A 288,358-nucleotide genomic window follows, 5' to 3' on the forward strand; every position below is an offset into this window, starting at 1 on the left:
CTGAACTGGGCAGTGCTGCACTGCCAATGGGATACCCTATCACTGCCTCGGTAACTCTGCGTGACCCAGGGGACCATGAGTCAGGAAAACGAACGTGTATCCTACACCTATGTGATGCGATTTAACTCTCTACTCCCACAATGGAACAGATAAACACAAGGGAGAGGACAGGAAAGAAGAGCCTACCTTTAATGGAGGCCTGACGTCTTGCACCTGTGAAGAGACTTCCAAAACACAGCCACACACAATACACAATGCTATTTCACCACACTAGTTCAATAACACGTTACTACTGTCTGGGAGGGTCTGACAATGGCAGGCACTTTCGCCTACTAGCTAATAAGCCTAGTGCACCAAACAAAATCAGGAGCCTTCTGCTCAAACTGATGACCCACGCCTATTGCCTGAAATTAACTCTCTGATCCCACACTGCACATATGGGCCTGGTGCCCTGCCTCTGTCTATAGGGCCTTATGCCCAAATTCTACTGCTTGGCCTGGTGTCCCCCTTACCTAACTATGGGCTTAAAGCCCAGCTATTTATTGGGCCTAGTGCCCAGGTAGTTCCTACCTGTACCTAACAGCGCCAGGGCCTTGTGCCAACTACTGGTGCCACGGGCCTGGTGCCCAAAGTGCCCACTGGCCTTGTGCCTGACCTAACAGTGCAGGATACTCCACTTGCCGCAACATCTATGAGCATTCCAGGTTCTCCAATCAGCGGCACCTCTTCTTTGCGGCCTTCCTGCTGCCTTCTTGGTGGGAAGGCATTACAAGCGCTCCCCGCCGGTGATCTCTTCCTTTGCTTGATCTTGGCGTCTTCTGCCTTCTGCCCGGCGATCGCTGCTTCCGGCGTCTCTCCCAGACTTGACTTGTCATCCTTTTCTCGTGGCAGGGTAGCTCCTACGCTTTACAAGGTCTCCCTGCCACTTCCACCGGAGTCTCATACTTCTTCGTTGCTGGATGTTCTACAAAATCCTCTCCCGTCTGCTCTGCCGGCGAGCTGCACTGAAAATGGCAATGCCCGGCGGCTCAAATGGCTGCTGGCGCCCTGACGTCACTCGGCAGTGCCGCGAGTCCTGATTGGCTCGCTTCGGCGCCAACAATTCAAACGGCTGGAGATGAGCCAGGATTGGCTCACCTATCCGGCTGCCGATTGGCCAGCAGGGGAAAGTGAGCCCTGATTGGCTCACTCGCCCTCCGCTGCCGGGACCTGCGGAAGAAAATGAATACTTACCAGCGCTGGAACGCAGGGATGGTGAGTAGTCTTTTTTCTTTAGTTCCAGCTTCACCCTCTTGATGGGCACCTCAGCGGCTGGGCACACCTCCACATTACACTAAATTTTTTTGGCTGTTTAATTTACCCAGTGGGTTTGCTTCAGTTGGTGGTATGGCAGATGACATATTTTTGGAGCCGCTGCAATGTTCTACATGCGGTCAAGGCTATATTATATATCCATTCTTAGGGTGTGCAACTGCCACTTAATCTCACATGCAAACATCCAGTCTTTTTCAAAATTATAATTTATTTCGGTTGTCACTTCCCCACACAAGATTACTTTTACTAGAACAACTTTTAAATTTAAAAGAAACTAATCTATTTATTTTTTGGATTTCGCTGCTAATAGACAGCAAAAACACTGTTTTTCTCCACGAAATTAAAGATATACTAAGTTCAGAATGATCGATCTCAGTCTGTATATACTGTCTAGTACTATTATATATATGCAATGCATTAACAACAACCAGTTAATAGCAATTGATCAGCAAATCATTGTAGCTGACTATTCTCTACAGAACTGCCTTACAATAATGATAGGATTCTACTGCTTTCCTATGTCCCTGGTTCACCCTGAACGCTATTTTATCAACAGAAATGAAGCCACGTTTTGATTTTCAAATGTGGCGGCAGAAATCGAGCCACGACTCGGTTTCAATGGGTTCCCCAACGTTGGATTTCACATAATCCGAATTTCTCATCTTTACTAAAAATGTTCTTAGACAATAGTCAGTTAACCCTATCATTATCTATTATTATCTCTTATTTTATAATGCTACCCGCATGTATCTGACTTCATCCATGATATAAGTGGTGCAATGGTATCATTGGTACTTTACAGAGTTTGGTCCTTTGTCGTTCTTGTGGGTTTTCTCTGGGACCCCCAGTTTTCCTCCTGTGGGTGAGAATCATACTGGTAAAGTAATTCAGCACTCCTCCCGATATGAAGCAACTGTTCTGCTTCATGTTAAACAGCCTCATTCGTGTAAGTGTGTTGTAGCAATTAGATTGTAAGCTCTTCTGGGGAGGATTGTAGATATAGAATTACAATTATACTTCAATTACAAATACAGGGTTAACCTACAAAATGTTTCCTGTGTTTTTCTGAGGAGTAGGACCTCTGACAGTGAGCTCAGCAAATGCAGAAATGAGTGGATTTTCCTGGAAAGAGAGAAGTATGTCATCTGAACTATTGCATTTAATGCTGTATATAAACAGCTTCACCACAACTTCTGGGACAGGAGGAAGCTGTGGTGGTGACTGCGCGACTGGAAGTCTTTGACGAGTGTCAGCTCTTGTACCTTTTCCTGGAGACTGTGAGTACTGTGGTCTGCAAACGTCTTGTTGATTTATTCTGATAAAGTTGTGTCTTGACTGACGTTCGATATCACCTTCACCAGCCGGTCCCTCTTTTCTCACAGAATGTACTTTTTATAGCCATGTTAGTGTTCTCCAGATCCCAGAGTGCATGTGTACTGTCTCTTTAAATGGGGACAATAGGACATTGTTGCCATCCCTATATAGAAGACTTGTTCACATTGGGGGCGTATTCAATTGACCCCAAGATTTTTTTTAAGACTGCGCTAAGTCATTTTAACACTGTTTTTTATGATTTTCGAGCGGGTTAACTTTACCCGCGATTCAATTCCATTTTTCCCGCTCAGGATTTTTTCATGAAACGGTCCTCTCGCACTCCAGTACAAGGTCTATTGAAAGTATAGTGTGTGCGTGAGGCAGCCGCGTTAAAAGCTGTTCAATTGTTTTTTAACGCGGTGTGTTAAACAGGCAAATATGCTGTTTTATCTCGCACCTCTTTGGGGTGTGATAAAAATAAAAAACCTCTGAAAACTATTTTAAATCATGTAATAATGAGAAAAAAAAAAAAGTTAAACTATGTTTATCACTAATGCCTAACAGGTAAAAGTTGATTTTCTTGTGAAAAAATAATGAAATAAAAAAAAATAATAATTTTTTTAAATCACTAATTAATTATATTTATGGATGTTTTTGGTACAAATATGTATGTACTAATGTGTTTTGACATGTATAGGTGATTCTATGTTAAAAAATAGTTCAATAAAAAAATATGCTAAAGAAAGTACTGTAATATAGATATTATCAATGTGTAATGCAATCTAATGTATTAAAATGTATGCAAATCCTGTTTTTTGTGTTATACATTACGACGTTAAATCTCCCCTTCACTCCCCTAAAAACTCGCAAACACTATGGTTAATGCGCGGGGGCAACGTATCCTCTTTTTCAATTGAATTGCACGAGTTTTCGCACTGCGTTAACTAATACCCCCCCATGTGTTAATCATTGCAAAAATGTATATTGTTGATATTGCAATGATGCTGTTATACATTGTTCTTAAACTGAAGCCAGGTGGGTTATGGGTAAGGATTGGATGGAGTTCCAGGATACAGTTGAGGGGGCTGTAGCTGCATTCATTCCCGTTTCCTTTCTCTATAGGAAGTCCTGATCAGGTGAAAGCTAGTTCTGCCTGGAAAAGATTGTAAGGGGTTAATACTGGAAGTGTCATTTGGGCATCACAGTCTTGCCCCTTAATTAATCTGAGTTTGTTCCCAGTGTCTCAGGATGTTTTCTGTGTATATATATATATATATATATATATATATATATATATATATATATACATATCTATAACTGTTGTTTTATACCTTATGCATTACATACAGTATTATATTCCGTTGGAGCCGGTATTCAAATTAGAAGCACATATTGCAACGTTCTGTCTTTTGTTTAGAGTCGGAGCGGCATGGCTTAATACAAATACACTATATGGTCAAAAGTATTCGGACGCTTGACCATTATACCAATAGGGACTGTTATGACATTGTATTCCAATACATATACTTTAAAATGGAGTTGGTCCATCTTTTGCAGAGATAACAGCTTCCACTCTTCTTGGTTCCGATAAACTACTATATCTGTGATAAAAAAAAACATACTTACCCAGCCTCTTCGGAATGCGCTGACTCCGGATCTCCTCCTTGTCTTCTTCGTTTTTCTTCATACTGCAATTGCACATGTGCAGTTCAAAGAACTGGGCATGCGCACAGACATCTCCGCTCTGTCTATAGTTGCAGTGAGCGAGCGGTGAGTGACAGGGAGGGATCATGTGATCCCTCCACACATGCGCTGCCCAGCTCTGCTCTTTGGAGCAGAGGTGGCAGCACTGAAATTTTTCAATCATGATATTATACGCCAGCCTCAGCTGGCGTACATTAACGTGACAAGTTTACGAAAAATACTATTTTTCGGAACTTGTTAGATTGCGAGAGGGAGCAGTCACCATAGTATTGAATGATGACTGCTCCCAAAAAAACGAAGCAGAATGCAAAGCAGCAGATATCCACGATATCTGCTGCGATGCACCTTTCATAAATATGCGGCACACTCCAACTTGCGTTGGATTTACGGAAAGACAGTGAAATTGTGCTAGCACAACTTCATAAATATGCCCCTAAGCAGTGGCGCACGCAGGGAGGGTTTCTGAGTCTCCAGAAATCCCCCCCAGCGCTAACTCAGTGCCCACCATATCGGCATTGTCCTATACAGCAGCCGCGGTGCTGTGAAAGAAGCGTCCGACCCTTCTTTGGCAGCGCCGCGGCTGCTGTATAGGACAGTGCTGCCGAAACGGAGCTGCTGCGCATGCGCCCGCGCATCACGGAGCAGTACGGAATAACACGGGAGGAAAAAGGAGAGTTCACTTACCCCGCTCCCGGGGAACCCACTGTGTAATGTCCGCTCAGAGGATCTGCTGTAGAAAGATCTGTCTGCGCCGTTCAACATCCAGCTGCCGAGTGAGAGTGAAAAAGTTTAAAGTCCACGCATGCGCATGCGGTGATGTCTTGTCCGATACTCGTTCTCTTAGCGATAAGCAGAGAAAGTATATTGAGTGCTGTTCCACACTAGTGTAGTCAGTTATAGTCCTTACCCTACGCGTTTCACCTAGTAATAGGCTTCATCAGGGATATCTGAAACCTTCAGATAACTCTCCTTTTTCCTCCCGTGTTATTCTGTACTGCTGCCATTCCTGGAGACTACAGTGGACAGTTTTTTCTGGAACCATTAGCTGCTACGGATGTAGCTGTTTGTGCCACATGTGTGGCTCATAGATCCTTCCAATATACATATGCAATACCATTCATCACAATTTAGGGAGTAAGCATTGTTCATCTTTTGTCGCTCTGCAGAACCTTTTAACCTGTTCAATAGCAGGGATCCTGCTGGACATTCTGCTCTGTTTATACAGCCATACACAACACAGTTTTAACCTGACAATTATTTGACATTGGAGATAAAATGATATGTCTTTATCCCTCATCTATGTCCTCATTTGTTTGTTTTATCTGTTTATATTACACTGTTGTCAGACTTGACTCCACTACATTATCTTGTATTCTATCAGGTGCCTGGGGATTACCTCAAATTTACTTGTGGTTTATCCTGGATTAGAGTTGGGTCTAATCTGTAGGTCACATGGATAGAGAAGTTTCCAAGCAGGTCTTTGAAGCAAGTGATATTTATTTGCGCACCCTGGTTGAAGGTACCAGTGAGCAGGTCAGATGGAACATGAAGAACAATTTTCAATACAAAACAGTGCTTTTTTATACTGTGTGGACACAGCCACATAGGGTAAGTCAGGCCCCTAAGGTCTTGCAATATGTTTATCCAAACATGGATTTACATGCAATGCAAAGCTAACAATATTTACACTTATCTGTGATATCCTAAAACTTGCTGTGGTTTCCTGCATCTTGTTTTAGATACAGGAAATTTAACAGCAAGTCTAATTAAACCTTTCTGTGCATTCAGGTGCTAGACCCTCACACATCAAAAGGTCTGATTAACATGAGATTAACATGGGTCCTTTCTTCAGACAGTTGCAGAATACACATTTCCTCCACCTGAGAATTCCCAAAGAAAATTTACAAGGCCCCAAACAAGTCATTTCCCTACCAAAATACACAAAAGACTTCCTCAACAAAGGCTTTTTGCATCCTCTAGCAAAGTTTATAGAAATAAAGATATTTCCTTTACCCAAAATACATACAATATAAAAAAATAAGTACATTTGCAATTATATAAATAAGTGCCCTGCGCTATTTCCTTTAAATAAATTTATACCATAAGTCAGTGGTTCCCAAACTTTTGCAGTTCACGGCACCCTTAGAGGCTCCATAATTTTTTCAAGGCACCCCTCCAAAATAGTTACCGAGCAGTACTGTTTTATAAGTAGTTGGGTCAAAAAAACGTATTAAGTATTTAGGTCAGGACAGAAATACTTATTTAGTTGTATGCAAAAATAATACACATAAATCCAAGGGAAAAATATTTTTATATATCTTTTTCAATTATATTTCTGTCAAAGAATAATTGACAACTAACTCACACTGTGACCTCCTTCATTTCCACACACTCTGCCCCCTCTGCATCCAGTCACGCTGCCCCCTCTCATGCTGCCCCTTTGCCCCCTCTCACTCTGCCCTCTGTCATGCTGCCCTCTGCCCTCTCTCATGCTGCCTCCTCTCACTCTGCCCTCTTTCACGCTGCCTCCTCTCACTCTGCCCCTCTGCCCTCTCTCACGCTGCCTTCTCTCACTCTGCCCCTCTGCCCTCTCTCACGCTGCCCCCTCTCACTCTGCCTTCTCTCACTCTGCCACTCTGCCCTCTCTCACGCTGCCTCCTCACACTCTGCCCCTCTGCCCTCTCTCACGCTGCCCCCTCTCACGCTGCCCCTCTGCCCCCTCTCATGCTGCCCCGTCTGCCCTCTCACTCTGCCCTCTCTCACGCTGCCACTCTGCCCTCTCTCATGCTGCCACTCTGCCCTCTCTCACTCTGCCTCCTGACATTCTGCCCCTCTGCCCTCTCTCACGCTGCCTCCTCTCACTCTGCCCCTCTGCCCTCTCTCACGCTGCCTCCTCTCACTTTGCCCCTCTGCCCTCTCTCACGCTGCCCCCTCTCACGCTGCTCCATCTGCCCTCTCACTCTGCCTTCTCTCACTCTGCCACTCTGCCCTCTCTCACGCTGCCTCCTCACACTCTGCCCCTCTGCCCTCTCTCACGCTGCCCCCTCTCACGCTGCCCCTCTGCCCCCTCTCATGCTGCCCCGTCTGCCCTCTCACTCTGCCCTCTCTCACGCTGCCACTCTGCCCTCTCTCATGCTGCCACTCTGCCCTCTCTCACGCTGCCTCCTGACACTCTGCCCCTCTGCCCTCTCTCACGCTGCCTCCTCTCACTCTGCCCCTCTGCCCTCTCTCATGCTGCCTCCTCTCACTCTGCCCCTCTCACTCTGCCTCTGCCTCTGCCCCACTGCCTCTCTGCCCCTCTCTCTCTGCCACCATCTCTCACTCTGCCCCCCTCTCACTCTGCCACTCTCTCTCTGACAGTATCTGGCCCTTACTCTATGCTCCTCTCTCACGCTGCCTCCTCTCACTCTGCCCTCTCTCACGCTGCCCCTCTGCCCCCTCTCACACTACCGCGTCTGCCCTCTCTCAGCGCTGCCCCTCTGCCCTCTCTCATGCTGCCACTCTGCCCTCTCTCACGCTGCCACTCTGCCCTCTCTCACGCTGCCTCCTCTCACTTTGCCCCTCTGCCTCCTCTCACTCTGCCCCCTCTCACGCTGCTCCGTCTGCCCTCTCACTCTGCCTTCTCTCACTCTGCCACTCTGCCCTCTCTCTTGCTGCCTCCTCACACTCTGCCCCTCTTCCCTCTCTCACGCTGCCCCCTCTCACGCTGCCCCTCTGCCTCCTCTCACACTGCCCCGTCTGCCCTCTCACTCTGCCCTCTCTCACGCTGCCACTCTGCCCTCTCTCATGCTGCCACTCTGCCCTCTCTCACGCTGCCTCCTGACACTCTGCCCCTCTGCCCTCTCTCACGCTGCCTCCTCTCACTCTGCCCCCTCTCACGCTGTGCCCGCTGCCCCCCTTTCACTTTGCCACACTCTCTGCCACTTTTATTCTGCCCCTCTCACTCTGCCCCTCTGCCTCTCTGCCCCTCTCTCTCTGCCACCGTCTCTCACTCTGCTGCCACTCTTCCCCCCTCTCACTCTGCCACTCTCTATCTGACAGTCTCTGGCCCTTTCTCTATGCTCCTCTCTCACTCTGCCGCCACTCTGCCCCCCTCCGCCACACTGCCCCCCCCCCTCCGCCGCAGCCAGCCAGAGGAAAAGGAAAAAAAACCCCAAAACTTACCAATCCGCGCGGCGCCGGGACCCAGCATCCTCCTCTCTCCCGCAGCTTGTCACTGATTGTCGGGCGCGCTGCAGGAGAGAGGAGGATGCTGGGTCCTGGTGCCGCGCGGATTGGTAAGTTTTTTTTTTGCTTTTTTCTCTGGCTGGTCACGGCACCCCAGTGACAGCGCCGTGGCACCCCTGGGAGCCGCAGCACACACTTTGGGAACCGCTGCATAAGTTATTTATAAGTGATCCAGTCACGCAATACAAATACCTCAAAGTCTGGGGTTGAGGGTGAGGGTGAGAGTGACAGTGTGCGTGTGAGATGTGAGACTGAGAGGTTGAGGGTGAGAGTGATAGTGTGAGTGGGAGATGGTGAGACTCAGAGTTATGAATCCAGAGTCTGCAGAGTTATGAATCCAATACAAATAGATTGATAGTGTGCATGTGAGATTGTGAGACTGAGAGGATGAGGAGGGCAGGGTGAGGGCGAGAGTGACAGTGTGGGTGAGAGTGTGAGAGTGATAGTGTGGGTGTGAGAAAAAGCGAGGGACAAAGGGGCACACATAGTATTCAAGAATTTGCCTCCCAAATATAAGACACATGCATGCGCATGTGGCTAAAATTACGCAATTTTCTCAGCCTCACCCCCTACGCTCATACCTCTCCGGAAACTCCCAGTCTGACACTATAAAAAGCTGGCAAGTATGGATGAGGCTTGACAGTATTAGTAAATGATAAATTGGCATTACCCTGTTTGTACACAATATAATAATAATGTAATTAAGTATGATATACATAATAGAGAATAGTGTGTTCAGAGTTATGAATCCAATACAAATACCTCAAGGTCTATTATTATTATTATCTTTAACTTATAAGGCGCCACAAAGGGTCCGCAGCGCCGTACATTACATATACAGAAAACAGAACCAAGACACAACATGTAAAGCAAATCAGATTATATCTGACAGATAGTGAAAGCGATAGTAGAAATCAACAAGAAGAAGGCCGAAGATTATTAAAAAGGTCTATTGTTTTTCTGTGTAAAAATCCAATGGGGATCTTTTTACCTGCCTCAGCCCAAATGGAAATACTAATTAACTAAATAGACAGCTGCAGCTTCATATAATATAGAAGCCACACTAATGAATTACTTATAATAGGAGGGGCCAATCCGCAATCAGCCAATCAGAAGCAGCTGCAGAGTGCTGCTGTTAGTCATTCTTACCATTGCATCTCGTTACACCACCCCCCCAACAACCACAAGAGATATACTCCTTGTGGCTGGATCACTTCTATAATTTATTTGTGGCTGGATGACGTAGAAATAAATTATTGTCGATATTTACTTTAATTAAGGGTGCAGGGCGCCGCTGTATATGATTGCAAATGTACTGATTTGTTTTATAATGTGTTGTACTTCTGTATAGGAAATTTATTTATTTCTTACACAGTGTCAGGGGAGAAAATTGGATTTTTGTAACTTTTCTAAAGGAAGCCTCATACTAATTAATTCTCTTCACATGAAGTGACCAACATGTCTTTTTAGCCTTAAAGCACAGCAGGGAGTCAGTACCTGTTATCCTGCCTTGTTAAAGTGAAAGTAAACCTCTGAACAATGTGATTTAGGATATCACAGATTGCTGTAAATTTTGTTAACTTTGCATTGCATTTAAATCCACGTTTGGAGAACATATTGCCTCCTGATACTAAATATTTGATGTAATATCTCAGTCCTTTAGGAGCCATCTAGGATCAGGGGGCTGTGTTACACCCTGCTAATATATGTGTCAGAATGTGTATAAAAGTTTGACCTTGTAATGTATCATTATTCCATCTGTACCTTTCTGGAGATCACTAGTACCACAAACTAGTGTAACTGTCCTTGTTAGGACACTTGAGCTAATAAACATCACTGCTTCAAGATCCCGCTTTGACGCCTACTTACCTGCTGTAATTCCTGTGACCTGCAGATTAGTACAAATCTAATCCATTAACTGGCTGTTTTGAGGTTGAAACCCAGTGTCTAGTGCCAAAGCACTGCCCGCTACACTGCAGCTCTGGCCAGTCTGATAGTCCAGGAGGAACCCTCCCCAGCAACCCTGATCTGAAGGCAAGAGATTAGGGGTACCAGCCCAGGTGTACCAGCAAGGGGGTACACTAGCAGAGAGAGTTACTTAGAAGGAACCAGTTGTAGGTGCCACTAAGAAGCCTAGTGGTAGCAGCAGCAAAAGCCTCTCCTACTGTGGTTAGAGTGCACATTTGGGATAAAGAAAGGGGATAGTGGCAAGGCAAGCCCAGTCGGGTCCCAGCAACACAACGGACAGGGTGGTATAGAAGTTCCATCCCGTCACACACCTCACAACAGAAGTACATACATCTGAATCCAGGGGGTAAATCTATCAAGCGGGTTTGAAAAAGTGGAGATGTTGCCTATAGCAACCAATCAGATTATAGCTGTCATTTTGTAGAATGTACTAAATAAATGACAGCTAGAATCTGATTGGTTGCTATAGGCAACATCTCTACTTTTTCAAACCCGCTGCTTGATAAATATATCCCCTGATCTATTTCAGCCACACACCCTTGCTGTACTCCTTACCTGTGCTGCTTCTCCTACTGTAAAGAGTTGTAAGTATAAGATGCAGTACAGACGTATGTGTACTAGAGATGTTCACTGACCCCCGTGTTCTGGTTTTGGATCTGGATTAACTTCGTGTTTTGGTTTTGGTTTTGGCAAAGCCGCCTTTGTGTGTTTTGGTTTTGGATCTGTATTTTTTAGAAAAATTGCTAAAATATGCTAAAATTACATAATTTTGCTCTTTTTTTGTTCCTACATTATTATTAACCTCAATAACACTAATTTCAAGTCATTTGTAGTCAATTTTGACCACCTCACAGGTCACAATATTATTTTCATACACTTTCGGACAAATACTGCAGCGACCTGGCTGGATGTTAAGTGACAGAACAATGACCCAAACACACAGCTATTCCTAGCACATCTAGGACACATTGGCACACAGCAGTGTCAGTAAAGAAAAGTGGTGCAATTAGCAATAGAGCAATGGAGCTCTCCTTTTTGTGTGTAACGAATATAATGCCGTACAATTTGACTGCAGATTTACACCAAGCCTGCCAGCCCTAGTATTTGTATTTCAGCAATGACAATTAGCAATGGAGCAATGGAGCTCTCATCTTTGTGTTTAACCTATATAACACGGTACAATTTGACTGCAAATTTACACCAAGCCTGCCAGCCCTAGTATTTGTTTTTCAGCAATGACAATTAGCAATGGAGCAATGGAGCTCTCCTCTTTGTGTGTAACGTATATAACGCCGTACAATTTGACTGCAGATTTACACCAAGCCTGCCAGCCCTAGTATTTGTATTTCAGCAATGACAATTAGCAATGGAACAATGGAGCTCTCCTCTTTGTGTTTAACCTATATAACACCGTACAATTTGAATGCAGATTTACACCAAACCTGCCAGCCCTAGTATTTGTATTTCAGCAATGACAATTGGCAATAGAGCAATGGAGCTCTCCTCTTTGTGTGTTACCTATATAACACAGTACAATGTGACTGCAGATTTACACCAAGCCTGCCAGCCCTAGTATTTGTATTTCAGCAATGACAATTAGCAATGGAGCTCTCCTGAATGTCACTGTAGACTTTGAAGAACACTGTTACCTCCTCCTCTTTCTATTCTATACCTATGACGCTGGCCAACTGCTCTACAGACTGTGCTACCCCTTCTGTGTCCCTCTCTGAAATGGCGCTAGATCGACGTGGAGGGCGGTACTTATAGAATCCAAAACTGATGAGATCCGACGAAGTTACGATGACGTTTTGTCTCGTTTTCAATTCCGAATGCGCACGAAAGTACCGAGCCAGCTCACCTCGGTACTCGGATCTTCTAAGTTCGGGTGTGTTTGGTGCTCGGGGAACCGTGCCTGAGCATCTCTAATGTGTACGCATTTTGGTGCGCATGTGCAGTACAGAAATGTGTCACTCATGAACAGACTATTCTATTTTGGATTAGAGAAGAAATTCAATGGACATGTGTTGGAAGTTGAGAATGTATATCTAACTTCCACAATTCTCCTCTAGTGTGAAAACAGGAAGTGGTGAGAGAGATTAACCCCCGAGGGAACGACGGAGAGACTGTTGTATCCACTATATTACAGTGTGATAATTGCTGCTGTGAGCAGGGATGCTCTCTATGGGCAGACATTAGCCAGCTAAGCCATGAAAATGGGAAGAAAATGGATAAAGAACATTGTTGTTATGAAACAAGGAGGTAAGAGTTCATTTTGAATTCAACTCTCCACCACAGAAAATGTAAATTTTTATGATAAAAGACAGAAAAAAAGTAATCTCCACCTGCGGGAAGGGATCTTTATAGTAAGAGTAGTGAATAATGTGTTATTATAACCAGCACCAGGAGTCAGGGAAGACCTCTATATAATGCTACAAGTACTACATACCACCAATCTGTCGGATTCTGAAAATTGAGTCTGACTAAAGACTTTTGCAGAGTTGAGCCCAGCTCACCATTATTAGCTGGAACACACAGTGCCCCCTACCTGAACTCTATATTTACGGATAAAGCCCAGACCAAATGCTGCTAATTAATCTATGGAAAATGACCCTGGTCTGCACACCTGATCCCTGTGCAGTATAACTGTGTATATAAGGTGACATAGAGAGGTTTACTTCCACGTGATACTTCTATATTACTGCAAACACCACTAACTACAAGTTGAGGACTGTTGCGTCCCTCTGATATCAGGTGGGTGCTTCTGTCCTGGAGAGGAGTAGTTCCTGAATTAGTGAGACAAAGCATTTCATACCTCTCTGTCCACAGCATTCCATCCAGGTGTAATCTCACTCTATTGTCCCATCTATTGGTTTATCTGTCCTGTCTCTTCTCCTGGGTGGGGCGGTGGCTCAGAGGCAAACACAGGATTTCTAGAGGGAAGGTTTCCATAAAAAAACAAGAACAAACTGAAAACAGACACTTTTTTTTGTACTGGAATTGTTTGAGTGTAAATAAGAAGTTTGGTTGAGTCACAGGGATATATTTACTAAACTGCGGGTTTGAAAAAGTGGAGATGTTGCCTATAGCAACCAATCAGATTCTAGCTGTCATTTTGTAGAATGTACTAAAGAAATGACAGCTGGAATTTGATTGGTTGTTATAGGCAACATCTCCACTTTTTCAAACCCGCAGTTCAGTAAATATACCACACAGAGTGTAAGATGTAATTTAATAACAACTGGTGCAGAAGCAGCTACTGAGAGGAGTTTCCTCCACTGTTTCCACTTGTCGGCTTTATTCACAGTTTTCGGGAAATTTGGCCCTGATCAGGAAATGTTTGTGAAACCTTGGTAATTCTATCTTATTTTAATATATATTATTAATATATATGTAGTTTAACTTTAATATTTATTTTTTTATTAAAAACATGGCCACCGCCGGGCTTCCAATACATTTGGCGGTACATGGGCATGGGAGATTTTTCCAAATGTACAGCATGACAATGACCTAAATAGAAGTAGTACTGTGCAGTTTATATACATGTAGCGCATGAAAATGACAAAGATAAGTGATTATACGAGTGTCCAAATGTACAGCATGAACACGACATAAATAGAAGTGGTACTGTGTAGTGTATATATGTATATCATGAACATACCATAAATAGAAGTGGTACTGTGCAGTGTATATATGTATAACATCAACAAAACATAAATGGAAGTGTTACTGTGCAGTGTATATATGTATAACATGAACATAACATAAATGGAAGTGGTACTGTGCAGTGTATATATGTATAACATGAACATGACATAATTGGAAGTGGTACTGTGCAGTGTCCACACATTCAGCATAGCAAAAATTTAGAAATACATGTAAAACAGAAATCAGACAGTAGTGCTGTATTCAGATTTGAAAACTAGAATTAGAACAGTAAAATGTACATAGCTGTAATAAATTGTTCCATAAAAAAGAATGAGGCATAAAGTAAGATGATGAAGTAATGTGAACACTGCTTTCCATAAAACTGACCATCTAACCAAATTAATATTACTCTACAAAACTAATATTATTCTCCTCTCACAAACAATTAAAATTAAACTATTAAACATAGTGCTATAGTTACTCGACAAGTGCTGCACTTAATAACAGGTCATTTACTTTCTGTATTTTCTATGTCAGAGAAAAACACTAGAGCACTAGATACAAAACTGTAAAAATAATACACTAGAGGCAAAGTGATGGCAGCCATTTTGTTGAGGCCAATGTTCATTAAAAAAAATATATATATGCAGATGCTTCTGGAAATGTGTCCTAGGCTGCAGACAATGTGTTATACTCGATTTAATATACACACTAACTGGAAGGTTCCATGATTAGAGAAAGGGGGGGGGGGGTTTCTGGGTGAGCTCCTGTGGCTCTGGGGAGATGATAGCAATATCTGCTCATCCTGTATCTTCTCTTGAGTGTGGAATGAGTGGAGATTGAGTGAGGGACAGCAGAACAGGACACACAAGATGGATTGGAGGAATGAATGGGAATAATTAGAGTGTCATCTTGAGCCATGTCCTGGGGGACAGAAATACTGAGGGAAAACAGAATGTTGTCATGTCCTGAGTGTGTTTATATGGAGGGAATGACAGGTTGAAGCCAAATCTTGAGTGTGTAGTTACTGAAGAAAGAGGATATAGCAGCACCCTTGGTGTGCAGATATGGAGGGAAAATACTATATGGCCGCACCCTTGGGGTGTATATATTAGAGATGGGTGGGCTCGGTTTCCTTGAAATCGATCCCATGCAAACTTTGGGGTTCAGAGTACCGAGCCGAGTCGCCTTGGTACTCTCGCGCCTATTCGGATTCCAAGACGAGGGAAAACATCATCGTGACGTCGTCGGATCTTGGGAGTTTTAGAAGGAATAAATAACTGCCTCCATGGTGATCTAGCACCATTTGAGAGAGGGACAGAGGAGGGTTAGGTAGCAGTAATTGAGCAGAAATTCACCAGTAATTGAGCAGGAAGAGAGCAGGAGGAGAGGAGTATAGAGGAGGCATTTTTCCTAATTTACACTACAAAGTGTTTGGGGTGTCATATTCCCCATTCGGAAAAAAAACTATCTTGACTGCTGAAATTCTAATATGCCAGCACTCTATATTTCTGAATTTACACTACAGAGTGTTTGGGGTGTCATTAAAATGGATTCACAGCAGTACACATATGAGCAGGAGCAGCAAGCAGCTGCTGCCACCAGTACTGATGGTAGTCTTCCCTGTACATCATCTGGTAAAGTCTATGTAAAATTACATAGTCTTTTGAAGTCAGGGAAAAAATCACACCAAAAAACACCTTTTACCGTGTTGAAGAGAAAAAGATCTGTAATAGAGGAAAAGTTAACTGTCGCTAAAAAATTTTTTGCCAACATGCCATTCTACACACGCAGTGGCAAAGAAAGAATGAGGCCTTCGCCTTTCTCTATTAGTGCGAGATCTAAAAATGTTACTTCTTGTAAGGTCAATCGTGACCAAGCAAGACCAAGTAATTCAGAGTCCAAAAGTGGTGAACAACTACTGTTACGTTTGAAAATAGGGAGCTGCAAGAAAACAGTAAGGCATTAGAGGAAAATGTATGCTCAGAATCAGAAATGACACCAATCCCTGAGGAGAGTCCATCCACGGAGTGGTATGTGTAATTCTGAGCATTCTGATAGTGTACCCATAAAGAAGGGCCCTTTCAGCATTTCTGCTGATGTGTGCCTGAGCAGCCCGAGTGTAGCCGGTGATACACCAAGTGAGGATGACACTTTGTCTTTAGAAGAGGATGTGGGGGAGATTTGTGTAACCGACAAGGGCGCTAATGAGGATGTTGATGAGGATGAGGTTGTTTGTGTAAGTCCTGCACCAGTGGAAGCAGTTCTGGCACGTGACAAGAAGAAGGCCATCGTCATGCCTGGACATAAGGCCAAAAATGCCACTTCTTATATGTGGAATTATTTCTACCCAAATCCTGACAACAATTGTATAGCCATTTGTAGTGTATGTAAAGCCACAGTCAGTCGAGGGAGGGACCTTAACCATCTTGGAACTAGGGATGTGCACCGGCGACTTTTGAGGTCTCGTGTTTTGTGTTTTGGATCCGGATTTTCGTTATTTTTGAGGTTCGGATTTGTCTCGCAAAACACTTGACGAAAGGTCTCGGTTCGGATTTAAGGTATTGGATTCGGATTTTTTTTGAAAAAAACATAAAAAGTTTAAAAATCAAGTTTTTGGGCTTATTTTCACTCCTAGGCTATTATTAACCTCAATAACATTCAATAACAAGCATTTCCACTAATTTACAGTGTATTCTGAACACCTCACAATATAGTTATTAGTCCAAAACGTTGCAACAAGGTATCTTTCTGGACTGCGTAGAGGAGTGGGTCACCACAATATATTAAAAACCCTGAACTTTTATGATTCGCACCAATAATTGTACCTGGACTGCGTAGAGGAGTGGGTCACCACAATATCTTAAAAACCCTGAACTTTTATGATTCGCACCAATAATTGTACCTGGACTGCGTAGAGGAGTGGGTCACCACAATATCTTAAAAACCCTGAACTTTTATGATTCGCACCAATAATTGTACCTGGACTGCGTAGAGGAGTGGGTCACCACAATATATTAAAAACCCTGAACTTTTATGATTCGCACCAATAATTGTACCTGGACTGCGTAGAGGAGTGGGTCACCACAATATATATTAAAAACCCTGAACTTTTATGATTCGCACCAATAAATGTACCTGGACTGCGTAGAGGAGTGGGTCACCACAATATATTAAAAACCCTGAACTTTTATGATTCGCACCAATAATTGTACCTGGACTGCGTAGAGGAGTGGGTCACCACAATATATTAAAAACCCTGAACTTTTATGAATCGCACCAATAAATGTACCTGGACTGCGTAGAGGAGTGGGTCACCACAATATATATTAAAAACCCTGAACTTTTATGAATCGCACCAATAAATGTACCTGGACTGCGTAGAGGAGTGGGTCACCACAATATATTAAAAACCCTGAACTTTTATGATTCGCACCAATAATTGTACCTGGACTGCGTAGAGGAGTGGGTCACCACAATATATTAAAAACCCTGAACTTTTATGATTCGCACCAATAATTGTACCTGGACTGCGTAGAGGAGTGGGTCACCACAATATCTTAAAAACCCTGAACTTTTATGATTCGCACCAATAATTGTACCTGGACTGCGTAGAGGAGTGGGCACTGGGCACCACAATAAAATATATAAAAAACCTTCAACAGATCTGCATTACACTACACATACGGCTGCTCCTCCATCCTCTCCATCATATACATGTTGGAGTTTTAGCGTGTGACAACCTCTTGTTTTTGATAATGTCAGTGCATTTTGAATATTTTTCAATTTGCCCCACACCACTGAATGTACTTTATCTATGATACGCAATACGCATCTATCTATCTTGACTGCGTAGTGTGGTGGCCCCGGTACACAATTTGGTACCGAGGCCACAATATAATTAAAAAACCCTCCACGTGTCTGAATTCCACCAAACAAGTATCTGGACTGCATAGTGGGGTGGCCCCGGTACCCAATTTGATACCGGGGCCACAATACCTCCTCCAAACATGGTACAGACAATTCGTCATTGAGATCCCAGACAGACAGGGTCAAAGTGTTATTGTTTGACTTTGTAAACCCAAAAAACTGTCCCTGTTGCACATAGTTGTGCAATGAAGACTGACTTTTTCATTTAAAGGCACGATCTTTCAAGTGTAGTGTTTGTAAGTCTAAGTCATATTATACTTTTGGTAAAATTGGTTTATTTTGTTCCTCTTTATGGTAATTAATTAGTAATAGAATTAAAGTAGGAAATAGAATTAAAGTATGAAATAGAATTAAAGTAGGAAATAGAGTGGTATAGAGTTGTAGTGTGGTATAGATAGAGTGGTCCACACAATATAATAATAAAACCCTCAACTGGTCTGAATTCCACCAAACAAGTATCTGGACTGCGTAGTGGGGTGGCCCCGGTACACAATTTGGTACCGAGGCCACAATATAATTAAAAAATTGGGCATCAACTGTCACCGTTGTTTAATATCTGATACACCTAAATATGGACTGCACAGTGGAGTGGCCCCGGTAGTAAATTTGGTGCCGGGGCCACAATACCTCCTCCAACTTCCAAGTGTAGTGTTTATAAAGACACACAGCGTCGAAGTGTTATTAGTTGACTTTCTTAACCCTAAAATTGTCCCTGTTGCAAATATTCGTGCAATGGACAGTTACTTTTCTATTGAAAGACTCAAGCTTTCAAGTGTAGTGTTTATAAAATATAAACAACAATACAGTAGTTTTAGAGCACGTCAATACCTCTTGTTTTAAATTATGACACGGCATTTTACTTTTGGTTTAATTTCTTGAATTTTTTTACATTTGGTTTTACTTTTTGAACATGGCAAACGACTGTTGCTTGGTCATATAATGCAAAAAAAAAAGTTCCAAGATGGAATTGTCCTTGGGCCCTCACACCCACCCTTATGTTGTTGAAATAGGACATGCACACTTTAACAAACCAATCATTTCAGCGACAGGGCCTACCAAACAACTTTGGCTGAAATGATTGGTTTGTTTGGGCCCCCACACCAAAAAAGCTATTCATCTCTCCCTGTACAGACTAAACAGGCTCTACTGAGGCAAGATGTCGTCCTCATCCTCAACCTCTGATTCCTCTCCCCCTACAGTGTGTACTTCCTCCTCATCACACATTATCAATTCGTCCCCGCTGGACTCCACAACCACAGGTCCCTCTGTAGTATCTGGAGGGCAGTGCTGTACTTCATTGAGGAATTGATTATTCATTTTTATAAACATCATTTTTTCAACGTTGTGAGGAAGCAACCTCCTTCGCCGCTCACTGACCAGGTTCCCCGCTGCACTAAAAACTCTTTCCGAGTACACACTGGAGGGGGGACAACTCAGGTAAAATAGAGCCAGTTTGTACAGGGGCTTCCAAACTGCCTTTTTTTCCTGCCAGTAACAATATGGACTGTCTGACATGTCTACTTGGATGGTGTCAGCAAAGTAATCATCCACAATTTTTTCTATTGTGACAGCATCCAATGCAGCGAGAGTAGACATGTCTGCAATGGTTGGCAGGTCCTTCAGTCCGGACCAGATGTTATCAGCATCCCCGCCAGTGCCTCTTTTGGGGAAACTGAGCTTTTTCCTCGCAGCCATAGATGTGGAAGAAAATGAGGGTGGAGCTGTTGGCATGTCACGGTCCTCTTCAGAGGACAATCTCCTGACCAGCAGGTCTTTGCACCGCTGTAGACTTGTGTCCGCCGGAAACAGAGACACAACATACGCTTTAAACCGAGGATCGAGCACGGTGGCCAGAATGTATTCCTCTGACTTTAAAAGAGTGACCACCCTCGGATCCTGGCAAAGCGTACGAAGGGCTACATCCACAAGAGCTACATGCTTGGTGTAATCGCAATGGCTTACCAGCTCCTCCCTCACTTTCTCCAGCTGCTTCTGCAACAGCCTGATCAGGGGAATGACCTGACTCAAGCTGGCAGTGTCGGAACTGACTTCTCGTGTGGCAAGTTCAAATGGCTGCAGAACCTTGCACAACACGGAAATCAGTCTCCACTGCGCTTGACTGAGGCGCATCCCCACTCCTTTGCCTATGTCGTAGGTGGCTGTGTAGGCCTGAATGGCCTTTTGCTGCTCCTCCATCCTCTGCAGCATATAGAGGGTGGAGTTCCAGTGCGTCACAACCTCTTGTTTGAGGTGATGGCAGGGCAGGTTCAAGCTTTTTTGATGTGCCTCTAGTCTGCGGTAGGCACTGGCTGAATGCCGAAAGTGTCCAGCAATTTTGCGGGCCACCGCAAGCATCTCCTGCACACCCCTGTCACTCTTGAGGTAATGCTGCACCACCAAATTAATGGTGTGGGCAAAACATGGGACGTGCTGGAAATTGCCCATATTTAATGCCCGCACAATGTTACTGGCATTGTCTGACACCACAAATCCCCATGAGAGTCTAAGTGGGGTAAGCCACTGGGAGATAATTTCCCTCATTTTCTCTAATATGTTGTCAGCGTTGTGCCTCTTATTAAAGCCTGTAATGCACAATGTTGCCTGCCTTTGCATGAGCAGCCATTTTGTAGATGCTGCTACTGATGCAGCTGTTGCTGTTGCTGCGGAAGGGGATGCATCTACCCAGTGGGCTGTCACAGTCATATAGTCCTTCGTTTGCCCAGAACCACTTGTCCACATGTCCGTGGTTAAGTGGACAGTGGGTACAACCGCATTTTTAAGAGCACTGAGGACACTTGATCGTACTTCTCTGTACATTTTTGGTATCGCCTGCCTAGTGAAGTGGAATCTCGAGGGGATTTGGTACCGGGGACACAATACCTCCATCAACCCTCTAAATCCCACTCCACTGATGGCGGACACCGGGCGCACGTCTAACACCAACATTGCAGTTACAGCCGCAGTTATACGCTTTGCAATAGGGTGACTACTATCGTATTTGGTGGTCATGGCAAACGACTGTTGGACGGTCAATTGTTTTGTGAAAGACTTAGCGGTCTTACGACTTCCCCTCTGGGAAGATGACCGACTAACAGCAGCAACAGCAGCAGTGGCAGTAGTAGGCGTACCGCTGCAGGATTCCTCGGATGAATCCCGTATTGAGGAGGACTCAGTCTGGCTGCTGACTTGGGCTGCAGGACTGAATCTGATGGAGATTGTGGAGGAAGTTGACGAGGAGGGTGTTGCTGGTGTGTATCCAACTGGACCACGGGATTTAGGTGTCCCTGTACCGATGAGGGTCCTAGCCCCAGTTCCTGAACTAACCACTGAACTATGAAGGTTATTCAGGTGACGTATAAGGGAGGATGTTCCTAGGTGGGCAAGATCCTTACCCCTGCTTATTTGAGCTTTACATAAGCTACATATTGCCATACATTGGTTGTCTGGATTTGGATAAAAATAACTCCAGACCGAAGAGGTGCATTTTTTGGTCTTCTGACCAGGCATGACGATGGGCTTTTTCATCCCATGGACATCAGCTGTTTCCCCCCCTGGTGCCTCATTTACAATAACCACATCACCATCCTCATCATCAAGTTCCTCCACAGCGCCAGCTACATCATCAATAGCCTCCTCCCGTGCCACCTCTTCCCGTACAGTGATGGGAAGGTCAGGCTTGACAACCACCAACACCCTTGGACTCGCCTTGGGGATTTGTGATAATTTCTCTTTAGAAGGCAGAGTTGTTTGCTGTTTTGTTGCTGACAGCATAACTCTCTTCAATTTTTTGTAGGGGGGGGGAGGAGGAGGAGGGCTAAGATCCGTGGGTGAAGCTGAACCACTAGTCATGAACACGGGCCAGGGCCTAAGCCGTTCCTTGCCACTCCGTGTCGTAAATGGCATATTGGCAACTTTACGTTTCTCCTCAGATGATTTAAAGTTTCTCTTTTTGCTACTTTTTCTTAACTTGGGCTTTTTGGATTTTACATGCCCGGTACTACGAGATTGGGCATCGGGCTTGGAAGATGACGTTGATGGCATTTCATCGTCTATGTCATGACTAGTGGCAGCAGCTTCAGCATTAGGAGGAAGTGGGTCTTGATCTTTCCCTACTTTATCCTCCAAATTTTTGGTCTCCATTATATGTAGCACAAGATACTGCAGAATGTGTGAACTTGGTAATATTGCAGTACCAATGGACTTATACTGCTGGATTGGTTTTGCAAATTTGGTTATAATTATTATATATTTTTTTTTTTTTTAATTTTTTATTTTTTTTTACTTTTTTTTTATTTTTAAAAAACTTGGGAATAGTGGGGAAATAACTATGCCCTTAGAAGCACAGAGCACAGGACACAGCACCACTGGACTGAACAGGACACGGCACAGGACCCAGCAGCACTACGGAACTAAGCAGGACAGAGCACAGGACACAGCACCACTGGACTGATACTGCAGAATGTGTGAACTTGGTAATATTGCAGTACCAATGGACTTATACTGCTGGATTGGTTTTGCAAATTTGGTTATAATTATTATATATTTTTTTTTTTTTAAATTTTTTATTTTTTTTTACTTTTTTTTTATTTTTAAAAAACTTGGGAATAGTGGGGAAATAACTATGCCCTTAGAAGCACAGAGCACAGGACACAGCACCACTGGACTGAACAGGACACGGCACAGGACCCAGCAGCACTACGGAACTCAGCAGGACAGAGCACAGGACACAGCACCACTGGACTGATACTGCAGAATGTGTGAACTTGGTAATATTGCAGTACCAATGGACTTATACTGCTGGATTGGTTTTGCAAATTTGGTTATAATTATTATATTTTTTTTTTTTTTTAAATTTTTTTTTTTTTTTTACTTTTTTTTTATTTTTAAAAAACTTGGGAATAGTGGGGAAATAACTATGCCCTTAGAAGCACAGAGCACAGGACACAGCACCACTGGACTGAACAGGACACGGCACAGGACCCAGCAGCACTACGGAACTCAGCAGGACAGAGCACAGGACACAGCACCACTGGACTGATACTGCAGAATGTGTGAACTTGGTAATATTGCAGTACCAATGGACTTATAATGCTGGATTGGTTTTGCAAATTTGGTTATAATTATTATATATTTTTTTTTTTTAAAATTTTTTATTTTTTTTTACTTTTTTTTTATTTTTAAAAAACTTGGGAATAGTGGGGAAATAACTATGCCCTTAGAAGCACAGAGCACAGGACACAGCACCACTGGACTGAACAGGACACGGCACAGGACCCAGCAGCACTACGGAACTCAGCAGGACAGAGCACAGGACACAGCACCACTGGACTGATACTGCAGAATGTGTGAACTTGGTAATATTGCAGTACCAATGGACTTATAATGCTGGATTGGTTTTGCAAATTTGGTTATAATTATTATATATTTTTTTTTTTTTAAATTTTTTATTTTTTTTTACTTTTTTTTTATTTTTTAAAAACTTGGGAATAATGGGGAAATAACTATGCCCTTAGAAGCACAGAGCACAGGACACAGCACCACTGGACTGAACAGGACACGGCACAGGACCCAGCAGCACTACGGAACTCAGCAGGACAGAGCACAGGACACAGCACCACTGGACTGATACTGCAGAATGTGTAAACTTTGTAATATTGCAGTACCACTGGACTTTTACTGCTGAATGTGTGAACTTGGTAATATTGCAGTACCAATGGGCTTATACTGCAGGATTGGTTGTGCAAATTTTGTGGTAATTAAAAAAAATTAAAGTAGTTTTTGGTATTTTTTAAAAAAACTTTTTTTTATTTTTTTAAACACAGGGGAATATTGGGGAAATAACTATGCCCTTAGAAGCACAGAGCACAGGACACAGCACCACTGGACTGAACAGGACACAGCACTGGACCCAGCAGCACCACTGACCTCAGAAGGACAGAGCACAGCACACAGCACCACTGGACTGATACTGCAGAACACAGCACAGCACAGCACAGCACAGCACAGCACTAAACAGCACAGCACAGAACTAAACAGCACAGAACTAAACAGCACAGAACTAAACAGCACAGAGGACCACCTAACACACCCTCCCTCTACCCTGATCAATGCCCGAGTGAAGATGGCGGCGACTAGCGGGGAATTTATAGGATCCGAGTATCGCGAGATCCGACAACGGGATTATGAGTCAGAGCCTCAGTTTCACTTTTGAATTTGGCGCCAATACCCGGATCTGTCTCGGATCCGACTCGGATCCGCAACGTTCGGGTGGGCTCGGATTTCATAAATCCGAGTGCGCTCATCCCTACTTGGAACCTCATCCATGTTACGCCATTTGACGAGAGTTCATGGCAAGGTGTTGGGAAAAGCTGAAAGTTATGGCAAAAAATAACAACAAACACTCCATCATCAGCTAGGACCCTTCTCTCACCTACATCCCGACGCCTGCAATCTACACCCACAACACCGTTCTCATCAATATCCTGAGTAGCGATCGGAGTTAGCCCTGCATCCAACTTGGTAAGGCTCGATGACTCCTGCACTATAATTGATTCCTCTGAAGAATGTTTGAGAGTTAGTCCCACTGCTGCTGCTGCTGCTGCTGCTGCTGGGGGTGAATCTTCCTCCCATAAGAAGGAGCCCAAGAAGAAGAGCACTACTACTTTACAACAATTAACTGTGAAACAATCTTTTGCTAGAGGAAGCAAATATGACAGCAGTCACCCAGTCGCAAAGCGGATCACAGACGCCATGGCGACTATGCTAGTGTTAGATCTGCCTCCAATATCCACTATAAGCGCAGCAGGTTTTTCACATTTAATTGATGTTTTGTGTCCCCGTTACAAAATTCCATTGCGACACCATTTTTCACGAAAAGCTATTCCGCAACTGTAACAAAACGTTCGGAAAAATGTACTAATTGGGCTCAAAAATGCCATTCTAACAACTGTACACTTAACCACAGATATGTGGACAAGTGGAAGTGGCCAAACCAAAGACTATATGACTGTGACAGCCCACTGGGTTGGTCATTCGCCTTCACCAGCAGGAACAGCAGCAGCATTTACACCACTACATAACATTTCTCACAGGCAGGCTACTCTTTCTATCACCGGCTTCACTAACAGGCATACAGCTGATAATTTGTTACAAAAACTAAGGATTGTCATTGATACATGGCTCATACCACTTGGACTCTCCCCAGGATATATTTTTTTTCTGATAACGCCAACAATATTGTGCGAGCATTACAGCTGGGTGAATTCCATCACATTCACTGTTTTACTCACACAATAAACTTGGTGGTGCAGAGCGTCTTGAAAAATAACCGTGAGGTGCAGGAGATGCTTTTCGGTGGCCCGTAAAATTTTGGGGAAATTTCCGGCATTCTGCCACAGCATGTAGGAGATTGCAGCAGCTCCAAGAACAATTTAATTTGCCCTGCCACCAACAAGGTGGAATTCCACCCTGTACATGCTTCAGAGGATGGAGGAACAGCGCAAAGCCAAACAAGCGTATTGCACAAGCCATGACATTGGGAAAGGAGGGGGAATGTATTTCAGTCTTGCATAGTGGAGAATCCGTTCTGTGCTGTGCAAGATGCTGAAACCATTTGAAGTTGTGACATGTGAAGTGAGTTCAGACTCTGCTAGCTTGAGCCAAGTCATTCCCTTAATTCGACTTTTGGAAAAGCAGCTTGACAAACTGAAAGAGGAGATGAAAGAAAGCAATTCAGCAAAGTATGTTGGCCTTGTAGATCAAGTACTTAATTCGCTTCGCAATGATCCAACAGTTATTAAAATCTTGAAGTTGAATTACTATGTTTTGGCAACTGTGCTTGATCCGAGGTTTAAGACCTACATCGATTCTATGCTTCCAAATGACTGAGATTTGAACAGTTGCAAGGAGCTCTTGATCAGCAAGTTGACCGCTGAACTGGGCCTTGGCTTGACGACGTCTCCTCCTTCAGTTTCTCAGGCAGCTGCTGCTCGAAAGAAATTGCCCTTTCCAAAGACAAGCAGGGATGACGCAGGTGGCAGACCACAACAGTTTGACATCTGGGCTGGTTTGAAAGATTTTACCAAAAAAAGTGACCTCGGCCATAACTCCATCCAATCCTACTATTAACATGCAAAGTATGGTGGAGGATTATTTTCAAGAGTTAATTGATATGGAAATGTCAGACAGTCCCTTTCCATACTGGGAGGAAATATAAGCCATTTGGAAACCCATGTACAAACTAGCTTTGCAATACCTAAGCTGCCCACCCTCCAGTGTGTACTCAGAAAGAGTATTCAGCATAGCCGGGAACCTTGTCAGTGATCGACGTAGGAGGTTACTTCCTAAAAATGTGGAAAAGATGATGTTCATCAAAATGAACTACATCTTCCACAAGGAAGGCATTTACCGGCAAAACCATCCAAGTACTGACACTTCTCTAATGGCGGATTCCAGCGGAGATGAATTAATAGTCTGTGATGATGATGTACACACTGATGAGGGTGAAGATGATGACGACATCATCTTGACAGTGTAGAATTCACTTCACAGCACTGTTGGTTTAATATGCCTTTAGGCCATTGATAGCTGATTTAGTGGGGGCCCAAACAAACCAAGCACTTCAGCCACAAAAGTGGCCGCCCTTGTCGCTGAAGTGCTTGGTTTGTTAAAGTGTGCATGTCTTTTGTAAGATCCAACATATGGGTGGGAGATCCCAAGGACAATTCCATATTGCACCAATAATCTTTCCTGGCACTTATATTTGTTTCTGCCATTACTTTAACAAGCCCATTGTTAGCTTGTTTAGGGAGGGCCATGTTGGTCTTGTACTTCAGCCACAAAGTGCCACTCCTTGTGGATGAACTGCTTGGCTTGATGAATTGTACATGCTACCTCTCCTAAAAGTGAACGGAAATCAATGGAAATTAGTGTTAGTGAGGTTAATAATAATGTAGGTACAAAATAATAACAGAATTATATGATTTTACCCCAAAAAATTAAATTTAATAAAAAATAGCTAAACAAAATCAAAACCAAAACACATCAGGGCGGTTTTGGCAAAACCAAAACCAAAACCTGAAGCTAACCCAGATCCAAAACCAAAACCAAAACAGGGGGGTCAGTGAGCATCTCTAGTTTTCACCAATGTTAGGGTATTTTTCACTTCATCCTACCTATAATGGGAGGTTACTGTCAGTGATAACCCAATTACCTAGAACCGCAGTGATACCTGTTTGTTGATGTCTTTTGCCAGTTATGGGTCTGTCAGTCCAAACTGAAAAAAAGCACATTTTAGCAACATTTAAAATTAACAATAGTTTAGGTAGAAACACATTAATAACACATTTAGCAATAAGGTCCTAGATTATTTTACCTCTCAGCATCCATCCCTACCCTCTCTTCACTTACTGCTTCGGTACCTCGATACACTTCGGAGCACAGATATATTTAACACATCCGATACTCACCAGTGCAGAGGAGTGTAGGGCATCAACGTCTCCACCTTGTCGAAGCAGTCATGAAGAGAGTAAGGTGTGGAATGTGAGGCCCGTAGGACGAAAGCCCCCAGCTTGTATAAGAGTTTTCTATTCTTCTCTTTAAATAATAATTGAGATGAGCAGGTTTCCAAAATATAATATTTCTATTCTTTATTAAAAGATATTATGCATAGATACAGCCATACTGGACGAATCAGACATACGCCCAGGGTCTCAAATGCCAATTGACAATCAATATTTGATTAAGTCCTTCTTTTATAGAAAACGTTACCCATCATTACTTATAACACACCTTCCCAGCTTACATCACTGCTGACACTCTAAGGGCTAGATTTACTAAGCTGCGGGTTTGAAAAAGTGGGGATGTTGCCTATAGAAACCAATCAGATTCTATCTGTCATTTTGTAGAAAGTACTAAATAAATGAAAGCTAGAATCTGATTGGTTGCTATAGGCAACATCCCCACTTTTTCAAACCCGCAGTTTAGTAAATATACCCCTAAGTCTCTATCATTAATCTTCATTAACGTGACATGTTCTTGTAGGGTCTCTTGGAAGGGTCTTCTTGACCTTATTTGAGCAACAATGTTCTTGGCCTTGTCCGGCCATTGTGAAATTATGGAATGTTACTAAAAACCTGTTTCTTGTTGTTTTTCTCTATTGTGCAATATGTAGAGTAAAGGTAAGTACTTTTCTTCTTAAAAGTACAGACACATAAAATTCAAGTTCATTAGTTCATTCTATTGAACTAATTGGCGATATAGGGTTATTGGTCATTATTACTTCGACAATATATGTATATATATATATATATATATATATATATATATATATATACAAGTTAACCCGTGCATGATACTCATGCATTCTAGTCAAATCAAGCTACTTAAGGTCTTAAAAAGGTTCTTGTCATGCATTTGGGCCTAGCCCAGGCCTCCTCAGGGGAAGAGCGTTACTTCCCGACGCAAGCGCCCTTTTTAATGTGTGTTCATGAGGTAAAATTACCTTACGAAAATGAGTTTGACCCCTCAACTCGTAAATTTAGCCTTTACTACCCCTCCCACGGGGGGAAGGGGGGATGATGGAAGTTAACTGACTTCACTATTCTAATTTTTTTTGTCAAATAATGTCAGTATACCAAATTTTAGGTCAATTGGATGAGCCCTTTCTGAGAAAATAGTTTTTTCCATACACACACACTAACGCACGTCGCTACACATGTGTGTTCATGAGGTAAAATCACCTCACGAAAATGAGTTTGAGCCCTCAACTCGTAAAATTAGGCTTTTACTTTTATATATTAGATAATATATTAGATAATGCTAAGAATTTAGTAGGTCAGTGTATAACTCTGCCCAGCAGGTGGCGCTGCAGCTTGTTTTTTTTTTTTCACACACAGACTAACACACGCCACTAGGCTTATATATATTAAATATATATATACATACATACATACGCACACACATATATATATGTGTATGTGCGTATGTGTGTGTGCGTATGTATGTATGTATGTATGTGTGTATGTATGTATATATACATATATATATATATATATATATCTATAATATAAATGTCTAGTGGCGTGTGTTAGTCTGTCTGTGTGTGGAAAAAATAAAACCAAGCTGCAGCGCCACCTGCTGGGCGGAGTTATACACTGACCTACTAAATTCTTAGTGTGCGTGGAAAAAAAAATTCAGAAAGGGCTGAAATTTGGTATACTAAGATGTTTTTAATTTGTTAATTTAATTTGTTAATTGTTAAAAGTGTGTCTAAAGATTTAAAAAAAATATATATATATTTCCTGAAGGAGAAGTGACAGTTGGGAGTGGTTGGTGGTTGCCGGGGGTGACAGTGGGGAGTGGTTGGTGCTTGAGGCCTGGGATATGGCCCAAATGCATGACAAGAACCTTTTTAACACCTTAAGTAGCTTGATTTGACTAGAATGCATGAGTATCATGCACGGGTTAACGTGTATATATATATCTACATATATACATATATATATATATATATATACACATATATATATATATATATATATATATATATATATATATATATATATATATATATTAGAGATGTTTACTGACCCCCTTGTTCTGGTATTGGTTTTGGATTCGGATTAACTTCGTGTTTTGGTTTTGGATCCTGATTTTTTTTCAAAAATCCATATTTTTTTAAACTAAAGTCACATATTTTTGCTTACCCCCCCCTACATTATTATTAACCTCAATAACACTAATTTCAAGTCATTTGCAGTCAATTTTGACCACCTCACAGGTCACAATATTATTTTTATACAAACAAATACTGCAGCGACCTGGCTGGATGCTAAGCGACGGAGCAATGGCACAAACACACGGCAGTTCATAGCAGATCTAGGAAACATGGCCACACAGCAGTGGCAGAAAAGAAAAGTGGTGCAAGATGAAATTATCCTTGGATCATGAAATCAGTTATGGGTCATTTGATCGCTCCACCCGTTCCTTGGATAACTGTGGTGATTCTACAGCTAATACATGGTGATGAGCACTGACCCCCCCCCGGGATGTGTGGCTTTTATCAAACCCAGACCAATCTCGGGTGCCAGACAATACACTAAAAAGAACCATTGTAATTCACAGCAAAAAGCAAGTTCATCACTGAGCTTCAAATCAGCCCCAATTCCACAAAATTATAATATAGTCAGGTACCTTTGACATAAAGTGCAGATTACAAACACTTTGTGCAATACTGATGAAAATGCAGAAAAGTGGAAGGTGATACATATACACGTCTATTTATACATCCATGCTTACATTACTGTGCAAACGCTACAAATGGCTAGACAACTGTTGTCAGGATTTGGCTCAAAATAATTCCACTCATAAAAAGGGGATTTTTTAGTCTTATGCCCAGGCATGACAATGGCCTTCTTCTTATCACGTGCAAAAACTGCTTCCACCTGCGCAGGATTTACACAAACAACATCATCCTTATCAACATCCTCATTAGCGTCCTCGTCAGTTACACAAATATCCCCCTCATCCTGTTGCAATTCCAAAGTTGCATCCTCAATTTGTATATCATCGGCTACACTCGCGAGATCCAACGATGTAACAAGTTTTCGTTTTCAATTCCGAGGACGCACAAAAGCACCGAGCCGGCTCATCTCTGTACTTGGATCTGCTGAGTTTGGGAACTGAGCCTGAGCATCTCTAATATATATATATAGTCTTTACATGACGAAATGCGTTGAGGTTGTTTCCTATCATCTATTCCTGGTATATTGAAGGCTCTGCTGCCCACCTGGTCCGTGAGAGTTTTCCCTTTGAGTACTTTTGTATGGAGTCCATCGGTGTTCACTTCATGGAGTGTCCAGATATCCACACTGTGTAGCTGTATTCCTTATACTACAGGATTACAGATAAGCATTTAAAATATATATATATTGTGAGTGTGCATTTTTTATGATATATGTCGATTAAATCGTTTAAAAAGTACTACACTATATGGCTCTTTCCTTTTTAAATATCGGCTGAGTGGAGTTTGCAAGCAGTGAATTTGCTGTGGTTGATGATCCAGATATAATATATCTTCACAAGCAGTTTACACATCGGTTCCTGATTCACTTGGCCGTCTGGAGACTACGTTCAGATTATTCTGACACAGATAAGCTGTTTATTTATATCTATTGGGTACGCGGCCACCTATTATTATTATACTGTACATCACGGGTGCCTGTGACACTATATCTTTTGCTTTTCTCTGTCTGCATTTCGGTATAGAGCTGGAGTATCTGGAAGCTGTTGAATAATGACTGTACCAGCTTGCTAAGATTCATACTCTGCATTTCAATAATCATTGACTGTCTGGGTGATTGTTACCAGCTAACACTACCTATATTGGCCCCACTTTATCCTCCTATCTTTGTATATATTGATTCATTTATTCTCGGAGTACCATCCGTATTTTGGGAGGGAGGCTGGATATTTATTATTAACTTCTACTCACATATTCTGTGTTTGAGCGCCACGTTTTAATCTATCTGCTGCTTTATATATATATATATATATATATATATATATATATATATATACCGTTCGTCGGACACAGCACTGATTGAAAATTCTGACACCAAATCTGCATCACGATTTTACAGTTATTATGTCATGTTATTATATCTTTCCATCAATTGAAGCTGGTGTCTCTACATCCAAAAAAGTTCTTATTCAGCAGATTCGGAACGAACAAATCTTTTGTTCCAATCATAAATTTGCTTTGAAATGCATATATGTATGTTCATATATGTCCATACCTAAAGCAAGTCAGACTGCAGCTGATTGTTCAATTACAGTGTGCTGTAGTAAAATGATTTAAACAAGCAATCCGTCACTAAAAGATAACCACTTTTTAGCAGAAAAAATGCCAATATATATATATATAGGATTCCTTGAACAATCATTTATAACACGCCACAACTCCCAAACTTTTCTTCCGTTCTGAACTGCAGACTTTATAATATAAACTTTGTTTAAACAGTTTAGCTATCTTCACGCAGTAGGCTGGCTTTTGAAAGGCGGATCATGATTTCCACGTTATTTGTAGACATTGAAAAGTGAAATAATTGCTCAATGCTGTGTTTGCTATATGCGTAGATCTAAAACTTGCTACTATTGCGGATGCCGTTCATCGCAAACGTGCGATTTCATCAGAGGGACTGTGACCGGATTGGGCCACACTGCCAGAATAACATCTCCCACCAGCCCGTCAACCAGCAGCAATTAGTATCCAATGTCTTCCACATGACTGGCCCATTTACTGTGGAAGGACAGCTCATCTCCACTCCCTCTCCAAACCCCTTGTCCAGCACCCACCAATGTTGAAGAAGGAGAGACCCAGGGGTTTGCATGGGCAGGGGAGAATACAGTGGGAATTTGACACTGGATATAAGGAGCCACCCCATGGGTGTAGAGGGTATACATGCTGTGGACTGTTGACTGGAAGGTGCAAAGCTGACTGGTGTCGAGTTTCTATTCTCTACCAGCAAACCTGGGGATCTTCTCTGCCCTGTATCCTGGAAAGCAGGCTGCTGCTACACTTAGGGATTTGTCATCACCTCACTCCATCGGGAGATACTCGCCAGGTTCCGGGAAAATTGGTGCGCCCACAGGAGTGGGGAGACTGATACTCAGAGCCCCACAACGCTGGTAGAGAGTTGGCCAGGCGGCCTGGAACAGCAAGATATCAAGTCTCCCTGGATCCTCCCGCTAACAGTCCTTTTTGTCTGTGGAACTTTTGTGTAGCTAAGGTGGGTGGGAATCCTTGCTGGGACTCATATTGACTGTGGTGATCCACTGACCTGTTGTTCAAAGTGTGCAGTTAATTATTCTGTTGTGTTACTGTGTAGATAGTAAAGGATATTTTTGTATCTTTCGTTCTCATCGGTTTGATTCCTGAAACTAAGGGAGCCGGGTAACCTAGTGAATTTCAGTTCTAACAACCGGCTCTCCTCCCAGGAACAATTAATGATGTGAGCATTTACTGACATGAGGCGTCTTTTAAAGATCTCTCACATACATACTCAATTATTTATCAGGTGTGCAAATCAGCAAACAATTCTTTTTACAAGGAATTAATTTGTACTGTAATCTACTAATAAAAAATAATATATAAATGTATTCATTTATATTCCTAAAGTACGAATCTATTTGCATATTGTTAAGAAGGATTGCATACAGAGGGCCTCAGTCGGACACAAAGTCCATTTCAGGCGCATCCTGCACATATCCACTGATGGGGCATGCGCAGTAAGCAACAGTTCCCTGCAGTTCCGTCTGCTTTTCAGACGAAGTCTACACTTGCGACAGTTTGTGCCTCAGTACGAGGGAAAAGGTGGAACACGGAGTTATGTAGGCGTGACCGTGAATAATTCGGATACTATGGGCGTCTGCCCGCAAAAACTACCCTGGTTGGATCAAGACGCAGGCGGAACACACGTCAAAACAAGACTGAAAAAGAGCAGCAGGAATTAGGTGGTGCAAGTAGTTGGCTAGCTGCAGGAACTGGTCGCAGCTTGGTAATACCCTACCAATCTGCGGCACACTCCAACTCCTACTCTTTCATGTAAGTCTTAGACGCACATTGTGTCCCACTCTAAATGAAGCCCAGAGATCGTAACTAATATGATTTGAATGGAAAACTGATCCTGAAAATTATGATCCGAAAAGAAAACAAAATATTATTTTTTTTAGTTATTATAGTTTTAATTTTATCCCCCCCCTTCCTTTTGGGGTGAATTTATGGGTTAGTTGAAACATGTTTTGATATTTAATTGTGTATTTATCTTTTATTTTTTATTAGTAAATTAAAGAAGAAATTAGTTGGTTGTAAAAAGAATTGTTTGCTGATTTGCACACCTGATAAATAATTGAGTATGTATCCGAGAGACCTATAGAAGTCGCTTCCTGTCAGTAAGTGCTCACATCACTAATTGTTCTCCTGATGTAATCACACTTTTTCTATGAAACAAGTCAGGAATAGGAGGAAATTTTCACACACACAGCACTGGGCTAGTATTGCACTTTTTAATACCTACAAATTAATGTGGAAATCAAGATCCAGCACTCAGAAAGCAGCCTACTGCGAGGAGAACACTAAAATATTTAAGCCAAGTTTATTTCTAAAGTCTGCAGTTCGGAACGGAAGAGAAGTTTTGGAGGTAAGGAGTCTTCTGGATGATCATTGAAGGAATCATCATGGTAGCTATATGCATATACTTTGTATCTGCTAATACGTGGTTCACTTTTAATGACGAACTGCTTGTTTAGAATATTCTACTACAACACACTGTAATTGTGGTTATAGTTATGGACATATATATATATATATATATATATATATATATATATATATATATATATATATATATATATATTTATATATACATATATGTATTTGAGAGCAAATTATGATTGGGACAAAAGATTTGTTCCTTCTGAATCTGCTGAATAAGAACATTTTTGGATGTAGAGACACCATTTTCAATCGATGGACAGATTGACATAATAACTGTAAATCGTGATGCAGATTTGGTGTGAGAAATTTTCAATCAGTGCTAGATCTGGAGAACGGCAACATTGTATTACTGTGCGTTAGAATTGCCAATCAGGAACTAAGTTGTCCATTTGAATGTTGTAGGTCATTAAGTGATTGATAGATATATCTATCCTTTTAGTTTAGGTCTCCAATTTAACCCCTAAGGTCAGTGCACTAATTAGGATTTGTCAGATATTTATTAGCTGCCTATATAGATTTTTTAGGAGACCTTGAAAAGTATGTTTGGTATGTTTATATGTTTTAGTTATAATGAAAATAAGTTATATATGTTTTCACATGTCTCCATGAACGCAGTCATTTACGAATAGTAGTATTTCAATCCACAGCGCTGTTTTCGATGTGATTTTTGTAAATTGGTATTGGAGAAAGCACAGGTTCCCTTACAGCTGCCTGGGGTGATGTACTAGCTCTCCAGTGATTTAAAAACTTAATTCAGCACCAGGGTTTGTAGCATTTCCTGTTTAATAATGGTGTTTGCCTAGTGTAATAATACCCACGGACAGTCCAAGCTTAAAGACCTGTCTCTGGATTGTCCCTATTTTTATGTCACACTTGCCTATTTTTTTCATCTGTCCTCTGTGTGGAGAATTGGGCAGGACTTGGTAATGCAATTGGTGTCATTGAGTGGGCGGAGCGATGTGTATGATACCACTTAGAGCATCATCATGCCACTGACCACTCACTGCGCACCTTGCGGGAGAACAGAGGTGGGCATGGCTTAATGATGTGATTTGATACATTGACTAGGCTGGCCTCAGTGTCAGTTTAATGAGCTAAAGAAAATCCTTAAATATATAAAAATTAGACCTAGATTTGCAAGTAACATAAAATTGGCGCTCTGCTTGGAAATAGTGTCTCACTGGGCTTCGGGTATCCTATATGGTTTTAAGTTGACCTCCACCCCTGGTTCTGTAACTATGTCATGTCTTATTATTATGGGGGTTCGGCAGATTAGCTCAGAAAATACATTCCTGTTTTTTACAACAAACTCCTTATCCTCACTCTTTTGGGCCGCAGATAGTGTCTCCGATACTATTACTTCAGGAACTGAAGGACGTTGAGTCGTGGCTCACCCGGTTCAGCGGCCAGGGCTAACCTATTATTCCAGGGTTTTATCAGGTTCACATGATAGATTTGCTCAGGCTTTCTTTTCCCAGGCTGATACACTTTATAGTTACCCTAGTTCACTTTCTCCCCTGATTTCAAATGGGCCCTGCCATTTGGCCAAAAACTTGCTGTCTACTGTGGTCACTAGAATATTCACTCTGTCCCTGTAAATGTATGAACATGGGCGTTCTTAATATACACTCTCTGCTGAGCATTTTGGGCCTGTTCCATGTGCTCCCTGACAATGGGTACTACCGCAGCAATCCGGTCCTGCATTTGAGGCCCGTGTTCAATAACACTTTTATATGGAGTGGGTTGTCCTTTCCAAGTTTCTTTGCCATATCCAGCAATCCTCTAGGATGTATCCCATATAATAGGTCAAATGGGGAGAACACTGTAGAAGACTAAGGGACTTCTCTGATGGCCAGTTACAAATATGGCAACAAGTAGTCCCAGTTTTTCCCATTACTGTCTACAAGTTTTTTAGCATGTTTTTTTAAGGTTTTGTTCCACCAAACCATCAGTCTGGGGATGATAAACTGAGGTGAGTGACTTTAAACAATTTACACATTTCTTTCATTATTCTAGACATGAAGGGGGTGCCCTGGTTAGTAAAAATTTCTTTAGGTATTCCTACACGGCTGAAAGCATGCACCAATTACCTTGCTATGATTGTGGTTGAAATATTGCGCAAGCAGATGGTTACAGGATAGCGGGTAGCATAGACCATTACTACTAGGATGTACTGATGCCCCCGAGCAGACTTTAACAAGGGCCCAACAAGGTCCATGGCTATCCTGTCACTCCTATAATAGGCATGGACACTAGTGGGCTCCTGAAATGAAGTCTGGGAGCATGATACTGGCACTCTGGACAGGAGGAACAATAGTCTGGTACCTCTTAATATACCCCTGGCCAAAAGAACCGCTGTAAGATCCTTTCAGTTGTTTTTTGTGCCCCTAAGTGTCCAGCTGTGATGTGACCATGAGTTAGGTCTAACACGATTCTCTCCTATATGATCGGAGAACTACCAGTTGTTCTATCACATCCTCACTCCTTTATGTCACTTGGTACAGAAGCTCATTTCGACTGGCCATGTGCGGGTATATGAGACTATCATCAGGTTCTACAGGCTTCCCGTCAATGGCTTTCACATTTTCTCTTGCTCTCATTAAAGTGGGATCTCTTAACTGCTCTGTCCTCATTACAAGGTCAGGCATACTTTCAGCTCTGTCTAAAGCTTCATCTGCCCCTCTAAGTGGTGCCTCAGTTTGGTTCTCATTACTCATTATTTTCCTGCCATACTAGCAAATGGAAAAAAGCTCAGTGGGCTCACAGTACACACCGCCTGCTGCCGGACCAGCAGTGCCGTCAAACACTTTACACTTCATATCTGAGAACATACGGGACTCCCATAACTTCCAAAAATGGGTAAAATGGGACTAACCCGACTTTAACAGTAGACAAACCACAAGAAGTATCAATATTCACCTCAGTTGTGACATAATGCCAGGTGTCCCAAGTAACCTCCTGCTTTTACAAGAGTAACTACTCTTCCTGAGTCTAACAATGCCTCTATCTGGTTGCCTTCCTTTTGTACTACACATATTTGTTTTTCTGGCTTGGCCAGAGGTTAAACAGTACAGTCTAACCTGCCAAAGAAAGACATTATGTGACATTCAAAAGTAGCATCACATTGCATGGGTTCTTGCACATCTGGACAAATAGCTACAAAATATCCTGGCATACGACATTTAAAACATTTAAGCACATATTTGTCAAGTCTTTTATGTGTTGTGGACCTTCCTGACCTTACTGGCCAATCTCCAGGCCCAGCGCCAACAGTCTCTTCACTTTAAGACCTCTTAACTGCCCAGCACCACTTTCCCCTGGAACAGTCTTACCAGGTAATGCTGAAATGCGCTGTTGCGGGTCTAGGGGGCACTGCGGTGTAACCAGCAGTTCCTCTGCTGCAAGATACCTCTCCACCATCTCGACGAACTTGTCAGCATTCTGTGGGTCTCCATGGCTCACACATTTGCTCAAAACCACGGGCAGAGATTGTAAATACCGGTCTATGACGACTCTTTCCACCATCTGTGGGTCTCGGGCTATAGCCACTTCTTGGTCAGGTGGATGAGGTCATGCAACTGTGAGCAAGGCAGCTTGTCCAGGGAGTAAACCCAGCGGAGCACACGTTGCGCTTGAACTGACAGGGTGGCTCCCAGGTGAGGTAATATTTCAGATTTAAATTTTTCCTAGTCTTGAGCATCTACATTACTCAGGTCAAAATAGGCTTTTTGAGGCTCTCCGACCAGAAAAGGTGCCAACAAGCCAGCCCTCTGTTTTTTGGGCCACTCCTCACGCTCTGCGGTTCTTTCAAAAGTAGTTAAATATGCTTCCACATCTCCCTCGGTCATCTTTTGGAGAAAATGACTAGCCCGTATAGAGCTGGAGCTAGTTGTGTCCTCTGAGGAAGCCTTGCTAGATAAGGCTGCGAAAGATTGCACCACCTCCTTTGAAGCCTGGCTTGGTGCTGTTGCCTCGAGGACTCCTCAAAGGCTAGCTGCTGTGCGGTAATTGCCTCCTGGTGTTGCCTCAAGGACTCCTCAAAGACTAGCTGCTGCTGCCTGGAAGATTCTAACAGCACTTTAATTGCATCCTCCATGTTGCTTTTTGGTGCAGGGAAAAGGCAGAATTTAGCTATTTTGTCCAGCTGACGATGACCTGTATTAGGGTTCATAAGACTTTCCCATATAACAGGTCAAATGCAAGACCTTTTATTATTTTCCCCCACACACAGACTTGTTTCTCAAAGCTGTTGTTCTTTAATATGTGCAGATCTTTTGCTTGCGTTCTCCACCAAGTTGTGAACGTGTGAGGGGAATATGTACCATCTCTTGGGGTAGACGGTAGTAAACAGCAGCAACAAAGTTACGCAAGTCCTGGATTTTCGGTGCAACTGGCATCAAACAGGTTTTATTAAGGAGCAAAATAAAAGAAAACTTTAAAATAAATACCTTGCTGTCTGGCTCTAACGAACGGGTTGTTAATAATGACTAATAAAGTAAAATAAAACATAAACTGTGTCAGCACAGTTCAATCACATGCATATCAAGGTGAGAGAGAGAGAGAGAGAGAGGGAGAGGGAGAGAGAGAGAGAGGGGGAGAGAGAGGGAGAGGGAGAGGGAGAGAGAGAGAGAGAGAGAGAGAGGGAGAGGAGAGAGAGAGAGAGAGAGAGAGAGAGAGAGAGGGGGAGAGAGAGGGAGAGAGAGAGAGGGAGAGGGAGAGGAAGAGGGAGAGGGAGAGGGAGAGAGAGAGAGAGAGAGACACTGTGCTGAGAAGCAGCCTTTTACCTGCAAAATTCAGGTGCACCTGTTGATTAGCAACAGGTTACCTGAAAGACCCGGCTACAGATCTAATGGTTGGAGCCCACCCTACTCTCTCCATCCATAAACCCCAGGTCCCTTATCCGGCTATTCCACAAGCCTTTAGTATTACAGATAGTACTATATATATATCAGGTTGGCGACATGTGTGATGGGGCACAGGCTGATAATATGTTTGTTTGGGCACAGACTGGTAATATGTGCCATGTGGTACAGATTGTGTTATACCTTCATAATGTTGACAATTGAGTTAAAATTGTTACTTTGTCTTTTACATGCCAACTCAATGATTGCTACATATTTTTTGAGTGGCTGTTTCCGCTTCATCATTCCTCATCGCTAAATCGAACTTCCCATTTTTTCGAAAATAGGTTGCTTATTTTAATGTAAGGTTATGGCACCAGAATCTGCCAACATGTTTCAATGCAACTGACAAATGTTTACCACTCATATTTAATTTATTTTTAAATGTCGATGAAAACTCATTATTACTAGTGTTCTTTGCTTCATTACCACTGGCACTAGCATTGCTTCTTTCCTTGTTCAAAGTATTTTGCAATTTGTCATTGTCTGAGAACATTTGCCCATTTCTGCTGCATATAGTCACTGGCACGTGACTGTAATTTCAGATAAACTATGTTTTTACCTCTTAGGACCTGACATACTGCCCTCAAAGTTAATTTAGCTGTAATTACATAAAGACAGATCTGTCACACTTTGATAAAGAGGATGATAGGGACTCACAACTTTCATTATCATCTGAACCGACAACCAGTTTGTAATTTTATGAGTTTGACTCATAAACGCGGCTTTGGGTTTAGCGAAGTGTTTCACTATTTTTTAAGGTTATTTTCCTGTTATTCTGTAATGAATTTCTGTAAAGTACCTGCATCTTGATATTGAGACTCCCCCAATACATTAAGGGCTTCAAGTCATCTGTGTGCGCCTGTATATGCATTGTAATGATATACACCAGTTGATATGAGAAGATATTGCCTCAATATTTATACCATAATGGCCCACATTTGGGACTCACCCTCCTGTATTGTATAAAGTCAGTTACAACATTGATACATCTTTTCAAACATTTGACATATTTGGGTTTGCATACTAAACCCCCTTTTTATGTTTTTGGGGTGTCTGAGCATCTCTTATTACCCAGTGTGATGTGATGAGTCCCCTCTTATTATACAATGTGGGATGGTAATGTCCTGGGTCCTCTTAAAAGTGTGTGTGTGTTTGTGTTGTGCTCTTGGAACTTTTAATACACAATGGGCCCGAGTCATTAAGGCAAAAAAGGAGTAAATGTTCTCTGGGACAAACCATGTTTCAATGCAAGGGGTGCAAATTAGTTTATTATTTTGCACATAAGTTAAATACTGGCTGTTTTTTCATCTAACACACAAATACTTAATAACTTTATTACACTTAAATTTAATGTTGATCTAGGACATGTCCTACCCCAACTATAAATCTGTCCCCACTTTTTAAATTTACCTCCCCCTCCAATGCAACATGGTTTTGCCCAGGTGCAAATGATACTCCTTTTTTATGCTTTGCTCTCCTTAATGACTCAGGCCTAATGTGTGACAGTGGTGTCCTGTGTGCTCTTATTATTAGTGTGTATTTGTGTTGTACTCTGGGATCTCTTGTTCCTGAGTATGGCGGTAATATGTGAGTGATGTCCTGGGTCCTCTTGTTACACATTGGAAGGTGGGGTTGTGCTCATGTTGTGTCATCAGTCTCCTTATTTCTAGCTCTCCTCTGTTTTCTCTCTCAGGATGAGAAGTCCCCTAGGGCCCGGTCTTTATAGTCACAGATATCATGGGGAATATGAAGAGTAAGACCAGAAATCAAGACCGAGCGGATGGGGTTGAGCTTCACAAGAGGGGCAACTTGCAGTCTCCGTACCGTCCCACCACCGCTGATGCAAAGAAACGGAAGAAAGCGTCACCAAAATTTCTGGATGAATTGAATGTGAGATATTTCACACAACATCTCGCTAAATTATCTATATCATTGTTCAATTTACACATTGCAGAAGGAAATATCGACTTGCATTTTACCACAACGCAAAGTTCAAATTTATAACATTCACCCCTAAGAAACTGAGGGCATGAGACAAATGGAATACACAACTTCCCCCTTCTTATATGTCACACACTTTCGTTCAGAATTACACATCAGCAGAAAGAAACTGAGGTGGTTATTTTGGTAGCTGTCTTTCAGGCCTACATAAGGCCATATTTGGGGCTCACAAGCCAGCCTTTGCTAGACATAATCCCCTGTACCTGGGAGGTGACCGCATCTGACTTTTAACTGCACTTTAATGGTGTTTGAAGCATATAGGTCAGTGTAGGACCTGCATGCAATAAGATTCCTTGATGCTGGGATGCAGGCTTAAATGTTTTGATCAAAATATGAACCAATACCTCGTGTTTTCATTTTGCTACATACACACAGATAAGGACAAGTGCTAGCAACAAATGTCTGTTTCTGTGCAGCTGGCATCATGTATGATATGAGATTAACCGAGCACTGGCTTATTTCTCATCCGAGGTTATTTATTTTAAACTACATTGGAATTACAATGAAACAATTTCAGGAAGGGTCTTCTCCCTGCCCACCTCAATGTGGGTGCTAACAAGATGTAATAATATAAAACTTAGGGGGAAATATGCGAACTAAGAGTTACCAAAGGCAAAACTGCACTGCAAGCCACTTGATTTCTATGCGCCAGTTCTAAAACCACCATCCCGATTTTTACACATGGAAAAAATATAAATCGTATACTGTATTAAGCTTAAATATGGATGTAATAATAATATATTTATCAGCCAGCCAATTTTATTTTATCTTTTTATCACAGGGGTAATATCACTACATGGGAAAAACAGATTATTCCATGAAGGGGGTACCATTTAAAGTGCAGACTTGTGGCACTACAGTAATATTAATGCCCCCTGTGATCAAATAATACTTGTATATTGCCCTCGTTATAAAATAATAACATAATATTGACTGAATAATAAATAAATTATTATTGCCCCATAATTAATATATCAAGGTTGACTCCCTGGTAATAATTTTTTTTTCTGGCTCAAAATGCTATTTTACCTGTCAAAACTATGTCTACAAATCAGCCTTTTTATGGCGGTCTGGAATGTTGTAGACCACCAGACACCGCATGCTGTGTGAGTTTTCATCCTCCATATCGGAGGTTGGTATCTCTGCCGGTTTGCCTCTGAAAACTGCGTGGGAAGTGTAGTGGTTTGCTAACCACAGATATAACCGCTGCTTGGTAATCTCCGCTTTAACCTTTTCAAATCATTGTTATGCTATTTGGGGTATTAAACACACTGGGGCCTAAGGTCACAGGCCTCATTGGTGTCTGTAGAGAATATATAGTTTAATATGAGAGACTATATAGCTTAATATGAGAGAATATATATAGCTTTATATGAGAGAATATATAGCTTAATATGATTAAGGCTTATATTCAATGTGTTCTTCCCATACTTGATGAATAAAGCTGGATACACACTACAGAAATATTTTCCTGATGCAATAATATCATTAATTATTTTACCAACAATTGAAAGTCCTGATCAGCATTCATGTGTACACACTGTACACGTTTTACTGTCAGATCTGTGCTCTTCATCTGTTATAACCATCGGCTGAAAAGATTGGGACTCTCCAATGAAACATTGTTCCATCATTTATAGAGATTTTTAGTCCGGTTATAAATTCAAATGAAACGATACGATGGGCTTTGTTGCCATACATGATCGTGGGAGTGTACACACAAATGTGATATTGGACCTAACAGTCGTCTATTGTGTGATCCGCAGGATAATAGTGTGAAAAACCTGCAGTGTGTACCCAGCTGTAGACTTAGGGACCAAGCAACCCTCAGAGAGACCCTTATTTCTCTATATATCAGACTTTAACTCCAATACAACAATATACTGTCCATAGAGAACAGAATGAACAGCCTTTGACTAGAATATCTGTTACAATTAAGTCCACACATGTTTCATCTGATGCCTATTAACCTATCAGTATGTCTTTGGACTGTGTGGAAGGAAACCAGAGTACCCAGAGGAAGCCCACACAAATAGAGAGGAAATATAAACTATACAAAGGTAGAGCCATGGTAGGAATCGGCCTATGAACCTAGTAATGTGAGACAGCAACCTTGATTTTATGATGTCTTCAAAAAACCCATCCCAGGTTAACTTCCCATGATACCCTCTATAGGGTATAGTATAAAATACTCTGATTTTCTCTGTTATTTCCTTTTTGTCTGTTTACTCCTCACTGACCACTAATGTGCTGTCTCGTCTTCACTGACCAATCTTGTGCTGTCTCCTCTTTACTGACCACTCTTGTGCTATCTTGTCTTCTCTGACAAGACGTGTGCTGTCTTTCTTTCTGACTATTATTTAGCTGTTTCTTCCTCACTGACCACTCTTGTGCTGTCTCCCTCTTCGCTTTCCACTCTTGTGCTGTCTCCCTCTTCGCTGGCCACTCTTGTGCTGTCTCCCTTTTCGCTGGCCACTCTTGTGCTGTCTCCCTCTTCGCTGGCCACTCTTGTGCTGTCTCCCTCTTCGCTTTCCACACTTGTGCTGTCTCCCTCTTCGCTGGCCACTCTTGTGCTGTCTCCCTCTTCGCTGGCCACTCTTGTGCTGTCTCCCTCTTTGCTGGCCACTCTTGTGCTGTCTCCCTCTTCGCTGGCCACTCTTGTGCTGTCTCCCTCTTTGCTTTCCACTCTTGTGCTGTCTCCCTCTTCGCTTTCCACTCTTGTGCTGTCTCCCTCTTCGCTGGCCACTCTTGTGCTGTTTCCCTCTTTGCTTTCCACTCTTGTGCTGTCTCCCTCTTCGCTGGCCACTCTTGTGCTGTCTCCCTCTTCGCTGGCCACTCTTGTGCTGTCTCCCTCTTCGCTGGCCACTCTTGTGCTGTCTCCCTCTTCGCTGGCCACTCTTGTGCTGTCTCCCTCTTCGCTGGCCACTCTTGTGCTGTCTCCCTCTTCGCTGGCCACTCTTGTGCTGTCTCCCTCTTCGCTGGCCACTCTTGTGCTGTCTCCCTCTTCGCTGGCCACTCTTGTGCTGTCTCCCTCTTCGCTGGCCACTCTTGTGCTGTCTCCCTCTTCGCTGGCCACTCTTGTGCTGTCTCCCTCTTTGCTGACCACTCTTGTGCTGTCTCCCTCTTCGCTGGCCACTCTTGTGCTGTCTCCCTCTTCGCTGGCCACTCTTGTGCTGTCTCCCTCTTCGCTGGCCACTCTTGTGCTGTCTCCCTTTTCGCTGGCCACTCTTGTGCTGTCTCCCTCTTCGCTGGCCACTCTTGTGCTGTCTCCCTCTTCGCTTTCCACTCTTGTGCTGTCTCCCTCTTCGCTGGCCACTCTTGTGCTGTCTCCCTCTTCGCTGGCCACTCTTGTGCTGTCTCCCTCTTCGCTGGCCACTCTTGTGCTGTCTCCCTCTTCGCTGGCCACTCTTGTGCTGTCTCCCTCTTCGCTGACCACTCTTGTGCTGTCTCCCTCTTCGCTTTCCACTCTTGTGCTGTCTCCCTGTTCGCTGGCCACTCTTGTGCTGTCTCCCTCTTCTCATTATTTATCTGTAATTCACAGATTCATGTTTTCAACTCATGGGTGTCAAGGAATATTAAGAAAAAAGAATGTGTTGCTTTTATCCCACAAGAATCAGGGTAAATACTTTCTAAATAAATAAGTTTGTTTGTATATTTTCTTACATGAATTAATATCAGAATGGGATAATGAGCAATATCTGTGTGTATCACTGTAACAAATGTTGTATTGACCCCTTCTGTACTAAGAATTTTATATCTAGTCATATGAGAATAAGTAGAGCTCAATGGATGTAGTGGAAATTTTCCTGAATGGCTATACTTTACCGTCTCAATTTAATGTATAAAATGTTCATTGAATACATAACGTCGTCTGGAGAATCATCCCATTCACAGTACATGGAAACATAGGGAAGTCAGTTGCATCAACAATGTTCAGCTGTCCGTAGCCGCTTGTAGCTACTGGATCTGGAAGACCGGGGTACTGCTGGTATAACCGCCGGGGCTGTAGATGGGTGGGTGAGTGGTTGAACATGGCAAATGATAAGATTACATAAGTTAGGTGAATAGAATGGATGGATAAGTGAAGTGAATAACATTGATTATCTCGTTACAAAGGTACGTGTATAGTTATATGGTAAAAGTGGTGAATTTGAAATGGGTTCCTGGGAGGAGGTCTGTGAGCAAGGTGAAGGAGTGATGAGGAAAATGGGGATGGAAAAGGAGAGGATGCAGATTATGATCATGTAAAAGGAGAAAGAATAGGAAAAAGAGTGTATAATAATATAATAGAGCATAATAAGAGTGAATTAGGTCAGAGATGTAAGTAAAAGGCTCTGTGTGGGGCCATAGGGAGGAAAAATACTAATAAATGATAGAGTCGTTTTTGAAGAGATAGTTTGAGTTTGAGAAGGATTTGAAGAAATAGTTTGTACTAAATACATTATATATGTTATAATATAAATAATATATTTCTTACAATGCAGGTAGATACATTGTAGTTATAAGTAAGAGTCTGACGTATCAAATCTAAATGAGCTACGAACTGATCTAATGGTGTAGGATAAAAACAATTAAAACGAACAACTAAATAAATGAATAAACACAAATAAGTAAATAAATGGATAATGTGAGAAAAATAAAATTAGCCCACTGAAGAAGCCACTACCTGTGGCAAAACGCATTTGGTATCATCATCATCACCATTTATTTATATAGAGCCACTAATTCTGCAGCGCTGCACAGAGAAATCATTCACATCAGTCCCTGCCCCATTGGGGCTTACAGTCTAAATTCCCTAACATACACAGAGACAGAGACACAGACAGAGACAGAGAGACACAGACTAGGGTCAATTTGTTAGCAGCCAATTAGCCTACCAGTATGTGTTTGGAGTGTGGGAGGAAACCAGAGCACCCGGAGGAAACCCACACAAACACGGGTAGAACTTACAAACTCCTCACAGATAAGGCCATGGTCGGGAATTGAACTCATGATTCCAGTGCTGTAAGGCAGAAGTGCTAACCCCTGAGCCACCGTGCTGCCCACATTATTCCTACCCAGGCAACCACCTCGTGCACAGTTTGATACTCATCTTTTATCACTTTATTTTTCTTACATTATTTATTTACCCACATTTATATCTCAGCCATATTTTCTTTTTCCTCTTCTATGAATGGCTTGTGTGTTTATTGGCAATGTGGAAGAGCTGAGTCCCTTTCAGATGTCGCACAAAATTTTCCCAGTTTCTGGTTGTTGAGTTTTAACAAGTACTCCAGGTGATATCACAATGAATTAATCAGTTGTGTTTTGCAGTGGTCGGTGTTGTATTGAGGGTATAAAATGTGTAATACATAGAGATAAGATAAATCAGATAATGCTGCCGTACAGGTTACTCAGTTGAGCAGGAAATCCAGTTCAGAGCTGGGTGTACATTACTCTGATACTAATGGTCACAGGGAGCATTCACAGATGTTTACCCCACTACCGTCCTGGAAGAATTAGAGTCCGAGGAGCTGTAGCTCCTATTATAAAATTATGGACCTGTGACATTGTTAATAGCTGCTATTTGACTTCTTTATGTTTCTGTCCACTATGATTGGCCTGATCCTCCAGTGAGTGTAAATTATTTAGCAAATTTTGAGACGAGCCACAATTTAATTCACAGAAAGCAAATCTTTTAAATTTGTTTGAAATTAAAAATCAGTGGAATTAATTCATCTGTAGTGAACACTACAGGAAGAGAGGAAAGGAAGAGATGATATTACTATTTTCTTCTTCCTTGTTCAGAGAAACCTGCGGCTGTGGCCAAACCAGAGAATTACACTTCCAGGGAATAACAGATCCTGGTGTGTTTCCTGAAACCACGTGGGACCCTCAGAAACATGTCAGAGAATTCCCAAGTGATGCCCATGGAGATATGACTTTCACAGGAACCAACAGGTCATGGGCAAAGGTGAGTACACAATTCTACATGTCTTTCTGAAGATTATATATAAGGTGAGCATTTGTATCTAAGCTTATGTCAAATGTGAGCCCATGTATCTAAACTTATGTCTAAGATGAGCACGTGTCTAAATTTATGTCTAAGGTGAGTACTTGCATCTAAGTGTCACGGTTCTGCAGATAGGATTCTTGATCTGCCCAATTTAGCACTACTCCTAGCAAGGCGCGGGGTCTAACGAATGTACGGTGTTCACCAGGAACCATCGCAAGGTGGTTTGGACTTAGCTGCGTCCGCCCGCAGGTTGCGGCCCTAGTGTCAGGCGAGATCTAATGGGAATGAGAAGGAAGGCACTAGCAGATAGCAGGTAATGGCAATTTGAGGAACTAGAACATGTGGAGCGTAATCTCTGTAGACAAGTAGTACAGTGGAGTAGTGGAGCATACGAGATATGAAAGGAATTGGAAATCCGAAGAGAGGCTGGTAAAGACAACTTAACGCACCCGGATTGATGATTCAGGAAATGGTATATGGGTCAATGAACCGAGGAGCCAGTTTCATACAAGGAGTTTTGAGGCAAATGTTTCTTGTGGAGAGCCACACTTTATCACCAATTTTGAAAGCAGGAGTAGCTCAGTGTTTTTTATCAGCCGTGAGTTTATAGCATTTGGAAGACTCCTTAAGGCAATTCCTCACTTGGTTCCAAATGGAAATGAATCTGCGCTGTAAGGCTTTAACAGCAGGCGCCTGGGTGAGAGGGAGGTCAACGAACTCAGGAAAAGATGGATGGATGCCATAGATAATAGAGAAGGGAGATGCAGAAGTAGATTCGTGGAAAGCATTGTTGTGTACAAATTCGGCCCAAGGTAGGAGCTCTGCCCAGTCATCTTGATTTGCGGAAGAGAACATTCTGAGGAAGGTCTCCAAGTCTTGATTGACATGCTCAGTCTGTCCTTTAGGTTGAAGGTGATAGGAAGATGATAGATTTAACTAAATGCCAAGGAGTTTACATAGTGCTTGCCAGAATTTAGACACGAATTGAACTCCTTGATCTGAAACAATTTCAGTAGGACAGCCGTGCAGCCGAAAAATCTCCTTGATGAACTGTTGGGCTAGAACCGGAGAGGAAGGAAGGCCAATGAGTGTGACGAAATGGACCATCTTTGAAAACCGATCTACCACGAACCAGATGGTATTATGTTTCTTACTGGGTGGTAGGTCAGTAATAAAGTCCATGCTGATGTGTGTCCATTGACTATCCGGAATGGATAAGGGAAGTAGCTGACCAGCTGGAGACTGGCGGGGGGACTTGTGTTGGCTACAGGTGCTGCATGAAGTAATGAATTCCTTAACATCAAGGTGGAAATTAGGCCACCGGTAATTTCGAGAGATTAATTCGGTGGTTTTACGAATACCAAAACGAATGGAGTGGAACCACGTCACGAGTTTCTTCCGGAGGCCGGGTGGAACAAAAGTTTTTCCAGGTGAAGGTAAACAGGCATTAGTCAGAGTAGAGGAAAACAGACACTTGGGATCCAAAATAGGGCGAGATGGTGTCTCCACGACATTGGAATCGAGAAGGAAAACTTGAGGTAGGGCATCAGCACGTTTGTTTTTCTCTCCAGGTTTGAATGTGATGCGGATATCAAAGCGAGAACAGAAGAGTGACCAGCTGGCTTCCATGGGGTTTAGACACTGAGCTGTCTGCAGATAAAAGAGATTCTTATGATCTGTAACTGGATACCTAGCGCCTTCCAACAAGTAACGCCACTCTTCTAGTGCAGTTTTAATGGCCAGTAACTCCTTGTCTGCGATTGCATCATTTTTCTCCGCAGGTAAGAACTTTCTGGAGAAGAATGTACAGGTATGAAAAAGGATCAGATTAGATTTCTGTGATAGGACATGCCCCATCTCCCACATTTGAGGCATCAATCTCGAGGAAGAATGGTAGAGAGGTGTTGGGTTGCTGGAGAATAGGTGCAGAAGAAAATGCTTTCTTGAGGAATTCAAAAGCCTCCAGGGCATCCGGAGATCAGGATTTGGGGTTGGAGCCTTTCCGTGTGAGTGACACCATAGGTGCCCCAATTGTAGAGTAACCCATAATAAAGCGTCAATAGTAATTTGAGAATCCCAGGAAATGCTGTGCAGGTTTCAAACCGAGAGGAAGAGGCCACTCAAGAATTGCACGCACCTTCTCCGGATCCATTTGTAAACCGGTGCCTGAGACTATGTAGCCAAGGAATGACATCCAAGTTTGTTCGAAGAAGCATTTTTCAAGCTTACAAAAGAGTTGATTCTTGCGGAGTCGTGAGAGAACTTCTGCCACATGGATGCGGTGGGATTAAATATTTTGGGAAAAGATTACAATATCGTCCAGATAGATTACAACATACTCATAGAGAAGGTCTCTGTAAATCTCATTTACAAAACTCTGAAAGACCGCCAGAGCGTTGCACAGGCTGAAGGGCATCACCAGGTATACATAGTGGCCATCACAGGTGTTAAAGGCCGTCTTCCATTCGTCTACAGATCTGATTCTGATAAGATTGTAGGCTCCCCGGAGATCTAATTTAGAAAATATTTTGGCTCTCTTGATTCGGTCAAAAAGTTCAGTAATGAGTGGAATGGGATATTGGTACTTGATAGTTATTGCATTGAGGCCGCGATAATAAATACATGGTCGAAGAGACCCGTTTTTTTTTAATGAAGAAGAATCCTGCTCCAGCAGGGGAGGAGGAGGGTCTAATGAACCTGCGTTGTAGATTCTCTTGTACATAATCGGACATGGCTAAGGTCTCCGGCAAGAATAAAGGATATACATGTCCTCGGGGAGGAATCTTAGCGGGTTGGAGGTCGATGGGACAGTCCCAAGCTCGATGAGGAAGAAGATGTTCAGATCTCGTCTTGTCAAAGACATCCAGTAAGGAAGAGTATTGTTCAGGCAGGAGTTTGGAATTGTACAGTTATATACTAGGGATAAGCGCTCTAATCCAGTTTTGGACAAACACCCTATTACAAGCAGCACGCAGGTAGACTCTGCTAAAGTCTCAATGTTAGACTTAAACATACAATTCTGCAGCGCTCCGTGTCAGGACATAAACAACAACAAAGTGCAAAAGTGCATTAAACAAATTCTCACATATTTTGCAGGAGATATTATCTCTACACATTTAGATGGAATTTTAAAGTGTGCAGTGTTGCATCTATGCATCTATGCACGCCCACTATTAAGGTTAATGAAACTGATAACTGGGCAAATTATAAATGTTTAAAAGTACCATTTGTGGCAAGAGCCCGCTACTGCTGAAGCACACGCGAACAACTTCTTCTTCCTTTTTATGTAGTTTTATTGTCAGGATGGTAAATGTTTTGACACCGTACAGATTTCACAGCAATACTTGGAGACCCTAAACGCTAGCTAGACATAGCTCAGCTCTCTCAAGACCAGCCAGCTTACCCAGCGTTGATCTCAGTGCACAAATGATATAAACAAGCTTTTATACCTGATACTCCTCCCCAGCCTTAGCTTGATGGACAGGTGACACACCCACCTTCTCTTTAAAAGGAAACACCTATCACTGGCTCTGTAATTCAAATAGACACACCCTGTCTGTTTGCTGAGAGGAAGGATTTCAAGTCATGTAACTTAAACCAAATTTAAACTATTGCTTTTCATACATAGGTCTTTACATTCAATCTAGGTGCATTACTGCACAAATGTTTTACTCTACTTCCCTGCTTTCTCTGCATATTGCCAGCTAAATGCCTCCTTTTGTTACACATTGTAGGCTCAGATCTGAATGTTAGCGTGGTTCGATAGATGAGAATCAATCCTCCGGAATCTGTAGGCGTATATATGATCCGTATTCCATTGGATAATCAGGATCATTCAGGAGTTTGGACTTGGTCTCGGAAGAGATACTAGTAGAGGCTATAGGCCGAACCCGAGAAAGACAATTCAGGAAACAAGTTGGACTCCAGGACATAATTTGGGAAGTGGTCCAATCTATCTGAGGGGAATGCTGTTGGAGCCAGGGCAACCCCAGGATCACAGGGCTGAAAGAAAAAGTAAGACATGGAAGGAAATTCTCTCCCGGTGTAACGCCCCCACTTGAAGGGTAATATGCTTGGTGCTGAGCTTGATAACTCCATTAGAGATGTGAGAACCATCGATAGCAGCGATGGTAACATGAAACTCCAGACGACGCGTGGGCAGAGAACCCTGTGATACGAGGGAGTGCGAGATAAAAATCTCGGCCGCTCCAGAATCCAACAAGGCCTGGGAATGGATAGGGCCTGATGGACCATACAACGTGATAGGGAAGGAACAAATCTTGGGAAGGTTAGATGGAGGAGAGGCTTTAAAGTTGCCCAGTCTGACCTCTCTGGTACAGATTAGGGCTTGTGTTTCCCGACCTCTTGGGGCAATTATTGAGCATATGGCCAGGATCGGCACAGTAGATGCACAGCTTATTTTTAAATCTCCAGTCACGTTCCTCTGAAGTCAGGCGGGACCGACCAAGTTGCATAGGCTCATCCTCAGAAGCAGGGGTAAGGAAATGTGGTACTGGTCTAAGCATAGGATGGCGGGAGTTGTCCCTCTCAGTCGCCCTTTCACGAAAATGTAGGTCCCCACGATTACATAGGGAGATAAGAGCATTCAAAGTAGTTGGTAGTTCCTGGGAGGCCAATGCGTCTTTGATTTTATTAGACAGTCTCTGCCAGAATGTAGCCACTAGGGCATCGTTGTTCCAATGCAACTCGATGATAGAGGGCAGAAGCTGATGACATATTGAGCCACAGATCAAGGACCCTGGCGGAGTCTGAGGATGCGGAATGCCACAGATGTAACTTGGCCGGATTCATGGAAAATTTTTCGGAAGGCCGCAGTAAAAGCAGTGCTGTCAGAAAGGAGTGGATCATCATGCTTCCAGAGGGGAGAAGCCCAGGCAGGGCTTAACCAGAGAGTAGGGAGATTAAGTAGGCCACCTTGGCTCTTTGAGTGAAAAAATGTTGCAGTTGTAAATCGAATTGAATCGAACATTGGTTGAGGAAGCCCCTGCAGGTCTTGGGTTCCCCGTCAAACTTGGAAGGAGAAGGAATCCGGAGAGTGGAAGTGGAGGTAACAGGTAACTCAAGTGCGGGAGGCTCTGGCGCCAGGATGGCAAGAGGAGCAGCAGAGGTGGCAACCTGGATAGAATTCATCCTAGAGGCCAGTGTTTGAAAACATTGTAGGAGCTGCCGCTGAACACCATCCTGTTGTTCCACACTGTTGAGTAGATGCTGAAGCATGTCCTTAGCAGAAGGTTCCCCGGTAGGATCCATCATGGCCTGTTGATACTGTCACGGTTCTGCAGATAGGATTCTTGATCTGCCTAATTTAGCACTACTCCTAGCAAGGCGCGGATTCTAATGAACGGACGGTGTTCACCAGGAACCACCGCAAGGTGGTTTGGACTTAGCTGCATCCGCCCGCAGGTTCCGGACCCTACTAGGAGTATCAGGCAAGATCTATTGGGGGAATGAGAAGGAAGGCACTAGCAGATAGCAGGTAATGGCAGGAAAGATGGAGCGCAAGCTCTGTAGGCAATTTGAGGAACTAGGAATGGTGGAGCGTAAGCTCTGTAGACAAGTAGTACAGCGGAGTAGTGGAGCGTAAGCTCTGTAGACAAGCAGTACAGTGGAGTGGTGGAGCGTAAGTTATGTAGATGAGCAGTACAACTGAGTGGTGGAGCGCAAGCCCTGTAGGCAAGCAGTACAGCTGAGTGGTGGAGCGTAAGCCCTGTAGGCAAGCAGTACAGCGTGATGGTGGAGCGTAAGCTCTATAGGCGAGCAGTACAGCTGAGTGGTGGAGCGTAAGCTCTTGTGAACAAGCAGTACAGCGGTGAGATGGAGCGTGAGCTCTTGTGTACAGTGGTACAGCGGTGAGATGGAGCGTGAGCTCTTGTGTACAGTGGTACAGCGGTGAGATGGAGCGTGAGCTCTTGTGGACAGCGGTATAGTGGGATGAGATGGAGCGTAAGATCTTTTGGACAGCGGTACGGCAGGGTGAGATGGGGTGTAAGCTCTTGAAGCCAGCGGTACAGCGGAGAGAGATGGCGCGTGAGCTCTGAAGTCAGCGGTACAGCGGAGTGAGGTGGAGTGTGAGCTCTGAAGACCAATGGAATGCACAGGAGGCAATTGAGCCACATCTGATACCAGGCAGGTAACACGATCAACAGGCACTGAGCTGCAGGGGGAAGTTCCTTTTAAAGTTTGGAGCCGAGATTGGTTGTCCAATAGAAAGCATGCAGAGGACATAGAGGATCGAGTCTGCGCATGCGCAGTCCCGAAAACAGGAAGTCGACGGCAAGAGCGTGGAGGTCAGCGGGAGGCAGGTAAGTGTGTCGGACCACGGTTGTAGAAACCGAAGATCCATCGTGTGACAATAAGCTTATGTCAAAGGTGAGCAGCACATACGTGTAAGCTTATGTCTAAGGTGAGCAGCATATGCATCTAAGCTTATGGCTAAGGTGAGCACATGTGTCTAAACTTATATCTAAGGTGAGGAGCACATGCGTCTAAGCCTATGTCTAAGGTGAGCAGCACATGCATCTAAGCTTATGTCTAAAGTGAGCAGCAAATGCGTCTAAGCTTATGTCTAAGGTGAGCAGCACATGTGTCTAAGCTTATGTCTAAGGTGAGCACTGGGGTGTTCTGAGACATTTAGAGCAGTCTGTGATTACAGTGTAGGTATTCAGGTTTTATCCCATATAAATGAGTGCTGCTTTTATATAATAATTATTCTACCTGTTTAACAACATTGGATTGTGTTTTTCTACAGTATGTACGGGCGTCATGCAACACTTCTCCCAGCATATTGTATGACCTCATGACTCAACAATGGGGTCTCAGTATACCCAGCCTTCTGATATCAGTGACCGGAGGGGCCAAAAACTTCAGCATCAGCCCAAGACTCAAAAACCAGTTCAGTCGGGGCCTTGTGAAAGCAGCACAGAGCACTGGTAAGGGCTTCAAATATCGGTATGTCCACAATCCTTTCCCCAATGCCATAATGCCTCATACCCTTTTCCCTGCCAGTCTTGTCCTCTTGTTCTGTCCATTTTTCTGCCACTTAATTTCTTTCCTCTGTTAGCCTCTTTCCATAATGCTGGGACAGGGAAATGTCCTATATTTAATTCCTGAGTCCCTAGCCTGGGTTTGCAGATGATCGGCCACCCTTACAAGACAAGAATCACAATATTGAGGCAGATCAGACCTACAGCATAGCAGGAAATAAAGAGTTATGGATTTGCTGGTCAAAATATCAACATACGTTTTTTGTAGGTGACTGATAATGTAGAGAAGAACTTTGGGCTGTAGAAGCTGATTAGGATCTTGTATTTCTCAGTTGATGCTACATTTAAAGTGCAATATACAGTCATGGATCATAATGAGGAAAATTAGGGCTATGTCCCATGGTTCAATGCTGCCAGGGCCCACAGCTATACTCTAAGTATGTACTTAGAGGAAACCTTCTGAGGGACTAGTCAGTGCTGTCTGCAGCAATAAAAATAAGGCAGGTGGGCACCTTGGTTATTATTAGTGTTCTATTCAGTATTTATAAGTCACTAACATCATCTACAGTGCGGTCAGTGAAATGTGACTCACATACAAGTACATATAGAGAGCCAATGCCATGAGAGCTTACAATCTAATGGAAGTTAGCCTTGTGTGTGATTTAGCAGGGCAGAGTTTAAATAAAGCTTGTGGGTCTTTGGCTGCTAAGAAGAGCGTGCAGGTAATTGAAGGATTCCTCTCACTGGAGTACCTCCCACAGTGCCGGGTAACCTTTCATCTGTCTGTCCATTCAGGGGCCTGGATCATTACTGGAGGATCCCACGCTGGGGTAATGAAACACGTGGGGAAAGCGGTACGGGATTTCAGTGGAGCTCAAGATGACATTGTCCTGATCGGCATCGCCACCTGGGGCATCGTCCATAACAGCAAATCCCTCCTCAGCGAGATGGTAAGCTCCCACAATACTTTGCAGCACTGTACAATTTGGAGATCACAGATTACAATAAAAATCGATTCTGTCTTTCTCAGTCCCAAATTTTACTGCCCCGGACGTCACCCACATAGTCAACATTATTAATGCATCAACTCTCAGCTCCTTTGTATTTTTCCTTATAGGCCATCAATGTTTCTTATGTACATTAATTCCTAGTGACCCCCCCCCCCTTACCCAATAAAACAAATACAAAAAGCTCGTTATGCAATAACTTTATGAAGCAAAAACTGAGATTTAAATGGGGTGTTATCACCCAGATAATATATAAGAGAATATTATAGAATAACGCACAGTTTTGAGAATGTAGAATGAACATAATCTGTAAATTAAAGCAAATTAGGATGTACAGAAGTAGGATTCGGTGGTGGATTATTAATCCATACAGTAACCTCTACAAAGAGACAAAATAGAAGCCGTGGACCTATAATAGGGTTACAGATTACAACACTCTCATAGAACATTTTATGGGGCAGCAGCTTCCTTAGCACTTGGAAATGAAGGCAACCATTCTCCCATGTGTAACGAGTAAAGATCATCATCATCATCACCATTTATTTTTATAGCACCACTAATTCCACATCGCTGTACAGAGAACTCACATCAGTCCCTGCTCCATTGGAGCTTATAATCTAAATTCCCTAACATACACACACAGACGGTGAGAGACTAGGGTCAAAAAATCAATTTATCTGACATTCTTCCATCATGTGATTACTTTAGGGTGGAGCTCCAGCCCTGTACCCAATGGATGAAGGATCTCAGGGGTCATTGTGCTGTCTGGATAACAACCACACACACTTTATTCTGGTGGATAATGGGACACATGGACGGTATGGGGTGGAAATTCCACTGCGAACCCAACTTGAGAAATTCATCTCTCAACAAACGATGCATAAAGGAGGTGAGAAGTGAAAGTGGTCAATATAATAATAAAAATAAGTATAATGTTGTCTGGAGAAAGAGAAATAGGCAACTTTTATCGGTGGACTTATAAGGATCAAATCGATTACAATGCAATGATTCCTAAATAATAACTTCATGGAGTCAGAATGTTGTAAAAGCAATTATAGCTTCTTCCCGCCAATTACCCGACAAAGCCCATGTTAGTTCCAGGCCATAAAATTATCTTTTGATGGAGCTACGAAGGAGGCATCCTGCAGAATGTTCTGTCTCCTGATGGTCCCTCTGGAACAAGTGTTGAAATTTCGACGTCAGCTGTGAAAAAACATAGTTGTCATATTTACACTTATGCAAAGAAATGTTGTGGCCTTAAGACAGGGAAACGTCTCTCTTCTCACAAGGTCACCATGGAAGCCCCATGAGTCCATAAATACAGTATTTCATAGATGAGACGGTTTTGTGGTATTTTTGGGCTGCTGCTCCTTATTTAAGACTTCTTTAGACATTTCATGAGTATGAGTCATGATGATGATGAGTCATTTACTGACAAGTTAAATCAACAGTTACACCTAAAGCACTTTTATAAATGTACCCTTTATTAGCAAAATAACACAGAGCATAAAGACTTGTAGGATAAAAAAAATCATGTATTTTCTGTATAATATACAAAGTAACGTTCAATATATAGAATTGGCCAGTCCAATAATATAAATAACATATAATACAACATGCAATATATAGGATAAACCAGTATCAATAAAATTTATATATGTGAGTTTAAAATTATTGTTTTTATTTCCCTTTCATAAAATCATTTTAAGGTCTTTATTTATTTCAGAGACTGCCATAAAAATCCCTATTGTATGTGTGGTGCTGGAAGGAGGCCCTGGAACCCTAGATGTGAGTATAGAACAATGTCTGAGACCTAACATCTTGTATCTTCATCATGTCTCCAAATCATGTCTCCCCATCATGTGTCCCCATCATGCCTCATCATGGGGTCTCCATATCTTGTCTCTTCATCATGTCCCTTTATCGTGTCTCCCCATAGTGTTTCCTCATTGGGTCTTCTCATCATGTCTCCTCATTGTGTCTCTACATCGTGTTTTCTCATCATGTTTCCCCATCATGTCTAATGATTGCGCCTTTCCATTGTGCCTCCTCATTGTGTTTCCTCATTGTGTCTCCACTTCATGTCTACTAATTGTGCCTCCCCCTCACCATCATGTGCCCCCATTGTGTCTCCCCCTCACCATCATGTGCCCCCATTGTGTCTCCCCCTCACCATCATGTGCCCCCATTGTGTCTCCCCCTCACCATCATGTGCCCCCATTGTGTCTCCACGGCGTGTCTCAACGTCATAATGTTACTATTTGTAGACCTCTAAGCCTGACATCAATAGTGGGGAAACTACTGGAAGATATATTAAGGGACAGTATTCAGGATTACTTGGTGCACAATAAGATTATTAGTAGAAATCAACATGGATTTGTGAGGGATAGGTCATGTCAAACTAATCTAATTAGTTTCTACGAGGAAGTCAGTGGGAACTTAGACCAGGGCAGGACAGTAGATGTGGTCTACTTAGATTTTGCAAAGACCTTTGATACAGTGCCACACAAGAGGTTGGTTTACAAAACAAGGGTATAGGAAACAACATTTGTACTTGGATCAAAAACTGGTTAGAGAATAGGGAACAGAGAGTTGTGATAAATGGAACATTTTCTAATTGGTCAAAAGTCTTAAGTGGAGTACCTCAAGGTTCCGTGCTGGGGCCACTCCTTTTCAATATATTTATTAATGACCTTGGTGATGGTTTAGAGAGTAAAGTTTCTATTTTTGCAGATGACACTAAACTCTGTAAGGTAATAAAATCAGAGCAAGATGTAGCTTCTCTACAGAGGGATTTAAATAAACTGGCGGATTGGGCAGCCAAATGGAATATGAGGTTTAATATAGATAAATGTAAGGTTATGTATTTAGGGATCAAAAACAAGAACATAATCTATAAATTAAATGGAATTAATTTAGTAGAATCTATAATGGAAAAGGATTTGGGAGTGCTGGTAGACAGTAGACTTAGCAATAGTGCTCAATGTCAAGCAGCAGCTGCAAGGGCAAATAAAGCATTGGCATGCATAAAAAGGGACATAGATGCAAGGGAAGACAGTGTAATTTTGTCACTGTATAAATCTTTGTTACGACCTCATCTTGAATATGCAGTACAGTTCTGGGCACCACTCTATAAAAAAGATAATTTGGAACTAGAAAGGTTTCAGAGAAGGGCGACAAAATTGATAAAGGGTATGGAGTCATTAAGTTATGAGGAAAGGTTAGCCAGTTTAGGCATGTTTACTTTAGAAAAGAGGCGTCTAAGAGGAGATATGATTACTATGTACAAATACATTAAGGGTCAATACAGAGAATTTTTATAGGAACTTTTAACCCCAAGTACTATACACAGGACACGCGGTCACCTCTTAATGTTAGAGAAGAGAAAATTTCACAACCAGCAAAGGAAGGGGTTCTTTACAGTAAGGGCAGTCAAGATATGGAATTCATTGCCAGTGAAGGCTGTGATAGCAGATTCAACAGATATGTTTAAGGAAGGGTTAGACAAATTTTTAGTGGAAAAGTGTATCCAGGGATATGACTGTTAATTAAAATTAAGGATAGTAGTGGATATAAAATAGGACTGCAATATTGGGTCTGGGGGGATTTTCACAACTGAAACAGATTGGCGGTTGCTTACTCTGGATCAATTTTAAATATAAGTGCAGGATCGCAGGAGATCCAAAATAGGTTGAACTTGATGGACTGGTGTCTTTTTTCAACCTCATCAACTATGTTACTATGTCTCCTCATTGTGACTTCTCATCTTGTCTCCTCATCGTGTCGCCCCATCATATCTCCCCATGGTGTCTCCTCATTGTGTCAAAATTTAGCATAAAATATGTTGTCCTTGGTGTGATCCAGGCCCCCCAAGAGTCAGTAATGGGGTAAACCCACCAACTTCTTTTTAGCCCACAATTAATTTAATGAATGAACTTGGCATGTCCTGCTTGATGTTACTGTTTGTCATTATTAATTATTTTTATCATAGATTTGTAAGGCACCACAGTGCTCCGCAGCGCCGCACAGTAGGGAAAACAGTACATGCATAAAACAGTGACATACAAGTAGAGATGAGCGGGCTCGGATATCTGAAATCCGAGCCCACCCGAACGTTGCCATTCCGAGCCGGATCCGAGACAGATCCGGGTATTCCCGCCAATTGCAAAACTGAAACCGAGGCTCTGAGTCATAATCCCGCTGTCGGATCTCGCTATACTCGGATCCTATAAATTCCCCGCCAGCCGCCGCCATCTTCACTCGGGCATTGATCAGGGTAGAGGGAGGTTGTGTTAGGTGGTCCTCTGTCCTGCTATATCTCGTGCTGTGCTGTGCTGTGCTTTATTTTTCAGAATAAATCCAAAACCTTAAATCCGAACCAAAACCTTTCGTCAGGTGTTTTGCGAAACAAATCCGAACCCAAAACCTCAAGCAAATCCGAATCCAAAACACAAAACACGAGACACCAAAAGTGGCCGGTGCACATCCCTACATCAAAGCTAGACAAAATAATTGCAGACATGAAAACAAAGGGTATGAAGGACCCTGCTCAACAGAGAGCTTGCATTCTAAGTGGAAGAGGGACAGCTTAAACAAGAGAATCCACTCAGAGTGGATATTGGGACAATTGTGAGGGTGCATTAATGTGAATATTGTTATCGGGGAAAGGGTCAACTCTAAGAAAGAGATAGGTTTTTAAAGAGTGTCTAAAAATTTGAAGGCTGTGGGAAGGTAATAAGCTCTTGGACATGTTAAACTTTAGGTAGCATTGGGACATTCATGTGGAAATAGCAAAAAGACAGTTGGTTACACGAGATACTACAGAAGGAGAGAGGTCAGGGGAAGAGATATAGATTTGGGTGTCATCAGCATAGGGGGTATTGGAGGGCGAATGAGCGATTTAGTGCCCCAATTGAAAAAGTGTTTAATGAAAATGTAAAGGGCCAAGAACAGAGCCTTGTGGGACCCCAACAGATAGTGGGAGTGGATGGGAGGATGTGCCAGAAGTAGAAACACTAAAGTAGCAGTTTGATAGGTTGGAAGTGTACCAGGAAAGAACCGTGTCACGAAGGTCAATGGAGTGAAAGGTGTGTAGGAGAAGAGGGTGATCAACAGTGTCAAAAGCAGAAGAGAGGTCCAGAAGAATGAGTATGGAGAAATAACCCTTAGACTTTGCAGTAAGTAATTCATTGATCACTTTTGTGAGAGTAGTTTCAGTGGAATTTTGGGGGCGGAAGCCTGACTGAAGAGAGTCAAGAATGGAATGAGAGGAAAGAAAGTGAGACAGGTGTTAGTAAACGAATCATTCAAGTAGTTTGTAGGCAAAGGGGAGGAGAAAAATAGGGCGATAGTTGGAGAGAGAGGCTGGATCAAGAGATGGTTTCTTTAGAATTGGTGAGATGAGAGCATGTTTAAAGGAAGATGGAAATGTGCCAGTGGAGAGAGACAAGTTGAAGAGATGAGATAGAGGTGGGCATGCAGTAGGGGAGAATCAATGGTGATGTTGGGAGGGAATAGGGTCGAGAGCACAGGTAGTTGTGTGAGATGAATAGAGGAGTGCAGAGACTTCATCTTCAGTTACTGGAGAGAATTAATTAAGGGTGGATTGGGGAGTGTAGGTAAAGATGGGTAGAGTGGGTACAGTGAGTGAAATTTGGCATGAGAAAATATTTTGTTGAATGGTGTCGATTTTGTATTTGAAATAGGTGGCAAAATCATGGGCTGTGAGGGAGGAAGGGGGAGGAGGTGCAGGTGAGCAGAGAAATGAGTTGAAGGTGACCAAGAGGCGACATGGGTTAGATGACTAGGTGGATTTTAGAGATTTGAAGAATGTTTGTTTGGCAATTGAAAGGTCAGTGCTGTAAGATGATAGGATAAATTTATAGTGGAGGAAATCAAGATAGGAACAAGATTTTCTCCAGTTGCACTCTGCAGTGCGGGAGCACATTGGCAGATAGCGGGTCTGTTTGGTGTGCTGTGGTTGGGGTTTAAATTGTTGGAGACTATATGTAATAACTGGAGCATTGTCAAGGGCTAAAGTGAATGTTTTGTTATAGAAAAAGAGGCATCCTAATTAGGACAGGACAATGCAGTCATTGGAGAAAATAATTGTTTTAGTGAAAATGAGAAGTTGATTGGGTTAAGAGTATTTAGGTTTAGTTGTGTACGTGTGTATTTGGGTGCAGGGGGAAGGGCATGAAGTAGGTGAGGCCTAAGGAAAGGAGGTTGTGCTCGGAAAATGAGAAGGCTAAATTGGAGAAACTAGAGATGGAGCAGTAGCGGGAGAAGACAACTCAAGGGAGTGCCTATCAGAGTGGGTGGGAGATGAGGTTCATTGGGAGAGACCAAAGGAGGAATCAAGTGAAAGAAGTTTAGTGGCAGAAGAGACAGTGGGATTATCAATGGGAATGCTGAAATCATCTAGTATGACAGTAAGCAGGTCAAAGAATAGGAAATAAGTGAGTCAGGCTGCAAAGTTCTCTTAATTGAAAAACTGGACCTGGGGGGCTATAAATGACAGCAACACAAAGGTGGAGAAGATCAAATAGACTGATAGTGTGGACTTCAAAGGAAAGGAATGAGAGGGAGGGTTCAGAGGGTATGACTTAGAAGGTGCAGCTTGGAGAGAGTAGAATGCATACTCCACCATCTTGTCTGTTTCCAGGTCTGGGAGGGTGGCTGAGGGAGATTGTATGAGGTCCAGGGTTAAGTGAGATGTCACCAGCAGCCATGAGAAAGAACAGGGTGAGAAAGAGGACATGTGAGGAGGAATTGTGTGTGTGAAGTTTATTTCTGTTTATGTAGGCTGGTGAGTGTGGTGAATGCAGGAGACAAAACAGTTCATGTATACAGACTAGTGAGGAGGGAAGTAGTGAAGGGCAAATTATATTCAGACAGGGAGGATTATAATGTTGGAGAAAGAAGAGGAGTTTGGAGAGCAGTATGGTGACAGTAAATAGGAGAGACTATAAATTGAGTAGATGCATGATGAAAAGATGTGAATGAATGTGTATTAGATAGTGTAGGTAATGAGAAAGTGCAAAGGAACAATTGATCCAAATTGTGTGGGGAAATTGAAATGGTGAAGGATACTTGACCTTCCCCTGACTGGGATTAATGGAGGCGGCAGTTTCTGCCGCTCTGATACGACGAGGTCTAGGAGGATGTTGACAGTTGGGTGCAGCGGGTCCAGCAGCGAAACAGAGATGGTAACAGCAATCACAATTGAGCTCAGTGGGTAGCTGAACAGATGTTGAAACAACAATGACAGTTGAGCTCTGTGGGTCCCACAGCTGAAAAGAGATAGTAGTTCTGTAGATCCTAAAACAGCCTAGTTTTTCGATATGAAATCAATCCTCAACGCTGCTGGGACGTGTGCCAACAGTATTCAGAATAAGCCAAAGCTTTATATTTGTGAGAATAAGGAAAAGTGGGAGCTTGGGCAAGGAACTGAGCAAATGTACAGCTTACACTGCCGTCCGCATGCCACCATCATTAAATTGTAAAATTAAATTATGCAGACAAAAAATTATTCTGCACTGCCACTCATTGGATTAGAACCTCAGTCTTGTTGTATGGATAATGTTGAAACATGTCTATAATGCTGACATTAGCCTGGTTCATTCATGACTTTATTCTCCCCAGTATATAGATTCCTTTCCATTATTGTCCTCCACCCCTTTCTATGTTCCCATTCTCGCCAATCTGCACATTGTCATTTCTGCAGACTGTATACAGCTCCATGTGTAATAACACTCCGTGTGTCATCGTGGAAGGATCTGGGCGTGTTGCAAACATCATTGCAGAAGTGGCAAATCTTGGTTCTTCCAGAATCACAATGTCCCTCATCAAGGAAAAACTGCAGAACCATTTCCAGGAGACGTATGGCAGTTTTACGGAGACTCAGATTATCACATGGACCAAGAAAGTGAGTCACAAAATATTATTTTTTTTTTCAGATTGACAGCATTTACATTCACATTCAATGGCCCAATATATAATGCCTCACGTCCAATATATAATGCAGCCCCCAAGACAAATATATTATGCAGCCCAAATGTCCAAAATATAATGCAGACCCCAGTTCTATATAAAGTGTGCTGTAATGGCCAGATTAACATTAGTTTACTCAGTTCATACTGCTGCAGGTGAAAATGAATGCACTTTATGGGTGTAGGATCTTATAAGAACCAGTGTTGTACTTGTGTGATAGCGCCGTGGTTCTGCTGGAATACTTACTAGTTATTACATATAATGATTGAAGGTGATAGCAGTTGTTGGTGATCCAGAAATTCTATTTAAACCGATTTACTAGAGTTCACATTTATAAATCGCACCTGTGTTGGAATAGGCTCATGTGTCACCCCATCACCCACTGCGCTTTACTGTGCCACTGAGTCATCTACCATGCAGTGCAGGCTTTCACTGGTCCTCAGCAATTTGTCATCACTGCATCCAGTGTCGGACTGGGGCATGAAGGGCCCACTGGGAGACTTCAACGCTAGGGGCCCATCATAGAGGCGAGACCAGACACTAGAGGGGGAGTGGTCAGCCCACGAGGGACAGCTAGCACCATAGTGTAGTACATAAAGAATGCACTGTCTATATAAAGAGTACACAGTCTTGACCTGCCCCTTAAATTGGGCAGAACAATCCCCAAAAATCGGGATTGTCCCACAAGACCAGGATTGGCTAACCTGTGGCACTCCAGGTGTTGTGAAACTACAAGCCCCAGCATGCTTTGTCAATATATAGCAGCTTATTGCTGGAAGGGTATGCTGGGACTTGTAGTTTCACAACACCTGGAGTGCCACAGGTTAGCCAAGCCTGCACTAAACTCAGAGCATTTGACAGACTGTCCTACCTGTTCTTGTCACTTTTACCACCTGTGGCTGCTGGTTTCTTTAGTTGCAACTTGTCTGGATCCTGGAATGTTGAGGGCCCTATTTGGAAAAAATAATGGGTACATATAGAAAACAAGTTAAGCCGTGCATGATACGCATGCATTCTAGTCAAATCAAGCTACTTAAGGTGTTAAAAAGGTTCTTGTCATGCATTTGGGGCTAGCCCAGGCCTCCTCAGGGGAAGAGCGTTACTTCCCGATGCAAGCGTCCTTTTTTAACGTGGTTTTGTCCACATGTCACCACCTCATCATTTTTCTCCATCACCTCATCCTTCATCTTCATCGCCACATCCTTCATCAAGCTACTTAAGGTGTTAAAAACTCCCCACTGTCACCCCCGGCAACCACCAACCACTCCCAACTGTCACTTCTCCTTCAAGAAATATATAGGTCAGTGTATAACTCTGCCCAGCAGGTGGCGCTGCAGCTTGGTTTTTTTTTCCACACACGCCACTAGGCATTTATATAGTAGATTCTAACCAGCCCCAGTGTTAAATCAATAGAACCCCCAATTAATACTTAGGCCTTCCTCCAGCCCCAACATTAAAGTAATAGTATTCCCATTTAATAAACCTATTTCCCTCCCTCCAGACAGCCTACAATAAATTAAATGCATTTACTTATAATAAATATACCTATTTCCCGCAACCGTCACTGCCATTAAATAATTCATATTCACATTTAATAAATAGACCTCATGCTCCTCAAACTCACCCCCACATTCAATTAATAGCCCCGAACCACCCCATCTTAAATTAATAGTCCCCACTATAAAATTAAATTGCCCCATCTTCACCCTACAAACAAAATAGCACCCATTATTTAGCCACCACCTTCCACCCACATATTACATTGCCACAAGCCCGCTGTGCCATCACACACATTCCTGTGCCCGTTAATCACGATGCTGTGCCTCCTATCATCACACTGCACCCTCTATGCTGCTTTTGCCACCCCCCCTAATCCTGGCCCCCTTTTATCACCCTGTGCCATGCTGCTTTTGCTCTCCCTTCTCTTGGCCCCCTTCATCATCCTGTGCCATGCTGCTTTGGCCCCCCTTCACACTCTGCCATGCTGCTTTGGTCCCTCTTCATACTCTGCCATGCTGCTTTGGCCCCCCTTCACACTCTGCCATGCTGCTTTGGGCCCCCTTCACTCTCTGCCATGCTGTCTGTGCTCCCCATTCACACTCTGTCATGCTGTTCGTGCTCCCCCTTCATTCTCTGCCATGCTGTCTGTGCTCCCCCTTCACTCTCTGCCATGCTCCCCCTTGCTTCCGTTCCTTCACTTACCTTTTCCATCGGCTACTTTCTTCTCTTCTTGTCTTCTGTCCTCTTGCCGAATTTTTTCTACGGCACTCCTCACTGAACATCGGGCGTGATGATGTCATGCTCGACATTCAGTGCGAGTGGAGCAGAGAGGTGGGATGGCGGTGCCATGATCACGTGAGTATTTTTCTTTTTTTTTAAAGTTTCCTGCTCCCCCCCACCAATGAAGAAAAGAGCAATCAGGGATAGACCCTGACTGCATCATAACTCCTACTGGCACCTTTTGATCAAACCAGGAACTTGTTCTACTTTGTTAATTTGTTGGCATAAGAAATAATTTGTATTTAATGATTTGTATTTGATGAAGCTCTGAACCGGGGTTTTTGGAGACTTGTTTATTAAAGACTTGTTTATTAAACTAATCTGTAAATTGTGTAATTGTATTTTGTTTACTCTTTTGGTATAATTGCGAGTTATCTTAGGGACCTTGGTGCATTATACTTGGGTCACTGAGATGCTGAATTTGCAACTCTAGGGTCCACCATCTTGCTAATTAGCCCTGAGGGTCGGGATGAGCCCCAGCACTAGCCCCTAGAAGACTTGTGGGGTTATAAAGTTTCTTGTGGCACACTCATAGCGGCACAACTTCTGCATCTATCAGCACTACTTGCTTTTGCTTTTTATATTGGAAACCAGCCAAAGCCAACACTTTTATTGGTTGAGGAATTGGGACAGTCCGCTGCTCATTTCTTCATAATTTATTTGTTTTTATTATACATCACAAAGACCTGCGCTACCATTTGGCTAACATAGGTGGTTACCTAGAACACCAATGATGAGGTGTTTCCTAAATCACGGAATGAGTGACATTCAGGCTCAAACCTAACCTTCCCTTTGGGTGCCCCCGATGAAACACCGGCCATTGACCTGTAGAAGCAGCCAGCAGTTTCTTACCTTCTTATTCATGTCTGTGAAGCTTCTGTTCCTCCATGTCTGTAATGAGTCAAGCACCACAACCACTCTGAGGAGCAGAGGATGCTGCCCCCACCTCTCACCTGCTAAGGTAAAGATCAGCAGGGTTGGGGCAACATTTGCAGGGAAGGATGAGTGTACAATCCTAATGGTGAAGGAAAACATAGCTCTGTATCAAGCAGAACTTTCTACCTCTGCGAAATACAAAGGATGTAAAATTTCACAAGATCTCGCTCATTTCTTCTACTTGCTGAATGTTTATTTGCTCCAAATCAATGTAATGTTAAAGCTTTCATGGTACAGTGATTATTTGACATACATGGTGTTCATCCAATTTTTAAGAGCAACTTCTCCCACTTTTCTGTTATAAATTAGACAGATATTCAGACAATGCACTGGAACACAAGCAGGAAAGTCTTTTAATAGTAAATTTAACAGAATGGATATAACCAGGATTTTTATTTTCCAGCAGTCAACCGTAGGATGGAGTGATAAGCTATTGTTAAACAGGGCCAGGTGTGATATTTTATTCTGGGCCTTCCTTAAAGTACATTATGGACAGGAGCCTGGGAGCAGCTGGAGTCCTTCTGACATCACAAATGACTACAAGAGATTAAAACAGGAAATGACTGGCTATCACCCAGCATCACCAAGGGATTAATTACATCAAGATCCCATTATTCTCCCGTAGGACTGAGTCAGACATTAAGGATTGAAAACAGCAGGGGGGAACTCACTTGACCCTGGGACATGATCACTCTCTTGACAAGCCCCTCAATGAACTCTGGCGATCATGGTAGACTTCTTTTTTCTAAGACCTGTGGATACCCAGCAGGTAGAGATTCCCTGCATGGGAAATATTGTTCCTTTAAAAAAGGCTTTCAGGAGAGGCTTGTGGGTATGTGTCTTTTTGCTTCTGAAAGTTACTGATGGTGAAGTCTCGGCTTTTGTCATTGTGCTAAGGATTACACCTGGGAGTATTGTGACTATTGGACTACAAACTTTTCTGGAGCTTGCAGATTTGCTGGCTCTACTGAACAGTAGCTCCACAAGACTCCCGTGGTCCTACTCCATCATATCACATCTGAATGGGTTGGGCATTAATCAGGGACGGTATCTGAATTTTGTTTCGGAGTCTAGTGGTAAACTGGTCTCTTTTGGGACCTGTTAGTCTGATCTATATTTTTGTTTTATTCTTTAGCTGATTTAGAGATCTTGTATTAGACAACTCTCTAATAAAGATATTGTTGTATCTTTTCCTGTTTGCGTGACTTGACCTAGAGATCCCAGGGTATGGCTCGTGAGTTTAGGCTCTAATACTTGGGTCTTCACAGTGAATTTAGATAAATCTGCTACCTGCTAAAGGTTCTTCTGCCAATATCCCAGTGGATCACAATAAGGTGAACGTACTGTAGGAAAATTCAGCTGTTTCCACCAATTTCTCTCCGAAGTTGCAGTTCTTAAAAAGTGTGTGCCTTGCTCCCAACAAAATAGATTCTCTCTTTCCAGTGGAAGGGAAATTTGATGAAAGTTTCCTGGATCCCATTATTATGTTCTTTACACTGACATGAGGATGTTGGGAACACACTAATGTACTTGAACATATTTCCTTCTCTTGCTGATGAATGAATCATCAGTTATTTATATAGCGCCACTAATTTCGCCGCGCTGTACAGAGAACTCATTAACATCAGTCCCTGCCTCATTGGAGCTTACAGTTTAAATTCCCTAACATATACACACATACACAGATAGAGAGACTAGGGTCAAATTTAATAACAGCCAATTAGCCTACTAGTATGTTTTTGGAGTGCGGGAGGAAAACGGAGCACCCGGAGGAAACCCACGCAAACACAGGGAGAACACACAAACTCCACACAGATAAGGCTGAAGAGTTAGATTTATTGGCAATGCAGAAGTGCTGAGTCACTTTCAGATGCAACACAACTGTTCCCATTCTCTGCAACGTTTTAAAAAATTAACTGTTGACATCACAATGAATCAACTGTATATTCCAACACCTATGTTTGCAATGGACTGTGAGTGTGGTACTGGGCTATGTGCCAAACGCTCAAGAAGATGCCACCCCACACTAGGTAAGAAGTGTGGGAGCAGCAGCACAGGTGTGGATGGTCAGGGTGGAACCTGAGGGGGTGCCTATGGCACCCAGAATGCATGCACTGGCCCTGATCCATGGTCTACAATACGTCTGTCTGGTAGAGAGAGTCCTGTTTCACAGCATTTAATAATATAATCTTTTTCTTTACACTTGTTTCCTCTTGTCCCACAGATCCAAGATATTGTCCGCATGGGATCTCTGTTGACCATCCTCCGGGAGGAGAGAGTGGGAGATCAAGGGATGGACGTAGCTATTCTTCAAGCATTATTAAAAGGTCAGAGAGTGTGGTGGGCTACTCAGTGATATTCCAGATGGTGGAGAAAATAAAATATATATTTCCTCCATCTAATGATCTTCTCCAATTCTTCATATTGAGAGAGGTCATCTCACCCTTACTGGATATATTAGATAAATTAGATGACAATGGTCATTCCTGGGAGATCTTTTCACATAATCTGCAGACATGTCTGCAGATATTATGATTGAGATTAGTCTGGTAGATGACAATGAAGTGCTTTTGCAGTTGTTATAAGAGAAGATTGGTGTATCATTAAAATAGAGTCATGATTATGGTAATTGACAGGTGGTCATTTGTGTCTCAGCATCTCGCAGTACCGATCACTATGGGCAGGAGAACTGGGATGAACAGCTAAAACTTGCTGTTTCCTGGAACCGGACAGATATTGCAGAGACTCAGATTTTTACTGAAGCCTGGACATGGAAGGTATGACCCTCATATTGTTCATTATCACCCTGAACTTATGTTTTTCTCATCATCACTCCTGTCCTCTAATATTGATCATTGTAACCCCTGATCTTCACCTGTAATGTTTATTGTCAATCCTATATCTCATAATGTTAATTTTGATGTCCATATTAATTATTCTCACCCCGGCGTCTGTATTGTTTATGTAATTTTGTTCCCAGGATTTGGAAGCTTTGTGGGATGGGAATCACCTATCCAGATTCTGTGACTAGAATGTCCAAAGCCTCCTGTTCAGTCCATCCATTTTTCAAAAAGCTTGTTCAATTATTAATGTTACACTTTCTAATAGCTTTATACTGTGTTGCAGCCTTCTGACCTCTACCCATATCTAAAAGTGTCACTGATTGAAGATAAACCTGCCTTTGTCCGCCTGTTCCTGGAGCATGGAGTGAGCCTCTCAGAGTTCCTCACCTGGGATATGCTGACATACTTGTACAATAACACCGACCCGTCCAGTCTGATTCACAGTAAATTGGAGAGAATGGGCACTGTTGAGGGATCAAGGGAAATTGTTCACCCCACTGTTGAATTACATCATGTGTCCCACGTACTGCGGGAACTTCTGGGAGATCTAACAGAGCCGTTGTACCCAGAAGCAAAGCATCATCGCATGCAAAGCCTAGCTAATATTAACATCAGGGTGAGTAACACGAGTTGGGTGTTTTGGGTGTATACAACATAAAAAAAATAGCTAGAAGACTCTCATGATGTCACAATAGCTATTACTTCCTAACAGTGACATTTGTATCCGATTCATATTACCCAAAATCATGACAATGAAAGGTCTTTGTCTCCACAAATTATTACACGTACCATGGATGATGTGTAGATTTAATAAAGGGGTCTATTAACTCTCCTTTTGATGAAGGCTTGTAAACCAGACAGACTAGTGAAATTACATCAGAATACATCTCAAGATTTCTGCTAGCCATGGAGATGTAAGAGGGAAACTGGAAAGAAAATTAAGCTATTTATATAAGATTTCTTTTTGTTGGAGTCATCTTAGTGACACTTTTTATTTAATATTTTCAGATGAATGCAAAAGTGGATGTAATGAAGAAATTTCCAGACCCTCAACACTTGGACCACCCTGTACGTGATCTTCTCATCTGGTGTATTGTCCAGAATCGAGCGGAGCTTGCAGAGATCATCTGGAGTCTGGTATTAAGACCTCCGATTCATTCTGCTCCCTATGGCTAATGTACTCTCTTCATTTCACACACATTTTGCCAATAACCTTTTCTCCTTGTACCCTCCCCTTGTTCTTCTCATTACACAGAAAGTGCAACTTTCAATAAGCCCCGTTTACACTAACTGGATGGACAATATACAGGCATTGATATTTTTTTGCAAGCTAAAAACATGAGCTCAAAATATTAAAATGGAGAAATGCAACACACATTACAGCCCTGATTCCCCCTTGCTCCCATGGAGCAATGTTTTAGGAAAAAATGTTAAGTTAAGATAAGGTGGTAATCCCAAAGTGCAAACAGGAAGAACTTTGAAGTGATGTTTTTACTGTTCCACCATTTCCATCTTACCTGCAATGGTGCGGAACTGTAGTGAAGAGCACATTTATAAGGTTACTTTCCAAACGAGGAAACAGACGTTCACCTACATATGCAGAAATTGGACAAATAGGATACAAAATGAAATGTGCAGCACATCTATGAATGACCCTTACAGTGTTTTAGCTGTGACCCATTTACCCCACAGCTTCCGATAGATCCAATGGATCTCTACACTGCAGCATTCAGAAGACAAAGTTCTTCCTCTCCTCGATTTATCACCTTCTATTAACACCTGAATACAGGTTTTCATTACCATAAGACACATCTCTACCATCTGTACTCATCTCTGATAAAGGCTCCAGTTATCTACTCTCTCTTTATAATAGTACAATATATTTCCACTTATACTCGTGGTACTTGTGGGCAATTACATGAATCAATGTTCTGTATTAATTTGTGAATTTTTCTAAGGCTTTTGGATTGCTCATCTGATTTGTGGAGTAAGTTGCCCTCTATTCCCTGCAGACTCCAGACTGTGTAGCTGGGGCCCTCGCTTGCACCAAGATTCTGAAAGCTCTGGCTAAAGAGGAGGAGGACAGTGAGAACATCGAGGAAATGATGACACTGGCTGATGTGTATGAGGAACGAGCTGTGGGTAAGATTATAACTGTACCCCAGTAATTGATGGTTAATATGATGACCTACCAATATCTTTCTCTTTCCTGATTATCTTTTATCTGCCCTTAGGAGTATTTTCTGAATGCTATAGTAATGATGAGAAACGATCTCAAATGCTCCTGATCCACGTGTCTCCCACATGGGGAAAAACCACCATCCTAGAACTTGCTCAGGAGTCCAAAGCTCAGATCTTTATGTCTCATGCAGGAGTCCAGGTTTGTTGGTTTAGTTCACTATCTCATTTTAAAAATGTCTTATAGGTCAGTGTATAACTCTGCCCAGCAGGTGGCGCTGCAGCTTGTTTTTTTTTTCCCACACGCCACTAGGCATTTATATAGTAGATGTTAATAACTGTTGTTTAGACAGTTGAGACTCAGGTGAGTTCCTGTTATTTTGCAAGCTCTCTTATTATGCTTTTTGGACCAAGGATCATATGAAGGACAAGGGGTCATCACATAGGAATAGTAGAAAGACTGTTTCACTATGAACAAAAGAAGGGTTCTTTACTGTAAGGGTAGTAGAGCCGTGCAATTCCTTATCACATGAAGGGGTGATAAGAAATTCATGGACTGTCAGAATTAATTCTATTGTCATGTGTGGGGACAGGAAGAATTTTTTCCTGGGAGGCTAAATTTGGCAGCTGTGAAGTTTTTCTTTTGCTTTCTTATAGACCAACACAATTAGAAGTTATAAAGGACTGAACTTGTATGAAGTGTTGTCATGTTAAAATTAGTTTGCAATAGTTGAAATAAAATGAACTGCAGAAATGTGAGTTTGAAGTAAAATAAGTTTCTTTTCTTGGTTATATCTATTTATATATATATTTATTAGTGTCTTCTATATATCTAGAGCGACAAAGTGAGTGATTTGCCACAGGTTCCTATGAGAGGAGTTAGGTATTTAGCTTGTAATCTGCAGAGCAAGGCTGCAAACAGAGTTACATATTTGTACAGTAGTGCACCTTGGTTAAAGAGATACAGGTGGAGGACATATGTGTGGCGAAATCATAGGATGAAATTTCGCAAACCGTCTTATTGCAAAGGTGGCATCCGATAACAATACCACAATTGAAGTCACTTTGCACTTCAGAACAAAACATTTTGTATTACAAATGTTTGCAAATGGAGACTGCATGGCTATGTGGTTGATTTTATACACCTCTGGCAGTGGGTCTGATTGAAACACCTCAATTCAATAATTAACAGGTGTGGCCAAATACTTTTGTCCATATAGTGTAGGTCCTTTAGTGGACATGGTACTGAATGTAGTGATGTCTACTAAGCCCACCTGACAACATATAAGAGCAGTGGATAGTAACAGTATAATATATTGGGTATACATGTAACATATATCAATTTTTTGGGAACGATCTACCCGCTTAATTAGACTCTACCCAAACCTTCAATCCGTCAGGCTATCTCAAAACCTGCCCCTTCCCTACAGCCTAGGCTACACCCATCTGACATCACTATCTCTGCATGTTCTACCAGCTCCTGTCCCACGTCCACTCCTCTCCCACTATCTCCTATTGTATCAGCATTGTCCTCTTCCTTTAGAGTGTAAGCTCTCAGAAGCAGGGCCTCTTCTGCCCTCTGTCTCATGTCTGCATCTCTTTCATCTGCCTCACATGTCCTTGTTCTATTCTATGTATGATTGTTTATTTTGTATGTGTCACAATTATGGGGTTCCGACAGGTGTTTTGCCCTGGTCAAACTTGGGAATAACCAGCAAAGACTATTGCACCAGTTTAGCATTTACCGGGCTTCCTTCAGTTTACTGCTGGCCTCAGTACCATGGATGTGGGAACATGGATTTACACCTAGGCAAATATCCAATATTGTAATATTTATTGTTTATAATACTAATAATAATGAATAAAGCACTTGCATGATTATAGTATGTACACCAACAGCTATAATAACACTTACTTACAAGGGCTAACATGGTAGATATGCAGCAAATGTAACAAAGCACACTAAGGGGTAAATGCACATACTGGTCTGTTAGTGGCCAACCCTGGGTAACAACATTATCTCCCTATTAAAGAACAGATATATAATGTATAACAGTTTAGTATAAATATTTACTGTATATTATATACATAGTCTCACATTGTTATATACTATCAGCCAACACCACGTAGAGAAATTGGTCATTGTTACGTGGTATTGGTTGATGTGGTTGCTCTGTGTTTTCTCCACAGATGTTCCTCACGAAGACCTGGTGGGGCCGGCTGTCGGAGGATAATGGTTTTCTGCAGATTTTGCTGTGTATGTTACTGTTTCCGCTCATCTACAGTGGTCTCATCAGCTACAGGTGGGTCTGCCAGAGATAATAACATTACAGTCATTTAGAGTAGAAGTGGAGTGTTGTCATATTTATTGTGCACTTGGTCTGATACCAGTAATTACATGATGTGGATGGAGTTCTACATTTAGCTCTGAATGAATGCACTGTAGTTATTCCCAATGTTGTTCATCTGAACTCTGTTCATTATAGAAAAGAAAGTGGAGTTGCCCAATCCTATCTTGAAGAACGGAAAACTCAGGGTATACAGCGGAGGAATAACCCGAACAACCATAAGCCTGCAGTCCGTGGGTAAGGAGTGATAGAAAATCTGTGCCAGATATACACAATGTCAGTATCATTTACAAGTCACATTATTACAGTTATAACTCACTAGTGATAGTACGGGGCCAATATCTAAAATACCATCATACCCCCAACACACCATTCTATCCTTCACCTTTTAACACTACGTTCATGTCCATGCCCATAGAAAGTATATAGACAGGGCGAATAGTCCTCTTATTGTGTGATATTAGATTACCTGAACCTGCTCGCCGCGCTTTTCTTTAAATTCATAAATAATGTATATTTTATTTCCCAAAAAACAATAAAACGCTTTTAAATCATTAAAAATAACAGTTAATTGTTAGAAAAATCTCTTAAAAGCTGAAGCAAATGCTCACTCTACACTGTTATTACTGTTGGGGTGATGTATTACCACGATACCTGTTTGGTAGCATCGCCTCAGCATGGCGTTAATTGAAGAAAACATAGAAAAAAATAAATGATTTTCCAGTGCAGGCCCCTTGCTCGATTACTCGCCTGCATTGTGTAAAAAAAAATGTAAGTGCATGTGAAAACATATATACATATATGTCTGATATGTGGTTCACATACAGTATACCTGCTGTTGATATGTACTGAACACGTTCACATGGGGTGATTGAATTCATCCAGATGCATGCGGCACAGAATTTTCCCCATTCATTTTAATAGCCAAATCCATAACTAGCTGCAACCTGGGCTAGTTCTCGCTAAAACAGAAGGACAACAAGCATGAGGTCGCTCTACTGATGTGATAACCAGCACCAGACTAGACAGGGAAACTTCAAACATGGAGTACTCAAGTCACAGGGAAACCAGATCCAGCCTGGTCAGTGCCAAGCAAGAAAGATGATCTATAGGTAAATATTTATGGTGGTGCCAACATTTAATTATCACTTATGGGGTCAATACTTCATTACTATTATTACCGGGGGCCAGCATTTATAGTGCACAATTGTGTATTAACTTGTGCCCTACAAGCTTCGGCATGCAAGAAAATTCATGGACCGTCAATGCATGCTGGCACTTGCATGCTATAGTTTGACAGTTTTGCCCTGGTACCTGCAGCTACCAGGAGGGGCCCAGTGCTAGTCAGTAGGTGTCGGGGAACAATCATATTTTTGCTGCTTCAAGTATTATTTTTTTGTTCTTTCTCATAGGCGAGTAGCACATACTACATGCGGTTTCTACTATATCACCTGTTAGAACCACATAATTTTTTTTTGATTATGAAGCAGCAATGTACCACGCGGTTTGGCAAATTGCTGGATGATAACTGAGACGCTTTATATCTCCGTAGGGTCTGCAAACCACAAATGTGGTTTTCATTCATGATGTGTATTTTGGCCTTTAGTAAATCACATGAAAACTGGCAGTTTGGTAAAACCGCAGATTAGTAACTTCCCGCTTAGACAGTGCCACACCACACTGCAAACTGAATTGACCGCCAGTTCTAGTCATACATAAATAAAATCCAGAAAAAATCAGTTTCCAAACTGTGACAGGATGGACCGTCTATGTCACCCTGTCTGTTGTTGCTGCCACCGTCCCCTCTCATTATTCCGAATACGCCTTTCCTGCCGCAGTAGGAGGGGCCTGCTGTCACCACTGAGCTCCTTTATGGCGCTCAGAACCACGTTCCTTCTGGGTTACTGTCACTGCTAGTGTGCTCCTCTGCTGGTACACTTGGGCTGGTAACTTCTTACTATGGATCAGGATTGCTGTGGATGGATCCCCCCTGGCCTATCACACTGACCAGAGCTGCAGGCAGAGTGGTGGTGCTGGAGAGCTTGGTCCAACCTCAGAAAAAGCCGGAGAACGTATTAGATTTAGGGTCTAATCTGCAGGTCACAGGATTACAGCAATATTGAAGAAGTTGTCAAGCAGGGTCTTGAAGCAAAGAGTGATGTTTTATTTTGTTCAGGTGCCCTGTCAAGGACAGTTATACTGATTAAAGGTATCAGTGGTCAGGTCAGATGGAACATCAGAATGATACATTTCAGTGTACAGGACAGTGCTTTTATACAGATTTGGACACAGGCTATTTTTAAAATCAGGATGTAACCTGTTTACCAAAACATAGATTTACATGCATTGCAAAGCTAACAATTTACACTTATCTGTGATATGTTACAAATTCAGTGATGTCCTGTATCTTGTGTTTAGACACAGGAAATCTAGTAGCAATGTCTTAATTAGCCTTTCCTGTCTTCAAAAGGCCTCACACATCAAAGGCCTGATTAGCACGAGACCTTTTGTTCCAACAGTTGCTGAATACACATTCCCAAAGAAAGGTATAAACCTCAAACAAGTCATTTCCCCCACATCACAATACACAGCAGACTTTCTAAACAACAGCTCATTGTATCAGATATCTACATCAGAAATAAGGAATTTCCTTTAGCAAGGGTAAAACAGAAAAAGTGAATTTTTCTACCCTGGTCTCAGAAATAACGATTTCCTATCTCAAAATATACATAATATCAAAAGTAAGGGCATTGCCAATTATAGAAATAAGCGCACTGCACTATTTCCTTTAAATAAATTTATACCAAAAGTTATTTATACGTGATCCAGTCACGCAAACACAGTGTGCAATTTGCTCATAATGGTGAAACAAAAGGGACACTTTAGGATCACATTGTTGGAATCTCAAAACTCAATTTGCGCTAAAGTTTGATGCAACTTTGCTTATCTCTACTGCATATTAATCACATCCTATGCCAGAATCATAAACCAATATTAGTACCAACATGCAAGAGAAAACTCCTACATCTTAAACCGAACATATGAAATCTTGAAATCTCCTCCTCCACTCTCTCGTTCACCCCCCCACTCTTCCGTCCTCCCCCGCTAGCCACCTGCCCCTCCACTCCTTCCGCCCGACCACGGGCGAGGAAGTCCACTCTCTCATTTCATCCTCCCCCCCCTCTACCTGTCCCCTGGATCCCATTCCCTCCCACCTTCTTCGCTCCCTTTCCCCCACTACCTGCTCCCACCTCGCTCACCTCTTTAATCTCTCCCTCTCCTCCGGAATCTTCCCCTCCTCCTTCAAACATGCTCTCGTTTCCCCCATTCTAAAAAAACCTAATCTTGACCCCACTTCTCCCTCTATCGGCCCATATCTCTTCTCCCCTTTGCCTCCAAAATTCTCGAAAGGCTCGTCTGTAGCCGTCTCTCCTCCTACCTTTCTGAACACTCCCTCCTTGATCCTCTCCAGTCTGGTTTCCGCCCCCTTCACGCCACTGAAACAGCCCTGTCTAAAGTCACCAATGATCTCCTCGCGGCTAAAGCCAGGGTCCACTTCTCCCTTCTCATCCTCCTTGATCTCTCTGCAGCCTTCGACACCGTCGACCACCCCCTCCTCCTCCACACCCTCCAGTCCTTTGGCCTCTCCGGCCCTGTCCTGTCCTGGTTCACATCTTACCTTGCTGACCGTTCCTTCTCCGTCACCACCTCTGGGTCTCTCTCTTCCCCCGTCCACCCTTCCAGTCAAGGTCCCTCAGGGCTCTGTTTTGGGACCCTTACTATTCTCTCTATACACCTCTTCCCTAGGTGAACTTATCAGCTCCTACGGCCTCAACTATCATCTCTACACTGACGACACTCAAATCTACCTCTCCTTTCCTGATCCCTCCTCTCTAGGGTGTCCGCCTGCCTCTCTGCCATCTCCTCCTGGATGTCCTCTCGATTCCTCAAACTTAACCTCACCAAAACCGAACTCATATTCTTCCCTCCCCCTCGCTCACCGCCCCCTTCGGACCTCTCTATCACTGTCGACAACACCTCTATCTCCCCTGTCCCCCAACTTCGCTGCCTCGGGGTCATCCTCGACTCCTCTCTCTCCTTTGGCCCCCACATTCTCTCTCTTGCTAAATCCTGCCGCTTCCAGCTGCGGAACATCGCTCGCATCCGGACCTTCCTTTCCCAAGATGCCACTAAATGCCTCATTCACTCCCTGATCATCTCCCGCTTGGACTACTGCAACCTCCTCCTCACTGGCCTCCCCCACTCTCGCCTTGCTCCCCTCCGATCTGTACTTAACGCTGCCGCTAGGCTTATCTACCTTTCTCGCCACTCCTCTTCTGTCTCCCCCCTCTACCAATCCCTTCACTGGCTCCCCTTACCCTACAGAATCCTGTTCAAGCTCCTCACTCTTACATACAAGGCCCTCGCCAGCTCCACGGCACCCTACATCTCCTCCCTCCTCTCTATTCATGCTCCATCCCGCCCTCTCAGATCGGCCAATGACCGTCGCCTCTCTTCCCCCCTGATCACCTCCTCCCGTGCGCGTATCCAAGACTTCGCCCGCGCTGCCCCCCTCCACTGGAATAAGCTCCCTCCCTCCATCAGAACTTCCCCCAATCTGTCCAGTTTCAAACGGTGTTTAAAAACCCACCTTTTTCTTAAAGCCTTTCAGTCCCCAACTTAACTTCCTACCTGCTCTTCTGACTCTTCCCCTTCATTCCCCTTCCCCTTTCCTTCATTCCCCTCCCCCTCTCTATTCCTCCTTCTCTCCCTCTCTCCCCTGTGTCTCTCTGTCAGTCTACCCCACCCCTTAGATTGTACGCTCCTTTGAGCAGGGTCTTCTCTCCTCCTGTCTTCTCCACTTTTAACTCTGCTCGCCAGCTTCCCTGCCTTCCTCCTCGAGGACCCTCTTCCCCCGCCCCCTCTTGCTCCCTCCTCTTCCCCCTGGGGGTCTCCCTCTCATCCGTGCCCTCCCTCCTAGGTGCCGTTGTTGGCAGACCATCCCCTCTCCTCTTCCCCGCCCCTCTAGCTGTGCCCTGAGCTCACTGAGTTACTGTGATTATTGTTTACTGTACTGTGCTGTCTCACCTCGTATTGTAATTTAGTTTGTCCCTGTACGGCGCCGCGGACACCTAGTGGCGCCCTATAAATAAAAATTATTAATAATAATAAATTAATAATATGTACTTACAACATATAAAAACCATCTGTCATCAACAATCAGCACAGTCACCAGTTTCCATGGACATGTCTGGCCTATTCTGGTGCTGCACTGTGGTTTGATGTGGAGTCTCTGTTATGATCACTAATAGAACAACTTCTTATTCTCTTTCACAGTCCTAAACCCTACAGCTGCCTTTGGAAGCTCATGGCCTTCTTCAATGCCCCGAAAGTCAAGTTCTATTATAATGTGGTGTCATATGTCGGCTTCCTGTGGCTCTTCGCTTATGTCCTGATGATTGATTTCCAGACGTATCCATCCTGGAGAGAATATATCCTGTATGTCTGGGTCTTCTCCCTCCTGTGCGAGGAGCTGCGGCAGGTACTAGTCACATAAATTTACTATACGAAAATGTCTCATACTCTAAGTATTGCAATAAACAGTGTATACAGAGGTTGTGGGCCCTGTTACAGCACTCTGCTCCTGGCTGCAATCTCACATATTATAATTCACCAAGGGTTTTATAGACAGCATGTTAGCTGCAGGAGTATGATACTAATAAACAGGGCAGAACTATAACTTTAACAGCCACAGGGCTGTTACGGGGCCTGGAGATATAACTGGGGCTGGAGATGTAATTCTCTTTGAATTGTGAACTGCACCAATCCCTCTAAAGAAAAAAGAAACACATGTAATTCACAGCATCTGCTGCCAAATCTACTAGGCATAACAAATGGTTTAGCACATTATACAAGGTATGATGATATATGTGTATATGTATGTATGTATATATATATATATATATATATATATATATATATATATGTATATATATATATATATATATATATATATACATATACATATACATATATATCTCCTTATGGCTCTATATTAAATGGTTACCAATCCAGAGAGCTGTTGTACAGAAATATGCAGTCAACTCCCGTTCAGTGAACATTTAGCAAGTCATCCTCCTTGGTGGACTCGGGAAAAATTAGTGTAATGTACAAAAGATAAAAAAGTTGAAATGCTACACACACACACACACACACACACACACACACTAAATTTGAAACTTTATGCAGACATTATAAAAAGGCAGTAACAATTGTCACTAGTTAGACAGAGGCGTCAGTAGATATTTACATCAGTAGATACCCAATGTGTAGAGAGCTACCTAATATGCTGCCGTTATATAAATAAATGAGGATGCTGAGAGATAAATGTGGCCTGCACCCCTACTTCAACAATTCAAAGTTTAGCCACACAATACATTGCCAGAGTATTCATCGTTTGCCAAGAACATGGCTTCATTACCTTGTTTTACTTACATGCTCTGTGCAATAAAGCTGCCCTTCTGAATCAAATCAGGGGACTTGTGTATATTTATGGGAAGGGAGGGAGGATTTGTCCAACCCAGGTTAATGGGCACTGCCCCAGACTTGCAGTGGATGTGGTCCCCAAGACCCATGTATATAAATATGGAATGTATGTAAATTATATTTTTAAGTTCTATTATACGTGTAAGAAATATGTAAAAGAGACAATTCAGATAAGTCAATAGTCGTCCTTCCCACACATACAAATATGTGTAATACTTTGATGCAGATTTGGTTCACCAAAATATATCTTGACAATGCAATTGAAAGTCCACAGTCTGAGAAATTAACCGGACAGATTTTGGACCTGGCAAAGAATACATGAATAGATGGATATATGATGGATGATGATTTATGTTATGTGATGGAGCTAGAGAACCGAAAGTATGGTTAATTATTTTTAGAATTGAATTGGAGAAATCAATTGCACCGATGGCAGAGTTACAAAATCCTTCATTAAAACAACAGTGGTCAACTACGGAAAGCGGCATTAGTAGACATTTAAAAGATGATGACAGGGCACAATGTTGAATGGTGCAAGTAAAGATGGCAATGTCTTTGGAGTGAGGTACATCTGTGCCATAATGCTGCAATTCTGAATCAAACCAGGGGACTCGTAAATAATTTTTGTATGAGGGAGAGCCGAAAAATCATTGCCCCGGGGTAAGCTTCGTCCAACCCCGGGGTAAAGGGGACTGCCCGAAACTTGCAGCAGAGGCGGCCCCCAAGAAGAGGTGTACTCTCTCTGATGCCAGGGCAACCAAGAACCCTCTCATTGCTGCTGTGTCCCAGCTAGTGACACGCAGACAGGGCGCACAGTTGTAATTAAATTATGTCTGCTACTTGAGTGGACATAGAGGCATGCTCTTGGCCCCATTTCTCCTATCTCAGTACTACCGATTCATGCTCATAAGCTTTTACTACATTGAGTTAAGTTCTGGGGGCATCCAAGTACCTGTGTGTGCCTCCAACTCTACGGGTAAGGCAGCTGCTATTGGTGAAGATCTCTCCCGCAAGTTCTAAAACCTTATGACAGTTACTAGGGAGCTGTAACATCGCAAAGGATTATATCCTGGGACCAGTGGTGTAATAGCAATCTGACCTTCCACGGTTTGGTTTTGCTATTAGATGTTAGCTGACTAGCATTGCTCTCTACGCCACCATTTTTATTTAAATGAAAACTGTGACCTTTTGCCAAATTTAGATTTCTGTCCCTGGGCCTGATTCATTAAGGAACTTAGACAAGAAATGTCTTAAGTCTCCTGGACAAAAACCATGTTAAAATGAAAGGGGTGAGAATTAGGGGCCTGATTCATTAAGGATCTTAACTGAAGAAACTTCTTATTTTAGTCTCCGGGACAAAACCATGTTACAATGCAAGGGGTGCATATAAGCTTTCTGTTTTGCACATAAGTTAAATACTGGATGTTTTTTCATGTAGCCCATAAATATCAACTTTAAATTTCAATGTACAAATAAGCTATCACGTATTTGTGTGCTACATGAAAAAACAGTCAGTATTTAACTTATGTGCAAAACAGAAAACTAGTTTGCACCCCTTGCATTGTAACATGGTTTTGTCCTGGAGACTGAAATAAGAAGTTTCTTCTGTTAAGATCCTTAATGAATCAGGCCCTAGTTTATTATTTTTCACATAAGTTAAATACTTTTTTCATGTAGCAGACAAATACTTGATAGCTTATTTGTACACTGAAACTTAAAGTTCATATTTGTGTGTTACATGAAAAAACAGACAGTATTTAAGTGCAAAACAGAAAAAAAAATTCATCCCTATCATTTTAACATGGTTTTGTCCAGGAGACTTAAAGAAATTTCTTGTCTAAGTTCCTTAATGAATCAGGCCCCCTGTGGTTATTTATTTACTTATTTACAGTAATAAGTCTGAACATTCGAAGCAGGTTTGGGGGCAATGTAAGGAAGATATCGACACTATTCAGTTTATTTTTTTTTTCATTGAATCAGAGAGAGAAATTTCAATGATGGCAAAATTTCAAAATCCTTCATTAAGACAGCTCGCTGCAGACTTTGGCCATAATTGGTGAAAATTTGGACTGTTGTGAAGGGATAGTTAGAAAATAAACTGGAAATGACTGGAAATGAATGTTAATGCTATAAATAGTAATTTAGAAGCAAAACCAGTTTAAAATGACATCATTTTACCTATGTTTCACAATTTTCAATTAAATGCAGATCCAAAACCAAAACTGAAAACTTGTTTGACAAAGCCGCTAGCAAAGCCGAAACACGATGTTCGGTTAGAACTAGGGATTGTCAGGAGCCGTCCCCGCGCATTCAGGAAGTGACGGGGACAGGCGCCTTCCTGGATAGGTCAATCGCATCCCGTTGCCTAACAATGGAACGCGTATATATTTGGGCCAGCGACTGTTGGTGCATGCGCGGCTTCTCCGTGTCCCGTTGCTAGGCAATGGGATGTCCTCCCTATTTTCCTGTTGGTGGTCAGCTGATTCTGACCACCGATCCCACTGCCACCAATCAGAACACAGGGACTTCCTGGCACCATTTGGGTGCCAGAGTATCAAGGTCCCCTTATGCTCCAACGCTCCTGTCTGTGTTCCTGCAACCTGATTGTCCTTTTGGTTACTGACCCGGCTTTCCTGACTCTGCACTTGGATTCTCCTTCTGGCATATTTTGAATCTACTGGTTTGACCACTGAACTCCCTGATGCTGCCTTTGCCTGCTCCTTCGGTATTTATTTACCTGCACGGTTCTGACCCGGATTGTGCAACCTCGCCAACCCTCTCTACCTCTCTGGGAGCTTCCTAGGAGGGCCGCGACCTGCGTGTCTCTGCGACGATCTCCAAGGGGGTCCTTGGCGAAGACCAGAGGTATGTTTAGACTCCGCGTCTCCTAGACTAGTAGCGTCAATTCCAGTAGGTGGGTCTTAGTCTCACGGCTAGTGTGACAGGGATGTTCATTGACCCCTGTGTTTTGATTTTGCTTGTGGACCTTTATTAACTTTGTATTTTGGTTGTGGGTTTAGTTTTGCTAAAACCACCCTCACATGTTTTGGTTTGGGATTTGTATTTTTTGCAATAATTGTTAAAAAATGCTAAAATCACATAATTTGGCTATATTTTTTTTACTTCTACATTATTATTAACTGCAATAAAATTAATTTCCTGTCATTTCTAGTCAATTTTGACCAACTCACAGATCACAATATTATTTTGTAGGCCAAAGACTGCAGCGAGCTGGCTAGTCCCTAAGCAACAGAGCTAAGGCATAAACACATGGCAGTTTATAGCACATCTATAAAACATTGTCTGAATTGTCGACTTTTACACAAGCTGATAGACCAAGGCCAAAATGAAAAACAGTGAAAGATGAAATTGTCGTTAGGACCACTCGGCCACCCTTATGTTAAAAAGGACATGTACAGTTTAACAAACCAAGCACTTCAGTGACAAGGAATGCCACTCTTGTGGCTGAAGTGCTTGGTTTGTTTGGACCCCCACAAAGCAAGCTACCAATGGGCTTAAGGCAGCTAAGCTAACAGTGCTGGCAATGAACTTTACAGTGACAAGATGCTGTTGTCATCATCCTCACCCTCATCCTCACTCTCATCAGTGTGTACTTCACCCTCACACAATATAAATTCATCGCTGCTGGAATCCACCATTACAGAAGTCTCTGTATTTTTATGTCATTGTCGGTAAATGCCTTCCTCATGGAATTTGTAGTTCATTTTGATGAATTTCATCTTTTCCACATTTTTAGGAAGTAGCCTCCTACGCTGATCACTGACTAGGTTCCCAGCTGTGCTGAAAACTCTTTCTGAGTGCACACTGGAGGGTGGGCAGATAAGGTATTACAAAGCAAGTTTGTACATGGGTCTCCAAATTGTCTTGTTTCCTCCCAGTAAGAGACACGTCTGACATGTCTATACTATGTCATTAAAATAATCCTCCACCATTTTTTGGATGTTGATATAGGATCAGGTGGAATGATGGCAGAGGTGTCACGATTTTTGGGCAATTCTTTTAGACCAGACCAGACGTCAACATGTTGTGCTCACTCATCTGCATCACTACTGGGTCTCTTGGGAAAGCTATGTTTTTTTCCTAGTAGCAGTATCCTGAGAAACTGAAGGAGGAGACTTGTTGTGTCATGTACCACTTGAGCTGTCAATTTGCTCACCAGGAGCTCCTTGCATCTCTTGAGATCTTGGTCAGTTAGAAAGAAAGATAAGACATAGCGCTTAAACCTAGGATCAAGCACAGTTGCCAAATGTAGTGATCTGATTTGAAGATGTTGGTAACTCTTGGATTCTGGCGAAGCAAATAAAGTACTTGATCTACAAGTCTGACATGCTTAGCGTAATTGCTTTGTTTCATCTCCTCTATCAATTTCTCTAGCTGCTTTTGCAGAAGTCTAATTAGGGGAATCACTTGACTCAAGCTAGCCGTGTCTGAACTCACTTTACAGGTGGCTACTTCGAATGGTTTGAAGGTGTTGATGGTGTAGATTGCAGGTGCTGGAATCTAGCTGAGAGAAGGGAGGTAGCTGATGCTGGACTGCTTGTTATTTTTTTTAGCATAAGTTTCATATTTTTCCAAAAGCTTTCCATGAACTTGCTTCAAATGGTGTACCATGGATGAGTTTCCTATATGGTTAAGGTCCCTCCCTCGACTGACTGTGGCTTTACATACACTACAAATGGCTAGACAACTGTTGTCAGGATTTGGGTAAAAATAATTCCACACATAAGAGGTGGATTTTTGGTCTTATGTCCAGGCATCTTATCACTGGCAAGAACTGCTTCCACTGGTGCATGACTTAGACAAACAACATCTTCATCATGAACATCCTCATTAGTGCCATCGTCAGCTATACAAATATAACCCCTCATCCTGTTGCAAATCCAATGTGGCATCATTAATTTCTATATAACCAGCTATACTTGTTCTGCTCATCCATACATTTGCATGGTGAATGGAGGCTTTTTTATGAGTACAGTATCAGAAAGGTCAGGCTCACACATAGCACTCGTGGATAGACTCTCCTCAGGGATTTGTGATGTTTCCGAACACACAGTTTGTTCTACTGTCTTACTGTTTTTTTCAGCACTGGTTTTACGCATGTCATTTTTTTGCACCTCTTCTAGACACTCTGCTCTTGAGCATTAGCTTTTTTAAATAACGTTGAAGGACTAGTATCATCATGACTGGTGCCAACAGCTGGTTGGTGCCCCTGTTCTTCTTTCGACTGATCATGATCCATATCGATGAACACTCAATATTTTTTAAAAAATTAGAAAAATGCAATGACAAATGAGTACACAACTGAGTAGAGTACACACTGCCAGTCAGTGATTTTTGTGAACAACGCTGTCAAATACACACACTAGAACAGCGTACAATTAGAATAAAATATAAAATAATTGCTTTTTTCAGCAAATGATTGACAGCTATGACAAAAATGATGCTAGCCCTCCTGTGTCTGTGTGAGCAATGGCAGATCTCTTGTGGAGGGAGGGACTTATGTAATCCAAAACCTGCGTAACAATGACGTTTGACTCATCATCGGATTCGAGGAAGTGGAAGACTACCGATCTGGCTCGGATCGGTACTCGGATTTACGAAGTTCATGGAGGCTCAGTTTTCTAAAAACTGAGCCTGCGCATCTCTAGTTAGAACCAACACTGGTTTTGAAACCGAAACACGAAGGTCAGCGCACAACTCTATTATAAATACACACATATACCCAGTAAAACATTATTATAATATTTAATTGATTAGGTGCTTCAAGTGTTTTCTTTTGTTCCTCTCTATATATCCTGTTCTTTCCAGCCTTCCTCTCTATCTTTCCTGTTTCTCCCAACCTTCCTCTGTATTTATCCTGTGCCTCTCTGCCTGCCTCTATATTTATCCTGCTCCTCCCAGCCTTCCTATTCATTTATCCTGTTCCTCCAAGTCATACTCTTCATCTTTCATGTTCATCCCAAACTTCCTTTCTATTTATATATTCCTCCCAGTCTTTCCCTCAATTTCTCCTGTCCCTCTCCACCAGTCTCTATATGTGTTAGGTAATTCAATGCAGGGAAGAGAAAAGTTCAAACAATTGTGAGTTTATTTACCGATATTGAAAACATCCACCGTAACAGAGAGAACACAACTTGCTACTGATAAATAAGCACAGATCAAAGTCTCTAGTAATGGCAGTTTCTAACATTTATAACAAACTAAAGATCTCTAGAGACACTTGCAGTGTGTAGTACTTCACAAAGAATAATAAAAATTCATATAGTTGAAACAGACACAATACTCACACAACGCAATGTTGGTAATGGAAATTGTCTGTCACTCACCGGACCGTGAGTGCTTCTTCTCTGGTGCAAGGTCCTCCATCTTTTCTACCTACACCTGTGTGGAATCGTGGTCGCTCGCTATCCTGCCATCTGCGCATGTGCAGGACCCGCTATTAACTTCACCTGTCCATTGAGGTGATTGACAGATCAATCACCTCACCCTATTTAAGGCACCTGCAACCCTAGGTAGGGGCCTGATCTCGAAGTCTCATTCCCCTTGAACTTCTATAGGTGTGTGCAGTTTCCAAACTGCTTCCAGCTTTACTCATGTGTACAGTTTCCAAACTGTTTCCAGCTTTACTCATACTACAGCTTCCACGCTGCTCCCTGCTCAACTCAGCGGCGGTTCCCATACCGCTACAACGCTATCACTCTGCTGATCGTGTCACAGCTTCCACGCTGCTACCTGCTCAACTCAGCGGCGGTTCCCATACTGCTACAACGCTATCACCCTGCTGATCATGTCACAGCTTCCACGCTGCTCCCTGCTCCACTCAGCAGCGGTTCCCATACCGCTCCAACGCTATCACTCTGCTGATCGTGTTACAGCTTCCATGCTGCTTCCCTGCTCAACTCAGCGGTGGTTCCCATACCGCTACAACGCTTCACTTCTCAGCTGATTCCGGATCTACACAACTGGGTATTCTCTACTGACTATTGACTATTGCCTATTTGCTCACATACCAGTTGCATCCATTGTTGTTTGCTGCACAGGGTACAGGTACCAATATAGACTGTGTTACTGCATTGCTTCATTTAGGACAAGCTTTCACTCAAGCTACGATATCTCCTCACGCTACTACTTGGCGTTATTGTGCATATCTGCTGTGACCAGCTTCTCCTCCCTGCAAGGCTACTACTCCATACAGACTATTCATTGTGCCTTCCATCCCTGCCTCACAAGACATTGCTCTACTCGCGCTGTTTCCATACAGCCACAGTTTGCCTTTTAACTTCACTCTCCTGCACCTGGACAAGTCCTCACTCCTTCACACAGCAGTGGTACAACTTGCTGCACGCAGACCACTGACTTCCCTGCTACCTACCCGCACCTGGACAAGTCCTCCTATCACAGCGGTGATACAACTTGCTATACGCAGACCACTGACTCTCCTATTACCTACCTACACCTGGACCCGACTTCTCACCATAGCGGTCGTACAACTTGCTAAACGTAGACCACCGACTACCCTGCTACCTACCTGCACCAATACTATTCTTCCCATCACAACAGTGGTACAACTTGCTGTACGCAGACCACTGACTCCTCCTCTACTTACCATCACCTATCCACGTCCACTCCTCGTGTCTACATTATCTTCAGTCTCCAGTTTACAGCTCCAAGTCGTTGACTTCCTCAGACTATCTCTACTCTCCTGCTGTTGTGTCGCTCCAATCATTCACCTGCCTGCTTTGAGGTGCGTGCCATATCCCCGCCTCTCTTGCAGAGTTCCATCTGGTGAAACTCGGGTAGCAACTCCTAGTGCCCGTGACATTGTCCAATATTCCTGATCAGGTGAAGACAGTAAAATCCAAGCGCATCTGAGATGAGCCCAGAGCCCCTCAGTGAGGAATATAGAATGATATTCTTCCTAGACAACACACAATTGTTTTATATATGCAGTTCTATGTTCAATATGCGGTACTCACACAGAGAATTTGTCACACATTGCAGCAGCTAACCTGAATTTTGGTCACTGTTCTTACCTGTTTCCCTTGGTTCTTACTCCCTGCATTTACTTGCTGGTCGTAACTGAGCATGTGCACACCTGGGGGGTAAATGTATGAAAGTCCAGTTTTTTCAACTCGCCGGAAATCTGCGACTTTGCAGCTAAAATTTAAAGCGGCAGGTTGCCGATTTCTAGCAAGTTGAAAAAAACTGACTTTCATACATTTACCCCCTGGTCTTTTCAAAACTTCCTGCATTCTCTTGATTGGCTAATTGCCTGTCAGCTCTGTCTATTTAAAGCACCTGCTTCTCTACTAAGTTGCCAGATCTTCAGGTCTCCTTACCTGTTAGGATGCTGTTCTCTCTGGTTCCCGTCTGCATATCGGTATCCTGTGTTACCTGTTCCACGATCAAGACCTGCGGTATTGTTGCAGGAACCTCGTGCCTCATAATCCATTCTGTTCTCAGCTATTCGCCGTTCACCTGAACCTCTGCATTTTTCTTCCAGCAGGTCTACTCCACTCCAAGGTTCCACCTCACCCTGCTCTAATCCCCCTTAGAAGACTTCAATTTATGGCTAGAGAGCAGCTAAGTCCATATTTCCTTGCGGGGATCCCTGGTGAATACCTCTCTACCGTTAGACTTCGCACCCAGGGCCATCTTTTCCATTGGGCACGATAGGCACGGCTCTTAATGAGAATAAATAATCCTGCAAAAGGAAAAAACCTGCAAAAAAAACCTACAAGGGTCACTGAGCAAGTACATCTATCTATCTCTATATCTGTATATATCTATGTCTATATCTAGGGGCCTCGCTGCACTGCTTTGCCCGGGGGCCCATAATGTTGTTAAGATATCCCTGTTCGCACCTCTCTGGGGGTAAGCCTATCTAGAGCGGGGCTTCTAGATCTATTCCAAACTCAGGCTTTGTGAAAGAATTCAAATAAGCTTGATGCCAGAATGCTGGTTTGGAGTAGATAGATTTGCTAGGGTACAGAGTCTGAAGTATTTATACGGTGGTTGCCAAGGTCATAGTCTGAAGTCTTTGATGCTGTTTCCCAAAGTTGTGGAGTCTGAAGTCTTTGTATGCTGTTTGCCAAGGTAGTAGAGCCAGATTTGAAGCAGAAACTGGTAAACTGAAGAATTTCAGAGAGCAGGCTGTGCAAGAGTCCAGGATAAACTATATCACTGACAAAGACGAATAGAACAGGAAGGGGTTTTAAACTCCAAATGTCCAATAAGGTCAGGAGAGAAGAACACCGTAATTTAATGAGACAGGTGTGCAACAACTCATGCTCACCACAGCTGAAGAAGCCGTGTCAACATAGAGTCAGTGACTCATTCTTATCAGAGTTAATGAGGCAGGCCTAATATCCTAACAATATGTACCCAGTTCCTCTCCACCTGTCTATATGTATCCTATGCAACTCCTATGTATCCTATGCAACTTTGCCTGTCTCAATAGGTATGCTATGAAATGTATTTTCCCTCTGATGGACAGCGTTTCACTTCTTTTTTGTAGTTATTTTATGACCCAGACAGGCGTGGGTTTGTGATAAAGTCTGTCCAGTACATCTCGGAATTTTGGAACCAGGTGGACACTTTGGCGCTGGCTTTGTTTACTGTGGGGCTAATCTGCAGGTGAGGTTTGTGTTCATAGTTAAATGGTGAATTGTTTCAGGGTTGAGGTTTGAGAGCTCCTTAATGTTTGACACATTCCCTTTATTTCTTATCTAATTGTGACGCTGAGGTTAAGGATTATTAAATCCTGTGTCATTTATATCAGGACTACACTCACTTATACTACCCCTAAATTAATTTCTTATCCTTGGACTTAAAAACTGGTAAATGTGTGTCTATTATCTATAATTCTCTATCGCAAGCCAAATGTATATACATAAAGTTTACACTTTCAGAATACCATATATTGAAACATTCTTAGTTACCCATCATTCTGTCTCTGACTCCTGAGGCATTAATGTGTATATAGTAATTGTTGTAAATATATCTGTTATTTACTTGAAATTAGACCATGTAATCCCTTATAAAACTGTGAATTAACTCTGAAGTGGCATTGTGATCTAGAGTAGGGCGTTCTGGAGCAAGCAGATTATCCCTCCCTATATTGCTGAACTAGCACTGATGCAGCAGTAAACAGGACAGGATTCAGGGAACCAACCATGAGATCAGGAGTAAGTACAAGGTCAATGTTCAGGACAAGCCAGGTCATGAGCCAGGAGATAAGGAATGGGTAATATCAGTGTTCAGGACAAAAGTGCTGGAACCAAGCAGCAAACTTGTATAGGAAAGAAATGGTGCTAACAAGGACTAGGTTGAGGCAGCAGAAAGAGGTGGTTGAGCCATCGCCCAGGTGTAGCTCTAGATGGCAATAATACTAATGGTGTGTAAGTGGTGCTTGTGCCTGGTTACAGAATGGGAGTATGAACATTGTGTCTGATTACAGAATGGGAGTGTGAGCAATGTGTCTGATTACAGAATGGGAGTGTGAGCATTGTGTCTGATTACAGAATGGGAGTGTGAGCATTGTGTCTGGTTACAGGATGGGAGTGCGAGCTTTGTGTGTTTACAGAATGGGAGTGTGAGCATTGTGTCTGATTACAGAATGGGAGTGTGAGCATTGTGTGATTACAGAATGGGAGTGTGAGCATTGTGTCTGATTACAGAATGGGAGTGTGAGCATTGTGTCTGATTACAGAATGGGAGTGTGAGCATTGTGTGATTACAGAATGGGAGTGTGAGCATTGTGTCTGATTACAGAATGGGAGTGTGAGCATTGTGTCTGATTACAGAATGGGAGTGTGAGCATTGTGTCTGATTACAGAATGGGAGTGTGAGCATTGTGTCTGATTACAGAATGGGAGTGTGAGCATTGTGTGATTACAGAATGGGAGTGTGAGCATTGTGTCTGATTACAGAATGGGAGTGTGAGCATTGTGTGATTACAGAATGAGAGTGTGAGCATTGTGTCTGATTACAGAATGGGAGTGTGAGCATTGTGTCTGATTACAGAATGGGAGTGTGAGCATTGTGTCTGATTACAGAATGGGAGTGTGAGCATTGTGTCAGATTACAGAATGGGAGTGTGAGCATTGTGTCTGATTACAGGATGGCAGTGTGAGCATTGTGTCTGGTTACAGAATGAGAGTGAGAGCATTGTGTGATTACAGAATGAGAGTATGAGCATTGTGTCTGATTACAGAATGGGAGTGTGAGCATTGTGTCTGATTACAGAATGGGAGTGTGAGCATTGTGTCTGCTCATTGTGTCGTGCGCATTGAACGGTAGGACAATATTATAATTTTTGTCAAGCAATCATAGAAAGTGTTCTATTTAATCTATTAATCTTCTAGATTGTTTCGCACAGATACTGTCTATCTGGGTCGAGTTGTCCTTTCCCTGGATTTTATGATATTCTGTATACGTCTAATGGATATGTGCACTGTCAGCAAAGTTTTGGGTCCTAAGATTACCATCCTTCGTCGAATGGTAAGATGTCTATTTTAGACAATGAGTATACTTGAAGATTGTATCAACGGAAATTCACACTTATTCAAAGCAGCCAGGTCCATGGATTCACACATCTCTACCCACAAGTCTAACGGCATTGGCTGTCCCATTGTAGTTGATCAATATTTGTCTTGTATATTTTCTTCCTCCAGGTGAAGGACATTTTCTTCTTCTTCTTCCTTTTGGCTATTTGGATTGTAGCCTATGGTGTTACAAAGCAGGCAATTCTAACTACCAATGAAACCAGGTTAGATTGGATCTTTCGAAATGTTGTCTATGATCCGTACCTTACGCTATTTGGACAGATCCCATCTGACGTGGACAGTAAGTTATCTGGTGCTATGACTGGCTGTGAGTTGATGGCAGTGATGATGAAGTATCAGAGGACACAAAAGATAGGACACAAATAAAATAAATATTTTCTCTTAAGGTTTGAACTTTGACCCAACTAAATGTTCCCAAAATGGCACTAATCCCAGCATGCCCAAATGTGTATACAATGATGGATCCGGCAATGCTCTATTTCCGGAATGGCTGACCATAATATTATTGTGTCTGTATCTCCTCATTGCGAACATTCTTCTGCTCAATCTGCTGATTGCAATGTTCAGGTAGGAAAGATTCATCCACATTTTGTCTATTCAGATTCTCAAATAGATTGTGTTTTACTTCCAATCAGTCATATATTGTATAATGGAACACGTATTACTTCTAATGACAGTCATACATTATATAATGGAAAACGTGTACTGTGTATTACTTATAATGAAATATATTGTATAACGAAACACGTGGTGCCTTTTACTTCCAATGAGCCAAAATAGCTATTACCGACATTGTCCCCATAGAATTTCCAATACCATAGCCAGCTCATTTCAAATGTTTGTTGCCAGAGGGGAAAGAGGTTTTTGGTATATTGCAGTTATATGTTCCATAACATGAGCCTCTTCTTAACTCTGACGTTTGTGACATGAATCTGGGCCTGAGACTCAGACAAAGGGCCTCATATAGAGTTTGATACATTTTGCTCCCCCAAGCTAAAGTGTCAAAATAGTGTTCTAACATGGTAGTCATCGCAAGATGCGTCCAACTTCAAACCCAGCAGGCGAACAAATGCATACACGGTGGCTAAGTGGTTAGCACTTCTGCCTCACCGCGCTGAGTTCATGAGTTAAATTCCCAACCATGGCCTTATCTGTGAGGAGTTTGTATGTTCTCCCCGCGTTTGTGTTGGTTTCCTCCGGGTGCTAACTAACAGCTGGAGGAGCCAGTTCGCAAAGTCAGATGCGACTAGATAGTACTACTGGTGTCATCATCATCATCATCATCGCCTTTACAGTAGGCTCCTGGTACTAAAAGAGGATATGCCTCCTAAGAAGTGGGGGGTCCAGGTCTCATCTAATGGGGGAGTGCTATACTTACACGTACACACCCCTATTGTACTCAACTTGCACTTGTCCGGCTCTTTTCCAAATATCCAAGTGTAGTGGGTGCAAGGGGTGGGGTACGATTCAATGGAGCTCATTACAACAACAGTGAGTATAAGGACAAAAAATTTACGAAACTGACTTGCCCGACAGTTAATAAATACTGACTGACCTTCCTAATGACAAAAGAAGTCCCCGACAGTCTACTAACAAATCACTAGCACCAGTAGTGACGGCAGGGTGGTTTGACGTCATTTAAAATGGCGGCCGCTATATCAGTATTTTTAAAGTGGCATATAACGAATGAATATAGCATTCTAGTGACCCTACACAATACAGATCATTCTGGTACCTCTATACAATAGTAGGAGAATTACAGTGTCCTCTACACAATACAGAAAGCATTCTAGTAACCAAAAAAAGAATGCAGAGAGCATTCTAGTAATTGATATGCAATGCAGAGAGCATTCTAGTGGCCAATATACCAAACAGAGAGTATTGTAGTGACTCCTGTACAGTGCACCTTTTCGATTTGAAAGCCCTGCAATATAAAGTTAACCAGTTGAACTAATGTAAATGATTAAACAATCTCTGTAAACATTTAAATATACTGTAAGGGGCAGCACAGTGGCCTAGTGGTTAGCACCTCTAACCTCCGGTTTCCTCCCACACGCCAAAAATATACTGGTAGGTTAATTGGCTGCTATCAAAAAATTGACCCTAGTCTCTCCCTGTCTGTCTGTCTCCCTCTCTGTCAGTCTGTGTGTGTGGCTATATTAGGAAATTTAGACTGTAAGCTCCAATGGGGCAGGGACTGATGTGAATGAGTTCTCTGTACAGCACTGCGGAATTAGTGGCGCTATATAAATAAATGATGATACCCCACTATCTGTCATAAGGAAATGATGATACCCCACTATCTGTAATAAGGAAATGATAATACCCCACTATCTAATAAGGAAATTATATGGTCACAATGCCCAGCTGTGCACTGCTGTAGACACAACAAGTTGTGCAAATTATTTTCATTTGTATTTTATATTGAGAATAAATGGTGATTTTTCACTTTCTCCCTGTCCCAGTTACACCTTTGGAGAGGTTGAGAGTCACACAGATGAGGTCTGGAAGTTCTATCGATTCAGTCTAATAAAAGAATTTAATGAATGTCCGGCTGCTCCGCCACCATTCATCCTGTTTACTCATCTTTACCTCATGCTGAAATATGCCATCTGTGGACGCCCTGCCCAGGGCCACAGAGTGCTGAGTAAGTGTGGAGCTGTCACTAATGTGGTATTAATGATAGGTGTCTATTGGGAGAGATCAGAGACATTGTCACACAATCTCCTTACAGGGCACATGTTGGATGAAGGCCATGAGTCATCGCTGCTCTCCTGGGAATCTTACATGAAGGACAACTACCAGCAAAAGCAGCAGCAGCGCTATGGGCAAAGCCAGGAGTATCTGGTGAAGGAAACAGCCGAGAGGTAAAATCTCAAAATTTGAAGTTCCTCATGATATCCTAATGAGGATAATAATGAAATGGTCAATTATGGGGAATGATGAAAGAGTCTTATTTCTAGCGAGAATATTTAGTCCAAAAGTTCAGATGAAGCACCACAAGTCTCTCAGCTATGAGATGGGGCAATCCTCAGCTGGTTATCTGTGTGTTACAAAACATACACTGCAAATTCTACAATTGTGACTTCCTTTGTACACCTACAAACGTGACCTCATACTGCAAACGTGACCTCATACTGCAAACGTGACCTCATACTGCAAACGTGATCTCATAGTACAAACGTGACCTCGTAGTACAAACGTGACTTCATAGTACAAACATAGCATAAATGTGACCTCGTAGTACAAAGCGTAACCTTATAGTACAAACGAGACCTCGTAGTACAAAGCGTGACCTCATAGTAGAAGTGTGACCTCATACTGGGCAGTGAAGTTGACCAGTCTTACAAAGCATATTTGCAGAAGACGTTGCAGTCCCAGATTCAGAATAATTTTTATAACACTTTAGAGGTTTCATACCACCACCTCCCTCTAGAAGCAACTTATTCTGATCAGCTCTTTGTTTCCATTTGTGTCTCCCATGCAGTGTGTCTGCAGTGTTGTGCCTGTTAAAGATGGAGAAAGGGGGCGAGGGACACCAGGTGGAGGGGCGTCTGTCAGTGCTGGAGGAGCAGGTGAGATACCCACATAGATGGCGGCCTAAGCCCCACAGATAACAGTCCAGTCATTTATAGACTATTCATATCTGGAAAGAGATCTCTACTCCTCTCCAATGTTTACCCTGTGATTAATACACACTAAACCCATGCATCATATTTACCAAGTGCAAAATCAGCTTTGGTCCTGCCGATACATGCTATCGGCTTATGGATTTACAGAGCAGGATGGTGGTGTTTACAATGGAGTAGATGTTTGCAATCTTCACCTCACCTCTGCTGTGCAATCTATAGGCAGGGCTGGCGGAAGCTCTGTGGGCAGCGCCACTGTCCATGGGCATTGAGCCACCTTCCCGTTGCTTCTGTTATGTGCGTTTTATCGCTAACCAATAACGATTGTCGAACCTCGATTTGTGTTTCCAAAGCACAAAGATTTATTCGCAATAAGTAGAATAAAATGCTCAAGCGAAGTAATAGTAAATACAGCCGTTACTTATCGCAGGCGCTCTGGATCCAGTGCAGTCATTCAATCCTGAAGTCTGGGGACAAGATGTCTGCACTCTGGATCACAAGCTGCTGCTTATATACACAATCAAATACAGTAATACAATGAAGATGGTATAGCTTGCATCTATTGGTCCGGGTCTAAGGAATGTCCAAGGGGTTGTCAATCATTGGATGGTTCATCCTAAGGAATCCAAAGGAGGGGGTCATCTCTGCAGGGGGTATGCTCTGCTCTTCCCGCCAGGATTCCTTAGTCTTAAGTAGTTCATAATTCCCTATCATTCATAACTTGCGTATGCACTCTGCGATTCCCTCGCAGAGTGAACCAAACAGTAGGATATGTAACAAGGTTCATTATGATACCACTCATGATGTTATTCCTTCAACCCGTTCCGTGTATTTCACTAATATGCATGTAACTCTGATATAACATATAAATACTACTATATTTCGACATAACTGACTATGTGTTGCAACTACCATTAATGTGTACTATTTTATAAGTATGCGTGTTTGTGCGAATGTATGGTAAAAGACCAATTACTGTTGCTGCCACGTGTAGTGGATGCGTACGCCCTTTCACGCCGTAGCGTGCCCTTGTATGTCGTAGCGTACCGTACGCATCTTTTCAGACAAAGACAACCAAGTTTGCTAGACTTTAATTGAAATGACTTTATCCAATTTGCTGACTTCGACAGCTCCACCCTTTGATAGTGTAATAAACTATCACTCAATCACCGTTTCAAGTTCAGGATTATACAATACTTCTTCACAGACCATGATCTCAGTATCTGGTACCACCCTTTCAGTCTCTTTCTCAGTGTTACTCCCATGAGACCGTTTTCCACATTTCAACACAGTAGGAACACATTTGACAACTAAACCAATTGCTAAGATGACACCCAGTATAAGGAGAAGGAGCTTACCTACACTAGCAACCATTTCTTGTACCCACTCCCCCAGACCGGAGAACCATTTCACAGGGTTCAACCACGAGAACCAACCCGCCACCTTTTCCCCGACCTCATATAACGAAGAATTATGGCTCTTTCGAAATTCCCATTTCAGCTGTAAAATTTCATCCATCTTCCGGTCTATAACCTCTTTAGGGTCATCAGTATTATTAGTAATGTACGTGCAAGATTTGACACCGAACTGGGTGGCCAGTGTCACACAGTACCCACCAGTAATAGAGGTGAGATAATTTAGTACCAGTCTATGTTGCACCAACTCCTTCTTGTACGCTTGTAGCTCCCTTCCAGTATACCTGAAAGTGTCATCATACATCTCGGTGATATTATCTATTATTTTGGCTAGGTCTTGGATATATTTAAAGTTTAATGTTCCCCGAGCGGTCCTGGTGAGATCTAGAGCAACCATAACTTGGAAACCAGCAGTTTCACTAATCAATTTTGTCGCTATGGGTTCCTCACCAGGAATCATATTTCTCTTGCCACGGTGTTCATACTGTGTGTGTATGTATGGTGGTGATGTAGTCTTGTGAATATCAACCATTTCTTCATGAGTAATAGTCATGATTTCAGGAACCAGTTTAGCTAAGAAACACAAGCCCTTGGAACTCGGAGTCACCCAGGAATAAGCTTTTCTTCCACAAACAAAATACACATCCTCAGGGAGAACATAAGGGACGGTATGCCCATGAATTATATCACACAGAGTTTTGATAAAATTACCCATGCCTAGTGTCTCCATCTGCTCTAGACACGTGTCGGCATTAATGACATTTTTACATTTATCTGTAGAGACTTTTCCAATGGATACCTTCTTATGTTTGGTTATACGCCCTAATATGTGACTTCCATCAATATTCCTGCCTAGTAGTGACCTTGTGAGTCTCCCTCTAAAATGAGTGTGGCGAGCCATTGTCTGATCTGATAGGTCAGCCTCCCAATTCTCCAGTCGCTTTGCATGAGATATGTTTAGGCACAGCAAAGATCTGCCTATGGAGTATTGTCGAAGCGTCAGGCTAGGGGAGCTAGTGTTATTGTACCTCCCTTCTATGGGCCTCCCACCCCTCAATTCGAGTACTTCGGATATGTTTAGAGGGAATGGCACTAGTCCTATGTTATGCTGCCCTTGAGGCACGTGAGAGCACACCCAACACTCGGTTTGGTTTAGCACCTTACCCACCAGGGAGTGATAATCCTCCAAAGGATGCCTGCCTATATTCAGAGTACTGGGGGACTGGCATCGTTGGATGCATCTCTCTTCAACTAAGGAGTCGCAGAACTTGCAGATACAATACTCATCAGACATTAGCCCCTCACACTGCCTCCGAGTTCCTGAGCTAGCAGACCTTTTCATAACCCCTGGACCAAGTTTGATAATGGGCTGTTCAGAGTATCCTATTAACTTTTCTTCGGCCTCCATTTCATCTGTATCACTCCCAGAACTCTCCTCTGTCCTCCATTCTCCTTCACAAAAATAGAATGTCCTAGAAAAAGTAAAAACAAGGAAAATCCTGGAACAAAAGAAAAACAAAAACCGCCACTCCATCGCTGGAAAGATAGTTCTGAGGCAACGTCTCTGGTTCAGGTGTCTCAACTGCAGGCTTTAGATCTCCCGGAACAGGCTCACAAGTGACAGCTCTATGTCGTCGGTCTGAGTTTTGTCTTGCACTTTCTCCGGATTATGGACTCTCCTGCAGTGGGTGGAATGGACCCAAGTGTCTCTCTCTGCAACCTTCAGTGATGTAGTACTGGTCAGCAGCACTTGGTACGGGCCTTCCCAACGGTCTGTTAAACAACTTGAACGTAAGAAATTGCGGATCATAACATAGTCTCCAGGTTCAACATCATGACAGTTCGTCTCTGGCATACCAGGTGACAGCATTTTTAGTTTTTGTTGTTGTTGTTTCAGCTGTCTACTCATTCTTATAAGATATTGTACAGTCACTTCATTATTACACTTTAAGTCGTCTTGTGGACTCACGATCAAATGAGGTTGTCGTCCGAACAGTATCTCAAAGGGGGACAGATTAAGAGGAGGTCTAGGAGTGGTTCGAATGCTATGGAGGACCAACGGCAAAGCCTCAGGCCATGCCAACCCAGTTTCAGCCATTATCTTACCCAGCTTGTTCTTTATAGTACCATTTACTCTCTCCACCTTACCACTGGCTTGTGGTCGGTAAGGGGTGTGAAGTCTGCTACTGATTCCCATGAGTTTACACATATTTTGGAAGATATCACCAGTAAAATGGGTACCCCTATCACTTTCAATGATTCTAGGGATACCGAACCTACACACAAAGTCTTGTACAATTTTCTTTGCAGTGAACACAGCAGTATTAGTGGCTGCCGGATATGCTTCTACCCAACCGGAAAACACATCAATACACACTAACACATACTTTAGATTCCTGCACGGTGGTAATTGGATATAGTCAATTTGTATTACCTGAAAAGGTCCGTCTGTAGGAGGGATGTGGGATGGCTCAGTTGGAATAGTTTTCCCAACATTTTTCCTCAAACAAGTAAGACATGACATTGCTTTCTTACCAGCTTGAGAGGAAAATCCGGGAGCACACCAGTATGCTCTCACCAGTTTGCACATACCTTCTTTACCCAGGTGAGTCAGGCCGTGTGCTGCTTCAGCCAGGCTTGGATAGTATGTTCGGGGAGCTACAGGCTTACCTTGTCCTTCCCTCCAGAGTCCTGAGGACTCTTGACCACATCCCTTCGCCTTCCAGACCGCCTTTTCCTGCAGGGAACACAAATCTTGCATTTCAATTAATTTCTGCATGTCTAATGTCTGAAAAACCATCATAGTCGATACAGTCATAGGTTGCCCTGCTGCTCATTTAGCCGCTTCGTCTGCCCTGTTGTTGCCCAATGACACTGGGTCTTCTTCAAAGGTATGGACTTTGCACTTTATGACGGCTACTGTTCTGGGTAACTGTATCGCTGTCGGAAGTCCTTTTATGTGTTGTGAGTGTGCCACTGGTGTACCTGCTGCTGTCGTAAAGTTTCTAAGACGCCAAAGGGCCCCAAAATCGTGCACTACCCCGAAGGCGTACCTAGAGTCAGTGTCACGGGCACTAGGAGTCTTTACCCAGGGATCACCAGGTGATAGGCTTACCAGAGCAGTATAGGTGGTAATATGGTACTCTGGTAGCAGGGTGATCACGGAACAGGAAATAGCAGATGATGAGATGCTCAGGAAAGTCTATGACTAGCAGCACTGGCAATATGGAGGTAGTAATACACGAGGAACTGTATGGACAAAGGACACGTGAAGGTAGTCAGTGGTCTGCGGTAGCAAGTTGTACCACTGCTATAGTGAGGAGGAATGTCCAACAGAAACGAGGAGGTGATGAGAGTCAGCGGTCTGCGGATAGCAAGTTGTACCGCTGTCTGAGTGAAGGAATGAAATCCAAGTGGAGGTATCCGGGGAGTCAGTGGTCTGCGTTAGCAAGTTGTACCACTGCTATGTGAGAGGATACTGGAACAGGTGAAACTGTAAACAGGAGTCAGTGGTCTGCCACTAGCAAGTTGTACTACTGAATATATATGTGAGGAGGTGCACGGGGAGAGACTGCAACACAATATATACACGGGCACCTTGACTTTGATCCACAGTAATATGCACAATATAAATGTATAAATGACTGAACAACACTGCCAATATAGAAAGTCTCTTGAAGTAATCCGGCATGAGATAACACAGTCAATGATGGCAGTAGAGTCAGCAGATAGTACACTCCAGAGGAGAACCAACACAGTCAATGATGGCAATAGACTCAGCGGATAGTACACTCCAGAGGAGAACCAACACAGTCCAGCAAGGTATGCAATACACAGCACAGTCAATGGGAAGTATGCATACCGTGGTTCAGGAGAAGGCAGTCAGACAGGAGTGCAGAGATACCTGAAGGGCAGGAGGCCAGCAGGATACAAGTCCCTGGATGGGTGAAGCAGGGGTCTAGCAGGTGCAGCGCACAGGTAGGTAGACCAGCAGGGAACACAGGAAGGCGTGGAGAGCGGATCAGCAGTAGATGGATGAGTAGCGCTGAGAAGCAACAGCAGCGGGTCTCTGCGGGAACACGGAGGTAACCAATAGCAACCAGCAGGTGCAGTAACGATGGGACACCGGAGCAGAGTTGAACTGGAACAGATGATCACGGAGAGTAGCGGGTAGCAATAGTGGCAGCAGACTCAAGGAAACACGGTAGAGTAGACAAGGACTGAAGACTGAAGCGCACAGAGGCAGCGGATAGGAATCAGCTAAACAGTCACGATGAAACACAGACGGGTTGCAGGTTGAAGACTGTAGTGCACGGAGGCAGCGGATAGGAATCAGCTAGCAGTCACGATGATGAAACACAGACGAGTTGCAGGTTGAAGCCTGTAGTGCACGGAGGCAGCGGATAGGAATCAGCTGGCAGTCACAATCATGAACAGGTGAGTGGATGTGGTTGAAGCCTGTAATGCACGGAGGCAGCGGATAGGCATCAGCTAACAGTCCCAATGATACATGGTAGAGTTGAAGTGATTAGAAGACTGTAGTGCACGGAGGCAGCGGATAGGAATCAGCTCACAGTCACGATGATATAGTAGATGGTAGAAGTGGTATGGGAACCACAGTAGCAGAAGTGGTTTGGAAACCACAGAGGTAGAAGTGGTTTGGAAACCACAGGAATCAGCAGGGCTGAATGAACAAGGAAACACAGGAACACCTTCAGAGACTCATGGGGAATGAGACTCCAAGATCAGGCAACGTGGTGTTGACCACAGGTGCTTAATATAGGGAGGTTGCCTGATCTGCCAATTAAGTTAAAGGAACATACACTGAAGGTTTGGAAAGGGCTGCGCATGCGCAGTCCCTCAGGATAGAGGACGTCCACGGTTCCTAATAGTCCGGGAAGAAGCACTCACAGTCCGGTGAGTGACAGTACCCCCCCTTTTAAAGGTGGGCACAGAACGCCTGGAACCGGGCTTGTCCGGATTTTTGGAATAAAACTTCTTCAGAAGGGCAGGAGCATTAAGATCTTCAGCTTTGATCCATGAACGCTCTTCAGGACCAAAGCCCTTCCAATGAACGAGGAAACGGAGGACTCCTCGCGAAATTTTTGCATCCAATACCTCAGTAATCTCGAAATCCTCCTCCTGATGAACTTGAACTGGCTGCGGTGCTGAGGGAGGAGTCGAGAAACGATTGATAATAAGAGGTTTGAGTAAGGACACATGGAAGGCATTGGAAATCCGAAGATTCTTAGGAAGAAGAAGTTTAACACATACTGGATTGATAACTTGAATGATCCTATATGGACCAATAAAACGAGGGGCGAATTTCATAGATGGAACCTTCAAACGAATATTTTTGGTAGATAACCAGACACGATCTCCAATTTTTAGTGGTGGAATAGCCCGCCTCTTCTTATCTGCGAAAGACTTATATTTGTTAGATGTCTTCTTTAAACAGGTTTTGACCTGAGACCAGATATTTTTGAAGGTCTGACAAGCAGTCTCCACAGCAGGAACTTGGGTGGGCGGGAGGGCAGGAAATTCCGGAAAAGACGGATGGTGACCGTAGACCACAAAGAATGGAGTTTTGGATGATGACTCATGGTACATGTTGTTATGGGCGAATTCAGCCCAAGGGAGCAATTCTACCCAGTTGTCTTGGTTGGCTGAAGAGAACATCCTAATAAAAGTCTCAAGATCTTGATTGACTCGTTCCGTTTGTCCGTTAGATTGCGGATGGTAAGACGATGAGAGTGCTAATCGTATGCCCAAGGTTTTACAAAGGGCCCGCCAGAATCTGGAAACGAATTGTACTCCTCTATCTGACACAATCTCAGACGGACATCCATGGATGCGGAAGATTTCTTTAATGAAATGTTCAGCCAGAGTAGACGAGGAAGGTAAACCGGACAGAGGGACGAAATGAGCCATCTTCGAAAATCTGTCTACCACTACCCAAATAGTATTGTGATTCTTACTTGGTGGCAAATCAGTAACGAAATCCATACTAATATGGGTCCAAGGCTTGGACGGAATGGGTAGTGGTCGCAGCAACCCTGCTGGAGTTCTGCGGGAGGATTTGAACTGAGAACATAAATCACAGGAAGCAATAAACTCTTTGACGTCTCTCCTCATTGAAGGCCACCAGTAACTACGAGAGAGAATCTCAAAGGTCTTATGTTCACCGGCGTGTCCAGAAAAACGAGAGGCATGGAACCACGAAAGGATTTTCCTCCTCAGAGTAGGAGGCACGAGGGTCTTCCCAAATGGTAGCATTTTGGTGGATGACGCAGCCAGAGAAATACATTTGGGGTCTAGAATAGCATGGTTGGGAACCTCTTCTACATCAGAGGACGTCACAAAAGCTCGAGATAGAGCGTCAGCTTTCTTGTTCTTAGCAGCTGGTTTGAAGGTTATAATTAATTCAAAACGGGAAAAGAAAAGAGACCATCTTGCTTGACGAGGGTTCAAGCATTGAGCAGATTGCAAATATGACAAGTTCTTATGATCCGTGAAGATCGTCACAGGATGGCGAGCTCCTTCCAACAAGTATCTCCATTCCTCTAATGCAGCTTTGATGGCCAGCAACTCCTTGTCCCCGATAGTATAGTTTTTCTCTGCGGGCAGAAGACCCCGAGAGTAGAAGGCACAAGGATGTAATTTTTGTTGCTCCGAGCGTTGGGAGAGAATAGCTCCTAAGCCCACATTAGAGGCATCTACTTCTAGGAAGAAGGGGAGTGTCACATCAGGTTGTCGCAGAATGGGAGCAGACGAGAAGGACTCTTTGAGGATTTGAAAGGCTTGGAGAGCCTCAGATGACCATTGCTTAGTATTAGCCCCTTTCCGAGTTAAGGCCACAATGGGAGATGCAATGGATGAGAAGTCTTGAATGAAGCGTCTATAGTAATTGGCAAAACCTAAAAAACGCTGGATGGCACGAAGAGTAGTTGGCTGAGGCCAATGTAGTACAGCATTTACTTTGTCTGGATCCATCTTCAGGCCAACTCCGGAAACTATATACCCCAAGAATGGAATCTGGGGTAACTCGAATGAACATTTTTCCAATTTACAGAACAATGAGTTTTTCCGTAGTCTGGAGAGGACCTCTGCCACATGTTGGTGATGAGAAGGCAGGTCCTGTGAGAAGATCAATATGTCGTCCAGGTAGACAACGACACATACATATAATAAGTCCCGAAAGATCTCATTGATGAAACCCTGGAAAACCGCGGGGGCATTACACAGCCCGAAGGGCATTACTAAATATTCGTAATGCCCATCTCTGGTGTTAAACGCGGTCTTCCATTCGTCACCGGAACGGATTCTAATTAAATTGTAGGCACCACGAAGATCCAACTTAGTAAATATCCGAGCTCCCTTGATGCGATCAAATAGCTCAGTGATCAGCGGAATGGGATACCGATTCTTGATAGTAATGGCGTTGAGTCCACGAAAATCTATACAAGGGCGTAATGATCCATCCTTCTTTTTGACGAAGAAGAACCCAGCTCCAGCGGGAGAGGTGGAAGGTCGAATGAACCCACGCTGGAGATTCTCCTGTATGTACTCAGATGTGGCTTGAGTTTCAGGTAACGAGAGAGGATAGACCCGACCCCTGGGAGGAGTCTTGCCAGGTAGAAGGTCGATCGGACAATCCCAAGAACGATGAGGAGGAAGACGTTCAGACTGAGCTTTATCAAACACATCGGCAAATGAAGCATACTGAGGAGGGAGTCCCGGGGAGGACGATGAGATGGAAGATTGCTGTACTTTAAGAGGAATAACTTGAGAGAGACAACGATGGTGACATTCAGGCCCCCAAGACGTAACTTGAGGGGTGCGCCAGTCAATCTGGGGAGAGTGACATTGAAGCCATGGAAGGCCTAAGACAATCGGACTTGTCGTAACAGGAAGAATTAAAAACGAAATTTCTTCATGGTGTAGTACACCAATCTGAAGGGTTACTGGAGACGTACTCTGGGTGATGAGACCATTGATGAGACGTGATCCATCTATAGCCGTCACAGTAATGGGTGTTTTTAAAGTGATCACTGGTAGGGACCATTGATTCACTAGTGATTTAGAAATGAAATTTCCTGCTGCTCCGGAATCAATCAATGCCTGTGACTCAAAGGATTTGGTAGCAAAGGAAATCGTAACATCGAAAGCGCAGACTTTAGATTTCATAGACAATGGAGAGGACTCCAGGGACCCTAACTTCACCTCTCCAGAACTAGTTAGGGCCTGGCATTTCCCGATTTCTTAGGGCAAGAACTGAGCATATGTGTGGAATCAGCACAATAGATACAGAGTCTATTCTTTACTCTTCGTTTCCTCTCTTCTAAAGATAATTTGGAACGTCCTATCTCCATGGGAATCACAGAAGGTGAAACTGGACGAAATTGAGGGTTTAAACGAAGAGGTGCTTTAGCAGAAGTTGTTTTCTCAGATTCTCTTTCACGAAATCTCATGTCTACACGATGGCAAAGAGAGATCAAATCTTCTAGTGACGAAGGAAGCTCTTGGGTAGTCAGTGCATCTTTAATTTTATCGGAGAGCCCCTGCCAGAAGGCGGCAACTAATGCTTCAGTGTTCCACTGAAGTTCAGAGGCTAAGATCCTAAATTGAATGACATACTGTCCTACTGTATGGGAGCCTTGTCGCAAACGAAGAATGCTGGAAGCAGCGGAGGTCACACGACCTGGTTCATCGAACACACTTCGGAACGTGGAAATGAATTTGGCACTATCTTGTAGAATTGGATCGTTTCTTTCCCACAGAGGGGAGGCCCAAGCCAGGGCTTGTCCAGAAAACAATGAGATAAGATAGGCCACTCTGGAACGATGGGTAGAAAAATTTTGAGGTTGGAGTTCAAAATGGACTGAACATTGGTTAAGGAAACCTCTACAAGTTTTGGGGTCCCCGTCATATTTTGACGGAGTAGGCAGGTGAAGCGTAGGAGCTGTAGACACCTGGGATGGCACTGGGGAAACGGAGGAAAGCACAGGAGCTTCAATACTAGCTGTAACAGTCTGTCCAGATGTTCCTTGGGAGGTTAACGATTGGTAACATTGAAGTAACAGCTGTTGGCGAGCATCCTGTTGCTCCACACGGCTGACCAGATGCTGCAGCATCTCTTTAGCAGTAGGTTCCGTATCTGGGTCTGTCATGGCCTGATCTTACTGTCACGGGCACTAGGAGTCTTTACCCAGGGATCACCAGGTGATAGGCTTACCAGAGCAGTATAGGTGGTAATATGGTACTCTGGTAGCAGGGTGATCACGGAACAGGAAATAGCAGATGATGAGATGCTCAGGAAAGTCTATGACTAGCAGCACTGGCAATATGGAGGTAGTAATACACGAGGAACTGTATGGACAAAGGACACGTGAAGGTAGTCAGTGGTCTGCGGTAGCAAGTTGTACCACTGCTATAGTGAGGAGGAATGTCCAACAGAAACGAGGAGGTGATGAGAGTCAGCGGTCTGCGGATAGCAAGTTGTACCGCTGTCTGAGTGAAGGAATGAAATCCAAGTGGAGGTATCCGGGGAGTCAGTGGTCTGCGTTAGCAAGTTGTACCACTGCTATGTGAGAGGATACTGGAACAGGTGAAACTGTAAACAGGAGTCAGTGGTCTGCCACTAGCAAGTTGTACTACTGAATATATATGTGAGGAGGTGCACGGGGAGAGACTGCAACACAATATATACACGGGCACCTTGACTTTGATCCACAGTAATATGCACAATATAAATGTATAAATGACTGAACAACACTGCCAATATAGAAAGTCTCTTGAAGTAATCCGGCATGAGATAACACAGTCAATGATGGCAGTAGAGTCAGCAGATAGTACACTCCAGAGGAGAACCAACACAGTCAATGATGGCAATAGACTCAGCGGATAGTACACTCCAGAGGAGAACCAACACAGTCCAGCAAGGTATGCAATACACAGCACAGTCAATGGGAAGTATGCATACCGTGGTTCAGGAGAAGGCAGTCAGACAGGAGTGCAGAGATACCTGAAGGGCAGGAGGCCAGCAGGATACAAGTCCCTGGATGGGTGAAGCAGGGGTCTAGCAGGTGCAGCGCACAGGTAGGTAGACCAGCAGGGAACACAGGAAGGCGTGGAGAGCGGATCAGCAGTAGATGGATGAGTAGCGCTGAGAAGCAACAGCAGCGGGTCTCTGCGGGAACACGGAGGTAACCAATAGCAACCAGCAGGTGCAGTAACGATGGGACACCGGAGCAGAGTTGAACTGGAACAGATGATCACGGAGAGTAGCGGGTAGCAATAGTGGCAGCAGACTCAAGGAAACACGGTAGAGTAGACAAGGACTGAAGACTGAAGCGCACAGAGGCAGCGGATAGGAATCAGCTAAACAGTCACGATGAAACACAGACGGGTTGCAGGTTGAAGACTGTAGTGCACGGAGGCAGCGGATAGGAATCAGCTAGCAGTCACGATGATGAAACACAGACGAGTTGCAGGTTGAAGCCTGTAGTGCACGGAGGCAGCGGATAGGAATCAGCTGGCAGTCACAATCATGAACAGGTGAGTGGATGTGGTTGAAGCCTGTAATGCACGGAGGCAGCGGATAGGCATCAGCTAACAGTCCCAATGATACATGGTAGAGTTGAAGTGATTAGAAGACTGTAGTGCACGGAGGCAGCGGATAGGAATCAGCTCACAGTCACGATGATATAGTAGATGGTAGAAGTGGTATGGGAACCACAGTAGCAGAAGTGGTTTGGAAACCACAGAGGTAGAAGTGGTTTGGAAACCACAGGAATCAGCAGGGCTGAATGAACAAGGAAACACAGGAACACCTTCAGAGACTCATGGGGAATGAGACTCCAAGATCAGGCAACGTGGTGTTGACCACAGGTGCTTAATATAGGGAGGTTGCCTGATCTGCCAATTAAGTTAAAGGAACATACACTGAAGGTTTGGAAAGGGCTGCGCATGCGCAGTCCCTCAGGATAGAGGACGTCCACGGTTCCTAATAGTCCGGGAAGAAGCACTCACAGTCCGGTGAGTGACAGTCAGTATATATATTGGCTGATTTACCCTCTGCCAATTCACACGCTCTCCTTAGTGCTACTAGTTCCGCCACCTGGGCTGAGTGAGGTGTACCAAGGGGTCCAGCTTCTACCACATCCTGATCGTCTACAACAGCGTAACCAGTACATAGCTCTCCTGTCTCTGTCTGTCTATGGCAACTTCCGTCTGTATAAAACGTAAAATCTACATTTTCTAAGGGGGTGTCACGTATGTCGGGCCTTGCAGTAAAGGTCTGATTCAGGTGTTCCATACAGTCATGCGTGTCAGTATTCTTGCCTAACTCATCATCAACCAGGGTCTCCTCACCTCCCACCCTTTGTGTCTCTTGAGACACTTACGGAAGGTATGTAGCTGGATTTAAGGTGTTACATCGTTTGATGGTGATGTTTGAGGGTGCCATCAGTGCTAGTTCCCATTTTGTGAATCTAGCTGAAGAAACATGTCCGGTTTGGGCTGAATTTAACAGAGCTGATACAGCATGGAGTGTATAGATGGTTGAATTATGACCTAATACTACATCCTCACTCTTACTTACTAGAAGGGCCGTTGCTGCTACACTTCTGAGACATGTTGGGAGTGATCTTGCCACATTGTCTAATTGTGCACTGTAGTATGCTACCGGTCTGCTAGCGTCACCATGTTTCTGTGCGAGGACACCTGCTGCACAGCCATCAGCTTCTGTACAAAATAGCTCAAAAGGCTTTTCATAATCGGGTATTCCCAATGCAGGTGCTTTAGTCAGACTATCTTTAAGATTAAAGAACGCTTGCTCTGACTCTTCTGTGTGTACAACACGTTCTGGTTTTGAGGAAGAGACTAGCTCCTGCAATGGTAATGCCAGAATAAAAAAACCTGGGATCCAGGATCTACAGTATCCACACATCCCCAAGAAAGTACGAATCTGCTTCTGGCTCTGCGGCAGGGTCATGTGTTGTATGGCCTCAATTCTGTCGGTTGTCAGGTGTCTTAGCCCCTTAGTGATACAATGTCCTAAGTATTTGACCTTAGTCTGACATGGCTGTAATTTATCCTTTGCCACCTTGTACCCTGTTTGTGAAAGATGAAGCAACAACAATTTAGTATCATGCAAACATGACATAAAAGAATCAGAGCACAACAACAAATCGTCCACATATTGAATTAGAACAGACCCATTGTGGGGTTGAAAGGATTGCAAACAGTCATGTAAGGCTTGGGAGAAAATACTGGGGCTGTCAATGAACCCCTGGGGTAATCTGGTCCATGTATATTGCACTCCCCTGTAGGAGAATGCAAAAAGGTATTGGCAGTCAGGGTGAAGAGGGATTGAGAAGAAAGCAGAACATAGATCAATGACAGTAAAATGACTGGCAGACGGTGGAATCTGCATGAGGATGACAGGTGGATTTGGCACTACGGGGAATTGGCTCTCAACAACTTTGTTAATTCCCCTTAAATCCTGGACTAATCTATAGCCCCTCCCCCCACTCTTCTTCACAGGGAAGATGGGACTATTTGCTGTACTGGCTGTACGGATTAAAATCCCTTGTTGTATCAGCCTCTCAATAACAGGATATACCTCTAGTTCCACCTCTGGTTTTAATGGATACTGTGGGATTTTTGGAGCTATCCTACCACTTTTTAGATTGACCATGACAGGGGCTACGTTTGCCATCAGTCCAGTGTCCTGTCCATCTCTGGTCCATAGGGAACCTGGTATTTCCAGCAACATCCCCTTTACTTGAGATGGACTTTGTTCTATAACAGGAGAGTGTAACATTAACCTTTGAGGGGTGTCCAATATATCCTGTACCTCATGTGCGACCTTCTCCGGTATATCTAAGAACACACCATTAGAAGTACAGTATATGACACATCCCATTTTACATAACAAGTCTCTCCCTAGCAGGTTAGTAGGAGCCGCTGCAGCTAAGAGAAACGAATGCTTAGTATGCAGAGGGCCGATAGTAACTTCGGCGGGTTTAGTTAGAGGATAATGTAACACTTTTCCCGTTACCCCCATAGCTGGAATGGTTTTACTGGTCACCTGTAGATTGAAAGGAGAGGTTATCACAGATCGGGCCGCCCCTGTATCTACAAGAAATGTTTATTTCCTACCAGCTATGTCAACTATCATTGTTGGTTCTTCACTCTGACTCTCAGTTAACCTCACTGGCTGTAGACTACAGGTATGACCTGACCCCTAGCGCTGACTATTGATTTCCCGCGCAGCATTTGCTGCCGTAATATGCGCGGGTAGATGTGAGTCTTCTAGTCTATGTGAATCCCTCCTTGGAGGATATCTATGTGACCCACCTTTCTGTATATTGAGTCTTTCCTTTTTACACTCTCTAGCGTAATGTCCTTCCTCGTTACAGTTGAAACACCTGATCACTTTAGGTTTCCTGTTATATGGGTTGTATGCTGGTGGTCGTGTATGCACCCTTTCTAGAGCCTGTATACTTACCGTCATTAACCTATCACTCTTCTCCTCCCTTTTTCTAAAAAGGTTTTTGTCGTGTTCCACAGCAACTTCTCTAAGAGAATCTACCGTGCTGCCTCTCCAAGCAGGGGTTGAGGTTTGTACTCTTGTTTTTAGATTTTCTCTAAGGCCATCCATCAATACCCCTACAGCGACCTCTCTGTGATGTGGATCCTCACTTATGTTGGATATCCCAGTAAACCGTGTTATCGCTGCTATAGCTCTAGTGAAGTAATCGGCTGCTGTTTCACTATCCTTTTGTTTAATGGTGAAAATCTTACTCCAATTTACTACTACTGGAAAATAGATGGCTAAGTGTTTGACAATTTGTTCTATATTCTTTTGGTTAATCTCATCAGTCAAGGTGTCATCTTCCTTCAACAAACAATCTTCAATGAATTTTTGTATGTTAGTATTGGGAGGAAGACACGCCCTCAACACTACACGCCAATCCTTATTGGTTGGTTCGTGGGCATTTCCTAAGTCTTTAACAAATTTCTGACACTTAGCCAACTCTTTTCTAGGATCTGGGAATTCAGTCATAATGGAACGTAATTCTGATCTAGTCCAGGGACAATGCATTGTAACATTTCTTAAAGGAACTACACCATCCTTATCCGGTTTCCCATTGGGAACTGATATTGTGCGGACCGGGAACGCACCCTCTGGTACACTGACTTCAGGGGACACTACAGCATTTGCTGGTTCTAGATTTAGAACGCTTTCACTCCTAGTGATCACGCTACTCTCACCTATCTCAGCCATTTTCTCGTACTTGCGCTGAGCCTCTAGTACACTAACAGCATGGGCAATGGCCGAAATCACAGTGGGTTCATCTTCACTTTCAGATACACTTGATTTAAACTGGTTTAAAACAGGATACAACTTAGCAATTTTTCTATTTTCAGTTTTAACAACGGCTGTACTTACCCCTCCCGCCACATAAGGTGGCGGGGGCGCGCTTTCGCTGAGTTCGCCACGCTTCGCAACGGTTACATCCGCCTTGCACGCGCTTTTCGTCACGCCTACTTCCGGTTTGCATTCGCTGCTCTGCCACGTGTTACCTTCCATTTGCCACAATTTTAAACAATCATTATGTTTATTCCTCACTTTCGTTGAGGTAATCAACCATACTTTATCTTTTACAGTATTTAGTACCTCTGCATTAAAACTTCCTATTGTTGGGAAAGGCCTATCACAAGTTTTGGTCATCTTGACCCACGTGTCACAATACACAGTTGCTTATGCACCATATTTCTTACACATGAGAAACCTCGCTGAACCAATAGGGCCTTCCTTAGGCAGTACACTGACCATCTCTAGCGTATGCTTAGCACCCATGTTGAACAATATACCAACTCTTTTGCTACAATCACACCTAGAGATCTCTAATGCTCGGTGAACGTATTTCCTTTAGCCGCGTTCACTCGCTTTTCTCGCCCCTGGCGAGGATCCCTAATACAGAAATATCACTGTGGGCCCCAAGGACAATCAGCTCCTCGATACCCTGGCTCAACCACAAAATCTGCTGAGTTTATTATAACTGGGAGAACAAAGTCAATACAATCAACCAGCCTTTCCAATATAATTCCTCCTAGCTGCTTCACCAATTCGCACTCAAGATGCGGTTAGATCGCACTGCCTACCAATACTAATTATTAGCAAACCTTGCGATCTATTGGTAGCGCTTTGCGAAAACCCGGTTTTCGCATTCGGTATACCTGCCCTGTATACCGTCCTTCAGTTGGGCAATCCGCCTCGTCAGTCAGCAACTGAGCACAATGAATAATGAACAGTGTATCTACGTTACAACATCACACACTATACACCTTTTCTGCGCAGAAAATCAAAAGTTCCCAACAACAGTAATGATTCCTCAGAGGCTTTCACAAGTAATTATATTATGCACATATAATAACTATCAAAACGATTGTTTAACCACGTGGCAAGTTTACCGGAAGTTCGCGTACGCACAGCAGGAAATACACATACGCTAAGCAATGCAATACAGTTAAAACGCACAATGACAGAAAAAAGAAACAGTTTTCTCTTTTGTCCCTAGGTTCTAGTTAGCGTGCCCTAGATAATGCAAAACGGACATTCGGTTTCACAACACAGAGTAAAATTCAGGTTTTGAACACCATGCGTTCTTACCCGTTTATGACGCAACGAAACCTCCAAAGCTCACGAGCCCCCAAATTGTTATGTGCGTTTTATCGCTAACCAATAACGATTGTCGAACCTCGATTTGTGTTTCCAAAGCACAAAGATTTATTCGCAATAAGTAGAATAAAATGCTCAAGCGAAGTAATAGTAAATACAGCCGTTACTTATCGCAGGCGCTCTGGATCCAGTGCAGTCATTCAATCCTGAAGTCTGGGGACAAGATGTCTGCACTCTGGATCACAAGCTGCTGCTTATATACACAATCAAATACAGTAATACAATGAAGATGGTATAGCTTGCATCTATTGGTCCGGGTCTAAGGAATGTCCAAGGGGTTGTCAATCATTGGTTGGTTCATCCTAAGGAATCCAAAGGAGGAGGTCATCTCTGCAGGGGGTATGCTCTGCTCTTCCCGCCAGGATTCCTTAGTCTTAAGTAGTTCATAATTCCCTATCATTCATAACTTGCGTATGCACTCTGCGATTCCCTCGCAGAGTGAACCAAACAGTTGGATATGTAACAAGGTTCATTATGATACCACTCATGATGTTATTCCTTCAACCCATTCCGTGTATTTCACTAATATGCATGTAACTCTGATATAACATATAAATACTACTATATTTCGACATAACTGACTATGTGTTGCAACTACCATTAATGTGTACTATTTTATAAGTATGCGTGTTTGTGCGAATGTATGGTAAAAGACCAATTACTGTTGCTGCCACGTGTAGTGGATGCGTACTCCCTTTCACGCCGTAGCGTGCCCTTGTACGTCGTAGCGTACCGTACGCATCTTTTCAGACAAAGACAACCAAGTTTGCTAGACTTTAATTGAAATGACTTTATCCAATTTGCTGACTTCGACACTTCTTACCTTACCATGTGGGAGGTGGGGATGGTGTCTCTTTTTCCTCACACTGGGAGTGTGGCATCGGGATGGGACATAAAATGCTGCCAACTGCTACTCCTCCGTGTTAGCAGCCAGTGCTCCATGTTGAGTCACCGTGGGACACTGGCCGCACTGAATAAGTGACATAATGTGACTCATACAATGGTCTAGGCCATAGAGAACCTCGTAAGTTCACGCAATGGTAGCTTTGGCCCTTTTCTATAGGACAATAAGAATTTAATACTTGAGGTTAAATAGTGGATATTAGTCCATCCAGATAGTAATGGGAAAAGTACTCATTGGGGCTATATAATACAGACATCGAGCAATGTCGGTGCTGAAGTTGTGTACTTTTTTAACCACAACAGTGGAGCCCTCCATCATTGTTCATCACTCCACATTGCTGTGTCCTACCTTCTGTGTCAGTGAAGGTGTCTTAAATGTGCCTGTCTCCTCCTCATAGTCAGCTACCAGCTTTACCGTGTCTACTACATGTGTAAAGTTTGATGGGATATTAAAATCTTTCTCCAAAGAGGTAGCTCTTCTGGCCTGTAGCAGTAGCCTGTCCATTTCTTTAAACTTCTGACGGCCGTACTCATGCCTATCATCTGCATGCTGCATCGCTCATTTTTGACTGTGAGAATTTTTTTTATCTGGGGTCATGTTGCTAAAGAGCTTCCAAAAGCCACCACAGATGTTAGGTGGAGCAGGCTGAGCAAGGGCACACAGAGACTGGATTCCTTTTATTCCCATGTTTCAGTTTGTAGCCTCTTTGGTTTAGCCTACAACAGTTCATATGTCACCACAGGTATTTTCTTGCAAACAAGCCTTGGCATGCTGCACAGTGCATGAAGCCTTCGGCAACCTTCTCATTGTCTGGAAGTTTTGCAGGGTATCAGAATGCCACATCCTGTTCTTATCACCTCAGCGTTGTGTGCAAAGCTTCCTCTAATCTGAATATGTGCCAATTGCATGCACCTTTCCGTCTCTCTTTGTTTAAAACACACATGCCATCAGGTCAAAAAATCGTTGTGCATAGAACACATCTCTATGTACGCTTTGTCCACTGCCACGCAATAGTGCATCACAGTTGGTGTCTGAAGCACTCGCTTCTGGAGTGTCAGGGGCATGCTCATCTCCATTGCTCTCCGGGCTAAAGTCGGAACCACCACTAGACTGTGTCATGCTCCACTGTCTCCACTATACTTTCAGCAGGAGACGGATGTGACCATGTCTTATCCCCGTTGGTGTAATAGGGCAGGAAAGCTGTAATTTCCTTCTCTTCGCATGTAGTTGAACATACGTGTGTTCCACTGTCCTCTAGTGGTGGCATGCACACATTTTCGCCCCCACACCAGACACACATGCACACTTTTGGTCCGACAAAAATGACTCGCGGGGACTTGCCAGATTTCTTTACTGTGTATTTTAGTAAGGACTCCTGCATTGACTAGTATTGGTTAAGTTTGTGGGGACCTCATTTTTTGACCCCACTATGATCAAGGTCCCCAAAGTTTTGGTGTGCAAATAGGTCAATGTCCCTACAAGTATAGGAATACAGATACACACACAGTCACTGTACATAACATGGTGGTGTTATATAGATAGCTAATAATAATGATACTGGTAAGTCATTATCCCCATACTGTCTGGTGATTTCAGGTGTCTTAGTTCCACTATAAATCTGGCAGTATCTCGTTTATATACACATCTAGTAACGACCCCCCTCTTCTGTGATAGATGAAGCAGTCCACCCAATACCTCAACTGGATAATTTCTGCGCTCACAGAGAAAGGATTTAGCAGCAAAACCCAGATTCCAGGTAAGAGATGGATGGGGGGAATCTTTAGTACAGTGGAAAGAGATGGGGGTATAATGTGTATTGGGAAGAGATGGGGGGTATATTATTTACAGTGGGAAGAGATGGGCGGAGGATATATTATACACAGTGGGAAATGACAGCCGGGGTATATTATGTACAGTGGGAAAAGATAGACAGATAGTTGGGACTGATGTAGGACAGTGGGAAAGACATATGTGTATTATACCAGCATTTAGGAAGAGAGAGAAGGATATATATAATATATGATACTTTTATATGTGGGGGGAGAGATATCTAATATTATCCTAGTATCTAGGAAGAAACAGACTGAGATATGTATATTATATTAGTATTTAGGATGGAGATTGTTGATTATAAGCCCCCCCACACACACACACCCTAACCTGTCTCTTCTGCCTCCTCCATTCCCGGCCCGGGCAGTAGACAGCGCCTCTACAGATTCTGAAGGAAAAGACACATTGGGATCTGAACCCAGCGGGGAAAAGCAGTGTTTGTACCATGTGAATTCTAGGATCCTGCAGTATCCAGACTCCAGTGAGACACGTTACCCGGTACCGGATGAGCTGGTGCCATGGGAGGTATATATATATATATATATATATATATATATATATATATATAGAGAACACATGGAGATATATGTGTGATATATAGGGAACAAGGGAAGTTATATGCGTGGTGGAAGACATGTATGTATAGATGTGTAAATGGAAGATACAGGGAACAGGGAGATATGTATAGTGGAGGCGTGTATGTATTAGAGATGTGCGTGGACCCCCGTATTTTGGTTTTGCTTATTGTTTTGATTCTAAAACCACCTTCATGTTTTGGTTTTGGTTTTGCATCTGGATTTAATGAAAAATTGTCAAAATAGATAAAATCATGTGATTTTGCACTGATTTTGTTCCTACATTGCTATTTATAGCATTAACATTCATTTTACAGTCTATATGCAATGGCTCAAAATTTCACCAATTTTGGCCAAAGGCTGCAGCGAGCAGGCTGTCTTAAATTAGTGACAGAGCAACGACACAAATACATGACAGTTTAATAAAAGATGCAATCCCTAGTGGCACAGCAGTGTGCATAAAGTATCTACATGAGGTCGCTGAATACCAAAAATTATCTTGATGAGTTTTCTAAACAGATTGACACCGGTATGTTTCTTAGTGGAACCAGCTTTACAAAGAGTAGATTGCCTGTGAATGACTTGGGATTGTGCTCTAGCTGAAAGGATGATGAGGTAGATGATGAACAAGCAAGATTTGTGTGCAAAGATTGCTATAATCACTTTGAAGCATAGTGGCAGAGCACTGGCTAATAGGATGGTCATTTTAGACAAGAAGGTAGAGGAAGGTGAAGAGGCAATAATCAGAGCTTATTAGATGGACAGCGGCAACAGTAGACATTTAACAGATGATGATAGACCAAGACCATAATGTTAAGTAGTGCAAGTTGGAATTGTCCCATAGTGGGCTACTTTGGGCTGGGTCACCGGGCCACCTTTTTTTTTTCTTCAAAATGTTCCTAATAGGCTGTTCAGTCGAGTATTTGCCCCCTGGGCTAACATTTTTAATTTTGCCATTGTTGCATTTGCTTTCTCCCATTTAGTTCCAAAAATAATTAACCAGTCTATATGGTTCCCTAATTCCATCACTTAGCTTAAATTGTCAGCCATCTAATCTGGTAAAGTATGAAAGCCCTTCTCTTGGCTACCGATGAATGCTTTGGCTATTAAAAAATGTATTGTGTGCGTAGTCTTTGAATTTTTGTAGTATGGATGCAGGTTACCTTCGTCTATTTACTTTCATAAATGTCTAACTCTATTCATTCATACCACTGTCCATACAATGGCCTCAGCCTGTTAATTTATCTACAGCTGTGTGCCCCGGCTGCCTGTTACTAGCAGGGATGCTTTGACAGTGTGAGAGCCATCCCAGTTGCCCTGGCACAGGGCCGTGGCTGGGATGCGGCCACAATCTGGATACACTGAAGACGTTGCAGCTTTCGCGACAGCTCGTGATAGGTCAATGGCCGATGCAAAATCTGGCGGAAGTGTGACTGCACCCCTTCTTGGAGACCACTACTGCTGCAAATCTTAGGCAGTCCTGTTTAACCCAGCATTTGAGAAAGTTTACCCAGGGGTAATGATTCTTTGAGTCCCCTAGTTTAATTCAACAGGGCATCATTACGGTACAGAACATTTAAGTATAACAAGGTTAGGAATCCTTGCTCTTGGCTACCGATGAATGCTCTGGCTATCAAAAAATGTATTGTTTCCGTAGTCTTTGAAGTTTTGTAGTATAGATGCAGTTCAACTTCATCTATTTACTTTTATAAATGTCTAAGTCTATTCATTTATCCACTGGCCATCAAGTGACCTCTGCCTGTTACTGCAGCTTCTCTGTCTATGATGAATGCCTTGTAACATTCAAATGTATTGTAGTTTTCAGTATGGATGCAGGCCACCTTCAGCATCATCATCTATTTATATAGTGACAGCAAATTACGTAGCTCTTTACAATAGATAATCTACTTGTCTAAATATCTACTGATGCCTCTGTCCATCTAATGACATCTAATTGTTACTGCCTCTTCACTGTCCATGATTCATGCCGTGTAATTTCCAAATTTAGTGTGTGTGTAGTATTTCAACATTTTTATCTCTTGCACTTTACACTAATTTTTTGCTGTTGTTTAATTTATCTAATGGCTTTCTTTAGTTGGTGGCATGGCATATGACATTTATTTGCAACCGCTGCAATGTTCTTCATGCGGTCGCTGAATGTCAAAAATGCCCAGAAAATACTTACACACAAACATGCTTTTTTTAATATGGTCACCGAAAGACCCTTTATAAATTGACAATTATTGAAAATTTTTAAATATTAGAAAATATAGCGTTATTTTGGGGCGTGCAGTTGCATACTGACCCGCACACATAAACACCCAGTTTTTTTCAAAATTATTTCAGATGTCGCTGCCCCACACAAGATTACTCTCACTAGAAAACCTTACAGTTTTAAAATAAATAAATGTATTTGATTTTTGGATTCTGCATTACATATGTATATGGAGGATAGATGGAGGTATGTATATCAGTATATAGAGGAAACAGGGATTTATGTATATGGAGAATATAGGGAGGTATGTTTATTAGGAAAAACTACGTAGAGTCTGTGTAAATGAAAAGGAGTGTCTTTATTTAAACATGGGTCACATATGTATCAACTAGATGCAGTCAATGGAAAGACAGCTATAACAAGTCCTTTAGAAATAGCAGGAAGAGGATACCAGGATTGACAAGTTTTGCTTAGGAAGCAGAAGACACTGGATATCAGGCATTATTGGAGAACTGCAGGTATATAATATCAGGATTACCAGGTATAGCTGAGGAATCAGAAAACACTGGATATCATGCATAATTGGAGGACTGCAGGTGCATGATTCCACAGAAGACTCAGACAGGAAGAAGGTCAGGCAAGCCAGGGTCAGAAGCCAGTAGATCCACAACAATACTAGATAGTAAATAGGAGCAGAGTCAGACGAAGCCGGGAACAGGGTCACAAGGAAAGATGCAATATTTTAAGCCAAATAGGAGTCAGATACTGGGAGATCAAACAGGCACGAATCACAGGAGAACCGACAGGGACCAGGAGAAACAAACAATAGAAATAAACTGGCACCAGTCTCCTGGAAAAGGCAGACTGCAATATTACAATCCCTACAAATCATGGAGGAGATACACACATACTACGCTAGCTTTACACGCTTTCTTTCCTCACACAACCTATTAGATCCTCTTCAGTCTGACTTTCGTTCTCAACACTCCACAAAGATTTTGTTGACTAAGGTTGACAATGATTTGATCACTGCAAAATGTAAATGTCATTACTTCTAATTATTCTGGATCTCTCTGCTGCATTTGACACTGTTGACCACTCTCTTCTCATACAGCCACTACAATCCTTAGGTCTTCAAGACACTATCCTATCCTGGTTCTCATTTTACTTATCTAATTGCTATTTCGGTATTAGTTTCTCTGGATCCACTTCTGCTCCTCTTCCTTTATCAGTTGGAGTACCACAAGGCTCAATCCTAGGTCCTCTGCTATTCTCTATCTACACCACTTCCCTTGGAAAACTAATAAGCTCCTTTAGCTTACAGTATCATCTTTATGCTCCTGCTCTCTCACCATCTGTGTCTCGTGTTACTGACTGTCTTTCTGCCATTTCATCTTGGATGTCCTCTCACCAACTCCAACTCAATCATTTGCCTACCTGACATTTCTATTTATGTTACCATGACAATAAATCCCACCACACAAGCTTGTTGTCTAGGCCTTATTCTTGACTCAGAACTATTCTTTGTTCCCCACATCGACTCTATATCTAAATCATGTTACATAAATGTAAAGAACATTTCCAGAATATGCAAATATCTCACACAAGACTGCGAAAAATGTAATTCATGCACTCATCATTTCCTGCATTGACAATTCCCTCCTTACTGGTCTTCCCCGAATCAGACTCTCACCCCTACAATCTATTTTACATGCAGTGGCTAGACTGATTTTCCTTGTTCTTCCTCTGCTTATTCACTCTGTCAGTCTCTACATTGGTTGCCTGTTTTTCACCGAACGAAATATCAAATACTTCTACAAATATAATACAGGGCCTTCAAAAAAACCTGCACCAACATGTATCTCCTCACTTGTTTAAAATATCTCCCAAGTGGACACCTCCATTCTGTACAAGATCTGTGTCTCTCATCTACACTCATTACCTGCTTCTGTTCCTGATTACAGGACTTTTTTGGGCTGCACCCACTTTGGGAAATTCCTTTCCCCGCACAATAAGACTTTTCTTTAGTCTTCAAACCATCAAGCTCTCGCTGAAAACCCACCTCTTCAGGCAAGCTTATAGTATTCCTCAACCACTCACCCTAGGTTACCTTATTACCTCTCTTTACACATTTCACACAAGTCAACAACGGCTAGAACAACATTGCTGTATGACTGGATCACACAGATCACTAAGCACTTTTTACCTTTGCTCTCTGACTGGCCCAAAAAGCAATAAGTAGCACTTAACCACCTGTATCGGACTCCCATTGTCCCATAGATTGTATGCTTGCAGATAGGGCCCTCCTACCTTTCTGTCTGAATGTATTACACAGAATTGTTTTATTACTGTTTGTTCCCAATTGTAAAGCACTACAGAATTTGCTTGCGCTGTATAAATAGATGATGATGATGATACATAGGATTTATCTCCTATATAATGAGGATATTAATGTAATTTCTCACATTGTGCTGTATCTGCAGGTACCTTTCCCGGGCTATAATCCTCCACTTCATATTGCTGAGAGAAGCGATCGGGGGACGTATGACCCTAAAATAGAGTAAGTCAAAGAAACGTTGTCATTTTCTCACTTTACTGTCCTTTATGTTATTAAGCAGAATAAGCCTGAGATTTATTTTTTATGTGTATAGGTATTAATGGAAAGGAACATTATATACATTGAAGGACACAGTTATAAACTAGCAGCCCCTGTCAATTCCAATGTCTCTGTTTGTTGGTTGGTTTGTAAACTAGTCAACTGCACAGTACCACTTCTTCTGTTCTCTGTATAATTCTCAGTATACGTCCTTATTCTTTATCTATGGACAACTGCACAGTAGCACTTATTCTGTTCTCTGTATAATTCTTAGAGGCGATCCTACAGAGAGGATTAAGAATTTTTTTAAACATTATTGCAAGAGTATTATGAGAGAGGAACAACAACAAAGGGAGAGGCACAATTTCACTTAATAGAAAACTCTACAATGCCTGTGATATACAAGATAAATCACGGGGGAAGACCCATCATAGCTGGAACTAGTTCTATTACATCCAACCTGTCTATGTTTATCAACCACCATTTAAAACCGATAGGGGAAGAAGATAGAGCATATTTGAGAGCTACAACTGATATATTGAAAAAAATTAAAAGAAAATCCATGGGATGAAAATGGTTATCTTATCACGGCTGATGTCAGTTTGTTGCATACAATTAAAAACCATAAAATGGGAATTAAGAACATAGATGTAGCCCTTACCAATAAGAAGTGTGAAGAACATCTTAAATCATTCCTCCTAAAGGGAATTGGATTTATCCTAAGTAATAATAATGTTTTCTTTGACAAGAATTCTTACATAAAAGAAATCAGTACTGCAATGGGTACCAGGTTGGCCCCCTGTTACGCCAACTTATTTATAAACTGGGAGACGGAATTCATTTGGACAGGACACAAACAGGTATCGATTTATCGGCCATATTAATTTTGTATGGAGGGTCAGTAGAAAGGGGTTGAATGTTTTTTGTTGCCATTTGAATACCATGCTTTATAGAATTCAACTTACTTTTGACATTAGTTCAACAAATGTAAATTTTCTTGATCTGACTGTCTATATCAAAGAAGGGAACATCCAAACTAAGATATATAAAAAAAACAACTGATAGCAATGCCTATATTCAGGTAAATAGTCACTATCTCCATAATTGGCCGAAACATGTTAATAGGAATTGTTCTACTGAACAATTTTTCAACACACAAGCGGTAGTCTTTAAGGATCAATTTTGTTTAAAAAAAAAAAAGGATACGCCTAAGGATTTGGTCAGAAGAGCACTAGAGGAAGTTCAATATTTAGATAGATCAGTAATATTGAATAGTAGAGGAAAGAAGAAGCAGAATTCATCTAATCTTGCATTAATCACTAGATACAATGCTAAATTTAAACAGGTAGAGAAAGCCTTTAAAAAGCACTGGAGTCTTCTAACGAAGGATTCTTTCCCTTAAAATTATCATCCAGGAAAGACCAGTGCTTATATAAGAAGGCCCCAATCTTAAGAAATAATCTAGTGAAGACTGCATTATCAAGAGAAAGAAATAGGAATTTGATTAATACCAAAGGATTCCACAGATGTGAATCATGCATTGGATGTAGGCCTAATTTAAGTAAGGTGAATAAGATTACAAAAGTCAACTAGAGAGTAGATGGACGTAAATATCCTATAAAATAATTAATTGCATGCAATTCTAAAGATGTTATCTCTTTTCTCGAATGTAAATGCGGGAAACAATATGTGGGAAAGGCCACAAGTGCTTTGAAAACATGCATAGGAGAGCACATTAATAATGTTAAAAAAGGTTTTCCCAGTCATTCTGTTTCCATGCATTTTAAAGATCACCATAAATGTTCCATAGAGGAGCTATCATATTTTTGTGCAATCAAACTAGTAAAGGAAAATTGTAGGAGTAGCAATATTAAAACTAGCCTAGAAAAAAATGAAATCAAGTATATATATATATATATATATATATATATATATATATAAAACATGAAAACACTTCCACATGGGCAGCACAGTGGCCTAGTGGTTAGCACTTCTGCCTCACAGCACTGGGGTCATGAGGTCGATTCCCGACCATGGCCTTATCTGTGTGGAGTTTGTATGTTCTCCCCATGTTTGCGTGGGTTTCCTCCGGGTGCTCCGGTTTCCTCCCACACTCCAAAAACATACTAGTAGGTTAATTGGCTGCTAACAAAATTGACCCTAGTCTCTCTCTGTGTCTGTCTGTGTGTATGTTAGGGAAATTAGACTGTAAGCTCCAATGGGCCAGGGACTGATGTGAATGAGTTATCTGTACAGCGCTGCAGAATTAGTGGCGCTATATAAATAACTGATGATGATGATGATGATACCACAGGGTCTAAATATCGAGTTAAAAAGTTAAAATGGTTTCTGGAATAATTAATTTCTGAAAGTGTATGAAATGGACTTAAGTTATTTTATATTTATTTCTATATTTATATATATCTCTTCTGTGTGGTTATATGTATTATATGATATGCGTCGATTGTTGCTGTGACAACGATCGAGAATTACATTATATAAATATTATGTCTCATAATTAATACGATATGAGTGAAAGAAGATATAACCAGTTTAGAAGAACTGTGAATACTGACATTTAGCTGCTCGACGGGTATCTATGATGATAGCCTTGCACATTGTGATCTTGTAGCGTCCGTAGTTATGGACAATAGAGATGACATGTTTAAAGACCGTTAGAGGGGGGTCTCAGTAGATTACCACATTATGGGAAATATAAATTGGAAGTAATATTTTTATTTACAAATAGTTTCTATGGTAACCCTAATTTTATATATTGATCTATTTTATGTTATAATGAGAATATGTTATATGAAAGAATGGCATTCAATTCATGCATTGTTTTTCTGTATTGATTAATTATCACTATAAATAGAGGTTAATGCTGGTAGCATCCCCTACCTTGAGAAAAATCCTCATTGGATCGAAAAGCGTTGATTATTTTAAGGGAAGGAGACAATACAACCTGGCACCCACCACATGTACTCTGGAGGAACTGATTACAGTGAAGGTTCTGGAATCTGAAAAACTAACACTAACTAATGGATCAGACCCTTCCTCTCCTCTGAGGCCACCAAAACTCTCATCCACTCTCTAATTACCTCCCGCCTTGATTATTGCAACCTCCTCCTCACTGGACTCCACCTTACTTTGTGTCCTTCACCTCCTGTTTTCCTTTGCCTTTAGCCCTCTGCCTCTTCTCTCCTTTTTTTCACCCTACCCCCATCTTTCCTCATCTATAGTCCATCTCTGTCTGCCTTCATCCTGTATATGGTGCCCAATCTACTGGGCATTAGCACAACCCTTTTTCACTGCCCTCCTCCTTCCTTCACTTCCCTCTATCTGTACACTGGAAGTAACTTTTCCTCTTTGCCCTGAGCACCCTTCTCTGCCTAGTTGGTAATTATTTATACTTACTGCACTTTGCTTATACTCTTTGCACTTTCTTTTATTGCACTTTATTTCTGTTCTACCTTGTATGCCATGTATTGTTACCCTGTACTGTTATCCCTTGCCCTATGTATGTCGCCTCCTAAATGAAAGATAATAATAACAACAACAACAACAACAATAATAATAATAATAATAATAATAATAATAATAATAATAATAATAATATTAATAATAATAACACAATTGTGATTTGTCCCCAGTAACATCTGGTAGGAATACTTGCTAAATTGATCACATTCCTTTGGGAATATTAATGTTTTAAGTTTTTAAAATGGTCATCTTTGATTTGGGAGTATAATAGAAAGAAAAAAAAATAGAAAATCTTATTACTTGGACATTCCAATATTGGATGTGGACTGTTTTGGGTCAATGACTCTATATGACAGATATTAGTGCCTAGGTATCCACCAGCTTGTAAGACTTTGAATTTATGATTTATCTTGCTCTGGCAAAATAAATATATTTATTTAATTTAGAGCTGTATTTAAAATGCAAAAAGGAATCGAATGAACGTAACATAATGGGGATTATAATATTCTGAGGTGTACATAGATAGTGCCACATATTATGTGCTTAGACATGTCTGCTCCACCTCAAAATATCTTGGGTATTATTTTAGAATTATACAATAATCCTCTACGTGGTCATTATGCAGATTGTGTACAGTCCAAGCATCTGATACTTGGTATATATCTTTTTCTAGGATGGAGCATAAGACAAGGAAATACAATGCAGTAGACGGCCTGCTTGACTTCCGTAGCTGCTGTGGAACTTATACTGTAGAGGACGGTTTACCTCTGTGAGTGTTTGACTTTATATTTGTGCCCATGAGTGATGTGTAACCATCCTGTACATTTTTTTCTTCATATTTTCCAAGTTATTAACTTTAATGTTTAGAAGAACACAGTTTTAAACAAGAACTCCAGATCTTTTACCCTAAAGCCCCTCTCCTAGGACCTACCACGGTTCCAGACTTGCTCATCTCTGGTGCACCCCTGACAGACCTGTTCCTCAGGATGTTGTGCCTGGAGAATATTGACACTGGTTGTTGAGACCTGTTAGGATGAGCCATAGCTCTGTGACTTTTATAATAAATCAATAATTGGTGTGCTGTTGTGAGTAAATCTAGTTCTGCATGGTTTTTACAGATAGTACTCCCACAGCTTTGTGTGGGTGGTTGGGGGCGAGCTTTGCCCAAAAAAAGCAAGGAAACCAGAGATCTACTTATAACATAAATTCAAGTTTCAAACTTTTGGTGTTAGACACTTGTCTCTAGATCCTCAATTTACAGGATTTTCTGGATGGAGACCTATCTCAACACTGATAGTACAGAGGGAATGCTGCAGAGGTTTTCTATGATACAATGCCATTTGCAGTGCTTGTAAATGGGATGAACCATACACATCTAATTAGCCATTTTTCCTATCCAATCCAAAATACTGGCAAGGCAAAATCCTAACTCCAGGCTCTTAACCTGAATATCGCTATCCTAATTACAAAATACTAGTCTGCATCTACTACATTGTCCCACAACCTCACGTCTTCCCAACGAATGAGTTATTAATTAATATTTATCTGTGTAGTGCCAGCAAACTCTGCAGAGTTTTACAATTAGGAACAAACAGCAAGTAGTAAAAGTAGCTTGTGTATTAATAGACATGCAAAGAGGTAAGAGGGCATTGCTCTTAAGCTTCCAATCTATAGGAAAGTTGGAGTTTGATAGATGAGGTTAAATGTCACATATTTTATATTGGTACACCCAGATTACAATGGGACAAAGTGCTTAGTGGGTATATATGATACAATCACACAGCAATGTTGATTTGAAATTAGGAGGTTGATTTAGGAAGGAGTTGAGTTTTCAGGGTTGTTTAATACAGAAGAATTCATGTATGTTTTGCATAACATGTGTAGGAGGTTTAATCATGCAGACTAGCCTATGGAAGGTAAGAGAGTGGTTTGGGAATTTGGTAAGCCTGTCAGAAGAGATGAGGTTTCAGGGAACACTGGAAGGTTTGGGGGCTGGGAATAATCTTGTTGTATGAGGGAGGGAAATCCACAGAGTAGGTGCAGCTCGAAAAAAGTCCTGTGTCCGGGAATGGAAGCAGATAATGAATGTGGATGAGAGATGCAGATATTGGGCAGAGCGGAAGGAAGATATTTAAGACCAGTAAAGGGATGTATATTAGTGCGGTTTTCTTAATGGCTTTAAATGTTAGTAGAATTATTTTATTTTATTAGATTTGGTAAATTGCAGGCAACCAATGTAGGGACTGATAATGAATCTGAAATACAAAGAAGCTTATTAGTTTTCCAAGTGGAAAGAAGAGGAGAGGACCTATCACCAAGTCGTGTGATTCTCAAAGATATAGTGGATGCGGAGAGGAGGTTTGTCCACAGAAACAAACAGAGCAATTTGATAAGTAGAATGAATACTAAGATAGGGCAGTGTCCTGCAGACCTATAAAATGTAGAGTTTTATGAGAAGTTAGTTATTCAAAAGTGTGAAATTCACAGAGAGGGCCAGGAGAATTAGAAGCAAGTAATGGCAGTGGAGCCTCTGATTGAAAAGTAAGCAAGTGAATTAAGTAAAAAGTACGCATGCGAGACCAGTGTCGACAATTCTCTCCAGAAACTTGGAAGAGCATGGGAGCTGAGAGATGGGACAATAATCTGAGAGTTTGGGAAATAATTTTATTGTTCCAGATTAGGGATAATAACCACATTCTGGAATAATGATGAAAATATACGTAGAGACAAATTACAGATGTTAGTTGTGGCTGGGATGAGTAAAGGAAACAGGGATCAACTGATTGGTGAGGGATATAGGGTCAATGAACAAGTAGTAGAGTGGGAGAAGATACATCATCTTAATTTGTGGGATCAGGTGCAGGAAAGGACTGAGGTGGTGCCAGAGGGCGCAAGAAAGGATTTGAGCAGATTGTAGCTCAGGGAAGAGGACACCATTCCATGTCGGATCTTGTCTTAGTTTAATGTGCAAAATTCTACAAGGATAAGTTATGGGGTACATTATGTAATTGTCTCTAGATTATAGTTCTTATGGAATTGAAAAGGATATTTTCTGCGCACTTGTCATCTGATGAAAACCCTGTGTGTCCTAACATGTGCACATTTGCAATGTAATAATTACGCTATACATTCCTCAGAAACCCAATGGGACGCACCGGACTATGGGGAGTGGGGAGCCTGCGCTGGTTTGGACCAAATCATTCTCTTCATCCAGTAGTGACACGGTGAGGAGTAATACATCTACAATCCTATACACATGTGTGACACATGTGGGTAGGTAAATATATGGGTTGTGAGAGTGCAGGCTAATAAACCCTGATTGATTTGTTGCCTGGAGGTGACTCTATTACTGCTCTTCATAAATGTAAATATTTTATATAGAGAGCAATCAGAACAGCGCCATCAGAGGCTATAGGAAGGTACTGCACTCTATCAGTAATCATACTAAATACAATAAGCAGAATACAAATTATGTTTTTCTAATGACCTAAATGTAAAAATTCCATATTTAATTTTAAGCAATTTCATCTTTTGATCATTCGACCCCATCATTTCCGCCGCTCCTTTAGGTTTATAATTATATGGAGCAGCTGTCTGATTGGTGGTGTCCATTTTAATGCTTCTCTAACATGTCTGTTTTGTGTCTCGTTCCCCAGGTGGAGCACGGACGTGGTGGGATTAGCCAACAGTAAGACAACCTGGAAGAACTTGGAGGTTTTGGTAGTGAGGCTGTGTGGAAATGAGCTGTGGGCATTACCTGGGGTAAATACTAAATTCTCTGCAATAATATACTGCAGTAACAAGTTCCTATATCCAGGCACAAGACTACAAGGATCCATTTGAGCAATGTTGTATAGATCACAAGGAACTGTGTAATGTGTATCGTTGAGCATTTTGGGTAATTTGTTGCTGTGTATTTTCTGGGTAATGTATATTGAAGTGCACTGTGGGTATTATGCATTGCAGGACATTCGTGATCATTTTGTGTATTGTATTTCCGTACATTCTGGGTAATTTGCCCTGCAGTGCATTCCAGGTAATGTGTATTGCAGAACATTATGGACATTTTTTGTGTATTGCATTGCAGGGCATTTTGGACCCTGGAGAGCAGATTCCCATTAAATTCCAAACCCTCCTGGAGCGGTCATACCTGGGCAAGTTTCTAGCCTTGCTTGGCGCTGGAGCAAAGGTTGGTGGTTTTGGGGGTTTGCAAAAGGGTCATATTCTAGAGTATGGGGTATTAATCTCTCTAATAGTCTGGCAAATGTATGGATGACCATTGAATATCGTTACTAATGACTATTACTGTCAATCAACTCCTCGCAAAGGTAATTCTGATACAACCTAAGAAATATAATTCTTATTTTCCCTTAAATCCACAGGACCAGTATTCATATAATAACTTATGCTCATATATTCAAGAAAAACTACACACAAGATATAGCTTCATTTAAAATTAATTGAATTATTAACTAACATTCTAATTGTAAAATGTATGCATATATTATAAAACAGTAAACAGTGTATTTATGCAAACTCAACAGATTTAGTTCCATACAATACATTGCAGTTAATTGCCTGTTTTATAAATATATATGTCACTGTATCTGTGTTTTCACTAGCTATTGTCTAAAGGTGTGTGTGTGTGTGTGTGTGTGTGTGTGTGTGTGTGTGTGTGTGTGTGTGTGTGTGTGTGGACACACGAGCTAGACTTCAGTTTAAAACCCACTATTCAAACATACATTCCACAACCAAATCTTCTCTCACTCTACACTCCATTCATCTCACACTTCATCTCTCATATAAACGGTTACCATTTATTCTCCTATTATTTCATTTCAAAGTCCAACAGCCATTATTCACTATCCACATTCCCTTTACATGGAAGGGAAGGGCAGCCATTTTACAACCATGGTAGCTTCTGGATTAATTTTCTCTATTGTCTGAACTCAGCATGCTCTAAACACATGGTATTTCACCTTATTGCCATATTAACTATTTCAATATCTCCAGCAATAAACCGCATTATTTCAAAGTTTTCCATTACAAACTACCTTTTAACAATCTGACCACTTCCTGAACAATACTATCAATGAGCAGGGCCCAGTTCTTAAACCTCTTATAATATACTTGTAAATCCACCACAAATATCTATTTTGCACAAAAGACATCTATTCTAAGTATCGTTTGGAACAGTCACAAATGCTACCATTTAAACCAACAATCCATCCTAAATATAACAGGAACTCCAGTAATTGTACAGCATTACAAGAGTCAGCACATTGTCAGCCATCTTAACTGCATGTGCTTGTAATGGCCTAATTTACTGCCAATGCAACTTTCATAGCAAAAGGGCCCAGTTCTTACTAGACTACATGATCACATACAAATCAGACTAACACCATACCATTACCTATGTTATATCTACACAGCATAGCAACACTATTACAAGACATGCAGTTATGTAACACTATCCATCTATGCATACCAAACCAAAACACAACTTTTGAAACCAACACAAATGTTACCATGACCAAAACTTCACTAACTCCATTTTATCTGAACTTAGACAATTCCATTCAAAAAACGTAACAAAACAGTTACACCTTATAACTATTCCATTATAACATTAAACCAACACAGAACCACACAGAACTATGTATATATCCAGATTCAACCATCTTCCATTCAAAAACATATTACACTTCATTCAAATTATCTCCATTTACAAGCCATCACAAAACTATATATGTCCAGGTTCACTCACCTTCCATTCAATTACATTTTTCCTACTAGCCAGGGCCTTCCCAGACCCCAGACAACTTACTTTCCAGAATGTTCAGCTAGGAGCTGAGTCTGCATGTTTTGTTAGGCTGGGAGCAGGGCAACAAGAGAGCCTTTGTGCTCTTTGCTACATAACATGATGCTTTTCTTCTGGGTGGAGCTGACCTTTACACAGGAAGTGCTCACAGCATGTAGCCTGTATCAAAAGCCCTGTCTTTCTCAGGTTTTCACAAGTTCCATAGTAACAGGTGGGGGAAGGGATATTATGTGCAAAATCACTGTCCTCATTCAAATATGGTTAAATATGCTCATATATTATGAAATGAAATATAAAATAATAGATTATTGATATACTCTTCATCATTATTTATATAGTCTTCAGCAGGGTTGCACACTTCTGGAACTCACGTTCAGCTCTAATAGGGGGGATACATGGACTGAGCAGATTTAAAGTAGACACACAATTTTGTTCTCTCTGATGTGACAAATGTCTCTGGTAGGTTTTCCACGGGTACCTGGATGATCCACGAAACACTGATAATTCCTGGATTGAGACCTTGGCCATCAATGTTCACTTCGACACTAAAGAATCCGTAGACAGACTTTGCCAGGTAAATGATGCTGATAATTGAATCATCACAGTATTTCCTCTTTCTGTCCAACACCGATAAGGATTCCATCACTTGTTATAGGCCCTTAGCCTCTCTATATTGGACTACTGTAATCTTTCACACACCGGCTGTCCTGGCTTAACTGTTTTTCTATTGCTTTATTTGCTCAGCCAGTTGATCTTATAGGGTTATAATGTGACACAGTCCCAACCTGGTCAGCACAGGGGTGGAATTCCCAAGGGAGAAACTTACCTCCACACCCTTGGAAAAGCCAGTCCCATGTACAGTCATGGCCAAAAGTTTTGAGAATGACACAAATATTGGTATTCACAAAGTTTGCTGCTTCAGTGTTTTTAGACCTTTTTGTCAGATGTTGCTATGGTATACTGAAGTAAAATTACAAGCATTTCATAAGTGTCAAAGGCTTTTATTGACAATTATATTAAGTTTATGCAAAGAATCAATATTTGCAGTGTTGACCCTTCTTTTTGAAGACCTTTGCAATTCGCCCTGGCAGCTGTCAATCAACTTCTGGGCCACATACTGACTGATGGCCGTCCATTCTTGCCTAATCAAGGCTTGGAGTTTGTCAGAATTTGTGGGTTTTTGTTTGTCCACTCATCTCTTGAGGATTGCCCACTAGTTCTCAATGGGATTAAGGTCTGGGGAGTTTCCTGGCCATGGACCCAAAATTTCGAGTCACTTAGTTATCACTTTTGCAGTATGGCAAGGTGCTTCATCATCCTTGAAAAGGCATTGTTTGTCACCAAACTGTTCTTGGATGGTTGGGAGAAGTTGCTCTTGGAGGATGTTTTGGTACCATTCTTTATTCATGGCTGTGTTCTTAGGCAAAATTATGAGTGAGCCCACTCCCTTGGCTGAGAAGCAACCCCACACATGAATGGTCTCAGGATGCTTTACTGTTAGCAAGACACAGGACTGATGGTAGCTCTCACCTTTCCTTCTCTGGACAAGCATTTTTCCAGATACCCCAAACAATCAGAAAGTGAATTCATCAGAGAAAATGACTTTACCCCAGTCCTCAGCAGTCCAATCCCTGTACCTTTTGCAGAATATCAGTCTATCCCTGATGTTTTTCCTGAACGGAAGTGACTTCACTGCTGGCCCTCTTGACTCCAGGCATCCTCCAAAAGTCTTCGCTTCACTGTGCACGCAGACGCACTCACACCTGCCTGCTGCCATTCCTGAGCGAGCTCTGCACTGGTGGTGCCCCGATCCTGCAGATGAATCAATTTTAAGAGACGATCCTGGCACTTGCTGAACTTTCTTGGGCGCCCTGAAGCCTTCTTCACAACTATTGAACCTCTCTCCTTAAAGTTTGTGATGGTGCGTTAAATGGTTAGTTTAGTTATAATCTTACTAGCACAATATCAGTGCCTGTGAAGCCCTCTTTGTGCAAAGCAATGATTACTGCACGTGTTTCCTTGCAGGCAACCATGGTTAGCAATGATTTCAAGCAGCACCCTCCTTTTAAAGCTTCCAGTCTGTTATTCTAACTCAATCAGCATGACAGAGTGATCTCCAGCCTTGTCCTCGTCAACACACACCTGTGTTAATGAGGGAATCACTGACCTGATGTCAGCTGGTCCTTTTGTGGCAGGGCTGAAATGCAGAGGAAATGTTGTTTTTGGGATAAAGTTCATTGTCATGACAAAGAGGGACTTTGAAATTAATTGCAATTCATCTGATCACTCTTCATGACCTTCTGGAGTATATGCAAATTGTCATCAGAAAAACTGAGGCAGCAGACTGTGTGAAAAATAATATTTGTGTCATTCTCAAAACTTTTGTCCATGACTGTACTCGGACCTATCCTAGCACCCCTATTAAGGTGGATACCAGGGTAATAGTGTAAAAGCCATAAAATCATTAAGTACGATTGTGAAACTAGAAGTCCCTGCAGGCCCTGGCAGCCATTGACTGCTAGGGCATGTTGCCACTTGTAGAACTACAAGCACCAGCATGTTCATGTCTAATAGAGCATGCTGGAGCTAATGGAACTAAAGTGCCAACATGCTCTGACGGCCAAGCCCTTTCCATTCAAAGTTCAGAATGTTTCTGTTCCCTCTTTAGCTATCAATTATTATCCAGCTCTAGAGCTGACAAACACAGGAAATATCACCAGTATAGTACAGGATTGTTCACCCGAGTGGCCTCAGATTTCCAGTACACTAAGGTTACAATTTTGTGTCTTGTAGAACTTGAAACAATCAGATTTTGAGATATCGCTTTGCTGGCAGCTTCTGGACCACAAAATCCCTCTCTATGCTAATGAGAAAGAGATACTTCTGAGGACAGCTGAGCACCATGGAGCCAACTACTGACCTAACAGCAGAGCAACACGCAGCCCTCTGGTTGCCTACCAGCCGAGCAACACGAGATCCTCTGGCTGCCTACCAGCTAAGCAACACGTGGCCCTCGGCCTGCCTAACAGCTGAGCAATATGCGGCCCTTTGCCTGCCTAACAGCCGAGCAACACATGGCCCTCTGCCTGCCTAACAGCCGAGCAACACACGGCCCTCTGCCTGCCTAACAGCCGAGCAACACACGGCCTTCTGCCTGCCTAACAGCCGAGCAACACGCGGCCCTCTGCCTGCCTAGCCCTCTGCCTGCCTAACAGCCAAGCAACATGCGGCCCTCTGCCTGCCTAACAGCCGAGCAACACACGGCCTTCTGCCTGCCTAACAGCCGAGCAACACGCGGCCCTCTGCCTGCCTAGCCCTCTGCCTGCCTAACAGCCGAGCAACACGCGGCCCTCTGCCTGCCTAACAACCCAGCAATATGGGGCCCTCTGGCTGCCTACCAGCCGAGCAACACACGGGCCTCTGCCTGCCTAACAACCCAGCAATATGGGGACCTCTGGCTGCCTACCAGCCGAGCAACACACGGCCCTCTGGCTACCTACAAGCTGAGCAACATGGTGCCCACTACCAACCAAACAGCCAAGCAACATGGGGCCCTCTGGCTGCCTACCAGCTGAGCAACATGCGGCCCTCTGGCTGCCTACCAGCTAAGCAACACGTGGCCCTCTGCCTTCCTAACAGCTGAGCAATATGCGGCCCTTTGCCTGCCTAACAGCCGAGCAACACATGGCCCTCTGCCTGCCTAACAGCCGAGCAACACACGGCCTTCTGCCTGCCTAACAGCCGAGCAACACGCGGCCCTCTGCCTGCCTAGCCCTCTGCCTGCCTAACAGCCAAGCAACATGCGGCCCTCTGGCTACCTAACAGCTGAGCAACACGCGGCCCTCTGCCTGCCTAACAACCCAGCAATATGGGGACCTCTGGCTGCCTACCAGCCGAGCAACACACGGCCCTCTGGCTACCTACAAGCCGAGCAACATGGTGCCCACTACCAACCAAACAGCCAAGCAACATGGGGCCCTCTGGCTGCCTACCAGCTGAGCAACACGCGGCCCTCTGGCTGCCTACCAGCCGAGCAACACGCGGCCCTCTGGCTGCCTACCAGCTGAGCAACACGTGGCCCTCTGGCTGCCTAAAAGCCAAGCAATACGCGGCCATCTGCCTGCCTAACAGCGGAGCAACACTCGGTCCTCTGCCCACCTACCAGCTGAGCAACACGCGGCCCTCTGGCTGCCTACCAGCCGAGCAACATGGGGCCCACTACCAACTAAAGAGCCGAGCAAAATGGGGCCACTACTGAACTGTCTGAGGGACAGTCTCCTACTTCCAAAAACAGTCAGTGATTAATAGAATAAACTGCCCGGTCTCCATGAGTTCAGTGTATGTCTCCTATTCCCAAAGTCACAAAGAACATCACACGTACTCGCCACTTATGTTCGCAGCATAGCGCTCTTCTTATAATTGATCATGTATTTACAGTCTTGCAGCTGTATTATTTGTTGGTAAATCTGAGCAAAATATCAGTATTTGTTTTGATATTTATCACAATATTTATATTTATTTGCACATTTTAGTTTATATGTGAATACAGGCAGTAGCGCTGGATACTCTTTATCCTCTTCTTAGATATATATTTATATGAGAACATTTGTGTGGTTCTTTAGAGTAAAAAGCAGTCATTGTTACAAGTGCAGTCCACTACTTTTAATATATTTTCTGGGTGAAATATATTTTTACGTTACTGGGCTCATTCTTTTATCATTGTTTTCCTTGTTGCCCATAATAAAATAATCACTTTGAGTCATTATGTTACGGTGTAACCCATTGCTGCACAAGTCTTTATAAGTGCAAATCTGCATTTTCCCCACCAGAGGCCGCTATGGGAATTATGTTTTTCTGAAAACAGTTGAGCTGCCTCACTTAACTGTAAGCTGGAAATGCTGATGACTAGCCTTTAAATACTCACATCTGCCAATCTGTCCTGGCTGGATCCTTGCAGTGCATATTCAGTTCTTGGTTCCAGTTGGTTTGGCAGCTTTGGATCATAGTTGTTCCTGTATTCATCCTGAACTTCTGGTACCCTGACCCACGGCTTGTTTGACCATTCTGCATTATCTGGAATCCTGACTCTGGCAAGTTTAAAAGGACTTTGCTTATGTTAACTCATTCTGGACTTCTGTTGCCTGTCTTGCCCAGATCTTCAGCCATTGATATCTACCCTGCTTGTGTAAACAATAAATATTATTTTAGTTTCACCATCACCATTGACTCTGTGTGACATTATACATTGTTCTTACTTTGACACATTATCATCATCGTCATCATGAACATTTATTTATATAGTGCCAGCAAATTCCGTAGCGCTCTACATTTGGGGACAAACACAGTAATAAACAATCTGGGCAAAGCAGACTAAGAGGTGAGAGGGCCCTGCTCGGAAGCTTGCAATCTTTGGGACAATGGGAGTTGGATACATGAGGTTAATTCTACATATTGCATTTCGGTCCAGCCAGATTGCAAAGGTAAAAAAAAACAAAAAACAAAAGAAAAGGGATTAGTATGCTTTATAATCCAGTCACACAGCAATGTTTGTCAGAGGGTCATTGTCTTGTATGAATTGTGTAACGGGTGGAAATAGAGTAATCTAGTGAGGTTAAGAAGGTGGTTTAAGAATATTATAAGCTTGCCTGAAGAGGTAAGTTTTCAGAGAATGCTTGATGGTTTGTAGACCAGAAGAAAGTCTTATTGTGCGAGGGAGGGAATTCCATAGAGTGGGTGCAGCTCAAAAGAAGTCCTGTAAACGGGAAATGGGAGGATGTAATGAGAGTGGATGAGATTCGCAGATCTTGTGCAGAACGGAGTTGTCGACTTGGGAGATATTTTAAGGCAAGTGAGGAGATGTATGTTGGTGCAGCTTTGGTGATGGCTTTGTAGGTTAGTACTTTTCGTATGATAGTTTTCACACAAAATTAAACCAGAATGAACTCATCTTCATACCATTTAATATGTTTTTGCACATTATTTTAACTAATTATTTATTGCAAGAGACAAGGGTACCAAGAAGACTATTTATGGTTATAGATATAACACAATGGTGTAGAAGGCAGTGATGTGATGATATCATTAGCAACCTCAGATATCAGGTTTTATTCCCTTAACTACTACAGGTATCTGACTAGTTATTATGGGTGTGGCTGGGCCACTTAGAAATAACTTGTATAAATTTATTTAAATTAGTGGCGCAGTGAACCGATGTATATCATTGCAAATGTACTGATATTTGTTTTGGAAATGTATTGATTTCTGTGGTCGTATGCCATATTGGAGAAAACTTTTTTTTGAATCATTTCTGAAGAAAGGAATTCCCATGCTAATTATTATTATTATTATTATTATTATTATTATTATTAATATTATTATTATTATTATCTTTGACTTATAAGGCGCCACAAAGGGTCCGCAGCGCTTTACATTACATATACAGAAAACAGAGAACCAAGACACAACATGATACAAAAATATATACAAACACAGGTGATAGGGTAAAGCAAATCAGATTATTTATGGGACAGATAATGAAAGGGATGGTAGAAATCAGCGAGAAGTAAGCCGAAGCTTAAGAAAACAGGGGAAACAGGGCTAGCGAAGCAGGCCAAGAGGTACAGAGGGTGATGGAATAGTAGAAGGAGCACACAAGGAAAGAGGGCCCTGCTCATGAGAGCTTACATAACTGGGGGAGAGAGCCACGACAAGGAAGTTATGAGGAGGACTGATAGACTTGAATAAAGAAATGAGTCTTAAGGGCACGCTTGAAGCCTTTGAGAGTAGATGCTAACCTGATGGAACGTGGAAAATCATTCCACAGCGGTGGAGCACCTGAAGACGAGAGTGAGAGGAGGTGATCAGTGAAGTAGTGATTCAGCGATTACAGGCAGAGCGGAGGAGGTGGGTAGGAGTGTAGGTAGAGATGAGATTGAAGATGTAGGAAGATTGACTAAGAGCTTTAAAGGTGAGGGTGAGGAGTTTAAATTTAATTCTGTAGGGTATGGGGAGCCAATGTAGTGACTAATTATGTCTTTTCATCTAAAAGTCAACTACTGGTGGTTGCCTTAGTTCAACCCAATCATCATCCATCCATCCTCTTGTTCAAGTACAACACATTTATTGTATGATCCACATTTATCCCCCTCACCCTCTTGCACATTTGCAAGTTCTAAAGTAGTATCCTCAAATTCTAAGTGTAAATCATCTTCATTAATATGACTACTACTTATCCTCACATTTCAAAATGCTTGATACATTTGGGAAGGAGGTTGCTCATTAATTACAGTGTCAGAATCTGAAATGTCAGACCCACATATAGCAGTTACACTCTCCTCAGACTTCTGTTAGTGTCCAAGTTGTTCTTCAGCCTCAGTGTTCTTTTCATGCACTGATGTGGCTGTTTTGGAGTTGACAAACCTACACTCTTAGCAAGAAGGTGGTCAATGTTACGAGCCGCGGCGATACTCACAGCTGCCGCGGCTCGCTTCTAGTGCCCTCTGGCGCCCCAGTCGCCAAGGCGGCTGAACCCCAGACAGGCCCGTTGATTGCTATTCCTAACCTGTTTCAATTTTGTGATCACCTACTGACCAGGTTCTAAAAATGTCCGTGCAGATGCTCTGTCTAAAAGCTTCTTGCCTCATCATGTTACACCAGTTACAGATCCTGAGCCTATCATTCCCTCTTCCATAATCCATGCTGGGTTAACCCAAGACATGAGCATCATGCTTCAGGTTTCAAAGATTAGCTCCTTAAAAAATACTCCAGAAGGATGTTTATTTTTTCCAGTTCATTTAAGGAAGGCGGTCCTTGCAGAAGCACATGATAGCAAGACTGCTGGACATCCTGGAATTCATAAAACATCGGAAATCCTCTCCCGTACTGTATGGTGGCCATCATTGTCTGCTGACGTCAAAAGTTATGTGCCAGGAATAAAATCCCCAGGAATCGTTCAGTAGGCCAGTTGGTCCCATTGCCCATTCCTGCAAAACCCTGGACACACTTGTCCATGGACTTTAAAGTCGATCTGCCACTCTCTGCGGGACACAGTACCATTTGGGTCGTGGTAGACCGGTTCAGCAAAATGTCACACTTCATACCGCTAACCAGGCTTGCTAGTGCTCAAGATTTGGCCATCCTGTTCATCCAGCATATATTCCGTCTCCATGGACTCCCTACTGATATCGTTTCTGATCGTGGTTCCCAATTCATAGCACAATTCTGGAAATTCTTTTCTACCCTTCTTGGAATCAAGATTAGTCTTTCGTCTGCATACCACCCTCAGTCTAATGGGCAAGGGTTAACCAGTCCTTAGAACAGATCTTACGATATTATGCTTCAGAATTTCACGACAACTGGTCCTCCTTGTTACCCTGGGCGGAGCTTGCCTACAATAATTCATGTCATTCATCTACTCAAACCTCCCCATTCTACTGTAATTTTGGTTTTCATCCCAGGTCCAATTCCTTGTATTCCCTCAAATACAATACGCTGGTATTCCGGAGATTCGTTCCACAGCCAAGGTCATCTGGAGAAGAGTGCAATCCTCTTTAAGACAAGCTTCATTTTTTGCAAAAAAATTTCGGATCGCCACCGTACCACCTGCTCCCTCAAAGTGGGAAAAAAAGCGTGGCTTTCAACATGCATTATTAGGCTCAGACAGCCCTGCAGGAAACTGGGGCCTAAATTCATCGGTCCTTTTACCATTGTCAAGCAGATCAATTCTGTAGCATTCAGGTTTAAAATCCCAGCTCATTAAGCATCTCCAATACTTTCCATTGTTCTCTCCTCAAGCCTATGGTATACCCAGATCAATCTCAGCCTGCAAGTACTCGTGTAGTGGATCGGAACGAATCTCAGTAATTTTGTATCCAGAAAAATTTTGACCCTGAAGATAGTGTAGGGTCAAGTTCACTTCTTGGTTCAGTGGAAGAATCGTGGTTTGGAAGAACGGTCCTGGGTTCTGCGAAGACGAGTTCATGCTACAAAACATCTGAAAAGAGTTTTTCAAGAAATTCCCTAGGAAACCTGGGTGTCTGGGTTCTTTAACCCCTCCTCAAGGGGTGGGGGTACTGTTACGAGCCGTGGCGGTACTCACAGCCGCCGCGGCTTGCTTCTAGTGCCCTCTGGCGTCCCGGCCGTCACCTTGACTGTTTTTTCATATAGCACACAAATATCAACTTTAAATTTCAGTGTACAAATAATCTATCAAGTATTTGTGTGCTACATGAAAACACAGTCAGTATTTAACTTATGTGCAAAACAAAATCTAATTTGCACCCCTTGCATTGTAACATGGTTTTGTTCAGGAGACTGAAATAAGAAGTTTCTCAAGTTAAGATCCTTAATGAATCAGGCCCTTGGTTCTTAAAAAAATCTTTTCATTAATTTGGCTGCTCAGAGTCAAAGAACACCCTGATTTTTTACTGCTTATTAAAGATGTCACCGATAATGCCCCTCACAAAATTGCTTCCCCCTCTTTGGATTTTTTTTTTTTTAAATAAATGCTTCATAAAAGCATGTCCAAGGGTTCCACCCAGCTTTGAATTGAATTGGAGTATCATTAAGGGTGGCGGTTATACTTTCCAAGCGGTATGTTGACCAGATAGAATTTACGGTTGCAGTGAGTGACGGTGTGATCGAGCTCTTCCAGTGCGAAGCAATCAGGCAGTTAGCTGCATTCAATATATATCTAATTAGTTTTTGGGTTGGGCGGGATATATTAGGGAGAGGTCTAGGGACTAGTGAGAAGAGAGGCGTATCAGGAATTTCAATATGTGTAATGGAGAATATCAACTTATGGACTTGTTGCCAGTATGAAATTATCTTGGGACAGGACCACCAGACATGTAGCAGGGAGCCTCCACATCCACACTCTCTCCAACATCTGTCCGGGAAAGCTGGGAACATAGTATGAAGACGCGATGGAACCAAGTACCACCTGCTATATATTTTAAATGAGTTCTCTTTGATTCGAATATAAATGGAGGTTTTAGCCAGATTAGATCTAATTTTGGACCATTCTTTAGGATCTATAGTTTCTCCTGCGTCTTTCTCCCACGCAAGTTCAAGTGGCTCTTTAGATGGAAGGCCAAAATTATTTATTAATTGGTATAATGTGGATATGAGGCCTCTCGTTGAGGTTGGGTGTTTGCAGAGAGATTTGAGACACTGATCTGTGAGGGCTGGTTTAGGTAGGGAGTTGTAAAAGTGTCTAATTTGTAGGTACTGATAAAATATTGAATTGGGGAAATTGTATCTTCTTTTAAGTTCCGCAAATGTAGGGAAGATGTTCATGGGAGCAACCCTCTTTGGATTTTGAAGCAAGATATCTACTTTGGGGTGTGCTGCTCAGAGTTAAAGAACACCCTGTTTTTTCTCCACTAAATAGTTCACATGTCTACACTATATGCATCCCATTGGTGACCCTAACTCCCCTAAAACCTGGCCAGGATCCAACTGGACCACCTCGCATTGATTTAATTTGAATCGGTACAAGGGTGTCCGAATGCAGGTTCAGAACACTCTCCCCGGGTCAAAGTTTTACCCAGCGTATCCCAATTGGAGATCCAACCGGGATCCTAACTCCCCTAAAATCTGGCTAGGATCCAATTGGACCACCTCGCGTTGGTTTCATCCCAATCGGTGCCGGGGTGTCCGAATTCAGGCTCAGAACAGGCTCCCGGCATCAAAGTTCTGGCCAGCGTACACCAACGGGAGGTCCGATCGAGATCCTAATCCCCCTAAAACCTGGCTAGGATCCAACTGGATCACCACGCATTAGTTTCATCACAATGATTGCAGCGGTGTCCGAATGCATAACCGGACAGACAAACAGACCAATAAACTTTATATGTAAGATAACAACCGGTAGCCACTACTCTAAACTCTCTGACACCCGAATGGTCAGCAGCAAACAATTCTAGCAGACTGAATTGCTTGCTGTACTATGCTTTGCACACACAGTAAACTTGGTGGTGCAGAATTTCTTAAAAAATGAGAGGTCAGTGCAGGAGATGCTGTCCGTCACTCATAAATTTTCAGGGTTATTTTGACATTCAGCAACCACGTGTAGAACATTGCAGAGGCTGCAAAAAATATCATCTGCCATGCCACCAAATGAACAAGAGGTAGCAACAAGGTGGAATTCCACACTTTACATGCTTCAGCGACAAGAGGAACAGCAACAAGCCATCAAGCCATGAGATAGGGAGAGGGGGGACATGTTATCTTGCGCCAGCACTTTGGAGAATTTTTACTGTTTTATGCAAGCTACTGAAACCATTTGAATTTGGAACAAGTGAAGAGGGATCAGACACTGCCAGCCTGAGCCAAGTCATAGTCTTAATCAAACTAGTGGAAAAGCAGCTGGAGAAGCTGAAAGTGACGATGAAACGTAGCTATTCTGCAAAGTCTTGTCGGCTTTGTAAACCCAGTTCTTTTTTCACTTTGCAAAGACCCACGGGTTTGCAGCATCTTGAAATTGGATCACTAACATTTTGGCAAACATGCTTGAGCCTAGGTTTAAGTCATATGTAATGTCTTTCTTTCCAACTGACACAAATCTTCACAGATGCAAACAGCTCCTTGTGAGTAAGCTGTCAGCTCAAGTTGCACATGACACGTCCCCTACTTCAGCTTCTCCTAAAAATACTACTACAAGAGTCACACTGATGATGAGTTAAAACAGCACAATGTGAAATATCATGAAAACTGCTCAGGGTCAGGCTTAAAATAAATACCCAAATATTTTGACACATCTACTATGTCTCAATCGATGCATCTTGTCTTAACAGAATGGTGGAGGATTACTTCAGTAATAAAGTAGAAATAAGCATCTCAGAAAGCTTTTTTGAATTCTGGGAGGCAAAAAGGAAATTTGGAGCCCCTTGTACAAACTAGCTACAGTGTACTTAACGTGCCCACCCTCCAGAGTGCACTTGGAAAGAGTGTTAAGCCCAGCCTTGAGTGATGAGTGATCGTCGGATAAGACTACTTCCCAAACATGCAAAAAAACTGGAATGAGCAATACTGCTACAAATAGAATCTGTAATGAATGCTGGATTCCAGTGGGGATGAACTAATATTGTGTGATGATGATCATAACATCAGTAATGAGGATGATGATGAGGGTGATGACATTGTCACCATAGAGGAAGATAAAAACTGTTAGCCAAATGGCCATTTGTAATTAGTTAAAATCCCTATCTATTCTCCATTTCATCAACCAACATCCAAAATATTCACTTTTGTGGGGGCCCAAAGAAATCAAGCACATCAACCACAACAGTGACAGCCCCTGTCTCTGAAGTATTTGGTTCATTAAACTATGGGCTTGTCCTTTTTGAAATACGGGTGGGTGGATGCTTGGACCCAAGGATAATTTTTTATTTTTATTATGAAAGAAAGAATCAAATTGAAATCAAAACCAGACACGAATCATAATGTATTACAAAAAATACAATAAGGGTAGGAAAGCAACAATCCCAACAAAAGTATAAGGAAAAAAACTGGAAATCAGAAACATTTCCACAAGTAAAATACCACTAAGATCGTACATAAGTTATTAACTATATCTTCTAGGGGGAGGGGGGAACTGGTCATCACCTTTAGGAAATTTGGAGTGAGGCAGAGGGAATCTGAGCAGTAGTCAAAGGGGAGGTGGAATATGAGAGGATCTGAGGTTGGAGGAGAATTAAAGGAATTAAAGGAAAAGCCAGGGTGCCCAAATTTGCTGGAATTTGTCATCCTTATCATTTAAATGGTGGGTAATTTTTTCCATCCTGTCGATGAACCTGATGTATGACTTCAAAGCAGAAAGCATGGCAGATGAGTCTGCTTGAACGTCTTAGCAATTAGTCTCTGGTCAGTAGCTAAAATATGGGATGCCAATCATGCAGAGTACTTATCAGTGGTTAGCAGGGGAGAAAGGTCCAGGGATCCTTTGGGATAGGGAACGGGAGGAGTGAGGAGTGAAGGGACCTGACCCGGTCTCAGAAGGAGGAGATCTTTGGGCATGACCATCAAATATGTACAAATGAGCCCACCTGTCCCACAAGCTGAAGAGAAAGTGGGGTACATTTTTACAAGTTTGTCAAGGGTATAATATCAACTGTAATAAACTGTTCAAGCACGTTCCTTTATCATTGCAGAGATGGAAGAGTTGGCCACTTGGTCCCTAACAATTGTCGAACAGTCCTCCTCCTCCAGGGGCAGGAGGGGGGGAGGAAGATCCTTTTCGCTTTCTCCTTGTGTCTGTTACAAGGACATGAAGTACCATCAAGTAGCACCTTCTCGGCCAGGGAAATCGAGCAACATAACCTCAGACATTAAAAAGTTAATTATGTAGCCCGAAGGGCTGCCTTAAAAAGCCGTGATCCGGAACAGACTGGGGAGGAAGGTTCTACGCTGTTGGAGAGTCAAGAGGAGTCATCTGCGAAGAGGGAAAATTTGTTCTCAAGGTCCCCTGTGTACACACTGCTCTGATGGTCACCACCAGGGGCTCAATAACCAACGCAAAGATCAGGGGGGAGGGCTGCATCCCTGGCATGTACCATTGTGAATGCTAATGGTACCGAAGGGAGAGCCGTTGACCATGAATTTTGCGGAGGACTGGGAATATAGGGCTCGGACACCTGGGGGTAAATGTACCATCCTCCGATTTTTACAACTCTCCGGAAATCCACGACTTTGCAGGTAAAATTTAAAGCGGCGGTGGCTTGTAAAGGCAAGTTTGCCTTTACAAGCCATGACCGCTTTAAATTTTCAATGCAAAGTCGCGGATTTCCGGCGAGTTGAAAAAATCGGAGGATGATATATTTACCCCCTGGGATTAAGCTTTCAGAGATGCCAAATTTCGCCAAAGTGTCATATATAAATCACCAGGATATTCAATCAAATGCCTCCTTGGAAGGAGAGAATAACAGTAGGGGTGTTCCTTGTGTTATGCTGAGCCTGACGGCCTGGGAATAAATTCCACCTCATTATGAGGGACTAGAGAGGGGAGTATCAAATTCACTATATTTGCAGCAGTTTTAGCATACAATTTCATGTCTTTATTAAGGAGATAAATGGATGGATAGCTAGCGCAGTTATATATGTCTTTGTCTTCTTTATGGATTGCAGAGATCCTAACCTCCAGGGACTCCTCGAACCAAGGGTGCCCCCTAAGGATGGAATTGAGGCAGACGGGGAAGTAAACAGTCCTAAAGCCATCAGGTCCCGGGACCTTTTCCAGCTTCTGGGACTTAATGACCTGCTCAATTTCCTCAATAGTAATATCATCCCTAAGTTGGACATCAGCAGGGGAAGATAGTTTGGAAAGTTTAGCACCCACAAGGAAATTGGCAATTAGTTTGCTCTGTTGCTGTGCGGCAGACAATATGGAGAGGCGGGAATGTTGTAAAGTTTAGTATAGTAGGCATGCTATTCATAACGACTGCATAAGGGGTCATATTGGAGAACTTCATTGGAATCCCTGATAGCCAGGAGCTTCCGGGCAGCCACCTTAGCCCAAAGTTTTGCAACCAAGAGTCTATCAACCTTGTCGCCTTTCTCATATTATCGTTGGTTCAACCACTTCAGTTTAGTAGCTGCGTGGCGGTAAAGAAAAAGGTTAAGTTAGCTTCTGACAGAGCTGATCTCCTGAAGGTGGTCTGGGGAAGATTTATGCCATAACTAGCCTATATTGTTTGGACTTGGAGGCCTGAGAAATGAGATGACCTCAGATAACTAACTTATGGGAGTTCCACAGGGTCATTGTGGAGACTTCTGGGGTCTCATTCATATTGAAATATTCGGAAAGAATATGTTTTAATTCAATAAGTCTCCAAGTGGCATTGGGGGGGTCTAAGGGCTAAAGAAGAGAAGGTTGCAAGGATAAGGGAATGAACCAGGTAGTATTAGATGCGATCTGCCATTTTCAAGTGTCTATTAGGTTCTAATTCACCAGTAGTAGCTCTTTTCATTAGCAAATAATACACTCTCGCTCATTGGCTACATTTATATGGCACCAGGGATATTGGTTGAATTTATATGGAGACATTAATTACAGCATGGATAACTATTTTACCCACACATGGTTTCCTATTGGATAAGGTAACTTGTCTCTATATAGTATATGTAACAGCTGCCTAAAAGTCATAGTAAAGGGAAGCACTTGTCTACATCTTGCAATATCGTCACAGTGGTGTAGGTCACTTTGATAGGACCATTCAGAGACCAAACAATAGCATATTAGCAGGTAATCTCTACCCCTGGGTAAAGAAGAGGGAGCATTAGAACACAAGGAGGAACCACAGAATGAGGAGAAATCAAGGATACAGAGTGGCGGGGGCCAAACCAGGGCAAGTAATGGAACTCCATTAATTATTTGGTGTGAGTACATATACATTGGAGTCCCAGGTAAGCAGTGGTTCACAGGTACAGTTAAACATGAAGTAATTAAAAATCACAAGTAACCATTGGGTGGCTGTAAGAGTATGAGGATATCTTGCATTTTTTACTTTTTGGCATTGGTATAACATATTGTGTAAATACTATGTGGTCGTCAGCTAGACATTAATTTGGTCGACATTCAGAAAGTTGACAACATTAGGTCAACAATTCACATGGGTCAACAATTCAAATGTTGACAGTTATATATGGTTTGGGATGGGGTTAGGGATAGGGGTAGGGACAGAATTAGGGACCGGGTTAGGGATCGGGCTTAGGATCCGGTTATGGATAGAGTTAAGGATATTATTGTCAATCTAATAAATTATGCTGTCTACATTTTAATTGACAGTCCCTGTCATTCAAATACTTGGTTTGTAAGACTATATTCATGTCCTTTTCAACATATGAGTGGGTGTAGCCCACCTTCAAATATATCCTTATGGAAATGTTTACTGATGCCCCATTTACCTAGAACCACAATGATAACTGTTTTGTTAGTGCCATCCCAGTTGGTGTTGACAGAAGGTCAGAGCTGAAAAGAGAAATTATTGATCAAATGAATTATTGGTTTCAGTATAGATCTTTTTAAATTGATAAAGGCTATTTATTATCTGGGGGAAAAAATGTTAATTATAATATAATATAAGTAGAACATGATCCTTCAAGAAATATAATAAACTGATATCGCTCTGGATAACTTAATATAGTATAATTACTATAATTAATTTTGATGGAGTACTATATAGAGGTTTCTAAAGACTGGGGCTTTGTGCCAGGAATATGAACCATCAAATTGCAACCTGGTGCACAGTCTGTTATACACCCACCGATAAAAGATCCTATATATGAAAAATGGGGTGTAATAGTCACAGACCTATCAGAGTGGGTGAGGTCAACGAGTAGCAGCAAATAAAACGCAGAGAATCTGAATAGACCCGAGACAGGTCTTGTTTTGTCCTTAGACTGATCACAGTAGCTGCAGTGGTTCTTATCATCGGCATTCTAACATGTACAATCCCTATGGGAGGTGGAAATATAGGCCTCATAAGTTATGCCTTATGCATGTACATCAAAATTGGATGTATTGTAAGGGGTGTGGTTGAATGTACCCCACCCTCACTGTACTGAACTTACCTGTGAACACTCCTGGTTCACCTGCCAAATTCTACATAAGTCGCATTTTTAACGTAGCGCATGTGTCCTACTCTAATTCAGATATTAAATGGTAAATACACCACATTCATCCGGGGGATTAATGGGATTCCCAAGTGGGACAAGGAGAGTACTCATAACCAATCAGCCACTAGTGCATTCTGATAACAGAGACCGGTATTTGAGGTCTTCAGGTGAGAGTAAATTTGGGCTTTCAGTTCATGGTTTTAAGTTTAACTAAGCTAAAGTTTAATTTTTTAGCCAATAATACCATGTTCTTTCATTCATTCATTCAATGAAAGTGCCTCTAGACCTACAATCAAAGTCAATGCAATAAGAAAAAGAGTTTCGTAAAGAATAAAACATTGGCTTTCCTTGATGGACCTTGAGATATCTGACGCTTTACACTTTTGCTATGAATCGTTGGGCCTGATTCAGTAGGGCACATATTCAGAGTGCAACCCATGCTCAGAATATGACACCCGTATTTTGGATTTGTATGCACACAAATTCATCAAGCCACAGATCTGTGTGCCTGTTGAATTTTGGTGCAGGGCTGCTGTAGTACACAGATGCTGACAAGTCGGTGGATCATGCAGCATTACAGCCACCTGACCCGCCGGCTCTCTACAGAGTTAAAAAAAAGATTAAAAATAAACAGCATGAGGTCCCCTCCTCTTAATGCCATTATCCCTAGTGCTGCCAAGCTAGTGCTGGTTACAGCTAAAATTGGGGGGGGCTCCCCAATTTTACAGAAACCAGCATTAGGCCAACCAGTCAGAGTGGGTGACACTAAAGCAAGGGGACACTCAACAGGGGTCCCCGTGCCATAATGACAAACCAACCCCAGGCTGTTCTCATTTTTCAGTGCAATTATGTCTCTATGCTCTGTACAGGTGAGGAGCTGTCTGTTTGCACTTTACAGGCTAAGGATTGTCTCTGCTCAGTACAGGTGAGGGACTGTCTCTTTTCACTGTACAGATGAGAGGCTGTCTCATTGCTGAGTACAGATGATGGACTGTCTCTTTTCTTAGTTAAGGTGAGAATTCATCACTGTGCTCAGTAAACAATTGTAGATGTCAGTCCGCTGAGTAGTGGTGATGGACTGTCTCCTTGCTCAGTACAGGTGAGGCGTTGTCTCTGCTCAGTACAGGCGACGGACTGTCTCTTTTCTCAGTGCAGGTGAGGATTCATCACTGTGCTCAGTACAGATGTGGAGATGTTGCTCCACTGAGTAGAGGTGATGAACTGTCTCTTTGCTCAGTACAGGTGAGGAGCTGTCTCTATGCTCTGTACAGGTGAGGAGCTGTCTGTTTGTACTGTACAGGCTAAGGACTGTCTCTTTGCTCAGTACAGGTGAGGAGCTGTCTCTTCTCAGTATAGATTAGGGACTGTCTCTTTTCTCAGTACAGGTGAGGAGCTGTCTCTATGCTCTGTACAGGTGAGGGGCTGTCTCTTTGCTCAGAACATGTCATGGTCAGTCTCCTTGTTCAGTACAGGTGAGGGTCAGTCTCATTGTTCAGTACAGGTGAAGAGCTGTCTCTTTTCTTAGTACACATGAATGACTGTCTTTTCACTGTACAGGTCAGAGGCTGTCTCTTTGCTGAGTACAGTTGAGGAACTCTTTCTTTGATGAGTACAAGTGAGAGGCTGTCTCCTTGCACTGTACAGGTGAGGGGCTGTTTCTTTGTACAGTACAGGTGTGAGACTATCTTGTTGTACTGTACAGGTGAGAGGACGTCTCTTTGCTCGGTATAGGTGAGGGGCTGTCTTTTTGCTGAGTGCAGGTGACGGACGGTCTCTTGTACTGTACAAGTGTAGGTCAGTCTCTTTGTTCGGTACATGGGAAGAGCTGTCTCCTTGTACTTTACAGGTGAGGGACTGTCTCTTTGCACTGTCCATGTCAGGGGCGTTCTCATTGCTCAGTATAAGTGAGGGACTTTCTCTTTGCTTAGTACAGGTCAGTGGTTGTCTAGTTGCTTAGTACAAGTGTGAGTCAACCACTTTGTACAGTACAGGGGAGGAGGTGTCCCCTCTTCCTTTACAGGTGAGGGACTGTCTCTTTGTACTTTACAGGTGAGGAGCTGCCTCTTTTCACTGTACAAGTAAAGACTGTCTCTGTCAGAGCAGGTCAGTCGGTCAATGTCAGGAGTAATTATCATGTCGGTTGTCAGTCACAGGGTGGGGTGATAGGGCTGAGTTCTGTGTGTTGTGTGTTATATGAATGAGGGTGGTTAGGTGTTGCCTTTGGGGGCTTTTGTTCCTATTGTAACACGACTCCTTAGTTACTGAGCCATGGAATTCACAGCTTTAGTTATCAGTGTGACACAAACCTACACTAACTGCAATAATGTCACAATCATCACTGGCAAAATAACACTTATTTCTGGAGGAAATAATAGTCTGTGACACTAAGCAGAGACTGAGAGCCGGAGCTGCGGTTATCTCTGTGTGAGTATCAGTTATAATCTGACACCGACAAAGCTGCCGTTATCTCTGTGTGAGTATCAGTTATAATCTGACACCGACAAAGCTGCCGTTATCTCTGCTTCTTCTCTTTATGTAGACTCTTATTAGAGACCATACCCACATAGCAATTATTGAAGGGAGTAACAATTTGCAGGGATACAGGGTATTAGTGGAGGTATCGTGTAAAGTGATAATAATATCAATAGTATAATTCTAAAAGACAATATACAGATATATATATATATACCTCTCTCTCTCTCTCTCTTTATATATATATATACCTCTATATGAATCAGATCATGGGACATACTTTGATCATAGCTTTCACATGTGATCATGTTATTATAAATTGCCAGTTATCATCTGAACTTGTTACTGATAAATTCAATGTCACCTTGTTACATGTTTTATAATCTATGATTTGTGAGTTTGCGCTTTAGCGAAGATAAAGAAATTATCGTCAGGGAAGAGAAATAACTCAGACACTCACTAATATCTGTTTTACTGGTTTGCTGTTGCTTATAACTGATGGTGCCCCTGGCCATCTTTTCCATTGGGCATGATGGGCAGCTGCCCGGGGGCCCCACGGGCAAGGGGGCCCCATAGGCATGGCTCTTAATCAGAATAAATAATCCTGCAAAAGAAAAAAACCTGCAAAAAAAACCTACAAGGGTCACTGAGCAATTACATCTATCTATCTATCTATCTATCTATCTATCTATCTATCTATCTATCTATCTATCTATCTATCTATCTATCTATCTATCTCTCTATCTCTATATACCTATATTTATATCTGTATCTGTATACATCTATATATCTATATCTATTTCTATATCTAGGGGCCCTGGTGCACTGCTTTGCCCAGGGTCCATAATGTTGTTAAGATGGCCCTGATGGTGCCTAGTGTACGCTAATACCCAGGGACAGTCAAAGGTTAAAGACCTGTCTCTGGAATGTCCCTAATTTCATGTCACACTTACCTATTTTTCTTATTTGACCTCTGTGAGGACAGGTGGGCAGGACTTAATAACGCCATTGGTGTCACTGAGTTTGGGGGGCAATGTGTACGATGCCACCTAGAGCATCATCACACCACTGCCAACTTATTGCCAACCTTGCGTGAGAACACAGAGGTGGGTATAGTATGACGACATGATTTGATCATAGAGTGGGCTGGCCTCAGTGGTCTCAGTTTAATGTGCTAAAGAATATTCTGTAAATATAGTAAACAATGGACCTAGATTTGTACGTAACATAAAATTGGCGCAGTGCGCATGGGCAAAGCTCGTGTGTGTATTTGGAGTTGCGTGCAGCTTGCACCTGCAGCTCCCTATGCAGGGAGATGTGGAAAAGGGGCATCATCCTGCAAGTATAGTACAGTTGGTGCACGGAGGCGCAGGTTACGTCCATTTCAGATGAGCTTTTTTTTTTTTGCGACTTACAAATTTATAATTACTAATAATTAATTACTAATAATTAATATACTATATCTACAAGACGTACATTTTGCACCTAGATAAACTAGGTGCAAGTTAGTGAGATCACGATTTATGGATGTTTTTTCAGACATTTATAACGTATATAGAAATTTGTGCCCTGGGGCACAGGTTGGTGACAAGTGTGATGGAGCACAGACTAGTTATTTGTGTGAATGGTAACAGACTGGTGATATATGTAATGGGGCACATGCTGGTATTATGTGTGATGGGGCACACACTGGTAATATGTGTGATGGGGCACACACTGGTAATATGTGTGATGGGGCACACAGTGGTAATATGTGTGCAGGGGCACACACTGGTAATATGTGTGATGGGGCACACACTGGTAATATGTGTGATGGGGCACACAGTGGTAATATGTGTGCAGGGGCACACACTGGTAATATGTGTGATGGGGCACACACTGGTAATATGTGTGATGGGGCACACAGTGGTAATATGTGTGATGGGGCACACAGTGGTAATATGTGTGATGGGGCACACACTGGTAATATGTGTGATGGGGCACACACTGGTAATATGTGTGTGATGGGGCACACACTGGTAATATGTGTAATGGGGCACACACTGGCAATATGGGGACTGATAATATGCTCATTATGGGTCAGGGGCTCTCTGCTTAGTACAGGGTGAGGGTGAGGTGAGTGTCAATCTATTTGCTTAGTATAAGTGAGGATCAGTCTCTTTACTCTTTACTCTTTACAGGTGAGGAGCTGTCTCATTGCATATTATAGATGAGGGGTTGTCTCATTGCTCGGTATAGATTAGGGGCTGTCTCCTTGCTTAGTATAGGTGAGGGACTGTCTCTTTGTACAGTACAGGTGAGGGCTGACTCTGTCAGTGCAGGTCAGTCGGTCAATGTCAGGAGTAATTATCATGTCGGTTGTCAGTCACAGGGTGGGGAGATAGGGCTGAGTTCTGTGTGTTGTGTGTTGTATGAATGAGGGTGGTTAGGTGTTGCCTTTGGGGGCTTTTGTTCCTATTGTAACACGACTCCTTAGTTACTGAGCCATGGAATTCACGGCTTCAGTTATCAGTGTGACACAAACCTACACTAACTGCAATAATGTCACAATCATCACTGGCAAAATAACACTTATTTCTAGAGGAAATAACAGTCTGTGACACTAAGCAGAGACTGAGAGCCGGAGCTGCGGTTATCTCTGTGTGAGTATCAGTTATAATCTGACACCGACAAAGCTGCCGTTATATCTGTGTGAGTATCAGTTATAATCTGACACCGACAAAACTGCTGTTATCTCTGTGTGAGTATCAGTTATAATCTGACACCGACAAAGCTGCCGTTATCTCTGTGTGAGTATCAGTTATAATCTGACACCGACAAAGCTGCCGTTATCTCTGTGTGAGTATCAGTTATAATCTGACACCGACAAAGCTGCCGTTATCTCTGCTTCTTCTCTTTATGTAGACTCTTATTAGAGACCATACCCACATAGCAATTATTGAAGGGAGTAACAATTTGCAGGGAGCAGGGATACAGGGTATTAGTGGAGGTATCGTGTGGTTACAGCTGTAAAGTGATAATAATATCAATAGTATAATTCTAAAAGACAATATTTATTACATATATATCAGACTGGTAATATGTGTGATGGGGCACAGACTGGTAATATGTGTGATGGGGCACAGACTGGTAATATGTGTGATGGGGGCACAGACTGGTAATATGTGTGATGGGGCACAGACTGGGAATATGTGTGATGGGGGCACAGACTGGTAATATGTGTGATGGGGGCACAGACTGATAATATGTGTGATGGGGGCACAGACTGGTAATATGTGTGATGGGGGCACAGACTGGTAATATGTGTGATGGGGCACAGAATGGATATATGTGTGATGGGGCACAGACTGATAATATGCGTGATGGGGCACAGGCTGGTAATATGTGTGATGGGGCACAGACTGGAAATATGTGAGATGGGGCACAGGCTAGAAATATGTGTGATGGGGCACAGGCTGGAAATATGTGTGATGGGGGCACAGACTGGTAATATGCGTGATGGGGCACAGGCTGGAAATATGTGAGATGGGGCACAGGCTGGAAATATGTGTGATGGGGGCACAGACTGGTAATATGTGTGATGGGGCACAGACTGGTAATATGTGTGATGGGGCACAGACTGGTAATATGTGTGATGGGGGCACAGACTGGTAATATGTGTGATGGGGCACAGACTGGTAATACGTGTGAATGGGCACAGACTGGTAATATGTGTGATGGGGGCACAGACTGGTTATATGTGTGATGGGGGCAAAGATTGGTAATATGTATGATGGGGCACAGACTGAAAATATGTGTTATGGGGCACACACTGGGAATATGTGTGATGGGGCACAGACTGGTAATATGTGTGATGGGGCACAGACTGGTAATATGCGTAATGGGGCACAGACTGGTTATATATGTGATGGGGGCACAGACTGGAAATATGTGTGATGGGGGCACAGTCTGGTAATATGTGTGATGGGGCACAGACTGGTAATATGTGTGATGGGGCACAGACTGGTAATATGTGTGATGGGGCACAGACTGGGAATATGTGTGATGGGGGCACAGACTGGTAATATGTGTGATGGGGCACAGACTGATAATATGTGTGATGGGGCACAGACTGGTAATATGTGTGATGGGGGCACAGACTGGTAATATGTGTGATGGGGCACAGAATGGATATATGTGTGATGGGGCACAGACTGGTAATATGTGTGATGGGGCACAGGCTGGTAATATGTGTGATGGGGCACAGACTGGAAATATGTGAGATGGGGCACAGGCTGGAAATATGTGTGATGGGGGCACAGACTGGTAATATGCGTGATCGGGCACAGGCTGGAAATATGTGAGATGGGGCACAGGCTGGAAATATGTGTGATGGGGGCACAGACTGGTAATATGTGTGATGGGGCACAGACTGGTAATATGTGTGATGGGGGCACAGACTGGTAATAAGTGTGATGGGGGCACAGACTGGTAATATGTGTGATGGGGGCACAGACTGGTAATACGTGTGAATGGGCACAGACTGGTAATATGTGTGATGGGGGCACAGACTGGTTATATGTGTGATGGGGGCAAAGATTGGTAATATGTATGATGGGGCACAGACTGAAAATATGTGTTATGGGGCACACACTGGGAATATGTGTGATGGGGCACAGACTCGTAATATGCGTGATGGGGCAAAGACTGGTAATATGCGTAATGGGGCACAGACTGGTTATATATGTGATGGGGGCACAGACTGGAAATATGTGTGATGGGGGCACAGTCTGGTAATATGCGTGATGGGGCACAGACTGGTAATATGTGTGATGGGGCACAGACTGGTAATATGTGTGATGGGGGCACAGACTGGAAATATGTGTGATGGGGCACAGACTGGTAATATGTGTGATGGGGCACAGACTGGTAATATGTGTGATGGGGCACAGACTGGTAATATGTGTAATGGGGCACAGACTGGAAATATGTGTGATGGGGCACAGACTGGAAATATGTGTGATAGGGCACACACTGGTAATATGTATGATGGGGCACAGACTGGTAATATGTGTGATGGGGCACAGACTGGTAATATGTGTGATGGGGGCACAGACTAGTAATATGTGTGAAGGGGCATAGACTGGTAATATGTGTGATGGGGCATAGACTGGTAATATGTGTGATGGGGCACACACTGGTAATATGTGTGATGGGGCACACACTGGTTATATGAATGATGGGGCACACACTGGTAATATGTGTGTGATAGGGCACACACTGGTAATATGTGTGATGGGGCATACACTGGTAATATGTGTGATGGGGCACAGACTGGTAATATGTGTGATGGGGGCACAGACTGGTTATATGTGTGATGGGGCACAGACTGGTAATATGTGTGATGGGGCACAGACTGGAAATATGTGTGATGGGGCACAGTCTGGTAATATGCGTGATGGGGCACAGACTGGTAATATGTGTGATGGGGGCACAGACTGGTAATGTGTGATGGGGCACAGACTGGTAATATGTGTGATGGGGGCACAGACTGGTAATGTGTGAAGGGGCACAGACTGGTAATATGTGTGATGGGGGCACAGACTGGTAATATGTGTGATGGGGCACACACTGGAAATATGTGAGATGGGGCACTGGCTGGAAATATGTGTGATAGGGGCACAGACTGGTAATATGTGTGATGGGGCACAGACTGGTAATATGTGTGATGGGAGCACAGACTGGTAATAAGTGTGATGGGGGCACAGACTGGTAATATGTGTGATGGGGCACAGACTGGTAATATGTGGGATTGGGCACAGACTGGTAATATGTGTGATGGGGGCACAGACTGGTTATATGTGTGATGGGGGCAAAGATTGGTAATATGTATGATGGGGCACAGACTGAAAATATGTGTTATGGGGCACAGACTGGGAATATGTGTGATGGGGCACAGACTGGTAATATGCGTGATGGGGCACAGACTGGTAATATGCGTAATGGGGCACAGACTGGTTATATATGTGATGGGGCACAGACTGGTAATATGTGTGATGGGGGCACAGTCTGGTAATATGCATGATGGGGCACAGACTGGTAATATGCGTAATGGGGCACAGACTGGTTATATATGTGATGGGGCACAGACTGGTAATATGTGTGATGGGGGCACAGACTGGAAATATGTGTGATGGGGCACAGACTGGTAATATGTGTGATGGGGCACAGACTGGTAATATGTGTGATGGGGCACAGACTGGAAATATGTGTGATGGGGGCACAGTCTGATAATATGCGTGATGGGGCACAGACTGGTAATATGCGTAATGGGGCACAGACTGGTTATATATGTGATGGGGGCACAGACTGGAAATATGTGTGATGGGGGCACAGACTAGTAATATGTGTGATGGGGCATAGACTGGTAATATGTGTGATGGGGCATAGACTGGTAATATGTGTGATGGGGCACACACTGGTAATATGTGTGATGGGGCACACACTGGTTATATGTATGATGGGGCACACACTGGTAATATGTGTGTGATGGGGCACACACTGGTAATATCTGTGATGGGGCACACACTGGTAATATGTGTGATGGGGCACAGACTGGTAATATGTGTGATGGGGGCACAGACTGGTTATATGTGTGATGGGGGCACAGACTGGTAATATGTGTGATGGGGCACAGACTGGAAATATGTGTGATGGGGCACAGTCTGGTAACATGCGTGATGGGGCACAGACTGGTAATATGTGTGATGGGGCACAGACTGGTAATGTGTGATGGGGCACAGACTGGTTATATGTGTGATGGGGGCACAGACTGGTAATGTGTGAAGGGGCACAGACTGGTAATATGTTTGATGGGGGCACAGACTGGTAATATGTGTGATGGGGCACACACTGGAAATATGTGAGATGGGGCACAGGCTGGAAATATGTGTGATGGGGGCACAGACTGGTAACATGTGTGATGGGGCACAGACTGGTAATATGTGTGATGGGGGCACAGACTGGTAATAAGTGTGATGGGGGCACAGACTGGTAATATGTGTGATGGGGGCACAGACTGGTAATATGTGGGATTGGGCACAGACTGGTAATATGTGTGATGGGGGCACAGACTGGTTATATGTGTGATGGGGTCAAAGATTGGTAATATGTATGATGGGGCACAGACTGAAAATATGTGTTATGGGGCACAGACAGGGAATATGTGTGATGGGGCACAGACTGGTAATATGCGTAATGGGGCACAGACTGGTTATATATGTGATGGGGCACAGACTGGAAATATGTGTGATGGGGGTACAGTCTGGTAATATGCGTGATGGGGCACAGACTGGTAATATGTGTGATGGGGCACAGACTGGTAATATGTGTGATGGGGGCACAGACTGGTAATATGTGTGATGGGGCACAGACTGGTAATATGTGTGATGGGGCACGGACTGGTAATATGTGTAATGGGGCACAGACTGGAAATATGTGTGATGGGGCACAGACTGGAAATATGTGTGATGGGGCACACACTGGTAATATGTATGATGGGGCACAGACTGGTAATATGTGTGATGGGGCACAGACTGGTAATATGTGTGATGGGGGCACAGACTAGTAATATGTGTGATGGGGCATAGACTGGTAATATGTGTGATGGGGCATAGACTGGTAATATGTGTGATGGGGCACAGACTGGTTATATGTATGATGGGGCACACACTGGTAATATGTGTGATGGGGCACACACTGGTAATATGTGTGATGGGGCACAGACTGGTAATATGTGTGATGGGGGCACAGACTAGTAATATGTGTGATGGGGCATAGACTGGTAATATGTGTGATGGGGGCACAGACTGGTTATATGTGTGATGGGGCACAGACTCGTAATATGTGTGATGGGGCACAGACTGGAAATATGTGTGATGGGGGCACAGTCTGGTAATATGCGTAATGGGGCACAGACTGGTAATATGTGTGATGGGGGCATAGACTGGTAATGTGTGATGGGGCACAGACTGGTAATATGTGTGATGTGGGCACAGACTGGTAATGTGTGATGGGGCACAGACTGGTAATATCTGTTATGGGGGCACAGACTGGTAATATGTGTGATGGGGCACACACTGGAAATATGTGAGATGGGGCACAGGCTGGAAATATGTGTAATGGGGCACAGACTGGTAATATGTGTGTTGGGGGCACAGACTGGTAATAAGTGTGATGGGGGCACAGACTGGAAATATGTGTGATGGGGGCACAGACTGGTAATGTGTGAAGGGGCACAGACTGGTAATATGTTTGATGGGGGCACAGACTGGTAATATGTGTGATGGGGCACACACTGTAAATATGTGAGATGGGGCACAGGCTGGAAATATGTGTGATGGGGGCACAGACTGGTAACATGTGTGATGGGGCACAGACTGGTAATTTGTGTGATGGGGGCACAGACTGGTAATAAGTGTGATGGGGGCACAGACTGGTAATATGTGTGATGGGGGCACAGACTGGTAATATGTGGGATTGGGCACAGACTGGTAATAAGTGTGATGGGGGCACAGACTGGTTATATGTGTGATGGGGTCAAAGATTGGTAATATGTATGATGGGGCACAGACTGAAAATATGTGTTATGGGGCACAGACTGGGAATATGTGTGATGGGGCACAGACTGGTAATATGCGTGATGGGGCACAGACTGGTAATATGCGTAATGGGGCACAGACTGGTTATATATGTGATGGGGCACAGACTGGAAATATGTGTGATGGGGGTACAGTCTGGTAATATGCGTGATGGGGCACAGACTGGTAATATGTGTGATGGGGCACAGACTGGTAATATGTGTGATGGGGGCACAGACTGGAAATATGTGTGATGGGGCACAGACTGGTAATATGTGTGATGGGGCACAGACTGGTAATATGTGTGATGGGGCACGGATTGGTAATATGTGTAATGGGGCACAGACTGGAAATATGTGTGATGGGGCACAGACTGGAAATATGTGTGATGGGGCACACACTGGTAATATGTATGATGGGGCACAGACTGGTAATATGTGTGATGGGGGCACAGACTGGTAATGTGTGAAGGGGCACAGACTGGTAATATGTTTGATGGGGGCACAGACTGGTAATATGTGTGATGGGGCACACACTGGAAATATGTGAGATGGGGCACAGGCTGGAAATATGTGTGATGGGGGCACAGACTGGTAACATGTGTGATGGGGCACAGACTGGTAATATGTGTGATGGGGGCACAGACTGGTAATAAGTGTGATGGGGGCACAGACTGGTAATATGTGTGATGGGGGCACAGACTGGTAATATGTGGGATTGGGCACAGACTGGTAATATGTGTGATGGGGGCACAGACTGGTTATATGTGTGATGGGGTCAAAGATTGGTAATATGTATGATGGGGCACAGACTGAAAATATGTGTTATGGGGCACAGACAGGGAATATGTGTGATGGGGCACAGACTGGTAATATGCGTAATGGGGCACAGACTGGTTATATATGTGATGGGGCACAGACTGGAAATATGTGTGATGGGGGTACAGTCTGGTAATATGCGTGATGGGGCACAGACTGGTAATATGTGTGATGGGGCACAGACTGGTAATATGTGTGATGGGGGCACAGACTGGTAATATGTGTGATGGGGCACAGACTGGTAATATGTGTGATGGGGCACGGACTGGTAATATGTGTAATGGGGCACAGACTGGAAATATGTGTGATGGGGCACAGACTGGAAATATGTGTGATGGGGCACACACTGGTAATATGTATGATGGGGCACAGACTGGTAATATGTGTGATGGGGCACAGACTGGTAATATGTGTGATGGGGGCACAGACTAGTAATATGTGTGATGGGGCATAGACTGGTAATATGTGTGATGGGGCATAGACTGGTAATATGTGTGATGGGGCACAGACTGGTTATATGTATGATGGGGCACACACTGGTAATATGTGTGATGGGGCACACACTGGTAATATGTGTGATGGGGCACAGACTGGTAATATGTGTGATGGGGGCACAGACTAGTAATATGTGTGATGGGGCATAGACTGGTAATATGTGTGATGGGGGCACAGACTGGTTATATGTGTGATGGGGCACAGACTCGTAATATGTGTGATGGGGCACAGACTGGAAATATGTGTGATGGGGGCACAGTCTGGTAATATGCGTAATGGGGCACAGACTGGTAATATGTGTGATGGGGGCATAGACTGGTAATGTGTGATGGGGCACAGACTGGTAATATGTGTGATGTGGGCACAGACTGGTAATGTGTGATGGGGCACAGACTGGTAATATCTGTTATGGGGGCACAGACTGGTAATATGTGTGATGGGGCACACACTGGAAATATGTGAGATGGGGCACAGGCTGGAAATATGTGTAATGGGGCACAGACTGGTAATATGTGTGTTGGGGGCACAGACTGGTAATAAGTGTGATGGGGGCACAGACTGGAAATATGTGTGATGGGGGCACAGACTGGTAATGTGTGAAGGGGCACAGACTGGTAATATGTTTGATGGGGGCACAGACTGGTAATATGTGTGATGGGGCACACACTGTAAATATGTGAGATGGGGCACAGGCTGGAAATATGTGTGATGGGGGCACAGACTGGTAACATGTGTGATGGGGCACAGACTGGTAATTTGTGTGATGGGGGCACAGACTGGTAATAAGTGTGATGGGGGCACAGACTGGTAATATGTGTGATGGGGGCACAGACTGGTAATATGTGGGATTGGGCACAGACTGGTAATAAGTGTGATGGGGGCACAGACTGGTTATATGTGTGATGGGGTCAAAGATTGGTAATATGTATGATGGGGCACAGACTGAAAATATGTGTTATGGGGCACAGACTGGGAATATGTGTGATGGGGCACAGACTGGTAATATGCGTGATGGGGCACAGACTGGTAATATGCGTAATGGGGCACAGACTGGTTATATATGTGATGGGGCACAGACTGGAAATATGTGTGATGGGGGTACAGTCTGGTAATATGCGTGATGGGGCACAGACTGGTAATATGTGTGATGGGGCACAGACTGGTAATATGTGTGATGGGGGCACAGACTGGAAATATGTGTGATGGGGCACAGACTGGTAATATGTGTGATGGGGCACAGACTGGTAATATGTGTGATGGGGCACGGATTGGTAATATGTGTAATGGGGCACAGACTGGAAATATGTGTGATGGGGCACAGACTGGAAATATGTGTGATGGGGCACACACTGGTAATATGTATGATGGGGCACAGACTGGTAATATGTGTGATGGGGCACAGACTGGTAATATGTGTGATGGGGCACAGACTAGTAATATGTGTGATGGGGCATAGACTGGTAATATGTGTGATGGGGCATAGACTGGTAATATGTGTGATGGGGCACACACTGGTAATATGTGTGATGGGGCACAGACTGGTTATATGTATGATGGGGCACACACTGGTAATATGTGTGATGGGGCACACACTGGTAATATGTGTGATGGGGCACACACTGGTAATATGTGTGATGGGGCACACACTGGTAATATGTGTGATGGGGCACAGACTGGTAATATGTGTGATGGGGGCACAGACTGGTTATATGTGTGATGGGGGCACAGACTCGTAATATGTGTGATGGGGCACAGACTGGAAATATTTGTGATGGGGGCACAGTCTGGTAATATGCGTAATGGGGCACACACTGGTAATATGTGTGATGGGGCACAGACTGGTAATATGTGTGATGGGGGCACAGACTGGTAATGTGTGATGGGGCACAGACTGGTAATATGTGTGATGTGGGCACAGACTGGTAATGTGTGATGGGGCACAGACTGGTAATATCTGTTATGGGGGCACAGACTGGTAATATGTGTGATGGGGCACACACTGGAAATATGTGAGATGGGGCACAGGCTGGAAATATGTGTGATGGGGCACAGACTGGTAATATGTGTGTTGGGGGCACAGACTGGTAATAAGTGTGATGGGGGCACAGACTGGAAATATGTGTGATGGGGGCACAGACTGGTAATATGTGTGATTGGGCACAGACTGGTAATATGTGTGATGGGGGCACAGACTGGTTATATGTGTGATGGGGGCACAGATTGTTAATATGTATGATGGGGCACAGACTGAAAAGATGTGTTATGGGGCACACACTGGGAATATGTGTGATGGGGCACAGACTGGTAATATGCGTGATGGGGCACAGAATGGTAATATGCGTAATGGGGCACAGATGGTTATATATGTAATGGGGCACAGTCTGGTAATATGCGTGATGGGGCACAGACTGGTAATATGTGTGATGGGGCACAGACTGGTAAAATGTGTGATGGGGCACACACTGGTAATATGTGTGATGGGGCACACACTGGTAATATGTGTGATGGGGCACAGACTGGTAATATGTGTGATGGGGGCACAGACTGGTTATATGTGTGATGGGGGCACAGACTCGTAATATGTGTGATGGGGCACAGACTGGAAATATGTGTGATGGGGGCACAGTCTGGTAATATGCGTAATGGGGCAAAGACTGGTAATATGTGTGATGGGGGCACAGACTGGAAATATGTGTGATGGGGCACAGACTGGTAATATGTGTGATGGGGCACAGACTGGTAATATGTGTGATGGGGCACGGACTGGTAATATGTGTAATGGGGCACAGACTGGAAATATGTGTGATGGGGCACAGACTGGAAATATGTGTGATGGGGCACACACTGGTAATATGTATGATGGGGCACAGACTGGTAATATGTGTGATGGGGCACAGACTGGTAATATGTGTGATGGGGGCACAGACTAGTAATATGTGTGATGGGGCATAGACTGGTAATATGTGTGATGGGGCATAGACTGGTAATATGTGTGATGGGGCACACACTGGTAATATGTGTGATGGGGCACAGACTGGTTATATGTATGATGGGGCACACACTGGTAATATGTGTGATGGGGCACACACTGGTAATATGTGTGATGGGGCACACACTGGTAATATGTGTGATGGGGCACACACTGGTAATATGTGTGATGGGGCACAGACTGGTAATATGTGTGATGGGGGCACAGACTGGTTATATGTGTGATGGGGGCACAGACTCGTAATATGTGTGATGGGGCACAGACTGGAAATATGTGTGATGGGGGCACAGTCTGGTAATATGCGTAATGGGGCACAGACTGGCAATATGTGTGATGGGGGCACAGACTGGTAATGTGTGATGGGGCACAGACTGGTAATATGTGTGATGTGGGCACAGACTGGTAATGTGTGATGGGGCACAGACTGGTAATATCTGTTATGGGGGCACAGACTGGTAATATGTGTGATGGGGCACACACTGGAAATATGTGAGATGGGGCACAGGCTGGAAATATGTGTGATGGGGCACAGACTGGTAATATGTGTGTTGGGGGCACAGACTGGTAATAAGTGTGATGGGGGCACAGACTGGAAATATGTGTGATGGGGGCACAGACTGGTAATATGTGTGATTGGGCACAGACTGGTAATATGTGTGATGGGGGCACAGACTGGTTATATGTGTGATGGGTTGCACAGATTGTTAATATGTATGATGGGGCACAGACTGAAAATATGTGTTATGGGGCACACACTGGGAATATGTGTGATGGGGCACAGACTGGTAATATGTGTGTTGGGGGCACAGACTGGTAATAAGTGTGATGGGGGCACAGACTGGAAATATGTGTGATGGGGGCACAGACTGGTAATATGTGTGATTGGGCACAGACTGGTAATATGCGTGATGGGGCACAGACTGGTAATATGCGTAATGGGGAACAGATGGTTATATATGTGATGGGGCCCAGTCTGGTAATATGCGTGATGGGGCACAGACTGGTAATATGTGTGATGGGGCACAGACTGGTAATATGTGTGATGGGGGCACAGACTGGAAATATGCGTGATGGGGCACAGACTGGTAATATGTGTGATGGGGCACAGACTGGTAATATGTGTTATGGGGGCACAGACTAGTAATATGTGTGATGGGGCATAGACTGGTAATATGTGTGATGGGGCATAGACTGGTAATATGTGTGATGGGGCACACACTGGTAATATGTGTGATGGGGCACAGACTGGTTATATGTATGATGGGGCACACACTGGTAATATGTGTGATGGGGCACACTCTGGTAATATGTGTGATGGGGCACAGACTGGTAATATGTGTGATGGGGGCACAGACTGGTTATATGTGTGATGGGGGCACAGACTGGTAATATGTGTGATGGGGCACAGACTGGAAATATGTGTGATGGGGGCACAGTCTGGTAATATGTGTGATGGGGCACAGACTGGTAATATGTGTGATGGGCCCACAGACTGGTAATGTGTGATGTGGAACAGACTGGTAATATGTGTGATGGGGGCACAGACTCGTAATGTGTGATGGGGCACAGACTGGTAATATGCGTGATGGGGCACAGACTGGTAATATGTGTGATGGGGCACAGATGGTTATATATGTGATGGGGCACAGACTGGAAATATGTGTGATGGGGGCACAGTCTGGTAATTTGCGTGATGGGGCACAGACTGGTAATATGTGTGATGGGGCACAGACTGGAAATATGTGTGATTGGGCACAGACTGGTAATATGTGTGATGGGGCACAGACTAGTAATATGTGTGATGGGGCATAGACTGGTAATATGTGTGATGGGGCATAGACTGGTAATATGTGTGATGGGGGCACACACTGGTAATATGTGTGATGGGGGCACACACTGGTAATATGTGTGATGGGGCACAGACTGGTTATATGTATGATGGGGCACACACTGGTAATATGTGTGATGGGGCACACACTGGTAATATGTGTGATGAGGCACACACTGGTAATATGTGTGATGGGGCACAGACTGGTAATATGTGTGATGGGGCACAGAATTTTTATTTGTGTGATGGGGGCACAGACTGGTAATATGTGTGATGGGGCACAGACTGGAAATATGTGTGATGGGGGCACAGTCTGGTAATATGCGTGTTGTGGCACACACTGGTAATATGTATGATGGGGCACAGACTGGTTATATGTATGATGGGGCACACACTGGTAATATGTTTGATGGGGCACACACTGGTAATATGTGTGATGGGGCACAGACTGGTAATATGTGTGATGGGCACAGACTGGTTATATGTGTGATGGGGCACAGACTGGTAATATGTGTGATGGGGCACAGACTGGAAATATGTGTGATGGGGGCACAGTCTGGTAATATGTGTGATGGGGCACAGAATGGTAATATGTGTGATGGGGGCACAGACTGGTAATGTGTGATGGGGCACAGACTGGTAATATGTGTGATGGGGGCACAGACTGGTAATATGTGTGATGGGGTACAGACTGGAAATATGTGAGATGGGGCACAGGCTGGCAATATGTGTGATGGGGGCACAGACTGGTAATATGTGTGATGGGGCACAGACTGGTAATATGTGTGATGGGGGCACAGACTGGTAATAAGTGTGATGGGGGCACAGACTGGTAATATGTGTGATGGGGGCACAGACTGGTAATATGTGTGTTTGGGCACAGACTGGTAATATGTGTGATGGGGGCACAGACTGGTTATATGTGTGATGGGGGCACAGATTGGTAATATGTATAATGGGGCACAGACTGAAAATATGTGTTATGGGGCACACACTGGGAATATGTGTGATGGGTCACAGACTGGTCATATGCGTGATGGGGCACAGACTGGTAATATGCGTAATGGGGCACAGACTGGTTATATATGTGATGGGGCACAGACTGGTAATATGTGTGATGGGGGCACAGACTGGAAATATGTGTAATGGGGCACAGACTGGTAATATGTGTGATGGGGCACAGACTGGTAATATGTGTGATGGTGCACAGACTGGTAATATGTGTGATGGGGCACAGACTGGAAATATGTGTGATGGGGGCACAGTCTGATAATATGCGTGATGGGGCACAGACTGGTAATATGCGTAATGGGGCACAGACTGGTAATATGTGTGATGGGGGCACAGACTGGAAATATGTGTGATGGGGCACAGACTGGTAATATGTGTGATGGGGCACAGACTGGTAATATGTGTGATGGGGCACAGACTGGTAATATGTGTGATGGGGCACAGACTGGAAATATGTTAGATGGGGGCACAGTCTGGTAATATGCGTGATGGGGCACAGACTGGTAATATGCGTAATGGGGCACAGACTGGTTATATATGTGATGGGGGCACAGACTGGAAATATGTGTGATGGGGCACAGTCTGGTAATATGCGTGATGGGGCACAGACTGGTAATATGTGTGATGGGGCACAGACTAGTAATATGTGTGATGGGGGCACAGACTGGTAATATGTGTGATGGGGCACAGACTGGAAATATGTGTGATGGGGGCACAGTCTGGTAATATGTGTGATGGGGCACAGACTGGTAATATGTGTGATGGGGGCACAGACTGGTAATGTGTGATGGGGCACAGACTGGTAGTATGTGTGATGGGGGCACAGACTGGTAATGTGTGATGGGGCACAGACTGGTAATATGTGTGATGGGGCACAGACTGGTAATATGTGTGATGGGGCACACACTGGTAATATGTATGATGGGGCACAGACTGGTAATATGTGTGATGGGGCACATACTGAAAATATGTGTGATGGGGGCACAGTCTGGTAATATGCGTGATGGGGCATAGACTGGTAATATGTGTGATGGGGCATAGACTGGTTATATGTGTGATGGGGCACAGACTGGTAATATGTGTGATGGGGCACAGACTGGTGATATGTGTGATGAGGCACAGACTGGTAATATGTGTGATGGGGCACAGACTGGTAATATGTGTGATGGGGCACAGACTGGTAATATGTGTGATGGGGCACAGACTGGAAATATGTTAGATGGGGGCACAGTCTGGTAATATGCGTGATGGGGCACAGACTGGTAATATGCGTAATGGGGCACAGACTGGTTATATATGTGATGGGGGCACAGACTGGAAATATGTGTGATGGGGGCACAGTCTGGTAATATGCGTGATGGGGCACAGACTGGTAATATGTGTGATGGGGCACAGACTAGTAATATGTGTGATGGGGCATAGACTGGTAATATGTGTGATGGGGCATAGACTGGTAATATGTGTAATGGGGCACAGACTGGTAATATGTGTGATGGGGCACAGACTGGTAATATGTGTGATGGGACACAGACTGGTAATATGTGTAATGGGGCATAGACTGGAAATATGTGTGATGGGGCACATACTGAAAATATGTGTGATGGGGGCACAGTCTGGTAATATGCGTGATGGGGCATAGACTGGTAATATGTGTGATGGGGCATAGACTGGTTATATGTGTGATGGGGCACAGACTGGTAATATGTGTGATGGGGCACAGACTGGTGATATGTGTGATGAGGCACAGACTGGTAATATGTGTGATGGGGCACAGACTGGTAATATGTGTGATGGGGCACAGACTGGTAATATGTGTGATGGGGCACAGACTGGAAATATGTTAGATGGGGGCACAGTCTGGTAATATGCGTGATGGGGCACAGACTGGTAATATGCGTAATGGGGCACAGACTGGTTATATATGTGATGGGGGCACAGACTGGAAATATGTGTGATGGGGGCACAGTCTGGTAATATGCGTGATGGGGCACAGACTGGTAATATGTGTGATGGGGCACAGACTAGTAATATGTGTGATGGGGCATAGACTGGTAATATGTGTGATGGGGCATAGACTGGTAATATGTGTAATGGGGCACAGACTGGTAATATGTGTGATGGGGCACAGACTGGTAATATGTGTGATGGGACACAGACTGGTAATATGTGTAATGGGGCATAGACTGGAAATATGTGTGATGGGGCACAGACTGGAAATATGTGTAATGGGGCACACATTGGTAATATGTATGATGGGGCACAGACTGGTAATATGTGTGATGGGGCACAGACTGGTAATATGTGTGATGGGGGCACAGACTAGTGATATGTGAGATGGGGCATAGACTGGTAATATGTGTGATGGGGCATAGACTGGTAATATGTGTGATGGGGCACACACTGGTAATATGTGTGATGGGGCACAGACTGGTTATATGTATGATGGGGCACACACTGGTAATATGTGTGATGGGGCACACACTGGTAATATGTGTGATGGGGTACAGACTGGTAATATGTGTGATGGGGGCACAGACTGGTTATATGTGTGATGGGGGCACAGACTGGTAATATGTGTGATGGGGCACAGACTGGAAATATGTGTGATGGGGGCACAGTCTGGTAATATGTGTGATGGGGCACAGACTGGTAATATGTGTGATGGGGGCACAGACTGGTAATGTGTGATGGGGCACAGACTGGTAGTATGTGTGATGGGGGCACAGACTGGTAATGTGTGATGGGGCACAGACTGGTAATATGTGTGATGGGGCACAGACTGGTAATATGTGTGATGGGGCACACACTGGTAATATGTATGATGGGGCACAGACTGGTAATATGTGTGATGGGGCACATACTGAAAATATGTGTGATGGGGGCACAGTCTGGTAATATGCGTGATGGGGCATAGACTGGTAATATGTGTGATGGGGCATAGACTGGTTATATGTGTGATGGGGCACAGACTGGTAATATGTGTGATGGGGCACAGACTGGTGATATGTGTGATGAGGCACAGACTGGTAATATGTGTGATGGGGCACAGACTGGTGATATGTGTGATGAGGCATAGACTGGTAATATATGTGATGGGGCACAAACTGGTTATATGTGTGATGGGTGCACAGACTGGTTATATGTGTGATTGGGGCACAGACTGGTAATATGTGTGATGGGGCACAGACTGGTGATATGTGTGATGGGGCACAGACTGGTAATATGTGTGATGGGGGACAGACTGGTGATATGTGTGATGAGGCACAGACTGGTGATATGTGTGATGGGGCATAGACTGGTTATATGTGTGATGGGGCACAGACTGGTAATATGTGTGATGGGGCACAGACTGGTGATATGTGTGATGAGGCACAGACTGGTAATATGTGTGATGGGGCACAGACTGGTGATATGTGTGATGAGGCATAGACTGGTAATATATGTGATGGGGCACAAACTGGTTATATGTGTGATGGGTGCACAGACTGGTTATATGTGTGATTGGGGCACAGACTGGTAATATGTGTGATGGGGGACAGACTGGTGATATGTGTGATGGGGCACACACTGGTAATATGTGTGATGGGGGACAGACTGGTGATATGTGTGATGAGGCACACACTGGTTATATGTGTGATGGGTGCACAGACTGGTTATATGTGTGATGGGGGCACAGACTGGTAATATGTGTGATGGGGCACAGACTGGTGATATGTGTGATGAGGCATAGACTATACCATACCCATCTCTTTTTAGACATGACCTTATCCTCAATAACACTATTCACACTACTGCACCCACACAACTGTCCCAATCTACACTAGGAAAATGTAATGTAATGTTATTTAGTGAGGCTATATCACCAGAATCTGCCAACTTGTTGCATTACAACTGACAAATGTTTATCACCTTTTTTTTTTTAGATAATGTTGATGAGAATACATTAGTACTATCTGTTTTTACTTCATCACAATTGGCACTGGCATTGCTTCTTTTCTTGTTCAATGTGTTTTGCAATTTGGCATTGTCTGAGAACACTTACCTACTTTTGCTTGTGCTTAATTTTTGGTGGTAATTTTTCATCCTCAATGACCACTTTTGAGCGTGGAATTATTATTGTCTCTTCATCCTAAAACTCCTGCATATAGTCGCTAGCACATAATTGTAACGTCAGATAAACTATGTTCTTAGCTCTCTTAGGACCTGACATAATGTCCTCAAACAATACAGAAGTGGAAGTTGCTCAATCAATTTATAGGTTCACAGCAGGTGCTTGAAAGGGTGGGCTATCCTAAAAGGAACAAACACAGAGAAAAATCCCGCAGCACACTGCTATAGCCAGCAAAGGAGTGTTAGGAACCCCTCCAGCCGGCACAACACAACCCGGAGTCTACTCTGTCAATCAGGTGTTCACTGGAGCCCCTGATGGTGGGGAAAGACTGGGCTGCAGACTGACAGAGGGTCGTGAAGTGTGTACTGGCTGGGGAGAACCCAGGCCAGCGGAGTGAGGTCCACGCAGAGGTCAAGGGCCGGCAGCAGGTTGCAGTTCCAGTAAACAAGCCAGGGTCAAGGTTCACAGGCAAAACAGGAGAAAGGGTGAACAGGCCAGAGGTCAGGGTCACGGGATACACAAGTGAAGTCCAAATCCAAGCCAAAGGTCATACACGGGAGATCAGTAGAAGTTCAATAGACAGGAACAGAAACAAAGCAGACTGGGTAGCAGAAGCTATAACCGGCAATGAGGCAGCAGACCAATACAGACCAATCAGTAGTTGGATACACTTCTGCAGGCTAATTACTCATACAGAGCAGGGCCAATCAGGGCTTGTCCCTGAAATACACAGATGCAGGCTAATGCCTATTTTATCAGCCCACTAATTAAATCAGCCCACAGGCTGCCTGTCATGCGCATGCGCCCGCCTACCACCGGAATGCAGCGCTATTGTAGAGGCGTCCGGCCGTTGCCTTGGTGACGGCCGGGCAGCAAGAGGAAATGACGTCCCGGTCGTCAAGGTGACGGCTGGGACGCCAGGGAGAGCCAGAAGCAAGCCGCGTCGGCTGTGAGTACCGCCGCTGCTCGTGACAGTACCCTCCCCCCCTTGAGGAGGGGTTAAGAAACCCCGACACCCAGGTTTTCTTGGAAATTTCCTAAAGAACTCCTTCAGCTGCTTAGGAGCATGGAGTTGTCTCCGTGGAATCCAAGACCGCTCTTCTAACCCACGATTCCTCCACTGCACTAGGAAGTGCACCTGACCTTGCACTTTTTTGGAATCCAGGATCTTCTGAACAACGTATCTTGGTGGTCTGTTTAAATTTCTCCCAGGCAAACTTGAAGACTGGATTTGACTCGGATATAATACCGGCTTCAAAAGAGAATAGTAAAATGTGTTAGGGATTCTTAATGAGCCCGGAATTTTTAACCTAAATGCGACGGGGTTCACCTGCTTGATGATGGGAAACGGCCCGATGAACTTAGGGCCCAACTTCTTGCAAGGCTGTTTGAGCCTGATATTTTTTGTAGACAGACACACTTTCTAGCCAACCTTAAGAGAGCAGGTGGTACGGTGTCGGTCCGAATTTTTTTTTGCAACAAGTGAGGCTTGTCTCAATGATGAGTGTACTTTCCTCCAGATAACTCTGAGATCCCTGGCAGTGGAGCAGATCTCCTGGATACCAACGGACTGAAGTGAATACAAGGAGTTAGATCTGGGGTGAAAACCATAATTGCTAAAAAACTGAGAGGTTTTGGTAGATGAGTGATAGGAGTTTTTACAGGCAAATTCCGCCCAGGGCAACAAGGAGGACCAGTTGTCATGGAACTCCGATGTGTAGCATCGTAAAAACTTCTCCAAAGACAGGTTAACCCTTTCAGTTTGCCCATTTGACTGAGGAAGGTATGCGGAAGACAAACTGATCTTGATTCCAAGGAGGGTACAGAAGGATTTCCAGAACTGCGCTATGAACTGAGAACCCCGATCGGAGACGATGTCAGTAGGGAGTCCATGGAGACGGAAGATGTGTTGAATGAACAAGACGGCCAAATCTCAAGCAGTAGGAAGCCTGGTTAATGGAAGGAAATGCGACATTTTGCTGAACCGGTCTACCACGACCCAAATGGTATTATGTCCCGCAGAGGATGGCAGATCAACTATAAAGTCTATGGACACGTGTGTCCAAGGTTTTGCAGGAGCGGCCAACGGAACTAACTGACCTACTGGGCGAGTCCTGGGAACTTTGTTCCTGGCACAAACTTCACAAGACAGGACGTGACTCTTGACATCAGCAGACAAAGACGGCCACCATACAGTACGGGAAAGGATTAGCCAATGTTTTGAAGACTCCAGGATGTCCAGCAGACTGACTATTGTGTGCTTCAGCAAGGACTGCTTTTCTTAGATGAACTGGGACAAACAAGCATCCTACCGGAGTATTATCAGGAGCCAACCTCTGGAACCTTTGTAAGGTACAGCTCAAGTCTTGGGTTAACCCGGCATGGATCATAGACACAGGAACAATAGGCTCTGGACTAGTAACCGGGGCATGGTGTGCCAGGAAACTTCTGGACAGAGCGTCTGCCCGGATATTTTTAGAACCTGGACGATAGGTGATTATAAAGTTAAAACGGGTGAAGAACAGTGACCAACGAGCCTGTCGAGGGTTCAGTCGTTTGGCTGACTGTATATACTGTAGATTTTTATGATCCGTTATAACGGAGATCTGATGTGCAGCGCCTTCCAACCAATGTCGCCATTCCTCAAAGGCCCATTTAATTGCTAACAGTTCTCGATTTACAACATCAAAGTTGGTTTCCGCTGAAGAGAACTGACGGGAAAAATAGGCACATGGATGTAGGCGGTGATTATGGGGATCTTTTTGTGACAAGATGGCCCCGGCACCGACGTCAGAGGCATCAACTTCAAGAATAAACGGTACCTTAGGATCCGGGTGTCTAAGGACCTGAGCAGACACGAAGGCTTTCTTCAGGGTTTCAAAAACCATTATTGTTTGTGGAGACCAATTAGCTGGATCGCTTCTCTTGCGGGTCAAGGTGACGATAGGGGTCACGATATCAGCAAAGCCGCCAATAAATCTCCTGTAATAATTGGCAAAACCCAGGAATGTCTGGACCGCCTTGAGGTTATTCGGCTGTACCCAGTCCAGGATTGCTTGGACCTTGGTTGGGTCCATGGAGAAACCTTCTGAGGAGATTATATAACCTAGGAAGTATACCTTCCGGACCTCGAACTCGCATTTCTCGAGTTTAGCGTAGAGATGGTGTTCTCGCAATTTCTGTAGGACTTGTCTGACATGACCCTGGTGTACTGACAATGATTCTGAATATATGAGGATGTCGTCTAAGTAAACAACAATGAAGTGTCCCAGAAACTCACGTAACACCTCATTAATCAAATCCTGGAATACTGCAGGGGCATTACTAAGACCAAACGGCACAACCAGATATTCATAGTGGCCCGAGAGCGTGTTGAATGCCGTCTTCCACTCATCACCTGCTCTAATACGTATGAGGTTATAGGCACCACGAAGATCAATTTTCGTGAAGATAGTTGCCCCTCTTAGTTGGTCAAAAAGTACGGAGATGAGAGGAAGGGGATAGGTGATCTTGACCGTAATGAGATTCAGCCCTCTGTAGTCGATACAGGGTCTGAGTCCACCGTCCTTTTTGGATACAAAGAAGCACCCTGCTCCTACTGGAGACTTAGATGGCCTGATGAAGCCTTTCTCCAAGTTTTCTTTAATGTAATCCTGCATGGATTTGGTCTCTGGACCAGAGAGAGAGTACAAGCGTCCCTTGGGTAATTTAGAACCCGGAATGAGCTCAATGGCACAGTCGAAATCCCGGTGCGGTGGTAGAGTGTCAGCAGCCTTTTTGGAGAAAACATTCCAGAAGTCATGATACTGTGACGGAAGTTGCTCCGGAATAGGCTGAATCACACGCAGGGGTAGGGTCAAGCAAGACTGTGTACAATAAGAGCTCCACTGGACAATTTCTCCTTTTACCCAATCCATGACAGGGTTATGGCGGGATAGCCAGGGGTGGCCCAGAATCAAAGGAACTGAGGGACATTCGATAAGGAGGAAGACTATGGATTCCGAGTGGAGAGCTCCCTTGTTCAATTGTAGTGGCGGGGTCTCCCAGGTAATCTTGCCGCATGCTAATGAACTGCCATCTAAGCCACAGACAGTAATAGCAGACTTGAGTTTGACCATCGGAATTCCAGCAGTGCGGGCGAACCCGATGTCAAGGAAATTGCCTGCAGCTCCACTATCAATGAAGGCCGACAGATCCACAGTACGAGCACTGAACGTGAGCTGTGCAGGGATCAATACAGCATTTTTCGGGGAGATAATCTGCAGACCTAGGTGAACTTTCCCCTCGTTCCCTAGGCATGCTCTTTTCCCAGCTTATTTGGGCAGGAACGGGAGAAGTGGCCTTTTGTGCCACAGTAGAGACATAGGTCTTGTGATCGTCTCCTGTCTCTTTCCTCAGGAGAGAGATGATACGCTCCTAATTGCAGGGGCTCCTCACCCTCCGTGGAAACAGGAATGAAGGTGGATGGAGGTGAAGATGCCTCCTTTTCGGTTTTCCGCTCTTTAAATCTCCTGTCGATTTTGATGGAGAGGTGCATCAGATCCTCCAGAGAAGTAGGAGATGGATATTGCACCAAAGAGTCTTTAATCTGTTCCGACAGGCCGAGACGGAACTGACTACATAAGGCGGGGTCATTCCATCCACTATCAGGTTACCATCTAAGGAATTCAGCGCAATATTCCTCTGCCGACCGCCGGCCTTGTTTCAAAGCCCGTAGATGAGCTTCTGCGGAGGCCATTCGATCCGGGTCATCATATAGTAGACCTTATGCCTCAAAGAAAGTGTCTACGGACTGCATGGCAGGACTGGTCTGTGGCAAAGAAAAGGCCCAGGACTGGGGGTCACCTTGTAGGAGGGAAATGATAATCCCGACTCTTTGTTGCTCTGTACCAGAGGAGCGGGGTCTCAACCGGAAGTAGAGCTTGCAGCTCTCCTTGAAATTCTGAAACAGGGATCTATTTCCAGAGAACCGATCCGGCAAATTCACCTAAGTTTCACAGGTGGAACTCGGAGTGGGTTGTGAGGTTTTCGCGGCTTCTTCTTGAACAGACATACGCTCAGACACTCCCTGGATCATTTAGTACAGGGACTCCACATGGCCTGCTAGGGCTTGCGCCGGAGACGGGGAAGTTCCGCTTTCATCCATCTCAACTTAGTCTCCGGAACGTCTGTTTATGGCCGGTTATAATGTTAGGAACCCCTCAGCACACATTTGTAAATGTATGGAAAGCAACCTGCCACTCCACGGCGCTTTTTCTAATAGAGTGGTCCTAACTCTAAACAGTGAGAGTCCCATATATTTGGGCCATACATATGTGTTTTTATATTGAGAGCTAACTTACTAAGAGGTACCCCAGAAGCCTCCAAATGGCAATACAACACCAGTACTCCATATTAGCTACTGATACCAACATGCCTCTCAGACAAACAATAACGAAACAATCCTCTATTAGGACCTTACATACTGTCCTCAAAGTCAGCTTAGTTGTGACTAAATAAAGACAGACCTGTGTCACAATTTGATAAAGGGAATTATAGAGACTCACATTATCCATTATCATCTGAACCGACAACCAGTCCATAATCTTATGTGTTTGACTCATAAACACTACGTTGGGTGCAAGTGTTTCACATTTTTTGAGGGTAATTTTCTTTTATTCTGCAATGAACCTCTATAAAGTACCTACATCTTGATATTGAGACTCCCACAATACATTAAGGGCACCTGTATGCATCTGTATATGCATTGTAATGATATACACCAGTTGAGATGGCAAGGTATTAACTCTGCATTTAAGCCATACTTGCCCACATTTGAGACTCCCCCTCCTTTATTATGTAAAGTCTGTCACAACAGTGATACACCTTTTCATACACATTGTATGAAATATTTGGGTGTGCTGACTAAACCCCCTTTTTATGTTTTTGGGGTATCTGAGGGCCTTTTATTAATCAGTGTGATGTGGTGTCCTCTCTTAATACACAATGTGTGACGTTGATATCCTGGGTTCTCTTATTAGATTTTGTGTTTTTGGGGAGCCCTTAGGCTTCTAATTTACCCAGTGTGGTAATGATGTGACGGTGATATCCTGGGTCTCCATTAGTATGTTTGTTAGTGTTGTGCTCTGAAACCTCTTATTGCACAATGTGTGATGGTGATGTCCTAGGTCCTCTTATTATTGTGTGTATTTGTGTTGTGCTCTGGGACCTCTTGTTCCTGAGTTTGACGGTAATGTAAGAGTGATGTCCTGGGTGCTCTTGTTACACAATGGAAGGTGGGGGGTGTACTCATGTTGTATCATCACTCTGTCCGTTTCAAGCTCCCTTGTTTTTTCTCTCTCAGGATGAGAAGTCCCCTAGGGCCCAGTGTTCACTGTCACAGATACTATGGGGAATACAAAGAGTAAGACCAGAAATCAGGACCAAGTGGATGGGGTTGAGCATCACAAGAGGGGCAACTTGCAGTCTCCGTACCGTCCCTCCACCGCTGATACAAAGAAACGGAAGAAAGCATCACCAAAATTTTTGGATGAAGCAAATGTGAGATATTTCACACGAACACATCACACTAAATTAATTACAACTCTGTTCAATTTACACACTACAGAAGGAAATATGTACTTGCATTTTATTACATTGGAAAGTTCAAAGTTTTAACGTTCACCCGAAAATGTTTTTTTAACACCAGATCAGGGTATCCCCAACAAAGGGCATGAGACAAATACAATACACAACGTCCCCCTCCTTTAATTTCACACACTTTAGGTCAGAATTCACATAAGCAGAAAGAAACTGAGGTTGCTATGTTGGTAGCTGTCTTTCAGGCCTATATAAGGCCTTTTGGGTGTGGCTCACAAGACAGCCCTTGCTAGACGTAATCCCCTGTACCTGGGAGGTGAGTGCATATGATTTTAACTGCACTTTAATGATGATTGGAGCATATAGGTCAGTATAGGACCTGCATATAATGAGGTGCCCTTGATGCTGGTATGCAGGCTTAAATGTTTGGAACAAAAGACTGAATTCCTGCTTATAGACTAGACTCAATAACCTCACTTGATACCCTCTATAGGGTATAGTTCCAATATCATTGCAGTTGTTCAGTATTGGATCATGATTGTGTCCCTCAAACTATGATCATCCCAGATGTTTATGTTTGTCTTTCTGTCCTTATCTTTAAACAATTTATTGCTCTAATATTTCATTTTTAGCCACTTTGTCTGTCCCCTCTTCTCTGATGACTATTGTGGTGTCTCCTCCTTACTCACCAATCTTGTGCTGTCTCTTCTTCTCTGACCACTATTGTGCTGTCTCTTCTTCTCTGACCACTCTTATGCTGTCACCTCCTCACTGACCACTCTTGTGCTGCTTTTTCTTATTATTATTATTTATCTGTAATTCACAGATTGATGTTCTCAACTCATGGGTGTCAAGGAATATTAAGAAAAAAGAATGTGTTGCTTTTATCCCACAAGAATCAGGGTAAATACTTTATAAATAAATAAGTTTGTTTGTATATTTTCTTATATGAATTAATATGAGAATGGGATAATGAGCAATATCTGTGTGTATCACTGTAACAAATGTTGGATTGACCCCTTCTGTACTATGGATTTTATATCTAGTCATATGAGAATAAGTAGAGCTCAGTAGATGTAGTTGAAATTTTTCTGAATTTCTATGATTCCTCATCTTGATTTGATGTATAAATCATTCCAAATGGCCAAATGTTCACTGAATACATAACGCCGTCTGGAGAATCATCACATTCACAATACATGAAAACACAGAGAAGTCAGTCAGCATCAACAAATATTCAGCTACCCGTAGCCATGGAGCGCCGCTTGCAACTACTGGATCTGGAAAACTACGGCACTTCCGGGGTTGGCGGGTCACATGACTCGTCTGTCGGGCGGGTTTTTCAAACTTGCCACTCTATTTAATTCTGGTTTTGACACTTGCACAGTGTCAGTGCAACTTGTTGGCTGTGCTGCTGACCTTTTGAGCTGCTCATTGTGTGTTGCTATCTGCTGGATTCCCCTGTATACCAAACTCTGCCTGCTTGACTTAGCGCTGTTGATCTCCTGTGTACCGAATTCTGCCTGTTTGACCAAGTGCTGCTGGATATTCTGTGTACCGAATTCTGCCTGTCTGACCTTGTTTGCGAAATTCTTGTGTACCGAACTCGGCTTGCCTGACCATTCCTTGCCTGACTTACCATGTACCAGATCCTAGCCTGTCTGATTATCCTCCGCCTGTACCTCCATGTACCAGATCCGGGCCTGTTAGACCATTCTAGTACAGCTACTGTGTTCGTGTTTGTGCTGCATCTCCAAGGTACTTCTCTCTCCTTTAGACCCTGTTGTTACATCCTAAGGCAGTCCAGGGGGCCGGAGTCTGCGAGTTATTGGCAGCAAACCCATCCTGCCTTGCGGAAGTTCTTGGTGAACACCAGGGAACTTGTTAGACTCCGCGCTCATGATCTGCTAGTGCTAATTGGGATTGACACAGGTTTCTGTAGATTCGGAACACTGGGGTATTGTATGTACAGCCGCCGGGGCTGTAGATAGTGGGTGAGTGGTGAACATGGCAAATAGTAAAATAACAGAAGTTAGATGAATAAAATGGATGGACAAGTAAAGTGAATAACATTAATTATCTTGTTACAATCTTTAAGTCCCCCTTATCTTCTCAGTCCTCCAATCCACTCCGCCTCTTTGCCACGTTCAACTCTCTCCTCTCCCCCCCCCCCTCCCATCCCGCTCTCCCTATCTGCCATCGACTTTGCCTCCTTTTTCTCCTCCAAAATTGAATAAATCTGACTTAATATCTCTTCCTCGTTTCATTCTCCTGCCACACCCTTCGCTTCACCATCCTCCAGCAACCACCTCTGGTGCTCTTTGTCCCTATTTCGGGTGAAGAAGTCCACTCTCTCATTCTTTCCTCTTCTTTGTCTACCTGCCACCTGCAATGGCATATGCAGGGTTTCTAGGGCGGGGTTTCCACGCTATGCCGCCAGTGGGCGTGATCAGCATACATGGGGGCGTATGCTTTTAGACAGTGCTTGGCTGCTCTTCAACTCTTTCTATCCCCATCATATACATGGGCAATGCTGTGTTCACTACTGCTAGGTACATGCAGCTCCTGATCAGGAGCAGAGCTTTGTGAAGCGGGACATACCTCCCAATTGTCCCCACAGTCTGAACAAAGTCCTGACTGAATGTGTCAGTCCCCAAAATTTGGACTGACTCACCAGAATCAGGACAGTTGGCAGACTGTCCAACTCTCTCCTAACTATTCTTGCTGCTTTCACTACTTATTGCTGTTTTTTGTGTCCTAAACTCAGTGGCTGCTTGTCTCAATCCCTGTTTGGAAAAAGGACAGGTATATGATATAGAAATGATATAGAAATCCCATCAAAAAGTGAACACAGCAGCAGTAAATCCAAAGCATCCACGCTTAATAATTAGGCCTTCTAGCAACCAACCCTGGACAGTAAATTAATGGCATTCACCTTTAATAAAAATACCCATTTCCCCCCCAAAACCCCAAAATTAAATGAATAGTAAAGTCATGGCCAAAAGTTTTGAGAATGACACAAATATTGGTTTTCACAAAGTTTGCTGCCTCAGTGTTTCTAGACCTTTTTGTTAGATGTTACTATGGTATACTAAAGTAAAATTACAAGCATTTCATAAGTGTCAAAGGCTTTTATTGACAATTACATTAAGTTTATGCAAAGAGTCAATATTAGTAGTGTTGACCCTTCTTTTTGAAGACCTCTGCAATTCGCCCTGGCATGCTGTCAATCAACTTCTGGGCCACATACTGACTGATGGCCGCCCATTCTTGCTTAATTAATGCTTGGAGCTTGTCGGGATTTGTGGGTTTTTGTTTGTCCACTCGCCTCTTGAGGATTGACCACAAGTTCTCAATGGGATTAAGGTCTGGGGAGTTTCCTGGACATGGAACAGAAAATTTTGAAGTTTTGATCCCTGTGCCACTTAGTTATCACATTTGCCTTATGGCAAGGTGTTCCATCATGCTGGAAAAGGCATTGCTCCTCACCAAACTGTTCTTGGATGGTTGGGAGAAGTTACTCTTGGAGGATGTTTTGGTACCATTCTTTATTCATGGCTGTGTTCTTAGGCAAAATTGTGAGTGAGCCCACTTCCCTGGCTAAGAAGCAACCCCCACACATGAATGGTCTCAGAATGTTTTACTGTTGGCATGACACAGGACTGATGATAGCGCTCACCTTTCCTTCTCCGGACAAGCGTTTTTCCAGATGCCCCAAACAATCTGAAAGGGGATTCATCAGAGAAATGACTTTACCCCAGTCCTCAGCAGTTAAATAACTGTATCTTTTGTAGAATATCAGTCTGTCCCTGATGTTTTTCCTGTAGAGAAGTGGCTTCTTTGCTGGTCTTCTTGACACCAGGCCATCCTCTAAATTCTTTATTCATGGCTGTGTTCTTAGGCAAAATTGTGAGAAACTGAAAAAGTGAAACTGTAAAATGGCTTGTCCTGGGGGAAGAGGTCAGTCTCTTCAAGCATACAGTGCCCCAGGGTGGAAGGGGGTGTTTACAAGAACTAGGAAACCCCCCTGGGTGCATCCCTGACCTGGATACCACCCCACCTCACCTCCTTCGCTTCTTCTCCCCCACTGCCTGCTCCTACCTCGCAGACATCTTCACCTGTCACTCTGCACTGGCATCGTCCCTTCATCCTTTAAACATGCCCTTATCATTCCCATTCTCAAAAACCCAATCTTGACCACACATCACTTTCTAACTACCGCCCCATTTCACTTCGGCCCTATACCTCTAAATTACTCGAGTGGGTTGTCTGCAACCCCCTAACCAGCTACCTCCTGGAAAACTCCCTCCTTGATCCTCTCCAATCTGGCTTCTGTCTCCTCCACTCCACCGAAACCACCTGGCCAAAGATACCAACGATCTCAACTTGGCTGAATTCCAGGGATCACTTCTCCCTAGTCATCCTTCTGCATCTCTCTGCGGTCTTTGACACTGTGGACCACCCCTCCTGTTGCAGAACCTTCTTTGTTTTGGCCTCTCTAACTCCATCCTCGCATGGTTCACATCATACCTCGCCAGCTGTTTCATCTCTGTATCCACTTCTCGTTCACCCCCCCCCACTTTCCCCCTCCCTGTAGGAGTCCCTCAGGGCTCTGTTCTTGACCCTCTTCTCTTTTCGCTGTTTACCACTTCCTTGGGTAAACTAATCATTTGCTTTGATCTCAAATATCACCTTTATGCCGATGACATTCAACTCTACCCCTCTTCTCCTGATATCTCTCTTCCTCTCCCCTCCTCTCATGTGTACCAGACTGCCAATCCACCTCCTCCTTTTAGATGTCCTCACGTTTTCTCAAAATCAATATTGCTAAAACAGAACTCCCTGTCTTCCCTCCTTCTAGATCTCCATCCCACCTTGACCTGTCTATCACTGTTAACAATACCACCATCTCATCTGTTCACCCAACTCCTCACTCTCCTTTGCCCCCCACATTCAATCTCTTGCACAATCCTGTCACCCACATCCAGCCCTTCCTATCACAGGATGCCACCAAAACCATTGTACACACTCTTATTATTTCCCATCTCAATTTCTGTAAACTTCTCCTCAAAGGTCTCTCCCACTCCCACCTTGCCCTCCTTTATTTTATACTTAATGCGGCTGCTAGACTTATATTCCTCTGCCTCTCCTTTCTGCCTTATGCTAGCTCCCCTTACCCTACAGAGTTCTTTCAACATTTCTCTAGGGCTGCCACCCTCCACTGGAACAACCTCCCTCGATCTATCCAACTCTCCCCTAGTCTGTGCACCTTCAAACTGACACTTAAAACTGATTTGTTGCTCAAAATCCATGCTTGAGTTCCTCGCCTCTCTTCCCCATCCCTTAAGGCCCTCTTCTTGTGCTAGACCCCCTCCACTGACCCCCACTTGTCTGTTTGCCTTCCCTTTGAGATGTCTGCAACCCCCTAACCAGCTACCTCCTGGAAAACTCCCTCCTTGATCCTCTTCAATCTGGCTTCTGTCTCCTCCACTCCACCGAAACCACCTGACCAAAGATACCAACGATCTCAACTTGGCTGAATCCAGGGATCACTTCTCCCTAGTCATCCTTCTGCATCTCTCTGCAGTCTTTGACACTGTGGACCACCCCTCCTGTTGCAGAACCTTCTTTGTTTTGGCCTCTCTAACTCCATCCTCGCATGGTTCACATCATACCTCGCCAGCTGTTTCATCTCTGTATCCACTTCTCGTTCACCCCCCCCACTTTCCCCCTCCCTGTAGGAGTCCCTCAGGGCTCTGTTCTTGACCCTCTTCTCTTTTCGCTGTTCACCACTTCCTTGGGTGAACTAATCATTTGCTTTGGTCTCAAATATCACCTTTATGCCGATGACATTCAACTCTACCCCTCTTTTCCTGATATCTCTCTTCCTCTCCCCTCCTCTCATGTGTACCAGACTGCCAATCCACCTCCTCCTTTTAGATGTCCTCACGTTTTCTCAAAATCAATATTGCTAAAACCAAACTCCCTGATACCAACGATCTCAACTTGGCTGAATCCAGGGATCACTTCTCCCTAGTCATCCTTCTGCATCTCTCTGCAGTCTTTGACACTGTGGACCACCCGTCCTGTTGCAGAACCTTCTTTGTTTTGGCCTCTCTAACTCCATCCTCGCATGGTTCACCTCATACCTCGCCAGCTGTTTCATCTCTGTATCCACTTCATGTTCACCCCCCCCCCCACTTTCCCCCTCCCTGTAGGAGTCCCTCAGGGCTCTGTTCTTGACCCTCTTCTCTTTTCGCTGTTCACCACTTCCTTGGGTGAACTAATCATTTGCTTTGGTCTCAAATATCACCTTTATGCCGATGACATTCAACTCTACCCCTCTTCTACTGATATCTCTCTTCCTCTCCCGTCCTCTCATGTGTACCAGACTGCCAATCCACCTCCTCCTTTTAGATGTCCTCACGTTTTCTCAAAATCAATATTGCTAAAACCAAACTCCCTGTCTTCCCTCCTTCTAGATCTCCATCCCACCTTGACCTGTCTATCACTGTTAACAATACCACCATCTCATCTGTACCCCCAACTCCTCACTCTCCTTTGCCCCCACATTCAATCTCTTGCATAATCCTGTCGCCCACATCCAGCCCTTCCTATCACAGGATGCCACCAAAACCATTGTCCACACTCTTATTATTTCCCATCTCAATTTCTGTAAACTTCTCCTCAAAGGTCTCTCCCACTCCCACCTTGCCCTCCTTTATTTTATACTTAATGCGGCTGCTAGACTTATATTCCTCTCCCTCTCTTTTCTGCCTTATGCTAGCTCCCCTTACCCTACAGAGTTCTTTTCAACATTTCTCTAGGGCTGCCACCCTCCACTGGAACAACCTCCCTCGATCTATCCAACTCTCCCCTAGTCTGTGCACCTTCAAACCGACACTTAAAACTGATTTGTTGCTCAAAATCCATGCTTGAGTTCCTCGCCTCTCTTCCCCATCCCTTAAGGCCCTCTTCTTGTGCTAGACCCCCTCCACTGACCCCCACTTGTCTGTTTGCCATTCTTTTGAGATGTAAGCTCTTACGAGCAGGGTCCTTTTCTTCCCTGTCTCTATAGCCATTCTTCTTCTTCCAACCTCACTGTACTAGCTATGCTTGGAACTTTTGGAGTCTTGGTATTACTTATTTTTTGTTCTGTGTTGTTATAACCTGTATGGCCTACTGTTTGTAATCTGTATGGTGCTGCAAAAATCTTAAAGGATAATAATAATATATCTCAGACATATTTCCTTTACTTCAATATGGAAAAAATGTACAAAAAAATGTGGCAACCTATAATGTAAATCACTGTACCCCACTAACTGTACCCCACTAATAAACAAAATTATACACAGAGGGGATTTACATCAGTGGACACTACAAAGTATGTACACGGGACATTTATTTAAAAATAAAATTGAGTAAAACAACTAATTAGTGCTTAAGTCCCAAAGAACACAATGACTTTTGAAATGTATGCCCCATGTACATACTGTATAGCGCCCATTGATGTATATGCACTCTATGTATATTTTCTTTTCCTCTTCTATGAATGGTTTGTGTGTTTGTTTGCAATGTGGAAGTGCAGAGTCCCTTTCAGATGTCGCACAAAATTTTCTCAATTTCTGGTTGTAGAGTTTTAACAAGTACTCACAATTGTGTTTTGCAGTGGTCAGTGTTGTACAGAGGGTATACAATGTGTAATAAATACAGTACTCTAATACTAATAGTCACAGAGCATTCATAGACGTTTACCCCCTGTATCATCCAGGAAGAATGAGCGTCCGAGCAGCTGTATGCGCCTGTTATAAGGGTATAGACATGTGACATTGTTAATGCTTGCTGATTGGCTACTTTATGTTTCCATTCCACTGTGATTGGCCTGATACTCCAGTGAGTGTAAATTATTCATCGAAACTTTGGGAGAATCGGGAACCACAATTTAATTCATGGAAAGTGAATCTTTGAAATGTATTCCTCCATCTGTAGTGGATACAAGGAAGAGATGATATTATCATTTCCTTTTTCATTGCTCAGAGAAACCTGCGGCTGTGGCCAATCCAGAGAATTACACTTCCAGGGTATGACAGTTCCTGATGTGTTTCCTGAAACCACGTGGGACCCTCAGAAACATGTCCGAGAATTCCCAAGTGATGCCCATGGAGATATGACGTTCTCAGGAACCAGTAGGACATGGGCAAAGGTGAGTACACAATTCTGCATGTCTTTCTGAAGGTTATGTTCAGGTGAGCACTTGTATCTAAGCTTATGTCTAATTACACCATCTGTGTCTAAGCTGATGTCTAATATGAGCACTTATGTCTAAGCTTAAGTCTAAGGCGAGCAATTATCTAAGGTAAGCACTTGTATCTAAGCTTATGTCTAAGGTGAGCAGCACTTGTGCCTAAATTTATGTCTAACGTGAGCACATGTATCTAAGCTTATGTCTGAAGGACCACTTGTGTCTAAGTTTTTGTCTGAGTTGAGCACTTGTGGTGCTCTCAGAGACAAAATGGAGCAGTCTGTGATTACAGTGTAGGTATTCAGGTTTTATCCCATAAAAACGAGTGGTGCTTTTATACAATATTTCTTATATCTGTTTAACTACAGTGTATAAGTAAGTTACACTGGATTGTGTTTCTCTACAGTATGTACGGGCGTCATGCAACACTTCTCCCAGCATATTGTATGACCTCATGACTCAACAATGGGGTCTCAGTATACCCAGCCTTCTGATATCAGTGACCGGAGGGGCCAAAAACTTCAGCATTAGCCCAAGACTGAAAAACCAGTTCAGTCGGGGCCTTGTGAAAGCAGCACAGAGCACTGGTAAGGGCTTCAGTATCGGTATGTCCATACTCCTTTCCCCAATGCCTCATATCCTTTTCCCTGCTAGTCTTGTGCTCTTGTTCTGTCCATTTTTTTGACCCTTTAATTTCTGTCCTCTGCTAAAATCTTTCCATAATTCCGGGACAGGGAAATGTCCTATATTTCCTTCTTAAGCCTCAGAGCTGGGTTTGCAGATGACCGGCCTCCCTTACAAGACAATAAATATATTATTGAGGCAAATTAGGCCAACAGTATAGAAGGAAATAGAATTATGGATTTGCTTGTCCAAATATCAACGTACAGTTTTTGTATGAAACTTGCAAACTTAGATGACTGATAATGGTAGAGAAGAACTTTGAGCTCTAGGAGCTGATTCAAATCTTGTATTTCTCAGTGTTTGATTTAGCAGGACAGAGTTTAAAATAAGCTTGTGGGTCTTTGGGTGCTAAGAAGTAGAGTCAGGTAATGGAAGAATTCCTCTCACTGGAGTACCTCCCACAGGGCCGGGTAACCTTTCATCTGTCTTTCCATTCAGGGGCCTGGATCATTACCGGAGGATCCCATGCTGGGGTAATGAAATATGTGGGGGAAGCTGTACGGGATTTCAGTGGAGGCCAAGACGAGATTGTCCTGATCGGCATCGCCACCTGGGGCATCGTCCATAACAGAAAATATCTCCTCAGTGAGGCGGTAAAATCCCATAATACTTTGCAGCACTGTACAATTTGGAGATCACAGATTACATGGAAACACAATTCTGTCTTTCTCTGTCCCAAATTTTACTGCCCCGGACGTCACCCACATAGACATTAATGCATCAACTCTCAGCTCCTTTGTATTTTTCCTTAAAGGCCATCAATGTTTGTTATGTACATTAATTCCTAGTGACCCCCCCCCCCCTTACCCAATAAAACAAATACACAAAGTTGGTAACAAAATAACTTTAAGAAACAAAAATGTAGAAATAAATAGAATACAGCACAGTATGGAGAATGTAGAATGAACATAATCTGGAATTTAAACTTAATTAGGATGTACAGAAGTAGAATTAGGGGGGTGGGGATTATTAACCCATACAGTAACCTCTACTAAGAGACAAAATAAAAGCTGTGGGTGTATAATAAGGTTATTTGGGAAGTAAAAGATACAGATTAAAATGCATAGAAACATTGTTATTGAACATCTAATGGGGCAACAGATTCCTCAGCACTTGGAAATGAAGGTGCCCATTCTCCCATGTGTGCCCAATAGTGATCATTCTCACTTTTCACACCGTAGGTGAGTATCTTAATTACAGCATCAGTAGAGAACCACTAAAATCAATGTGCAGACATAGGAATGACCTCTAGTTATCAGTATAGTACTCTACATTCCACACAGAAAACTTACTATCATCATCAGCAGCTATTTATATAACGCCACTAATTCCGCAGCGCTGTACAGAGAACTCGCTTACATCAGTCCCTGGCCATTGGAGCTTACAGTCTAAATTCCCTAACATACACAGACAGACAGAGTAGGGTCAATTTGATAGCAGCCAATTAACCTACTAGTATGTTCTTGGAGTATGGGAGGAAATCGTAGCACTTGGAGGAAACCCACGCAAACACGGGGAGAATATACAAACTCCACACAGATAGGGTAATGGTCAGGAATCAAACTCATGACCCCAGTGCTGTAAGGCAGAAGTGCTAACCACTAAGCCACCGTGCTGCCCATGAACCATTTTTAGATTATAATGTGCCACAAAAGTTCCACAGCACCATTCACGAAATGTACAGTGGTATACAAAACACAGACAGCAAAACACATTACATAATAAAATATTAGACTAAACATAATTGTACAAGGACCAGACATCTACTAAATATCAGATTACACACAGATAACTTGGAAATGAAAATCGTTATTTTATTCTTAAATTTATTTACTTTAAAATGCTATGTAGAATTACAATGAAATTGAGGTAACACATGCCGCAGATGTACATAGCCACATAACCTAACTTAAAAAAAACTGAAAGTTAACCAGTTCACGACTAGTACCATTTCAAAATGATGCTTATTCTCATTTTTATTACTTGACAAAGCTTTTACATGGTTCCAGTGTGACAATGTATTACCACGTGGGACATCACCCCCCCCCCCCCACACACACACACAAACACCAACATACTGCAAAGAAGACATGGGGTATATAGCACTTAATCAAAGTTGAATTGGTGGGTCATCTGCCACATTTCATAGCTCATACCTAGTGGTATGTTGAAAACATTTCAGAATTTGTTCCTTAGTGGAATGAGATAGGGAGTCAAAGTAACACTCCCAAGTTTCAAAACTGTTTTCAACTTCTTCTTTTTCTAATGCAGCCTCCACCCAATACATACTAAAGATATTTGCCATTTTTTCTTTAAATAAGCATATTGGAGGGATTTCCCTTTGGAGCCAATGCTGGAGGGTTGTCTTTTGTCTTTTTGTTGAATATTGTTCTTTAATTAGCAACCAAAACCGTCTAATTAAAGGACATCGCTATAGACAATGTTAGAGGACTGCACCAGTGGTGTTACAGAAAGGCAATTATTTCTTGACAAAAATGGGATTACCTATTGTAACTATCAGATCACGTTATTTGTGTGACAGTGAATAAGAGTGATGGCAGTGTCCAACATGAAGTAGGCCTTGAATAAAGAAAACAGGGCTAAGGCATACTTTCCTACTCTCCCGAAATGTTCCACACACTCCTGAATTTCAGGTAGTTCGCCTGGACCCCAGGAGAGCATGCTTTACATCAACATCTAGATTGCGTCCAGTTTGCGGAAAATTGTGTCATTTTAGAGACGGCCCCACAGTGCGATTACACAACCATGGCATTTCACTGTGGGAAGAGGGGTACAGAATGACGCAATTTGTGCCGTCATGCATCCCCCTCACCTCCCCTTCCTATAGTGGAACGAGAACATGATGAAAGAGGGCCCCACTTGTGACAGCTAACATCCTAAAGGAAAGTGGAATACATGAAAGTACTGTGTGTAAAAAAAATAAAGTTTTCAGTCTATCTCATGCTTTCTCCACATCAATTCAACTAAACATGGAACGATTGTACTGGGCATATAGAGGTGGAGTATTTGTACTTGGTCTCTCAATCATATCTATTAGAATCTCCTGAGAATTGAAAGCACCAGATTTAACCTGTAGGAGACCACTCTACCATTTAGTTTACTTCTTCGTCCATGAAAAGGGAACGTGTACTGAAATAATCCAAGTGGTGGATGAGTTTCCTCAGCTGGAAAACTAGTCCATAAATTCCCACCACAACCTCTGATGTCCCAAACAGATGTATTCAGTCTGAGGAATCTTCTACATTATTTTCAGCTTAATGCTGTCCCCATACACCGCTCCTCCAATGGTACAAACCATTCAACACATACACTATATGGACAAAATTATTTGGCCACACCTGTTAATTATTGAATTGAGGTGTTTCAATCAGACTGGTTTAAAATCAAACCAGCTAGCCATGCAGGCTCCATTTCCAAACACTTGTGATGCAAAATGGGTCGTTCTGAAGAGCTCAGTGACTTTGAGCATGGTACTTTGATAGGATGTCACCTTTGCAATTAGACGGTTTGTGAAATTTCATCCCTGCTGGATATTCCATGGTCAACTGTAAGTGATATTATTAGAAAGTGGAAGCATTTAGGAATAACAGCAATTCAGCCACAAAGCGGAAGACCACGTAAAATTACAGAGTGGGATCAACGACTGCTAATGTGCATGATGCGTAAAAGTCGCCAACGCTCTGCTGATTTCATATCTGATGAGTTCCAAAGTTTCACTGGCATTAATGTAAGCACAAAAACTGTGCGTCGGGAGCTTACTGGAATGGGTTTCCATGGCCGAGCAGCTGCATGCAAGCCTCACATCACCAAGACCAATGCCAAGCATCGGATGGAGTGGTGTAAAGTACACTGAAACTGGACTGTGTAGCAGTGGAAAAGTGTTCTGTGGAGTCCTGAATCATGGTTCTCTGTTTAGCAGTCAGATGGTCGAGTCTGGGTTTGGCAGATGCCAGGAGAACGTTACATGCCTGACTGCATTATGCCAACTGTGACATTTGGTGGTGGAGGAGGAATAATGGTATGGTGCTGTTTTTCAGGGTTTAGGCTAGGCCTTTATCTCCAGTGAAGAGCAATCTTAATGTTTCATTATACCAATTCATTTTGGACAATGCTATGCTTCCAACTTTGTGGCAACAGTTTGGGGAAGGCCCTTTTCTATTCCAACATGACTGTGACCCAGTGTACAAAGCAAAGACTACAAAGACATGATTTGATGAGTTCGGTGTGGGAAAAACTTTATTGGCCCACCCAGAGCCCTGAGCTCAACCTCAACAAACGTCCTTGGGATGAACTGGAACGGAGATTGTGAGCCAGGCTTTCTCGTCCAACATCAGTGCCTGACCTCATAAATACTCTACAGAATGAATGGGCACAAATTCCCACAGAATAAATCCAACATCTTGTGGGTTGCCACTCCATATTAAAGTATATGTATTTGAATACATTGTCATTACAGTCCCTGCTGGTTTTATGGTGAAGTGTCCGAATACTTTTGTCCATATAGTGTAAGTACACAATACAGTGGGTACAGAATGTACCAGTCACCATGAGGAATCCTGGTTTACACTCCGTCATAACGTCAGAAGAAATAGACTGTATCAATGGCAGCACCCAAAACCTTCTCTTGTATCTGACGTATGAAACGAAGTTGGGACAAATGACTATAGTTCTGTTTATCTTATTATCCATGACTACAGTGTTCTATACACATGTCCAAGCATTCACTGTCCATTGTTGACATTAGCCTAGGCAATGAACCTCTCCAGACAGGGGAGGAGGCCCAGTTTTTCCTACTCACATGGAAATGGCAGGCGGTGCTACCATATCATGACCTGGAATGGGGACAAACTATGTGCACTATCTTACAGATACATAAGCAGTATGTTTATGAATAAAATCTGTTTGTTTTGGAGGGATAATAGTCAATCATCCAATGTATGCTTCAGAGTGTCTTCTGGCTCATATACATTTAAGTCCCTGTTGGGAACACTTACATATTTTACATCTTTTGGGTAGATGTACGCTCTATGGTTTACATTTCACCAGAAAGTAGCAAGATCACTGCAAGGTTTAGGTGCAAATCAATTTATTTGATGTTCTCTCTTTATATGATTACTATAGGGTGGAGCTCCAGCCCTGTACCCAATGGATGAAGGATCTCAGGGGGCATTGTGCTGTATGGATAACAACCACACACACTTTATTCTGGTGGATGATGGGACACATGGACGGTATGGGGTGGAAATTCCACTGCGAACCCAACTGGAGAAATTCATCTCTCAACAAACGATGCATAAAGGAGGTGAGAAGGGAAAGTGGTCAATATAATAATGGAAATAATATGCAACTGTCTGGAGAAAGAATGGGCAACTTACCTTTTATGTTTAGTGAACTTATAAGCATTAAATAGATTACAAAGCAATGATTCCTAAATAATAACTTCAACATCTCCAAATACGAGATCATCATATTTCCTCCTGCCAATGTTGCTATCCCTTATAATATCTCCATTTTGACTAGAGATGGGCGGGTCCGGTTATCCGAGAACCGGACCCACCCGAACTTTGGGTATCCGAGTACCAAGCTGAGCAGCTCGGTACTCTCCCGCCCATTCCGAATCCAAATCGAGGCCGAACGTCATTGTGACGTCGTCGGATCTCGGGGCTCGGTTCTCGCGATACTTCAACTTTATAAATACACGCCTCCACAGCAATCCATCGCCATTTGACAGAGGGAGAGAGCAGGGTGTAGTCATAGGCTAATTAGAGCAGGGACAGAGAATACAATATTGTTCTGGCAATTGCTCTAACCAAAATCGCTAGTGCAGAGAGGAGGATAGAGGTTTATTATTTTTTCTTCATATTTGGCACTCCCCAGTGCTTTTGGGGTGTCCCCCATAATTGTGCATAAATATTTCTGGCTGTCAAAAGTCATATCTGTCAGCAGTATCTACTAAATAATTTTTAGCACTCCTCAGTGCTTTTGGGGTGTCCTCCCTAATTGTGCATTAATATTTCTGGCTGTCAAAAGTCATCTCTGTCAGCAGTATCTACTAAATAATTTGTAGCACTCCTCAGTGCTTTTGGGGTGTCCTCCCTAATTGTGCATTAATATTTCTGGCTGTCAAAAGTCATATCTGTCAGCAGTATCTACTAAATAATTTTTAGCACTCCTCAGTGCTTTTGGGGTGTCCTCCCTAATTGTGCATTAATATTTCTGGCTGTCAAAAGTCATATCTGTCAGCAGTATCTACTAAATAATTTTTAGCACACCTCAGTGCTTTTGGGGTGTCCTCCCTAATTGTGCATTAATATTTCTGGCTGTCAAAAGTCATATCTGTCAGCAGTATCTACTAAATAATTTGTAGCACTCCTCAGTGCTTTTGGGGTGTCCTCCCTAATTGTGCATTAATATTTCTGGCTGTCAAAAGTCATTTCTGTCAGCAGTATCTACTAAATAATTTGTAGCACTCCTCAGTGCTTTTGGGGTGTCCTCCCTAATTGTGCATTAATATTTCTGGCTGTCAAAAGTCATTTCTGTCAGCAGTATCTACTAAATAATTTTTAGCACTCCTCAGTGCTTTTGGGGTGTCCTCCCTAATTGTGCATTAATATTTCTGGCTGTCAAAAGTCATTTCTGTCAGCAGTATCTACTAAATAATTTTTAGCACTCCTCAGTGCTTTTGGGGTGTCCTCCCTAATTGTGCATTAATATTTCTGGCTGTCAAAAGTCATATCTGTCAGCAGTATCTACTAAATAATTTTTAGCACTCCTCAGTGCTTTTGGGGTGTCCTCCCTAATTGTGCATTAATGTTTCTGGCTGTCAAAAGTCATATCTGTCAGCAGTATCTACTAAATAATTTGTAGCACTCCTCAGTGCTTTTGGGGTGTCCTCCCTAATTGTGCATTAATATTTCTGGCTCTCAAAAGTCATTTCTGTCAGCAGTATCTACTAAATAATTTTTAGCACTCCTCAGTGCTTTTGGGGTGTCCTCCCTAATTGTGCATTAATATTTCTGGCTGTCAAAAGTCAGATCTGTCAGCAGTATCTACTAAATAATTTTTAGCACTCCTCAGTGCTTTTGGGGTGTCCTCCCTAATTGTGCATTAATATTTCTGGCTGTCAAAAGTCATATCTGTCAGCAGTATCTACTAAATAATTTTTAGCACTCCTCAGTGCTTTTGGGGTGTCCTCCCTAATTGTGCATTAATATTTCTGGCTGTCAAAAGTCATAACTGTCAGCAGTATCTACTAAATAATTTTTAGCACTCCCCAGTGGTTTGCGCTCAGAATGGATTCAAAGCAGTCCACATATGATCTGAATGAGCAACCAGGTTCTGTCACCAGTCCTGATGTTAGTGTTCCCAGTATGTCATCTGGCCAAGGCGATGTAAAACAACAGAGTGTTTTCAAATTAGTGCAAAAAACAAAAACCAAAAAAAAATTTACTGTATTGAAGCGAAAAAGAAGTGTAACTGAGCAAAAGTTAAGTGACGATAAAAAAAAAATTGCAAGCATGCCATTCTACACACGCACTGGCAAAGAGAGAATGAGGCCTTCACCTTTGGCTATTAGTGGCAGATCCCAAAAAGTTACCCAGCCTACAATTGGTGCACAACTACTGTTACGCGTCAAAGCCGAGCTGCAAGATAACAGTGAGGCATTACAGGAGAATATTTGCTCTGATTCACAAATGACAACAATCCCTGTGGAGAGTCCATCCAACAGTGGGATGTCTAATCGTGAGCATTCTGCTGATGTGTGCCTTAATAGCCCGAGTGTAGCCGGTGATACCCAAATTGAGGATGCCACTTTGGAATTAGAAGAGGATGAGGGGGAGATTTGTGTAGGCGACGAGGGCGCTAATGATGATGTTGATGATTATGATGCAGACAGATACCAAATTGCCTTTCTCAATTTCTATTTATATTCTAGATTATATAACGGCTGAATAGTTTTCTATTTTACTCCTAGTGGAGAGAGGATCTGATGCAGACAGATACCAAACTGCCTTTGTCCATTTCAATTTATATTGTACAGTATATAACGGCTGAATTTATTAGTATTTTATACAAGTGGAGGGGGGCCTAGAGAGACAGAAACCAAACTGGCTTTCTCCATGTCAATTAATATTGTACAGTCTATAACCGCTGGATTTTTTGGTATTTTATACAAGTGGAGGGGGCCTAGAGAGACAGAAACCAAACTGGCTTTCTCCATGTCAATTAATATTGTACAGTCTATAATGGCTGAATTTTTTGTTTTTTTTAAAAAGTGGAGGGGGCCTATAGAGACAGAAAGCAAACTGTCTTTTTCCATTTCTTTACATATTTAACTATAAGTGTAGGGTGTAATATAGATTCAAAGACGATGGCTGCATTGCCAATATGCATAGATGGAGAGGAAGACAATCTGTTTTGTGTGTAGAATAAATGAAGGCCTACCAACGAAGAATTAAACAGTTTTTTTGGATGATTTATTACCTAAACAATTAGATTACTTATCTCTAAAACAGTTGGAGCACTAAATTGGGTTATTTTAGGCACAAAAACATGTATTTTCCAACAAAATAGCAAAACAAAACCAAACAAAACCAAAACCAAAACACGCAATGGCGGTTTTGCAAAACCAAAACCAAAACCAAAACACGACGGTAATCCAGATCCAAAACCGAATCCAAAACCAAAACACGGGGGTCAGTGACCATCTCTAATTTAGACTGACAACATCACTCTTTCTCCTGTAACCCAATCCCGCTGCTTTGGAGTCACCCTTAACTCAAACCACAGCTTTACCCCTCATATCCAGTCCCTAACTATATCCTGCCACGTCTGCCTCCGTAACATTACGAAAATCCGTCCCTTCCTCTGTCAGAAAGCAACAAAAACTTCTACCCCTTCCATCTCTGACCTTCTCTTGAGGTACATACCTACCTGGCCACTCCGCTTCTGACCTCAATTCACCTCTCATTACCTCCTCCCATGCTCGCCTCCAAGACTTTTACCATGCTGCCCCTAATCTTTCAAACTCAATACCCATTCTCACTTGACTCTCCCCGAACCTTCAGTCCTTCAAATGCTATCTCAAAACTCATCTTTTCAAGCTTGCCTATCCTACCATCTCCTAACCATTCTATCCATCATCTCGTCTTCCTCACCTGCCATCTCCAATTTCTCCAAGTTGATCCTACTGTCTCTCACCACTCCTCCCTTTAAGCTCTCGCGAGCAGGGTCCTCTCTACTTATTGTCCAATGTCTGCTACTGTCCCTCGTACGTCCTGTCACATCTTTTGCTGCACTCTGTGTGAGTCCCCATAGCATTACTCACACTCATCTGTGCTACTTAATGTATTACCTCATCTATTTGTTACTTGCTTCTGTATCCGTCGCTACGGAATCTGTGGTGCCTTATAAATAAATAAATAATAATAATGGAGTGAGAATGTAAAATGGTGTAAAGACTGACCATGGCCTCTCCCGCCAAACTGTTGTATTACCTGACAAAGCCCATGTCAGTTACACGCCCTAAAACAATCTTTTGGAGGAGTTACAAAGGGAGCATCTTGCAGCATTTTCTATCTCCTGATGGTTCCTCTGGAAGTGTTGAAATTTTGACGTCAGCTGTGAAAAAACATAGTTGTCATATTTACACTTATACACAGAAATGCTGTGGCCTTAAGACAGGGAAACGACTTCTTCAGGTCACATGACTAAGAGCCTGGCACAGAAGCACCAAGGGTCCCCGAATACACTATTTCCCCAATGAGATGGACTTGTGATATGTTTTGGGCTGCTGCTCCTTATTTAGACTTGTTTTGTCATTTACTGACAATTTAAATCAACATTAACACCTAAAAAAACTCATATAAATCTACTGTTTAATAACACAGAACATTTGTAGAATAAAAAAATAGTGTATATTTGCTGTATAATATACAAAGTAACGTACAATATATAGAATTGACTAATCCAATAATATAAATAACATATAATATAACCAATAATATATAGGATAAGCAAGTATTGATAAAATAATATATGAGTTTAACAAGTTTTTTTTCTTTCATAAAATCATTTTAAAGTCTTTATTTCAGGGACTGCAATAAAAATCCCTATTGTATGTGTGGTGCTGTAAGGAGGCCCTGGAACCCTAGATGTGAGTATAGAACAATGTCTAAGACCTAACATCTAGCCTCCTTACTCAGTCTATCCACCGTGTCTACTCATCGTGTCACCTCATCATGGCTCCCCATGTTTCCATTTCGTGTCTCCCTCATGTCTCCTCTTCATGTCTCCCCCTCGTGTCTCATATTATGCCTCTCCATAATGTCTCCCCATTGTGTCTCCTCATTGTGTCTCCGTTGTGTCTCCTTATCATGTCTCCCCATTGTGTTGCCTTATTGTGTCTCCCCATCATGCTTCATCATTGTATCCCCCTATTGTGTGTTCCCATCAAGTCCAATGATCGTGCCTTCTCATTGTGTCTCCACATCTTGTCTCCCCATGTTTCCTCTTCGTGTCTCCCCATTGTGTCTCCCTATTGTGTTCGCCCATCAAGTCTAATGATCGTGCTTTCTCATTGTGTCTCTACATCATGTATACTATTCAGGTGAGACAAAATGTAGTGTAAGTTCTCTTTGGTGTGATCCAGGCTCCCCCAAGAGTCAGTAATGGGCTAAACCCACCAGCTTCTTCTTAGAAATTGTTAGAATTCAATACTCAGAATCCTGAAGTCAAACATATATAACATTATTCTGCTCTGCCACTGATTGGATGAGAACCTCAGTCTTGTTGTTTGGATAATGTTGACACATGTCTGTAAAGCTGACATTAACTTGGTTCATTCATGACAATATTGGGATATTTCCTTGATTTTATTCTCCCCCAGTATATAGATTCCTTTCCTTTATTTTCCTCCACCAGTTTCTATGTTCCCATTCTCTCCAATCTGCACATTGTCATTTCTGCAGACGGTATACAGCTCCATGTGTAATAACACGCCATGTGTCATCGTGGAAGGATCTGGGCGTGTTGCAAACATCATTGCAGAAGTGGCAAATCTTGGTTCTTCCAGAATTACAATGTCCCTCATCAAGGAGAAACTACAGAACCATTTCCAGGAGACGTATTCCAGTTTCACGGAGTCTCAGATTATCACATGGACCAAGAAAGTGAGTCTCAATTTTTTTATTTTCATTCTCCTTAGTTTCATATTGGCAGCATGTACATTCCCATTCAGTGGCCTACTATATAATAAAGCCCTTTGTCCAATATATAATGCAACCTCCAGGCTCAATATATAATGCAGCCCCATGTCCAATATATAAGACAGCCTCCAGCCCAGTGCCGTAACTAGACATTTTAGTGCCCTGGGCAAGACAGGGCCCCGGCGCCCCCCATCTATGTGGGAGTGGCATTTGACAAGTGGGTGTGGCCAACCTAATGTGTGGGTGTGGCTAGCACTTTACTGAAAAAATCACACCAACTATGATAATTATCCCTAGAAGTTAGGCGCAGAGTCAGTGACAGGAAAAACAGGTTGCAAAATAGCAGGTAAACTAATAAAGAGGTATAAAGATAAATGCAGACCATGGGTCATATTATAAAACATTAGCACATAAAAACATAAACAATAAGGAGGGGAGAAATATTATTAATGCAAAACTATAATAAAAAAGTTCAAAAATAGATGGTACATAGAGAACTCCAAAGGAGGTTGTTGGGTATGACATATAAACTGAACCTAACCAAATTGAAGTTATTCATATTCTTTAACAACTTTAAAACAAATTGTAGTTTCTTTGAACTGTAGTACATCATCTCCAAGAAGACCATACCTGAAACAAAAATGTAAAAGTACCAGACAGCGCTTCCTGGGTATCTCATAGTAAGAGGGGGAGACATCAGAAGATGGAGTAAGGCTTCATAAAGGCAGGACAGGTGTACAAGAACTGTAGTGACAAAATAGGAGGTGTAGCAAAGAAATGGGAGGTGAGAAGAAGGCAGAGCTGACAGAGGAGGAAGGTGTGAACCAGGAAAAGAAGACGGGCAATGAGGGTCAGACTGAGGTGGTAACTGAGCGGCGAGACTGCAAGAAGTTAGGATACAGGAGGTGGGTGGAGACCTGATGTATAAGGAGGAGAAAGGAAGAGACAGACAATTTAAAGACAGTAGAGGATGTGAGCAGGACGGCAAAAAGTGCAGGAGAGAAAGAGAGTGTGAGACCGAAAAAGTGACCAGGACCTAGGGACCGTGTAGGAGACCACCGAGATATACAGACATGGCAGCATGCTCCTTCTACCGGAACATCTATGCAAAGATCCTGGCCAGCTGTCTAGTACCTGTCAGCGCATCGGTAAGGAGTGACCCTCCTGATATACATATATACACCACCTGTGTAACGCACACATGTCCTGCAACCTTTCACAAAATAGCGCACGCACACAGAGACACAACAACAAGTCAGGTTTCTGTGTCATTACCAAGGTCTGCACCCTCTTTGACTTCTGCAGTGGAACGCATGTTCCACAAACAGGAAGTTCGGTATTTTCGTTCCAAATGCCGAACTTCCTGTCTGTGGAACGCACATGCGTTCCACTGCGGAAGTCAAAGGCATTTCTTATCACTGGCTTTTCTTATCACTGACAAAAGAGCTAGGTAGCGGGTGGCTGCTGCGCCCCCTTGGGGCTTGCGCCCTGGGCGACGGCACCGCCCGCACCACCCTAGTTACGGCTCTGCTCCAGCCCAATATATAATGCAACCCCCATGTTAAATATATAATGCAGCTCCCATAAGAAACTGTACTGTCCTTGCCTGATAGCACCTTGGTTCTGCTGGAGCACTTACTGGTTCTTTCATATGATTTATGCAAGGTGATAGCAGTTGTTGGAGATCAAGTAATTCTATTAAAACCAATTTACTAAATTTTGGATTCATAAATTGCACCTGTGTTGGAATGGGCTTATGTGTCTCCCCATCACCCACCATGCTATACTGTGCTCCCCATCATCCACAGTGCTTTATTGTCACTCCCTATCATCAGCAGTGTTTTACTGTGCCACCCTGTCATCCGCAGTACTTTACTGTGCCACCCTGTCATCAGCAGTGCTTTACTGTGCCACCCTGTCATCCGCAGTACTTTACTGTGCCACCCTGTCATCAGCAGTGCTTTACTGTGCCACCCTGTCATCCGCAGTGTTTTACTGTGCCACCCCTGTCATCAGCAGTGCTTTACAGTGCCACCCTGTCATCCGCAGTGCTTTACTGTGCCACCCTGTCATCTGCAGTGCTTTACTGTGCCACCCCTGTCATCAGCAGTGCTTTACTGTGCCACCCTGTCATCCGCAGTGCTTTACTGTCCCTCCCTATCATCCGCAGTGCTTTACTGTGCCACCCTGTCATCCGCAGTGCTTTACTGTGCCACCCTGTCATCCGCAGTGTTTTACTCTGTCACCCAGTAATCCACCTTGCTTTACTGTGCCACCACGTCTCCCACCACACAGTGTAGGCTTTCACTGGTTCTCAGCAACTTGTCATCGCTACATCACAGCTCCTACTGGCACCGCTTGGTCAAACAGAAACTTGTTTTACTTTAGTCACTTGCTGGTATAAGAAATCATTTTTACCTATTGTTTGTATTTGTAGAAGCTCTGAACTAGGGTTTTGGTGTACTCATTAATTAAGTTAAGTTGTAAATTGTGTAATTCTATTTTGTTTACTATTTTGGTATACTGGCAAATGGTCTTAGGGACCTTATACTTGGATCACAGATGTGAGGAATTTGCAACTTCAGGGTCCACAATCTTGCTAATTAGCCCCATCTGCACAGCCCAGGGGGCTGTGAGAACCCCAGCACAAGCCACTAGAAGACTTGTGGGGTTACACTGTGTCTTGTAGCCCACCCATAGAGGCACAACTTCTGCATCACCCAGCCTGACGTTGGTGTTCACTATTGCAGGGGGACTCCTTGCTTGTGGTTTTAATAGTGGAAACCAGACAAAGCCAACACTTTTAATGGTTGAGCAATTGGGATAGCCTGCTAACCATTTCTTCAGTATTTATTTGTTTTAATTACACAGCACCAAGACCTGCGCTGGGTGGTTGCCTATGGCACCAGTGGTGAGGTGGGGCCTAAATCACAGAATGAGTGACATTCAGTCTCACATCAGACCTTCCCCTGAGGTGCCCCCACATAAAACATCGGCCACTGACATGGAGAAGCAGCCAGCAGCTCCTTACCTTCTTACCCATGCTTGTGGTGCTGCTGTTCCTCCATGTATGTATATGAAGCACCACAACCACTCTGAGGAGCAGAGGATGCCGCACCTCTCACCTGCTGAGGTACAGAGCAGCGTGGGTTGGGGCAGCATTTACCAGTAGGAGTGAGTGCTCCTAGAGCTAGCACCAGCCCTGCACAGCTCTGTCCAATCCTAATGGTGAAACAAAACATAACTTTGTATCAAGCTGAACTTTCCCCCTCTGCGATACTCAATCTATGCAAAATTTCACAATATTTCGCTCATTTTTTCTTCTTGCTTAATATTTATTTGCTCCAAATCAATGTAATATTAAAGCTTTTGTGGTACAGTGATTTTACATAGCGTACATGTTGTTTTTGGAACTTGTTTGTACAAAAACGGGTGCTGAAATTGGGGAATAATAAGGGTCATTTATTTGTATGAATATTGGTGTTACAACATTTTTGGGGACAACTCACCCCACTTTTCTGTAATAATTTAGAAAGGTATTCAGACAATGCACTGGAACATGGGCATGAAGGTCTCTTAGTTGAAAATTTGTATAAGTATGGTCTCTATTAAACTTTCTTCTGCCAATATCCCAGCGGATCACAATAAGGTGAACAAACTGTAGGGAACTTCAGCTGTTTCCAGTAATTTCTCTACAGAAGTTGCAGTTTTCAAAAAGTGTCTGTGTCATTCCCGACAATATAGATTTTCTCTTTTCTTGGGAGGGACTTTTGGTGACAGTTTCCTGAATCCCATTATTACGTTAGTTACACTGGAAGATGTTGTGAGCACACTCATACAGTATATTTATTCTTGAACATATTACATTTTCTTGCTGCTGAATGAGTGAAGAGTTAGTGGAAGTATTTATTAGCAATGCCCAAGTGCTGAGTCCCTTTCAGATGCGGCACAAAATGTGCCCTTTCTATGCAGCTTTTTAAGAAATTCACAGCCGAGATCACAATGAATCAACTGAATATTCCAACACCTGATTTTGTAATGGACTAGGAGTGTGGTACTGGGTTATGTGCCAAGCGCTTGAAAAGATGGTGTCCCTCATTAGGTGTGGGGAGTAGCAGCACCGAGCTGGTGGGGTGGTCAGAGTGGCTTCTGGGAGGGTGCCTAGGGCACCCAGAATGCATTCACTGGCCCTGGTCCCTCGTATACAATACTGGTAGAGAGAGTTCTGTTACGTTTCATGGCTTATAATATTATAATAATTTTCTTTACACTTGTTTCCTCTTGTCCCACAGATCCAAGATATCGTCCGCATGGGTTCTCTGCTGACCATCCTTCGGGAAGAGAGAGTGGGAGATCAAGGGATGGACGTAGCTATTCTTCAAGCATTATTAAAAGGTTAGAGTGTGTGGTGGGCTATTCAGTGATATTCCAGATGGTGGAGGAAACCATAAATAAAAATACATACCTCCATCTAATGATCTTCTCCAATGCTTCATACTGAGAGGTCATCTCATCCTTATTGGATATATTACTTATATTAGATGACAATGGTCATTCCTGGGAGATCTTTGCACATAATCTGCAGACATGTCCTCAGATATGATGATTGAGATTAGTCTGGTAAATAACAATGAAGTGTTACTGCAGTTGTTATAAGGGATGATTGGTGTATCATTAAATCAGAGTTAGGATTACGGTAATTACGAGTGATCATTTGTGTCTCAGCATCTCGCAGTACCGATCACTATGGGCAGGAGAACTGGGATCATCAGCTAAAACTTGCTGTTTCCTGGAACCGGACAGATATTGCAGAGACTCAGATTTTTACTGAAGACTGGACATGGAAGGTATGACCCTCATATTGTTCTTTTTCATCCTGACCTCTCGTATTGCTCATTGTCATCACTACTCATCATAATGTTCTTTCTGACTTACATATTGCTCATTGGCACCCGTGACCTCTCTTATTGTGCAGCATTACCCCTATAGCTCATAATGTGCTTTCTGACTTACCTTTTGTTCATTCTCACCCCTGACCTCTGTATTGATCATTGTTACCCTCATATTGTATTTCTTTCACATGAGTTACATGACTCACAGGCTATAAATAAGATTACAGAGTAGCTATGGAGCTATCATACCCCAAATGATGGAAATAGACATAGAGGATTCTCAATAATTTTGCACTACAACACAAACATATATTTAAAGATAGATATATAGATATATTACCCATATAATATATAGACCATGTAAGGGGTGTTTGAAGCATAGATATTTTAGGGTGGGATTTAAGGCTTCAGCTAACGTTGGCCCTAACATTAGATATTGGGTTGGGGCTTCGATAGAGACTAGGATTAGGGTTCGAGATACGCAGAGGTTGAAGCTGTTGTAATCAGTATTTTTTCTTAATTAACTTGTAGAGTCACCTAGTCAAGTTATTCATATGACCTACTTGAAAATGGAGATTGCCCTTTTCAGAGGAGGGTTATGTTGTGTTCGCAGTATTTGGAAGTTTTTCGGTATGGGAATCACCTATCCAGATTCTGTGACTAGAAAGTTCAAAGCCTCCTGTTCAGTCCATCCATTTTACAAATTGCTTGTTTAATGATTAATGTTACACTTTCTAATAGATTTCATCTGTGTTGCAGCATTCTGACCTTTACCCATGTCTAAAATTGGCACTAATTGAAGATAAACCTGCCTTTGTCCGTTTGTTCCTGGAGCATGGAGTGAGCCTCTCAGAGTTCCTCACCTGGGATACGCTGACATACTTGTACAATAACACCGACCCGTCCAGTCTGATTCACAGCAAATTGGAGAGAATGGCCACTGTTGAGGGATCAAGGGAAATTGTTCGCTCCACTGTTGAATTACATCATGTGTCCCACGTCCTACAGGAACTTCTGGGAGATCTTACAGACCCACTGTACCCTGAAGCAAAGCATCATCGCATGCAAAGCCTAGCTAATGTTAACATCAGGGTGAGCAATACGATTTGGGTGTTTTGGGTGTATACAACATAAAAATATATGATGTCACAATAGCTATTACTTCCTAACAGTGACATTTGTATCTGATTCATATTACCCAACATCATGATATTGAAAGGTCTTCTCCACATATTATTACACCTTCTACAGAAGATATGTAGAGACGATAAAGGGGTCTATCAAACTTCTTGTTTTTGAAGGCTTGTAAAAAAAACACAGTCTAGAGAAATATAATTCCAGGTTATTATTATTATTATTATTAATTTTTATTTATAGGGCGCCACTAGGTGTCCGCGGCGCCGTACAGGGACAAACGAAATTACAATACGAGGTGAGACAGCACAGTACAGTAAACAATAATCACAATAACTCAGTGATCTCAGGGCACAGCTAGAGGGGGGAAGAGGAGAGGGGATGGTCTGCCAACAATGGCACCTAGGAGGGAGGGCACGGATGAGAGGGAGACCCCCAGGGGGAAGAGGAGGGAGTGAGAGGGGGCGGGGGAAGAGGGTCCTCGAGGAGGAAGCAGGGAAGCTGGCGAGCAGAGTTGAAAGTGGAGAAGACAGGAGGAGAGAAGACCCTGCTCAAAGGAGCGTACAATCTAAGGGGTGGGGTAGACTGACAGAGAGACACAGGGGAGAGAGGGAGAGAAGGAGGAATAGAGAGGGGGAGGGGAATTAATGAAAGGGGAATGAAGGGGTAGAGTCAGAAGAGCAGGTAGGGAGTTAAGTAGGAGACTCAAAGGCTTTAAGAAAAAGGTGGGTTTTTAAACACCGTTTGAAACTGGACAGATTGGGGGAAGTTCTGATGGAGGGAGGGAGCTTGTTCCAGTGGAGGGGGGCAGCGCGGGCGAAGTCTTGGATACGCGCGTGGGAGGAGGTGATCAGGGGGGAAGAGAGGCGACGGTCATTGGCCGATCTGAGAGGGCGGGATGGAGCATGAATAGAGAGGAGGGAGGAGATGTAGGGTGCTGTGGAGTTGGCGAGGGCCTTGTATGTAAGAGTGAGGAGCTTGAACAGGATTCTGTAGGGTAAGGGGAGCCAGTGAAGGGATTGGTAGAGGGGGGAGACAGAAGAGGAGCGGCGAGAAAGGAAGATAAGCCTAGCGGCAGCGTTAAGTACAGATCGGAGGGGAGCAAGGTGAGAGTGGGGGAGGCCAGTGAGGAGGAGGTTACAGTAGTCCAAGCAGGAGATGATCAGGGAGTGAATGAGGCATTTAGTGGCATCTTGGGAAAGGAAGGGCCGGATGCGAGCGATGTTCCGCAGCTGGAAGCGGCAGGATTTAGCAAGAGAGAGAATGTGGGGGCCAAAGGAGAGAGAGGAGTCGAGGATGACCCCGAGGCAGCGAAGTTGGGGGACAGGGGAGATTGAGGTGTTGTCGACAGTGATAGAGAGGTCCGAATGGGGCGGGGAGCGAGGGGGAGGGAAGACTATGAGTTCGGTTTTGGTGAGGTTAAGTTTGAGGAATCGAGAGGACATCCAGGAGGAGATGGCAGAGAGGCAGGCGGACACCCTAGAGAGGAGGGAAGGAGAGAGATCAGGAGAGGAGAGGTAGATTTGAGTGTCGTCAGCGTAGAGATGATAGTTGAGGCCGTAGGAGCTGATAAGTTCACCTAGGGAAGAGGTGTATAGAGAGAAGAGTAAGGGTCCCAAAACAGAGCCCTGAGGGACCCCGACTGGAAGGGTGGACGGGGGGAAGAGAGACCCAGAGTGACTCATCACCCAGATGACTACATCTCAGTATTTCTGCTAGCCAGAGAGACATAAGGGAAAGAAAATTAAGCTATTTATGTTTTCGGTTTTTTCTTTGTTGAAATCATCTTAGAGGCACTGTGACGAAATGAGTTTGGTAACACTTCAACCAGCCTATCCCTTGTTTTTCACATAATGTGGATTATAGCAAGTACTTTTTATAGCCCTTGCTTTTTGTTCCCCAGCTCAACAGAGTACAACTGCAGTGTCTAATTACATGTGGATAAGGGGACATTGTAGCTCACTGTAAATATGTATATTGTTTATTGTATATTGTTGATGTGGCAGTGAGGTTGTTATTCATTGTCCTAAAAGTGAAGCCAGGGGAGTTATGGGTAAGGATCAGGTTGCAAAAAAACTGGTGAGGGGGAAAGCTATCTAGTATCCATTGTTCTCACAAGACTACTTGGTCTACAATCTGGCAGGGGAGTTTCTGTGGAAGTACAGCTCATATCCACTCCCCTCTCCAACCCCCTAGTCCAGGACTCACCAATGTTTAACAAGGAGAGACCCAGGGGTTTCACCACGGAGGAAAAAGCACTGTGGAAATTTGACCCTAGATATAGGGAGCCACTTCAGGAGGGAGGTGATGTTCATTCTGAGAATTGATGGCTGGAAGCTGCAGGGTGGCTGGTGAAATACAACGACAGATCCTCGGCTTGTCAAGTCTGGACAGCAGGTAACTGTAACTCCTTAAACTAGTGCGGTAAGGGACAGATGATATGGTAAACCTGCCAGGCATTTATTCACTGTGTGTACATAATAATCTAGTGATTTGTTGGGGTCATGAGTTCAATTCCCGACCATGGCCTTATCTGTGTGGAGTTTCTGTGTTCTCCCTGTGTTGCGTGGGTTTCCTCCGAGTGCTCTGGTTTCCTCCCACATTCCAAAAACATACTGCTAGGTTAATTGGCTGCTATCAAATTGACCCTAATGTGTGTTAGGGAATGTAGACTATAAGCTCCAATGGGGCAGGGACTGATGTGAGTGAGTTCTCTGTACAGCGCTGGGGAATCAGTGGCGCTATATAAATAAATGGTGATGATGATAGTATGGCATCCCTGGGTGGCCAGCCAGCTTGTAGTGGGTAGAATTGGGCCAGAAAACCCGGTATCTTCACAGGCACATTTTCTTTTAAATTTTCAGATGAATGGAAAAGTGGATGTAATGAAGAAATTTCAAGACCCTCAACACTTGGACAACCCTGTATGTGATCTTCTCATCTGGTGTATTGTCCAGCATCGAGCGGAGCTTGCAGAGATCATCTGGAGTCTGGTATTAAGACCTTCGATTCCTTCTGCTTCCTATGACTAATGTACTCTCTTCATTGACTCTTTCTTCTTGTACTCTCCCCTTACTCATTACACACTAAGTGCAACTTTCAATAAGCCCCTTTTTACAGTAAATTGATGCACATTTTACAGGTATTTACATTTTTATGCAAACTAAAACATGAACTTATAATATTAAAATGCTGAAATGCAACACAGATAACAGCCCTGATGCCCCATCAATCCTATGATTTATGTAAGACAGCAATTAGGTTGCAATGAACAATATTTTTTTAGAAAATAATGTCAAGTTTAACTAAGGTGGTCACCCCAAACCGCTAGCAGGAAGAACTTTGACGTGATGTTTTTACTGTTCCACCATTTCCATCTTACCTGCAATGGTGCGGAACTGTGGTGAAGAGCACATTTATGAGGTTACTTTCCAAACAAGGGGCCTGATTCATTAAGGATCTTAACTTAAGAAACTTCTTATTTCAGTCTCCTGGACAAAACCATGTTACAATGCAAGGGGTGCAAATTAGTATTCTGTTTTGCACATAAGTTAAATACTGACTGTTTTTTCATGTAGCACACAAATATCAACTTTAAATCTCAGTGTACAAATAAGCTATGAAGTATTTGTGTGCTACATGAAAAAACAGTCAGTATTTAACTTATGTGCAAAACAGAACACTAATTTGCACCCCTTGCATTGTAACATGGTTTTGTCCAGGAGACTGAAATAAGAAGCATTTTAAGTTAAGATCCTTAATGAATCAGGCCCAAGGAAACAGACGTTCACCTACATATGCATAAGTCGGACAAATAGGATCCAAAATGAAATATGCAGTACATCTATGAATGTACTTACAGTGTTTTAGCTGTGACCCATTTACCCCGGAGCTTCCAATAAATCCCGTGGATCTCTACAATGCAGCATTCAGAAGACAAGTTCTCCCTCTCTCCATTTTATCCCCTTATATTAACACCTGAATACAGGTTTTCATTACCTCAAGACACATCTCTACCATCTGTACTCATCTCTGATAAAGGCTCCAGTAATCTAATCTCTTCATAATAGTACAATATATTTCCACTTATACTCGTGGTACTTATGGACATTTACATGAATTATTGTTAAGTATATAAATGTATATGTATTAATTTGTGGATTGTGCTAAGGATTTTGGATTGCTCATCTGATTTGCATAGTAAGTTGTCCTCTATTCCCTGCAGACTCCAGACTGTGTAGCCGGGGCCCTCGCTTGCACCAAGATTCTGAAAGCTCTGGCTAAAGAGGAGGAGGACAGTGAGAACATCGAGGAAATGAAGACACTGGCTGATGTGTATGAGGAACGAGCTGTGGGTAAGATTATAACTGTACCCCAGTAATTGATGGTTAATATGATAACCTACCACCAATATCTTTCTCTTCCCTGATTATCTTTTTATCTGGCCTGTTCTGATGCATTTTCTGCATCTTTGCTTAGGAGTATTTTCTGAATGCTATAGTAATGATGAGAAACGATCTGAAATGCTCCTGATCCACGTGTCTCCGAAATTCGGAAAAACCACCATCCTAGAACTTGCTCGGGAGTCCAAAGCTCAGATATTTATGTCTCATGCAGGAGTCCAGGTTTGTTGGTTTAGTTCACTATCTCATTTTAAAAATGTCTTTAAAATGTGAGCAAAGTAACAATGCACCTAATAGTTTGTTCCACTGCAGTACAACATCTTATATATTGATGCCCTGTTCTCTGAAAACTCAATTCATTACCGATTTGTCTTCCTAACCTACTGACTCCCACACCAACAATGTTGTGTCACTGGACCACATAGCCCCACTAAGCACTTTCTCCTATTGCTATCTGACTGGACCAATATGTGATATGTGGCACTTACTCTAATGTATCTAACGCATACTTACCTACTGTCTACTTCCTTTTTCCGGGAGAGGGGCGTGCCTGGAGGGCGGAGCCAATCGTGTCATATTGGCTCCGCCCGCAACGGAAATGCCGGTTTGTCGCTGGGGGCGGGGCCAAAATGATGCAATTCCCCGCGAATCGCATCATTTTGGGGTGCCAGGTGCGGGATGCAGGAGATTTGCCAGCTCTCCCAGGAGTCCGTGAGATTGGCCCGAATTTCAGGAGTCTCTGGGACATTCCGGGAGAGTTGGCAAGTATGATCTATTTTGCTATAGATTGTAAGCAGCGCCCTCTTACCTCTTTGTGTGTTAATACCGTCCGTGTGTTAATACTGTATGTGTGTCTACTGCTTATTGTAAAGTGCTTCAGAATATGGTGGAGCTATATAAATACATGTTAATAATGACTGTTGTTTAGACAGCTGAGACTCAGTTGAGTTCCTGTTATTTTGCAAGCTCTCTTATTAATTTTTGAACGAGAATCATACTAAGGACAAGGGTTCATCACATGCGAATGGAAGAAAGACGGTTTCACTATGAGCAAAATAAGCGTTTTTACTGTAAGGGTAGTAGAGTTGTGAATTTCCTTATCACATGGAGGGGTGATAAGAAATTCACTGCCAGAATGTCAAAATGAATCGGATCCTATCTGTAGCTGTAATTAGTAGAGCACATTATGGATGGATAGATCCAGAGGATTTATCCTATTTCCATGTGTGGGGACAGGAAGGATTTTCCCTGTTATGCCAAATTGACAACTGTCAAGTATTTATTTTGCCTTCATCTAGAACAGCACAGTTAGAAGTTATGAAGAGCTGAACTTGCAGGACCTGCATTTTGTTATTAAATTTACCAACTATGTAACTAAGTAACTCTATCTCCTTACGAATATCCTCCAACAATCGCCTCTCACTCAAAGTCAGTTTCTAACTGTAGTCATGGTAGCCAATGTGCTGGCAACTGTCCAGCGTATTTACACATGATTGGAAGTACAATGATTTGCTAATAGCTTAATTTACTCAGGGGGCAGAAGAAACAGCCTTAAGAAAGCTGAACAGAGGAAGCTGCTTTGTACTTTGGATTCCTCAGAGTTTAACCTTCCTTTCAGTTACATGTGAACAGAATGCACATATATTCCTGGGTTCTGCAGCCCTATTTCTTCTAAGGGTCACATAGAATGAAACTCAGATGAACTGAGATGAAGAACAAAAAACAGGCTGTGTTGGTCACCTTTAAAAGCCTGTGCTGTTCACTTTTAAATGCCTATAGAGCTAGCAGCACTCGCCGGTACTCTGTCAGACCCCACATGAATGTACTAGAAGGAGAAACCGCACTGTAGCAGGCTGGAACTGAAGATGCTGGATACTTCTCCTGTACCTGTTGAATCTCCATCTGGAGATCTGTCTCCGGATGTATATACCTTTGTGTAAGATCTGTAACTCTGCTACAGATCTTACACAAAGGTATATACAGCCGGAGAAAGATCTCCAGATGGAGATTCAACAGGTACAGGAAAAGTATCCAGCGATGAGGTCAGCACAGGAAGTAGATCAGTAAAGACAGGGATGCCAAGAATAGACAGGGCAGGTCTATACCCAGACAAATGCAGGGCAGGTGGCACAACAGCAAAGGTCAATCCAATACAAGGTAAGAGCAGAGGTCAGGGCAGGCAGCAGCCTGGAGAGTAGTCAGGAACTAAGACAGAGGTCAGAATCAAGAAAAGATAAAATTGGCACAGCAACACCATGACTGCACTTATATTCTGCACAGAAATTCTGAGCTCCTTGCACTAAAAAGAGCATGGAGACTATTTTATTATTATTATTAATTTTTATATATAGGACGCCACAAAGTATCCGTAGCGCCGTACAAGGACAAACAATGGCACAGTACAAGGTGAAACAGCACAGTACAAGTAACAGTAATCACTATAACTCTGGGGGCTCAGGCACAGCATGAAAGAGAGGGAGGGAGGGGAAAAGTGAGAATAGGCAGGTAACTATGGCCCAAGAGGGTGGGCACGGATGACAGGTTGAGAGTCACTGAGGGGAGCGGAGAGAAGCGAGAGGAGACAGAGGGCAGAGGGACTGAGAGGAGGTGAGCTGAGTAGCTGGAGAGCGCAGTTAAAAGTGATGGAAACAGAAGGTAGGAGAGCCCTGCTCAAAGGAGCGAACAATCTAAAGGGAGGGGAAGACAGACAGACACATGGATGAGACGGAGAGACGGGAGAAACGGAGACGGAGTCGAGGAAGGGGGAGAAGGGAGAGGAAGGGATGAGAAAGAGAGGTAGCCGACCGGTGGGAGTTTAGGCATGAGACTGGAAGGCTTTAAGGAAAAGGTGGGTTTTTAATGTTCGTTTGAAAGAGGACAGATTAGGGGAAGTTCTGATGGAGCGGGGGAGCTTGTTCCAATGGAGGGGAGCGGCGCGGGAGAAGTCTTGGATACGTGCGTGAGAGGAGGTAATCAGAGGGGAAGAGAGGCGACGATCGTTGGACGATCGCAGTGAGCGGGAGGGAGTGTGAATAGAGATAAGGTTAGAGATGTAGGGAGCAGTGGAGTTGGCGAGGGCCTTGTAAGTCAGAGTGAGGAGCTTGAAAAGGATTCTGTAGGGGAAGGGGAGCCAGTGAAGGGCTTGGTAGAGTGAGGATACAGAGGTGGAACGGCGAGAGAGGAAAATAAGCCTAGCAGACTATCAGGAGGCTCCTAGCGAGCAGGGCCACATTTAATAGTGATTTGTTGCAGTGTGATCACATGATGTTACTGGACCTGTCTACTAGAGTCGCAACGCAGGAAGAAGGTTCAAGAGTTCCTCAGGTTCCTTTTGCCAGGTTAACGGAACCCAAATTGAATTTGCGTGAAAGTTTTTCTTGTGATGATAAATTAGTTAGAAACTTGTGTGAAACTTGTAAATTAGTTTATCTTACTGCTCAAGTTTCCAACAACAGTGGGAATAACATTCACTATTGTAAAGGGATCTGAAATCTCGAGGCTTTGGCCTTGAACCTCAAGCTCCAGAATTTTCTTCTGTGAATGACTTTTTAGTATCTCTATGTCTTCTCTATGATCCAGACAGGGTCATGTCAGCTGAGACCCATTTATGACCTCTTCGGCAGGGCAGGTGACCGCTGCAAGATTCCCTATAGATCTTAGTCAGGAAGTTTTGCCTGAGGTTTGTGACATTAAACTCTCGGCTTATCCTGGTTTCCCTAATAAATTATTGTCCTGAGTGGTTTGGTGGCGTTTTTTTTTTAACAAAGAACGTCAGAGAATCTGTCCTCACCTGTCAGGGTTGTGCTAGAAATAAAAATCCTAGGTGTCTTCTTTTAGGTAAATTGATGCCTTGACCTGTACCCAATAAGTCATGGACACATTTATCCCTGGATTTTATTGTGGAAATAACTTTGTCTAAAGGTTTTAATACCGTTTGCTAGGATTGGATAGGTTTATGACGCATTTCGTGCCTCTTACTGGATTACCTGCTGCTAAAACTCCGGCCCATCACATGGTCAGGCTTCATAGTAACCCAGACAATACTGTTTCTGATAAAGGTTCACAACTTGTTTTTGGGTTTTGGAGAGCATTTTGTTCAAATATAGGGGTCTATAATTTTCTTTCACATATCATCCACAGACTAATAGTCAAACTGAACAGACCAATCAGTATCTGAGTTGGTATATTTCTAACTCACATGAGGGAATACAATTCAGCATGAACTCCCTTTGGAGCTTCCCGTGATCTGCATCTGCGCACACTTCCAGGTAATCCGCAATGTTTTACTTCCCTATAAACCTGTGAAATCTCGTCAGCTCGAGGTACTGACAGGACATAACCAGTAATCGCATTTTCCGCTACAGAATGATTGGTTAGAGGCGGCAGGATCCGATCCTGAACTCCTGAAATCGAACTCTCGCCATTTTAATTGATGTCTTTTACAACTGCCAGCATTCATTCAGAATGTATAGGAGGCATGTCGGTGATGTTGCGTGTCTTTTTTATGGTAAGATTGGATTTCCTGCATTCGGGATTGTTCTAATCGGCATTCTTTTGTCGCTATATTGATTGTCGCTATTTGCACCATCGCAAAAAACGTACTCACCCGGTATCTCACCTTTCTGCTGTGTCCATGTACTTCACTCAGCGTCATTCTCCATCTCTGTTGTACAGTTGTCCTGAGGTGAGACAGACTGCTCAGCTGCTGAAATCAATATGGAGAAAGGTTCAGTTATCGTTGACACCCTCAGTTTTTCAGTTTAAGTGTTTTGCTGATAACCATCGTAAGCATTTGAAGTTTAAACAAGCACAATATATTATTCGGCGCTTGATAGGCTGCAGTCAGGTTCACCAGTTGCAAGGGGTCTACGATCCCTCAACAAAACAAATATAAAAAAAATGCAAATGTAAGGGTATACCTGAACCACACATTAACATACACTGCGGAAATATAATAAAATATTTTATATACTTATTTCATTCTATTTAACTCAGAGGAATCAATTTAAATCTGATCCCTGGACACTTTGTATTTATTTTTTACTCTGAAGGATATTTACATGTATTAGAGGACTCTTTTCCATTATATTGCGTTGAGAGACTCTCTATGCTTATTTGATTGTGCCTACAAGTTGCAATATATGACACAGGTGCTCCTAGTCATTTAGCACTATATTGCATTATATTTAGATTTGTGTATATGTTGTATTCTTTTAGCATTATACATTTATGTTTTTTATTAAAATATTTTATTATTTTTCCGCAGTATATGTTAATTTGAAGTTTAAATTTTGTGATAAAGTCTAACTTTCTACGAGGAATATCAAGTCTGTAACTCTTTGGTAAATTAGAACCTATATATATATATATATATATATATATATATATATATATATATATAGGGTCTCACTAGATTATTAGGTAAATAAATCCAGTTTCATTTCAGCTAGATTTACTGTTTTCCCAGGACATTCCATATTTATATGTTAAAAATGGTTTTCCATTCAAAGTATTTTAAAAGGCCGTCCAAGCCACTCCTAGTTTTTGTTGATGATTAGTCTGAATATGAAATTGAGACAATAATAGATTCCAAGTGGTCTTAGTCATTACTTTATAAATTGAAAAGGATATGGTCCTGAGGGGAGGTCCTGGGTTCCTCTATTGATATTCATACTGAGAGGTTGAAAACATATTGAGCGGTGAGCACAGACACTCCCCACCGCAATCCTATTCCTCTTTTCTTGGCTGTTCATGTGGATGCCACAAGGCAGACAGTGCAGTTCAATTATGTGATCACCCTTCAGCCATTCCTGAATGTCTTTATAGTGCAGGAAGTTCCATACTGCTGTGCCAGTTACTCAGTCACACTGAGCCTCTGTGATGCCTACTGTTTGTTTCTTGCCGCAATTTTATTCTGGACTTTGGATTGCTCTAGCCCAGACCTCAGATGTCTGACCGTTACTAAGAGACTGACTGACTGCACGAAGATAGGACTTGGCTTGTGTGAGTACCTGCATTTTCTGATCTTATATCTATATCATCTCCCGCCTGGATTACTGAAACCTCCTCCTCACTGGCCTCCCCCACTCCCATCTCTCCCCCCTCCGCTCTATACTCAATGCGGCCGCGAGACTCATCTTCCTCTCACGCCGCTCCTCCTCGGCCTCCCCTCTCTGCCTCGCCTTACACTGGCTCCCCTTCCCCTACAGAATCCTTTTCAAACTCCTCACCACCACTTACAAGGCTCTCTCCAACTCTACTGCCCCTTATATCTCTAGCCTCCTCTCCATTCACACTCCTGCCCGCTCCCTGTGCTCGGCCAACGATCGACGCCTCTCCTCAACTCTTATCACCTCTTCCCACTCCAGAATCCAAGACTTTTCCCGCGCTGCCCCCCTTCACTGGAATGAACTCCCTCGTTCCATCCGTCTCTCTCCTACTCTGTGCTCCTTCAAACGTGCGCTCAAAACCCACCTCTTCCTCAAAGCATACCAACCATCCACATAACCCCACCACCCGCTCTTAACTCGCTCTCCCCCTTACCTTTCTGGCTCCCCCTGTGCCTGTTCTCCCTCCCTTAGGATTTAAGCTCACTTGAGCAGGGCCCTCTTCCCTCATGTCTCCCTACCTGTTCTTCTGCTCCGTTTTTTGCATCAGCCTGCCTGGAGCTTCTGAAGTATTGGTATTTTTGTTTATTGTTTTGTACTGCTTCACCCTGTATAGTCGACTGGTTTGTACTGTGTACGGCGCCGCGAAAACCTTGTGGCGCCTAACAAATAAAGGATAATAATAATATATTGTTATTAGTGTCTCCTATATATCTAGTGACAGGGTCAGACATGGAATAAGCCCCTACTACTACATGCCAAGACCTGGGGGAACCAAATACCGGTGAACATCTATCGCTGTAAGATGAATAGACTGGTTCTACGGTTTCATTTAGGAGATCAGGCATCTGGCGTCATACCCGTTGAACCCAAGTGAAAGTAGCTCCTTTAGTGGACATAGTACTGGACACAGCGATGCCTACTAAACCCACCTGATGACATTTAGGAACAGTGCATAGTAACATTATAATACCCAATATCTGACTCTACCCAAACCTTCAGGCTATCGCAAAACCAAGCAGTTTCACTACAGCCTAGGGCCTAGGCTATCCCCACCTGACATCATTATCTCTGCATGTTCTACCAGCTCCTGTGCCATGTCCACTCCTGTCCCACTAGCTCCTATTGTATCAGCATTGTTCCCTTTCTGTAAGTTATCAGGAGCAGGGTATTCTCTACCCTCTGTCTCATGCCTGAATTTCCTTCATCTGCCTCATTTGTGCTTGTTCTGTTTCTATGTATAACTTGTTTTTTGTAGGTGTCACAATATTTGTGTACCTGCAGGTGTTTTAAACCTGGTCAAACCCGGGATTAAAATTTAGAAGTAAAAGGAAAGCGATCTCTTATCTTATGTTAAGGGCAGCACCTCTTCTAAATATATCAAGTAAGAAAGAATAAGAGAGGGCGAAAAAAATGAATTGACAACAATAGTAGTAGGTTAAAATATGTTTATAGCTCCTCAGTGATAATCTAACATTTGTTCATATTGGATATTTATAGGCTGTAAGAATGAATAATATCAGATGTCTTACCCTAATTATCCCTTTTGATGGTCCCGGGACTCAGTCCATTTTTTCCTCCTCCGTGATAGCTGTAATAATAAGCGTCTCGCCGAACAGATAATGCTGAAACGGGTTGATGAATCTCCGCTCTGGAGATCGTATTAGAACACTATGGGAGGTATTCAATTGACGGCGGGATCGCCGCAAAGCCCGCGCTTGAAAAATATTACCGTTAATCCCTGAGCTGCGAGCTGAAATCCAGCGAGTAAATTACCGTATTAACTGTATTTACGCGCAATATTACCATATTAACGGTCATATTTTTCGAGCGCGGGCTTTGCGGCGATCCCGCCGTCAATTGAATACCCCCTATGAATCCAGTAATCCTCCTCCGTGGTAAACTGTAATGACAGAGTCTCGGGACATATAAAGTCAGAAGCAGGGTAAGGTCTTGCAACTACGGTGGTTGTGTGAGATCAAAAATTAACCAACGCGTTTCATCCAATTCAAAGGACTTTTTCAAGGATGTTTCATAATGTGTGTGTAAGATCTTATATACAGCTTACTGTGTCCTTATTGGTTAATCAGCACATATGATGATTCTATAGGTAGCAGACTCCTTGGACAAAATAATATTATTAAAAACATGTATTTATTAGACAACGTGATTAGAAGTAATAATATGAAAAAAATAAAAAGATAAACAAACAAAAATTAAATAATAATAATAAATAATAAATTATTAAAGAAATTAAAATAAAAATGAAGATAAAATAAATAATAAAAAAAAATATAATGAAAATAAAATAAAATTAAAGATAAAATTAAAGATAAAAAAATAAATAAATAAAAATATATAAATGTAAAAAACTAGTAAAATTAGACCTTTAAAAATGATCCCAAATCAAAGTCACTATTAAGGCCACGGGGTGTAAGGGTTTTAACCATATATATCCACTTAGTTTCTTGTCGTGATATATAATCTCCACCTCTCCAAAATTGGCTGACCTTCTGTATACCCAGAAATTTTAGTTTTTTGGGATTATATGTTGAGTTGCTGGAAAAATGATTAGGAACGCAATGGGTATTGAGTCTTTTTTTAATATTGTACAGATGTCCCGCAATTCTTACTTTTAATGTACGCTTAGTCCTTCCTATATACTTAAGACCGCATTCGCATTCCAGCATGTATATAACACCTTCTGTGTTACAACTGATTGATTGTTTAATATTGAAAGATTTGCCATAGAGGTGGATTTAAATGTGGCGATGGCTTTAGTTTGGGATATATTCAGTTTTCTACATGCCTTACAGTTTAAACAATGATAAAAACCATTTTGTTAAGTGGATGATGATCTGGCCTTAGGTAATGGAATATAGCTGTTAGTAAGAATCTTTTTTTTCAAATTGTCAGCTTTTCTATATACAATATGTGGTTGATTGGATAATAAATCTTTAATATCTTGATCCAATTTTAGAATAGGCCAATGTTTCTGAATGATCTGCTCAACAGCTTTGGAATTGCTGTTGTATTGAGTGATAAATGGAATTTCTGGAACCTTTTACTCCTTTTGGCATTGGTATGTTAGCATATCAGTTCTCTCCGTTTTTTTCACATTTTCCAATGCTGAATCAACTAATTTGAATACCATACTTTATTTCCAGTAATTTCTGTGTTAAGTCTTTACTTTGCATCTCAAACATATTGTTGTCAGTGCAATTTCTTTTTAATCGCCTGAATTGCCCTGCTGGTATATTATGAATCCATTACTTGTAGCTAATAAAAAGTTATTGGTGCTCACTTCTTTAATGTAATTTTTAGTTTTGACTTCATTATCCTCTATGTATATGGCAAGATCTAGAAAATTAACTGTGTGGGGACTGACTTCAGCTGTAAATTCCATATTTAGAGTATTCATATTGATATATGTAAGGAACTGTAAAAGGCTTTCATTAGTTACTTCCCAAATGAAAAAGACGACATCTATGTACCTATACCAAAGAATAAGATTTTCCATAAATGGGTTATTGATCCATATGCAGTCATTTTCCTATTTGGCCACAAATAAGTTGGCGTAACTTGGTGTGACACGCGTCCCCATCGCAGTTCCTGATATTTGTTTGTAGAAATTGCCATTATACCAGAAGTAATTGTACTGGAGAATATATTCCATGCTGCTCATAATGAAAGTGATCTGCTCATTCTCTAGATCAGTTTCATTGCATAGAAAGCGGTAAGAGTGTGTACACCCATCTGCATGCCTAGTGCATGTGTACAGAGACTTGACGTCACAAGTGCCTAAAATATATGTATCTTTCCATGTTATATTCTGAAAAATTTGAAGGATAGATGTAGTGTCTTTTAGATAGCTAATTTTTACAAAAATAAATCAACGTACCCTGAATGGTTTGCTGTAATTGAATTGATCCCCGAAACTATTGGACGGCCTGAGGGATTAGTGATGTTCTTATGAACCTTTGGTATATGGTAAAATACCGGGATGCTGGGATTCTGATTGTATAAATAATCAAATTAATTTTTAGATAAAATCTAATATTTAGGCCTTCTTCCAACAGATCTATTAGTTCTTTTTGGTATTGGGCTGTGGGATCTCTTGGTAATTCTTGATAGGTATCTTTATCCACCAATAGTCTTTCCAGTTCTTCCATATATTTTGTTCTTTCTAAGATGACAATACCACCGCCTTTGTCAACGGGTTTGATGATTATATCTTGATCTTCTTTTAATTCCTTTAAAGCTAGTCATTCATTACTAGAGAGATTTTGCTTAATCTTCATTTTCTCTGGGAGATTTTCTAGATCTTTTTCTACAAGTCTCTGAAAAGTTTCGACAGAAGATCCCTTTACAAAACTTGGATAGAAATTACTTGGCTTTTTGAAAATTGTATGAACAAATTGATCTGAATTCATAATTGTTCTTTCTATTGGATTTTTCTGATAAAATTTCTTTAAGCATATTTTGCGAACAAACCGATGAAGATCGATATAGACATCAAATTTATTCGGTAAAGATTGAGGTGCAAACTTCATCCCTTTCCAAAGAACATTGTTTTGATCAACTGTAAGGACTTTATTACTTAAATTAAAAATCCCTCCCAATGTAGTGGTTGATGTGTTTTGGAGTGGGGATTTCATTTTATTTTTACCTCCTCTATTGCCTCTGTTTACGTATTTACTTTTGTAGTCTTTTTGATTCTTTTGATTCCTGGGGATATATTGTTGGTGGACGTGGTTGGAGACTCTTCTGTCCCGAAAAGAAGTTGTAAAAAATCTTCGGAATCTTCTAACAATGCTCTTTTCCTATTAGTTATTGATGCTTTATTGGTGATATTTCGCATCAAGGATAGAGATCTCTCATTCATTTCTTTTCTAGCATGCGATTCACCTTGTCTAAATGATTCTACTTCAACTTGATTATTTTCTTTCCTTTTATTAAAGCTAAAATTCCTTTTGTTATAGGGTTGATTTATTCTTTTTGTGGTTAATTGTTCAGGGACATTTTTAATTAGTGTTTTTTTAATAATAGGTTTATTTAAATATTTCCCTTTCTCTACATTGTGTTGTGGAAGAGTGTGAATATTTTTTGGTCTCATGACACAAATATCAATCTCTTTCTTATCCTCCAAATCCCTAAGAAATTTCTTGAGTTTTCTATTGCAAATTTCTTCTTCTGATTTAAGGAGTTTGTCCTGTGTAATGATTGATAGTTAATCTTCCATATTTTTTAGAGGTTCAAAAGTTTTGTTGAGAGTATTAATTTGAGACTCTAATGACCCTAAAGATTTTGATCTATCTTCCATGATTAGTTCCATAAGTTGATTAGAACATTGGTCTAAAATAGTGCTCCATTTTTAAAAAAAATCTTTTTGAAATGGAAGCCCCCTAGGTATAATTTTTTTTTCCAGATATTTAGTTAGTGGAATCATTATACGCAGGAACATTTCTAGAAACACTAGAAGTGCTGTCTTCAACAAATAAATCATTAACATTAATATTCCTATTTTTTGTGTGGGATGTAAAAAAGAGTGCTGCTCTCCATATTGATTGTTAGAATTTAGAAGTAAAAGGACGGTTAGCTCTCTTATCTTATGTTAAGTGCAGCACCTCTTATAAATATATCAAGTTAGAAAGTATAAGAGAGGGCGCAAAAAATGAATTGACACCAATAGTAGTAGGTTAAAATATGTTTATAGCTCCTCAGTGATAATCTAACATTTGTCCATATCAGATATTTATAGGCTGTAAGTATGAATAATATCAGATGTCTTACCCTAATTATCCCTATTGATGGTCCCGGTACTCAGTCCATTTGTTCCTCCTCCGTGATAGCTGTAATAATAAGCGTCTCGCCGAACAGATAATGCTGAAACGGGTTGATGAATCTCAGCTCTGGAGATCGTATTAGAACACTATGAATCCAGTAATCCTCCTCCGTGGTAAACTGTAATGACAGCGTCTCACCGCATATACAGTCGAAAGCGGGGTAAGGTCTTTCAACTACGGTGGCTGTGTGAGATCAAAAATCAACCAACGTGTTTCATCCAATTCAAAGGACTTTTTCAAGGATGTTTCATAATATGTGTGTAAGATCTTATATACAGCTTACTGTGTCCTTATTGGTTAATCAACACATATGATGATTCTAAAGGTAGCAGACTCCATGGACAAAATAGTATTATTTTTTCCTGATATAATTATAAATCTTTCTGGGAGACTTCACAAAAAACACCCCTTCTATTTCACATAAATGCAGACTGTTCACTCCTTTTTTCTGTTATGCTGCAACTCGCTGTCTTGTCCACTTTAACCTATGTCACAATTCACACTAATAAGGCTTCCACTGGAATGGATTTGCTTTAAGTGATTTTATCACTCTCTTATTTTAGTGTCTCAGTCCCAAAGTTCCTATCTATCTCTCCCTACATTACACCCTTGATACTATTAAAGTATTTTCATCGTTTTCCAATAATTATTGTCTATGCGATTTGTGTGGTTACAAAGCACAAGCAATTTATTTAGCAAAAGCAAAAGTATAACAGTTCAATAAACAAGTACAGCCGATACATACGCTGCACGGTGCTGCGCTCTGCTGGATCCAGCTAGACAGTCCTTTAGTCTTGAAAACTGTGGTCAGCGTGACTGAATAGCTGATTCCAGGGAGCAATATATATACATTTGGTATTACAGTAAATACAATACAAATGACTTGGCAAATTTCCATAGGTTCAGGCTTCAGGAAGGTCCAGTGTAATGCAGTCCAGAAAGACAGCGGCCCTCTGCTGTGTATATGTTAGACCTGACAGAAAATAGCATTAACTTGTAGAACAGACAGGAGATGTCTTCACCTATAGCAGCCGCATTTCCTGTAGAGCTGAATGCGCTCACAGGTACTCAGATGCCCCCAGGTCTTAACTCAGAGTAGTACAAGTTTATAATATTACTGCAGGCGAGGGCTTGATGGTAGAAGGTAGCGGAGTCCAGAAACAGGCCGAGGTCAGAGAGGCAACAGCAGGCAGCAGAGTGAAGTCCAGGCAAGTGTCAGGGCCGGCAGAAGTAACATTACGGAAAACAGGCAGAGGTCAGGGTCACAGGCAATCCAATAAAGTCCAGCAAGCAAGCCAGGGGTCATACACAAAGAATCAATCCAAAATAGCACAAGAGCAGGAGAAAGGAGCAGGTCAGCAACTAAAGACAGAAAGCTATAACCGGCAGTGAGGCTCAGTCCTCACTGCCTTAAATAGTGATGTGGTCCAATGAACAAGCAGGGTGCTCAGCTGAAAACTCAGCCCAGGTGATTAATACCAATCCCCCAATCAGCCATAGGAGGCTGAACTCACACAGATCTGCGTGCACATGCCCAACTGTTAAACAGCTGGCCGGGCGCGGCCGCAGGGAGAACCAAGTGTCCCGGTTCTTGCTGGGCAACTGGGACGAAGTAGGCGGAAGTGACGTCCCGGCCATTACCATGACGACCGGGACGCCCAAAGTAAAGCCAAGAAAAGCGAGACGCGGCGGCCAGCAGTGGAGCCGCGGCTTGTGACAGTATACAGACTAAAGCAAGTGTTTTTTTACTTTACATGATAATAGTTAGCATTTCCTGCTATCAGCAAAACAGACCTCCTCTAACAAATGGCTACTGCATTAGAATTCAGTACCTTTCTAATACACAAACAGAGCACAGTATCAAAATTAATACATTTGCAATGACATGAATAAGAGCACTGCATTAATAATTTAAATTTTTATACAACAATTTTTTTTAGAAGTGATCAAGCCACACTGGGCATTTTCAAAATTCAGCGACTGCATGTAGCGCATTGCAGCGACTGCAAAAAAAAGTCATCTGCCAATGCCAACAACTGAAGCAAGCCTATTAGATAAATTAAACAACATACAATTTCCGTGTAAGGTGCAAGATATAAAAGTGTTGAAACGCTACGCGCTTACTAAATTTGAAATGTTAGACAGCATGCATCATGGAGAATGAAGAGGCAGTAGCAATCAGATGTCATCAGATGAACAGGGGCATTAGTAGATAGCTAGACAAGTAGATATCCAATTGTAAAGCTCTACGTAATTTGCTGCATATAAATAAATGATGATGCTGACAGATGAAGGTGACCTGCACCCATACCAAAAACTTCAAAGACTACACACACAATACATTTGAATATTAAAAGGCATCCATCATAGACAGTGAAGCTACAGTAACAGGCAGAAGTCATTGGATGGACAGTGGTATGAATGAATAGAGCTAGACATTTATAAAAGTAAATACACAAAGATGGCCTATCAAAAGACTAGTAATATACACTTCTCAAGGGACAGAGAGAGCACTCATCAGTATCCAAGAGCAGAGCTTAAATGCCTTGATTTACTTATATGCTCTGTGCCGTAATTATGCGTTCTGAATCAGGACCTGTGTATATTTCTGGTGAGGGCTGAACAATCACTCCCCCGGGGGAAGCTCTGTCCAACCCCGTGATAAAAGGTGACTGTCCAGACTTGCAGCAGAGGTGGTTCCCAAGACCAATAAATATAAATATGGAATGTATATAAATAACATGTATATGTTCTATTAGTGAAGTGTAAGAAATACTGTATGTAAAGTAGACTGCTGAGTGAAATGTTGCCCCCCAGGCTAAAATTTGCCAGCCCTCCTCTGAGATAGGCCAATAGTTACCCTTCCCACACATGTAAGTATGTATAGCACACACATTGATGCAGATTTGGTTGCCAAAAACATGTCTTGACAATGCAATTGAAAGTCCACATTCGGAGAAATTAAGACGATAGATTTTGGCCCTGGCAAAATAATATATGTAAAAAAATATATGTAGAGATGGAGATATAGTGGCTGACGATTTACGCTAAGTGATGGAGTTAGAGAACTGTATAGACTGGGTAATTAATTATTTTTAGAATTAAATGGAAGAAAGCAAATGCAACAATGACAAAATAAAAAAAAAAATCTTTCATTAACACAGCTCGCTGCAGACAAGGGCCGAAATTGGTGGAAATTGGGACAGCTGTGAAGGGATCATTAGAAAATAGACTGGAATGACTGAAAAAGAATGTTAATGCTATAAATAGTAATATAGGAGCAAAAACGGCTGAAAATAACATTATTTTACTTATTTCTGTCAGAAGCCTCCTCCTCTCTGTTCCGACGTCCGGTTTTGTGGCCCCGACCGTTACCAAGGCATCAGTCAGACGCCAAATAGTCTAAAAGCGCCCCGGCATTACAGAGCAGCCTGGCGCATGCGCTGCAACTAGTATCTGCCTGGGGACTGTTTAAACTAATTAATTAAGGGCCTTACCTACTCCTGTGCTCTGTTACAGGGCAGCCCTGATTGGTCAATGCCACTATTTAAGGCAGGGAGGGCTTAGCCTCCCTGACGGTTATAGCACCTTAGTTTTGTACTTGTGATGACCTGGTCTGGATACTCTGCTGGATTTCTGTTGTGACCTTCTGTCTGTTTACTGGACCTTGCCTGATTACCTGTGACCCTGACCTTTTGACCTGTACATTGGATTCTGCTGTTCTGCTCGTGACCTTGACCTTTGGCGTGTTTTCTGACTTTTCTACTCTGCAAGTGACCACTGACTTTGGCTTTCGTCTGACCATCCATCACCATCTTTGCTGTCTCCGGGCCTGAGCTGCGGTTAGTATAACAAACCTACACTACATTTGAGTTAAGTCCTGGGGGCATCTGAGTACTTGCGAGCGCATCTAGCTCTACGGGAAAGGCGGCTGCTATAGGTGAAGACCTCCACCTATCAGTTCTGCAGGTTCGTTATCTGACCAGACAGCCTAACAATTGCTCACAATTTTTAATTAAATGCAGATCCAAAACCAAAAGCAAAATCTCTTGCGATTTTTGGGCAAAACCAGTTACAAAACCACAACACAAACACTTTTTAGATACAAAACCGCATTCAAAGACAAAAGAAGGGGGTCAGCGCACATCTCCAATAGAAATTGGCTGCTACTTATCTCACTGGTCTCCAGCTTCCATTGGTAGCATGTCCCCTCTAAGATATGGAATCTGTAAGGTGCATCCACTCCTCTCCAAACTTTCTCTTTCCCCCTCTCTTCACCTCTTTTTCCACTCTCCTGCTTTCTCTCCCTGGTGCTTCAGTCACCAGCTCCGTTTCTCTGCTATGACATACATTTTCTCCTTCTATCTAGGGATGAGCGCACTCGGATTTATGAAATCCGAGCCCACCCGAACGTTGCGGATCCGAGTCGGATCCGAGACAGATCCGGGTATTGGCGCCAAATTCAAATGTGAAACTGAGGCTCTGACTCATAATCCCGTTGTCGGATCTCGCGATACTCGGATCCTATAAATTCCCCGCTAGTCACCGCCATCTTCACTCGGGCATTGATCAGGGTAGAGGGAGGGTGTGTTAGGTGGTCCTCTGTCCTGGTAGATCTCGTGCTGTGCTGTTTAGTTCTGTGCTGTGCTGTTTAGTTCTGTGCTGTGCTGTGCTGTGCTGTGCTGTGTTCTGCAGTATCAGTCCAGTGGTGCTGTGTGCTGTGCTCTGTCCTTCTGAGGTCAGTGGTGCTGCTGGGTCCTGTGCTGTGTCCTGTTCAGTCCAGTGGTGCTGTGTCCTGTGCTCTGTGCTTCTAAGGGCATAGTTATTTCCCCAATATTTCCCTGTGTTTAAAAAAATAAAAAAAAGTTTTTTTAAAAAATACCAAAAACTACTTTAATTTTTTTTAATTACCACAAAATTTGCACAACCAATCCTGCAGTATAAGCCCATTGGTACTGCAATATTACCAAGTTCACACATTCAGCAGTAAAAGTCCAGTGGTACTGCAATATTACAAAGTTTACACATTCTGCAGTATCAGTCCAGTGGTGCTGTGTCCTGTGCTCTGTCCTGCTGAGTTCCGTAGTGCTGCTGGGTCCTGTGCCGTGTCCTGTTCAGTCCAGTGGTGCTGTGTCCTGTGCTCTGTGCTTCTAAGGGCATAGTTATTTCCCCATTATTCCCAAGTTTTTAAAAAATAAAAAAAAAGTAAAAAAAAATAAAAAATTTAAAAAAAAAAAAATATATATAATAATTATAACCAAATTTGCAAAACCAATCCAGCAGTATAAGTCCATTGGTACTGCAATATTACAAAGTTCACACATTCTGCAGTATCAGTCCAGTGGTGCTGTGTCCTGTGCTCTGTCCTGCTGAGGTCCGTAGTGCTGCTGGGTCCTGTGCCGTGTCCTGTTCAGTCCAGTGGTGCTGTGTCCTGTGCTCTGTGCTTCTAAGGGCATAGTTATTTCCCCATTATTCCCAAGTTTTTAAAAAATAAAAAAAAGTAAAAAAAAATAAAAAATTTAAAAAAAATAAAATAAATATAATAATTATAACCAAATTTGCAAAACCAATCCAGCAGTATAAGTGCATTGGTACTGCAATATTACAAAGTTCACACATTCTGCAGTATCAGTCCAGTGGTGCTGTGTCCTGTGCTCTGTCCTGCTGAGTTCCGTAGTGCTGCTGGGTCCTGTGCCGTGTCCTGTTCAGTCCAGTGGTGCTGTGTCCTGTGCTCTGTGCTTCTAAGGGCATAGTTATTTCCCCACTATTCCCAAGTTTTTTAAAAATAAAAAAAAAGTAAAAAAAAATAAAAAATTTAAAAAAAAAAAAATATATAATAATTATAACCAAATTTGCAAAACCAATCCAGCAGTATAAGTCCATTGGTACTGCAATATTACCAAGTTAACACATTCTGCAGTATCTTGTGCTACATATAATGGATCAAGACCCACTTCCTCCTAATGCTGAAGCTGCTGCCACTAGTCATGACATAGACGATGAAATGCCATCAAGGTCGTCTTCCAAGCCCGATGCCCAATCTCGTAGTACCGGGCATGTAAAATCCAAAAAGCCCAAGTTAAGAAAAAGTAGCAAAAAGAGAAACTTAAAATCATCTGAGGAGAAACGTAAAGTTGCCAATATGCCATTTACGACACGGAGTGGCAAGGAACGGCTTAGGCCCTGGCCCGTGTTCATGACTAGTGGTTCAGCTTCACCCATGGATCTTAGCCCTCCTCCTCCTCCCCCCCCCTACAAAAAATTGAAGAGAGTTATGCTGTCAGCAACAAAACAGCAAACAATTCTGCCTTCTAAAGAGAAATTATCACAAATCCACAAGGCGAGTCCAAGGATGTTGGTGGTTGTCAAGCCTGACCTTCCCATCACTGTACGGGAAGAGGTGGCTCGGGAGGAGGCTATTGATGATGTAGCTGGCGCTGTGGAGGAACTTGATGATGAGGATGGTGATGTGGTTATTGTAAATGAGGCACCAGGGGGGGAAACAGCTGATGTCCATGGGATGAAAAAGCCCATCGTCATGCCTGGTCAGAAGACCAAAAAATGCACCTCTTCGGTCTGGAGTTATTTTTATCCAAATCCAGACAACCAATGTATGGCCATATGTAGCTTATGTAAAGCTCAAATAAGCAGGGGTAAGGATCTTGCCCACCTAGGAACATCCTCCCTTATACGTCACCTGAATAACCTTCATAGTTCAGTGGTTAGTTCAGGAACTGGGGCTAGGACCCTCATCGGTACAGGGACTCCTAAATCCCGTGGTCTAGTTGGATACACACCAGCAACACCCTCCTCGTCAACTTCCTCCACAATCTCCATCAGATTCAGTCCTGCAGCCCAAGTCAGCAGCCAGACTGAGTCCTCCTCAATACGGGATTCATCCGAGGAATCCTGCAGCGGTACGCCTACTACTGCCACTGCTGCTGTTGCTGCTGTTAGTCGGTCATCTTCCCAGAGGGGAAGTCGTAAGACCGCTAAGTCTTTCACAAAACAATTGACCGTCCAACAGTCGTTTGCCATGACCACAAAATACGATAGTAGTCACCCTATTGCAAAGCGTATAACTGCGGCTGTAACTGCAATGTTGGTGTTAGACGTGCGCCCGGTGTCCGCCATCAGTGGAGTGGGATTTAGAGGGTTGATGGAGGTATTGTGTCCCCGGTACCAAATCCCCTCGAGATTCCACTTCACTAGGCAGGCGATACCAAAAATGTACAGAGAAGTACGATCAAGTGTCCTCAGTGCTCTTAAAAATGCGGTTGTACCCACTGTCCACTTAACCACGGACATGTGGACAAGTGGTTCTGGGCAAACGAAGGACTATATGACTGTGACAGCCCACTGGGTAGATGCATCCCCTTCCGCAGCAACAGCAACAGCTGCATCAGTAGCAGCATCTACAAAATGGCTGCTCATGCAAAGGCAGGCAACATTGTGTATTACAGGCTTTAATAAGAGGCACAACGCTGACAACATATTAGAGAAAATGAGGGAAATTATCTCCCAGTGGCTTACCCCACTTAGACTCTCATGGGGATTTGTGGTGTCAGACAATGCCAGTAACATTGTGCGGGCATTAAATATGGGCAATTTCCAGCACGTCCCATGTTTTGCCCACACCATTAATTTGGTGGTGCAGCATTACCTCAAGAGTGACAGGGGTGTGCAGGAGATGCTTGCGGTGGCGCGCAAAATTGCTGGACACTTTCGGCATTCAGCCAGTGCCTACCGCAGACTAGAGGCACATCAAAAAAGCATGAACCTGCCCTGCCATCACCTCAAACAAGAGGTTGTGACGCGCTGGAACTCCACCCTCTATATGCTGCAGAGGATGGAGGAGCAGCAAAAGGCCATTCAGGCCTACACAGCCACCTACGACATAGGCAAAGGAGTGGGGATGCGCCTCAGTCAAGCGCAGTGGAGACTGATTTCCGTGTTGTGCAAGGTTCTGCAGCCATTTGAACTTGCCACACGAGAAGTCAGTTCCGACACTGCCAGCTTGAGTCAGGTCATTCCCCTGATCAGGCTGTTGCAGAAGCAGCTGGAGAAAGTGAGGGAGGAGCTGGTAAGCCATTGCGATTACACCAAGCATGTAGCTCTTGTGGATGTAGCCCTTCGTACGCTTTGCCAGGATCTGAGGGTGGTCACTCTTTTAAAGTCAGAGGAATACATTCTGGCCACCGTGCTCGATCCTCGGTTTAAAGCGTATGTTGTGTCTCTGTTTCCGGCGGACACAAGTCTACAGCGGTGCAAAGACCTGCTGGTCAGGAGATTGTCCTCTGAAGAGGACCGTGACATGCCAACAGCTCCACCCTCATTTTCTTCCACATCTATGGCTGCGAGGAAAAAGCTCAGTTTTCCCAAAAGAGGCACTGGCGGGGATGCTGATAACATCTGGTCCGGACTGAAGGACCTGCCAACCATTGCAGACATGTCTACTCTCGCTGCATTGGATGCTGTCACAATAGAAAAAATTGTGGATGATTACTTTGCTGACACCATCCAAGTAGACATGTCAGACAGTCCATATTGTTACTGGCAGGAAAAAAAGGCAGTTTGGAAGCCCCTGTACAAACTGGCTCTATTTTACCTGAGTTGTCCCCCCTCCAGTGTGTACTCGGAAAGAGTTTTTAGTGCAGCGGGGAACCTGGTCAGTGAGCGGCGAAGGAGGTTGCTTCCTCACAACGTTGAAAAAATGATGTTTATAAAAATGAATAATCAATTCCTCAATGAAGTACAGCACTGCCCTCCAGATACTACAGAGGGACCTGTGGTTGTGGAGTCCAGCGGGGACGAATTGATAATGTGTGATGGGGAGGAAGTACACACTGTAGGGGGAGAGGAATCAGAGGTTGAGGATGAGGACGACATCTTGCCTCAGTAGAGCCTGTTTAGTCTGTACAGGGAGAGATGAATAGCTTTTTTGGTGTGGGGGCCCAAACAAACCAATCATTTCAGCCAAAGTTGTTTGGTAGGCCCTGTCGCTGAAATGATTGGTTTGTTAAAGTGTGCATGTCCTATTTCAACAACATAAGGGTGGGTGTGAGGGCCCAAGGACAATTCCATCTTGGAACTTTTTTTTTGGCATTATATGACCAATCAACAGTCGTTTGCCATGTTCAAAAAGTCAAACCAAATTTTAAAAAATTCAAGAAATTAAACCAAAAGTAAAATGCCGTGTCATAATTTAAAACAAGAGGTATTAACGTGCTCTAAAACTACTGTATTGTTGTTTATATTTTATAAACACTACACTTTCAATAAAAAAGTAACTGTCCATTGCACGAATATTTGCAACAGGGACAATTTTAGGGTTAAGAAAGCCAACTAATAACACTTCGACGCTGTCTGTCTTTATAAACACTACACTTGGAAGTTGGAGGAGGTATTGTGGCCCCGGCACCAAATTTACTACCGGGGCCACTCCACTGTGCAGTCCATATTTAGGTGTATCAGATATTAAACAACGGTGACAGTTGATGCCCAATTTTTTAATTATATTGTGGCCTCGGTACCAAATTGTGTACCGGGGCCACCACACTACGCAGTCCAGATACTTGTTTGGTGGAATTCAGACCAGTTGAGGGTTTTATTATTATATTGTGGGGACCACTCTATCTATACCACACTACAACTCTATACCACTCTATTTCATACTTTAATTCTATTTAATACTTTAATTCTATTTCATACTTTAATTCTATTTAATACTTTAATTCTATTTCATACTTTAATTCTATTTAATACTTTAATTCTATTACTAATTACCATAAAGAGGAACTGCCGTTTCTATTTAATACTTTAATTCTATTACTAGTTACCATAAAGAGGAACAAAATAAACCAATTTTACCAAAAGTATAATATGACTTAGACTTACAAACACTACACTTGAAAGATGGTGCCTTTAAATGAAAAAGTCAGTCTTCATTGCACGACTATGTGCAACAGGGACAGTTTTTTGGTTTACAAAGTCAACCAATAACACTTGGACCCTGTCTGTCTTTAACATACTTGATGGGATCTCAATGACGAATTGTCTGTACCATGTTTGGAGGAGGTATTGTGGCCTCGGTATCAAATTGGGTCCCGGGGCCACCCCACTACGCAGTCCAGATACTTGTTTGGTGGAATTCTGACACGTGGAGGGTGTATTTATTTTATTGTGGCCCCGGTATCAAATTGGGTACCGGGGCCACCCCACTACGCAGTCCAGATACTTGTTTGGTAGAATTCTGACACGTGGAGGGTTTTTTAATTATATTGTGGCCTCGGTACCAAATTGTGTACCGGGGCCACCACACTACGCAGTCAAGATAGATAGATGCGTATCATAGATAAAGTACATTCAGTGGTGTGGGGCAAATTGAAAAATATTCAAAATGCACTGACATTATCAAAAACAAGAGGTTGTCACACGCTAAAACTCCAACATGTATATGATGGAGAGGATGGAGGAGCAGCCGTATGTGTAGTGTAATGCAGACCTGTTGAAGGTTTTTTATATATTTTATTGTGGTGCCCAGTGCCCACTCCTCTAGGCAGTCCAGGTACATTTATTGGTGTGATTCATAAAAGTTCAGGGTTTTTAATATATTGTGGTGACCCACTCCTCTACGCAGTCCAGGTACATTTATTGGTGCGAATCAAACTAGTTGATGGTTTTCTTATTATATATATTGTGGTGACCCACTCCTCTACGCAGTCCAGGTACATTTATTGGTGCGAATGAAACAAGTTGATGGTTTTCTTATTATATATATTGTGGTGACCCACTCCTCTAGGCAGTCCAGGTACATTTATTGGTGCGATTCATAAAAGTTCAGGGTTTTTAATATATTGTGGTGACCCACTCCTCTACGCAGTCCAGGTACATTTATTGGTGCGAATCAAACAAGTTGATGGTTTTCTTATTATATATATTGTGGTGACGCACTCCTCTCCGCAGTCCAGGTACATTTATTGGTGCGATTCATAAAAGTTCAGGGTTTTTAATATATTGTGGTGACCCACTCCTCTACGCAGTCCAGGTACATTTATTGGTGCGAATCAAACAAGTTGATGGTTTTCTTATTATATATATTGTGGTGACCCACTCCTCTAGGCAGTCCAGGTACATTTATTGGTGCGATTCATAAAAGTTCAGGGTTTTTAATATATTGTGGTGACCCACTCCTCTACGCAGTCCAGGTACATTTATTGGTGCGAATCAAACAAGTTGATGGTTTTCTTATTATATATATTGTGGTGACCCACTCCTCTACGCAGTCCAGGTACATTTATTGGTGCGATTCATAAAAGTTCAGGGTTTTTAATATATTGTGGTGACCCACTCCTCTACGCAGTCCAGGTACATTTATTGGTGCGAATCAAACAAGTTGATGGTTTTCTTATTATATATATTGTGGTGACCCACTCCTCTACGCAGTCCAGGTACATTTATTGGTGCGATTCATAAAAGTTCAGGGTTTTTAATATATTGTGGTGACCCACTCCTCTACGCAGTCCAGGTACATTTATTGGTGCGAATCAAACAAGTTGATGGTTTTCTTATTATATATATTGTGGTGACCCACTCCTCTACGCAGTCCAGGTACATTTATTGGTGCGATTCATAAAAGTTCAGGGTTTTTAATATATATTGTGGTGACCCACTCCTCTACGCAGTCCAGGTACATTTATTGGTGCGAATCATAAAAGTTCAGGGTTTTTAATATATATTGTGGTGACCCACTCCTCTACGCAGTCCAGAAAGATACCTTGTTGCAATGTTTTGGACTAATAACTATATTGTGAGGTGTTCAGAATACACTGTAAATTAGTGGAAATGCTTGTTATTGAATGTTATTGAGGTTAATAATAGCCTAGGAGTGAAAATAAGCCCAAAAACTTGATTTTTAAACTTTTTATGTTTTTTTCAAAAAAAATCCGAATCCAAAACCTTAAATCCGAACCGAGACCTTTCGTCAAGTGTTTTGCGAGACAAATCCGAACCCCAAAAATAACGAAAATCCGGATCCAAAACACAAAACACGAGACCTCAAAAGTCGCCGGTGCACATCCCTACTTCTATCTCTGTCTCCTGTCTCTCTGCCCGGCTAGCACTTGCTCCTCTCTCTGGTTGAAAGCTCCGCCTTTCTTCTTCCTAGCACCCCTTGCTCATTTCTCTCTCTGCACTCTCTGAGTGATTCTGAATGTCAGATCTCATCCCCAGGCATGCTTGGGGGATGTAGTTCTGTCACAGCCAGGACTTAGTCAGTTGCACATATGTGGCCCATCTCGGATGCCGACACTACATATGTAATAGTTTAGTATAAATATTTACTGTATATTATATACATACAGTCTCACATAGTTATTTACTATTAGATGAAACCATGTAGAGACATTGGTCATTATTACATGGTATTGGTTGATGTGGTTGCTCTATGTTTTGTCTCCACAGATGTTCCTCACGAAGACCTGGTGGGGCCGGCTGTCGGAGGATAATGGTTTTCCGCAGATTTTGCTGTGTATGTTACTGTTTCCGCTCATCTACAGTGGTCTCATCAGCTACAGGTCAGTCTGCCAGAGATAATAACATTACAGTAACTTAGAGTAGAAGTGAAGTGTTGTCGTATCTCCAGCGGACTTGGCCTAATATCAGTAATTACATGTTGTGGATGGAGTTCTACATTTAGCTCTGAATAATTGCACTGTAGCTATTCCCAATGTTGTTCATCTTAACGGTTTTCAATATAGAAAAGAAATTGGAGTTACCCAATCCCATCTTGAAGAACGGAAAAATCGGAGTATACAACAGAGGAATAACCCAAACAACCATAAACCTGCAGTCCGTGGGTAAGAAACGATAGAAAGGCGCGCCGGATATACCCAATGTCAGTATCACTTACAAGTCACATTATTACAGTTATAACTCACTGGTGATCGTACGGGGCCAATTTCCAAATTACCATCACGCCACCAATACGCCATTCTATCCTTCACCTTTTCACACTACGTTCATGTCCATTATTACCATTATTATTATTATTACCAATTATTTATATAGCGCCACTAATTCCGCAACGCTGTACAGAGAACTCACTCACATCAGTCCCTGCCCCATTGGACCTTACAGTCTATATTCCCTAATATACACACACACAGACAGACAGACACACACAGACGCAGACTATGGTCAATTTGTCAGCAGTCAATTAACCTACCAGTATGTTTTTTTGGAGTGTGGGAGGAAACCGGAGCACCCGGAGGAAACCTACGCAAACACAGGGAGAACATACAAATTCCTCACAGATAAAGCTATGGTCAGGAATTGAACTCATGACCCCAGTGCTGTAAGACAGAAGTGCTAACCACTTAGCCACCATGCTGCCCGATGTCCATGCCCATAGAAAGTATAGAGACAGGGCGAATAGTCCTCTTATTATGTGATATTAGATTACCTGAACCTGCTCGCCGCGCTTTTCTTTAAATCCATAAATAATGTATATTTTATTCCCCAAAAAAAAGTAAAACACTTTTAAATCATTAAAAAAAACAGTTAATTGTTAAAAAAAAATCTCTTAAGAGCTGATGCAAATGCTCACTCCCGCTGTTATCACTGTTGGGGTGATGTATCACTGCAATACCTGTTTGATAGCATCGCCTCAGCATGGCGTTAATTAAAGAAAACAGAAAAAAATACTCGCCTTGATTGTGCTTGTGTTAAAAAAAAAAAAGTGCAACTGCATATGAAAACATATATATACATGTATGTCTGATATGGTTCACATGCGGTATACATGCTGTTGATATGTACTGAACACGTTCACATGGGTGATTGAATGCATCCAGATGCATGCGGCACAGAACTTTTCCCATTCATTTTAATAGCCAAATCCATAACTAGCTGCAACCTGGGCTAGTTCTCACTAAATTAGAAGGACAACAAGCATGAGGTCCCTCTACTGATGGGATAACCAGCACCAGGGTAGACAAGGGAAGCTTAAACATGGAGAACTAACTCAAGTCACAGGTAAACCAGAACCAGCCTGGTCAGCGCCAAGAAAGAAAGAAGACTTATGTTGGCGCCAACATTTAGTTATCAAAAATAATATATTACATTATTATCACTACCAGGGACATTTTTTTCTAACAGGGCAACATTTATAGTGTGCATTTGTGTAAGCACTTGTGCCATACAAGGTCTGGTATGGATTGCCAATGCATCCTGGCACTTGAGTACCACTATATTTTGACAGGTTTTACCATTTTTTTTTCCTTTCTGACAGGCACATACTGCGTGCGGTTTCTGTTATCTCACCTTTCATGACCACATCATTTTTTTTTTTACTATGTAGTAACAATGTACCATGCAGTTTTGACAAATTGACACTTGATAAATTGGACACTTTGCATCTCAGTAAGATGCAGTTTTGCCTTTAGTAAATCACATGAATGCCTGCATTTTGGTAAAACCGCATGTGACAGAATGGATCTCCTATGCCATTGTCCGTTGTAGCTGGGGATCTCTGGGATTGCCTTGCCATCATCCCCTTTCTTTATACCAAATTGCACCCCTCTACCGCAGTATGAGGGGCCTGCTGCCACCACTAGGCTCCTTCATTGGCGCCCAGAGCCGCATCCTTCTGGGTAACTTTTTTTACTAATGTACCCACTCGCTGGGCACCTGGGGTAGTTCCATTGACCTATTCCTTTAGATCATGGTTGGTGTGGATGGTTCCCCCTCGCCTATTACACTGGCCAGAGCTGCACGGTATCGGGCAGAGTGGTGGTACTGGAATGCTGGGTCCCAACCTCAGAACAGCTGGATAATGGATTAGATTGGTCTAATCTGTAGGTCACAGGAATTGCCCCAGATAAGTAGGTGTCAAAGCAGAATCTTGAAGCAGTGATGTTTTTGTTAAGAGTGTTTTGTCGCTATCCAATAACGATTGTCGAATCTCGATTTTGTGTTTCCAACGTACAAATATTTATTCTCAATAAGTAGCAGAATAATTCAAGCGAAAAAATAGTAAGTACAGCCGTTACTTATCGCAGGCGCTCTGGATCCAGTGTACAGTCATTCAGGTCTGAAGTCTGTGGTCAAGGTGACTGAACACTACATGAGAGCTACTGCTTATATGCAAACAGAGATACAGTGAAACAATGCAGATGGTATAGCTTGCTTCTATTGGTCCAGGCTTCAGGAGGGTCCAGGGGGCTGCACATCATAGGCTGATTCAATCTAAGGAATCCAAAGGTGGGGGTCATCTCTCCAGGGGATGAGCTCTGTTCTTCCCGCCAAAACTCCACTTACAATCAGTCCATTAGCATTTCACAGTCAATATCATATTAAAGGTTTATTCCCTAACATCAATAACTAGAGTATTCAATGTGCGATCTCTTCGCCATATGCACCGAACAGCTGCTGATGTAAAGGGGATTAATATGATATCAGACATGACATATTTCCTTTAACCTGAACAATATGTATCACTAATATGCATATAACTTATATTATTACATATAAACACTACTATATTTCGACATAACTATGTGTTGCGACTACGATTAATGTGTGCTATTTACAAATGTGTGTGTTGGTGCGAATGTATACTAAAGTGTAAAAACAGTTATTGCCACGTGTTGCGGCTGGATACGGCCTTCCACGCCGTAGCGTGCTTTACGCATAATTTCAGACAAAGACAATCAAGTCTGCTCGATATTAATTGAGATGACTTTATCCAATTTGCTGACTTCGACAGCTCCACCCTTTGATAGTGTTATAATTATCACCTAATCACCGTCTCAAGTTCAGGATTATACAACACCTCTTCACAGACCATGATCTCGGTATCTCTCACCACCCTTTCAGTCTCGTTCTCAGTGTTTCTCCCAGAAGACTGTTTTCCACACTTCAACACAGTAGGAACACATTTGACACATAAACCAATTGCTAAGATGACACCCAGTATAAAGAGAAGGAGCTTACCTATACTAGCAACCATTTCCTGCACCCACTCACCCAAACCAGGGAACCATTTCACAGGGTTCAACCACGAGAACCAATCTGCCACCTTTTCCCCGACCTCATATAACGAAGAATTATGGTTCCTATTTCCGTTGCAGAATTTCATCCATCTTTCGGTCTAACCTCCTTAGAATCATCCGTATTATTGGTGATGTACGTGCAACATTTGACACCGAACTGGGTGGCCAGTGTCACACAGTACCCACCAGTAATAGAGGTGAGATAATTTAGTACCAGTCTATGTTGCACCAACTCCTTCTTGTACGCTTGTAGCTCCCTTCCAGTATGCATCCTTTGCATGAGAGATGTTTAGGCACAGTAAGGATCTGTCTAAGGAGTATTGTCGAAGCTTCAGACTAGGGGACCTAGTGTTATTGTACCTCCCTTCTATGGGCCTCCCTCCCTTCAATTCTAGTACCTCAGAGATGTTTAGTGGGAATGGCACTAGTCCTATGTTATGCTGTCCCTAAAGCACATGTGAGCACACCCAGCACTCAGTTTGATTTAGAACCTTACCCACTAAGGAGTGATAATCCTCCAGAGGATGCCCGCCCATGTCCAGGGTACTGGTGGACTGGCATCGCTGGATGCACTTTTCTTCAACTAGGGAGTCACAGAACTTACAGATACAACAGAAGTAAACAGGCAAGAAAAGGGGCGCTGAATCCAAAATTTATTGATACAATTTATATACACAGTTAAAATATGACTGCAGTATAGATGACTGCCACATATATAATCACTAAGACACCAAAAAAGACACCGCTTGGCTGACGATTTTCTGTGGAAATCACGAGAGTGCACTGTTTACTTGCTAAACCATTTGTTTTCTGCTCAATATAAGTTTCAATTATACCTATTTACTACAGAGGCTGCCATTATGTCCGCTATGTGACTTTAGTGTCTCACATCGACACACTACTTTGGTGGAGCATCTGTGCATGCCAATACTAACTTGTTTGGCTGATCAACATCAGTGGAAGCCACGAGAATTTACTATTCTACATATTTATCAGCCTGTTTTTCATCTACAATTCAGGACTTCAATTGTTTTATCTGCTGCAGCGGTGTCTGCATGCTACAAAGTCCGCTAGAACCAGATTTAGCATCATTCAATTTTAAGGTTCTTCTTGCTATATAAGCAAGAGTAGTGTGTGTACGATTTCCTCTCCACTTTCTAGGTGGATAATATTGGTCTGTGCACCTATCTATTGGATGCTATTTACCAGTTGATGTTACCTCTGGGTGTTAGAAGTTATTGCATTTCATTTTATCTATGACTTAATTGTCTTTTTTGGTGTCTTAGTGATTATATATGTGGCAGTCATCTATACTGCAGTCATATTTTAACTGTGTATATAAATTGTATCAATAAATTTTGGATTCAGCGCCCCTTTTTTTGCCTGTTTACTTCTGTTATATTGTCAGATTCAGATATCTGCTATAGGGAGCAGCGGTCCATTATTCCATGCTATACTATATATTCTTAGCGCCTGAGCTATTATTGTACTTACAGATACAATACTCATCAGACAATAGCCCCTCACACTGTCTCCGAGTTCCCGAGCTAGCAGACCTTTTCATAAACCCTTTACCAAGTTTGATAATGGGCTGCTCTGGGTATTCTAATAACTCCATCTCATCCGTATCACTACCAGAACCTGCCTCTGTTCTCCATCCTCCTTCACAAAAACCGAGTGTCCTAGAGAAAGTAAAAATAAGGAAATTCCTGGAACAAAAGAAAAACAAAAACTGACACTCCATCGCTGGAAAGATAGTTCTGAGGCAACGTCTCTGGTTCAGGTGTCTTGACTGCAGGCTTTAGGTCTCCCGGAACAGGTTTACGAGTGACAGATCAGTGTCGTCTGTCTCAGCTTTATCTCGCACTTTCTCCGGGTTACTGACTCTCCTGCAGTGGGGGGAATGGACCCAAGTGTCTCTCTCTGCAACCTTCAGTGATGTAGTACTGGTCAGCAGCACTTGGTACGGGCCTTCCCAACGGTCTGTTAAACAACCTGAACGTAAAAAAATGTGGATCATAACATAGTCCCCAGGTTCAACATCATGACAGTTCGTTTCTGGCATACCAGGTGACAGCATTTTGAGTTTTTGTTGTTGTTGTTGTTTCCGCTGTCTGCTCATTTTTCTAAGATATTGTACAGTAACTTCATTATTACACTTTAAGTCGTCTTGCGGACTTACGATCAAATGAGGTTGTCGGCCGAACAGTATCTCAAAGGGGGACAGATTAAGGGGAGGTCTAGGAGTGGTTCGGATGCTATGGAGGACTAGTGGCAAAGCTTCAGGCCACGCTAACATAGTTTCAGCCATTACCTTACCAAGCTTTTTCTTAATGGTACCATTTACTCTTTCCACCTTACCACTGGCTTGTGGTCGGTAAGGGGTGTGAAGTCTGCTACTGATTCCCATGAGTTTACACATATTTAGGAAGATATCACCAGTAAAGTGGGTACCCCTATCACTTTCAATGATTCTAGGGATACCGAACCTACACACAAAATCTTGTACAATTTTCTTTGCAGTGAACACAGCAGTATTAGTGACTGCCGGATATGCTTCTACTTAACCGGAAAACACATCAATACATACTAACACATTCTTTAGATTCCTGCAAAGTGGTAATTGGATATAGTCAATTTGTATTACCTGGAAAGGTCCGTCTGTAGGAGGGATGTGGGATGGCTCAGTTGGAATAGTTTTCCTCAAACAAGTAAGACATGACATTGCTTTCTTACCAGCCTGAGAGGAAAATCCGGGAGCACACCAGTATGCTCTTACCAGTTTGCACATACCTTCTTTACCCAGGTGAGTCAGACCGTGTGCTGCTTCAGCCAGGCTTGGATAGTATGTTCGGGGAGCTACAGGCTTACCTTGTTCATCCCTCCAGAGTCCTGAGGACTCTTGACCACATCCCTTCGTCTTCCAGACCGCCTTTTCCTGCAGGGAACACAAATCTTGCATTTCAATTAATTTCTGCATGTCTAATGTCTGAAAAACCCTCATAATCTCGGTTGATACAGTCATAGGTTGCCCTGCCGCCCATTTAGCAGCTTTGTCTGCCCTGTCTTTACCCAATGACACCGGGTCTTCTTCAGAGGTATGGGCTTTACATTTTATGATGGCTACTGTCCTGGGTAACTGTATCGCTGTCAGAAGTCCTTTTATGTGTTGTGAGTGTGCCACTGGCGTACCTGCTGCTGTCGTAAAGTTTCTAAGACGCCAAAGGGCCCCAAAATCGTGCACTACCCCGAAGGCGTACCTGGAGTCAGTATATATATTAGCTGATTTACCTTTTGCCAACTCACAAGCTCTCCTTAATGCTACTAGTTCAGCCACCTGGGCTGAGTGAGGTGGACCAAGGGGTTTAGCTTCTACAACATACTGATCGTCTACAACAGCGTAAACAGTACATAGTTCTCCCGTCTCTGTCTGTCTATGACAACTCCCGTCTGTATAAAACGTAAAATCAACATTTTCTAAGGGGGTGTCACGTATGTCGGGCCTGGCAGTAAAGGTCTGGTTCATGTATTCCATACAATCATGCGTATCAGTACTCTTGCCAAACTCATCATCACCCAGGGTCTCCTCACCTCCCACCCTTTGTGTCTCTCGAGACACATATGGAAGGTATGTAGCTGGATTTAAGGTGCTACATCGTTGATGGTGATGTTTGAGGGTGCCATCAGAGCTAGTTCCCATTTTGTGAATCTAGCTGAGGAAACATGTCTGGTTTGAGCTGAGTTTAACAGAGCTGATACATCATGGGGTGTATAGACAGTTGAATCATGTAATAATACTACATCCTCACTCTTACTTACCAGTAGAGCTGTCGCTGCTACACTTCTGAGACATGTTGGGAGTGATCTTGCCACAGTGTCTAATTGTGCACTGTAGTATGCTACCGGTCTGCTAGCGTCACCATGTTTCTGTGCGAGGACACCTGCTGCGCAACCATCAGCTTCCAAACAGTATAGCTCAAAAGGCTTTTCATAATCAGGTATTCCCAATGCAGGTGCTCTAGTCAGACTATCTTTAAGATTAAAGAACGCTTGCTCTGACTCTTCTGTGTGTACAACACGTTCTGGTTTTGAGGAAGAGACTAGCTCCTGCAATGGTAATGCCAGAATAGAAAAACCTGGGATCCAGGATCTACAGTATCCACACATCCCCAGGAAGGTACGAATCTGCTTCTGGCTCTGCGGCAGAGTCATGTGTTGTTGTCACGGGCACTAGGAGTCTTTACCCAGGGATCACCAGGTGATAGGCTTACCAGAGCAGTATAGATGGTAATATGGTACTCTGGTAGTAGGGTGATCACGGAACAGGAAATAGCAGATGATGGAGATGCTCAGGAAAGTCTATGACTAGCAGCACTGGTAATATGGATGTAGTAATACACGAGGAACTGTATGGACAAAGGACACGTGAAGGTAGTCAGTGGTCTGCGGTAGCAAGTTGTACCACTGCTATAGTGAGGAGGAATGTCCAACAGAAACGAGGAGGTGATGAGAGTCAGCGGTCTGCGGATAGCAAGTTGTACCGCTGTCTGAGTGAAGGAATGGAATCCAAGTGGAGGTATCCGGGGAGTCAGTGGTCTGCGTTAGCAAGTTGTACCACTGCTATGTGAGAGGATACTGGAACAGGTGACACAGGAAACAGGGATCAGTGGTCTGCCTCTAGCAAGTTGTACCACTGAATATATATGTGAGGAGGAGCACGGGGAGAGACTGCAATACAGGGGATACACGGGCACCTTAAACTTGATCCACAATAACATGCACAATATATTAATGACTGAACAGCACTGCAATAATAGAAAGTCACTTGAGGTAATCCGGCACAAGATAACACAGTCAATGATGGCAATAGTCTCAGCGGATAGCAAACTCCAGAGGAGAACAAACACAGTCCAGCAAGATATTCAATACACCAGCACAGTCAATGAGAAGTATGCATACCGTGGTTCAGAAGCAGGCTGTCAGACAGGAGTGCAGAGATACCTGAACGGCTGGAGGCCGGCAGGATGCGAAGTCCCTGGAGGGGTGAAGCGGTAATCAAGTAGGTGCAGCGCACAGGTAGGTAGACCAGCAGGGGAACAAATACTCAGGAAGCAGTAGTATGTAGAACTGGACTCCTGGAGGACCCTGAAGAGTAGCGATGGTCTAGATGAGATGAAAGTAGTGAGGCGCAGATCCGATGCAGACTGGCGAGTAGAGACCAGCGGGAACACGGAGAAGCACGGAGAGCGGATCAGCTGTTGTAGGACGAGTAGAACTGAGGAGTAGCAGCAGCAGGACTCTGCAGATACACGGAGGTAGCGGATAGCAACCAGCAGGTGCAGCAACGATGAAACACGGAAGAGCAGAGCTGAGCTGGAACTGTTGAGCACGGAGAGTAGCGGATAGGAATCAGTTGTAGCAGTCTCGAGGAAACACGGGAGAGATGAGATGAGCTGAAGACTGAAGCGCACGGAGGCAGCGGATAGGAATCAGCCAAACAGTCACGATGAAACACAGGCGAGTTGAAGTAGATTGAAGACTGTAGTGCACGGAGGCAGCGGATAGGAATCAGCTAACAGTCATGATGGCACACAGGTGAGTTGAAGTAGATTGAAGACTGTAGTGCACGGAGGCAGCGGATAGGAATCAGCAACAGTCACGATGATACATAGCAGAGTTGAAGTGGCTTGAAGACTGTAGTGCACGGAGGCAGCGGATAGGAATCAGCTAACAGTCACGATGATACACAGGAGGGTTGAAGTGGTGTGGAAACCACAGGAGTAGAAGTGGTCTGGAAACCACAGGGGTAGAAGTGGTTTGGAAACCACAGGAATCAGCAGCGCTGAATACACGAGGAAACACAGGAACACCTTCAGAGGCTCATGGGGAATGAGACTCCAAGATCAGGCCAAGTGGTATTGACCACAGGTGCTTAATATAGGGAGTGTTGCCTGATCTGCCAATTAAGTTAAAGGGACAGGTACTGAAGGGTTTGAAAGGGCTGCGCATGCGCAGACCCTCAGGATGGAGGACGGCCACGGTTCCTAAATGTACGAGAAGAAGCACTCACAGTCCGGTGAGTGACAGTACCCCCCCTTTTAAAGGTGGGCACAGAACGCCTGGAACCGGGCTTGTCCGGATTTTTGGAATAAAACTTATTAAGAAGAGCTGGGGCGTTGAGATCTTCAGCTTTGATCCATGAACGCTCTTCAGGACCAAAGCCCTTCCAATGAACGAGGAAACGGAGAACTCCTCGCGAAATTTTTGCGTCCAATACCTGAGTAATCTCGAAATCTTCCTCCTGATGAACTTGAACTGGCTGAGGTGCTGAAGGAGGAGTCGAGAAACGGTTGATGATGAGAGGTTTGAGCAAGGACACATGGAAGGCATTGGAAATACGAAGATTCTTAGGAAGTAGAAGTTTAACACAAACTGGATTTATTACTTGAATGATCCTATATGGACCAATAAAACGAGGAGCGAATTTCATAGATGGGACCTTCAAACGAATATTTTTGGTAGATAACCAGACACGATCTCCAATTTTTAGTGGTGGAATAGCCTGCCTCTTCTTATATGCGAAAGACTTATATTTGGTAGATGTCTTCTTTAAACAGGTTTTGACCTGAGACCAGATATTTTTGAAGGTCTGACAAACAGTCTCTACAGCAGGAACTTGGGTGGGAGGGAGGGCAGGAAATTCCGGAAAAGACGGATGGTGACCGTAAACCACAAAGAATGGAGTTTTGGACGATGACTCATGGTACATGTTGTTATGGGCGAATTCAGCCCAAGGAAGCAATTCTACCCAGTTGTCTTGATTGGCTGATGAGAACATCCTTATAAAGGTCTCGAGATCTTGATTGACCCGTTCAGTTTGTCCGTTTGATTGCGGATGGTAAGAAGATGAGAGTGCTAATCGTATGCCCAAGGTTTTACAAAGGGCCCGCCAGAATCTGGAAACGAATTGTACCCCTCTATCTGACACAATCTCAGACGGACATCCATGGATACGAAAGATTTCTTTAACGAAATGTTCAGCCAGAGTAGACGAGGAAGGCAAACCAGACAAAGGGACAAAATGAGCCATCTTCGAAAATCTGTCTACCACTACCCAAATAGTATTATAATTCTTACTAGGTGGCAGATCAGTAACAAAGTCCATACTAATATGGGTCCAGGGCTTGGACGGAATGGGTAGTGGTTGCAGCAACCCTGCTGGAGTTCTGCGGAAGGATTTAAACTGAGAACACAACTCACAGGAAGCAATAAACTCTTTGACGTCTCTCCTCATCGAGGGCCACCAGTAACTTCGAGAGAGAATCTCAAAGGTCTTGCGTTCACCAGCGTGTCCAGAAAAACGAGAAGAATGGAACCACGAAAGGATTTTCCTCCTCAGAGTAGGAGGCACGAGGGTCTTCCCAAATGGTAGCATTTTGGTGGAAGAAGCAGCCAGCGAGATACATTTGGGGTCTAGTATAGAATGGTTGGAAACCTCTTCAACGTCAGAGGACGTCACAAAAGCTCGAGATAGAGCGTCAGCTTTCTTGTTCTTGGCAGCTGGTTTGAAGGTTATAATTAATTCGAAACGGGAAAAGAAAAGAGACCATCTTGCTTGACGAGGATTCAAGCATTGGGCAGACTGTAGATATGACAGGTTCTTATGATCCGTGAAAATCGTCACCGGATGACGAGCTCCTTCCAATAAGTATCTCCACTCCTCTAATGCAACTTTGATAGCCAGCAACTCCTTGTCCCCGATCGTATAATTTTTCTCTGCAGGCAGGAGACCCCGAGAGTAAAAGGCACAAGGATGGAATTTTTGTTGCTCCGAGCGTTGGGAGAGAATGGCTCCTAAGCCCACATTAGAGGCATCTACTTCTAGGAAGAAGGGAAGTGTCACATCAGGCTGTCGAAGAATGGGAGCAGAGGAGAAGGACTCTTTAAGAATTTGAAAGGCTTGGAGGGCCTCAGATGACCATTGCTTAGTATTAGCCCCTTTACGAGTCAGGGCCACAATAGGAGATGCAATGGACGAGAAGTCTTGAATGAAGCGTCTATAGTAATTGGCGAAACCTAAAAAACGCTGGATAGCACGAAGAGTAGTTGGCTGGGGCCAATGTAATACAGCATTCACCTTGTCTGGATCCATCTTCAGGCCAACTCCGGAAACAATATACCCCAAGAATGGAATCTGGGGCAACTCGAATGAACATTTTTCTAGTTTGCAGAATAATGAATTTTTCCGGAGTCTGGAGAGGACCTCTGCCACATGTTGGTGATGAGAAGGCAGGTCCTGTGAAAAGATCAATATGTCGTCCAGGTAGACAATGACACATACATATAATAAGTCCCGAAAGATCTCATTAACGAAGCCTTGGCAAACAGCGGGGGCATTGCACAACCCGAAAGGCATTACTAGATATTCATAATGCCCATCTCTGGTGTTGAACGCTGTCTTCCATTCGTCACCGGGACGGATTCTAATTAAATTATAGGCACCACGAAGATCCAACTTGGTAAAGATCCGAGCTCCCTTGATGCGATCAAATAACTCAGTGATCAGCGGAATGGGATACCGATTCTTAATAGTAATGGCATTGAGTCCACGAAAATCTATGCAGGGGCGTAGTGATCCATCCTTCTTTTTTACGAAGAAGAACCCGGCTCCAGCGGGAGAGGTGGAAGGTCGAATAAACCCTCGCTGGAGATTCTCCTGGATGTACTCAGATGTGGCTTGAGTTTCAGGTAACGAAAGTGGATAGACCCGACCCCTGGGAGGAGTCTTGCCAGGTAGAAGATCGATCGGACAATCCCAAGAACGATGAGGAGGAAGACGTTCAGACTGAGCTTTATCAAACACATCGGCAAATGAAGCATACTGAGGAGGGAGTCCCGGTGAGGAAGATGAGATGGAAGATTGCTGTACTTTAAGAGGAATGACTTGAGAAAGACAACGATGATGACATTCAGCTCCCCAAGACGTAACTTGAGGAGTGCGCCAGTCAATCTGGGGAGAGTGACATTGAAGCCATGGAAGGCCTAAGACAATCGGACTTGTCGTAACTGGAAGAATTAAAAACGAAATTTCTTCATGGTGTAGCACACCAATCTGAAGTGTTACTGGAGACGTACTCTGAGTGATGAGACCATTGATGAGACGTGATCCATCTATAGCAGTCACAGTAATCGGTGTTTTCAAAGTAATCACTGGTAGGGACCATTGATTCACTAGGGATTTAGAAATGAAATTTCCTGCTGCTCCAGAATCAATCAATGCCTGTGACTCAAAGGATTTGGTAGCAAAGGAAATCGTAACATCAAAAGCGCAGACTTTTAATTTCATAGAAGATGGAGAGGACTCCAGGGACCCTAACTTCACCTTTACAGAACTAGTTAGGGCCTGGCATTTCCCGATTTCTTAGGGCAAGAACTGAGCATATGTGTGGAATCAGCACAATAGATACAGAGGGCTAGATTTACTAAGCTGCGGGTTTGAAAAAGTGGGGATGTTGCCTATGGCAACCAATCAGATTCTAGCTGTCATTTTCTAGAAGGTACTAAATAAATGAAAGCTAGAATCTGATTGGTTGCTATAGGCAACATCCCCACTTTTTCAAACCCGCAGCTTAGTAAATCTAGCCCAGAGTCTATTCTTTACTCTTCGTTTCCTCTCTTCTAAAGATAATTTGGAACGTCCTATCTCCATGGGAATCACAGAAGGTGAAGCTGGACGAAATTGAGGGGTTAAGCGAAGAGGTGCTTTAACTGAAGTTGTTTTCTCAGATTCTCTTTCACGAAATCTCATGTCTACACGATGGCAAAGAGAGATCAAATCTTCTAATGACGTAGGAAGCTCTTGGGTAGTCAGTGCATCTTTAATTTTATCGGAGAGCCCCTGCCAGAAGGCGGCAATTAATGCTTCAGTGTTCCACTGAAGTTCAGAGGCTAATATCCTAAATTGAATGACGTACTGGCCTACTGTATGAGAACCCTGACGTAAACGAAGAATGCTGGAAGCAGCGGAGGTCACACGACCTGGTTCATCGAACACACTTCGGAACATAGAAAAGAATTTGCCACTATCTTGTAATACAGGATCGTTCCTTTCCCACAGAGGGGAGGCCCAAGCCAGAGCTTGTCCAGAAAACAATGAGATAAGATAGGCCACTCTGGAACGGTGGGTAGAAAAATTTTGAGGTTGGAGCTCAAAATGAACTGAGCATTGGTTGAGAAAACCCCTACAAGTTTTGGGGTCTCCATCATACTTTGACGGAGTAAGCAGGTGAAGCGTGGGAGCTGTAGACACCTGGGATGGCACTGGGGAAACGGAGGAAAGCACAGGAGCTTCAACATTAGCTGTAACAGGCTGTCCAGATGGTCCTTGGGAGGCTAATGACTGGTAGCATTGAAGTAACAGCTGTTGGCGAGCATCCTGTTGCTCCACACGGGTGACCAGATGCTGCAGCATCTCTTTGGCTGTAGGTTCCGTATCTGGGTCTGTCATGGCCTGATCTTACTGTCACGGGCACTAGGAGTCTTTACCCAGGGATCACCAGGTGATAGGCTTACCAGAGCAGTATAGATGGTAATATGGTACTCTGGTAGTAGGGTGATCACGCAACAGGAAATAGCAGATGATGGAGATGCTCAGGAAAGTCTATGACTAGCAGCACTGGTAATATGGATGTAGTAATACACGAGGAACTGTATGGACAAAGGACACGTGAAGGTAGTCAGTGGTCTGCGGTAGCAAGTTGTACCACTGCTATAGTGAGGAGGAATGTCCAACAGAAACGAGGAGGTGATGAGAGTCAGCGGTCTGCGGATAGCAAGTTGTACCGCTGTCTGAGTGAAGGAATGGAATCCAAGTGGAGGTATCCGGGGAGTCAGTGGTCTGCGTTAGCAAGTTGTACCACTGCTATGTGAGAGGATACTGGAACAGGTGACACAGGAAACAGGGATCAGTGGTCTGCCTCTAGCAAGTTGTACCACTGAATATATATGTGAGGAGGAGCACGGGGAGAGACTGCAATACAGGGGATACACGGGCACCTTAAACTTGATCCACAATAACATGCACAATATATTAATGACTGAACAGCACTGCAATAATAGAAAGTCACTTGAGGTAATCCGGCACAAGATAACACAGTCAATGATGGCAATAGTCTCAGCGGATAGCAAACTCCAGAGGAGAACAAACACAGTCCAGCAAGATATTCAATACACCAGCACAGTCAATGAGAAGTATGCATACCGTGGTTCAGAAGCAGGCTGTCAGACAGGAGTGCAGAGATACCTGAACGGCTGGAGGCCGGCAGGATGCGAAGTCCCTGGAGGGGTGAAGCGGTAATCAAGTAGGTGCAGCGCACAGGTAGGTAGACCAGCAGGGGAACAAATACTCAGGAAGCAGTAGTATGTAGAACTGGACTCCTGGAGGACCCTGAAGAGTAGCGATGGTCTAGATGAGATGAAAGTAGTGAGGCGCAGATCCGATGCAGACTGGCGAGTAGAGACCAGCGGGAACACGGAGAAGCACGGAGAGCGGATCAGCTGTTGTAGGACGAGTAGAACTGAGGAGTAGCAGCAGCAGGACTCTGCAGATACACGGAGGTAGCGGATAGCAACCAGCAGGTGCAGCAACGATGAAACACGGAAGAGCAGAGCTGAGCTGGAACTGTTGAGCACGGAGAGTAGCGGATAGGAATCAGTTGTAGCAGTCTCGAGGAAACACGGGAGAGATGAGATGAGCTGAAGACTGAAGCGCACGGAGGCAGCGGATAGGAATCAGCCAAACAGTCACGATGAAACACAGGCGAGTTGAAGTAGATTGAAGACTGTAGTGCACGGAGGCAGCGGATAGGAATCAGCTAACAGTCATGATGGCACACAGGTGAGTTGAAGTAGATTGAAGACTGTAGTGCACGGAGGCAGCGGATAGGAATCAGCAACAGTCACGATGATACATAGCAGAGTTGAAGTGGCTTGAAGACTGTAGTGCACGGAGGCAGCGGATAGGAATCAGCTAACAGTCACGATGATACACAGGAGGGTTGAAGTGGTGTGGAAACCACAGGAGTAGAAGTGGTCTGGAAACCACAGGGGTAGAAGTGGTTTGGAAACCACAGGAATCAGCAGCGCTGAATACACGAGGAAACACAGGAACACCTTCAGAGGCTCATGGGGAATGAGACTCCAAGATCAGGCCACGTGGTATTGACCACAGGTGCTTAATATAGGGAGTGTTGCCTGATCTGCCAATTAAGTTAAAGGGACAGGTACTGAAGGGTTTGAAAGGGCTGCGCATGCGCAGACCCTCAGGATGGAGGACGGCCACGGTTCCTAAATGTACGGGAAGAAGCACTCACAGTCCGGTGAGTGACAGTTGTATAGCCTCAATCCTGTCGGTTGTCAGGTGTCTTAGCCCCTTGGTGAGGCAGTGTCCTAAGTATTTGACCTTAGTCTGACATGGCTGCAATTTATCCTTTGCCACCTTGTGCCCTGTTTGTGAGTGCCCTGTTTGTGAGAGATGGAGCAAAAACAATTTAGTATCATGTAAACATGACATAAAAGAATCAGAGCACAGCAACAAATCATCCACATATTGAATTAGAACAGACCCATTGCAGGGTTGAAAGGATTGCAAACAGTCATGTAAGGCTTGGGAGAAAATACTGGGGCTATCAATGAACCCCTGGGGAAGTCTGCTCCATGTGTATTGCACTCCCCGGTAGGAGAATGCAAATAGATATTGGCAGTCAGGGTGAAGAGGGACTGAGAAGAAAGCAGAACATAAGTCAATGACAGTAAAATGACTAGCAGACGGTGGAATCTGCATAAGGATGACAGCTGGATTCGGCACTACGGGGAATTGGCTCTCAACAACTTTATTAATTCCCCTTAAGTCCTGGACTAATCTATAGCCCCTTCCCTTGCTCTTCTTCACAGGGAAGATGGGACTGTTTGCTGTGCTGGATGTACGAATTAAAATACCTTGTTGCAACAGCCTCTCGATAACAGGATATACCCCTAATTCCACCTCCGGTTTTAATGGATACTACGGGATTTTTGGAGCTATCCTACCACTTTTTAGATTTACCATGACAGGAGCTACGTTTGCCATCAATCCAGTGTCCTGTCCATCTCTGGTCCATAGTGAACCTGGTATTTTCAGCAACATCCCCTTTACTTGAGATGGACTTTGTTCTATAACAGTAGAGTGTAACATTAACCTTTGAGGGGTGTCTAATATATCCTGTACCTCATGCGTGACCTTCTCTGGTATATCTAAGAACACACCATCTGGAGTACAGTATATGACACGACCCATTTTACATAAAAAGTCTCTCCATAGCAAGTTAGTAGAAGCCGCTGCAGCTAAGAGAAACAAATGCCTAGTATGCAGGGACCCGATAGTAACTTCAGCGAGTTTAGTTAGAGGATAATGTAACACTCTTCCCGTTACACCCATAGCTGGAATAGTTTTACTGGTCACCTGTAGATTAAAAGGAGAGGTTATCACAGATCTGGCCGCCCCTGTATCTACAAGAAAAGTTTGTTTCCTACCAGCTATGTCAACTATCATTTTTGGTTCTTCTCTCTGACTCTCAGTTAACCTCACTGGCTGTAGACTACAGGTATGGCCTGACCCCTAGTGCTGACTATCGCTTTCCCGCACGGCATTTGCTGCTATAACGTGCGCGGGCAAGTATGAGTCTCCTTGTCTATGTGAATTCCCCTTTGGGGGATATCTACGTGACCCACCCTTATGTGTATACTGTCTTTCTTTTTTACAATCTCTTGCGAAATGTCCTTCTTCGTTACAATTGAAACACCTGATTATTCTATGTTTCTTATTATGTGGGTTGTATGCTGGTGGTCATGTATGTATTCCCTCTAAAGCCTGTATACTTACCGTCATTAACTTATCACTTTTCTCTTCCCTTTTTTTAAAAAGGTTTTTGTCATGCTCCACAGCAGACTCCCTAAGAGAATCTGCTGTGATGCCTCTCCAATTAGGTAATGTGGTTTGTACCCTTGTTATTTAAATTTTCTCTAAGGCCGTCCATTAATACCCCTACAGCTACCTCTCTGTGATGTGGATCCTCTCCTATGTTTGATATCCCAATGAACCTTGCTATCGCTGTTAGAGCTCTAGGGAAGTAATCTGATGCTGTTTCACTATCCTTCTGTTTAATGGTGAAAATTTTACTCCAATTAACCACTATTGGAAAATAGATGGCTAAATGTTTGACAATTTGTTCTATTTTCTCTTGATTAATCTCATCCATCAAGGTGTCATCTTCCTCCAACAAACAGTCTTTAATAAATTTTTGTATGTTAGTATTGGGAGGAAAACACGCCCTCAACACTACACGCCAATCTTTATTGGTTGGTTTGTGTGCATTTCCTAAGTCTTTAACAAATTTCTGACACTTAGCCAACTCTTTTCTAGGATCTGGGAATTCAGTCATAATGGAATGTAATTCTGATCTAGTCCAGGGACAATGCATTGTAACATTCTTTAAAGGAACTACACCATCCTTGTCCGCCTTCCCATTGGGAACTGATATTGTGCGGACTGGATACGTACCCACTGGTTCACTGTCTTCAGAGGTCACTACTGGATTTGCTGTTTCAGTATTTAGAATGTTATCCCTCCTAGTGGTCACACTACTCTCACCTATCTCAGCCATTGCCCCCTTTCCATACTTACGCTGAACCTCTAGCATATTAATTGCATGGGCAATGGCTGAAATTACAGTGGGTTCATCTTCTTCATCAGAAACACTTGTTTTAAACTGACTTAAAACAGGATACAACTTAGAAAATTCCTTTTTTTTATTTTTAATAACGGCTGTACTTACCCCTCCCGCCACATAGGGTAGCGGGGGCGCGCTTGCGCCGAGTTAGCAATGCTTCTCAATGGCTACTTCCGCTGTGCGTGCACTTTTTGCCACGCCTACTTCTGCTGTGCATTCGCTGCTCTGCCACGTGTTGCCTGCCATAGTTTTAAACAATCATTATGTCTATTTCTCTCTTTCGTTGACTTAATCAACCACACTTTATCTTTTACATTATTTAGTACCTCCGAATTAAAACTTCCTATTGTTGGGAAAGGCCTAACACACTCTTTGGTCATCTTGACCCACATGTCGCAATAAACCGTTGCGTATTCACCATATTTCGTACACATAAGAAACCTCGCTGAACCAATAGGCCCTTCCTTAGGCAGTACACTGGTCATCTCTAGCGTATGCTTAGCACCCATGTTGAACAGTACCTTCTATGCGGAACACAGATTCACCGCAATGCTCTGTTCTTTCCAGCAAACAATACCCTTTTATTTGGAACACAGACACAACGCAGTACTCTGTTCTTTCCAGCAAACAATTTCAACCCTGTTGCTACAATCACCGCTAGAGATCTCTAATGCCCGGTGGACGTATTTCCAAATAACCACGTCCACTCGCTTCTTCTCGTTCCAAACGAGAATCCCTAACACAGAAATAGTTCCTCGATAGCCCGGCTACCACAAATTTCTGTTGAGTTTATTATCACTGGAAGCACTAAGTCGATACAATCGCCCAGCCTTTCCAATATAATTCCTCCGCGCTACACTTCCAATTTTACACTCACGGTTGTGTTTACCGTGCGGTTAGATCGCACCACCTACTAATACTAATTATCAGTAATCCTTGCGATCTATTGGTGGCGCTTCGCGAAAACCCAGTTTTCGCACTCGGTATACCTGCCCCGTATACCGTCCTTCAGTTGGGCAACCTGCCTCGTCAGACAGCAACTGAGCTCAATCAACAATAAAACAGTGTATCTACGTCACAAAATCACACAACATACACCTTTTCTGCGCAGAAAATCAAAAGTTCCCAACAATAGTAATGATGTCTCAGAGGCTTTCACAAGTAATTATACTATGCACATATAATAACTATCAAAACGATTGTTTAACCACGTGGCAAATCTACCGGAAGTTCACATACGCAAAGCAGGAAGTACACATACGCTAAGCAATGCAATACAGTTAAAACGCACAATGACAGTAAAAAGAAACAGTTTTCTCTTTTGTCCCTAAATTCAGTTAGCGCACCTAAGATAATGCAAAACGGACATTCCGTTTCACAACACAGAGTAAAATTCAGGTTTTGAACACATTGCGTTCTTACCCGTATATGACGCGTCTCCACCCTTTGTTGCGGAACTGAAATCCGTTGGTCTTGCGTATCATCCAGCAATGTAACCTCCAAACTCACGAGCCCCCAAATTGTTAAGAGCATTTTGTCGCTATCCAATAACAATTGTCGAATCTCGATTTTGTGTTTCCAACGCACAAATATTTATTCTCAATAAGGAGCAGAATAATTCAAGCGAAATAATAGTAAGTACAGTCGTTACTTATCGCAGGCGCTCTGGATCCAGTGTACAGTCATTCAGGTCTGAAGTCTGTGGTCAAGGTGACTGAACACTACATGAGAGCTACTGCTTATATGCAAACAGAGATACAGTGAAACAATGCAGATGGTATAGCTTGCTTCTATTGGTCCAGGCTTCAGGAGGGTCCAGGGGTTTGCACATCATAGGCTGATTCAATCTAAGGAATCCAAAGGTGGGGGTCATCTCTCCAGGGGATGAGCTCTGTTCTTCCCGCCAAAACTCCACTTACAATCAGTCCATTAGCATTTCACAGTCAATATCATATTAAAGGTTTATTCCCTAACATCAATAACTAGAGTATGCAATGTGCGATCTCTTCGCCATATGCACCGAACAGCTGCTGATGTAAAGGGGATTAATATGATATCAGACAGGACATATTTCCTTTAACCTGAACAATATGTATCACTAATATGCATATAACTTATATTATTACATATAAACACTACTATATTTCGACATAACTAACTGTGTTGCGACTACGATTAATGTGTACTATTTACAAATGTGTGTGTTGGTGCGAATGTATACTAATGGTGTAAAAACAGTTATTGCCACGTGTTGCGGCTGGATACGCCCTTCCACGCCGTAGCTTGCGTTACGCATAATTTCAGACAAAGACAATCAAGTTTGCTCGATATTAATTGAGATGACTTTATCTAATTTGCTGACTTCGACATTTTATTAGCTCAAGTGTCCTAATAAAGACAGTTACACTAGTTTGTGGTACTAGTGATCTCAAAAGGCACAGATGGTATAGTACTACATTACATGGTCAAACAGTCCGCTTTTTTATCCTGCCCCTCTAACCAATCACGGTGCTTCATGTAGCCTGCATATAAGTCAGCCTGGAGGGGTATAACACATTTTGACATTGCTGCTAGCGGCCCTATAGCGTCTGAGGATTTATATTGAATGTTTACCATAGAGGATATAACATTTTCTCTAATCTTGCTTTTAACGCAACTGAATCATAAAAATTCACCTTAATCTGTGTTCACTTGCATCCTGAGTCTTACACACATAGGAAGTCTAGCAACAAGTCTAATTACCCCTCCCGTTCAGGCTCAGCAGATGTGTTGGTCACTCAGCTATAAAAAGGTGTAATTAACATGAGATTACCTGTCTCCAGACAGTTTCAAAAACACATCCCATCCACACATATGCTTACTTGGGATTTCCTATAGAAAAGTTACAAAACCCAAACATGACATACTATCTCAGAAATCAATACCTCAGAAATGAGTACATTTCTAATACACAGTATCAAAAATCTGTACATTTGCATTGATATAAAATTGGTGCACTGAGCTAATAATTTAAATATATTTATACAATTAGTTATTTATAAGTGATCCAGCCACACCGCAGTTTAGTAAATTCCCACATAGACATTACCACACCACACAGCAGACTGAATTGACCGTCATTGTCCCAGTTCTAGTCATTCATAAATAAAATCCATAAAATATCAGTTTACAAGCACAGTGTGCAATTTGCTCAGAATGGTGAAACAAAAGGGACTTTTTAGGATCATATTGCTGGAATTCCACAAAAGCTGCCTGTTCTGTCTCATAACTCAATTTGCGCTAAAGTTTGCAGCAACTTTGCTGATCTCTACTGTATATTAATCACATCCTATGCCAGAATCATAAACCAATATTAGTACCAACATCCAAGAGAAAACTCCCACATCTTAAACCAAACATATGTACTTACAACATATAAAAAGCAACGGTCATCAACAATCAGCACAGTCTCCACTTTCCATGGACATGTCTGGCCTATTCTGGTGCTGCACTGTGGTTTGATGTGGAGTCTCTGTTATGATCACTAATAGAACAACTTCTTATTCTCTTTCACAGTCCTAAACCCTACAGCTGCCTTTGGAAGCTCATGGCCTTCTTCAATGCCCCGATAGTCAAGTTCTATTATAATGTGGTGTCATATGTCGGCTTCCTGTGGCTCTTTGCTTATGTCCTGATGATTGATTTCCAGACGTATCCATCCTGGAGAGAATATATCCTGTATGCCTGGGTCTTCTCCCTCCTGTGCGAGGAGCTGCGGCAGGTACTAGTCACATGGGTTTACTATACAAATATGTTTCATACTCTAAGTATTGCAATAAACAGTGTATACAGAGGTTGTAGATCCTGTTACAGCACTTTGTTCCTGGCTGCAATCTCACATATTATAATTCACCAATCGTTTTATAGACAGACTGTTTATTACAGTATCATAATAATAAACAGGGCAGAACTATAACTGTATCAGCCACAGTGTTGTTATGGGGCCTGTAGATGTAAGTAGGGCCTGGAGATTGTAGCACCTGGAGATGTAGCTGGGGCCTGGAGATGTAACTGGGGCCTGGAGATGTAACTGGGGCCTGAAGATGTAGCTGGGGCCTGAAGATGTAAGTAGGGCCTGAAGATGTAGCTGGGGCCTGGAGATGTAACTGGGGCCTGGAGATGTAACTGGGGCCTGAAGATGTAATTCCCTTTGAATTGGGATCTGCACCAATTCCCCTAAAGGAAAAAAAACAAGGGTAATTCACAGTATCGGCCAAATTGTTGGCACCAGAAATGTCTCAACACAGTATTCTAGACACCAGAGGGTAAATGTATCAAGGTTCGTTTTTTTTCAGCGGTTTAAAATCGGGGCAAATCACAATTTTAGTCCCAAAGTTCCCAGATGTATTAAACTGCGATTTTTACTCTGATCTTAAAAATCACTGGTTATTTCTGGCGATTTGCTGCAATGTCAAACACTCCCGTCTTTAGCTAACTCTCCTGTGTTTCCTCCGTGATTACTAAACACATCACTGTTACACTGTTCTGCCTATACAGCCGAAGGTCCGGGAGCTGTCAAATGTGTAAAAATAGGTCTATTTATACTCTATGGGGCGTGGGAAATCCCCATAGAGTATAAATAGACCTCGCGGCTGGATTCTATTCAGTAGCGTTGGTCTGTTTGTACACTGTACAAGCAGAAGTTGCGTCGTCTGCAAACTGGGTTTATTATTTTTTCAAGCATGTTTCAGATTTGGATTACAAATATGGGGCCCCTCCTGGGCTGAAGAAAAAAAAACTGCTAGCAACAAGGGGGCCTTTTTGGCCAAGAAGAACAGAAGATATTTCCAAGCAGGGACTTTGGAATTACAAATTTTTTGGGACATGGTTCAAGCATTTTTGGATTAAAAGCTGCTGACGAAAGAAGAAGAAATTTGTATTTTGGGGCTTTCTTATTTTTAAACCAAAATGGCGTCCGTTTTTGTTTTTTTACATTAACTTCTGCCGTTATTACTCTATACCCACCGCCCAGGGGTGTAGGAAGAGCCCTAGTGCTTTCAGCACTGGGCTGGGTGTCCTGCTCATTTTTTTTTCAATGGACCCCACTCCCTATGGAATCTAGCCCAGCGCTGAACAACCTGGGGTTGGTTGTCATTATGACAGGGGGACCCCTGCTGCGTGTCCCCTTGCTATAGTGCTACCCACCCCAGGCTGGTATGCCTAGTACTGGTAATGTGAAAATAAACGGGATCCCACACAAATTTTGTCCCCAATTTTCACGCAACCAGCAGTAGGGAGGGACGCCTGCAATTTGTACTGGACCCCACAGTTTCTGATAGCAGCCCTGTCTGAATGCATCTACTAGTGTTTAGCCTGGATACCAGCATTACTCCTGCCACCCTATCTTCCAGCCAATGAGGTCCACCCTCTGAGCTCACTTATCATTATTCTTACATCTGTGAATACCATTATCGGGCCAATCAAACGATAAATGACCATTTAGCCCGATATCGCATTAGTGTGCACATTGCAAAGATGAATGATTATCTTTCCAAAGCACATCACATTGTTTCATTTGATTTTTAAACTGGACTAAAAAGGTTGTTCAACGACATGTTAATAATAAACTATATTTATTGATATTGTTATGACGCAATCGCACAATAAATAATGCACACATACACTTACACATTCACTTGTAAATAGTTCCAACACACAGTTGTTTATAATCAAATGTAATAGAGTTTACTGTTAAATATAATAATATTAAAAGCACTTTAAAAGTATCTAAGGCTCAGGATATAGCAAATGTATCATGTTTAGTGTCATTTTGATCTGCACATTACCATCTCTCATCCTATAATTTCGGCTTTGCGATCGCTTTCTGCAATCAATAGTTATGGAAGATAAAAGATTGAATGATCAAAATGGCATTGTGTTTTAAGCTTAGAACTGGTTTGGGTCAGTTTCCTTGAGAAGCACATGTTTTCAGCTGTTGGGGGAAGGTGATCCCTTCTTCCCAGAGAAATCCTTTGAACTGACCTAAGACCTGATTTACATTAGACTGTCCTGAACCCTGAACCAATGGAAACATGTTCTAAACTGAAACCGGATACTATCAAGCTTTTTTTATCAGCCAAAGCTCTCTAGGTATCATGTACTGTATTGTACTTATTTATTGAACTGCTAAACAAATTGCTTTTGCTAAATAAATTGCTTGTGCTTCGGAAACACAATACAATCGCTTGGGCAATGCTTATTTGAAAACGATAAAATTACTTTACTAGTGTGTACACATGAATCGGCATGCTGTTTAGGACTTTTTTTTTCAGTTGCTGGTAAAATCGTAAAAGGATATCGCATCGGGAGAAATTTACTGTAGTATGTAACCTGCCTTACACTGCATACCTGGTTCATGCTTACCCTGCAATAAAGAGTCTTGCTTTTATCATAACATCTGCATTCTGATCTTCAAGTTTGGGATACTCTCCAAACATTTGTTCAACAGTACCCTTGTAGGTTGAACTCTAAATACTATTAATAATCATGCAGGGTTGTGTTCCCTTCTGTGCTCTCTACCCTTCTCCCATCGGTAACACAATCAGCTGGTTAGGTTTTCGATTTTAAGCTGACAACACCCAATTCTTCACACATACGCATGTGAACTATAGCCCTATATCTATCTTGTTCCTCCCAGTCTTACTTTCTGTAACCTGTCCATCCCAGCTTTCCTCTTTAGTTATCCTGATTCAACCCAGCCTTCCTCTCCATTTATCCTATTCCTGCCAGCCTTCCTCTCCATTTATCCTGTTCCTGCCAGCTTTCTTCTCCATTTATCCTGTTCCTGCCAGCCTTCTTCTCCATTTATCCTGTTCCTGCCAGCCTTCCTTTCCATTTATCCTGTTCCTGCCAGCCTTCCTCTCCATTTATCCTGTTCCTGCCAGCCTTCCTCTCCATTTATCTTGTTTTCTCTCCACCGCCCTATAATGTGTTAGGCAATTCAATGCAAGATAGTGGCAGGAGAGAAGAGTTTATTTGATAATGTTGAAAACAACCAAAGTAACCAATGATCATAAACAGATAAAACACAACTTGATGCGGAAAAATAAGCACATAACAAAGTCTCCAGTAATGGCAGTCTTGACAGCTGAAATCTCCAGAGAAATTGGTAGTCTGTAGTACTCATACTGAATAATAAATGTTCAGATAGTAGAAACAAACACATTACTCACACAATGCAATCTTGGTAATGGTAATCCAATATTCCTGACCACCTGAAGACAGCAAAATGCAACTGAGATGAGCCCAGAGCCCCTCAGTGCAGTATCAGCAGGCAGCGAGATGTATAAAGATATTGTTTCTAGCCAACAGATATGTGTTCTATATATGCAGTTCTATGTGCAAGCTGCGGTACTCACAAAGAGAATTCAAAGTAAGCTGGATGCCAGAATACTGAGTTGGAGTAGTAATGCTGTTTTGCTAAAGTACAGAGTCTGAAGTCTTTGTATGCTGTTTGTCAAGGTTGTAGAGTCAGACTTGAAGCAGAAACCAGTAAACTGAAAAAAATCTCAGAGAGTAGGCTGCGTAAGAGTCCAGGATAAACTAAATGATTGATAAAGAATAATACAAATGGAGATGGTTTTAAACTCCAAAGGTCCAATCAGGTTGGGAGAGAAGCACACCCTAATTTAATTGAACAGGTGTGCAATGACTCATGCTTACCACAGCTGAAGAAGCAGTGTCAACATACACAGTCAGTGACCCATGCTTACCAAAGTTAAAAAGGCAGTCTTAATAACCTAACTGTCACTCACCAGACTGTGAGTGCTTCTTCCCGTGTGTTTAGGAACCGTGGCCGTCCACCATCCTGAGGGTCTGCGCATGCGCAGCCCTTTCAAACCTTCAGTACCTGTTCCTTTTAGTTAATTGGCTGATCAGGCAACACTCCCTATTTAAAGCACCTGAGTTCCATACCTCGTTGCCTGATCTTGGAGTCTCATTCCCCATGAGCCTCTGAAGGTGTTCCTGTGTTTCCTCGTGTATTCAGCGCTGCTGATTCCTGTGGTTTCCAGACCACTTCAACTCTCCTGTGGTTTCCAGATCACTTCAACCCTCCTGTGTTTCATCGTGACTGTTAGCTGATTCCTATCCGCTGCCTCCGTGCACTACAGTCTTCAGCTCACTTCAACCCTCCTGTGTTTCATCGTGACTGTTTAGCTGATTCCTATCCGCTGCCTCCGTGCACTACAGTCTTCAGCTCACTTCAACCCTCCTGTGTTTCATCGTGACTGTTTAGCTGATTCCTATCCGCTGCCTCCGTGCACTACAGTCTTCAACTCACCTCAACTCTCCCGTGTTTCCTCGAGACTGCAACAGCTGATTCCTATCCGCTGCTCTCCGTGCTCAACTGTTCCAGCTCAGCTCTACTCTCCCGTGTGTCATCGTGACTGCACCTGCTGATTTCTACCCGCTACCTCCGTGTACCTGCAGAGTCCTATTGGCTGCTATTCCTCAGTTCTACTTGTCTGCAGCAGCTGACCCGCTCTCCGTGCTTCTCAGTGTTCCTGCCGGTGTCTACTCGCCAGTCTGCATCGGATCTACGCCTCGCTGCTTTCATCTCGGCTAGACCATCGCTACTCTTCAGGGTCCTCCAGGAGTCCAGTTCTACATATTACTGCTTCCTGAGTATTTGTTGCTTTCCCTGCTGGTCTACCTACCTGTGCGCTGCACCTACTTGATTACCGCTTCACCCTTCAGGGTCTTCGCATCCTGCCGGCCTCCAACCGTTCAGGTATCTCTGCACTCCTGTCTGACAGCCTGCTCCTGAACCACGGTATGCATACTTCTCATTGACTGTGCTGGTGTATTGCATATCTTGCTGGACTGAGTTGTTCTCCTCTGGAGTTTAGTATCCGCTGAGACTATTGCCATCATTGACTGTGTTATCTTTTGCCCGGATAGTTTCTGTGACTTTGTATAATTGCAGTGCTGTTCAGTCATTACTATATTGTGCATGTCATTGTGGATCAAGTTCAAGGTGCCCGTGTATCCTCTGTATTGCAGCCTCTCCCCATGCTCCTCCTCACATATATATTCAGTGGTACAACTTGCTAGAGGCAGACCACTGATCCCTGTTTCCTGTGTCACCTGTTCCAGTATCCTCTCACATAGCAGTGGTACAACTTGCTAACGCAGACCACTGACTCCCCGGATACCTTCACTTGGATTCCATTCCTTCACCCAGACAGCGGTACAACTTGCTAAACGCAGACCGCTGACTCTCATCACCTCCTCGTTGCAGTTGGACATTCCTCCCCACTATAGCAGTGGTACAACTTGCTACTGCAGACCACTGACTACCCTCACGTTCCTTTGTCCATTCAGTTCCTCGTGTATTTCTACATATATATTACCAGTGCTGCTAGTCATAGACTTTCACGAGCATTTCTATCATCTGCTGTCTCCTGTTCCGTGATCACCCCGCTACCAGAGTACCATATTACCATCTATACTGCTCTGGTAAGCTCATCATCTGGTGATCCCTGGGTAAAGACTCCTAGTGCCCGTGACAGTAAGATCAGGCCATGACAGACCCAGATACGGAACCTACAGCCAAAGAGATGCTGCAGCATCTGGTCACCCGTGTGGAGCAACAGGATGCTCGCCAACAGCTGTTACTTCAATGTTACCAGTCGTTAGCCTCCCAAGGAACATCTGGACAGACTGTTACAGCTAATGTTGAAGATCCTGTGCTTTCCTCCGTTTCCCCAGTGCCATCCCAGGTGTCTACGGCTTCCACGCTTCACCTGCCTACTCCGTCAAAATACGATGGAGACCCCAAAACTTGTAGGGGTTTTCTCAACCAATGCTCAGTTCATTTTGAGCTCCAACCTCAAAATTTTTCTACCCATCGTTCCAGAGTGGCCTATCTTATCTCATTGTTTTCTGGACAAGCTCTGGCTTGGGCTTCCCCTCTGTGGGAGAGAAACGATCCTGTATTACAAGATAGTGCCAAATTCATTTCTATGTTCCGAAGTGTATTCGATGAACCAGGTCGTGTGACCTCCGCTGCTTCCAGCATTCTCCGTTTACGTCAGGGTTCTCGTACAGTAGGCCAGTACGTCATTCAATTTAGGATATTAGCCTCTGAACTTCAGTGGAATACTGAAGCATTAATTGCCGCCTTCTGGCAGTGGCTCTCCGATAAAATTAAAGATGCACTGACTACCCAAGAGCTTCCTACGTCATTAGAAGATTTGATTTATCTTTGTCATCGTGTAGACATGAGGTTTCGTGAAAGGGAATCTGAGAAAACAACTTCAGTTAAAGCACCTCTTCGCTCAACCCCTCAATTTCGTCCAGCTTCATCTCCTGTGATCCCCATGGAGATAGGACGTTCCAAATTAACTTCAGAGGAGAGGAACCGAAGAGTAAAGAATAGACTTTGTATCTATTGTGCTGATTCCACACATACGCTCAGTTCTTGCCCTAAGAAATCGGGAAATGCCAGGCCCTAACTAGTTCTGGAGAGGTGAAGTTAGGGTCCCTGGAGTCCTCTCCATCTTCTACGAAATTAAAAGTCTGCGCTTTTGATGTTACGATTTCCTTTGCTACCAAATCCTTTGAGTCTCAAGCACTGATTGATTCTGGAGCAGCAGGAAATTTCATTTCTAAATCCCTAGTGAATCAATGGTCCCTACCAGTGATTACTTTGAAAACACCGATTACTGTGACTGCTATAGATGGATCACGTCTCATCAATGGTCTCATCACCCAGAGTACGTCTCCAGTAACGCTTCAGATTGGTGTGCTACAATATGAAGAGATTTCGTTTTTAATTCTTCCTGTTACGACAAGTCCGATTGTCTTAGGCCTTCCATGGCTTCAATGTCATTCTCCCCAGATTGACTGGCGCACTCCTCAAGTTACGTCTTGGGGAGCTGAATGTCATCATCGTTGTCTTTCTCAAGTCATTCCTCTTAAGATACAGCAATCTTCCACCTCACCTTCCTCACCGGGACTCCCTCCTCAGTATGCTTCATTTGCTGATGTTTTTGATAAAGCTCAGTCTGAACGTCTTCCTCCTCATCGTTCATGGGATTGTCCAATCGATCTTCTACCAGGCAAGACTCCTCCTAGGGGTCGGGTGTATCCACTTTCGTTACCTGAAACTTAAGCTACATCTGATTACATCCAAGAGAATCTCCAGCGAGGGTTTATTCGACCTTCCACCTCTCCCGCTGGAGCCGGGTTCTTCTTCGTAAAAAAGAAGGATGGATCACTACGCCCCTGCATAGATTTTCGTGGACTCAATGCCATTACTATTAAAAATCGGTATCCCATTCCGTTGATCACTGAGTTATTTGATCGCATCAAGGGAGCTCGGATCTTTACCAAGTTGGATCTTCGTGGTTCCTATAATTTAATTAGAATCCGGCCCGGTGACGAATGGAAGACAGCGTTCAACACCAGAGATGGGCATTAAGAATATCTAGTAATGCCTTTCGGGTTTGTGTAATGCCCCCGCTGTTTTCCAGGGCTTCATTAATGAGATCTTTCGGGACTTGTTATATGTATGTGTCGTTGTCTACCTGGACGACATATTGATTTTTTCACAGGACCTGCCTTCTCATCACCAACATGTGGCAGAGGTCCTTTCCAGACTCCGGAAAAATTCATTATTCTGCAAGCTAGAAAAATGTTCATTCGAGTTGCCCCAGATTCCATTTTTGGGGTATATTGTTTCCGGAGTTGGCCTACAAATGGATCCAGAAAAGGTGAATGCTGTATTACATTGGCCCCAGCCAACTACCCTTCGTGCCATCCAGCGTTTTTTAGGTTTTGCCAATTACTATAGACGCTTCATTCGAAACTTCTCGTCCATTGCATCTCCTATTGTGGCCCTGACTCGTAAAGGGGCCAATACTAAGCAAAGGTCATCCGAGGCTCTCCAAGCCTTTCAATTTCTTAAAGAGTCCTTCTCCTCTGCTCCCATTCTTCGACAGCCTGATGTGACACTTCCCTTCTTCCTAGAAGTAAATGCCTCTAATGTTGGCTTAGGAGCCATTCTCTCCCAACGATCGGAGCAACAAAAATTCCATCCTTGTGCCTTTTACTCTCGGGGTCTCCTGCCTGCGGAGAAAAATTACACTATCGGGGACAAGGAGTTGCTGGCTATCAAAGTAGCATTAGAGGAGTGGAGATACTTGTTGGAGGGAGCTCGTCACCCTGTGACGATTTTCACGGATCATAAGAACTTGTCATATCTACAGTCTGCCCAATGCTTGAATCCTCGTCAAGCAAGATGGTCTCTTTTCTTTTCTCGTTTCGAATTAATCATAACCTTCAAACCAGCTGCCAAGAACAAGAAAGCTGACGCTCTATCCTGAGCTTTTGTGACGTCCTCTGACGTTGAAGAGTTTCCGAACCATTCTATACTAGACCCCAAATGTATCTCGCTGGTTGCTTCTTCCACTAAAGTGCTACCATTTGGGAAGACCCTCGTGCCTCCTACTCTTAGGAGGAAAATCCTTTCGTGGTTCCATTCTTCGCGTTTTTCTGGACATGCTGGTGAACACAAGACCTTTGAGATTCTCTCTCGAAGTTACTGGTGGCCCTCGATGAGGAGAGACGTCAAAGAGTTTGTAGCTGCTTGTGAATTGTGTTCTCAGTTTAAATCCTCCCGCAGAACTCCAGCGGGGTTGCTTCAACCACTACCCATCCCGTCCAAGCCCTGGACCCATATTAGTATGGACTTTGTTACTGATCTTCTGCCTAGTAAAAATTGTAATACTATTTGGGTAATGGTAGATAGATTTTCGAAGATGGCTCATTTTGTCCCTTTGTCTGGTTTGCCTTCCTCGTCTACTCTGGCTGAACATTTCGTCAAAGAAGTCTTTCGTATACATGGATGTCCGTCTGAGATCGTGTCAGATAGAGGAGTACAATTCGTTTCCAGATTCTGGTGGGCCCTTTGTAAAACCTTGGGCATACGATTAGCACTCTCATCTTCCTACCATCCTCAATCAAACGGACAAACTGAACGGGTCAATCAAGATCTCGAGACCTTTATAAGGATGTTCTCATCAGCCAATCAAGTCAACTGGGTAGAATTGCTTCCTTGGGCTGAATTCGCTCATAACAACATGTACCATGAGTCATCTTCCAAAACTCCATTCTTTGTGGTTTACGGTCACCATCCGTCTTTTCCGGAATTTCCTGCCCTCCCTCCCACCCAAGTTCCTGCTGTAGAGACTGTTTGTCAGACCTTCAAAAATATTTGGTCTCAGGTCAAAACCTGTTTAAAGAAGACATCTGCCAAATATAAGTCTTTCGCAGATAAGAAGAGACGGGCTATTCCACCACTGAAAATTGGAGATCGTGTCTGGTTATCTACCAAAAATATTCGTTTGAAGGTCCCATCTATGAAATTCGCTCCCCGTTTTATTGGTCCATATAGGATCATTCAAGTGATAAATCCAGTTTGTTTCAAACTTCTACTTCCTAAGAACCTTCGTATTTCCAACGCCTTCCATGTGTCCTTGCTCAAACCTCTCATCATCAACCGTTTCTCGGCTCCTCCTTTAGCACCTCAGCCAGTTCAAGTTCATCAGGAGGAAGATTTCGAGATTACTCATATATTGGACGCAAAAATTTCACGAGGAGTTCTTCGTTTCCTCGTTCATTGGAAGGGCTTTGGTCCTGAGGAGCGTTCATGGATCAAAGCTGAAGATCTCAACGCTCCAGCTCTTCTTAAGAAGTTTTATTCCAAAAATCCGGACAAGCTCGGTTCCAGGTGTTCTGTGCCCACCTTTAAAAGGGGGGGTACTGTCACTCACCGGACTGTGAGTGCTTCTTCCCGTGTGTTTAGGAACCATCCTGAGGATCTGCGCATGCGCAGCCCTTTCAAACCTTCAGTACCTGTTCCTTTTAGTTAATTGGCTGATCAGGCAACACTCCCTATTTAAAGCACCTGAGTTCCATACCTCGTTGCCTGATCTTGGAGTCTCATTCCCCATGAGCCTCTTGTGTTTCCTCGTGTATTCAGCGCTGCTGATTCCTGTGGTTTCCAGACCACTTCAACTCTCCTGTGGTTTCCAGATCACTTCAACCCTCCTGTGTTTCATCGTGACTGTTAGCTGATTCCTATCCGCTGCCTCCGTGCACTACAGTCTTCAGCTCACTTCAACCCTCTTGTGTTTCATCGTGACTGTTTAGCTGATTCCTATCCGCTGCCTCCGTGCACTACAGTCTTCAGCTCACTTCAACCCTCTTGTGTTTCATCGTGACCGTTTAGCTGATTCCTATCCGCTGCCTCCGTGCTCAACTGTTCCAGCTCAGCTCTACTCTCCCGTGTGTCATCGTGACTGCACCTGCTGATTTCTACCCGCTACCTCCGTGTACCTGCAGAGTCCTGCTGGCTGCTATTCCTCAGTTCTACTTGTCTGCAGCAGCTGACCCGCTCTCCGTGCTTCTCAGTGTTCCTGCCGGTGTCTACTCGCCAGTCTGCATCGGATCTACGCCTCGCTGCTTTCATCTCGGCTAGACCATCGCTACTCTTCAGGGTCCTCCAGGAGTCCAGTTCTACATACTACTGCTTCCTGAGTATTTGTTGCTTTCCCTGCTGGTCTACCTACCTGTGCGTTGCACCTACTTGATTACCGCTTCACCCTCCAGGGTCTTCGCATCCTGCCGGCCTCCAACCGTTCAGGTATCTCTGCACTCCTGTCTGACAGCCTGCTCCTGAACCACGGTATGCATACTTCTCATTGACTGTGCTGGTGTATTGCATATCTTGCTGGACTGAGTTGTTCTCCTCTGGAGTTTACTATCCGCTGAGACTATTGCCATCATTGACTGTGTTATCTTTTGCCCGGATAGTTTCTGTGACTTTGTATAATTGCAGTGCTGTTCAGTCATTACTATATTGTGCATGTCATTGTGGATCAAGTTCAAGGTGCCCGTGTATCCTCTGTATTGCAGCCTCTCCCCGTGCTCCTCCTCACATATATATTCAGTGGTACAACTTGCTAGAGGCAGACCACTGATCCCTGTTTCCTGTGTCACCTGTTCCAGTGTCCTCTCACATAGCAGTGGTACAACTTGCTAACGCAGACCACTGACTCCCCGGATACCTCCACTTGAATTCCATTCCTTCACCCAGACAGCGGTACAACTTGCTAACCGCAGACCGCTGACTCTCATCACCTCCTCGTTGCTGTTGGACATTCCTCCTCACTATAGCAGTGGTACAACTTGCTAACGCAGACCACTGACTCCCCGGATACCTCCACTTGGATTCCATTCCTTCACCCAGACAGCGGTACAACTTGCTAAACGCAGACCGCTGACTCTCACCACCTCCTCGTTGCTGTTGGACATTCCTCCTCACTATAGCAGTGGTACAACTTGCTACCGCAGACCACTGACTACCCTCACGTTCCTTTGTCCATTCAGTTCCTCGTGTACTTCTACATATATATTACCAGTGCTGCTAGTCATAGACTTTCACGAGCATCTCTATCATCTGCTGTCTCCTGTTCCGTGATCACCCTGCTACCAGAGTACCATATTACCACCTATACTGCTCTGGTAAGTCCATCACCTGGTGATCCCTGGGTAAAGACTCCTAGTGCCCGTGACACTAACAAAATGTGTCCTGTTCCTCTCCACCTGTCTCTATACTTACCCAGTGCCACTCTGCCTGTCTCAATATGTATACCATAAACTGTATTTTCCCTGTGCAGGTTTAATCCCTCTGATGGCCGCATTTCTTTTTTGTAGTTATTTTATGACCCAGACCGGCGTGGGTTTGTGATAAAGTCTGTCCAGTATATCTCTGGATTTTGGAACCGGGTGGACACTTTGGCGCTGGCTTTGTTTGCTGTGGGGCTAATCTGCAGGTGAGGTTTTTGCTCATAGTTAACTGGTGCATTGTCTCTGGGTTGAGGTTTGAGACCTCCGCAATGTTGGACACATTCCCTTTGTTTCGTATCTCATTGTGACCCTGAGGTTAAGGATTATTATTTCCTGTGTGTCATTTACCTGAGGACCACACTCACTTATGCTAGGTACACACTGAGATAACACGACGGTTGGAAAATTCTTCAAACAATTGTACCTACGACAGAAGGTACCGAGTGATAAAGAAGGGGAAGGGGGGGGTGTAGAGAAAGGTACCGAGTGGTGATGAAGAAGGGGGGGAGCAGCATGGCACAGTATGATTAAGGAGAGGGGGAAGCAGCATGGCACAGAGTGATGAAGGGGGGAGTCTGTGTGATGGCACAGGGGGCTTGTGGTAGTGTGTGTGATGGCACAGGAGACTTGTGGTAGTGTGTGTGATGGCACAGGGGGCTGGTGGTAGTGTGTGTGATGGCACAGGAGACTTGTGGCAACGAATGTAGTGTGGGATGGCACAGGGGGCTTGTGGTAGTGTGTGTGATGGCACAGGAGACTTGTGGTAGTGTGTGTGATGGCACATGAGACTTGTGGCAACGAATGTAGTGTGTGATGGCACAGGGGGCTTGTGGTAGTGTGTGTGATGGCACAGGAGACTTGTGGCAACAAATGTAGTGTGTGATGGCACGGGGGGCTTGTGGCATTGAATGTAATGTGTGTGATGGCACAGGGGGCTTGTGGCATTGAATGTAATGTGTGTGATGGCACAGGGGGCTTGTGGCATTGAATGTAATGTGTGTGATGGCACAGGGGGCTTGTAACATTGTAGTGTTTATGATCGAACAGGGGGCTTGTGGCAATGTAGTGTGTGTGAGGTAGCTGGTGGCTAATTAATGGGTGCTACTTTGTTTGTGGGGTGATGGTGGGGCAATGTAATAGTGGGGACTATTGATTTAAGATGGAGTGGTTGTGTGGCTATTAATTGAATGTGGGGGTGAGTTTGGGGAGAATGAGATCTCTTTATCAAATGTGAATATGAATTATTTAATGTCAGTGATGGTTACGGGAAATAGGTATATTTATGAAATGTTAATACTATTATTTTATTGCTGGTGCTGTTTGGAGGGTGAGAAAAATGTTTATTTATTAAAAGGGAATACTATTATTTTAATGTTGGGGCTGGAGGAAGGCCTAATTATTAGTCGTCAGTGCTATTAATTTAACGCTGGGGCTGGTAGGAATTTTCTAAATGTACCCATTTATTTTCCAAATAGGGCCCCCAACATTACAGGACCCAAAGTCGCAACTAAAGAAACCAGCAGCTACAGGTGGTGAAAGTGACAAGAACAGGTAGGAGAGAGCAGGATAATCTATCAAATGTTCTGATTCTAGTGGGACAAACCCGATTATTGGCGACTGCTCTGCCCAGTGTAAGGGGCAGGCCAAGACTGTGTACTCTTTATATACACACTGCATTCTTTATATACTACACTATGGTGCTAGCTGTCCTTCGTGTGCTTACCACACTCCCGCGGGTGGTTTGGTTATGCCTCTCTAGTGGCTGGCCACACCCCCTCTGGTGGGTCTCCACCATTGTATTCCGGCCCTGTGAATGGGAATTGGGAGCACTTATGTGAGGGATAATATGAATTGGGGCACTTATGTGTGGCATAAAATGAATTGGGGGCATTACTGTGGTATAATATGAACTGGGGACTCTACTATGTGGTATGTTATGAATTGTGGACATGAATATTTACCACAGTATTAACTGGACCTCTACTATGAGTGCACAACTAAGAGTCACTATGAGGTCACTGTCCCGTTGTCCTGACAGTCAAGACTTCTGGGACAAATGTCACACTCCGGCGAGCAGGCACTGCACACTTCTGCCAATGGAGGGTGTTTTCTGTAGGAGGGTGGCCTAGCGCTTTTCAACTGCTGGACACACCTGAATGATGCACAGCCACGCCCCCAATTGTATGACCACTCCCACTTTTGTAATGCTCAACTATAAGGGGGACACCATGAAGTTGCTGTACCGGGGCCCTGAATTCCTCTTAGTAGCCCTGGTCTTCAGAGAATGACGGCATGATATTAATTCATTCATTATTGTCACATTGTCATACTGATTAAAATGCCTTGTTATAGCTATCCACATGTCCTAACGAATTTCGTTAGCTTCTGTTATTCTGAAACAAAACATTCTGTCTCAGAACGAACAAATGAATTATTCCTTCTACAGTACTCTCTACATTTATTCACAGGACATTCATTGCTAGCATCGGCTAAAAAGAATACTGTCGTGAACATATAGAACTTACAGTTATTTATAACCCATCACATAATTGTGGGGAATAAGGGATAAATCATAACTGCAGTGTAAATATGTTTTATCAAATGAATCCATTGATAAGTTTAGCTACTAAAGTGTAAAATGTGAAGACAGAAAGTCTGATGTAAATGTATTTGAAGGCTCTGCACATCCCAGTGTGAGAAGATAGGAGTGTCACCTGTGGTAGCTTCAAAGAGCTCCTGTGGTGAGATATACCCTGGCCTGAAATGGAGGTGACACCTGAGTAGACATTTAGGAACCATTCAGCATGTTGTCTGGTTCAAAGAGGCCATGTGCTGACGTAGGCTATATGTGATATAGACAAAAACAATTCAGTTTTAGAATATGCAACTTAAAATTAATAAAAGTAGTGATCAACCACATATTCCTCAATAGCATTATGAAGGGCAGCTCATATGTCAAGTTAAGAATTCTGCCCCTCAGGAAAAGAGAGTGTAAGCTCTGTATTTAAATACACTGTATTTAGGCATGTTTGATATCAAAAGATGGACATTGTCATATGGATTTATTAATAATAAAATTGGGTATGTGTGACGCTCCACAGAAAAGTTAGGTCACATAGAAAAATAGTAGTAAATCAGACAACATGCAAATGGTGATTGAAAAAATTGTCACAGGCCACAAAACCGGGGGCGGTAGGAAGAGGTATGAAATTGTCTTTAAAAAGCTGATACCAGTTACAGCAAATTGTCAGACTTGAAGGAAATCAATTCACATTGATAAGCTGTCCATCTTCCAAGCCAATTTCCCTTGGCCAGAATATGCAACTCATGTAAGTGCTACTCTGAATGTAACCCCTTTTATTTTAAACTGCTTTGCTTGTGTATGTTATCTCAATCTATTAATTATTTACTCATTATTTTTTATATCTGAATGCCCTGTATTTTGTATATTAAATGTATAATTTAATATGTTGCGTCCTTGATACTCTAACGAATTAGTCTGTTAAGAAGAATATAGCTCGACCAAGTTAACGCGTTAAATGCTAGTGTGTGATTTGTTGATACATTTGATTAACAAGCTTAGTGTGTGCTTGCATTTACATTTGTGTAACAGTCTGGAGGTGTGAAAAGTTAACCCTTTGTTCGCTGGTGTGGGTCTTGCTAGTCTTTTAGCAGCTATAAGCCTTGTGTGCCAGTGTGGGACAGTATATTGTGGTCCTATTGCCCGTATTCAATAGTTGGTGGCAAACCTGAAGTGTGTGGAGGGTGTGAGAGCGCTGTTTGGGGGTGATTCAGTAGGTCTATAACTTGTGTGATAGGTAGAGAGAGACTGCGGGCTGGAATCGTGTGTGACCTCATACTGCAAACACCCAAAGTCACAGCAGCTGGGAGCGTGCTCGTGACAAATACGACTCTGTAAACTCTTTGGAGCCTAAGGCTAGGTACACACTGGAGCATTTTTGTCCAATAATCGGACAAATCAGCCGACATACAACCGTTCAGTTGGAAGTCAGGTTAGTGTGTATAGCGACACGATGGTCAAAAGTTGTTCCAAAGTGTCGAATGTCGGCTCATTTGGTTGGTCGTACTATTTAATATTTTCCAACCAATCACCGACTGATCGTGTAGTGTGTATGCACTCATCATTCTCACGATATCTATAGAATTTACAGAGTTGTGCTCTTTTCAGCCGATCCCGGCAACAAATGTCCCGGTGAATAAATGTAGAGATTGCTGTAGAAGGGAGAATTCATTTGTATGTTATAAGACAGAGTGTTTCATTTCAGAGTCACAGAAACAAACGAAATTCGTTAGGACATGTAGATAGGTATAACAAGGTTTTAATCAGTGTGACATTGTGACAAGAATGAATGAATATTGTGCTGTCATTCTCTGAAGACTAGAGGACCAGATGAAGAGCACAGATCTGAAGGTAAATCGTGTCAGTGTGTATGGATGAATCGCCAGACTGATCTGACTTTCAGTCGTAGGTACAATTGTTTGAGATAACACGTCGGAAAATTCTTCAGTGTGTACCTAGCCTAATACCACCCCTAAGCGAATTTATTACCGACACTAAAATACTGGTAAATGTTTGTCTATTAATTATAATTCTATATCACAAACCAAACAAATATAAAGTTAACACTTTAGGAAAACCATAAATTGAAACATTCTTAGTTATCCATCATTCTGTCTTTGATTCCTAAGGAATTTATGTGTGTAAAGTAACTGTTGTAAATAGATCTGCTTTTTCCTTGAGCTTAGACCATGTAATCCCTTATAAATCTGTGAAATGGCATTATGATCTAGAGTAGGGAAGCAATGTGGACATACCTGGGAGCTCTGGAGCAGGCAGATTAGACCTCCCTATATTGTTACAGAAGCATTGATACAACTGAAAACAGGACAGGAATTAAGTAACCAGACGTCAGATCAGTTGCAAGTACAAGGTCAAAGTCCAGGACAACCCAAGTCAGCAGTCAGGAGATCAGAAACGGGCAATATCAGTGTCCAGATCATAATTACCTGAAGCCCAACAACACAAAGGAGTTGTACAGGCACAGAAATGGTATTGAGGTAGCAGAAATAGGTGGTTGAGCCATCTCCCAGGTATAGCTGTAGATGGAGATAATTCTAATGGAGTGTGAGTAGTGCTTGTGCCCGATTACAGAATGTGAGCGCAAGTGTTGTGTCTGATTACAGAATGAGAGTGTGAGCATTGTGTCTGATTACAGAATGGGAGTGTGAGCATTGTGTCTGATTACAGAATGGGAGTGTGAGCATTGTGTCTGATTACAGAATGGGAGTGTGAGCATTGTGTGATTACAGAATGGGAGTGTGAGCATTGTGTGTGATTACAGAATGGGAGTGTGAGCATTGTGTGATTACAGAATGGGAGTGTGAGCATTGTGTGATTACAGAATGGGAGTGTGAGCATTGTGTGATTACAGAATGAGAGTGTGAGCATTGTGTCTGATTACAGAATGGAAGTGTGAGCATTGTGTCTGATTACAGAATGGGAGTGTGAGCATTGTGTCTGATTACAGAATGGGAGTGTGAGCATTGTGTCTGATTACAGAATGGGAGTGTGAGCATTGCGTGATTACAGAATGGGAGTGTGAGCATTGTGTGTGATTACAGAATGGGAGTGTGAGCATTGTGTGATTACAGAATGGGAGTGTGAGCATTGTGTGATTACAGAATGGGAGTGTGAGCATTGTGTCTGATTACAGAATGGGAGTGTGAGCATTGTGTGATTACAGAATGGGAATGTGAGCATTGTGTCTGATTACAGAATGAGAGTGTGAGCATTGTGTGATTACAGAATGAGAGTGAGAGCATTGTGTGATTACAGAATGGGAGTGTGAGCATTGTGTCTGATTACAGAATGGGAGTGTGAGCATTGTGTCTGATTACAGAATGGGAGTGTGAGCATTGTGTGATTACAGAATGGGAGTGTGAGCATTGTGTGTGATTACAGAATGGGAGTGTGAGCATTGTGTCTGATTACAGAATGGGAGTGTGAGCATTGTGTGATTACAGAATGGGAGTGTGAGCATTGTGTGATTACAGAATGGGAGTGTGAGCATTGTGTCTGATTACAGAATGGGAGTGTGAGCATTGTGTCTGGTTACAGAATGGGAGTGTGAGCATTGTGTGATTACAGAATGAGAGTGAGAGCATTGTGTGATTACAGAATGAGAGTGTGAGCATTGTGTGATTACAGAATGAGAGTGTGAGCATTGTGTGATTACAGAATGGGAGTGTGAGCATTGTGTGATTACAGAATGAGAGTGTGAGCATTGTGTGATTACAGAATGGGAGTGTGAGCATTGTGTCTGATTACAGAATGGGAGTGTGAGCATTGTGTGATTACAGAATGAGAGTGAGAGCATTGTGTGATTACAGAATGGGAGTGTGAGCATTGTGTCTGATTACAGAATGGGAGTGTGAGCATTGTGTCGGATTACAAAATGGGAGTGTGAGCATTGTGTGATTACAGAATGAGAGTGTGAGCATTGTGTGATTACAGAATGAGAGTGTGAGCATTGTGTGATTACAGAATGAGAGTGTGAGCATTGTGTGATTACAGAATGAGAGTGTGAGCATTGTGTGATTACAGAATGAGAGTGTGAGCATTGTGTGATTACAGAATGGGAGTGTGAGCATTGTGTCTGATTACAGAATGGGAGTGTGAGCATTGTGTCTGATTACAGAATGAGAGTGTGAGCATTGTGTGATTACAGAATGAGAGTGAGAGCATTGTGTGATTACAGAATGGGAGTGTGAGCATTGTGTCTGATTACAGAATGGGAGTGTGAGCATTGTGTCGGATTACAAAATGGGAGTGTGAGCATTGTGTGATTACAGAATGAGAGTGTGAGCATTGTGTGATTACAGAATGAGAGTGTGAGCATTGTGTGATTACAGAATGAGAGTGTGAGCATTGTGTCTGATTACAGAATGGGAGTGTGAGCATTGTGTCTGATTACAGAATGGGAGTGTGAGCATTGTGTCTGATTACAGAATGGGAGTGTGAGCATTGTGTGATTACAGAATGAGAGTGAGAGCATTGTGTCTGATTACAGAATAAAAGTGTGAGCATTGTGTCTGATTACAGAATAAAAGTGTGAGCATTGTGTCTGATTACAGAATGAGAGTGTGAGCATTGTGTCTGATTACAGAATGGGAGTGTGAGCATTGTGTCTGATTACAGAATGGGAGTGTGAGCATTGTGTGATTACAGAATGAGAGTGTGAGCATTGTGTCTGATTACAGAATGGGAGTGTGAGCATTGTGTGATTACAGAATGAGAGTGTGAGCATTGTGTCTGATTACAGAATAAAAGTGTGAGCAATGTCTGGTTACAGAAATCAGGAATGCAGGGAATGGAATTGAATCTCTAACGCCTTGACAATCACTGAACGGTAGGATAATATTGTAATTTTTGTCAGGCAATCATAGAAAGTGTTCTATTGAATCTATTAACCTTCCAGGTTGGTTCGTACAGATACTGTCTATCAGGGTCGAGTTGTCCTTTCCCTGAGCTTTATGATATTCTGTATACGTCTCTTGGATATCTTCACCGTCAGCAAAGTTTTGGGTCCTAAGATTATCATCCTTCGTCGAATGGTAAGATGTCTATCATAGACAATGAGTATACTTGAACATTGAATCATCGGAAATTCACACATCTCTTCCCACAAGTCTAACGGCATTGGCTGTCCCATTGTAGTTGATCAATATCTGTCTTGTATATTTACTTCCTCCAGGTGAAGGACATTTTCTTCTTTCTCTTCCTATTGGCTATTTGGATTGTAGCCTATGGTGTTACAAAGCAGGCAATTCTAACTACTAATGAAACCAGGATAGATTGGATTTTTCGAAATGTTGTCTATGGTCCGTACCTTACGCTATTTGGACAGATCCCATCTGACGTGGACAGTAAGTTATCTGGTGCTATGACTGGTTGTGAGTTGATGGCAGTGATGATGAAGTATCAGAGGACACAAAAGATAGGACACTAATAAAAATAAATATTTTCTCTTCAGGTTTGAACTTTGACCCTACTAAATGTTCTCAAAATGGCACTAATCCCAGCATGCCCAAATGTGTACACAATGATGGATCCGGCAATGCTCTATTTCCGGAATGGCTCACCATAATACTATTGTGTCTGTATCTCCTCCTTGCGAACATTCTTCTGCTCAATCTGCTGATTGCAATGTTCAGGTAGGAAAAATCCCTCCACATTTTGTCTGTTCAGATTCTCAAATAGATTGTGTTTTACTTCCAATCAAAGTCATACACTGTATAATGAAACTCGTATTACTTCTAATGACAGTCATACATTGTATAATGGAAAACGTGTACTGTGTATTACTTCTAATGAAAGTCATATATTGAATAACGGAACACATGTGGTGCATTTTACTACCAATGAGCCAGAATAGCTATTATCGCCAATGTCTCCATAGAATTTAAATACCATAACCAGCTCATTTTCAACGTTTGTTGCCAGAGGGGAAAGAGTTTTTTGGTATATTGCAGAAATATGTTCCATAACATGGACCTCTTCTCAACTCGGACGTTTGTGACCTGAATCTGGGCCTGAGGCTCACTATTTGTACTGCAGGCAAAGGGCCTCATATAGACTTTGATACATTTTGCTCCGCCAAACATAAGTGTAAAAATAGTGTTCTAACATGGTAGTCATCGCAAGATGCGTCCAACTTCAAACCCAGCGTACAAATGCATACACGTACACCCAATGTTAGCATAGAAATTCAACTTGACAGTGTTAGTTAATAATGTGAAAGCTACATTACCATATTCATACACAATATAAAGTAATGAAATGTCATGTACACCAGAGAGAATACAGTCTGGACATTGGCATTAATAAAAGCATCAGTCGCATCTTCCATACGAAATGTAATGAAATACAATCACCCTCACATCTGTTGTTTACCACTTTATAAATAGAATGGAAATCTTCTTAGTTGCAGTAGTCTAAATGGAAATGAGAAATAATGACAAATATCCAATTAGATCGATGCAACTTCACATAATATAGCTACAACACTAAACAATGTACTATCAGCTGGAGGAGCCAGTACGCAAAATCAGAATCGGCTTGATAGTACTACTGGTGTCATCATCATCATCATCACCTTTACAGTAGGCTTCCGGTACCCTAAGCAGTGGAGGGCGGGTAAAGTGTCATCTAAAGGGGGAGTTCTATACTTGTATACATCCCTACTGTACTCAACCTGCACTTGTCCAGCCCTTTTCCAACTATCCAAGTATAGTGGGTGCAAGTCTATTATATTATCTAGATATGGATGTATTTGGTACACATGCGCAGTATAGAAAGTCGTATTACACCACTAATGTCAACATGCGTTCAACACTATATGAGGCCTTAAGTTGATAAAAAATAAGTATTAGTTATGGAATAGGCCACAGTCATTGTATTTTAATGTTTACTAAATGGTAATATTATTAGAGGGTTTTTTTAATTGAGTCCCTCATGGGGGTGTCTTTCCATTACATTATTTCTGATGAGCTTTGAAATAAGGAAGTTGGTTTGAAGGCTGCTGTAGTAAAACTGGGGGCATGGTTTGTGTGTAGTGGGCGTGATTGACAAAGGGCCCCGTGTTTGACCTGAAACGTTGATGGGCAAACCTGCAGTGCTTATCTCACCTGCCCTCTGCAGGTCGCACCACAGACCCTTACTTGGCAGTCTTGTGAGGTCTTCTCAGCTCCTCTCTAAGCTGTGTCAAACCTCCTGTCTATTGCAGGACTGACTGTGGCCTTACTGTGCCCTGTCCAATTCTCTATGACAGATCTCTTGTTCTTCTCTCAATGGTCCTCTCTGCTTTCCTGATTCTTGCAGGACACACAACTCCATACTGAGCTGCAGATAGGTGTAGTCACATGACTTTACAATCCTGTGGGGGAAAATGCAAGGCCTAGCTGGAGACATACTAGTTCCTCCTAGCCTTTAGCCATCACACACACTTTTGGGCCTGATTCATTAAGGTGCTTAAATTAAGAAGTTTCTTATTTAAGTCTCCTGGACAAAACCATGTTACGATGCAAGGGGTGCAAATTAGGATTTTGTTTTGCACATAAGTTAAATACTGACTGTTTTTTCATGTAGCACACAAATATCAAGTTTAAATTTCAGTGTAAAAATAAGCTATCAAGTAAAACAGTCAGTATTTAACTTATGTGAAAAACAGAAAACTAATTTTCACCCCTTGGATTGTAACATGGTTTTGTCCAGGAGACTTAAATAAGAAACTTCTTAATTTAAGTACCTTACTGAATCAGGCCCTTTATCTTGCAATACAAAATCCAGTGTGTCATTATACAATACATAGAGCATTCTACTGACTCTTATGCAATACATAGAGCATTCTAGTGATCCTTATGCAATACATAGAGCATTCTAGTGACCCCCATACAATGCAGAGAACATTCTAGTTCTCCCTATACAATTCATATAGCAATCTAGTGACCCACTACAATTCAGAGATTATTATAGTGACCCTCATACAATGCAGAGAGCATTATAGTGTGTTTCCGGCTCCCATGTGTTTCCGGCTTCCATGCTTCACGGATGTGCAGAGTGAGCTCTCCACTGGGGTCCAAATCCTGGGCTCCTTATTCCTGTGGAGTAGCCCTGGCACCTCTCCGTTGCCTGCCTACCTCACCTCCACCGACCCTGCCTCCCGCCGAGTTCCAGCACCCGTCGGCTATTCTCTTCACAGATCCCTCCAGCAGTCCTTCCTAAATTGAGCCCCCGGATTTGGCCCAGCTGCATCTATCGTACTTACCTGGCTCTCCTTCACTGCTCCATCCTCGATCTCCAGCTCTTCCTAGCCCTGCTCTCCTCTCCTGAGGTGTTCCATCCAGTGGTTTCCCCGGTTCCTGCCACTGCCTGGTCCGCCCCTCCGTGAGGCCTACTTCCGGTCGAATCCCCGGTCTTGAGTGCCGCTCCTCTACACCTTGTGAGCTTCTTCGGGTTCCTAACCCTGGCCTCTAGTTGCTGCCTCATTCCATGCTGCCACCACATATTCCTGTGGACCTCACCTCTACGCTGCTCCAGTGATACTCCGGGTCCTCCTGATGACCGACCTGCATTGTGGCCCGTGGACCTCACCCCTACGCTGCTCCAGCAAAACTCTGGGTCCTCCTGATGACCGTCCTGCATTGTGGCCCGTTGACCTCACCTCTACGCTGCTCCAGCGATACTCCGGGTCCTCCTGACGACCGACCTGCATTGTGGCCCATGCACCTCACCTCTACGCTGCTCCAGCAAAACTCTGGGTCCTCCTGATGACCAACCTGCATTGTGGCCTGTTGACCTCACCTCTACGCAGCTCCAGCGATCCTCCGGGTCCTCCTGACGACTGCCCTGCATTGTGGCCTGCTCACGGTGGAATCCACAGGCTCGTGTGCCGCCATTCTCCTCACTTCTGCTGTCTCTCTACACTGCTGTTACTCTCCGTGCTTCTGCCCTCCATTGGCGCTCCTATCCTTCTCTGATGCCCATGGTTGTTTCCACCGATACCTCTGATGCAGACAGATGCTCGTCTCATGTCGCCCACAGATGTTTTCTCCACCCTGCTTCTCCTCCTATGAAGTCTACTGGCTCTCCACTAACTCTCTCCCTGGGACTCTGCTTCATCCCCTTTGGTTGGCTTAATAGCTCGGTCCACACCCAAGCACTCTAGGTATCTGCTATTGTAATTATTGCCTCACTGGTTTGCTTCACTGACTTCCCTGGGACTCTGCTTCATACCCTGAGTTGGCATACTACTTTTGCCAGCTACGTTTAGGCACCTGTTATATATTGCCTCCATTAAAGTGCTCACCCTTTCTTCCTCCCTTGGCCTTACTCAATGGACCTTTTCCTCTACCCACTGCCCTGGTCACTCCCTTGACCTTGTCTTCTCCTACCTATGTGATCTCTCTGACTTCTCCATTTCTCCCTTTCCTCTATCTGACCATCATCTTCTCTCGTTCTCTCTCTCCTCCTCTCCCGCTCCCCTCCCCATGCCCAATCCTACTCAGTCCAGACGCAACCTTGACACTCTTGATCCGGCTACTCTGTCCTCTACTCTCGATAATCTCCTTTCTCCCCTTTCCTCCCAGGCCTGCCCCAACCTGGTGGTCTTCCTCTACAACCACACCCTCACCTCCGCTCTTGATGTGATCGCCCCCGCCCACTCTGTCAACCATTGTTGCTCCAACCCCAACCCTGGCACTCCAAATTTACCCACTTCCTCCAAAAATGCTCCCGCACTGCTGAATGACACTGGAGAAAATCCCGTTCCCTGGCTGATTTTCTCCACTTTAAGTTCATCCTCTTCTTACAGTTCTGCCCTCTTCCTCGCTAAACAGTCTTTCTTTAAATCCCTCATCTCCTCCCAGTTCTCTAACCCCGCTGCCTCTTTGCCACCTTCAACACTCTCCTGTCCCCCCTCCCCTCCCCCCTGAGTGCCACTGACTTTGCCTCCTTTTTCTCCTCTAAAATCGAGACCATCCGACTCGAAATCCCCCCCCCTTGCCTGCCCCTCCCACTCAAACTTCCTCTTCCCCTAGCCACCAACCCCTTTTCTCCTTCCGCCCCACTACGGATGAAGAAGTCCACTCCCTCATTTCATCCTCCCCCCGTCTACCTGTCCCCTGGATCATATCCCTTCCCACCTCCTTTGCTCCCTTTTCTCCACCACCTGCTCCCAACTCGCTCACCTCTTTAATCTGTCCCTCTCCACCGGCATCTTCCCCTCCTTCTTTAAACATGCTCTTGTATCGCTCATTTTATAGAAACCTAATCTTGACCCCGCTTCTCTCTCCAACTATCCCCCCATTTCTCTTTTCCCCTTTGCCTCCAAAATACTTGAGAGGCTCGTCTGCAACCGCCTCACCACCTACCTTTCTGAATACTCCCTCCTTGATCTCCAGTCTGGTCTCCGCCCCCTCCACTGAAACTGCCCTGCCTAAAGTTACCAACGATCTCCTCTCTGCTAAAGCTAGAGAGGAGCTAGAGAGCGGCCTCTGCTGCATTTCTGGGGTTCAGTACAAATGTGCATCTAATTGTAATGTTAGTGAATGAGCCCCAATGCCTCAAGATATCTTAAGAGACTGGTAACGTACAAAGACTTGAGAGGGTGATGTAGTGGTTAGCACTTCTGCCTCACAGCACTGGGGTCATGAGTTCAATTCCCAACCATGGCCTTATCTGTGAGGAGTTTGTATGTTCTCCCTGTGTCTACGTGGGTTTCCTCTGGGTGCTCCGGTTTCCTCCCACACTCCAAAAAACATACTGGTAGGTTAATTGGCTGCTAACAAATTGACCCTAGTCTGTCTGTCTGTGTGTGTGTTAGGGAATTTAGACTGTAAGCCCCAATGGGGCAGGGACTGATGTGAGTGAGTTCTCTGTACAGCGCTGCGGAATTTGTGGCGCTATATAAATAAATGGTGATGATGATGATATCAGTGCCCACTGAAGTGTAAGCTCTGCTATGAAATATACCCCCCATTGTGGCACTGTACAAATCGACAACAATAATATCCTCTATGACAATAAATTTGGTTTAATGTGCATTCTTTGTCATTATACTTCTTGCCTTGAAATTCAAATCTCAAAGCCAAACACTTTATTCAACTTGGTCTCCACTTGTTCTAATGAACTTGTTATAAGGATGTGTAAAAGTCAATCTATCTGTCATAAGGAAGGATAAATTCCCTCTATCTGTAGTAAGGAAATTATAGAGAATAAATGGTGAATTTTCATTTTCTCCCTGTCCCAGTTACACCTTCGGAGAGGTTGAGAGTCACACAGATCAGGTCTGGAAGTTCTATCGCTTCGGTCTAATACAAGAATATAATGAACGTCCGGTCGCTCCGCCACCATTCATCCTATTTACTCATTTCTACATCATGCTGAAATATGCCATCTGTAGACATCCTGGCCGGGGCCACAAAATGCTGAGTGAGTGTGGAGCTGCCACTGCTGGTGTATTAAGGATACGTGTGTAAGCACGCTGGGATACAGTGGAGAGATCAGAGACATTGTCATACAATCTCCTTGCAGGGCGCAAGCTGGATGAAGGCCAGGAGTCATCGCTGCTCTCCTGGGAATCTTACATGAAGGACAACTACCAGCAAAAGCAGCAGCAGCGTGACGGGCAGAGCCAGGAGTATCTGGTGAAGGAAACAGCCGGGAGGTAAAATCATGATATCCTAATGAGGATAATAATGAAATGGTCAATTAAGGGGAATGATGGAAGAGTCTAATTTCTATATTTAGAAGTAAATGTATCAAGCTGCGAGTTTCCAGTTTGAAAAGTGGAGATGTTGCCTACAGCAACCAATCAGATTCCAGTTATCATTTATTTAGTACATTCTATAAAATGATAGCTAGAATCTGAATCTATAGGCAAAATCAACACTTTTCAAACTCACAGCTTATTACATTTACCCCTTAGTCTCACAGGTCAGATGAAACACCACAAGTCTCTCAGCCATGAGATGGGACAATCCTCAGATGGCTATCTGTGTGTCACAAAACATGCACTGCAAATTCTACAATTATGAGTTCCTTTGTACACCTATAAACGTGACCTCATAGTTCAAACGTGACCTTATATTACAAATATGACCAGAAGCATAAATGTGACTGTGACAGGATGGATCACCTATGCCATACTGTCTGTTGTGTTGCTGGGGACCGGCTGGGCTTGCCTTGCCACTATCCCCTTTCTTTACCCCAAATACGACACTCCTGTTGCAGTAAGAGGAGCCTGCTGCCACCACTAGGCTCCTACACCGGCACCTAGAACCGCATCCATATGGGTAACTCTCGCTGCTAGGGTACTCCCTTTGTTGGTACACCTGGGTTGGTACCCCTGACGTCTTGCCTTCAGATCAGGGTTACTGGGGATGGTTCCCACTGGCCTATCACACTGACCAGAGCTGCAGGTAGCGGGCAGAGCGCTGGTACTGGATGCTGAGTACCAACCTCAGAACAGCCTGATAACGGATTAGATTTGGGATAATCTGTAGGTCACAGGAATTACAGCAGGTAAGTAGGCGTCAAAGCAGGTTCCTTAAGCAGTGATATTTTATTAGCTCAATTAGCTCTTATAAGGACAGATAAATCCACTAGTTTAAGGTACTAGGGATTTTCAGAAGTTACAGATGATATATCAATAGATTACATTGTCAAACAGTCCACTTTTTATACAGATTTACACAGATACCCTGGCAGGAGGTAACCCAGCCTCCTGCCCCTCTAACCAATCCAGGTGCTTCATGCAGTCTGCACATAACTCCGCCTGGAGGGGTATAACACCCTATTACATTGCTGCTAGCGGCGCCACAAGGTCTGTGGTTTTATACTGAATATTTACCATCAGGATATAATATTTCTGCAATCTTGCTTTGAATGCAATTTAACTTGCAAAATTCACATTCATCTGTGATCACTTGTATAGGGAGTCTACCAGCAAGTATAATTACCTCCTCATGTTTTTCAGGCTCAACAGGTGTTTTGGTCACTGAGCAATGAAATGGTCTAATTAACATGAGGCTACCTGTCTCCAAACAGTTGCTAAACCCAAACATATCTCAGAACTCTATACATTGCCATACAAAACACATACATAAAATACATACATCGATATAAAAGAATAAGTTCATCTGCAATGCTATACAGAGGTGCATTGCATTCCTAATTAAAAAAAATATCTTCAATAAGTTATTTCTATGTGATCCAGCCACAGTGACCAGTGCTATGACCAGATAGCATAAATGTGACTCTGTAGTACAAAGCATCACCTTGTAATAGAAACGTTAACTCGTAGTACAAAATACAACCTTGTATTACAAAGCGTGAACTCTTAGTACAAGTGTGACCTCATACTGGGCAGTGAAGTTCACCAATCTTACAATGTAGCATATTTGCAGAAGAATTTGCAATCCCAGATCCAGAATAAATTTTAGAAAACTTCCACCTCCCTCTAGAAGCAGCTTATTCTGATCAGCTCTTTGTTTCCATTTGTGTCTCCCATGCAGTGTGTCTGCAGTACTGCGTCTGCTAAAGATGGAGAAAGGGGGCGAGGGATACCAGGTGGAGGGGCGTCTGTCAGTGCTGGAGGAGCAGGTGAGATAACCACATAGATGGCGGCCTGAGCCACACAGATAACAGTCCAGTCATTCATAGACTATTCAGACTATTCATATCTGGAAAGAGATCTGTACTCCTCTCCAATGCTTACCCTGTGATTAATACACAATAAACCCATGAATCATATTTACTGAGCCCAAAATCAGCTTCGGTCCCGCCATTCCTAGATTTGTGCCTATGATTTAGAGAGCAGGACGTGGTGTTGGTGGCAGTGGAGCAGATGTTTGCAATCTTCACCTCACCTCTGCTGTGCAAACTATATGCAGGGCTGGTGGAAGCTCTGTGGGCAGCGCCACTGTCCATGGGCATTGAGTCACCTTCCTGTTGCTTCTTACCTTAGCATGTGGGAGGTGGGGATGGTGTCTCCTTTTCCTCACACTGGGAGTGTGGCATCAGGATGCGACATAAGAATCTGCCAACTGCTGCTCCTCCGTGTTAGCAGCCAGTGCTCCATGTCGAGTCACCGTGGGACACTGGGCACACTGAATAAGTGACATTATGTGACTCATACAATGGTCTAGGCCATAGAGAACCTCGTAAGTCCACCCAATGGTAGCTTTGGCCATTTCTATAAGGAAATAGGAATTTAATACTTTAGGTTACAGAGCGAATATTAGTCCATCCAGATAGACATGGGAAAAGTAAGAGAAGAGAGGGTGATCTACTCATCCAGGAGGACTGTTGTGTGAGATAAATGCTCTCTGTACATAACATGGTGGTGTTATATAGATAACTGATAATAATCACACAGGTAAGTCATTATACCCATACTGTCTAGTGATATCAGGTGTCTTAGTTCCACTACAAGTCTGGCAGTATCTCCCCTCTCTACACATCTAATAATGACCCCCCCCCCTCTTCTGTGATAGATGGACCAGTCCACCCAATACCTCAACTGGATCATTTCTGCGCTCACAGAGAAAGGATTTAGCAGCAAAACTCGGATTCTAGGTAAGAGATGGTTGGGGGAGGGGGGGGGTGTATATTATGTACATTGGGAAGAGACGGACGGGGGTATATTATGTACAGTGGGAAGAGACAGACAGGGGTATATTATGTACAGTGGGAAGAGACAGACGGGGGTATATTATGTACAGTGGGAAGAGACAGACGGGGGTATATTATGTACAGTGGGAAGTGACAGATGGGGGTATATTATGTACAGTGGGAAGAGACGGCCGGGGGTATATCATGTACAGTGGGAAGAGACAGAGAGTTGGAGAGAGATCTGTATTTTATACCAGTATTTAGGAAGCGAGAATGTTGATTATAATGCCTCACCCCCACCCTAAAATGTCTCTTCTGCCTCCTTCATTCCTGGCCCGGACAGTACACAGCGGCTCCACAGATTCTGAGGGAAGAAACACATTGGGATCCGAACCCAACGGGGAACAGAAGTGTTTGTACCATGTGAATTCTAGAATCCTGCAGTATCCAGACTCCAGTGTGACACGTTACCCGGTACCGGATGAGCTGGTGCCATGGGAGGTATATATATAGAGAACACGGGGAGATCTATGCATAGTGGAAAGCATGTATGTATAAATGTGTATATGGAGGATACAGGAAACTATTGATATGGAGGAAACAGGGAGAAAGGTATATCTATATAAAGAGGAAACAGGGAGGTATGTATATCTGTATATAGAGGAAACAGGGAGGTATGTATATGGAGGATACAGATAGATACAGGTGCTCAAACTGAAAGGATGATTTGGTGGGCACGATTGGTATGATGACACACTGCCACTTGGCACAACCTGATAGTATGGTGGCCTCTATGATATGGGATTTCAAGTTGCACACTTTGCAGTTGCCAACCCATGTGTAAAAACGAAAAAAAATGTATTCTGTGTATGTATCATCACTCTCTATCCGGTATAACAGCTCTGTTAAGCAGTGCCGTATCTAGACATTTTAGTACCCTGGGCGAGACAGGGCACCGGCGCCCCCCCATCTAAGTGGGAGTGACATTTGCCAAGTGGGTGTGGCCAACCTAATGTGGGGGTGTGGCTAGCACTTTGCTGAAAGAATTCTGTTACATGTCTGCGGACCCCAAACATGAGCACAGAAGCATGGAGGAGAAGAAGAAACTCCTCTGTAAGGTGAGGTACAAGGGGTCTCACAGGCGACCAATCTCCTCCAGCTATTATCTGCTGTCAGTATCACTGATTTACATCTCTTCACTGGGGGAATGTCAGATAACATGTAAACTTGTCTTATCCATCCCTGATATTAGTTATTGCTGCCACTACCTGAACTTTTCGTTTATTTTCCCTCTCAATGTATTTAATTTGTCCCTCCTTCCATTGCTTGCTGTAGGTGTTTGGTTTGTTTCTCCATGATTCCTTTAAATGATCTTATTCCTTTTCCTCTGTGTGCTTGTTTAGACCTGTGCATGATAAATGAATTTACAACATAAAGGGGACTATAATGTCCCCATCTGTCACCACTTCAGAAGTGATGGAGTCCTGTCTGCAAATTTTTCTCCACTAATTTATTTTTTCAAAACACTATTTAGTTTAACATGTGTATAACTTTTATTGCACTTAGTGGGATGAGAGAGAGAGAGAGAGAGAGAGAGAGAGACTTCAGCCCTTAACTTTCGCAGTGGAACGCAAGTTTGCGATCCAAATGCCGAACTTCCTGTCAGTGCGAAAGTTAAGGGCTGAAAGTACAGAGGCAGGCCGGCTGCTGCGCCCACTTGGGCTTGCGCCCTGGGCGACGGCACTGCCCGCACCTGCCTAGTTACGGCTCTGCTGTTAACATCTACTACTCATCCTAAAGATCTGTTCACACAAAACAGCTATATCAGAAGTAATATGTGACTTATAGAAAAGAGCTAACACTCTAATCCATCCCCCAGCTGACCGGTGCTGAACCCAGCATCCTAAACAACGTTCTGCCTGCTAAATATTTATTAAACTAAAGCTGGCAGAAAAGAGTAATAGATATACAACATATGTTTAAGCGCCAGGTTCCTCTACTGAAGTTTTAACTGTACTCGTAGATCTTTCAGTAGCCTCGCCTAACTTTCCACATCACCCATAAATCTTACAGTGAAAAGAAGTTCTGACCTCAGACAGTAGATGGCAGTAGAGATACATCTAAAAACACGTGAAAGTGGAACAATATACTGTAATACACATTACAATCACGGCCATAAAGCCAATGAGTTCACATAGAAATGACTTCGGTCACTGCTCTTATCAGACTTGTATTAAAGATTTAGCCGAACTATCACCTTAAATGTTTTATATCATACCAGGGATAAATAATATTACCTGTTTATTATGCTGGACCAAACAAAGTGTAACACTCAGTGAGAGAATGTGTATTCTTATTTAAATATACTAATAAAGCGTATGTATTGTAATATTGAATTTTATATCTCATCAATATATATTTAAACACTGACAAATCATGGAGGAGATACATAGGATTTATCATCTATATATTGAGGATATTAATGTAACGTGATATTAATTTCTCACATTGTGCTGTATCTGCAGGTATCTTTCCTGGGCTATAATCCTCCACTTCATATTGCTGAGAGAAGCGATCGGGGGACGTACAACCCTAAAACAGAGTAAGTCAATGAAACTCTCATTTTCTCACTTTACTGCCCAATGTTATTGAGAATCTTTTATCAGAATAAGTAGCAATGGAAATGGACATTATATACATTTAATGACCCACTAAAACATTAGCAGCCCCTGTCAATTTCAATGTCCCAGCTTGTTGGTCGGTTTGTAATCCGGCCAACTGCACAGTACCACCTCTGTCGTTTTGTGTGTAATTCTCAGTATATGTTATTATTCTGTATGTATGGACCACTGCACAGTACCACTTCTCCTGTTTTGAATGCTGGGTGTAATTTTCAATGTTCTAAAGGCCAAATCACAGAAAAACCTGCTGGTTTTCAAATCACATATTAGACATCGCTGTCCCGATTTTGCTACATGGCAAGAATACGAATAGTGACAATTATCAAACTGCTTTGACAAAATATTAACAGAAAGAGATGGTTGCAAGAGGCAGGATAGCCAAGCTGAACATAAGAGGAAGCACAATACATTCACTAAATACTACTGTTCTTATGGTGGCAAGATTACTATATGAATATATTAAGCTTAATACTAAGACAAAAGACAAAAAGCCCCCCCCCTCCCTGTTTACTAGTATCAGCACTAGGATTTGCCAAACAATGGCTGGTAGCACTATAGCAGGGAACCTGCAGCATGGGGTCCCCCTGCCTTAATGACAACCAACCCCTGGCTGCTCAGCACGGGCTGGATTCTCTAGGGAGATGGGGTCCGCAAAGAAAAAAGCCCCACCCCCTAGGGGTATCCAATTCCATGCTGAAGGCAAGGCTGGGGCTCTGCTAGGCTGGGGCTCTGCTCCCCAGGAAGTCCAGATCATTGGAAAGGTTATAAATAGACCTAGTGACGGTAATTCTCTCAATACGCAGCAGGAGCACTTCATGTTAAGAGCTAGTTTGAGACGTGTTCTATAGGGTATTTTATTTTACCAAGCAAGAAGCAAGGATCCTCTGGATTATTTGAGTTTTTTCAGAGCTACGGGACCAAGGATGTGTTATCCTAATGTTGAGGACTTCAGCATGCCCTGCAACCTCTGGCGTGTGTAACTGAAACTATTGTAAGCAAGTAAGGGGAACAGGATAAGCAGATAAGTCACGCAAAGCTCAACATTTGGTGCAACTGGCCGTTGACCGTTTTATTAAGCTAAGAAATAAAAGAAAACTTCAAAATAAACACCTTGCCTGTTCGGCACTCACTAAACATCTGCCATTCCTGACTAACCATCCTAAACACAACATACAAAACTGAAATGTAATTGCTCATGATTTGCATAGTCTCTCAGGAGTCATCTAACCTCCTCCCCAGGTCTGAGAGACTAAGATTATTTGCAGCCTTTTACTGACACCACTCAAGTGCAACTCCTGATTACCAGCAGACACACTGATAACATGGAATACCATAACACCAGGGAGTTTTACCATATTTTCCTACAGATGGGAAACACACTTTGAGAAGATTTTCCCGCCCACCTAAACAATGTCCCTGGTGTTTTAATGTACACAAGGCAGAAAGACTGGGACATATCCCTCTGCCATTCAGTATTAATCCAGTGACTTTGTCACACTATGTTAATTGTTCTTTATTTTCTGCCTTCTGGGGTCATCCCCCTATTGAGACATCATTTCTGTGGGATAACCACTGTAAACTCTAACTCTCCTCACTGCAAATCCCACTTCTACCACCAGAAATGTCAATGAAAACACATTTGGTTAGCACTGAACACACAGGTAGGTTTTTGAAGTGCAGTGTTATATAGCCAGATATAACATTAACAATAGGCTTAGGGGTATATTTATAAACCGCGGGTTTGAAAATGTGGAGATGTTGAATATAGCAACCAATCAGATTTTAGTTATCATTTATTTAGTACATGCTACAAAATGACAGCTAGAACATGAATGGTTGCTATGGGCAACATCACCACTTTTCCAAACCTGCAGTTTAGTAAATATACCCCCTAGAGGTAACTGGTACTTACTAATAGCAACATTACTGTAAAGATACTATCCTCTTAACTCCTTTGCCTCTGCCATTATCTTCACTCCCCCATTTGGTGCCAACCTATTTGTGTCTTCTCCTTCCCTTAGTTTGTAAGCTCTGACGAGCAGGGTTCTATTTCCTATTGTTCTCTTTCTACTATTCCATCACCCACTTTAACTTTAGGCCTGCTTCCCTAGCCCTGGATTCTTGTGCCCAGGCCTACTTCAAGATGGACATTACCATCACTTTCACAGTCCCGTAAATAGCTTGTTCTGCAATACCAAGTTATCTGTGTGTAATGTGTTAATTATTAGTTGTCTGGTCTTTGCATTATTTAGCTTGTCATGTATTATGTAACGTGCTGCTGTCGTTAATTTACTACTGTAAATTTCCTTTACGGTGCTGTGCACCTTTTGTGGTGCCTTATAAAGAAAAGACAATAATAATATAGGTAGCTCTTTTGCCCACTCAGCGCTACCAAGCCAGCCTTATGTGCTGGATGGGAATAAATGGTAGCTCTACAAGTTAAAAAAAACACTCAGTCTACCAACTGGAAAAATACAAGTGTACTTTATTTGAAATAAAAAAATATATACAGTACAAGTGTAACTCGATCACATAGAAATAACTTATTGATATTTATTTTAATTAGAAGTGCAGTGCACCTCTGTATGTCATTGCAAATGTAATTATCTCTTTATATTGGTATGTGTGGAAATGTATTTACTTCTGAGACAGTATGTCATGTTTGGGTTTTGCAACTGTCTAGAGACAGGTAATCTCATGTTAACGACATCACTGAGTGACCAAAACGTCTGTTGAGCGTGAAAGACAGGAGGAGATAATTATACTTGTTGATAGACTCTCTATTCAAGTGATCACAGGTGAGTTTTGCAAGTTAAATTGCGTTCAAAGCAAGATTAAAGAAATGTTATATCCTGATGGTAAACATTCAATAGAAAACCTCAGGCGTATTGGTATCGCTAGCAGCAATGTGTAAAGGTGTTAAACCCTTCCAGGCTGAGTTATGTGCAGGCTGCATGAAACACCTGGATTGGTTAGAAGGACAGGAGGCTGGATTACCTCCTGCTGGGATATCTGTGTAAATCTGTATAAAAAGTGGACTGTTTGACAATGTATCAGTATTATTATTCCATCTGTACTTTCTGGATATCACTAGTACCTTAAACTAGTGTGTAACTGTCCTTTTTAGGACTTCCTGAGGTAATAAACATCACTGCTTAAGGAACCTGCTTTGACCCTACTTACCTGCTGTAATTCCTGTGACCTACAGATTATCCCAAATCTAATCCGTTATTTTGCTGTTCTGAGGTTGGGACCCAGCATTCCAGTACCAATGCTCTGTCCGCTACCCTGCAGTTCTGGCCATTGTGATAGGCCGGGGAACCATACATATCAGCCCTGATCTGAAGGCACGAGGTCAGGTGTACCAGCAAGGGGGTACAGTAACAGAGAGTTACCCAGAAGGACGCGGTTCTAGGTGCTGCTAAGGAGCCTAGTCAGTAGCAAAAGCCCCTCCTATTGTGGTTAGAGGGCGCATTTGCGAGAAAGGTGGCAAGGCAAACCCAGCTGGTCCACAGCAACACACGGACAGGGTGGCATAGGAGGTCCATCCTACCACAATATGTATATACAAGTAACACAGAAATGAGTACAGCCCATGGCTCCCTGATCTCTTGCACATCGCCTGTACTCACCAATTACCCAAATCCAACTTTTTTTTTATTTATCTACATGTTTTATTTTTTTTAGAAATATTGATAAAT

General features: G+C 43.1%; 2 protein-coding genes across 3 annotated transcripts in view; both read left to right on the forward strand.

The window, feature by feature from the left end:
* The first annotated feature begins 2,463 nt into the window (after window positions 1-2,463).
* On the forward strand, window positions 2,464-133,987 carry LOC142140690 (transient receptor potential cation channel subfamily M member 2-like). 2 transcript variants are annotated; one of them, XM_075198478.1, is made up of 34 exons: window positions 2,464-2,591; window positions 40,976-41,172; window positions 44,825-44,901; window positions 47,071-47,236; window positions 54,048-54,228; window positions 55,078-55,232; window positions 55,998-56,178; window positions 57,016-57,077; window positions 63,016-63,216; window positions 68,722-68,824; window positions 69,153-69,274; window positions 69,624-69,956; window positions 70,349-70,477; window positions 71,353-71,482; window positions 71,575-71,720; window positions 73,709-73,821; window positions 74,005-74,103; window positions 79,204-79,408; window positions 89,951-90,069; window positions 91,800-91,935; window positions 92,109-92,280; window positions 92,387-92,567; window positions 94,466-94,647; window positions 94,735-94,867; window positions 95,488-95,575; window positions 115,374-115,455; window positions 115,897-116,054; window positions 120,803-120,879; window positions 125,072-125,167; window positions 127,536-127,622; window positions 128,055-128,160; window positions 128,486-128,587; window positions 130,683-130,793; window positions 133,013-133,987. In XM_075198478.1, the coding sequence occupies exons 2-34, from the start codon at window positions 41,020-41,022 to the stop codon at window positions 133,136-133,138; spliced, it is 4,512 nt and encodes a 1,503-aa protein (XP_075054579.1). In that variant the 5' UTR covers window positions 2,464-2,591; window positions 40,976-41,019; the 3' UTR covers window positions 133,139-133,987. The 2 variants fall into 2 exon arrangements, with proteins under 2 accessions (XP_075054579.1, XP_075054580.1); XM_075198479.1 differs by lacking the exon at window positions 2,464-2,591 and adding an exon at window positions 12,646-12,786.
* A 41,503-nt stretch (window positions 133,988-175,490) lies between these two features.
* The window catches only part of LOC142140692 (transient receptor potential cation channel subfamily M member 2-like), a 118,177-nt gene continuing 5,309 nt past the window's right edge, over window positions 175,491-288,358 (forward strand). Inside the window, 27 exon segments of the mRNA XM_075198480.1 lie at window positions 175,491-175,715; window positions 176,581-176,657; window positions 183,792-183,957; window positions 184,403-184,583; window positions 185,119-185,273; window positions 189,823-190,003; window positions 194,796-194,857; window positions 195,672-195,872; window positions 200,201-200,303; window positions 200,634-200,755; window positions 201,560-201,892; window positions 204,799-204,927; window positions 206,160-206,289; window positions 206,414-206,559; window positions 230,753-230,865; window positions 231,049-231,147; window positions 252,663-252,867; window positions 264,870-264,988; window positions 272,282-272,417; window positions 272,558-272,729; window positions 272,837-273,017; window positions 278,612-278,793; window positions 278,896-279,028; window positions 280,878-280,965; window positions 281,859-281,940; window positions 282,320-282,477; window positions 284,502-284,578. Coding sequence (XP_075054581.1) covers window positions 175,563-175,715; window positions 176,581-176,657; window positions 183,792-183,957; window positions 184,403-184,583; window positions 185,119-185,273; window positions 189,823-190,003; window positions 194,796-194,857; window positions 195,672-195,872; window positions 200,201-200,303; window positions 200,634-200,755; window positions 201,560-201,892; window positions 204,799-204,927; window positions 206,160-206,289; window positions 206,414-206,559; window positions 230,753-230,865; window positions 231,049-231,147; window positions 252,663-252,867; window positions 264,870-264,988; window positions 272,282-272,417; window positions 272,558-272,729; window positions 272,837-273,017; window positions 278,612-278,793; window positions 278,896-279,028; window positions 280,878-280,965; window positions 281,859-281,940; window positions 282,320-282,477; window positions 284,502-284,578 — 3,884 coding nt within the window. The 5' untranslated portion in view covers window positions 175,491-175,562.

This window comes from Mixophyes fleayi, chromosome 2 (assembly GCF_038048845.1).
Source record: "Mixophyes fleayi isolate aMixFle1 chromosome 2, aMixFle1.hap1, whole genome shotgun sequence".
Classification (NCBI taxonomy): Eukaryota; Metazoa; Chordata; class Amphibia; order Anura; family Limnodynastidae; genus Mixophyes; species Mixophyes fleayi.

Bases quoted from the DNA above. Each gene is read 5' to 3' on its own strand.
- LOC142140690 (XM_075198478.1), top strand. From the start codon at position 41,020: ATGGGGAATATGAAGAGTAAGACCAGAAATCAAGACCGAGCGGATGGG. The intron at 47,237-54,047 runs GTGAGTACACAA...GTTTTTCTACAG, and splicing joins CCAACAGGTCATGGGCAAAG to TATGTACGGGCGTCATGCAA. The intron at 55,233-55,997 runs GTAAGCTCCCAC...TGATTACTTTAG, and splicing joins AATCCCTCCTCAGCGAGATG to GGTGGAGCTCCAGCCCTGTA.